The following is a 234,201-nucleotide window of genomic DNA, read 5'->3' on the forward strand; positions in this document are numbered from 1 at the left end:
GGCTGACTTCAGGTTCCAGCAGTGCTGTTCCTTGGTACCCTCTTGTCCGTGGCTGTGCCACCACCCTGGAGGAGGACAGATGTCAGTTTTGCATCACATGAAGCCTTGGCCCTGTGTGCTGCTCCTGCCGAGGGCCAGGCAGATCCTCTCGAAAGAGGAGGAACAGCCAGTCCTAATGTCAACAGAGGCCTCTTGTGCAGCGATGCTGTGTCAAGAAGAGGAATGGGTCCCTCCTCCTCCGCCCATTCATCTGGCAGCCGGGGTTGGCGTGCTGCCAAGCCAGGCTGCTTTGGAAACATTTCATTGAGGAGGCAGCTGAGCCTAGGAAAACAGAATGAAAATATACAGAGGGATCACTGTTGTTAGGCAAAATAAATGCAGGCGGCTGCATTTCTGTCCCCCAAGTCCAGCCCAGCCGGGCCCCTCTGGCTTCTATGGGGTCAGGGTGGCTGCTGCTGCCTGGGGATAGCAGCCTGTCTATCTGCATTGTGGGTTAGGAGCTGGGGAATGATCTCAAGAGATCATCCGTGGCTTTGGCCAACTTGCTGATGACCCTGGTGAACAGGCCCAGATTTATCTTGATGTAGCATTGCCCAAGATGGGACAGAACAGAGAAACAGCAGCAGGGATGAGCCAGCAGCAGTGACTTGAGGTCCCTGCATGGCCACCAGTGCAGGGGGGTTGATGGAAGAGATGCAGGGGCTGCAGAAGCAAGTCAGATTTTGGCCACGTTCATTCCCATCTACCTCTTCATCATCAACCATGGGACCAGGCTGGGCAGGAGGCTCCCAGCAGGACAGAGTCCAATCCTTGGGTTTTCAAAGCCCAGTTGCTTGGCATGCTCCATCTTCTGTCTGCTGGCAGAGGGAGAGCAGAGTCATCCCAAAGCAGTCCCCAGGGACAGAGGGTGGAGGTGTCTCTCTGACTTCTGAGCAAAGCTGCATCCAAGAAGTTTGCCTCCCCCGTTGTTTCCTCCCGTAACCTCTCTCCTTCCTCCAAAGGCCTTCAAGCCACTCCCTGGCCATTTGATGACCTTCGAGAGACACATCCCAGCTCTTTCTCTCCCTCCTGGTAGGTCCAGAGTGATCTGTGGGAGGCAGAGCTGGAGTCCCAGCCCCGTGGGATACCAAGGCTCTCACCCTTGCATAGCTTTCTGTGGCTTTACCTCCTCTCTTTGTCTGCCTAGCACAGTCTGGTTCTGTTATTTACAGCTTAGATCAGGGAGCTGAAAGAGGCCAGTGTGAACAGAAAAAGCTCAACCCACACTCTGGGTGAGACACATCTCACCAGCTCAACTCATGTGTGGATTTGTAGCACAGGGCAGGTGCTCAGGGCTGAGACTGGATCTTGCCCTGGTCCTTGTGTTTGTAGGAGCTTTGCTAAGATTCAAGCTCCCTTCCTGTCCTCCTGCCAGGAAAGCAGACAGCAAGATAATCCTTTTCTGCCGTGTGAAGGGTGATCTGCCGTGTGTCTCTCCACACACCTCTCCTGGAAACAGTTTGGGTGTGACGCTGTGTTCCCAAATCCTGCTGCTGAGAGTGGCCTGGCATGATGGCAGATGGGACAGTGATGGCCCTCATGGCACCTGAGGAACCACAGCTTGGTAGAGATGCCAAAATGTCTGACTCCAGTTACCCATCCAGCTGGACCCTGTGATTCACTTGTGTTCCAAAGCTGGGGCAGACCCCACACTAAAGGCTAACAGAAGTATTGCTTACCCTTTGCTTTGCCATAATTTATTAATACTCTTGTAGTCTGAAAAAATGATTCCCCATTTATTTTAGCATCCCTAATTAAGGAGAAGGAACCTCAGTGTCTGAAAGGGGAAGGCGGTGGCCCAAGAGGGTTGTTTTCTGCTGAGCTCAGCCCCAAGACAGCCAGCCTGGCCGGGATGGACATCTCTCCAGTGCAGGACTGAGTAACTTTCTGGAGCACTCTGTGCTTTCAGACTCTCTGCTGGGGAGGTGGCTGTTCCTCCTGGAAGCCAAGGGTCTTCGCCCAGCAGCTCCTCTGTGCTTAATTCCTGTCTGCACAGCAAATGTGTTTGCTGGAAGGGTGCTGAAATCTCCATGGCAAGACAGAGGCTCAGCACTTTGCTAATCTTTCAGGGGCTGGGGGAAGGCAGCCCTGGCAAGCCAGAGGTGTAATATCATGTGTGGGGAAAAGAGGGAACAACAGCTTCTGACAGCCAGAAGTCTCTGTCTGGGTACAACGGAGTGTCTGGGTCTGCATCATCCCATCCTGAGCAACCACAGGGACAAACAGGCAACTAGAGCTGTTCCTGGGTCGACATGAGGGTGAGAACAGCCATCCCACACCTGATCTTGGAATTCAGCCTGTGCTTAGAGAGGGGAGATGGTACTTTCAGTCCTTGCATTTCTCTTCTGAGTACACAGACAATTGCAGTCACACCTGAAGGAGGTCTTTGAGCTTGTCAGTTCTGGAAAGTTTCATAAAATAACTGGCTGGCTAGCAAAAAGCCACTTTATTAGAGTCCCTGCTGGAAGAGGAGCACAGCAATAACTCAGCGCTAATGAATCAGTGGAGAATCCACAGGGGATTTGAACAGTTTGACAGCAAAAAGCTTCAACTCCAGTCTATGCTTTGTTAGAGACCTTACTAGGCACTGGAAAATCTAAAAATGGTGCTAAACTCCATGGGCAACCAAATCCAGGTGTCCCTTCTCTTGCTTGCAAGGCCAGATATTTCATTAGCCAGTGCTCTCTGTCTCTTCCTGGACATTGGATCTATGGGGGTGCTGAGGAATAACTACCCAATAGATTCCTCTGCTCCCAAATGCATTAAGGCAGGGAAGCTACAGTTACTCCCTGTGTCCTTTCCCTTGTGCCTCTGCTCTGAACAGCATCAGCAACATAGAAAAGGCAGAAACAGCCACACTTCCAATGAGCACTGTACAATGGAGGCTGTAGCAGGGAGCTTGGCTGCTGATAAGCCTGTCTTTGGCTGCTTTGCAGCAGCAAATCCTCTGATAGCTGGAACAGGAGCTTGGTGTCTACCTGCACTCTACTATCCTGTTCCTTTCCCATCATTAATTTGTCATAAAGCTTCTTCTGCCCTTGTATATCTTCATCTGTAATTGCAGGACTTCCCTGGTGCTCCCTGGGCCTTGCAGAGCTTTGCTGTCATCTCTGAAAGCTCAGGCAGTGTCACTCGGGTTACTGAGGGCACAGCGTTGACTGTTGAGAGTCAAAGCAATGTCAAAGCAGCATGGGAGCATCCAAGAGAGGGGAAGATGCCCAGAGAAAGGCAGTTTTTCTGCTGAGGATGGGATTTGGGCACGCTGGGGAGAAAGGAGAGCAGCAACATGAAGGTGTGCAGGTGGGAGCAGTGAAGGAGATGATATGCCCTTGCGTTGTGTCACCAACCATCATTTACCTTGACTGCCACAAAACAAAGCACAGGTGCCAGGAAGCCCACAGAGGCATCTCATCAGCACCCTTGTCCTTTCTCCTTTTTATAGTCCTTGAATTTAGTTTCTAGGAAGATGAAAGCGGTTTTCTTACTCCACAGCACCTGCACTTTAAAGCTGGACTTCTGATTGAGCTGACACCCAAAAAATTTCCAAGGATATTGCATTGCATCGCTGCCTGGTTGTGGTCTAGAGCCCCTGGGGCTCCAACCCCTTTGGTCAGTCAATTTTCTAGCCAGAGACTCAAAACAAAATACTTCCTGGAGCCAACAGGAGAAATCAGCACTTTGTGGATAACACCAGTGATCAGGCCAGAAGGGCTGGAGTTGGTGGGCTGCAGCATGGGCAGACCCTGACAAAACAGTCTTGAAAAGAGGAGGGGAACCAGGACTGCCAGTGGTAGAGGCTCAGCAAATGGCTGGGCTCAGGAAAACGTGCAGTGAATTATTGATGTACCTGGTTCCAGGCTCTGAATGAGCAGCTTCAGGGGCTGAGCAGGAGGCTGACATTTTGCATTCTTCCCCAGGGAGAAGAGGTCTGTCCATGTTCCCTGGATGGAGTAGAGCTCTCCCTGTTGCAAAATTCAAGGCAGTGATGAAAGGCACAGGGAAAGATGGGGAGGAATGGGGAGCAACAAATGTTCAGAATGAAGAGTGAGAGGAAAAATAGATTGGTTTGTCTTTGAAACAACATGCTAACCCCCCTGAGACAGGCTGACCAGCCACTGCACCAGCCTTGCTTTGATTTGAGTCTGGATTATATGTTTTATGCAACGAAAAGTCAGCTCATTGGCAATGAATAACATCCCTGCTTCGTCTGAAGTATAAAATCCTCATTATTGGCACTGTCTGGGGACGACGTAAGTAAGGACACTCAAGGTTGTCACTAGGTGAGTTCTGCAGTGACTGGTGACAGAGGGACCAGACAAGCTGGGGTGCTGTGTCCCAGCTCTCATGCAGTCTCACTGTCTGCCTGAGCAGCCCTGGCACCTGCAGGGAGACACGGGTGCCAGCGGAAATTCTGTGACACCAGAGCCCCCAGTTTCCATCACTGGAAAAGCTTGAGATTGCTGGACTGCTCTCTGCCAAGAAGGTGTGCACCACCTTGCCAGGAGGGTGCTTTGGGATGGCCCTGGGAGGTCCCTCTGTGCAGTCAGGGAGGGGCAGGGGTGGACAAAACCCTTCTTTGTCACCCCAGGACCTGTCACCACAACAGCGAGCAGAGGAGACGGGCAAAATGCCGTGCTCCTGTGGCAAGTGCTTCCTGTTGCAATGAACTCTCACAGAGAGCAAAATGGCCTTCAGGGTTAAAGAAATGGGGACGCGATTCCTGGGGAAAATCTGTGCTCAAACAAATCTGTGTGCAGCTGCTGCCCCAGGCTAGTCCCTGCCACTGCTAGCACTCATTACTTTGAACAAGACCAACGGCAGCAAGGAACACCTCAGCTTTCAAGGAAAACCTCTTCCTGACCTTCATCGATTAGCTTGTGGCTTACTCTCTAAAATGGAGATCTCTCATTGCAGTAGCTCTGCCTGCTCTCACCACCTGCCTGAGACCTGATGCCTTCCCTCTGTGTCCTGCGGAAGAGACCTTGGGCTTGGAGGTATCTCGTGGCAGAGCAAAGGCGCTTAATTATTTCCTGTTCCCTAATTGCATCGCCCTGTTATTCCAGGAAATGTACTCTTGCTCTGTCAGTAAGAATAAATAGGAGATCTCTGCAACAAGGGAGTAACCGGTAATGGTTTAGATGTGACTGAACTGCAGATAGGAAGGAATCGGTCTTGGATTTTCAAAGCACTGAGAATAATAGCAAGAAAACTGAACTGGGAGACCTGTGAGCTCTGCTCCTTCCTCAGAGGTTTGTCACTTAAATTTAGACAGGACACAAAACCAGGAATGTATTTCTGGGGAAAATCTTTCAACGGTGTCCTGCTGGACACAGCAGCAAAGTGATGGTGGGGTGTAGAGGCCCAGAGAAGTGGACTTCAGCTGCTACAGCCCTCCCCTCGACAGTCCCAAGCTGTGCTGATACCAGGGGTGCTATCATCCTCCTTGGCTAAAAGCAGAGGCTGGTAAGGAGTCAGGTCCCTGGATTTTGGGGTGCCGACTCAGGCAGTGTGTGCTGAATATATTCATATGTCCCTCTGTAATCCCACCTGAGAGCACAAAAGAGCTCCTGGAAACCAGCAGTACCCATGTTTTTCATCTCCTCCCGCAAAGGCCGTGTGTACTAAAGGACCCTGCTATGATGCGTGGGACGAGAGTCTTCACTACAGGGCTTTAAAAGAAAAAGCAAACCCTGACGCCCATGGAAGGGCTGAGCATTGCCGCCTGCTCTGCTACATCCGTAGATGAATTACAGGTGAGGCTGGGTGTTCATTTTTGGATTAGACTGGGCACCAGAACCGGGCACCGCCGGGCACGCAGCAGGAGCAGCGCCGATCTCGCCGACATCCCCGGGGCAGCGCTGCCACCTCCGGCGCCGCCGTGCCCCTTTGTCCCGCTGGCTCAGCCCAGGCTCCTGGCGCTGGGATGGCCTCGCCAGCCCCTCACCCACCAGCGCCGCGGCGATCCGCAGCCGCGGGTCTTTCCTCTGCGGGCACGGGGGACACAGCGTCCCTCGCCCGGCGACACGGCCGGCGGGACAGGCGGTGCCCGGGGCCATGCCCTCAGGACGGCGGCGGCCGAGCAGACGGCACGGGCAGCGGTGTCCCGACGAGCGGCGGGGGCGGGCGGGGGGCTGCGGAGCGTCCCGCCCCGGCGGGGCCGGCTCCCGGCCGGCGGGACCACCCCCCCGGTCCCCGCCCTCTCCTCCTCCTCCTCGGCGTCTCTCCTCCCCTCGCCCGGCTCAGTCGGTCGCAGCCATGGCGGAGGGAGGAGAGGGAGAGGAGCTGCTCCGCCCGCCGCTGCCCGCCGGCGCCCCGGGCCCCAAGCGCTTGTGCTCGCGGGCCTGCCCGGCGGGGGGCACCGGGGCCGTGCACCCCCGTCCCGGGGCCGCGGGGGCCGGCTCGGCGGGGCCGGGCGCGGGGGCCAGCGGGGCCCCTCCGGCGCTGCCCGGCTGCTGCCCCCGCGGCGGCGGCGGGACCGGCGGGGGCGGCGGGGCCGGTGACGGCGGCGGCGGGGCCGGGGGGCGGCGGCGGAGGCGGCGGGACCGGCAGCCTGCTGCAGCCCGAGTCGCTGCTGGACGCGGCGGCCAAGCGGGTGGCGGGGAGCTGGGCCTTCGAGCGGGTGGAGGGCCGCTTCCAGCGCATCCCCGAGCCCGTCCAGCGCCGCATCGTCTACTGGAGCTTCCCCCGCAGCGAGCGGCAGATCTGCATGTACTCCAGCTTCCAGCCCGGCCGCGCCGCTGCCGCCGCCTCCCCCGCCAGCGCCGCCGCGGGGGGACCCTCGGCCGCCGCCGCCCCCGCCCCGGCCGGCGAGGAGAGCCCCGCCGCCGGCCCGCCGCCGCCCGCCGCCCCCGCCGCGCCGCAGGGAGAGGGGCTGCCCTTCCGCCGCGGCATCCGCCTGCTGGAGACCGGCGCGGTGGACAACGTGCTGCAAGTCGGTGAGTGCCGGGACGGGGCCCCCGGGGACTCGTCTGTGTCCGCTCCCCTCCCACCCCCCCATCCCCTCCTGCACTTAAGCCTTTTGTCTGGCGCGGTTGTGGTTTGACAGGAAAATCCTGCCCCGGGGGCAGGGACTGCCGCGCGCTCCTCCGGGTTTGAGGAGGTGGGAGGGCGAGGGTCACCTCCCCCCGCCTCGGGGGTGCGTGTGCCCGGGGGTCACTGCGAGCTGCCCGCAGCTCGGACGCCGTCCGTCCAGTCCGAGGGGGGGAAATAAAGACCACCCCTCTTTCCCGCCCCCTCCCAGTGTGCCGATCGGGGGGGTTGTATGGAGGGCACACAGCCCTGACCCCTCAGCCGCGGTCCCTCTCACCCCTGAGCACCCCCACCGGCGCTCCCATGGGGGTCCTGTCCTTTCCATCGGGAGATGGGGCTTAGAAACATAATGTATCTCTCCAGCAGCTCCGAGCTTTCCTCTTTGTCCTCTCCGTCAGGGGCTTTCCCTGCTTGGGGCATCTTTGGTGGTGGCGTCAGCCCCCGCTTTCCTCTTCCCAGCCCCTGCATGGGCACGTCCAGCGGGGCCGGCTCGGGGGGAGCGGAGGGAGAAGTGGGGGTGACAAGTTGGGTGGACCCGCGGGTACCACCGGTGACCTGGCGCGATGCGCGTGTCGGGGACGGATGTGCTCGGCCTTCTCACGCTCGTTCGGTGTCGAAGGGGCCGTGGGAATGATGATGGGAATAATGGCATCGTGTTTTCTCTCCATGGGCAGGTGGCTTTTGTGTGCGCCGGTCGGAGGGGGATTGCCGGAGAGGAAATGTTCCTCTTTCCCTGTCTTTCTAGTCTCTGTCCCCATCTGAAATCCGCATATATTTAAAGAGAAACAAATTGGGGTGTTTTACATAGAATAAGCCGCTCCTCGTTGTTATTGGAAGGGATTGAAATGCGCGTTCCCATTAAAATGACATTAGGCGAGAATTTGTTTTGCAAATGCGAAATGTAAATTCGTTTTGTGCCAGGGTATGGCGTGAATGAGTGAAGGGAGGGTGGTTTTTGTTGTAAGGAATGGGTAGTTCGCTCTGTTTATTTAAAGAGCCGTTCTTCCTTTTGGGGAAAAAAAAAGCTGCTTAAAAAATAATAAAAATCCCATTTGGTACAGTTTACATTCAGAAGAGCATTATCAAAACATTTTCCATTTGAGATGTGAGAATAGGAGGCAGCAGAAGAATTCTCCTCCCACCTCTGAGGACATGCAGTGAAAATTCCTGAAGCACAAAAGGTTTTTCTCTGAGGATATGATTATAGCCTTTTTTTTTCTTGGCATGAATTAATATTTTGTAAGGGCTGCCTTAAGATGATTAATTATTCTGTTTAAAATACTGTGAAACTCAAAACCAAATTATTTTTTTAGAAGGAGAGGAGTAGTTCTTCAGGAACTTTAAAATTAGTGGGGAGGGAAGATAATAGCTCGGTGCGGGTGATGTTTTAATCACCTGCTCACCAAGGTGTGGATGCAGTGAGCTGGTGTGGGAGTGGGAGACAGAGGTGATGGTTGCCTAAAGCCAGGACTGGTTCAGTACAAAGGAATTTTCTTTTAAAACGAGGTTTTAAATTTATTTGTCTTTGAATCATAGCTTTGATGAGCCTTTATCCAGTTCTGTGAAGGATCTGCGTGAGCGCTGGGGTCGGGTGCGTGCAGGACACAGAGCAGAGCAGTCCCATCCCAAAGTGGTGTCTAGTGCTGGTATCCAGCATTCCATCTGCCCCCTCTCCCTGCACTTCCTGCTGCTGCTCTGCCTGAGCCAGAGAGCAGAGAGGATGGTCCTGGCTCTGGTGTTTCATGTCCCCCCTGACAAGCCTAAACCGTTTCCCCAGCTTTGAAACCAGAGCTCACACTCATTGTCCTCCGAGCCGTCAGCTTTTTAGATAAAGCGGCAGGTTCTGGAAGCGCTCGCCGCGAAGTCGGTGGGTGATTTATCTCCTGTTTTCACAGCCCAAAAGGGGCGCGCGGGATGCTCGCCATGGGAATTTGCCTTCGGAGCTGGGGGCGGGGGGAAGGTTTGGGTCTTGGCTGTGGCGTGGCTCCTCTTCGCACGGCAGTGGGTGGGTGACGTGGGGTCAGACACCTCCGGTTTTGTCCCAGGAGCAGCCACGTCACAGCAGTGCCTCGCAGCCCTGAGTTGGAGGAGGAAAATTTACATCAAACAAAAGGCTGTGAAGGGCTGTGTGTTTATAGACAGGAGGCAAAGCTGAGATGTCCTCCGCCAACTTTCCACATCCATCCTGTGGATGCCTCTGGAAGGTGAGGTGGAAGAGCTCCAGCCACCAGAGACACAAACACTTTGTGGCTGCGTGTGTGTGTTTGCAATTAAGATAGGAACTTGGGAGCCATTATGTCTTGGAAAAAAATAAAACTCCAACCCTGGCTTCCTTGATGCTCTCCAGCACTAAATCAAAACTACTGTTCCCCTCTAAGGATCCCTTTAACGGACACCACCGGCTCCCGGCACCATGACCTGAGGTTTGCACAGTTGAGATTTGCTGTTAATAAAGATCAGATGTTTATACAGTTGTGTTTCTGACTCAGACCTGTGAAAAAAGAGGGATAGTACAGATGTGAAATTCCTTCTCTGTGTGGTTGGAAAAATCCTTTTGAAAAATTGAAAGACAAAATCCAGGAGGAATGACCTTCTGGCAATGGAGGACGGTGTGGAGGGGTGAGGGTTGTGCTCATGGGTACAAAGTGCTTCAGGCTCTGGTTCCTTCGTGCTTAAAAATCTGGCAGGTCTGAAAAAAAATATATGCCACATTATCAACCAATAATTCCTTCATGCTTAGTAAAACTTAAACGAGGCTTAAACCCTGATCTCACTGGAGTCATTAAATTGATTTTTTTTTTTCCCCTGCTCAAAGAAAGATCTTGGATGTTGAACACAGGCATCTTTGTCTTCTTAAAAACTGCTTTATTATTATGTGTACAGATCCCGTCTTTGTGTGTGTGTGGTGTGTGGGTTTTTTTTCTTTTAATTTTTAGACAAATGACAAAAGCATGCAGGAAAGGAATGCAGAAATGCCAGGCTTAATATAAAGCATGCAACTGCACTGCATGCCGGGAATCCTAAAGGATACAAAACCTTTAACGACAGCGGTTAATTTTTAACAAGTTCACTTGCATAAATATTTATGAACAAAAGTTTTTACACTATTATCTCTTGGGTTTTCAGAGAGAGAAAAGACCTTTGGTGGATTTTGACAGTAAGCTGTGATCTGGCAGAACAAATTCATGTTTCTCGCCTGCGCTCCCCAGTATGGTATAATATGGTTTGCCCTCAAGTCATCTCGGATGCTGATGGGTGGGCAAGTGTCCTGGGTAGTTTTAGGGGGGAATTTTCCTTTTTCATTGGCTTTACAATTACTTATGAGAGGAAGCGTCGAGCTTTGTGTTGTTCTTCAAATTGTAACCAGCCGCTTAGGAACCTACACGGTGTGTGCTCCTTGCCCACAGATAAGCCTTTGTGCCCCGATGGGAAGGTATGCGGTCCAGCCATAAGTACATAGGCAAAATTTACTTTTGCTGTTAAAATAACAATGAAGCAGGGCTTTAAAATGCTCTGGCTTTGTAAACACTTGGAGGGAGCCTGTTTCTTTCAAACCTGCAATTAATTCTGGATATTTTATCTGATGCTTTGCAGGTCAGTCATGAGTACCTTCCCATGTTTCCTACTCTTGTATCTGTGCTGGACATGTAGGTGCTGGGGATTTTCTAACCTTGCTTCAACAGCCTTCTGACTGGGCAGAGGTTAAGTAAGAGCTGATATCTGTAAATGCATTTTAATTGGAGGAGTTCAGATTTGGAAGCTTTTTATTACACTTCAGTTTTCAGCTTGTGTTGGTCTATGTTTGTAATGATGCCTGTTGAAATGTAGCTTCAGAGGTAAAAATACAGATGGGTTCCAATGTGGTTGAAACCACTTCTAGCTTTTTTTTTTCAATACTATTTTTAGGTTTTAAGCTTGTTTTTTTCTTCTCCCCTAAAAATGCTCACTTTTAGGCAAGCATTTGGTTTCCTGCTCCTGTGACGTGGTATGGAGCTGAGTCTAAATTTATATCCAGTGGTGTGTTGCTTTATGGAGCTGTTTATTTTGGGGAAAACACTTTGATGGGGCTCTCTAGGGCAAATTGTGGTTGCTTTTGTTTTGTGTAAAGATTGGTCTCCTCCTGGGTCTGGGTTTAAAGCTGTATCCGGCAGGAGCAGGTTTGGAAGGAACGCCATGGGATGTGAAAGGTTTTTTCAGGTTAAATCCTGGTGTCCGATGTCTGAGTGCTGCTAAGGGAGTTTAATTTTTCTGTAACTTTTTAGTTTTTGTGTGGGATGCTTGTTGTACAACGTGTATCCAATTTGCTAATTAATTTTTACTTTGTTTTTCTTTATGGGTAGATTACTCGATCCTACCCTACGTATTAAAATACTTTAAACCACATAAAAGGAGCTGGCAGAGGTTCATTAGCCCTATCATGATGGAAACTCTTGTACATTTTAAATATACATTAAGCTCTTTAGGTTTCTAATTATCTTTTTCTTAACATATATAATTAAAACAAAGCATTATTAAGCATTAGAACTTACGATCTGTTTATTGCTGCTCCCTCATAGGTGACATATTTCTTGAGCCTGTTCTGGACTGTATTATAGAAACTGAAAAAGAAGATGATGAAAACCACCAGAGTTTCTTGCTGTTAGTGCAGGGAGAGCTGGGATGACAACTGGAATTTTAACCTTTTATTTTAAGCAGATTTATTTATTGGCTTTTCAGACTCTTTCAAAGAGTATAAACAGATCCTCTGAGGCTGGGATGTCTTTTGAACTAGGTGGTTAATTAAATGATACTAACTTAGAGGCCAGAGACCTGAAAAATAAAGCACGAGAAATAAAATATTTAGTGTTGGCTTTAAGAATAAATAGGTTTGAAGCATTTTTCAGGGTATGAGTCCTAGTTTCTGGCTTGAGCTGGCAATAGGAGTTTGTTCTCAGCTCACCTGTGCTTTATCAAGCTTAGTCTTCAGCTTCCAAGTTGCGTGTCATTGACAGCAGATTTTAATTTTGCTCACATCTAGAGAGAATATTTTAGGAAATATTTAACTGTGCTAAAACTGCAATAACATAAACCACATGTGCCTGCTTGCTTTGTTTTTGAAGCTTTGTGTGAGGGAATGTGCTTTGCTGTTATTTGACGCTCGCTTTGATGTTAGATGTTTTATGATTAGTCCCTCAAACCTCAGATAGGACTTTTGGAAAACTTAAATGAGCCTGTCTATCTGATAGCTCTGTAAAGTCACATTCAGCTGTGAATTGTCTTGTGGTGTGTCAGCTTTTAATTTTCTTTGAAAAGAAAAAAGTTTAAAGAAATATTCTTGGAAGACTTTGTGGGCTTATGTATTTCCTTAGCATATATTGGAACCTCACCCTGGAGGAGGACCTGGTCTGTGGGGGAGATGGGGTTCTTGGTGGTTCTGGGGTTATGTCCTTCTCCCCTTTCCCAGTGGGAGACCTGCTCTCCTCTGGCATTAGCTCAGATGAATGGCATGGCCGACCTTGTTCTTGTATTTATTTTGCATTTAGGTGACATGGACAGCTTTGTGTTTAGTAGTGATGTTGGTTTTCCCCCACTGCTCTTGAGGCTGGAGTAGCTCCTGTGGGTGGGGAGTTGGGCATGTTTTTTTGGGGGGGAGCAGCATCTCTTCACCCTCTCAAGGTGGCCAGGCCTGGGGATTTTCAGTGTGAGGCCAAGGCTTGTTGCTGCATGGTGCTACTTTGTGCTTGAGGTGAGTGAATTTTCTTCCGGGGCTGGGGAGGGAGGGTTGTGCTGTTTCTCCCAGGGTGTGGGGCTTTGACTTTGTTCCTCTGGCTGCTCTCTGAGGAGGTGAACTCGTGTAGCATCCTGGGCGAGGTGGTGGGGAAGGAGCCTTTGCTTTTCAGGGCTTGTTTGTGCTGCTGGGGCAGTGCAGGACAGCTGGACAGGTGGGTACTGGGTTGGCCTCCTGGCTTTGCTCAGCAGGAGTCAGGTGATGGTTGAACCTGTGCTTCTCCATCAGTCTCTCCATCTGTGGCTAGTGCCAGCGACTTTACTTTGCAAGGAGGTGGAGGTGTGGAATATCTTGAGGATGTTAAAAATGAACTTGTGGTATGTCCTCCTGTATGTTTGATGCTGTCTTGAATAGGTTGTGACATGGAATTGTCACAGTCCTGGTCTTCTGGGGATGAGAGTAGGGGAGGAAGGCGACTCCTCTGGGTAACTGCTTCCTGTCTCTGCTGAGCCTTAGCTTTCTCTGGCATCAGCATCAATAGAAATTGATCTGTTTTCTGATGAAAACAAAAACTCAGAGACACCAAACCTTGGCTGTGCTATTAAGTGCAATAGGACCAATCTAGCATCTGGAGCCAGGATGTGGAATGGCACTGGGGAGTTCTCCCTGTCTGCCCACAGAGCTGCCAAGGCCCTGGAGATGCTGTCCTCCACGCTCAGGAGAGAAGAGCTGAGCCTATTTAATTTTTCACCTGTATTCACACAGGTTTGATATATAGGCTTGACCCCCAAGTTCTTTTGTGCCTTTGCAACAGGAGTTGGGAAAGGTCCTGATAACATCTCACAGAGGTGACACAGGTCCTTCAAAACCCCTTCTTGGGGGATGTGGGGAGGAAAGCATCTTCATGGTTTTACAACAAAATGCCCCAGAAATATAATTCAATTTCTCAAAGGCTTTTTTCTTTTAATCCTGATGTTTAAATATGAATAGATTCCACTTGCTTGGTGCGGTGGGTGTTTTATTAAATGCTGAGGATTCACCTGTGCACGACACCACCACATTCCTCTCAAAATGGATTTTCTAGCGCTGCATTTTAAGAGCATTTGCTTTTTTGTCTCAAGCTTACGGCTTAGGATTTTGTGCAGGATTGGGGTTAGTCCTTGTAAAACGGTGCATTTAAAGTAATGCACAAATTAATAAAGCGCTGGGCTTTTACTTGTCGCATTGTAGGTGCGTGTTGCCAGGGATTTTTCTTTTTTTTTTTTTCCCTCTCATTAAAAACAAAGACATGAATGTGCTTAGGAAGCAGATCTGCTGGGATGCCAGCTTGGAAGGGTTGCATGCAGATATATTGGTCCAGCTTGTTGTCTGCGAACGTCCTGCTGCTGTCGCCCCAGGTTAAAATGAGGCAGGGGGGTCTGCGTCCCCCTTGCCGTGCCCTGCTTGTTCGCTGATGCCCATAATGAGCTGCCTGCACCTTCGCCACCCAGCTCGTTTGACCGGGGCCGCTAATCATTATTGAGCTTTGCTCAGCAGGATGCAGCGTGGTATCTGCCTGGCTGCTGTCCTTGCACCTGGAGACGGTGCCCGTGTCCCGCAGCTGCTGGAGCGGGGGGATTCCCCGTGGGAACGCCGGAGGCTTGGTGTCTGGGACCTTGGCGAGGTCAGCGCAGGCTCTGCCCCTGTTCTGGATGCTGACCGGTAGCCCTGGCCTCTGTCCTTTGATACCAGCATGTGGGTGACTGCTTTGGGACGCCAGTCGCAGCCATTCCTGGTGTTTGAAAGCTGGGGTGGCAGGAGGTACTTTGTGCTGTGTCTTGTGTGGTTGCCTTGATGAAGATGAGTGCCCTGTCAAAGGAGTGGCAAAGCAACAAATGGTTCCCGAGATAAATAAAATTTCCATTAATGAACTACAATGGCATTGGATGCCAAATTAAAAGGAGTGTGTCTGGAGGATGAAAAATAAATGCATTTTCTGTCTCACTCGCTAATTCTCATCTCTTTTGATTTTCTTTATCATCAGAAAGACATTTTTAATTTTTTTTAAAGCCAGTTGTGTTTATTTTGGTAACAGTTCATTGGCTGCTCTGTGTACAGAAGCTTTCTCTTGAAAGTACTGAAACTATATTAAAAGTGCTTTTGGCTGTCATCTTTTATTTTGCTTCTCCTTCGTTCTTTTCCCAAAGCTGGTTCGTTGCTATATCAAATGCTCTGAAACTGTCTGGTAGCGTTTTCCCTGCGGTGCTCCGTGTAAACTGGAAATAAAAAGGGAAGAAATTGCAGGATTTGGATTTCTGCAGCCTTTTTTCCCCCTCTGTGTGTGTGTGTGTGTGTCCCATTGAAGTCTGAGCAGCTGTCTCCATCCACACGGCCCGCTGATGGCATGCACAGATCTGTTTCTTGTGATTAAAAGGAGCAATAAGACCCCAGTGTTCAGGGAGGGGCTGGGGGGTGAGTGAGCCCCCAGGGAGCAGCAGGTCTTTCCTGACCAGGGGAGGTGGAACCCCTGTGCTTGTCCCTGCAGCCTTGTGGCTTTACATCCCAGTGAAGGAAGCATCCCGTGCCCTTGGTGATGGGCTGTCCTGCTGCAGCTTCTCCACCCCGGGGTGAGCTCCTGCATCCTGCGCCGGTGACCTGCAGAGGCCCCATGGTTTTTATTCTATTCTGAGGGTGTCAAAACATTTCTGCGGTGCTGCAGCCGCTCACTACCGGCGTGCTTTGAAAAATACCCAGCAAGTGTCAAGCATCTGTCTGTGAAGGGGGAGGAAATCCTCCCCCCCGTTATTATTTTCTCCCGATTGTCCTCGCTTGGTGTGGCTTTGGCTATTATGGGTTTGTAAAATAGAACTATATATGACCTTTTATCTTACAAGAAATAGGTTAAGCCATTTTTAAAGAAAGTGGTGGAGTCAGCAGTGCTGCTAAGGAGCTGCTTTCGCATGGTTGATAGGCTGTGAAGCCGCTCAATGGACTTTGGTTTCAGAGACAATATCTGTTTAAATTAATCTTTGTCAGATACATGCCACTGCAGACAATTCAAATTCCATTTGCTTTCTGATCTCATAACAAAAAAGCACCTTACACTGGTTCTTTTATCGGAAAATTAACTTTTGTCTGTGTGTCCTGGAAACAGGGGTGGCATAAAATCTAGTTAAAAGGCTCTGTTATAGGAGGATTCTGTTTCTTTGTACAAGGCAGACTTTTTTTTCCCCCTTCTTTCCCCTGCGTGCATTTAAAAAGAAGACGAGTGTTTGAGATAGATTAAGGAGAATGCCAGCAGATGGACCGATTCTGTTGTTGCTGCTGGCAACCATCTAAGCAGCCATTTTGAACAATGCTGATACCAGGGTACTGATAACACAAAGATGAGGATGGGATAAATATCCAGCTAGTCCCTTTCTCCCCGCCTGCTCCTCCTCCTTCCCTTTCACGCTGCTGCTGCAGCCCTGTTATTAGAGAACCCGATTGTTTCCAGAGAAATGCTTCATCCTCTTAGCTCGGCTGGTGGGTGTCTACCGCTGCTTATCTCCTTGATTTTCCTCATGGTTGGTGGGGATGCTGGCAGATCAGCTTCTCCCAGGAGTGCCCACAGCATTGGTCCTAAGCGGAATGGGATGTACATTTGGGTGTTCTGTAGTAGCAGTGCTCTTCTCCCTGCCCCAGTAAAGGGTGAGGTGGTTGGTCCTTCCCTTACAGGTGGAGACAGTTTCCTGCCATCCTTGTGCGCATTAATTACAAAGTGGGAGGTGTGAGATTGGGATCTCCTTTATGCCAAAGCAATTAACATGGGGCAGTGATTGCAAATTGAGAGAATCCCCATTGCCTGGTCTCCCTATCCCTTTCTCTTGCTTATGGTGTTATCTGGGTCATGTTCATCTCCTGGACCTGCTGCTCTTGGAGTTTCTTAAGGTCAGTACCACTGTCTCTTTGGTCTGCTGGATTTTTGACACTGGAATTGGTGGCCTTCTATCTCTCTGTCTGGTTTCCTAGCTCCAGGGAAATAACCATTTAACTAATGAAGAAAACCCAACCAATCTTCATCAACAAAAAGACTGGTTTGTGTTTTGCTGTTGGGTCAGGATGAGCACAGGGCTGTTCTGGGAAACGTACTGGGCTTTGCCCTGAGCTCAGTGTGGTGTAACATGGTCCTAAATATGGGATCTGGAGTCAGGGGATGCTGTGTAGCCTGTAAAAGTTCTGGAGTTTAAGGTGGGCAGCAATGAGCTGGTGTGTTCCTCTTGCCTTGCACAAGTCTGCAGCCCGTGGGCTGAAACTTTTCATCTGTTGACATTGTAGCGTCTCTGAGAACTGTGGGTGAGGCAATGCTCTAACTGCAGCTTTTGGTCCAGTTAAAACTTCTTCAGGGTTAAAAAAAATGTACAGATAAGTCTCAAATCTGTATAGAATAGAATCATGGAAGATATATCTAATTATACACAGTAGATGGAACTTCACTGTAAAGCAGCAGATGTAAGGATTAAAAAAAGGAGCTGGGCAAGCATTTTATGGTTTCCCTTTTTAATTTGTCCCTTGTGTCTGGTATGTTTGAGGAAAAAGTTACTTTTTTTTCCCCCCCCATCTTTCTGTATTGAGTCTCCCCTCTTTTAAGCCTGCCTTATTTTATCTGTAAGATGTGGATTTGCCATATTGGAGGTACTGCCAAAACAAGGGGCATCTGGCCTGAAAGTAGAAGAATAAGGCTGTAAATTCCACTTGGAAATGTTGTCATGGTGTCTTAGGAAGTTGTTGAGGTCAGCTGAGCTCTCTAAAGACTTGGACTGAGAAACTGAGGTTCTCACTAGGTTATCTGTCTTTGAGGTTAACTGGCATCACTGACAGATGTTTTTAGTGCACTCAGAAGGCTCCAGTCCCCGTGTTGTCCCCAGCCACCTCCTGTTGTGACTTCTGCCATGTTGCTTCACCTTTATTGGCCTCCTATTGCGTTAGGAGATGACTTCTGGAGACTGGAAAATGGGTGAGGAAAGAAGTGTCTGTTTTAAGCAGATACCTTCTAGGAAAGATGATGAGTGGGACAGTGGAGTGTGCTCTTCTGTCCCTTTGCCTCATGATGAGGTCAGACCTCCAAAGCTCTGGCAGGTTTTGGTGGAGAGGAACTGCAACCGGAGTGTGACACAGCATGATGGTGAACTCGGGTGGCTTCTAGTGTGCTGCTTCTGCTCACTTGCTGCCTCTGTGGAAAATATTACTCACCAACAGGCACAAAGCAAGTGTTTACAAGGATGACCAAGAACGAGCAGTGAGGTTTAGAGTACTTTTAAGCCATGCCCTCTGAAATGGGGTAGAGTGGACCTTAGCCCTCTTCTTCCCCTGAAGCCCCGGATGACATGGAGAGGTACATTGCCTCCCCTTTGTAGAGCTCTCTTCATCTCCTACTTCTCTTGAATTTTACTCAGTCTGCTTTAGTTTCAAGGGACCCAACCCACTACATAACATCCAGGTCCTCTGGCTAATCCTCCTCTCAGGAGTGCTTGATAGCAGCCAGCTTTTTTGAGATTGAGGAGTATGTTCAGTGGTTTATGAGGCTGCTGATTTTGGCCTGACCATGTTGTTGGGGTCTTATGGAAAGAGCGAGTATCTTCAGCTGCCCACTTTGAGTCACAGTCCTCATACAGCTCAAGCATCCATTATCTCTAAAGTTCATTGCAGTGACATGGTTTGAAAGGTTCCCATGTGCTGGGCTTTGCTTAAGCTGGAAGTTATTTGCCAGTGGCTCACAGTGGGCTGCCTTCCCTGTGTAGTACCTCAGAGGCAGAAGGGAACTGGAGGTGTTTTTCAGCTGATGTTGTACTTGCTGGGAAAGGGTGCAGAGTGAAATCTTGCTCTGTTACCTTTCTGTCTGCGTTGTGATAAAAATTTGCTGTGGCTCAAGCTCTGAAAAATCAAAAACTTAGTAAAAGTGGACAGGATAAAGATGAATGGTTAGTTGTTTCTATTCATGGCTCAGCTTCTCAACTTTCCCTATAGAAAAGAGGGATGTGGAATGATGACTTAATGGGGATTGATGCTTTCCATGAGCGATGCATCCCCTGTATCTGAAGGAGGCAGAGGGCACTGGTGATGTTTTCCCTTGCCTGCCTGCCTGGTTTTTGGCTTGTTTCTGGCGGCTTCCAGCTCAGCCCAGAGCCTGTGGTGCAAACACTGTGGGAAGGCCTGATGCCTAAAAGGACTTTTTTCCCCCACCCGTTCCCCCACCCACACAGAGGTAGGCCGCACCGAGGTTTCCTGGACTGTGAGGTTTGATGAACCTAAAAATGCCCTGAGTAGGAAGAAAATGTTTCCAAGGCCTAAAAATCTTGCAGCGCTTCTGAAGTGGGAATGGGAGCTGTGGTTTGCCTAAGCAACTTTTTGTGCTCCTGGCTCTGCTGTGAGCTGGCTCTGCTTTGTGGGTGCAGGAGTATGTTTGGGATCCTGCTGAGATGGGAAGGCAACCCTCCAGGGCAGGGTCAGCCAGAGGGGCTGCCTTCCAAGCAGATGTCCTTTTGGCATGAGGCTCAGCAGGTTTAAGACAGGATGTCCCTATACTCCAGAGAGCTGAAAGTATTGAAATAAGTAACAGGCTGGGAATGTCTGAATCCAGTTATGAATTCCTGGGGAAGAGGATTTGGCAATGGCAGGACGTCTCGTGGGCAGGCTCTGCACTGTGGATGGGGGACGCACCTCGCTGTCCCATGGGCTCTGCTGGGAGCCAGGCACTGGCAGGGCAGCTTGGCTGCACGAGCCCCTTCCTCTTCAGGACAGTGCCAGCTCCAGTTCCAGTGCTGAAGGGACCACTGCCCTCCCTGCCCATTGCTTCTGATGTTGAATGAAGGGAGAAGCGCCTCACTGTAAGGGTGGGGGCTGTGGTGTCAGCCAGACATGGCCGTGTGGGGCTGCAGGTGTTCGGCCGTGGTGTGGTGGCTCTGGGGGTGGCCCAGAGGATGACCTGGTGGCTATGGTGAGTGTGAAACTGGAAGATGGAGCTGCCCAGGGAGGTGGGCACAGGGACATCCAGGTGGGGGAAGGTTGATTTTACTCCAGGGCTGTGTTAGTGGCTGGGACTTGAAGCCTGTCTGTCATTGAGTCCCAGTGGTCGCATTCCTGAGGGCTTTCCTAGAGCTGCCTCAACAGCACGGGTGACGCTGCAGCTCGGGAAGGAGCTGTGACAGCAGGATCCTGACCCTATTTTCATAAATAGTAACAACATCTCTAAAGGCTTCGAGGGCTTGGTTGGGAACAGAACGGCTGGGTTCCCCTGTGTCTGGCAGTGGTCAGCAGCAGATGCTTGGGGAGGAGATTAAGAAGCAGGGCTGGAGCAGAGGGATGCTTCCCTGTTGTGAGCAGTCTCTCCAGCCAAAGGGCTGCCCTGGCCCTCGGCAGCAATGCGGATGCAGTAGGAGATGGTTTGTGACAGCAGCCCTGGCCCTACATCCCCTGAAGCACTGGGATTATCCCAGAGTCTCCTCGGGGCGTAGCATCCCTGCTGAGGGCGTCAGGATGGCCCTCCCTGGCAGGGACTGCTGGCACTGCTCTGGGAGGCAGCAATGGTGCAGCACTGGTGGGGCTAAAGAGGCTTTTGGAGAGACCAGCACTTCTTCATCCCACTTCGATGCCATCCCAGATCTGCAGGCTGAGGCTCGGGAGAGGAAGCAATGTTATTAAGAGCTGTGGATTTAACAGGGTGTGAGGAATGTGTAATAAAAAAACGTGCAGTAGCACCAGTCTCTGTTCTTTTCCTTTCTCATCACAATCTTTTTGCCGGTTTGACTTTGCTAAATATTTTAGTGCTTCTCTAATTGTAGGATGAGTTAAATTCCCTGTGCTAATATTTGAACAGGGTTAGCGGTCTGGAGGCAGCTGCAGCTCTCTGAAGGGCTGCCTCATCTCAGGGTGTCTGCTGTGTGTTTGGCCCTCTCTGAGACGCCCAAGGTTATCCACTAAGGAATAGCCCCTAGTGTGGGGATATTTGCTGGAAAGAAGCAGAGCTCTTCAGCCTCCTTGCTGCAACTTTTTACCGTGTGGTTTGTTTGCTGTGGGCTGCAGTAGAATTTGCAGCCTGCTGTGGAGGATGCATCCAGAGGATGTCTTGGATGGAAGAGCTGCCGCTCGGTAGCTCCTGACACCAAGTCTGTGAGGTCTGGGTTTTGGGCAGCGTTACTGTACTTGGAACATGCAGCTGCTGTCAGGAGATTGGGTGAAAGGTTTTCCTTAAAGCTCAGGAGAAAGTGTTTATTCTTTAAAAGGGTAACTTGGGGTGAGAGAGAAAGAAAGAGAAGCAGCCTAATCTTGCTATTTAAATATATTTAAAGATTCCTTCTGTTTAAGTTTGCTTCCTAGCCTTGATCAGAAGGAAATGCTGTTAGCCACAGAGTGGAATAAATCGAGGGCACCCTTATCTGTGCAAGATAAATTACTATTGTTTAGGAAAGACACTCCAGGGATTGAAGAATTTAATTAAATACACAGGGATTATGAATATGCATGTAAATTAGACAATCTAGATATGACATGGCTACAACTGCAGGGAATTGTTCGAACTTAAAAGTGTAATCATTCTTTTTATCGGGATGTGGGGATGGGTAACAAATGAGAAGATTCCCTTTCCCATTTGCCTCTGCCTCTGCCGGTCTCAGGTCATTAAGCAGTGGGAATTACCCGTCTCGGATCAGCCCTGCACAAGCCCGAAGAGATGATGTGCTGGAGCCTTCCTCCACCCTAATGAGCCGCTGCAGGAGCTGAGGGAGAAATGGGGGGTTGTGGTGAGGGGCTGCCACTGCCATGACCCAGATAAGGGGTTTGGGAGGGTGGGGGATGTGGTTTGCCTTCTGCTGAGGCAGGGGAGGAGAAGGGCTGTGGGCAGGGTGTGAGCTGCAGGCTTGCTGCTGGCTCTCCTGCTACCTTCCCCGGAAAGAAGGATCCTCTCCAAAGGCATGGAAAGATACATACAGTGGTTTCAGAGTGTCTTCCTAAAGAATCATGGGGCTGGGGAGTGCAAATATTGATTGGTCAGCTTTTCTGCCTTTTTCTGGTGGTTTTACAGCAGTGCCCCCCTCCAGTGTGATCACTGCTGTCTAGAAAGCAGTATGGAAATTCGCAAAATTGTTGTTTAGAGACTAAGATCAGTGTGAACAAGAGAGGCAAGACTGAAATATTTCTTAAAAGTGGAGACACCTGAGGAATTTACAGTGAAATGTGGGACCGTGCTCTTGCTGCCCTCCCTGCCAGGTCTGGGCTCTTTGTAGCATCCTGCTGATGTGCTGAGCCAAGGCAGGTTCTTCAAAGGACATTAACTGCAGTATATGGTGCTGCCTTGAATGTGTTTAATTTGCAACTCTTAGAGGTGACATCTAATAACAATGCAGGGAAATATTTTTCTTTTTTTCCCCTGTGTCTCCTTTGTTTGACTTCATCTCCATCCACTCTCCGTTTCATTGTTCTGCTGAAATCAGATGTCTCTCTAGTTTGAGTCCAGGACCTGCAGGTGAAGAAATAAATTGCTACAAGCTCCCCAGTCTGTGAATTATTTGTAATTTTTAAAATAGGCAGCAAAACGTGGACATGATCTGACTTCGAACTTGACTTGTCTTTAAAAAGAAATAATAAAGGAGAGGCAGGATCTTGACTGGCTGCTTTCCCTCACCTTTCAGTTTTTTGCTTTTCAGTTGGCCAGAGCTGGATGAGATGGATCTGTTCTGATGGCAGGTCCCCATTGGGACCCCCATGAGCCAGGGGCAGGAGCAGAGCTGAGCCCCTGGACAGCTTCCCTGGGGGCCTGGGGGTGATCTGTAGGGCTAGACCCAGGTCTGCAGAGCATCAGCTTCTCTCACCTCCTCCACCCCCATCGAATTGAGGGCTTATGGTAATCAGGAGCTCAGTCCTGTCCTGTTTAAGCCACGTGGGAACAATTCCTATTTATCACTTTGAAAAGTGGTTGATTTTCCAGCCCTTGGCTCATGGGTTCTGATTAAAAAACAAGGAAAGAAACCCCCCACATCTGACAATGTGAGATATTTAAAGCCTCCGCACTGCACATTTTTTCAAAAACCTTAAAATACCCGCTTTTTATTTTTGTCAAGGAAAAATATAATAGGAGAATATTTGTATGGGTGCACAAGTGCATAGAAAGAGATTTGAACCTTTGTAGTAAAGTATTTCTAATAAAAATTTAATGTCCTCAAGACAGTGTTATGGCAGCTCATTACTACTAAAGGTCATTTGAAGAGTATTGATCCTAAATGTTACAGCCGAATGTAAACTTTGACTGTTACAGTTATTAATGTGTATTTATGATCTATGGGATATGTGTAAAGGGAAAATGAGAATCCAACGGTATGGTGAGCTCATTTGCTTCAGGATTGCCAAAGGCTGAGTTCATGCAATTCACCTCGGTTTTAAGCATGTCTGTCATCTTTGTGTTACATGGATTGAACCTTATTTATTTTTATTTTTTTAAGCTGGAAAAATCCTTTAGTCCTGCCCTAGAAAAGGAATGTGTTCTTGAATTTTTGGTCATGCCCATGAGACAGCCTGAGCTTTCTATCTGTGCCTAAATGTATATTGGGAGCAGTGTTTTGCATTCAGCTTCCATGCTGACACAGAAGTACCAAGGGCTGAACTTTGTGTGTGACTGAGTTGCAAGCATAAGTAGGAGCTCTGAGGAGCATGAATCTACTCTGAGTGTAATTAGAAGGTTATGCCACTGAAAAGCAATAGTGGTTTTTAAAAATGGAATTAATTAAAAATGTTAACATTGTATACTGAGAGAACAGGTGGTGCTATATTTATATTTTTGCTATACTGTAATGCACCTATGTTTGCACATTGGAGGCAGAAAGGCTGTATTCACAGGGAATTTTAAGGCTCTTTGTATTTAAAAAAAAGAGAGAAAAATAGACAAGAAACCTGTGGTGGTAGGAGGAAGATAAACGGTGCTTGTGATATTTCAAAGTCACATTAATCTTTTTTTCTTCCCTGTTTTTTTTTTTTTCCTTTTTTCTTTTAATGTATGACTTTCTCCAGGGAAATTGTCTCCTCATGACTGCAGCGGATTAATCTGCACAGATCAGCTCCTGCATTATTTTTCTGTTTTGACAGAGTGGTGATTTTTGTACGTACGTCCCTTTCTGCCGAGATTACCGCTCGTGTTCTTGGAGTTTGGAAGAATTCCCTGCCAAGAAGTGGCAAGGAACGGGAAGCAGCCGCTCCTGTACACGATGTTAGCAAGAGGCTCTCGGTGGGTGTGCGGGCTGTGGGTTTGGTGGTGAGCATTGGGGGCCTGGTGGAGGTTGGTGAGGGTGAGTGCCCGCAGCCAAATCCTGCCGTACGTGCCAGGACTCGTGGCACAGGGTGCTCTGCCTGGTGCCCTGAGCATGTTGATGTGCTTTGGTGAGGATTTGGTGCTGGTAGCCAGGTGTGGGCATCCAGTAGTACAGAGGAGCCAGTTTTAGATGGGTTTGTTACTGCACTGGGAATCCTTCAGATGATCCTGCTGCTCTTCAGGCTTGCTGACGTCAGTTTATTTATTTTAAATTGCAGTTAAGTATGTGTTTTTCTGGTGATCTCTGGTAAAGTTTTGCTTAAACCAAAAAGTGACAGCTGAGCCAACGGTGGCAAACCTATGGGAATGGGATAGGTTTGGCCTTTCTTCTCTCCTTGCAGCTTCCACAGCATCTCTGGGCACAAACTTGACATTGCATTTCTGATGATCGTTGCATCCTGTTTTTAATGGTTTGTCTAGACAGTGCTGACATAACTATGAAAATACTTTTGTGACCTAGTCTAGAATTAGTGCACATGAAGAAATCAACCCTCGCTTCTGATGTTTGCAATCAGTTTGAATGACTATACTGTAGCACAGCTTAAGAGGGAGGCAGATTTGGAGTTGCTCCAAAGAGCAAGTCGTGAGCAAAACATCCAAACAAACTCATGTGGTAAATATGCATTGTATAGGGAAAGCACCACAATGCAGGTTAGCCACAGCTTGCCTTGGAGCTGTGTGACAGGTTTATGGAATCTGGTGTAAGGCTGGAGTTCCCCCTGGGTTGGCCCAAAGGTTTTCTGGGAAGTGCATAAGCCAAACTCTGAACTTGGTCTGTGTGATGTTGTTCCCTGTATTTGGAGAAACTTCATCAGCACAAAAACAATGTGTTCCTTCCAAACATCAGCTGTGTTGTTGACAATGCCTTGGATTAGGAGTTTGTAGACTTTGGGACCAGCAGTGTGTCCAGTCAGCTCAGAAATACGTGGCACATCAGTGCTGGTGACTCTCAGCAGTTTAATGGCCCTGGACTTCACTGGCCTGGATTTGAGGCCAGTTTGTGTAGCATTACTCCCTTCAGAGTGTGTGACCTGCCTTTAGATTACTAATGCCGGTTATTTTAGGGTAACATAAGCCTCCTGAGCTATAGAGGCTCTGTAGATATTTCTCTCCAATGAAATCCATGTCTGGTCATTTACTGATATGGCGAGGATTTGGACACCCTGGAATAAGGGTGTGACTGGAGATGAGGTCCTTGGTTGTAACATGGCAGCAAAGCTGTGGGAAGGATTTGGTTTTGGTGGGGGTATGTCGTGCCATTTTCAATTGGGTTGGTAGCCTCTGAGAGCTGGATTGCTGCCCTTGGAGGGGACAACAGCACATTTACCATTGATGTAGTGTAGACAGGGAAAAAGGGGGCAAAATATGAAATGTTGAGTTCATATGCAGGGAAATAAGTGACATGTGAAAGGGAGTCTGACAGAGCAGTACAATGGTTCTGTTCTTCATGCATAGCCAGGTAGCACATGGAGGCACTTCCCAGATGTGGGAAAACTGTCTGCTACCCCCAAGAACTCCCTCTCTGTGTGGGAGTGGGAAGAGGTTTCCAGCCAGCATGAGCAGAGAAGGAAGAAGAGGACAGACAGGTTGTGTACAAGGGTTTAGCTTTTTTTAGGGTTGAAGGAGAGGAAGGGCAATGCTGGTGGGGAGCTAAGAGCAGCACCTTGTGCCAAGGCTCTTTGGGGCTTTGTGGGCTTGCAGGCATTTAGGGTGGAGAAGGCCCTTTGGGTGGCAATGAAGTCCATCCTGTCAGCATGAAATGTTGCTTTGCCCAGCGGCTGTTTTATTCTTGGATTGCCATATGGAAAACATTGGAGCTGCAAGTGTGTTGGTGGAGAGGGGCAAGAGCAGGAGCCCATGAGCTGGGCAGTGGGCATCGGGTGAGGGCTGATGTGCATTGGAAGGTGTCCCCTCTGGTGTGCTGTAGGATTTATTGGTGCAAATGCCTAAAAATTCTCCTCTTCTTCTGCCTGGAGAAGCCCTAGGGCAAGCAAGAATGAAGAAAGATGGACAGTGAAACTGTAGGTGTGACCTCAGTCTGGCACTGAGGAGAGCTGGAAAGGTCTCTCAGGTTGATATCTGCAGGAAAGAGGTGTGTGGACTTCATTGAGGAGGGCAGTTAGGGATTTGAACAGCTTTTTGAAAGCGAGAGACCCCTCCTGCTGTGGATGGCTGGGGGTTGTGCGCTTGGGGCATTGTGCCCTGCATTGTGCGGGGAATGTGGTGAATCCAGGTCTATCACCCCGCTGCCTTCCCTGTCTGCACCGGCATCTCCCTGTGTGGGGACAGCAGCAGGGTGGAGGTGATCTGCAGATGTGTGCAAGGGCTCGATGGCTGATGATGGTGCAGTGACTTTCTGTGCCCTTAAGCCTTTGCAGAAGCGCCATCGCAATAACCAAAGGCAACCGGTCATGACATTTCCAGGCCGGCGGGGAGCCTGGCCCGCCTGCCTGCCGCTGGTGGAGGAGGTGTTTCGTGACTACCATTAGTTACGTGCTTGAAGAGGGAGGAAACAAACCTTTACTGAATTGGAAACCTTGTGAAAAGGTCACACTTCTGAAAAGCTGCGCATTTTAAGACTGCTCAGCTCTGCCAAGCTGCCTTTGAACTGGAAGAGTGGGAGTTTAACACCCTTGCGACAGCTCTGGGCGTATTAAGCCCACAGAGCAGGAGCTGGAACCAGCCGTGGGGTTTAACTCTTGCCAGGTGCACGGCCTCAGGAGGAGAGAGAAGCCTGTCCCTGGTGGGTCTCCAAGGGAAAGCAGCATCGCTGTGAGCCCAGATCCCCTATCACACATCAGAGTATTCACTTGGGAGGGAAATGGTGCAATTGGGGAAAACTCCTGTTGTTACTCCCAATTAGTGGACATGTGAGGAGGGTATGGCTCCCCGGGAGCTGTGCTTCTCTGGTGACAGTGGAAATACTTAGGTTTTTAAATTAAAAGATAGGGTAAATCTATTTCTTCTTGGGTTTGGTTGCTATACTGTGTTCGATCCCTTTTGTCTCGGAGACTCCCATGTTAGTAATTTACTTATATATAATAAAAAAATATTTCTCCTGCCTCTTCTTTCCTACCCTGTCTCTTTGGGTACCTGTTTCTTCCTTGTTCCTCTGAATAATCAACTTCTCAGAGAGCCAGCACCATCTCTTCCTGTATCTTCTCTCCTTTGCTGTGGCAAGAAGGTTTGCTCACCCCGATGAACAACGCTAGAGGAATCACTGTTTATCTTTCACCCAGCTATTAGCATAGGTAAAATGTTATTTACTGGCTATTAGTTTGAGACTGTAGGTGCTAATGGCCCCATTCCAGAGAGCAGCAGGCACTTGCAAAATCCCGCTGGTGAGCAGAAATTGACTGCTATTGATCGATCAGTCTGGGAGCACCGGCCGGATGTTTTGAAGAGGATTTAACAGTGCTTACAGGGCAGCTGGTCTCTCCTTATCTTTTGGACTCTTTTGAAGCTTAACAGATAAGGAACCCAGGCCGTGTCCCTGCCAAGTCAGGACCCGGTCAGGTGTGCTGGCCAGGGGTGCCCTCGCCCTCCATGAGGCACAAAAGGCACCTCAGCCCACTGTCAGGGTCTCCTCGCCTGACACCGGGGTGTGAATGTGTCAGCAGATGCATCCTGCTGAAGTGAGTGGGGCCTTCCTTAGCCACTGAATTCCCCGAGTTGCGATTCTTTGCATCCCTGGTGCAAAGTGAACTGGAGAACTGCAGGGAGAACATTTGCTGCTGTGGATCTGGGCCACGGTGTTTCTGGAGAATTTGGTCTTATGTGGTCACGCTCTAGCTGAAACTGGTCACCTGCTCTTCATTGCTCTGCATAGATTATTTGGGAATGTGATGCGTTTTCTCCTGACAGATGTTTTCGTGCAACCACAAGTCCGTAACTGTGCTAGGGCAGCAGTGAGCCTGCTTTTGTGGTGTCTCTAGGTTTTCATAGTGTCTGTAGGCGGCAGGAGAACCTGAAAATGCTCAACTGGCCATCTGAAAAAACAGTTTCCTGTTTTCTGTGGTCTGCTCAGGCTCAGAAGCTGAGTGATCTTGCAAATGTAGCATCCCACCTCCACTGTGTAGTTTTGGTTTTTTTTCCTTTGTCTGGTCCAAGGGATGCTTTGTTGACATTCCCAGGGGATGTAAAGTATACCCTGCTGCTGTGCCCTCTCCATTTCCTTCTCAGCTTAGACATGCCTCAAGGTCCTGAAAGAGTGGGACGGGATTGAGAGGAGCGGGAGATGCTGCAAACAGAAAATGCTGCTCACGATGTAGCCTGATGACTTACGGTGTTGGTGAGAGCTTGGGGCATTGAGGAGAGTACAAGGAAGGATGTCTGAAGTGAAGGCATTAAGAGAAAAGAAAAGCAAGGAGTATGAATGGATGAAGTCCAAGCAAGTTTGACCTCTGCTTGTCTCTGCTCAATATCTGAACCACTGGGTACCATGTCCAGTGGGACCTGACTCCTGTGTGTGAGCTGACATCATTTAATTAAATTGTGTCTACCTGGCTTGGATCCTGCTGGCATAAGGGATTATTTTGAAGAGTCATCTGTGCTGCATAGGGTCTGCTCTCACTGCTCCTGGTATCCAGCACAGGTTTTCCCTCGGTACATTTTCATTTCCCCCCACCATTGGCAGTTGCCCTATCTTTTCCTGCATCCCAGCGAACAAGGTGGGAAGCAGGTCTGGGAAAAGGCAGGGTGAAATGCCCCAATAAATACTGCTTGTGTCTTTGTGAGGCTGGGACTGTTGCTTGAGAGTCAAGCCATGGCAAGCGAACGCTTCTTGCAAGTTAATAAATCAGTGGTGTGCCTTTCCAGGCTGTGTGGTGCGGGCCAGGGAAGAATTCTTCATGGCAATGAGTCACCTGTTTGTGGCCCTCTGGCAGAGGGACTGCTGTGCTGCCTCCAGTCTGCAGCCCTCCCTGTTCAGACACCATCGGCTGGAGAAAGTGCTGATGCAGCCTGCAGTGTCTGAAACACGCCGTTGCCATCTGCCTCCCTGATGGAGTTGGAGCGGCTTCTTTTTTTAACCTGAGTTTGCTGAGTCTTGACTAATTAGCTGCCTTTGGAATTCGTAACATAGAAAAATGCCTGCTAAGTTTGGGATGGAGTGGGGGTGCTGGGGCACTGTACAGTCACAGGTTTGTTTTTTTTAAAGGAAAGAAGTTCTAATTTGAGAAAAAACAGATATGCAGTAGTCTGATTGGCTTGAATTCTAAATCTGAACTCCAATGCTTTGCTGTTTCCAAACTCAGTGAAAGTGGTCATTTCTCTAAACTGTGGCCTTACCTGGTCCAACAGTTCAGTGTGTTTCCTTAGGGGAAGGAGGTCATGTCCTCTTGTTGGTTTGTGGGGTGGCGATGAGCTGGGGTCCCCTCAGTGGGCCAGTTTGGAGCAGGTTGTCAGCGTGATGGGAATGGGTGCTCCAGGTGAGGCCTGTTGGAGACTGTCTGTGGCTGGGTTCCCTTTGCTGAGGATGAAGACAGGCACTTTAGGCGTGACCTAACTCGAGAGGGAATGTCCATGAGCAGTTAGGGCAGAGGGTTTTGTTGCTTTATTCCAGAGCAGCACAAGATGAATCCTGACTGAGCTGGCTCAGGGTGGTTGATCTTTCAAGTCTTCTGTCTGTATGACCCACAAGGGTTCAAAGACCCATCTCCGCTCCATCTTGTGATCCCTCAGTAGGAGTGATTTGGAGAGTGGTAGGGATGTTTCTAGGTAGGGGAGGAAGTCCACTTGCTGTGGGAAGGGAGCACCGTTCACCCTGGTGTTGGCCCCAGACTCGCATAAACAGTATGCTGTCGCAGCCTTTACTGCTTTGAAAGGAGATCAGCGTGTGAGGTCCATCTGGCACTTTAAACAAGTATGTTTATTTCAAAGTGAGCAGGCTTTTTTGATATTTGGGGTTGAATTGCCTTTTTGAACCCATAACAGTCCTCGCTGCTCTATCCCATTTCTCTAGATCTGCCATTGCCAGTGGACAGAAGGGCACTTGAGACGGGGAAGGTGATGGAATTAGTTTTCCTTCATTCTGGGCCTCCTGTCTGCTCTGGCCACGCTGCCAAAAATTTCATCCAGTCTTATCTTAACACAGATCTTCAGCTTGTAAACTGGAGTGACAATTAGATGATGCCTGGGCAGCAAACCTATTAAGAGGCCAAGCAGAGCTGATTCACCCTTGCCAGGAGAAGAGCAGACTAGCTAGCTGAGACATCCCTTCTCTAAACAGCTTTGGCATCCAGACATTTCACAGCAGCTAAAATAGCCAGGCTCTTCTCCATTTTGACCATTGGGAGATGTCTTTGCTGTGCTGGGGGAAGCATCCTGGAACTTGCTTCCCTAGCTGTGAGCTGCTGTTAGGGGCTGATGCAGATCTCAGCTCCTTTTCTTGCTGCTCCAGCCTGTGGGCAGAGGGAAGGTGCTCTCCCTCACTGAAGGTTTGAAAAGAAGAGGAACACTCAGTCTTCAGAGAACTGCCCTTCTCTACCTTTCCGAAGGCTTCTCTTTCTCACCTTTTAGATCTCCTCCTGGATTTCAATGAGAAACTCATTCTTTTTGGGAATGGACTCTTAATATTTGTCTTTGTGTCTCTCTGCCTGTAGGTATTGGGTTCCCAGCAGAGATGCCCTCTTGAGTCATGACCCCATGTTACAGGGGCATCTGTTCTGATGGCCCTGCTTGCCTGGCATCTCAGGAGTTTCAGGGAGTGGGAGATCCTGGCCAATTGCTTAGCACTTGCCTGATTGCTGTGAATCTCCTGCAAGCAGCACGATGAAGGATAGATTGGTGGCATCAGTGAAGCTCTGCGCACTGCTGCTCTATGAGAGTGCCCCACTTAACGTCATGGGGGATACTGTGGCTTGGGGCGCTGTAGAAACTCTTCCTTTCTGATTTAATGGTCACTTGATGTTCTGGTGTGTATTACTAATTGCAGCCACCCAAGAGTTGAAGGGGGTGGACTTTGCCCTTCAAGGTTGGGATGTTTGTGCTGGTGGGACTAGTTTGTGTCCCAGCTGCTTTCTTTCCCATCAGGTGACTAAACAGATTGGAGGAGACAGTCTGTTCCCCACAATCTTTAGCTGGTGAATTTTGCTCTGGACTTCGATTCTGTGCCGTTGGACAAAGAAAGGGAGCCTGTACAAATGCAAAGTGAAAACCTTGTCTCTTTCTGTTTTTGAGAACTTGCCTGTAATTATGCATCCCTGCTGTGGCGCATTAGCTTAAATAAAACCTACACCTGGCAGGAATATTAGAAGACAAGAAGTTGCGAATGTCTCCAACATCAACTTTCTACAGTACCTTTTAGCTTGGCCTGTCAGCTGTTGATTGGCAGGAGGTGTCAGAGGAGCACAAACATGTTTTGCTAATGCTCTTGTGGCGGGGATTTGGTATCCATCCTTCATTCGTGTCTATTTTTGTAGTTTAGCTTCTCTTTTCAAATTTGTGTTTCTTGCTCCCTACCTCCTTCCTTTTCCACCTTTGCCGTGTTTGTGTTGTCTGTCCTGTCCCAGTGGCTGTGGTCTGAGGGCCTGAAGATTAGAGGCTTACCTTAAAGGATCTTCAGGAGTACTCAGGTTAAGTAATCCCTGCCTGTTTTCAGGTGGCTGATGTTCGTGCTGTAGGAGTGCATCTCCACAGGGAAAACATACAGAGATTTGCAAACACAAAAGGGTTGAAGATGTTGTGCTTCTGTCTCTTTAGCTTCCCATGGTGACCAATCCAGCTGGGCAGTGCAGGGAATAGCCCTGTTGAAAAACAGGAAGGACATGGGCTGCCTGAAGGAGCACCAAGGTACTTGAAAAGTACCCAGCACATCGGAAACGTAGCAAGGATTTATTTTTCCTGACATCTTTGTGCTTTAACCAAGTACTGGACCAATATGTTCTTTAAGATGGAGAAGCTCATGAGATGACAAATACTCCAGGACAGTGTGTGGTCAGATGGAGGCTCATAATGGCTGCTTTGACAAAGCTGGTGGCAAGCCCCATAACAGGAACAAAGTGGAAGATACCAGCTCCTCCTTTCCAAGCATACCGGTGCCAGGTGGTTCCAGTTCTCCTCAGGGTGCCAGGAGCTTGGCTTTCTGCTTTTGATGGTTAATCCTGCTGTAAAAATCACATTCTTGGTCACTTGGGAATTGTGATGCAGTAGTGTCTCCAAAATAATAAATGGCTTTGAAACTTGGAATGAACAAGTGTTACAGATTACACTTCTATCCTACTTTCTTCTTTTTGTCTAAACCAAATTCATATTGCAGAACTTTAAAAATATACAGTCTAATCTCCCTGAAACCTAAAACCATTGATCTTTCCTGTAGGGCTTCATGAATGTGTTTTATTTTTGCAGCGTAGTTGTCATCTTGAAGATCAATGATTAAAGTAAGGCTTTTTTCCTTAAAACCCCATTTTTATCTGCTGGTGAAACTCTGGTGAAGCGTTGAATGGGTGCAAGATTCATAGCAACCCTTGTATCAGGAAGCAGAAATTAGTTGTGTTTGTTTGCTACCACATACCTAACTCACCATCAGTGCCCTTGGTAATGTTTATGTTACACGACTGTAATGTTCTGGGAGTGGGGGAAAGAAAGGCACTTTGGGTTGAAAAAAAGCTTGGTTGCTTATAAATATTTTTTTGTTTGAAGCCCATCCAAACAAAACCAATTTTGAAGCTATTTCAGGCTCTGAGAAAGTATGCTCTTTTCCTGCAGATATGTAGATTGAGTGTTAAAATACTCAGCTGATGTCCTCACAAGGACCAAATCGCTGGGAAAGAAGACAAACCAATTAAATGCTGGAATGGCAAACCCTTGGCGGAGAACCTTTGCCTGTGTGTGATGTGAAACTGCTATAAAATACATAGAGATATATTGGCAAAGAGGGAAGAATGCCAGTTGAGTGTTGAAGAGTGGATCCATGCCGTTGTGCACGGTTAGGATGTCATCACACGTGCACAGATCTGCTCATGTCATAAATTGGCCCGTTTGATCCTTCTTCTTTCCAGAAAACTACACAGACGTGTGTATCCCAGCTGGGAATGGAGGAAGTGGGTTTTTGTAGAGTTCTTGTTCCAAGCAGGAGAAGAGCTTATTATATACAATGGACTGCATCTTAAGTTTGCACATTTGACACTTAGCATCTGTCACAACATAGTTGTGTAAGGTGTCCTGCTTAATGATCAGGAGAAAATAAACAGTGCTAAGACTCATCCTTCCTGTCTCTTGGGGAGGACGTGGGATATTTATCCCAATAACAGACAAACTCAGGTTTGGTAGCTTCAGGGGCTTTCTTTTTGTCGGAGCCTTTGCTTTTAAGAAGAATTTTACTTGGTTGTACCTTCCCTTTGTTCCTTACGTAGATGCCTGAATTCTCTGGGTCTGTGAGGATTTTCAGCGCAGAGATTAGAGACATGCTAGGCAGGACAGGCAGGACAGTGGTTAAATTGATCGTAGCGATCCGTAAATATCACCTTGCCTTCCAGGTATTTACATAAATAGAAATCAGAGTAAATATTTGTGTTAGGATAGACCCTACCATTATGCCAGCTGATCTACAGATTCGGGAAGAGACATGTTGCCTGCCAGTGTCATCTTGGCAACGTTAAGTGGGTGCAAATGTTCCTATTTACCCTTAAGGTCTCGGGGTAGATTTCTTTTTTAAACGTTGTTGAATCAGTTGAATGTGGGGTCGTTTATTTTTTTTTCCCTTTCAGCTTTTGAGATCAGAGTTATTTGCCCTCCAGATTAAAACCCAGCTTTGGAAATGAGAGTGAATTTATGGAGTGTGGTGCATTTTAATTAGAACATTTAATTAGGAGAGAATTCATGAGAGTGGGTCTTGTTTTAAAATGATCAAAGATGTTAAATGAAAACAAAAGGGAAAAATTAGAGAGAAGCATAAAAGATTTATTTTGGGTATCTTCTCTACTCATCAGAGGAGATCACCTTCTGTCTTGTGCTTTTTGTTCCAAAAATAGCTGAGGTGCTGCCTGATTTCTGCAGGTCGATGTTGATCTCTCTTTGTAATTAACTATGAAAACAAATTGCACAGTTGGGAGGGGAGGGAAGAGAGTGTCAGCAGGCTGCTGAAAATCACTCAGGTGTGTGAAATGGCTCCACTGTCTCACCGCCGACTGCCCAGGAAATAACGCTGTGGATTTCTCGCTTGTGTTTAACGTCTGTGTCGTCTCCTCAGCTTCGTGCTGACAGCTACTTTCCATGTGTGGCAGATTAATCTCCTGAGACTTCATCCCATCTCCTCTCTGAGCTGCATTAGCATCTCCTTGATATTGGTATCAAACCATGAGCAGCCAGTGTGGGCATCATATTTTTCTGATGGGCAGTGATGGCGAAGAAGGAGACAGTTTTCCTCACAAACTACTTCGGTCTCGCTGTCTCCAAGCGGGAAATCACAGCAGGTACTGATTCCTGCTCAGGTATGTGCCTTCACAGAGATTTCCAAGGAAGCTTAAAAATCAGCATCCCTTCACAAACCTAAAATACAAATCTCTATTTTTAGCACAGAGCAAGATCTGATGTCCTCAGGAAATGAAGTCACTGACTTCACTGCATCACCCGTTTCTGCCATGGAAACAGTTGGTGAATTAATGCAAGTTTTGCACAGGTTTAACAGCCATCCTCCTCTTTAGAGAGAGGGGTGGGAGGAACATTTTCTATTAAACTCAGAATTGTTGTCTTAAGTTATTAATTCCTTGCATCCTAATGTATTTATCTCTGGCTGCAGTGAGGAGTAGAGAGCTTTGAAATCTTCTTAGCTCAAAGGATGCTTTCTGCACCAGGGAACAAAGAAGAAGCATCACTTCAGTAGGACACAACATGGATGTAAAGACTACTTTACATACAGTGTGTGACTGTGTACACACGTAGATGACTCCACACACAACAGCATGGTCAGAACCTTGCTGTGGTTTTGAGGGTGTGGGGGTCCCTGTGTCCCTCAGGACCATGCTGTGTGTGACGTGGGTTCTGTGTAAATAGAGCATGCAGCATCTTGAGCTTCATTCAGGTGAGGTCAGGACCACTACTGGCTGTCACCAAGCTGTCCTGGTTGCTTGGGACCAAGACAGAAGGATGAAAAACTACGATGGTGGTAGTAGAGACTGTAGACCTTCCACACCAACACACACTCCTCATCTCTCTTTCCTAGGTGTTATTTTGTCCTAAAAATCCAGACTTCAGGACCTGCTTTTACAGGGAACATGATTAGATTTGGGATATTTTTGACTCCTAAGTGGTTTTTGCATTTGTGTTGATCCTCTGCCAGCTTTGCTTTGTATCTCCCTTGATACCCCATGGGTGATGGGAGCACATTGCAGGGGGCATGTCTCAGTGCAAAGCACTCACCTGCCTGTGGGGCACGTGGGTGTGACCTGCAGTGATGGGGTGTTAGTTCAGCCATGTGGCTGTGAGCAAGGTCCTCTTACTTTGGGACTTTTTCAGTCTGTGTTGTGCGGTTGGCCACGCTTTCTGAAGTTGTTTCCATCTCCAGTTGCTTGGGTTCACTCTTGGCCAAGAAAACACCAAGTTGCTGAAATTATAAGCTAGGGTCGTACTATTTATGTTGGAGGAACGGCGCAGTTTACATAGACAGGCTCTTTGCAAAATCAGCTTACACTGGCTTTTAGCAGTTGAAGTGAACAGCTGTATCAAGTTAGAGATGCTGAAAGGGAGTCCAGCTCGAGAGCAGCGTCCTTGTCCAGCGTGACAGCAGGCTCTCGGGGAGGGGCGGTTGTTTTTAACTGGGTTTTGCTGGGGTTCAAAGCAGGAGTGGTTTGGAGTGGGGGTCTGAGTGCCACGTTCCCCAGGAGGAGCCAGGATCCCGAGGGCCTGCTGTTTCATCTACCCCCCTCCCAATGGTGAATAACAGGCATCTGTCTCCATCCAGATTGTGTTGAGCAACGCTGTGGTGCTGGCTTGGTATTTCTGGTCTTGCTGGAGAGCAAATGTCCTTGGCATCCCTTTCTGAGCTCTGCTTTTCTACTCTGCTTCATTGTGTGTGACCTTTGGACTGCCATCCCATCCTTGCCCTGCACCCTCTGAATCCCCTGAACCAGAAGCAAAGACGAGTTAAAGCTCGAAAATCCCTGGGAGTGAGTGGATACTGGGATACCAGTTTGGCCGTGGTGGGGGAGCTGGAGGAGATCAGGCTCCCCTCTGAACTTGACTCTGATGTGAACAAAAGTTTTATGGCAGGATCTGGAGGGTGTTTGGGACATCTCAGTCTGTGTGTGGTGTATGGTGGTGTGTGGGAAGGTGATGGATATTTTGAACCATGGGACAGGTGGTAAAAAGGCAACTGTTGGGCAGATGTGTTCTTTTTGAAGGGGCTTGAAGGGTCTGTTGTCCCTTAAAGCAGGGAAGCTCTGTCTGAATGCAGCTGCCTCTGGACGTGAATGGTCCCAAAATCTCAGCTGGTTCTTGCGCTGTGAGCTCAGGTCTCCTGGACCAGGACTCCAAAGGAGCACCAGCATTGCCAGAGAAGCCAGCTCCTTCCCACCAATACTTCCATGGCCCACGGGCTGGAGAAGGCTCTTACACTCTCTTCCAGCTTTGGAGCTATTTTGAACAGGACTGACCCTCCATGTCCTCCTGGTTTTCTGCTGGCATCTCTGCCCAGCATCAGTGGATATGTTGAGTAAGGGAATACTTTCTCACACCTGGTGGCATGTTTTTTCCCCAGGTGCTGAGATGGGCGCCACACTTGTGTTTGTAGGGAGCAGGCTGGCCAGGGGTCTGGAAATGAGCATTTTTTAAGGCAGTGAGGGAAGGAAGATATTACAAATATGATTAATGGCAGTGGGTGTGCATCTTAAAACTTCTTTTAGTTGTTATTTGATCTTTCTCCTGCAAACTCAGCAGCTGACTTCTGCAGAAGATAAACACATGGGAGGAGAATGAAGTGGGGCTCTTTGGTCTTCAAAAGCAATTAAGTGTTGAATATCTGACTGGAGACATCTTGAAGAGGCCCAGATTTCAGCAGGAGGGTGTTCATCCTTTTCTGTAAAGCAGATCTCATTTAAGGGTTCTCAGATGGACAGCAGCAGTTGCAAGTCACTTGGGCAAAGTGTGATTCCTTATGTTGGGGGGTGTCTGGAGCTGTGCTGGTCAGAGGCAGCTCAAACCAGGGCTACATTCTGTCATATAATCTATATTTAGGTTGTGTTTTACGTTCAGCGCTATTGCTTCAAAATAGTTTAAAACGCAGCTGATGTTGATAGAAGTTGATGAGTGTTATTGAAAGTTTGGGTCTTGGTGACCCTGAGCAGGTGTTCATGGTGCCACAAGGGCTCTGAGAAGGTGGAAGCAGTGAGATGAGTCAATGGGTCGTGTAATTCGGACACGCAGGAAAGCAGAGCCTGGCCACAGCTTTTCTGTAGGACTGAATTGGCAGCTGTGAGCTCCCAAAGGGCAGGGGCTGCTACAAGTCAGCTGGAAGTGACTGGAGATGCCCCTGGGTGAAATTTGGCATTTCTTTGTAACATGAGGTGGCCACCACATGCTGAAGTAGCTGACAGGAGGTGAGGGCAGAGCCCAGGTCACTAGATGTCTCTTGACTGCATTCAGTTTTCAGTAGCAGGTTTTGGCTGTAGATGTCAGCTTGTACGGGCTGTTTGTCCTTTCTGAATCATAGAATCGTAAAGTGGTTTGGGTTGGAAGGGACCTTAAAGATCATCTTGTTCCAGCCTCCCTGCCATGGGCAAGGACAGCTTCTACTAGACCAGGCTGCCCAAAGTCCCATCCAGCATGGCCTTGAACACTGCCAGGGATGGGGAATCCTCCCATCACCCCGTGGATGGGATCCTCCCATGTCCCATACTGCCCAGCTTTGTGGTGGACCCCTATTGTTTTGCCTGATTTGAAAAAGGACCTGAAAAGACGTATTAAAGCACTGACTGAGTCCTTCAGCTGCATCCCTCTATGGAGAGTAGGCTGAAAATCTTGTCAAGGGACATGGAAATAGTTCTTGGAAATGGTCTTCTTCTAGACTGCTTCCCTGTGCAAGGAAGGTGAATGAGGGCCAGGTTTCTGTAACCCCAGAGACTTTCTGCCCAGCTGTTCATGCAGCAGAAAAAGTCCTGAATTCAGTCAAAGCTGAGGAACCGGGCAAAGTTTTGAAGAGGTTTGGTGCAGGCTCTTGCTCCTAATGCAGGGAATATGGTATCTGCCAGAGGCAAGTTGTCGAGGATCCAAGTCGGCAGCAGAGCAACAGGGCCTCTCACTGGTGCCAGTGAACTTTTGATGTGCTTTCTGGCTGAATCCCACATTTGGAAGGTAAATCCATGGGGGGAAATTGCATCTGTTACCCAGGCACATGCTGTTTGACCGGGACTCCTGCCTGCTGTCTGCTGTCTAAAAGTTGTGTGTCTTTTTCAGTATAGTCCTCCAAGATCTTTAATAGTTGCTGGAGACACCGGTGCTGCCTGGAGATGATGCTATCCCAGTCCTTTGGGGTATGTAGATGATTTTCTTGCAGCTGATGTTAGAGGAGCTTTGTCTGCTAGCTTAGGCCCTCAGTGGTAGAGTATGAATTCCACCATAACCTGTACGAGTGGGATACCAATTGTTCCATTTTGTAGTGGATTTAGCTCAATTGGCACAACATTCTCATCGATGTGAGTCCTTCCTGAGACCAGATGAGGTGTAAGAATGTGCAGGCCAGTTTAATCCACGGGTCTGGACTGAATGCTGGTCATTCACTCTGTAACGCACGTGAGGATTAGTGTGGACAAATCTTGAGAGCATACGATCTTCCGTATGATGTGCTGGGAAATCTGGAGGAAGAAATGGGTGATTTGTTCTTTAGGAACATTTTTTATCTCTTCACATCTGTTACTCTTTCTCCTGTCTTTTCTCCCCGCCAACCCCCAAATTTGCACTTTGTCATTAAAACCAGGAAAGAAAAATCCCAATATGCATATGACATTTTACAAAAGTGCTCTCTGAAATCCAAGAGTTTTGCTGTACAGCATTCATCTGTAATCAATTAGAAGGTTTTTTTGATCAACAGAAGCTGGAGGTTCAGTTCCCTGGAGCTTAGCACTCTGCACAAGGAGGTGGGATTGCCTTGGCACTTTGTCTCCTTTCACCTGAGGAAGGAAGTTGGAGCTGCAATGAATGAAACTCAGTGAGGCAGAATGAGATGAAAAAGCTCCAAAGATGCTTGTTAACCCTATTCCAGCCCCATTTCAGTGGTGGTAAACCAGATGGTCCAGATGCAGCTTCCAGCTCAGGAAGTTCTGAAGCTGCTTCTTGCTAGAAGCAAGGGAGAAGCTCTCTCTGGGGGTTGTCAGCCCCTGTCAGAGACAAGATAGAGGTGAAAGCTGTGATCCAGCTTGTTATTGCGAGGTCCTCTGTGATGTGCTGCCAGTAGTAGGACTGAGACCCCAGGTACCTAATTCCCCACTCCCCCTGACCCATGACCTGCTCACCTCTCCCTCCAGAAACCAGCCCAGTGCTGTATTGATGCCTGATTATAAGCCTACAGGAGCAAAACTTGCTGGGGACAAACCTTTGCTTTCACACTGCTTGGAGCCTGCTCTGGCTCTTCTGCTGTGTAGGGACTTCATTTCCAGTTGTCCCATGGTGTTTGAAGGAGGCAGTGGCTGGGTGAGGGGGAGGAAGGAAAACTTAAGCTTTTAGTTCTAGGAGGAAACTGAATGTCCCCATGTGGGGATAAACAACCTGAATATTTGATTTCTTAAAAAGAGGGAGTGAAATCTGAGATGTCAAAAATTAGGCTGGGCCAAAACTGAGACGTAATCAAGGAGAGATTGGTTCTGGATGTTCTTGGCCACCAAAACAGGTCTCTTCCCTCCATGCTCTTAAGAGAGCTGACTCCATAGGAAGCCTGTCCAAGGCTGGCTTCTTTGGCTTCACTCCAATTGAGAGCAGCAGCAGAAGCATCATTCTGTCTGATGGAGCATCAGGATGTTTCTCCCTGTGGATGGGGCAGGGGCATAAAAATTACAAATAAAAGGCAGAAGGGCTTTTGAGAGGGTAATAGAGTGCAAGATGGGGAGTATTAAGCCCATCTCCAGCCATAATTAAACCTGCAGTTGGAGGGTCTGTCACATTGCTTCAGACCCTTGGAAAAAAAAATTCAGTTGCTAGCTTCATTAGTAATTAAATGTCCAATTACTGTATGTAATGTTTCTGCTTTGCTGAACTCCACAACTGCATTCATAAACAGCCCTAAGGAAGGCCTCTAATCTGTGCCATTGTTCTTCAAGTGGTTTGCACATGCAGAAAAAGAAAAGAAAAATCAGGCAGACATACATAATATGGAAAGGAAAGGGGGAAGGGGTGGGAAGAGGAGGAAATCAAATCAGCATCTTCCACCTCCCTCCCCCTCCCCGAGGTAGGATCTCTGCCAAGCCCACAGAGAAGCCCTCAGGCCCCTCGAGCATGCAAATGTAATTTTCTATCCAGACAACACAGTATTTTTTTTTTTTATGAAATGAAGTCCACCCCCACTCCCCCTGAAAACCTCCTCAAATCCCTGAATGCACAACAGAAGCAAGAAGAAAATTACAATGAAGGGAGAGAAAGCGATGGGAGGGGGAAGAAAAAATAAAAGCAGCAGCAAACCCACAAACAGAAGGAGAGATGGAGGGAGAATTGAGATGAATATGCAGTGTCCAGAGTTTAAATAGACATAAAAGATAATGAAGGTGGGGAGGGGGGAGGAGGGAGGAGAGATTGTAATCAAACAAAATGATTTTGGTCCTCTTCAATCATCCCTGGTTTGCAGGCTGTCATTTTATACAAATTAGAGCTAGGGTAATTGTATGAATATTCACTGGGATTGAAATCACGTTTATTAAAGGCAAGGCACCCTTCTCAGGGCCCACTGTGCCGCTTGGCTTTTGTTCGCCTGGAACAACAGGAAAGTCACTTGTGCGATGGATGAGCACGGGATCCACGCCCCTCCCCTCTTAGGGGCTGGGATTGGGATCCTGGGGGGATGCTGGGGGTGGCAGGGCACTCTTAGAGATGGGTGGCCCTTCCCTTTGAACTGAGAAGCAGAGGACTGTGTGGAAGTGCCCATCTTGGGAAAAACAGCCGTGGCCTGGGAATTGGCTCTTCACCCTGCCTGCAGAGAGGGGAACGACAACTGATCCAGTAATATCTTGAAACCGTTTGGGATTAAATAATTGCCATGTTTTTCAATAATAAGTCCAAATTCATATTAATAATGTGGCGATGATGATGATGATGATTATTACTATTTCCCCCCACCCCCCCTTTAAGCATTGCTGCTGAACAGAATTCTTCTTCCTGCTCAGGAGTCCGACCCAGGTCTGTGTTGCACATGTCTGGCACCATGCTGGGGTCGGCTCCTCTCATACATAACCAATCAAAGATGTATTCAGGGCCGTTGTGAGGAAGCCGGGGATGATTATAAGTCGAGCTATCCAAGCCTTTTGCTGACTGCTCACCCTCACATATTATGAAATTTCTCTTAGAAGGGCAGACAAAGCCTTTTGAGCCCGTGTATATGGTGATGGCCTCGCTTGGATGTCTGGCTTTAACCGCTGCACAATGTCAGCCTCTCGTTTCTGAAAAAAGGCAAACGTATCCCATTGTGGCATGTCAAGTACCCGGCGCTGCCATTCAGCAGCCCAGCCAGGGCTGTAACCCATCCTCGGGTTGTCAGGGCGATGCAAGGAGATCGCTCTGCCGCTGGTAGCCGGCGGCACGGGGAAGGCGAAGCTGACCCAAAGCAGAAACGTTCATTTAAATATTTGATTGTGCCTTAGCCCGGTGACGGGATGGGTTGTCCCTTCTCCAGGACAGCTGGGCTGCAGAGATCTCGAGGTGACTGGGTGTTGTGTGTGGTTACTGTGGGTGAAGCCATCTGGAATAACTTGCGGTGCTGTGGGGGGATTGCCCAGGGAAGGAGATGTGCTGGATTGTGGGGCTCAGGACCCTTTTTCTGCTGCTGGTGTTAGCAGGTTCTCCCATCAGCCCAGGTGCTGTGCATATGTGTGCCAAACCCAGGTGAGAGTAAGAAATCACCTGATGGGAGACCAAATGCTTTTTTTTTTTTTTTTTTTCTTTCTTTTTTTTAGAGCTCATATTTTTTTTCTTTCCTTTCTTTGGTTCTGAAAAAGAAAAACTCAGATCTGAGGCAGACAGCCCTATTAATGCCATGGGTACATGGATAATCAGCCTAGTTTGAACTTTACAGTAAAAACAGCTAACCTAACCTAATTAAGGGGAGTGTTTGGGTTGGTTTTTGCTCAAAGTGGGAACATCACTGGGGCAGACTGCAGAAAAATGCTTGCACATGTAGCGTGAGAAGATTTCTTCTGAAATTGCAGTGACTGTAGCATCTGCCTGCACTGTGGAGGGTCCTGCCTTCTCCAGATGATGAACCAAGCCGAAGGGATGGCAGATATTCCCAACATTTTCCCAGGGCTCAGCTTAGGCCACAGGGGTTTGATCTGGTGGCACCAACTCTCTAAGACCAGCCTTGGTGTAGTGCAAAGCATTGGGTTCTGCTCCCAGCAGGTTGTGTGTTGGGCCAGGGCATCATCTGCAGTCCCAGCCTGCTGCTGGGCCGAGTCAAACTTGGCTTTCCCCTCTACTTTCTGTCCTGCCCAAACCCTCCCATGGAAGGTACTGCCCCATCGGTACCATGCCTATTGCTCACCGCGATGCTGCTCTTGACTGAGCTGGTCAAGCCATCTCCACCATCAGGGGAGGCCGTGTGTGCATGCTTCTCGTTGGAGCCACAGCAGTGTCTCTGGCTGCCCTGATTCACCATGGCCACAAATAACCCTTCAGGGCTTCACTGTGGGAGGCAGAGTGTGCTCTTTGGGGCCGCCGGGCCATGTGGTTCCTGGCTTAGCCCCCCTGCCAGCCCCTGTGTCTGTTGGGTGTTCGTAGGCATCCTTGGCTTCCTGCAGACCTGATGTAGAGCTGCCCATTTGGTTTTTATCCAGGGTTTTCCTGTTCTGGCAATGTTTTGTCTTTGAAAGTCAGCCCAGACCCCCACAGAGCGCCCCCGTATTGAACTGCGAGTCGCTGGGGGCTGTGCTCAGGGAGCTGCTTGGGATCAGAAGCTCCCTGCGGCGTTGAGGGCAAAGAGGAGGAGCGGGCTGGTGGTTTGAAGACATGGGATGAAATGATTCCCTGTCTGTTGATGGTGTCTCTTGGATTGGTGTTGCTTGGATTGGTGTACATGTGCTGGACAGACCCTGCAGACCCCAAAGCCCAGATAAAATGAGCCAGTGCTCTCTCCTGTGAGATGGGGGTCCCCAGAGACCGTGGGTGGGTGTGAAGCTGAGGTTTGTTTAAGGAGGAAGGATGTAAAGGTCAACTCCATTGGCTGCCAGGCAGCAGCAGCATCTCTGCATTTAGGTCTTGCTCTGGGTTGTGTGTTGCCTGGCTCCTCTTCAGCTTTTCCAGCAAAAACAACTTTGCCAGAGTGGACTGCTCTTCTTATTTGCATACAGGGACCTAAAATTTCTTGTAGAGACCGTGGTAAACCTTTTCTGACTGATGGGATGTATCTCTGAGGGAACTTCAGGGTTGACCTATAAGGTCTCTATTGCTTTAGGGTCATCTAAGTTGCAAGTACTTACTGAATCGCCATAGAGAAGGGCCTGTTCCTTAAGTCTGTGCTGGGAAGCCTTTTTCTGTCTCCACATAGGGAAACAGTTTTTTTCCTTTCTTTTTTTTTTTCCCCTCTGAGTTCAGTTGTTATTGTCCTAGTTTTTGAGCAAAACTAAGAAGAAAAGCCCTCAAATGGTTCACTATTTTGTTATGATATCAGGAACAAGGAGTCTTTCCAACAGAAAAGATAATCCCTTGTCTCATTAAGTTTATGACTTCAAAAAAACCCAAAACTGCTGGCCGTTTTCTGTGGGGACTATTTTCTGAGGCAGTTTCCTTGGTTTTGAATGGTTTCATTCCTCAGCGCTTCTTTTGAGTGGAAAGTTTAAAGATGCGTCATCTTGCTTGAGCAGGGTGATAAACTGTGAAGCAAATGTGAAGAGCCTTAGTAAAGGGCTGTACAAAATGCAGATGTAGGGGATTAGGAAACAGAACTGCACTACATCCAGCGATAAGTAAGGTTGGACTCAGCAATTTCTGAGCAGTTGCACCAGGGAGGAGCAGGGAATGATAAATGATTTGCTTTTTTGGCTCCCAGCAAGTGATTCAGAGGCGGGGGAAACCTCTGGGATAGGTTTGTGTCTTGGGTGCTGCAGTGGTGCTGGTCAGCATTGTTCTCCGGACAGGGCTGGGGGTGGCAGGGAGGTGAATGACACTGCAGTGCCTGTTAGGGGCTGTAGCTTTGTCACCTGTCAGCCAGACAGGGCACAGGGATAAAAACATCCCACTGGATTTCATGTTTATCAATTATCCAGAATGGTTGGTATTTCCATGGATGAAACACAGATGCTGGCAGCTACATCTTGCTGCTGTTTGGGAGACACAAAATGAGAGGTGGGGCTTTCAAGCCATAAAGATTCCAATAAAGATCTTCTTACCTTTCAGGTAAGGAAAACCCAACATGTAGCTGTCGGGGAGCCATACCCAAGCTGTCAGTTTTGGAGTTTGGAGTGCCCCAAACCTTTACTCAGAAGTATGACTTTGGTGACTGAAAGAAAATCAACTCCTGCCTGGAGCAGGGGAGGCAGGGAGGGAAGCCCTGGACCTTGGCTCTCATCTGTTAATACTCCAATTTATTTTATCACATCTCTATTTGCCTAAAAGTTTTTGCAGTTTCCCGAGGGCTCAAGTTGCTTTCTTGTGGCTGGGGGCACCACACACCTTGGGTCTGTTCCTGGAGAGCCTGCCTTGGTTTTGCAGTGCTGATCATCACCTGTCTGAGCAGCTTTGCCAGGGGTTTTGGTTTTGCTCAGGAAGTAAGCATGCAAAAGCTCTGACTGAGTATTGAGGCCCCACCTCAGGATTTCCTACACAGCCCTCTCCCTATGAGATTACTTCTGTGCTTTCTCCTTTGGCTTGCTCATCTTACTGGAGGAGCTAAACTGCTGTCAGTCCCTTGGTGCTCTGGGGTAAGATCTGTTGATGTATCCTGAGGCCAGAGTCTCTTTCTGTTTACAAGTAGTTTCCAGGGTACAGATTACAAGTGCTATGATAAAAATTTTGAGTTGGATATCTTTATTTTTTCTCTCCTCTGATCAGGTCTTTCATCACTTTGTCTCTTGCTAACCAGGGAAGCTCTGAGACTTGGGCAGATTTCAGAATTTCCAGCTACCCCAAAACCTGCAGATTTAGTCACCACTGGCCCAGCCTCACAAGATTCTGAGCTCTTCAACTGCCTTCGACTCAGGGAGTAGCTGTGCAGGCTCACTTTATTGTTGGAGCTTTTTGACAGAACAGATCCGCCTTTTCCTTGTGCTGAGCCTGTATACACAGTGTCTTCACGGACATCTTGCTTGGGAAACCTGTGGTACAAAGACCTCTGAAACTATCTCTGCCAGGTGCATCCCACCAAGATGGGAACCCATGGATGTAGGTCTCTTTTCTACTTCAAGCTTCTTGTGGAAAGGCATGAGGGAACCTGTAAGTCTGTTCTGCTGGATCTCTTTTGCCATTTCTCTCTCCTATTTCCATTTCTTTCCCTTCTGAAGACTATCCAAAGACATGAATGTTATGGAATAGACTGTGAAGGACTTGAGAGAGAAGGCTGTAAAATGCACATCAGCCACTCCATAAACACCAGGGATGCTGTTCAGAAGCATGGCTACTCGTGTTTAGCCAGTTCTGTATCTCAAGTGATCCCTGCAGATTTATTAGATGTTTCAAAATAGATTTGAAATAACTGGATTTAGAGTTTCTGGCGATTCCTTGAACCATCTTGTTTTTCAGCCAACTTGCATAAATGTGCCAGTCATGGGCTGCAGTGTATCAGCCAACTTAGCAAATGGTTTTATTTATAGCTAAAAGAGTGAAGCCAAAGAGCATAAATCCTGAAAAAAGTATAAAACTGTATTGTGGAATTAATAACTTCAAATTCATGGAATTTCTAATGTTCCACTGATAGCTAAAAAATCTGTTTAATGGCCGCTGAGTGATACTTGGCTGCAAAGCAGAAACCCCAAAGTTGTCTTAACTCAACAGTGATATTTTTTAGTGTTTGTGTGCTGGCGCTGAATGTCTTTGCTGAATGATGGAAAGCTGACCTTCTCCGCCGCGTTTCTGCAGCGACCAGATAAGATTTCAGATCACAGCTTTGCTTTTTCTGTTGATGGTCTGTGGCTGTAGCCCAAGAAGCGCTGTTAGATGTCAGGCTGTTTATCTGGAGGATCAGTTGCGAGTCTGGCTAACTTTGGGGGTGTGAACGATGCTCAGTGATGAAAGCAAGTGCAGGGGAAGGAGCTGAGGAGTAGAGAGTGGATCCTGTGCTTTCAGAGCGTGGCTGGCCAGCCTGGGGAGGTCCAGCCACATCTTCAGACATACCAGTATGTGTTGGACCTTTAGAGGTAAGTAGACCTGGGCTGTTGGAAGAGGCATCTTCCTTCCTTCATCTTTCATCTCCATTGAAACTGCTTGTGATTTTGGTGTATTTTTTAAGCTGGTGGCTGTAACATTATTTTTCACGGTTGTTCATTAAAGTTTCAGTACCTTATTGGACATCCTTTCCTCATAGGTCAGTGTTAGGGCAAGTGTGTTGCAGAGATCTCCTTGCTACATGGATTATTTATGTGGGAATGTGTAGGACCTGTGTGGTCATTTAACAGCTGCTGGTTGGCAAATCTTTGTGTAAGGAGCATTATCCTGGGTGGTGCTGGTCAGGGAGTGTTGGCAGCAGCCTGAGCTGCGGGTCCCCTTCCTGGGTGGGGGGTATGGAAGGAATGGTGACAGCAGAAACCGCAGAGCCTCCATGGTCCCCAAGGCAGGGGGTTACAGCATGATGTCTTGAGCTTGTGGGCGCTCTTTTGTGACTGCAGTGAGCTTGGGGTGCTTGTGGGGCCATTCCTACGGCCTGGCTGAGTGGCACTGATGTCCATGGCAGCCACAGTGTATCTGTGCTTGCCCTGTCTGCAGATGATGGCCAGGTCTCCTCCCTGATTGCCCTGAGGTCCCTGACCTCAGAGAAGAGCTCTCCCAACGTGTCCAGCCAGGGTCGTTACTCTCAGTCTCTCATCTGTTACTGTGCTTTGTCACCTTAGACCAGCCTGGCATTTCATGCATGTGGCTGCTGCTTTCCATTCAAGAGATGGGCTCTAAAAGCCTAGTAATATTTTATTTCTTTAATTTATTTTAGGGCTGAGTTCAGCTAAGCAAGTTTGCACTTTTCTAGGTTTTAGTGATTGACATTGTGTTTGAACACCACGTTCAAAGCTAATATTTCTTGCAGATGCTGAGATAAATATCTGTAAATCTTTGCATTTACCATTATCCCCTATTTTCTTGTGCAGTGCCTGCTGTCACCGTATAAGGGTATTTATCCTGCACGTAATCTGATTGGAAAATAAGGCTTTGAAACAGAAAGGAAAATACGCATTTCAGGTGGTGTTAGAAATGTCAGTTGTGGATGCTTAAACAGTCCTGATTGTCTGCAGGCTTTGGGGCATTTGGGTTTTCAGCCCCCTATTGTTACATCTAAAGCTGCTTATTGGAGTCCGAATAGGTTAGAAAAGACACCTTGTTCTTGAGACCCTCAGAAGTCTGCCTCTCCCCCACCGTGGAGGATGGCTTCTCACAGCCCAGCCAGTCAAGTCTTAACCCTTGGCTTAGACAGCGTGGGGCCGAACAAAGAGCTGCAGCTTTCAGATGGAGCAGAATAAAAAAGCTATTATTTCATAATAATACTCTGCTCTTTCCTTCCAAGGATTTCCTAAGGACTTTACAAATGTTAAGGCCTGGGCAGTCACCCCCATGACTGAGAGCTGGAGAGGTGGCTGTGTGTGGGCATCTGAAGAGCTGAACATGAGGCATAATCTCTGCCCTGAGGTGGATTCAAGCCTCAAGTTCCATGTGCAGTTCATACCTATAAGAGGTCATTGTGTGGGACCGTGAGGATGTTTGGGGCCAGGAGAGCCTCCTGATTTGCATTGTCCTGTACCAATTACTCAGCCTTGTTCCAGCTCCTTGACCCTTGCCAGTCCTTGGTGGGTCTTGTATTAGTCTGGTGACCGTGGGATCAAGGTTGCTCTCTGCACAGTCCAGATGGACTTCTTCATGCCGTCCCTCAAGCAGGGAAGATGGAAAGATTTCAGTGCTCACTTAGACACCACTGTGGGGGTGGTGGAAATCCAGCTGTTTCCTGAACTGATTATACCCAACCCTCTGCCTTCTGCCACCATCACAGCATCAAGTGGGATTGAGGTATCTTTGTGCAGAGGGACGTGCTTGCAGCCCCTTGTCCCAGTGGTGGGAGGAGAGATGGGGTATGGGGTGTCTTCCCCGTAATATCTAGTCCTGTCATTGAGCAGATCAGACTCCTCCTCAAATTAAAGATGGGAGTGTCTCTTACCAGTTGGGCTGAGAATGTTTGCTCGTTCATTCATCTTTTCCTGCCTTTGAGGTCCTCTGAGGCACAAACAGGAGCTGTTTTAGGTTGTGAGCTTTTCTTCTCCCACATCTTCTTCAATTGCACCTTAAAATTGGCACCTCCAGGAATGTTGTGAGCTCCCAGCTTGGCATCTGGCACTTCTGCCCAGCCTGGGGCCAGCTGTGTCTGGCTGTGAGCCAGCAGTGGGTGAGCTGTGCTGAGGACCTCCTGTTCCCATGGATGTGGGTACTTCTGTGGAGGGAGCACATGGCACTGCCCTCTTTGTCCTCACATCATCCCTCAAAGACCTCCCTCTGGCCAGCATTACAGATGGGTGGATAGATCAGCTGCCATTTTCTCTTTCAGACAGTGACAATAAGTCTCTCTCCTTTGCAGGAACAATTAGTTTCTTTCCTTTGAGAGGTGTTTGGTTGGAATGGGCTGACCCCTCTTCGTGGAAGGAGGGCCTTTGTCCCTTGTGTCCCTGGGAGAAGCCACAGCATGGACCGTTTATGGTTTTTCCTTTTAACACAGTGACGGCGGCTTTGTTTTCTACATTTAGTTTGCATCTAAGACCAGGACATGGCTCATGCTGTGTCCCTGATCCACTGTTTAAAGCTTTGCTGTGATATAAGTTTGGCCTGGGCCCTGCAGGGTTTGGCTTAATTTTTAAAGCTCTCAATGTGAATAATTCCTTGCTGAATGCAGATCGCAAGAGGGGATATTGATTTAAAGCTTTAAAGCTGGTGGTTATGGATTTAAAAAAAAAAAAAAAAAAAGCTGGGGAAAGAAGGAGATTTACTGTAGTCAGAGCTGGTTGCCTAAATGTTAGTCCCTTACAGACAGGCTTTTGCTGAGCTAGGTGTGGGAATGGCAAGGAAGCCTGGGGAATTTTAGCTTTAAATTGTTGGCTGCTGAGGACCAGCCCTGGGATGCACTTGAAAGCTGTTTGCTGTGCCAGGGGAGCATTTGCTGCTGCCTGGGCTCTGTCTGGGTACAGACACGCTGTGGGGCTGCAGCAGCTGACCTGGACTCTTCCCTCGGGTAGGAGGTCATGGGGAGGATGTGTTGGGTTGGGCTGATGCTGCTGTGCAGGTGCACAGAGGTGTAACTGGGGTGGCAGGTGGGGAGCACTCAGCAGAGCAGGGGTGTAGCAGCTGGGAAAGAACGTTGTGGGAAAGGAAGCTTTGGTAGGGAAGATGCAGCGGAAAATAAAGAGAATTAAAAGTAGGCTGTGCGTCCAGTTAGCAGACAGGGCTCTGAGGTCACTAATGCCGGTTATTTGGAATTCAAAGAGGATCCTATTAGCTTCTGTGTCGGAGAACCATTAATCAGTGGGGCAGGAGCTCAGGCTGGCTGGAGAAATCAGTTTTCAATGTCCTTGATGTCCTGCCGGGCTGGCGCTGCAGAGCATCCTGCACAATGGTGGGTTTGTCTGGGATGAGGCACTTCCAGCCAGAGGCATCGTGCAGGATGGGGAGCACTGGGCCCCTCTGCCTGGGATCAGTGCAGGGATATGTGGATGTTGTGTCCATGCAGAACCCCATTGCAAATTCCCATCTTAATGCTGCTGTCCCAGGGAGTGTTGCTGAGCTGCTCTAAACAAGTGCAAAAACTGAGTTACGCACCTTTGACAAGCATCCAGTTAAGTTTGCTAAATGGGACTTGGGAAAAAAACCCCAGTGTTTCCAGGTGTGATGGTTTGTGATCCTTTGGAAATACAATCTCTGGCCTGCCTTTTTGTTCCAATTGAGAACATGTGCCCAGGAGCCATTTCCAAAGGAGCTTTAAGCATAGAACTCGAAGTAACATTGGAATATTGAGTTGGACTTGCACAGCAGCCTTGCTCTTCAAGCCTAGTGCGTTAAAAACCTCAGAGAGAAGCCTCTTACTATTTGGAAGAGTCATTTGCTGTAGAAAGATGCCATAAATAATGTAGAAGGAGACCAGAGATGTGGTCAGAGAAGGGTTGCTTAGAAAAAAACTAAGATGTTGAAGTGGTCATAGAATCTGGAACAAAAAATTTTTTGGTAGTTTTTTCCCAAGAAAAGTGTCTGAAACCTCCTTGCTTGAAATATTTAAATTTTTGCTAAAACTTGTTTATCTGGGATTTGATCTAACACTTCATTGTTATTTAAATTCTCCAGATGTCATCAGAGGAAGATATTTATCAACAATTACTAGATCCAACGTCCATAAACCTCAGTAATTTCTTCTTCTACATTTAGATTTAAACCCCCAGTCCCATCCATTGAGACTTTGTAGGGTGTAGGGACTGATAAGCAGAGCTTTTTTTTTTTTTTTAAAAAAAAGGACAATAAAAATGCTTTTGTGTAGAAATTATGGCCATTGCTTTAAGAAACTTGATTGAGATCAGCAGGTCTCTGGCGGGACTGAGTAGACTTAAAATCCCTAATTGTCTGACTTTTTGTCTGCAGAATGAATTTATAAGAAAAAGGAGAACCCAAGCCTGCTATTTCAGCATGCCTGGAATTCATGAGTAGAGCTGGGTTTCAGAGACTCCTGCCTTGTTTTGGCTAAGTCCTTAAAACGGAGATCTGGAGATTAGCATGGTGGGCCCGGGGTCATCTCTGTGCAGAATGTGTAGCCTCAGACACACAAGGTCTTTTTCTTCAGACGTTCCTTCTGTTTGCTTGTGATGTTTGAGCCTTTGCTTTGCTCCCTGGCTAAGAGCAGCGTTAATCATGGGACTGGAATTTGTGACTTAACCAAAGAGGCGTTTTAATGCTTTTCCTGTCATCGATCAGTGGCTTCCAGCCACTGTCTCGGTAGCGTGTCCACATTGACCTCTGTGTTGGTGCTTGATGGGTTCCCGTCCTTCTGGGTGCCTCCCAGCCCAGGAATGCCTTCCAGTGTGCCCGCCTTTCTCCTTTGGAAAGGGATGCTCTGAACTTGGACCCCTTAGAGACAGAAAAGAGGCCTTTTGTGCACGCTGCAAAGGGCTCTTGTGTCTGCAGCAGGGCACGACAGAGACCTTCCTTCTGAATCTGTACTTGGAGAACAAAAAAGAGCACTTGCATCAGAACTTGCTATTTATATTTCTAGCTCTGAGACTCCTCAGCTGCATTATTAATGAAGCGTTTACCAATTAAGATAGATGAGTCTGCTCTTGAGGGTGTTTGTTAAGGTAAGAAACCTTATTAGCATATCTGATAGATACAGAGCCAGGTGCTGATTAAAACCTTGTCGACTCCCTAGGGGCAGAAGTCTTGAGGAAATAAGGTGGAGAAAGTTGTCCTCTTTCCTGGCTTTGGCAGTGCAGGGAGCAGGAAGAGAAATTCAGCATCCCTCCCCAAAGGCAGAGCAGCTTGAAATGGGCACGGGGAGGAAATTAATCAGCCTGGATCAGAAATTCCAATATCTGGAGTGATGCAAGCGTGATTAATGCCTCCTGAATGTGAGAGGTGGCAAGATGCTGGTTTTGCTGCTCTTGCAAGGCTAGCAGCCTGTCAGGCAAGGAGTTTCCAGTGTTGACCCTATGTGTTTCGGAGGTCTGGAATCGATGCATGTCTATGTAACAGTGTTTCAGCAGCTCACTAAATTAGGTTTGCAGGCAAAATGATGCTGTGAGGTACAGTCAACCCACATATGAAACCAATTTCCCTTTGAAGGAGCACTAAAGAGGGCGACCAGAAGAGAAACGAGATCATCTTTAGGTCTCTCGTGACCTACAAGAGTTGAGAAGTGTGTATTCACTTTCCATATTTATTATAAAATGGCAAAGGAACTGTATTGTAGGCTTTAATGATCCGCATGTGAAGAGCGTCTTAAAATAGACTTCAGATCTCCTTGGAACATACGTATGTGTTTATAATTTTACAGCTATAAAAATATATATTTACTGAATACATATACTTTGTTTCTCCATCTGCTAAATATAGTCACGTATGATAGTTATATAGAAAATGTAATTTTCCCCCGAATTATCCTGCTGTCAGTCTGCTTCAATTTCAGCGTTGGCAGAGGCGAGGCGGGAGTGGAGATGGGCACTGTGGTGCTGCCAAGCAGGTGTCTGGGAGCAGTTTGCCTCAGGATGGGGATTACTGGAGGTGGGGTTGGTGGTACCAGCTATTATGAAGCTTTGCCCAATAGTTCATGAGATAAGATCCTGTTTTCCTATTTGCTTGTAATTTTGTCAGGCTTTTAAACATCCGTGCTTTGAATTTTCATGCTGGATGTTGACCTCAAATGGTTTGATTTAAGGGAGGTGGGGGGGAAGGAAAGACTGTAAAATAGTCCTACCATTTTGGAGGGTGAGCTTGGAGAAAAATGTTGTTTTCACGCTGTTGAAGAAGTCCAGAGAGCATTTCTTAGTGCTTGCTGTGAGGCTCGGTGCAATGGGGAACGGGGAGGAGGTGTCCATTTTGCGAGATGTCTTTGCTGTCCCTCTGCAAACATGGTCAAATCCAAGAAGAGTTGGAATTTACATGTTCCCAGCAGAGGCTTTTTTGATTCCGGCAGCTGGTGATTACCCAAGTGCCTTCCCAATGGACGAAGCTCCTTCCCACATGGCTCCCCAGGGAGGCAGGGCTGGATGCTGGCCACCCTCAGCTGGTGACTCCTGTCACTAGAGTGTCTTGTCCTCTAACAGCTGCTTCGGGGAGCAGGCAGAGTGGGGAGCGTGTCCCTGATCGCAGCAGGGCAGGCAGGTGCACATTGGAGTGCAGAGGTGTTCTAGGCACAGGTGGAGGATGGCACAGTGTCTGGAGGAGAGAGGATTCCCGGCGTCAGGGAGAAGCACGGCGTGGCGTTGTGCAAGAAGGACACGCCAGGTCAGTTTGTCTCTGATATTTCCTAGCTGTGCAGCTGGAGTCACAGCCCTTCACTGGGTGCTGTGTCTGCTGTGCATGGTCCTTGCAGAGGGCTGCAGAAATGCTTGCACCACGTTTGGGAGATCAGCAGATGGTTTCTCTAAAGAGAGCCTGAAATGTGACTGTTGCTAAAATCGGTTTTTACAAAAACCACAAGTTCTTTAAAAAAAGGATAATTTCTCTCAAAAACTCCAGCTCAAATAGTCTTTAAAATAAATACACTTCTGTGGCGTCTGCAGTTGGGCCTGGCTGGAGAGCCTGGAGTCTGCCTTGTGAGAAGTGTCACGACTCTAGAGTTTGTTTTGGTTCATTTTTGGAATGTTCTGCTGAGACGGAAGGAGCCAGGCAGTCATCAGAACAGTCCCTGGGTAGGATCTGGAATGGGTGACTCCACCATTCCTGTTTCCCGTCCTCTGAGCTCGGAGCAGGAATTTGAAGAGCCCTGAGAAACCAGTCACCAGCAATATGTCTCCAGACAAGAGGTTGCTGAGGAAGATGCTATCTCTTCGTGGTTTATTCCTGTCAGCTCTTTTGGGAACCCATCTCTGTTGGGATGTGTTTTTGTTTGGTTTCTGCAGCAGAGCAAGAAGGTTAACAGAGCTCTTGGACCTTTCCTGACTTGCTGGTGTGCTGTGATGGCAGCATGGCAAGTCATGCTGCTGTCTGCTGATGCGTTGAAGCTCCAGAAATGACCACAGGCCTCTGGCACATAAAGGGAGGTTTCAGCTTTGCACCCATAAATGCCAAGGATTGACCTGCTGCTTGCATTCGAGCTGCTGTGTGTCCAGCTGCCAGGGTGGCAGTTTGTAGCCCTGGGGAGTGCGAAGGTAGCAATGTACTAACTTGAAACGATGTTACTGGGCTTTTCTTTCAGAACCACAGTTTGCTCACAAAGGAGCATCCCAGTAAAGGGCAGCCTGCCCATTCCTTTGGCCTGTCTTTCCCTGCCACGTGTGTGCTGTGGTGGAGCTGGATGCTCGTGGGAGTGGGTGGCTCCTGTGTCTGAGACGAGTTTCTTTCCTCAAGGATGTGATTTACTGTGAGACAACAGGAAGGATAGTTAGTGGGGTAAAGCCTGAATGAAACAGGACCACATTGTGGTCTTCCAGGCTCTGCCTGTGGGGAGCTGGGTGGGTGGCGTGTTTGCTGGTGTTTTCAGGGATTCCTTGTAAGCATTTGAGGAACATTTGCTCAGAACTCAAAACCAGTTTCTTTCTTCTGTTATGCAAAAATGCTACCAATGAAAACAGACAAGCTCTCTGGGTCATTTCCAGATGCCCTTACTAAGACAGAAGTGTTTATTTTTTATGGGCCAATTTTTGTAGTCTACCAGAACGCCTTGTACTGTTAATGCTACATGGAGCAATAGCTCTGCAGAGTGTGTTTAGTAAGAGCAATGTGCTCTCAGGGATATTCAAATTGGAGGTAGTTTCCTCACATGTACGCACTCGATAGCGTGTGTTATGAAACATCTGGGTCTGGAATCACGCTAAAGAAATCAAATGGCCAAGTCTACCTGAAAGTCGTACCAGGGCTATACCCGGAGAATCACCGTGTGCAGCTCTCTTCTCTGCTGCAAGGCCCTTGAGCAGATGGCCTGGCTTTTTTTTATCCCTTTTCCTCCTCCTCCTCAGGATTTGCAAGTCAGGAGTAAAACTCGGCTTTGAATTTTCCGTCAGCATAAGGAACCGTAAGTCCAAAAGGCTTTCTGGCTGCACTTACACGGCTGCGTGGGAGGTGAAGAGCCCTTGGTTCTCCTGTCTCTGTTTCTGCCCTCCTCCTGCTGTGATTCTTGGCTTTACCTCCAGGTCTGGACCGCCTGTTGCCGGTGGTGCTGGAGCAGTGGGTGGCTGGTGTAGGAGGATGTTGGCGGGAGCAGCTCTGCCACAGCGTCCTGGCTGCCTTGGTGCCTCCTGCCTCTAGGTTCCTGCAGCGTGATGCTGGTGACTCTGCCTTGTCTTGTGGCTTCTTGGGCTTCCACCTGCTCTGTGACCTGAGTTGTCTCCAGGGGGAGTCATGGTAGGTGTCTGGAGAAGATCATACATGCGAGAAAAGCTCACATAGATGCTCCCTCAGTGTGAGGTCTCTTGCCATTGGACATAATCCTGACAGGGCTTTTCCATCAGCTTCATGAGGAATAGGGTTGCTTTTCCTCAGAAAGAGCCATATCTGCTTTTCCTGAGTTCTCTGTGCTTTGTCTGTGGGAATGGAGAGGGATGGGAGAGGCAGCAGCTGAGGGGCTATACAGCTCTGTTGGATGCCATGTCAGTCATGACATCACAGGCTGGGCATGGTCGTTGGCTGAGTTTCCTTCTTTTGTTTGAGCTTAAAACCTATCTTTCCCTTTGGGATGAGTGTTTCAGGGAGTGATCTTCAAGATTTAACCTTTCTGATAGGAAATCTGCTCAACACTGGCTTTCATCATGGCTGCTGTCCTTCAGAAATGTCCCTGGCATCTCCATCTCCCTGTCTGTTTAGAACATTTGCTGCAGAGATGGAGGAGGTCTATATGTCTATCTTGCTGAAGGAGCTGGCAGAAAAAGCAGGAGTTGGGGAGTTGTGTTGCTTTTTCTGCCTTTGCTTCATGAAGGAAAGCAAGACCAAGAGCTTGGCTTCGAGGGTGTCTGAAGTTGCTATCTGCGGACTGGGAGAATGTCTTCCCCTTGGCTTGGAAAGGCAGTGGGCTGTGTTTGACATGAAGCCTGTTCAGTGTGGCTGGCATTGCACCATGTACAACAGGGAAACCAGCTAGCTCATTTTAAATAAGGATGGGAGATGCAGTGGGAATCGGCCCTGGAGCAGACTGCTTGTTCCAGGCGTGGGCAGCTTGCCTGTGAAGTGTGTCAGCGTGGGTGAGGGAGCCAGGAGGGACTGAGATGCTCGTGTCCAATGCTCACAGAGGGTCCTTCCTTTGGTGCTGCACCAGTAATTTGAATGACATCTGAGTTGCTTGCTGAAACCTGCTTCCAGATGTTATAAAGTCATGCTAAGCCCTTCCCAATGTGGCTTCCTTAGGGGACCAAGTTCTAAGGACCTGGGACCCTTCTCGCCTTCATGTTCGCTCTCTACGTCCTCAGACTCTGTGCATGTGGGATGGGCTGTGTCTGCAGAGAGCTGGGCTTAAGCCTGAGTTATTCCAGTCGGTGCTGGTAGGTTGGGGGCCCCCAAGGGTTGTCTGGTGCTCTTGTACATGCTGTGTGTGCTTCTTGGGGATGCTGAGAGGAGCAAACAGAAAATGATGGCTGACCAGGAAAATCATTTCCCCAAGGATGCAACACCTGTTTTCCCCCACCTCCTCGACTGACATTGTAAAAACCAAGAGCCTTTCTCTGTGCATGTAGATCCCAGCTGCACTCTCAACTGTCAGCAGGAGGAGGAGATAAATCAGGGTCTTGCTGGGGGAAGCCCAGAACTGTATAATTTTGGTTGGAATATTATATAGGTGTCATGATGGACCATACATCTCTGCTCAGCTGTACCGCTGGGTGTGCAGTGGAGGCAGTGGGTCTTTTCTTGTTTGTGCAGCTGATAGACAGGAGTCCTGCTGACTCTTCAACAATGCAGGTTTTGGTGTAATAGCTGTACTTGGGAGAGGTGATTTTTTTTGTACAGCTCAGGTGGTGTGCTGAACCTAAACTTGCCAAAGTGGACAAAAATCACACGGGTTGTGGTGAGTCCGTGCTTGACTTTACAGTATAGGTAAAGGACCTTCAGTCAAGGGCTGTCTTCAAGATCTGGATGGTTGAATAACACTTGAGGGAGAAAGTACTTGTGCTGAGATGGTGCTGGATCCCTTGTTCTGAGCAAGCCTCACAGTTGTCTTTATCTTTTGTGTGTCTGTCTGCAGAGCAAGAGTGATAATTAATGCACAATGGCTCTCCTGGGTTCTGCCAAAGCCAATACTGGCTTTCCAAAGTCAGCTCAGAAGTACTGAAAGTGCAGTTTTAGGCAGGGCTGTGGGTCAGCCATTTCTCCATTTGGCTCTTGCTGCTTTGATTGTCCAGCATCACTTGAAGCTTTTCAGTCAGCATTAAAGTGAGAGCATTGGTCTAAACTGAGGCAGTCCTGGACATCAGATGATTACGTATTTCACAGAATTACCTTAGCTTGACCTTGGGCGAGGGGAATGGTCAGCATCACATTTATATACTTTCAATGCAGTTTTTAATTTTTAACTTCTTTCAAACAGTCTTTTTTTTCTTCATAGATCTTTTCTTCCACAGCAAATGGCACCAGTCATTTCCTAAGGAGCCAAACTTCACCCTGCTCCTTAAAATATCCCTGTGAGTCCCAGAAGGGACATTATCCCAGCTTTGGAGTCAGGAAAACCAAAGCCCAAAGAGAGTGAAAGCTTAATTTCAAAACCACCAGGCAGTTGTGATCAATGTTACAAGTAATGGAGACCAGGTATATTTCAGTGGGGTTGAGTCTGTGGCCCCCTCGAGCCAAATGGAAGACCACAGGCTTTTGAAGAGCTGGAGCTCCTGTCTGCTTCAAGTTCTCCTTGCTAGGAGAACACTCATCTTGAAGAAGCAGTGTTGGGGTTTCTTGGAGGGGTCTGTGTCTGGGACTGATGTGGGCTGAGTGGTTGGTGCCACACCACCTCCCCAAGTGGCGTGGAGCAAGGGTGAGAAGGATCCTCAGAGCTTGCCAGCCAGCGGGGCCAGGGAGAGTTGGGTGTTTTAGGAGTGGGTGCAGGTTGTTTGACAAGGCTGAGACCACACAGTGGCTGGTGGTTTCACGTGTGTCTCTGGAGCAGAGGGGAATGATGAGATACATACCGCTTGCATGCCTCTGTTCTGGCTTGATGTGGTCTCCCCAAGTGAATCAAAGCTTTTGCTTTGAAGGCAGAGGAGGGGGAAGGGACTGTCTTTGTTCTGCTTTTTGGAGAGTGCTGGAAATCCTTCAGACCAGAAGACTACACCCTTCATTACCCTCTGGGTTATTTGCCCCATATTGGAAGTATGACTCTGTCATGTGAAGTATTTGATTATTTATACAGTTAATGTTTAACAGAGTTGGAGTATTAGAATTAAACAGGGGACGAGCTTCCAACTTTGCATGGTTAAGGGCTAATAAAACTTCTCTGATCCAGTGTTTTCCTTTCACCAGAGGGATTTTTTTCATTAGCTTTGGAGTGTTAAAAAGAGATCTCCTGTATTTGAGGCAGATTGATCTGTTGGCTCCAGACAAAGAGAACGTGCAAAGGTGTCAGCTTAACTATCCAGCTGACGCAGATACAGGAAGCCAAAAATTTCAAGATGAGTTTAATTGGTATCTTCAGTGGTGGTAGCTGGATCCAGCATCTGCCTTGGGTACTGGGTGATACCTGTAGCCCACCCCGGGTGTGGAGGAGCTACATGAACAATGGTAGGTGGAGAGTAGCGGGAGGCTGGACTGCCCCACACTGGCTTTGTCACTTGTGCCAGCCTCCACCATGCTGTTTTGTCTGTCTGCTTGCTGCAGGACAGCTTGGAGATGGCAGCTGGTGACCCTTCAGTCGTCACATCTCCCAGGAGTGTTGAACTGGAATGGCATTTCCCAAGCATTTGGCTCGAGGATTGCAAAGGTGTGACCAGGGCAGTCCCATGACTGCTGTGGTCCAGGAGTCGGTAGGAGAAGAGAGCAACAGTTGGGACTGGCTGAACTTCACAGAGTCTGCGATGGTCACAGCGGATTTGGTTTTCATTTCTTTTTAGTTTAGTTCACTCAGCCCTATGGGTCTGGGGGTGTCTCACCGCAGCACATTTCATACCCATTGCCTGAATCCAGCAATGTCTCTTGGCACAGAGCTCTCAGAGCTGTGGTTCTTACAGCAGTGTGGTTGGAGATGATGAGGATGCTAATGTGAGGTTTCACACCTTCATTAAGAGGGAAGGCTGAGGATTCAAGGCTTCATGGCCTCCTAGAGGTCCCAAGATTGCAGTTGCCCCAGAGGCATCCTCAGTTCTGTTGCTCTGCACTGATCACTTAAAAATCAAGTTGATTTTTAGCAAACCACCGGGCAACCATGACTGCAGACCTGCCACTTGTATTTTAGGTGTCTTGATTGTCTGCTGTGAGTTTTCTTTCTCTTTTATCTCCCACGTACTCCTGTCTGCACAAATGCTGGATATACTGTGGAGATGATTTCCTTTGGGCTGGAGTGCTGATGCAATTGATAGCTCCTGCTGGGCTGGAAACAGCCATTTTTAATTCTTTTCTTGGAGAAACAAGGGGGGCTGTATGAAAGCAAGGCTGTTGGAGCGGCTGTTACATGGGTGGAAAATCCACAGATGATGTTTTGCCTTTGCAAATGTACATTGTGAGCATAGAGGAACTCTGCTCCTCATCATCCTTCCAACCATTTCTCCTCACTGTAGATGACGTAGGAAACTGTACTGAAGAGTTTTGTTCTTCCAGTTCCACCCACGAGCATCACCTGCTTGTTGACTGAACGGAGTGAGACTCTGCTTTCAGCTCTCCTGGGAGATGTTGGTCTCTTCATCCATGCTGAGTTCATCTCTAGGTTTAACGGAGCAATTTCTCTAAACAAGGAACTGAATTGATTGTAAAAGATTGTACCACTGCAAGATGTCAAGGTCGTGATCTGTGAGAGCAGCCTGTAGACAGATGCATTCATCACTCAGATGCGTTTAGCTTTTGTTTTAAAATACCTATTTTTATTTGCATTTCACCTGCTAGGTCCGAAATTTGATGCTTCTTCCCTTCAAAAATGACTGAGCCCTCAAAATAACATGGAAGTCTGCGGGGTTTCCGTCCTGTACAGAGTGGAAACTGGTTCCTGGGGGAAACAGCAAGTGGAAAGTGTAATCTAGCATAGAAGTATTCATTTTTAAAAGACAAGTGGCAACCCCCTGCCCTTCTGCTGCTTTGTGTGCTCCTGGTCTGTTTCAGACTTTAATAAATTCCTCGTTTATCTTGAGGAAGCAAATTAATAAGTAATGGCAGTTGCTCTTCAGAGAGAGAGGCTGCTGAGGGTTGGGATAATTTTAATTTGGCGTGTGTGGTGTTGGAGGACTGTTTACTGTTGAGATGAGTGCATTGGTGTCAGAGCCCATAAAGGTTCACTATTCCCTGTGCACACAAGTGGTGGGTGTAAAGTTTTGCAAGTAGGTCTCTGAGCAAGGGCTCAGGGAGAATTAAATTGGTCTTGCTGGGAACTGTGAGGCTCTCATCTCCTTTGGCTCTGCGTAAATTTGAAACCCAGCACAACTGGACAGACACATCTTCCCTGTGCATCCCTGGGCAATCCTGGTGTTGCTCCTCCAGGCGAGCATTGTCACTCGGTGTGTGGTACCATCGGGTGTCAGCCCCCTGCAGATGCCAGAAACCCACAGCTGCTTCCTTCAGACACCCGCCTGGGGTGATGCTGTGTTTGGTTTGGAGGTGACCTTGGCCTGAGCTCATGCATACCCATTCTGTGCGAATGTGGAGGTGATGGTGGAGTCTGGCTGTGCATCAGGCTGATGTTAACTTCTCTGAGCAATTCAAGTTACACAGAAGCCATGAGCCATGACAACAGCAGTTGTATCTGCTTAAAATGTTACAAGCTTTGGAAAGAAGACTGAGTTTAATTTCTGTACCTTGATGGTTTCAAGATCATGCTTCCATCTTCTCAAAATGCCTGTGATCATCAGTCTTCTCATGTGGCTCCACAGATTGGGGCTTTTTCCACTGCAAATGGTTTGGTAGTGGTTGTTCAATGGCGTGTGCTGCAGGTTGGCATCCTGGCAGGAACTTTAGAGAGCCCAGCAGAGGTCGAGGTGACCTCCTGGAGGAGAAAATGGCCTCTGTGTTATCTCCTGTCTGTTCCTCAGCTGCAAAACCTGAGTGTGAGGGTGCTTAATGCCTGACACACAGTTGGTGCAGCAAACGGTGGGAGCTGCTAAGCACCTGTGGAAGTGGGGTTAGCAGCATCTAGCATTGGGGCAGTATGGAATCCACCTGCACAGATACATTTGTAGGTGTCATCTTAGTTGAGGGCATCATCAGCCTTGACCACTCTCATTAGAGCAATTTATTTTGCAGTGAAACACCATATTTAGTCAGTGGCTGTGTTTCCTGGAAAGCTCAAACATGGGAGTTTACCCAAAACCTTGCAGATATTACGGGTTGAGCCCTAGGAGGACGTCTGGGGGTAAAGCAGGGTTGAAGGTTTCCTTCCTGGTGAGGCAGCAGTGGAGCAGGAGCTCCTTGCGTGCTTGTTTGCTCTTCCCAGCCACTGTTTCCTGGCCCTTGATTTGCTGCCAGACCCCTCTTCCTCGGTTTCCCAGACAGGGGAAGGAGGACTCTGCTTCTGCTCAGCATGGAGCAGGAAAAGTAGGAGGGTGCAGCTCCACAGGTGCACTCTGCCATCTGACCAGAAGAGAGACCACTCCAAGCCAGACGTGTCACCCACAGTGTGTGGCTGCTCATCCTTTTCTGGGCATGCCTAGGGACCTGCTTTCAAGATTCAGAGGAAGATTTCCCCACAATGTTTTCCCATCTCCTAAGTGGGAGTACTGTGTAATACTTGGGTTATGTGACTATTGGGCGATTCCTAGACCCCTTTGCTGAGATTGTGGGTAAAACCACCTTCTCTCAAATTACTGGCTTCCCTTTTCAAAGGGAAGGGAGGAGTCAGCTCCTAGTTACTCATCTGGTTTTGCTTTTTACTTGATTTCTATCCCGTTATGCTGAGCTGACTGCATTTTTGGTTGCTTCCAGTTCCAAATTGTGATGATTGTGCTGATAACATTTTGGTACATACTGTATCTGCTGCCAGGGAGCTGTGCCTGGCTTGTCCCACAGAGGATGGAGGCTAATCAGGAGCTGCAGAGGTGGAATTTCAGCCACGGATATCTATCTGGGACATTGCAGCCCTTTCCCTTTCCCTTTCCCTTTCCCTTTCCCTTTCCCTTTCCCTTTCCCTTTCCCTTTCCCTTTCCCTTTCCCTTTCCCTTTCCCTCTTTGTAAGAAACTTAATTACTGAAATAGATCTGTGTTTAGATGAGCTGGAGACTCTCCATCTACCACCAAAAGGACCTCATGGCACATAATGGAAGAAAAACACTGCTGAATGTATCACATCACACTTTTCCCTTTTCTCTTCAATCCTTTGTATTTAGCATTAACTCCACAATATAGGTTTCCTTTTGTTTTAATTGTGTTGAATTCTAGGGAGAAGGAAAGGATTGTTCCTTTGTTTTTCTTTCTACTGTAGCCCCAGCCATCCTGATGACAGATCTTGTCATTACATGGTGTCATTTTAGATGTTTGCACTGCATCAAAAGCAAACGGAGGAGCCTGCAGTCTAGGCTGTGGGTTGAATAACAATGTTTTTCCAGGGGAAAAAAAAAAAAAAAATCTGTGAAGTTTTTAATGAGAAACATGAGTTTCACGGAGGCAGCTTGTACACTGCTCCTGATGCAGCAAAAGCGATGGCTCCCATTTCCCTGGGTATCAGCTTTTGTGGCCCTTTGTGTTTCTGAGGGCTGTGAAGCTGTGGAGTCATTTTGGACTTGAAAAGCAGGAGGGCTCGTGTTTTCCTGTGCATGGTGGATCTTCCAGCACAGCTTTCCAGTTGCATGGTCCTTGCTAAAGCAGGGATTGGTGATGTGTGGCTGGGAGATGCTGGGGACAATGTGTGTCCAGAAGGAGAAAGGGTAGGACTGAGGGGCTTGAAATCACTGCATGGGAATCTGCTTTTCCTGAAATGCCTGCATTCTAAAGATAGTGGAAATTGCTGATGCAGGAGAGCAGAGCATCCTTGTCAGGCATCTGTCTCCCAACCACATTCCTTTCAAGTGAGGAGGGCTGCTGGGGAAGTCTCTGCTCTGCAGACCTCCTGCTGCCTTCCTAACTTCTCAGAAAGGTCATGTGAAGACTAATGTGATCAAAAGGGTTTTTTAAGTGTTATTTAAAGCATGTTGACTGTTCTGCAGAGGGTTTTGGTCATGCAGAATCGGGAAATTTGACTGCTCGTCAGCCACAACCCAATGCTTCCCTGCAGGGTCTCACCAGAGAGGACATACTGGCAACTGAGGACTTTCATGTGGTTGCCTTGCTTGGATTGTTCTTATCCCTCTTTGATTTTCCTTACAGTGCATGAACACACTGCTTTGCTGTTGCCCTCTGAAATGTGTTGAGGTTCATGCATGGTGGTGTTTGTACCAGGGAGCCATTTGTGGAGCTTGGGGAAATGGTTGTGCCCAGGAGATGGCAATGAGCCTGACTGCTCAGGCACAACTTCTGTGCTCCGTGGAGCTGACTCTGAGTAGTGCTGGATGTGATGCATAATTTCGTGGAACTGGAGGATAACAAAAAAAAAAAAATCCTGGTCCATGTAGAAGAGGCGTAAAACATCCACCAGCAGGTTGAGCTGGGCCTGGAATCTACCATAGCACATGTAGATGCTCTGCAAGGGCTCTCCACTGTCAGAGCTGCTGCTTCTCAGACGCCCTCAACACACATTACTTGCATGATAGATAAAATCTGTGCCACCCTCCAGAAGTTACCCCTTGGGATGCAAAGTCCTCCAGCCTCTTGCTGGATGGTTCCTCTCGCTTTGCAACTTGCGGATTGAAAGAGAGCTGGAAAAAGCTTTTTTTTCCCACACGAAATCAAGGTCTGGTTTTCACCTCAGTTTTTGCTGGACTTTGAAATATAGCAGTCAATTTTCCCAAACTTGACACTACCTCTCACCTCCTCTTTGGGATGGCTCTGGTCAGGGCTCTCACCATGGGCTGGTGACCAGCCCAGCCACTGGTGTGCCAGCCGGTATTTGGATAACTCCCTGTCCTGGAATTGAGGTCTCTTTCTTCAGAAATATAATCACAGAGTTTCCAAAAATTATTCTGGAATAAAATGTCAACAGAGGAGGCTGATCTGGAATAGCAATTGCTGAATAATTTATTCTGCAATGAGTAGATAATTTCCCTATATGGAGCAGCCCAAATAAGCTCCAAAATTTAAGCTTTATTGGTTTGGGGGCCAGAGAGGAGAGGAAACCACTAAGTTTTTTGTGAAGTTACTGAAGTGAGCTAAGCTGTTTAAGTATAATAATATTTCTGCAATATAGTGTGTGTCTGTGGTCTCCTTAGTGAAATTCGATATATGTGCATGTTAAAAAAAGAAAAGAAAGAAAAAAGACGGGTTTATTCTAGATAAGGGCTGCAAAAGTCAGCAGGAGAGGGGAGCCTCTGTTCTGGTGCCTTCTCCTGGGGTCTGTGCTCAGCTCCTGAATGGACAGTGGAGAGATGGCAAAATGGTATCACCTTAGAGTTTTTTCCACTTTGGAGAAGCAGTTTTAATGCAAAGCCGCTTTCTGTGCTTAGAAGTGAGGTTCTCGGAAGGAAGTTAATTGACCTCTTCAGCAAATTTGTTACTGAGACCATTACCACAAATGCTGTTGAAATGCTTTGTAAATACAGTGTTCGTTTAAAAACACTGCCAGTGACTTAGAAAGTCAGACTTTATGCTCTCTTAAAAATGAAAGAGCTATTCTTAGTGGAAAAAGTGTCTTTTTGGGGAAGAATTTGGAGCAGATTTTCATATTGAATCTAGGCTGCCTCATTCCCTTGGAAGGCGTCTGAGGGCCAGGAAAATCATAACTAATAACTTCCCTATAAATTGTAGAGCTGCTATTTTAAGGTCTGGTGTCTCAGGGAGGATCAGGGTGGTGTCCTGCTTCCCTCCATTGCTGTGTGATGCCCTGGTTTGATTCTGGTCCTTGTTAAGCTAGTCCTGCCCTATGCAAAACCAAAATGTGGGAAGAAAACCTGACAGGAGGTTCTCAGGCTTGGTTTTGCTTTTGTTTTTCAAGATTGGTAAACTGAGTTTGTGTTCTGATTTGAAGATGGCCCACTCCTGAGGCAGCTTTAAATGGTAAAATATACATTGAATGCAATTTATCTTTGTGTATTTGGAGACGAAATCTAAAGCTGCTCCCCAGCCTCAGTCTAAGTCCTGGAGAAGCAGCCAGCTCAGGAGGGAGGTTATGTCTCAGAAAAGCGGGTCAACAACGTGAGCAGATACATCAAGAGAAAAGGTTGCCCATGGCTCTGGATCAACTCCATCCTCAAGCAGGAAGGAGCCCTTTAGCCAGGAGCAACAGGTTAAGGGCTCTGGCATAGGAGGCACTTTGCCTTAAGGTTTGGGGTTATGTTTTTGCGGAGCTAAGAGCTCTGTGAATCACCACATGAAAAAGGCGATGAAGGGAAGAGCACTGCTCTGCTTGCTTTTGACTGTGATGGAGTTCAGTGATCCCATCATGGTGACACACTTGCATGAAGGGAAAAGAGGCAGTTCCTAATTAAAACCCTTTCATGTGCTAGAAGCCAGCTTCTCAGCTGTTGGAAATCTGGGTGGCTTCATTGAAGTCAGGAGATGACCCCATATGAGTCTCGTGTGTGAATTTTGGCATCTCCCATCAGTTTCCTTGAGGCAGCCGAGGTGGTGACAGCACAGGGCTGGGTTTGCTTTGTGGCAGCTCCAACTGATGGCACGCATGAGCCCGGAAGCTGTGGCAAAAGTGGGTTTCCTCCCTGTGGATATTTTCTTTCATGCTCGAAAACAACTCTGCATCTGTTGAGCAAACACCTGAGCTGTAACAAGGAACCACGTTGCTCCATGTTGCTCCTTTTGAGCACAGAGAGAAGAGGGCCTGGATGCTTTGGGGATGGTCACAGAAATGCAGTGCTTTTTCTTCCTTGACTGTAGGGACGCTGCATGCTCTGCTTTTGCAAAAAAATGTACTGCACATCTTCATCTTTCTCACATTTCTGATTGTATAAGAAAAGTCTTTATGTTCAGGATGGTTATGGGTTGTGCTGTAGCAGTAAAGAGCAGAGACTTTATAGCATTTTGCCGCTAGTTATTGCGTGGACAGCACATGTTAACCAAGATGTGGTAAACTTATCCTCTCTTCAAGCCCTTTCTGTTGCTTTGGAACCATCATTTAGATTGGTTTGAGTTGGATCTGACCTGTTAGCAGAGGAATTCAGCTTGCAAGGCTACACCTTAGTAGAGGAAATCAGTCCAAGCTTTAAAACTGGTCGTATTTTTATTTTTTTGCCCAAACCGTATGTCTTCAGAGCAAGGGTGGCACATCTGGGTAGATTTACAGGCAGGTGTTGGAAAATTGTGGAAGGTGATGCTGGAAAGGGTGGTCTTGACTTTGGGGCCAGAAAACCTGGCTCTTAAGAACTGTATGGGCAACAAAGAGCACTCCAGGCGGGGTAGAAAATGGAGAACATTTTGTAATATTTTTGGGTAGGGTCACAGATTGGGACTGGTTGTCTGGAGAATGGCCTTGGGCCAGCCAAGCCCCTGAGCTGGGTAGGGGGAGGGGAAAAACCTCCATTTCAGGCTCCTAGATAAACAAACACCAGAAATCTCGTAAGGGTAATAATGGAAATCACTGAGAAATTGAGTTAATACAAGGGCATCTGTGTAAGTGAATGCTCGGGACAGGGAAACGGCTTTGTCCTTTAACTCTAGTAATGCTGGAGCAGATGGGAAGCGCGGTGTGCTTCACGCATTAGCTGGCTCGGATAAAGAGCAAGGCAGAGGCCGGTCCTCTTGGCTGATTAGAGGTTAACAGGGATAGAAACCAGCGGATTGACTCTTCATTTGCAGGAGGTGTTGTGGGATCGGAGCAGATGGCGGAGAGAGCGTCCCTCCAGCTTACTCAGCTGCTCAGAGGAGCTTACGGCTCCCTCCAGCACAAACAGCCCCATCGCATCTCCTCTGTTTACAGCTGCAGCTCTTGCTCCTTCCCTGGCCTACCCGGACAGGTGATAGAAGAGTATTTCTCCTAAACCTGTGGTAGTTGGTGCCTGAGGCCATAGGTATGTGTGGGGACCCTTGCAGACGTGGTGCATACTCTCCACCTCATCCATATCCCTTTGTTTCGGCTCCTCCTGCGGCAGCTCAGCTGTGGGGATGGCTCCTTCCTGGGGTGATATTAATGGTCTTTGTTAGCTCTGTGAAAGTAGAGGTGCTTTTCCAGGACGATAATGACTGGGCAAGGACAGGAGCATGGTGGGGACAGGGAGGAGAGCTGCAGGGGGAAAACCCTTAGCAGCAGGAGCGTGGCTGCGTTCTGCTGGGTCAGTATCCTCCTGGCCAGCCATCGCCTGCCTCCTTCATCCTTGCCAAAGACTGTCTCAGCAGCAGCACCTTTGCCTGCGGTCACAAAACAGAATAGCTTTGGGGAGGAGGGAGGATGGAAGCTCATAGCAGCTCTGCTCATTGACTCGTTGGAAGCCTGGATTCCCTATTTTGCAAGGGAGAAATGGCAATTGATTCAGCCTTACCCTCTTTTTTTCTGTCTGCCAGTGCTCTGAAAAGGCACATTTTATCTGTGTGTGACAACACCTGCCTAGGGTGCCTCTCATTGAGCCTCTGAATCAAAAGAGCAACAAGAAAAGTGGGTTTAATTGCACACATCTTCAGCAGAGTCTTTCTTGCACTGGCAGCACAAAAGGCCAGCCCTGTGCTGGTTGAATGGAGCCCAGGAGGGCTGGGGCACGCCATACTCTCGTTACTATCGGAGGCAGATGATTCACTTTGCTGGAGCATTGTCATGTGCAAATGAGTTCATGAGCCCATCTCCTTTCCAAGTGCAAGGTCAGGGACTGAGCAATTGTCAGCATCAGCCGGCTGGAGGAATTGATCTAGAAGCCGGAAAGCTTTGGGAGATTTTACTAACCTCCGCTTCCCACCCCCCGAGTACACCGACACCTTCCTCCTGTGGGTGTTGTCTACATTACAAATATTGACCGATTTTAAGTTCATCTTTAGAAAGCTGCTGTTTCGAGGCATGGAAATGTGACGGAGAACGGCTTATAAATAACACTTGGTGTGGCAATTATTATTCATTGCTAGTTATGGCTTTCACACACTGGAAAAACAAATGGTTTTTCCACTAGGAGCTGGAACTGCAGTCCGTTTAATCACTAAAGAGCTTGGAATCACTTCAGTTTAAAATAACTTTCCGCTGTGGTTTGGAAATTTTAAAAAAGTATATTTGGGTCACATTAACCTAGTGTATACAGCTTGCACCAAGAATTTCAGTTTACCTCGCCTACATCTGCTGAGCCCCATAAATATCTGTCTATTCGTTCCTGTTTGGTTTTGCAGAGCTCCTGCCTGCCTGAAGATAGAGCTCCCCAAACACAGATTTGGAGTGGGGTTAGTCTGGCTAGAGGTAGAGAATCCTAGGAGCTGAGCACGGAGTACAAGAGCAGCGAGCAATCGAGCTGCTGTCTGCCACAGCCACCCCTCTCTGGCTATGATGCGAGGGGATGTGGCTGGTGCCTTCAGGAAGCTGTGTGGCTGGACTTCCCATCACATTGCTCCTAACAGGCTGCCCAAAATACCAGCCTCAGGTACTGGGAGGTCACTTGAGGTGTGGTTGTGGGTTCTTTATGTACACTGTCCAGCCACATCCCACCAGCGGTCCGTGCTCAGGGCATGGATGTGGTGTATGTTTCCCGTTGCTGAGTCATTCCTTGCCCCACTTCAAGATTTCAAGACAAAGACAGAGAAGAGCCTGTGGAGGAGACAGAAGAACCACAGCGCCATGAAGAAATGCTCTCCACGTTACCTGTGTGTTACTGGCCCCCATCTTCTCGCACAGCAGTGCCAGTGCAGCATCCTCGGGGTTAGGTCCTGCAGCTGCCTGCAGCTCTGTGGTGCTTTCCACCCCTTCAGCACTGTGCTCCAGGAAAGGCAGGCGACTGCCACGCCTGGGAAGAAAGAGCTAATTTTTTCCGAATGGCACAATTTAGCAAATGACAACTGTGACTTCTGTCTGGGCTGCAGTGTGAAATCTGAGGGATGGCCGTGAGCAGCAACTGCCGGGGGAGCAGAGCTGAGCGCTTGGGTTCCCTAGTGAGCTAGTGTGAGAGGTGTGGTGGAGTCATCCTCTCTCTTGCGGGTGTTGGTGCCACAGTTAGAAGAAGAGAAGGGGCTGTGCCTGAGTTTTGCTTGTTTTGGGGGTTTAAATTTCCATCTGGGGGTCTGCCTGTCTCCAGACTCCAGGTATTTCAATGCAACCAGCCTAAATGTTTGCTTTATCTTCAGTGATTTGCTGGAGGGCAGAAAGCAAGGGGTCTTTGCTGCTGGCCTCATGGTAGGTTGGAGCTGCAGGACAGGCTGGTGATTTCTCCTGATGGTTGGCATGTGGATATCTGGGTTAAAGATGTCCCATTGAAAGGCTCTCTAATCTTACAGAACTGAAAGAGTTTGCACAGCTCCTTTTGGTCAAGCAGGTTTAGAAATCAAAGAATTCACCATCTTAGTTAAAGATGCTTCTGTTTAGGCGTTAATGCTGTTGTCCTAATGGCAAAGTCTCCTGCACTGGGGTCCCTGCTAAAGGCTTGATTCCCTGTAGCTGTTTGAGAGACTAGGATATATATATATATATATATATATATATTTAAATCCATCCTCCTCCCAACCTGCAGGGTTTATCAGCTCCTAAGAGGAGAGTCCTGCCCAGTTGACAAGTTTGTAAGTCCCACCAATATGGAGTTCACAAACTTCTGGAAAACAGTTCTAGGGTCTCTGTTTTAATTTAAATCGGAGGTGCAATGTCCTGCAGCAGTACAAGGAAGGTACTTGCTCCACTGTTTTGTCCTCATTTGGTGGGTTGGATGGCTGGGATTAGAAAGAGATGAGCTCATCTGTGTGCCCGTGAACATTCATGGCACCTTTCTGTGCTTTTTCTGGGGCAGTTATGAACACTCAGCTCCTTTTGCAACCTCGATCAAAGAGACATCCACTGGGAAGCTTCTGTGGTAAAAGTAGGAGAGGGTGTTCTGGGGCAGGGAAAATGCGATGTTGTTCTTGGGACAAAGCTAGACTCTGGAGGGGCATAATGAGTCTGTAGTTACAAAGATGGTATTTAATTATTACTTTTCCATGGTTTTCAAGCCTTGGCGCTGTCACTTTGCTGGCAGCAAATCAAACACCAAGTTAGCTTATATTAAGAACAGAAGATGAAGTCCTAGATAAGCACTGGGCTGTAGGAATGTCTTAAATTGAAATGTATGGGGAGGACACGGAGGAGAGTATGTCTTTGCTGTCAGTGCTGTCCAGCCCCTGTCAGTGATCAGGGCTGTGTTTCTCTCTACTGAAGTGCTGATATCATAGCTCCTGGGATGCTTCTTTCTTCTAGGATGCAAGATGAACAGAGAGGATGGTACTGTGACAGCTGTACTTTTCCAAGGTTACCTATAGTTTTTTGGTGAGAGCCACAGGAGTGTGTCCTTCAGGATGATGAAGTAACCACACTGAAACCTACCTTTTAGCCACCACTCTTCTCTGGGACAGTGATACACATCCCTGCTGGGCTAGTGTGCTCAGCAGCCATGGGTGCTGGGGTGCAGACCTGGCTGCAATGTGGTAGCTGCAGTCTGACCTCACATTAACGTAAATATTCACTAAACCTTTGATAAATGTTTTGTAGAGTTCCTAGTTCATCTTAAATAGACCTGCTGTCACCACAGCTAAAATCTAAACCAACAATTGGGGCCAAAGTGCCAGATGAACTTGGCAGTTGTTGACATACTGAATGGTCCTCTTCGATGTGCAGACCAGACCTGAGTTGTGAAGACCAGATCTTGCAGCAGATGGGAGAGTACAGCTTATGGAATGCCTGAGAAGTATCTGGACAAATATTCTGTCTTGAGAGACTGGACCAGATCATAGTTGATACATTTTCAGACTTATACCTGTCTGAAACAGGTCATTTGGTTAAATGAGTTCCTCCAGCCTTACACCAGTTAGCCCCAAGTGGGGTCTGGCCCATGGTCCTGTTAAAGTAAGCATTTCAAGGCAGTGTTTATGGCCAGTAATTTGTCCTAGAGTGTTTTATATATGTGTGTGCAGGCATACGTACGAGGATATACATACATACTTGCTCAGGAACGCGGTTTCCAGTCCCTTTAACTTGTTCAAAAAGTAAACTAGGGAGAAGCTGGCAGTGAGTCGGAGCTGCCTGCCAAGCATTGCAAACCAGAGAAGTGGTAAAACATAAACACTTTGGAGTTTATCCTCTGGATTTATATAGTTTGGCTGCCGGGGGACGGGTTTGTGTGGAGGGGGAGGCTTGTCAGCCCCTGGCCGTGCTGCTCCCGCGGCGCCGAGCCCAGCACCTCCACAGCCACGCTCCTGCTCACGGCAGCGTGGGCAGGGAAGTGCAGGGCTGTCCATCCCTCCCCTCCCGCTCTGCTGGCCGCATGGGGTGGCTTTTGGGTGATGGCAGCAGGACAGGTCTGCTTTTTCCCTGCCCCGGCACTAAAGTAAAAGCAGACCTCCTCGACGGTTAATCAGATTTGAATGTGGTTTTTGGCGTGGCTTTAAAGAGACTGGCAGTGAATAGCTGGTTTTGATGCCATTTATTAAAAACCTCTGGTAGAATTTGTCTCCGAAAGCCTTTGTAAGAGCTGGCAAACGCACAAGGGTTTGATGCAGTTAATGTATTTTAATCTTCAGCCCCCCACCCCTTCTCCTTTTCTGTCGCTAATTGTAGAGCTCTCAGCTGTCTGCTGTCTTCTCCAAGGGGATGTCAGGCTCTGCAGGGACCTGTACATACACAGGCTTAATAAGGTTGCAGTGGCATGGAGAAAAGTGAGCATCCTCCTCAGGGAGGATGGTTGGGATGGGTGGTGTGAGGTGCCAGGTCCCACACCATGTTGTGACATGGGGACACCGGATTGCCCTGGCCATGTTAATGAACCTCCTGGTGCAGCCTCACTCTCTTGGAGGAACAAGGCAGACGAGTGTGAGAAACAAAGATATCCCTCTTCCATGTGGCTGAGCAAGTGCAGTGTTGGACTCACTCAGCAGCTGGATCATGAGAAGAACTCCTGAGGCTCCTGCTCAAAGTGAGGTTTATAGGCATCCGTCAGTCAGTGTTATCTCACTGTCTTAGCTCCTCACTTGGTATATCTGCCTTTCTTTGGACCCATGGGACTTCCTGAGCCCATTTCATGTTCCTCACATGTGTTTGGAACTTCTGGGGCTTTTTTCCTACACTTTGTGCCTGAAGGCACTGCACCCCGTTTCTGCATGATGGGAACTGTCAGGAGCACCATAACATTGGTGTGAACAATTTGTGGAACTCAGGGAACGGTTTTCGCCCATCTGTGGTTTGGACTGCGCGTAGCTCCTCTCCCTGCTCTTTATTTACACTGTGTGGAAGAGCTCAGAGCTGTGATCATGCCCTGAAGCACTCTACCTGGTTGAGAGACCAAAGTTGGAATTGCTTTGCATTTAGTTTGTGGGTTTTTTTGTCTGCCTCATCAAAGAAACGCAGACGTGGTCTTTTTCTACCAGCCCTCACTCATGTGAGTTGCAAATTCAGCGAGAGGGAGGCGTGGATGGAAATGACTCCCAGGAGAGAAACAGTCTGAGATACTTAAACAAATGGGAACTGAGCAGCTTCGCTCTTCCCCTGAGGGTTTGGCTGTTAAATAAACTCGCCGATGAGTCTGGCTGTGTGTGTGTGTTGGTGCAGAAGCGTGTTTGTATACACAGGCTGGGTGTTGCTGGGTGTAAGCCACAGGGATGGGCTGTGCTGGGTGCTGCACTTCTTGGTGTATGAGAGAGAGCGCAAGCAGCCTTGGCTTCCCTTTCTTCCAGAGCTGGCATGCGTGGTCGTGGTCGGAGGGAAGCTAACCTGACCTTTCCCTCTTCTTTCCCTCTCCAGGGTTCCACCTCAGCGGAACAGTAACAGAGCCAGCGACTGCGACAGAACCAGAGATGACCTACAAGGTGGCCATCAGCTTCGACCGCTGCAAAATCACCTCAGTGACGTGCGGCTGTGGGAACAAGGACATTTTTTATTGCGCTCACGTCGTGGCGCTTTCGCTGTACAGGATCCGCAAGCCAGACCAGGTCAAACTCCGTCTTCCCATCTCAGAGACCCTTTTCCAGATGAACAGGGACCAGCTCCAGAAGTTTGTTCAGTATTTGATCACAGCACACCACACCGAGGTGCTGCCCACCGCCCAAAAGTTGGCTGATGAGATCCTGTCATCCAACTCTGAGATCAACCAAGTGCACGGTAATTCCTCCCTCCTCGCTGTGTGACGCTGGCTCTGTGTTTGGGGCTGGTGGTGGTGTTGGTGCCCATGGTGATGTCCTTCACTTTACATTTGTCTTTTGCTGCGCAGAGATAGCTGGCAGTGTCACACCGATGTTAATGCATGGGTGTTGGGACCACATCGCTGAGGTGTCCCCGTCCTGCTCTCTGCTGTTTTTTATGTGTTTATCTGTCAAACATGAGCTTCAACAGGTAGGAAGAGGCAGAGCTGATGGGCACAAGAGACAGCTCAGATCAGAATGGAGAAGCCAAGGACGTGGTGCTGGGTCCCTGGGGAGTGGGAGGTGCAGTGGGGATGTAGTTCCTCCAGCACGTGAGGATACGGTGTTAGCCCGAGCCCTGCACTAAGTCAGATGCAGCTGAGCTGGCAGGAGATAAAGCTTTAATCTCCATGGGTGTTAATTGGCCCATAATAAATGAAGACCACTGTTCTTACCTACTGCACAGAGGCAGTGGAGTTGTGTCCTGGGGCTTTGTGTTTGGAGGATGCTTTTGACTTCCTCCCCTGGAAATCTGGGGGACAGTGCCCAGCACAGCCCTGCTACACTTTCCCAGGATGTGGCCCAGGCTCCTGGGGATCTCCTGCTGTGTGTTTTCAAGGAGCCCAGGAGCTGAGGTTACCCAGGGTCTGCAACAATGAGCTGCTCCCCACCGTGCCAGTCCCACCAGCTGTAGAGCAGAGATAATAAACACTTATCTGCCACGGAAGGGCGTTGCAGGGATTAACGTGTGCCTCTTAAGTGTTCTGAAGATGAAAAGCCCCATATGCAGCCTAAAATACCATCTGAACTAGTTGAATCCACATGTAGAGAAATAAGGCCAGAGGTTCGCCGTCACCATGCGGGTGATGGCAGCTCTGATCTTAGATGTGTTCATCTCTATCTGGTTGTTCCTGTTCCTACCTTGGGAGAGGCCTTTGTCTCCTCTGCTGGGCCCCATCTGCCACATGGGTGGTTGTGCGCTAAGTAACTGGCTTTGGAGTGGGGGGGGCTTCAATTTTTGGCATAGTAAAATAATGAGGGCCTGTGATGCTACAAGGATCTGGTGAGGGCCATTCGTCCCCTGAACTGATCTGCTAAAGCTGAGGCTGGGCAAGATCCCCTCTTGGCCATTGTTTGAGGCTGCTTTCTCCTAAGGAGATTGAAGTAAAGCTTTTAAGGCTCTGAATATTTATTGCTCTAGAGTCAGCAAAAGGCTGGTGATTGAGAGTCTTACAAAGATACAGATGTTGGCTCCAGTTCAATATCTGCTTCTTGTTTTCACAAGTGGTTTAAAAAAAAAAAAAAAAAAAAAATCTAACTCCCTTCAGACTTGTGCAAATTCACACACTCTGCTGTGCAATTTTGAGCCAGCAGAGACATGGTCACCCCACAGAAGGTGGCACCTCTCTTTACTCACTGGTGACCAGCTGTGGCTGCCCAGCTGGTCACCTGTGAGTAAACACCTCTGCAAGCAGGAGAGCAGCCTTGTCTCACCCTGGGGGAGAACGTAGATCAGCCTTCATATGATGTCGTGATCTTAAGGTGATCTGTAACTCATAAATGTTGCATCCTGCGAAAAGGAAGGCTCCAAACCCCTCACATTCAAGTTCATAGTGATGCTGTCCAGGGCTTCAGTTCTTGATCCTGGACAGTGTTGCAAGTTTTGCCCTTCTGGTCCTGCTGGAAGCACAGCTACAGTGCAACCAACTTCACTGCAGACCTGCTTGACCCCAGGGTGAGGAATGGCTGCAGCCATGGGGGTCTGTTTGTAGAAGAGGAATTCTGGAGTCTCCAGGTGAAGTGGATCCAAGTTTGTCCCCCATCTTGCCTGTGCTAGCTGTGGATCATGCATTCATAGTGGTTCACTGATCCTGGGATTTGCAATTCTTCAAGCCGTGCCCTACGTAGAGCTTTATGTGCATTTCTGGACCATGTGCATTTCAGATCCTGGGGATCACACCCTGGCCTTGGGGTTGGGACCAAGGTGGCTTTTGGCAGGCCAGCCTCTGCAACCCAAACAGTAACCCACTGTGTGCATTGCACTCTGGAGCAAGAATGTTCTCTCTGGAAATCCTTCTTTTTTCGCTGCCCCTCCTTCTTTTGAGGAGAGGTCTGTTGAGCTTCCTATCAGCATCAGGTCTTCCTCACCTGCTTCTGGTCAGCCAGAGGATTCCTCTTTCCTTGTTTATATGGTGAGCATGTAGGATTGAGGAACTGATTTTGCACCAGGCTGGGTGGAGAATGCCCCTTGTGCAAGGGGGTTGTTTGGTTTTGTAAAATAAGGCTTTCAGGGATGCTCCTTCTCCTCCTGCAGAGCCTGAGTGGCAGAGAAAATTACTGGCCATTGTCTGGTGTGCTCAGCTCCAGGCACTGGAGCTTTGTTCCATGCAGGAGTCTGTAGCCGCGGGCTGTGCACCGCGTGCCGATCTTCCCGGCTGTCTTCCTAGAAGGAAATGCAAACTATCCAGTAATGATGGAGTCTTGGAGCGCGGCCAAGGCGCTTGTGTGTTCCCAAAGGACTCAGTCCAAGCAGAGCCTAGGTGTGCCTGCCTCTCTGCTCCCCACTTGACCTCCGCCTGCTGAAGTGGGTCATGTTTCTGCTCCTGTGGCTTGGCTGCAAAGGGCAGCGTGTGCCAGCCGGAGCATCCCACGTGTCTGGAGTGGCAGCTGGAGGGAGGAGGCCAGGGTGGGTTTCAATGCTCCTCCCCAAGAGGACAAAGCCAGCAGTGTGGCTGCCTGGAGCAGAGCAAGACTTCAAGGATGTCACTGTGCCAGCAAAAGTGATTCGTGGCTGCTTGGTCTCTCCTGGTGGGCAGAATGCTGGGGGCAGCCAGAAACTGCAGCTGGAAGGCTTGGATCAAACAGCTGGGAGTCAAAGGGAGTGAGGATCATCTGGTGGTCACCACCTTGGCACCGTGTTCCCTCTGCTCTTCTGAGAGCTTAAAGATGGGACACTGCCTGTGGGCCCAGAAGATTTGGGGCTTAGAGGTATCCTTCATGCATCATTGATGAATTCTCCCCCTTCTTTGCATAAGGAGCAGGAGATTTTGGCAGACCCCATGTTTGCAGCTCTCTTAACTCACCCAGCTTGAGCAGCAGGTGGACGTGGCAGAGAGTGCTGGTGCCCTCAGTCCAGGAGTTGTGGCTGGGGTGGTCTGTCTGGCCCACAGGAGTGCCAGTGGATGACACTGGATCTGTGGTGCTCAGCAGGTACCATCAAAGGGCTTGGGATGCTCTTCTCCATGAGAAGTGAGAAAAGCCACAAAACCTGCTGTCGCAAGGTGCAGGGGCAACTCCCTCTGAAGACAAGCCATGTAAATCACCAAAGGGCCTTCGTGGTCCTGCAGGGTCTTGGGAGCTTCCTTGGGGGAGAGAACTTTGGGAAGACCCTTAAGGGGAATGGTCCTTCAGGCTTTGGCATGGGAAAAGCAGATCTCCTTACGCAAAAGCCATGAGAAGCCTGCTGCCTCCTCCATTGCCTTTTGTCCCACATGCATTCTTGACCACTCTGAGCTTTCCTTTAACTCCTGAGCTAATAGTGTCCCATCTTGCTCCTTGTGCAAAGCAAGTTGGCTGCCAGGTCAGTGTGCAGGAATTCCCTGCCCGTCCTGTCGCACCGAGCCAAGGCTGATGTTTGAGGAGTCCTCGGGAGCTCTTTGACTTTCAGGTCATCCTGAGACAGCGTCTGGAGGGCAGCGCCAGTAAATCTGCTTGAAATCCTGCCTTCCCACAGGGAAGGAGGAGAAGGTCACATCTCCAGGGCATTCGTGTTCCTGTTTGCTGAGCTGTTATGGATTTAAGGGAAAACACACCTGAGTGCTGGAGAGCAAGGCAGCTCTTCCCCCTGTCTTGCAGGATGACTGGGGTTGCCTGATGACTACAGAGCACGAGTGGTGCTCGACACGCAGCTTCCAAAGTCGGCTGTACCAGGTACTGGTACCAGCTGGACCACATTGCTCCTGTGCACCGTGCTGGGACCCAGTCTGGATTCCCTTGCCTCATTGCAGTCAGGTGTATGTGAATCTTCGGGTTGCCCTGGCAGCTCCCTCTGACTTGCCTCCACTTAAAAACAAACTGGGAGTCTTGGCAGAGCTGGATTCCTTGCTTTGCTGCTATTTTTAATCCCTTGTTAGAGTTCATTTCCTTTCTGGTGCCTGGTTATTTTCTCTTCAAGGTTTTCTGCCGTTTGCTTATTTGTCCATGTCCTCCCCACCCCCCGCCCTGAGCTGATCCATCACATCTGTTTTCTCTCTGGATGCCGGAGAGGAGCCCGGAGGCACTCAGCAACACCACCGTGTGCAGCCATGAGATGGCCCTTGTGAATGGCCACCACGATGGCCAGCCCTGCTCCAGGCACCACTGACCCAGGGGCTGGCACATCCAGGCCCCAAACCACTGAGGGGTGCTGGCCATAGTCAGGTGGAATGGCCATGAGGGAGATGCTGGAGCCACCGCCTTTATCACTGGGTGGCTTTTAGCATCACTTTATCAGCTCCAGGTACTGGTTAAAAATAATAATCGTGCCTTTTTCTTTGTACCACCAATCCTGCTTCAAGTCAGATATTCTGGGAATGCTTTCCACACTACTCAGCTGCTGTATCTCCTCTTCTTGGATTCAGAAGCTTGGGTTTGGGATGTGCCAATGCTTTGGCATGACCCACAAAGTCCTACTGCCTCCTCAGCCCTGGAAACCTGCAGCTTCCAAGTCCAGGAGCCCCTTTTGTTTTCTTCATGTTGGGCAGCTAATTTCTGAGCAAGGAGCTGAATTTTCCATGCCTGACTTCACTCTGTTTTCTAATTTGTGGATTTTTCCAGTCCTTTTCTCTCGCTCGTTGTATTTGCCAAGTCTCGCTTGGCTGTCAAACAGTTAAACCCCCGAGCTCCCAGTGAGGGGGGAGCCCAGCTCTGGGGTGTGATGGATTGCATTTTTATCTCAGTTTCTACAGCCAGTGTAAACGGGCTGGTGAAACACTCTTTCCACTCAAGATGTGCAATGGTGTTTCCTTAAATCTGAATCCGGCAGGACCGAGATCCAGCACATCTGAAACGGGGCTCTTTGGAGCACGAATGCTGCTATATGAGAAATGTGTTATGCAGGCGCTGGGCTGTTTTACATGCCGTTCCCAGCTCCTTTGGAGCTGAGACATGGAATCACTCATCAGCTGCGTCACGGCATGCTGCTGCTGAAGCCCCCACGGTGTGAACGTTGGCAAGGGGAAGTGGACAAATCCTGCCATTAATATTTAAACCCAGCACAAATCCCGTTGTTTGCTCTTAAATGTTTATCCAGCTCCCCTGTGTAATTGGGCAGCCCGTTATCTGCCGGGCTGCGCTGCACGTGTGGGAATTTGCTATTACAGCCCTCTCTCTGAATCTTTGATAGGAGAGAAAAATACATTTACAAGCAAATTTGGGCTTTATTTGGAGGCGCGGGAGGCGCATTGCTAATTTGGCTGCGGCCCGAACCCCAACGTGAGAAGTGCTCAATGTGTTGCGTGGGAGGAGGAGGTTTTATTTAGCTGCACGCTCCCTTCCTTGCTGCTCGGGCTTTCCGTCGCTAACGCTACGTGTGAGCAGCAGGCACCGAGGGGTAGCCCCGGGAACCCCCGAAAAACACACCTACTTTTTGCGTTTTGTGACCTCCTCCTCCTTAATCTCTCACGGCGTGGCCACGGTGAGGGATGAGCTGAGCTTTGGTGGGATGAGTGACCCCAGGCGTCCGTGCCCTCCTGGTCCCTGTAGACAGGTGACCCTGTAGAGGCAGCCTGGGCTGCTCTGGATAGCTGCAGCTGGGAGTGGCAGGCAGGATGGTGGGGAGGAGGATATTAAGAGTGCAAGCGTCTGGGATACCTAGCGATGGGGCCGGATAAGCGATCGTGGTAGACAGATTAGTCATCGGTTCCTGATAGGGGATAATCACTGGCTTGTCTGCTCTTTATCTGTGAGATAAGGATGAGGCTGGGGGAGGGAAGGAAAAGGCACAGAAAAGCTCAGAGGGCCGGCTCTGACATGGACTGTCCCTGTCCCTGGCTGTGATTTTCCCTCTGGTTTATGGCAGGACTCTGAGCTGACTCGGATGGTACAGTGAGCAGGACTGGGCCCTTGCTGGGGGCTCAGGGTTTAACTGCTTCTCTAGGGCTATGCCAGGGGAGTGGAATCAGGGCATGTGTGGCAAAAGTCCTCATGCTCCTTCAGGAACTGTGATTTCCTTTCTGCTGCTTCAGCTCTCGTCCCAATTATGTGGTTGTGTTGACTATAAATTACTCTGCAGAGGGAGCAGCAGCATCCTGTCCCTTCAGCATGCCTAGAGCTTGCTGCAACTTCTTTCAGGCAGTGAATGTTAGCAGAAATTAAAGTAATTTTGTAAAGGACATTAAATACAAATAGCTGTATCTTAGCAGGTCAGGAGTGTTCTCAGCCTTTGCTGAAGGAACAGAACCCCTGAGGTTGATGTTGTCTGGCTTACAAACCAGGAAGACACTTGCTGTGCTGAGCAGACATCCTGGAGTACAGTTTTCATGAGTTGTATTTGCTGGTTCAGCAATGCATGAGGCTGGGGTGTGCACAGCATCCCAAGGCTGTGTAGGAAAGTGATGTCTGCTCCCCAACCAGATTCTAGTTTTGGAAAAGACATCATGAAAATTTAATTGGGAATGTGTCAGCCACAGCATCCCATGGCTCCTCATGCAGCACCTTGCTCTTCCTGTGCTAACCCTCTTCATCTCTTGAGAGGGAGATAGGAGAAGCAGACCAAAGTGGAGTGGAGCATCCTCCAGCTGCAGCAGTCCCTCCTTAGTACTGGTTTTCCCTAAGGAGTCTCTGTAGAGCAGGACCCAAAAGCAGACAGCTGAAAATCCAAGTTTCTGTTCCATTTTGTGCTCTTGGCAGCTCACTGGAGTTCTGCTGCTGCCTGTCCTGTGAGCCCTGGAACCCATGGCTGGGACGTAGGGTAGTGCTTGGGTGGGAAAATAGGAATCAAAAGGGGTAAGGCAAAGGAAATTTGGTCCAACTTGTTTAAATCAATTGTGGATTTTCTTTCTTTTGTTCTCTGGAAGATGAAATGTAGCCTGTGAATGCATATGTGTTCTTGTCAAAGGCCCTGCTCTGGTCACAGCTTGCTCTTTGAGAGATTATTGATCTTTTGTTCTTTCCCACAGAGGGTCTCTCTCAAGCAGGTACAGTGATGCCCAGGGACTTGTCCCCTGTCCTAAAGCAAGTGAGGGGCAGGACCAGGTGTTTAACCCAGGGCTCTGGAGCCCAGGTGCAGTAGTAGCCTTTGCTAGACTGTTCCAGACTTGGGGAAGGGCTTGCAGGAATTGGAGCTTTACTGATGCTGTAACAAGCCAGTGATGTGGAGCAGGAGCATGCTGGGCAGTCCTTGGAGCCGCAGAGTGCTCCGGGCTCCGCAGCTGTGCTGCCTGCACTCCTGGGGCTTTGGAAGAAGGCAGGTCCCTGGTCTTCCTCAGCCTCATTTGGTATGGGGTGCAGAGGGTGAGGAACCATGCAAGCAATTAGCCCTGTGGTCAGAATCCCTCCTTATGGCTGCTGCCACCACCATGTTAGGACAGCACAGTGCTTCTGGTTGGGCTCACTGCCCAGGAATCAAGTTGGTTTTCTGTCACCTGAGCTGATAAACTGAAGGTGGGTCCCTAATAAAACAGAGGTAGGTCCACTCCTTGCTAGTGGGACTGCTGACCCTGCTGCCATAAACACGGTTGTCTCTCTTCTCCCCCCATCCTCTCAGGTGCTCCTGACCCCACTGCTGGGGCCAGCATCGATGACGAGAACTGCTGGCACTTGGACGAGGAGCAGGTCCGAGAGCAGGTGAAGCTGTTCCTGTCTCAGGGAGGGTACTATGGCTCGGGGAAGCAGCTCAACTCCATGTTTGCCAAGGTAAGGAGCTGGCTGCTCTCTCCCATCTCTGCTCAGCGCGTCACGTAGCTGGCACTCGCTGGCTGCCCTGGCAGGGTGCCCATCACAGCTGGGAATCTCTGCTCCAGTGCCTTCTCGCCCTGTCACGGAGCAGGCGGTTGTAATCCAGGCTCTGGGTCAGGCCTGGATTGTCTCACCTGCTGTCCTAGCAGGTGCCGTGGTCCCTGTGCAAGGAAGGGCATTCCCCCATCTCCTCTTCAGCACAGGGGGGAAAAAGCCAACCCTGCAGAGCCTACCAAGTCCAAGGGAAGGTGGGACCTCAAATAACCCGCAAATCTCACCAACCTATGGGCCTTTCTCTTTCTTTGAAGAAGGGCGTTGCTTTCATGTTCTTAATCTCAGTCTCCTTCACCTCCTGTGACTGCTACTCAGCTGGGCTCCAGTCAGCCTCATCACAGCCACTGCACAAGGGTTATAATGTTATAGTACATTATACACACACATACATATATGAATGCATGTATTCACAGTCTGGACCCTCAGGCTGAGGGAGCTGTGGGTTGCCAGCCAGGTGAGCGTGTCTTAAACGCCTCAGAGGCACCATGGTTTGTCTCAGGCAAGGCTTTCTCTTTGTCCTCTCCAGGTCCGGGAGATGCTGCGCATGAGGGACTCCAACGGGGCCAGGATGCTGACGTTGATAACGGAGCAGTTCATGGCTGATCCTCGGCTCTCCCTCTGGCGGCAGCAGGGGACGGGCATAACAGAGAAGTGCCGGCAGCTCTGGGACGAGCTGGGTAAGGGTCATTGCCTCGCTGAGAGGAGCAGAGTTACCTGGGCTGCTGGGCCAATGGACAGCAGTAAAGAGGCCCTCTCGGGCTCTTCTTTTGGGAACAGCGATCCTGAGACATGCCAGGACCTTACTGTATTCCCTCTTGGGGAGTCATTGTGAGACAGCTGGATCAGGCCCAAACCACACAGTTGAAAACCTTAAACCTGCCCCTCTCCGGCAAAGGGATCAAGGATGAGAGGTGTGCAGTGTGTTCTGGTCCCATGCTTCCAGCAGGCTGGTGTTTGGTGAGCTGCCCCAAAGCCTTTGTGAAGGGAGGACACAGAGCTGGTGAGCCCCGGGGGCTGGATATAGCCTGGATGTGGAAGTGCTGTTCCTGGAGGAACCATGATCCAGAGAGGGAAAGGCGGGTTCTCAAGTCTCATCACATCTAACAGATTCTGCCTCTGTGGTGCACATTTCCAGGGTGAGGAGGGCAGGATGGGCAGCACGGAGCCTGGCTGTGAGGGAAATGTAGTTCTGGGTAATTCTAGCTAAGCACCTTAGACACCAGCTCAGCTGGCTGTAATATCATTAGAATAAAACATTTAGATGACGTGGGTTTGGGGAGCAGGGTTGTGTGGTGAAGTTAACCCTTCAGTTCTGGGCTCCCCTGGACATATGGCATCTTGGGTGAATAGTTTGACTTGAGCCATGGTTTGATGAGTGAGTTCGAGCTCCTCTGCAGCCTGCTGGCAGGAGATACTATGCAAGGGCAAGGGCTGGCACCAAAGGGATATGGTGGAGCTGGAAGAAGGACTAGGATGGTCTGGGATCTGGAGCATCTGAGACTGCAGCTGGGAGTCACATACCCACCTACCAAGTGCCCAACAAGTGCAAACTGAAATGAGGCTGGGAGCCCTGGCCAAACTATGCAGACAAGATCTGGGCAGGGGTGGGATGTCTTGTTTCTGTATGAAATTTCCTGGATGGAAATAACTACACCAGCTCTGGAGAGCTCATCTGTTCTTGCTTGCCAAGTAGATATTTCCAGGATTTTGGGATGCTGCAGCTAGACAATTGGATATGCAAGGATCCTGGAGAGGTGGCCAAGTCCACCAAGCCAGAATTTCCACATGGAAGAAAGCAAACACATTGGTGATATATGAATGGATGGGTGTGTGGGCAGGCCTGGACGCAGGAAGCAATTTGCTTAAAATTACAGATTATTTGGCCAGATTTCCAAGCTGCTATCCAAGCCGAGAGCCCTCCCTCCCTTCCTGCACAGGCGAAGGGGGAGCTGTTGGGTTTCAGTCCTGGCTTATCTGTACAAGGACCAGGTTGGTGCACACGCGTTTGGTCGGCAGAGTGGGAGGAGGTGGCAGCACGTCCCCGTTGGCAGATGGCAAAGTGGCTGGGGAATGTCAGGGCCCTACCAGTGCTGGATCAACACGACAGCAGGGGAAGCGTGGTGCCAGCCAACACACGTCAGAGCGGCTCGCCTGGCGCAGGCATGTCACACGCGAGGGTCTGGGCATCTCCGTGCTGAAGAGAAGCTCCTATAGAGGACACAGTGATGTTCCAAGAAGCATCTCCAGGATGGGCATGGACTGTACTCAGAGCAGGGATTTATTCCCTCATTTTAGGGAAGCCTTTGCGTTTGGCCTCGGGCAGTGTTTACTGTAGGAGCAGAGCATATCTCTGAAGGAGGTGTGGAGGCACGGAGAGACCAGAGCTGCTCTGAGTTGGGGGTGTTCACCAGTTACAAACACCAGGAGTGCAGAGAGGTGTCCTAAACCATGCCTGGGCAGGTGACAGTACCCAGGGCACACGGGGCAGTGGAAGCAACATATCCCACTGCCCGTGGGCTGTGGATGCCAAAGCTGCCAGTGTTACCGTTAGTGCTGATGGGAGGCATGAGAGGCCTGTTGCCAGCTGCCACGGGAAGCCCTTGCACAGACCACAATCCTCCACCACTTAGAAGCAAAAAGTGGGCCTTTCGGAAATTATTTTGGGCATGTGTTTAATAATTAATCATCGATTTTAGCAAAGACTGCATCACAGAATTGCATGGGATTGGAAGAAGATCAGCCTTAAAGAAGATTGTGGATTTATGCTGGGGAAAATGTAAAGGATTTTGCAGGATTTCAGAGTTACAAAAAAAAAAAAAAAAAAAGAAAATGAAAATAAAAAATGGCATCGTTTGCTTGTGCATGTGCTGCCAACTGAACCTCTATTGCTCCGTCTGCTGGGGAGCCAGAGGAAGGACCTGCTGGATGGAGAGCTCAGCAGCGTGGGAGTATTTGCCCTGGCGCATTAGTACTTACGATTAAAGCCTAATTACAAAAAATAGACGAAAAACCAGCTGAAGTGCAGCCTGACCTTAATCTGCCTGGAGACGGGTTTATTTATCTCGGCCACTTGTTTACAGAGGGGAATTTCAGCAGATTAAGCCGGGGAGCGACCCTGTGGGAAACGGGGGAATGTCTTTGATGGTTGGGAAACTTGGGCGCGGGATCGGAGCGCCTGTCTTCTCTGGGGCCAGCAGCCAGGACCACTGGGCTGGGAAGGCTCTGACCCCCCTGTCCCTGCACCCAGCCTCGTCATCAAAAAGCATTTTTGTTTAGAGGCTTAGCTTAATCGTGATCTGCCGCTTTGTTCCCCACTTAACCTCCTGCTATCAGAAAGTTCAGATGAAGGTTTCTGCAGCATGTGAAGAGACATGGAGTCTGACCTGGTGTGGCATTTCGGCTCAGGACAGGAGTCACTTGTGCTGTCAGCTGATGTCACTTGACCACAGGGCTCAGAAAACCGCTCTATTATATCTCCTAGATAATTATCATGACCGAGACAGATGCAAATCTCACTTCCCTTCTGGTTCCCTCCTCCCCGCCGCATCATTCTTTCTGCAGGAGAGCCCAGGGGCATAATGTTTTGGCATGCAAAGGATGCCTCAGAGGGCTCTCAAAAATAGGCAGCAAAGTCATGAGGCTTCCGAGGAACGCATATTAGCAGAGCTGTGGGAGCCAAAAATCCAGCGGGTGCATCCCATTCCTGGGGGCGGTGAAGCTGGAGCACCAAGCCTTGTTACTGCCTGTCAGCCAAGCTCTGTGCACCCTCAGAGGCATGAGTTGAAACTGCCTCAGGCTGCTTTTCACACAAGCAGCCCCGAAGTGGGCGAAGAAGAGCAGTGACAACAGGCTTGAGCACTGATGGGAAGGGAATGCCCAACACCCAGAGTCAAGTGCAGGTTTTATCTCGTGGCCACCCGAGGAGGTGGGAAATTTTATCCCCTTCCTTAAGGAAGACTCATTTTCTGGAGCTGAGACCTGATTTTTCCAAAGATGTCATTTGTAAGTATCCCCCGTGGAGTCTGCAGAAGCCTGGGAGTGAGTGACATAGACCTACTCTGGTAAGGATGGGCCCCTAAGGAGGTACCTCTTTTACATGTTAATTAATTGCGGATGTTGCAGCTCAAAAATCTTAATCCCCCCTGTTCATCAGAACGAGGTGAGGAGGATTGGGTTTCGTGGGAGCAGAGCCAAACCGGGCAGGGGCCGCTTTGGACATTTGCTGATGCTTGTGCCTGCAATTGCTTTTCCCGTGCCCATTCCTGGATGTGATGCTGCTGCCACCGTCTGCGTTGTGACATGGTGACGTCTCTCCTGCCGAGCCAGGTGGCTCCAAGGAGCCAGACGTGCACAGCCTCCACGCCTTACTAATGTTTTGAACCAGACATGTCCACAAGTTCCAACTGGCAAAGGATTGGTCTGGGGACACGCACCCCAAATGCAGCACCGAAGCTCAGCTGTAATGCGGAGGAGCGGGGAGGCGCCAGGGTGGAGCCAGGGCCAGGACATCGCGGCTCAGCCTGGGTTTGCCTCGCCTTGTCTGGCAGAGGGACCGGCTGCTCTGGCTCCTGTTGGATCTGCAGCCTCGCTTGGGGCTGTTTGGCTCAATGGCAGGGCTGTGCAGCTGGGGAGCTGCTGCTCAAAACACAGCCAGCGAGAGAAGCGGTTTGGGCTTGTGGAGGAATCTCCTCGTCGTGCAGTGGAGGCGTGTTGGGTGATGTTGTTGTGCCACTGGCTGTCACTTTGGGATGGGAACTTTGACTCTGGGGGTGATGGAGAGGTGAGAGACAGCAGTAGGCTGGGCAGGGAGAAGGAAGGTGCTCCAGGTCTCTGCTGAGCCCATGGAGGAGAGGCAGGGAAGGTGTTTCTGCAGGAAGCTGAGCTGTCCTGTGTGTGTGTGACAGGATTTGACATGGGCAGAGGGAGGAGCAGCAGGAGCTGTTCAGCCCGAGGGGATCCCTGGGGATACCTCACATTGCAGCTGTGGCAGCCCACAACCACCCCACCCCTCAGGGTAGCACAAGGGAGGGGGAACATGCTGCAGCCTTGCAGGGAAATTTGGGTAGAAATGGAATTAGCTAAAGAAGAAATCACGAGTTTGCACTTACTTAGGTTGTTGTATCCTTTATCAGAGCAGTGAGTGATCTAGAATAGTCTGCAAAGCTCAGTTAGCAGCACCAGCACAAGCCCTGTTTTATGAAAGGATGAGCTGAATCTTAATGATGACAGATGTCCTTGGTCCTGGTTTTGTCTCTCACACAGCAGACAGCATCATCAGCATCATGTGAGGTCCCATGGTTGAGCCAGAGGGTGTCAGCATGGGTGTCCTACTGGTGAGCAACTTGGCTTGTGGGATCTGAGGGACTTGCGTCAGGGTGAGCTATTGCCTGCAAGACATCAAGCCAAGCTCCAGGTTCCTCTGCTGGCTCCTCTGCAGGCTGGGGGCTACTAGGGATTGAAAAAGAAAAAAAAAAAAGAAAGAAAATACACCAAATCTCCTTCTTAAATAGTTGAATGCAAATGGCCTGAAGAACAATGGCAGATGAAATAGCATTCAGAGCGGGTTTTAAAGCGCTTGGAACGTGGGTAGGATCAAAATCAGGTTAGTCTTTGGAGATACAGACTCTGCAGCTTGCCAGGGTGTTTTTAAGCGTGCTTTGATGTGTAGTTCAAACACTAGATTTGTCCTGGCAGACAGAAGCACTCACAAATTCATACACAGCCGCTCTCTCCTTCCCTCCTCCCCACTGTCCCCCATCTCATGAGATTATAATTTAGCTTCATTACGGAGGAGTTTTACTTTGTCCTGGTTTCAGCTGGGATAGAGTTAATTTCCTTCCTATTTAAAAGCTGTGTAAATCCCCCTCCTGGGTCCGTGCATTACGCCGAAATGAGTTTACAAACCTCGATGGAAGCTCTCGGGGCGAGCGCGGCGGCCGGAGAGCTTTGCCCTGCGCGCACGGCGGTGGCACCTCCGTGATTTCTTGGCTTTGTTTAGGGGCGCTGTGGGTGTGCGTGGTGTTAAACCCGCACTGCAAGCTGGAAGAGAGATCCTGCTGGCTCCGGCAGCTTCGCAAGTGGGGCGAGATGGACGTCTGTCCCCTGGAAGATGGCAATTACGGTAACGAGCTTCCCAACATCACTAACGCGCTTACGCAGAGCTCCGGTCACAGCCAAGGTGAGTCCGGGCGGGGAGTGGAAATCCAGCCACAGGGCTTGGGTCTAGGTCAAAACTCACCCCAAAGCTGAGAGAACTCGCTTCAGCTGCTGCTGGTGTTTCTGCGAGTCGTAGGAATACAAAATCTTTGTCTTCGCAGCCTCTTGTTTTATATATAAATGTTTGTTTCTTTGCTACAGGGTGAAGTTGCCCCGTGTTTTGAGTTTAGAGACTGTTTTAAAGCAATTTGACTTTGGGGGAGTTTAGACCCCCCCACAGTCTGTGCAGGTTTGTGCATGGGGTAATACAGGAAAACAGTACTGCTTGCAACAGAACAGAGCTGAGCTCAGAAGGGTGGAGTGATTCGAGAGTGGGGAGCTGGAGATGGTGCAGAGCCCATTTCCCAGCCCTTAAGCCTCACTTCAAGGCTGTGATTCAGGTGGTAGGGAAGTGATTAGCCAGGAATGTTAACGCAGTTCAAGTGCAGAGCACAGACAGAGCAGTGTAGTTGAGGGGTTATTCCTTAGTGCTAAAATAGTTTCTCAACCACTGACAACCACATATTTGATCCCTTTAAATTTAAGCATTCTTTTTCCTTCCTTTTGCCTGAAGTAGACATTAATTGAAAGTTATTGCTCTTCACATGCCTCTGTCTGCTGCACTGGAATTGCTCTTCGACGTATGTGTGGCCAGAGTGGGTGGAGGAGAGGAGGACAGCAGCTGTGCCACAGGGGAAACTTCATTCTCCTGGGTGGGATTAGTCCCTCAGCAGCAGTTTGGGAGCGTGGCTGTCCTGCCATCCAGCCCAGCCGTGGCCAGGACCGCATGCCTGGCCTCCCTATGCTCTTCCTCAGGGAGTGGCTTGATTTAAACCTGGCCTTGCTCCATGTCTTGCACCAGCCCCAGGACTACCCCCTCAGTGTTCCCAGCTCTCCCAAGGATGTGCTCTGGCATTTGGGGAAGGTTGCTAGGGCTGAACGGGTCACTTTCTTTAGACCTGCAGGGAGTTCCCAAAGCACATGCCAGGGATGTCCCCTTCTCCCTGTGCTCCTGCCTCTCCAAGAAGGGGACTGAAAGCAGCACGGATCCTGGAGGTGTCCTGGGGTTAATGTTTGTGCATATGCAAATACTGCTCCAGATTGTTGACAGCCTCTTTTATTACAGAAGAACAGCTGATTCTTGAAATCCTTCCTGGTAAAGTGAGCAGGCTTGGTTCTCAACATACAAACACCTGTTTAATTTCTCTCCACCTCAGGGTGCCTGCAGCATTCCGGCTAATTGCTTGTTGCCATCGTTTCCGGAGCATGTTTACCCAGCGTCCCTGGATCAGCTTTGAACAGTGCCTTTTGTTTTCCACCCTTGAATGCATTTAACTCGGCCCCTCTTGCGGGCTGCAGGACCTAACATGGAGCATTGCACCCCCTTGGGGGCTTCCTGTTTTGCAGCCTGCCAGCTGTGTTTGGCCTTCATGATCCAGTGTGGCTGGAGTGATAGTGGGATTGCTCCGGACAGGTTCTTTCCTCATAGCAAACCACTTGTCTTGTTCGGTCTGGATGGGGTGAAGTGCTAATCCAGCACTTGGTAGTTTCAGAAATGCCCATGAACTTACAGAGCAGTTCTGAAGAGGAGTGCAGATACCCGGTGCAGGGCAGCAGAGGGGTTTCATACGCTGTCTCCTCCCTTCCAGCCCTCTCGCGCGGCCCACAGAGGTTGCTGGAGGGTGATGGTTCCCCCTCATCACCTGGAGGCAGATGAGACACACCCATGTGGTTCTCTTCGTGGCTTCATGTGCTGCTCTGCCGTTCAGTGAAGCTGAGGCTTTGTGTTGGAGTGGAGGAGGAGAGCTGATGGTGCTTGCAGGGCAGTAATGCTGAGGAAGCCCAGTCCTGACCCTGGGGCAGCTGCCTGCGTGCTCAGTGTCACAGGGGAGGGAACGCACTGCCAGGTTTCAAGGCGTCAGCCTTGTGTGTGACAGTGGATTGTGGTCACAAAGCAAAGAGTGAGTGGTCCCTGCTTCTTTTCTCAGCTCTCTGACCAAGTCAGCTATTCTAGCAATTTACTTAGCAATGCTGTCTGAGGAGACATTAGTCTCCCCCAGAGATGGGGTGGGCAGTAGAGCCATCCAAAGCCAGAGCCCGTATCCATCTCAGAAATTACTGGGGTGAGACCAGGTTTTGCTCTCGCTGTAACGGCTGAGCTCCGCCCAGGGAGGTCGTGGCTGGGAGGAGGAGCAGGCTGCCCCTGCCCCACCAGGGCACTGATGTTTTTTCTCTTTGCAGACTCGCTGGCCAGGCCCAGACGAACCGTGTTCACCCGGGCGATCGAGGGCTGTGACCTGCACTGGCAGGACAGTCACCTGCAGCGCATCATCAGCAGTGACTTCTACGTGTCCCCCTCCTACCAGCGGGAGGGAGAGAGCCTCCTCTTCAACTCCCAGGGACAGCCACTGTGGCTGGGTGAGCATCCAAACCAGCAGCCCCTCTCAAGGCCCCTGTGGGTAGGGTAGTTTCTGCATCCTAGACTGAAAATTCCTACCCTGGCACTTAGCCTGAGGAGTTGGGGGAGCAGAAGAATTCAATGCCTACCCACACCCCAGCCACAGTCCTTAGAGCAATCGCCGCATATTTACAGTCTGGGCTTCTCTTGGGCAGTTTGGACCAAGCTCACCATGTCCCTTTTCATCCTGTCAGTACTTAGCTGTCCCCAGAGCAGCCTCTCACTGTTTCCGGTACAGGGGGTCTGGACACTTAAAGTCTCTTGAAAATTGACTGCAAAGTACAGCTGTATCCTCTGGATTTTCTCTTTCCTGCTCTCACCTTCTTGTTAGTCTTCCCTTAAAGGCAATTAGCAGTCAGTACAATTAAGTCTTTTGGGAGCTTAAGGTACACTGGGCCAGGCAAGCCCAGAGGCCTCCTGTGTTGTAGACTTTTAGCCCAAGTACCTCAAGCCACACAAATTCTCTCCTGCATGACCCCAGGCACATCTGTTGACCCTTGGCAGCTCCTTGTCTGGGATGAGAATGAGCGATATGAAGGGCTTGGGGGGGAGCCTGGTGTGGCTGTCAGCCCTAAGACAGACCCCAAAATGGGAGATACAAGTTCCCACCCACCTCCAGGAAGGGGGATTACTTATGCCCTACAGTCCAAGAGTTGAATATATGAACACACAACAGGTCAAAGCCCACCATTGCACTGTTGTCCCCTCCAGAAGCTGGGGTCGGCCAGCAGGAAAGAGAATATTTAAAGTTGTCTAGAGATGTAGTTTCTGGAGTAGGAGGCACTAAGATGCTGTTAATGCCAGGAGATAGGAAGGGCTCATATGTAGGCTGTTGGTATACCTTAGCTGGAGCAGGAGAGGATATTTCTGCTCTGGGAAGAGTTCTGGGCAGCGGCAGACAGGAGGTCTCCTTCCCACACAGCCACAGGCAGCAGTGCTAGGTTAGTGCATCCATGGGCTCCATCTGGAAGGGACGTGGTGGCCACAGCTCCCCTGTCCTGAGCCTAATCTGGGTTCTGGTGAGCCCTTTCCCCAGCGGGTTGGTGCATGTTATTTTTCTGATGTATTTGCCATGATTTTTGGATTTTGCGCTTTTTGCTTTCTTGGCACCTCTTCAGGGACTCAGTGCTGGGAGAGGAGGGTGATTTGTCAGCAACTTCCAGTGATGAATTCTGTGAGAAGATGAATATTTCATCCATTTAGCAAATGAATAGAGGGAGCAACAAGAATCTCTTTTATGGATGTGTTTGTTCTGAAATCTCTTTCTCATGTATTTCTTGTGGGTGACCTTTGGGATGTGGATACCCCATTTGTGGAGGTGGCTGTCTGCATTTCCAGAGCTTTCTGAACTCTTCTAGGAATAGAAATTATCCCTCTACGATAACTTCAGATCATCTGTGTTTGCCTGGGTTGTTTTTTTTTTCTCCCCTCGGTAGGACATTTTGAAAGAAAATGGGATTTTTGCTGCTTGTTATGCAGCATGTCATGTCATCTGCTCCTGCTAATTTCTCACTCAGTCATAATCCTCTCCACAGTTGCTTGTGATTTCAGGTGAGCAATAAGCAGCAGGAGCAGATGAATTCCTAAGCAACTGTGAGTCTTGGGAGGGGGTTTTGTGCAACCGTTCCTAATAATAAAACACCAGGTAGGAGAACTGCAGAAGAGACAGGATGTCTGCAGAGCTCGCTCCATGGAGGTGTTAAGGAGTCAGCTCAAAGCATCACCCCAGGTCTGCCAGTGCCCCCAGCACAGTGCTGGATGCTCAGCCCGTGTCTCATCACCCGTGCCATGAGAGCAGCGAGAGAAATCGAGAGAGGCCACGCAGATTTTAGGAGAAGCGAGTGGTAGGGTTGTAACAGCCTGTGTTGGAGCTGTCGTACTGCAGCAGCGGTGTGTTGGAAATGCTTCCATTAGATAAGCTTTGTGGAGGTGGGGATTTAGGTATTGACGTGGCTGCTGTGGGTTGAACGTGGCAGGAGTCCCGTTAGGATTCCTCCTTTCCAGGGGCAGGGAGAAAGACAGGAAGCAGGAGTTTAGCTCGGGTGTGGGGAACATGAGTAGAAGATGCCCCGTGAGTCCCGTGCTGTCCTTGCCTTGCAGAACACGTCCCGACAGCCTGTGCTCGGGTGGATGCGCTGCGCTCCCACGGTTATCCCAGAGAAGCTCTCCGACTAACTGTTGCCATAATCAACACCCTGCGACTGCAGCAGCAGAGGCAGCTGGAAATATATAAGCATCAGAAGAAAGGTATGAATAGAGCTACGTGAGAAGTGTCTCGTGATGTCTGGCCGGGGCATCTCGGTCGGAAAATCTTCTCCACCTCGACAAGGCAAGAGTCCAGCCTGGATGGGCAACGAGGTTTTGAACGAATTTAGGAATAAAAAGAGATGTGTCGTCTTTGGAAGGAGGGTCAGGTCTCTCAGGAGGTATTTAAGAGGATTGCTAGGGCATGTAGGAAAAAAATTAGAGAGGCCAAAGCTCAGTTTGAACTTAATTTGGCAACTTTTGTAAAGGATAATAAAAAATGTTTTTACAAATATATTAATGGCAAAAGGAATGGTAAGACCAACCTTTGTTCTCTACTGGATACGGGAGAGAATTTAGTAACTGCAGATCAGAAGGCAGAAGTGCTTAATGCCTTCTTTGTCCCAGTCTTTAGTGGGAAGATGTCTTGTCCTCAGGACAACTGTCCTCCTGTGCTGGTAGATGGTGTCAGGGAGCAGATTGGTCCCCCTGTAATCCAGGAGGAGGCAGTCAGAGAACTGCTGAGCCTGAGCTGCTTGGATGTTCATAAATCGATGGGCCCAGACGGGATCCATCCCAGGGTGATGAGGGAGCTGGCAGATGAGCTTGCAAAGCCACTCTCCATCATTTACCATCAGTCCTGGCTCACTGGTGAGGTTGCAGGTGACTGGAAGCTGGCCAATGTGACACCCATTCACAAAAAGGGTGGGAAGGAGGATCCTGATAATTAGAGGCCAGTCAGCTTGACCTCAGTACCTGGTAAGGTAATGGAGCGGTTTATATTGAGTATCATCAGGCAACATTTACAGGATGGCCAGAGTTTCAGACCCAGCCAGCAAGGGTTTAGGAGAGGTAGGTCATGTTTGACCAGCCTGGTCTCCTTTTATAACCAGGTGACCCGCCTGGTGGATGCAGGAAGGGCTGTGGATGTTGTCTATTTGGATTCCAGCAAGGCCTTTGACACTGTCTCCCACAGCACACTCCTGGATAAGCTGGCAGCCTGTGGCTTGGACAGGAGCACTCTGTGCTGGGTTAGGAACTGGCTGGATGGCTGGGCACAGAGCATGGTGCAGAATGGTGCTGCATCCAGCTAGGACCAGTCACCAGTGGTGTCCCCCAGGGGTCTCTGCTGGGGCCAGCTCTGTTCAGGATTTTTATTGATGACATGGATGAGAGTATTGAGTCTTTCATTAGTAAATTTGCAGATGACACTTAAGCTGGGAGCATTGTGTCAATCTCTTTGAAGGTAGGAGGGCTCTACAGAGAGACTTGGAATGGTTGGATTGATGGGCAGGGTCTAACAAGATGAAGTTTAATAAGTCCAAGTGTTGAGTCCTGCATTTTGGCCACAATAACCCCCTGCAGCGTTATAGACTGGGAATGGTGTGGCTGGACAGTGCCCAGGCAGAAAGGGACCTGGGGGTGCTGGTGACAGCAGCTGAACATGAGCCAGGGTGTACCCAAGGTGGCCAAGAGAGCCAATGGCACCTGGCCTGTGTCAGGAATGGTGTGGCCAGCAGGAGCAGGGAGGTCATTCTTCCCCTGTGCTCGGCACTGGTGAGGCCACACCTCGAATGCTGTGACCAGTTCTGGACCCTTCAGTTTAGGAGGGATGTTGAGACACTTGAGCACATCCAGAGGAGGCAACAAGGCTGGTGAGGGGCTTGGAGCACAAACCCTGTGAGGAACAACTGAGGGAGCTGGGGTTGTTCATCCTGGAGAAAAGAGGACTCAGAGGTGACCTTATCACTCTCTACAGCTTCCTGAAGGGTGGCTGTGGTGAGATGGGGGTTGGTCTCTTTCTCCAGGCAGCAACTGACAGAACAAGAGGATACAGTCTCAGGCTGCATCAAGGGAAATACAGGTTGGACATTAGGAAAAAGTTTTTTTTATGGAAAGAGTGATGAAGTCATGGAATTGTCTGCCCGGGGAGGTGGTGGAGTCACCATCCCTGGATGTGTTTAAAAGAAGACTGGATGTGGCACTCAGTGCCATGGTTTACTTGAGGTATTAGGGCATGGGTTGGACTCGATGATCTTGAAGGTCTCTTCCAACCTAGACATTCTGTGATTCTGTAAGCGTTGTGCTGCCCCATTCAGAGTGGCAGAGGTGGAGAGTTGGCAGCACTGCAGAGGATTGCTCATGCCCTAGGGAAGACAAACTGAGTTGCTTGAGCCAAGCTGAATTGATACCCACATGCTAAGGACAGAGCTGCCCACGTGCTGTCTTCAGGCTGCTGCCATAGGGATGTTCTTGTTCCCACTGTTGCTGTGTCTGCTTGTCTGTAAGGGTTGCCCAGGCAAGTGCTGCCCACATTAGAGAGGAGCTGCCTGACTGCAGAGCAGCAGTAACTGGCTCTGTGTGCTGCTTCTACCTTGCATTTCCTGAGTAAACGTACCAGGAGATGAGCCCAGTGTTCCTCCTTTTGCAGTTGCAATTGGCAGGGAGCCGGGGTCAGTTACTGCAGTGCTGCAGAAGGTCAGCAGCTCCTGGTCCTTGCCAGCTCAGCCAGCCTGAGATCACCAAAAGATGGAATTTCTAAGAATCACTGGAAGTCTTTGTCATCTCAGGAGAGATTTTCTGCTTGTGGTTACGAAACATTCAGGCTACCATTGTAAATCAGTCTATGAGCTGCAGGTCTGGCATTATAGATCTCATCTTTGGGACTCTGCAGACCCTCATGTCCTCTTGGAACAGAGAATGAGTTGCTGCCTCTTGTGTGGCCCTAAGGACACCTTTTTGTGTGTGTGTTCCTGCTCCCTCAGTTGTCTGTGCAGAGTGGCTGCTCTTTGCTGCTCCTTGCCCTTGTGTACTACCATGCCAGGGTTGGCCCTAGAGGTCCCTGTGACCCAAGCTGTGGGATAAGTCCTCTGGTCTCAGAAGCCTCTCTGGATGCAGAACTTGTCTTTAAATTCCTTACTTTTACCACCATCCTGTTCTGTTTTACCCAGAGCTGCTGCAGCGAGGAGCAACAACCATCACCAACCTGGAGGGCTGGGTGGGCCACCCTCTGAACCCCATCGGCTGCCTCTTTCTCACCCTGACCGAAGCCTGTAGATTAGAAGAGGAAAATTGCCTTGAAATTTCAGGTACCGAGTGCTCCTCCTGGATCCCTCTCTGGTGGCTGTGGCTGAAGTGGGTGCAGATGTGGGACTCTGGACACCTGGAATCTGAGTCCCCCCTCTCTGCCTTGGCAGGAGCACCAGGGCAGAGCTGCAGTGCAGACAAGGAGAGCAGTGAATAGAGGGAAATTGAGTTTTCTCAGCCCCAGAGTTTGCAGCCAGAGCAGAGCAGGTCCATGGGAAGGCTCTGGTGTCAGCTGTGCACCCTGTTGCACATGTCTTGGGTCTCCTGCATCTCCTAGTGAGAGGCAGGAAGGGAGGGTGAAGCCCACATCTTCCTCAGGGAGCTTTCATCTGTCATTTCTGGGTAATCGAAAGCAGGCAGGAGGGGAAGTGTGAATCTTGTTTCTGAAGTGAGAGATTTTTCTTTGCAATGATTCTGCTGTCTGGGAAGAGTCTTTAACCCCACTGCATCTCCTCTGCCTCCTTTCAGACGCTGGGGACTCCAAACCACCAGTGTACCAACATGTGCCCGTCGTGACTGGCAGCCAAGACGGTGATGAGTCCTACCTGTCCCTGGCCTTAGAGGTGGCCCTGATGGGGATGGGTCAGCAGAGAGTGATGCCTGAAGGTCTCTATGCCCAGGACAAGGTGTGCCGCAATGAGGAGCAGATCATTGCCCGGCTGCAGGACCTGGAGCTGGACCCAGTGCTGGTGCAGACCCTGCGGAAGCAGTGCATCTTGCTGCTAGAAGGTGGGGACTTGGCTCATCGAGCTGACTTTTGTGTCTTAGCCGAGTGTTGGTAACGTCTCTGAGGTGCCCTCTTCAAAATTTATGCCCATCCTGCTTGTTCCTCTCTGGGTGTGGTGCAGAGCCTGTAGGATGGCTGCTCTACTCCATCACATGGCAAAGCAAGGGTTTGTTGGCATCCCCAAGTCAGGCAATATGGAGAAGGGTGCTAAGCACGTGGTTTCAGTTCCTTATTTTCTTTTGGAAAAGGAATGAGCATCCCTGGATCTCACTTGAGTAACACGCCAGGGAGCTGAGCAGCAGATCCTCAGAGCTTTGGGGTGGTGCAAACCCCAGCCACGAATCCTGCTGTGCTAATTATGGCTGATGGGCTCTGCTTCTGCCTAGGTGGTCCCTTCAGCGGCTTGGGAGAAGTCATCCACCGGGAGAGCGTCCCCATGCACACCTTTGCCAAATACCTGTTCTCTGCCCTGCTGCCCCACGATGCTGACCTGGCATACAAGCTGGCTTTGCGGGCCATGAGGTTGGTGCATGTTTAATTCTGTCTCTGCTCCCCTTTTTGCCTCTCTCCTATGCTTGTGGGGAAGCTGGGATGCTTTGCAACTTTAGAGCAGGGATGGGAGTGGAGGCAGGCTTGGAGCTTGCCATCCATGGGATCTTTTTGCAATGTGTAGGGCCACTGGGCACAGCGGCAGAGCAAAGAGGTTCCTGCTCTCCATTTGAGTGATTCCTGGTTTATAAACTCCATCCCTTGAGATTTGCATGGGTCCAATAATGTCTGCTGGCCCAGCGCTCCGCCCAGCCCCTCACTCCAGGCTGGACCACCACCTGCCTGTCCCTGTGACAGGCATCTTCTGCCAGAGCAGGTCCCAGGCACACACAGAGCTGTCATCTGCCTTCTGTCTGCCAGGCCTCGGGCACCCTGCAGCCCTCCCTGCCTGCAAGAAGGGCTGTTATCCTGGCACAGATGGGTGGATGGTTTGCCCCGGGCTCCAGAATGTCACAGAGCCAGGTGGAGAACACAGTTGCACTCTGTTCTCCATTAAAACCCATTTCTGTCTCTGGGACCGGGGAAACAGCTGATGCTGAGAGCTGCCCTGTCTCCTTCCCAATCCATGACGCACTTCAGACATCAGCCCCTGTATTGCGTTGTTTTGACAGGAGCTGGATGGGTCTTGGAAAGGCTGGAATTTCCTAAGAAAGCCAGTGCTTGGAGGGCTGTCAAGTCCAGAGCATCCCAGTGTTCTCTCCTTCTACCACCATTAAAAGTCCTGGCCCAGATCATCACCGTTTTTGCAGCATTTCCACAGTTAAATGGGTGATCTCTCCCCAGCCCTGGGGGAAAGTGTGAAATCCCCCTATCCTGGGAAGAGCTGCTCAGGAGGACAACCAGCCCTAACAAGTGGCCAAGGGCCTCTGTGGTGTGCAGAGGCGCTGTGTCCTGCCACACCTGAGACGCCTGGCCATTGAACAGGACCGAGGGCCCCAGGGATGCCATCTGTTAGTGCCCACCCCCTGCTCCCAGCTGGGACTCCCTGTGTTGTGTTGGGGTGTCTATGTCCAGGGCTGAAAAGGCTGGGCTTCTGCTGCCCTATGGTTACCTCAAGCCTGCAAGTGAGGACAGCAGAGACACTTGGATGATCTTCATGTCCGGGGTGCAGTTTCCCTCCTGCATAACTAGCCATCAGGTTAGCAACACTAGCACCAACTGTGGGGTTTAGGATTTGTCACCACAGCTGGTGACTTGAGACTCCTGCTCCCCTTCTTTAGTCTTGCTTCTCCCCCAAGTTTTCCAGGTTTTTGGATGTGCCCACAAAAACAGGCAATCTAACCTGGCTGCAGGGGCCCTGGGGAAATGTGCTGCTGCTTCTGATCATAACCAAGTGTTTTAAGAAGAACCAGATGATACAGTCAGGAGTTCTGCCGGGTGCTTTGACATGAAAGGAGCAGGAGGGAAGGATGGATTTTACTTTTTTTTCCTTCCTTTTTTTTTTTTTTTTTTTTTTTTTCCTGAGGTCTATGCTTTTCCTTACAAGTTTATAAATCGCTCAACGGATCTTTCTCCCCCCTTTCAAGTCAGTCTCAGATTGATCCCTGTGCCCATGTGTTGAGCACGCAGCCTCGGGAGCCCCGCACGTGCGCAGCAGCAGGATGTGTTCAAAGGCATTGCTGCAGGCAGCTGCCTGCAGGCAGCCCCTGCCTCGCCTTGGCAGCACCTCAGGGAGACGAGGTGAAGCTGGGGCTGGACTGGGGTCTGATGTTGCCTCCTCCCGCTCGCCCTTCAGGTTGCCTGTCCTGGAGACCACGGCCCCATCCGGAGATGTGACGCACCCTCACCACCTGGTCTCGGTGGTCCCCAGCAGGTACCCGCGCTGGTTCACCCTGGGGCACCTGGAGTCCCAGCAGTGCGAGCTGGCCTCCACCATGCTCACGGCAGCCAAAGGTTGGTGGCAGGGCAGTTCTGGGGCAGGGTTGATGGGATGATGGTGCGCGAGAGCTTTGAAGAGTTTTTTGCTGGAGAAAGGAGGGAGCTCTTGCTTCTGCTGGCACTGGCAGAGACTGGCTGGGTGCCCCACTGGCAACCTGCTGTGAGCAGGGCACAGTGAGCTGGCCTTTGGAATCTGGGTTTTCTGGGATTCTTGTCCCAAAGGGCTCGTGGTCCAACAGGGCAGGATGGGAATTTCCACTGAGGTGCAGGCAAGCCTTGCAGCCACAGTGCTGCAGGTCCTGGGTAGTGTGCCAGGCGATGCAGGACCATGCCTGCCCTGCAGCACGGCCAGCTGCCAGGCCAGCAATCCCTGCCAGGTATGTTGTGGGGTCATGCCATGGTTTTGTTTGAAGCTGTTTATCCTTTCACCTCTGCTTTGTTTCTTCTGCCCTGTGGTAATGATCCTGTATGGGCTGTAGGAGGGAGAAGACCTCCCTGTGCACCAAACCACAAGTGGCTTTTGTGGGAGATGGGATCAGTGGTGACACCTCACTGGTGTCTTGAGCCCCTTTGGTTCCTGCCCAGGCACTATTATGAACGTGAGCTTTTTGTTGAGCATCCCCCCCGACCAGAAACCAACCCCAGCAGGATGGCAAGAGTCTTGTGTCCCATGAGCATCCGTGAGCCAAGCAGTTACCACTGTCCTCTGATGTACTGGTACTGCCAGCCTGACAGGGCAGGTTTTTCTTTCCCAGTGAGAGGGAAGGGAAATGAGCTGTCAGAAAGCTCCAGCCTTGCTGCCTTGGCAGCCTCTCCTCTCCTTCCAGCCTCCTCCTCTAAGCTGCTTTACCAGGGCTGATGGTGTTCTGCCTGATTTGCAGTGCCTGGATGAAGAGCTGGTACTTGGCTTATCCTTTAGGTCTTTTTCTCTATTCCAGTGCCTAATGGGGTGAAGATTTTATGCTGGGGATGTAGGGCTGTTGGGTTGCATTTGTTTTTCCCACTGTCCCCTTCCTCAGGTGTTCCCCTGCTGCAGCATGTCCCAGTGTGATCCTGCAGCCTCTCTTGCTGACGCCCCCATGAGCCATTTTAGGGAGGCTTGGATTTTGGTGGCAGTGCAAGTGGCTGTGGTGGGTGGCAGGTGATATCTTTAGCTATGAGTCACCCGAGATGTCTCTGTGTGTCCAGGTGCAGCACTGGGTTTTTCACACTACTGTGCATGATTTGATTGTCTTTGCATGAGGTTCATCTGCTCAGTCTATGACTAGGAGTAGAAATAAAGATGGAACCCAGTGTGGCATATTGCCACCTCTGGTCTGCGCACACCACAAAGGTCCCACTCCCACACTCCTACAGGGAGTGTCCCACTCCCTGTGTCCCACAGGGAGTGATAGAAGCTAGGTGCAGGATCATGATATTCTTATGCCTTGATGTGTCCCTCTTCCAAGATCCTGGCCCATCTGCTGGTGCCATCATATATCCTAGCACCCACCACCTCCTGTAGCAGGAGACCCACAACACCACTGGGTATTGTGCCACAATCCCCCTTCTTTGAGGATAGTTCAGCCTGTCTCAGTTGTGAGTGCTGTGTGCCTGACCTGGGACTTTGAAGACCAAGGTGCAGCAAGTCTGGGTGACCCCAGCCCAGCCTTGCAGAGGGGACTTGCTGAGCAGGACAGTCTGTGCAGCAAACAGCTTTTCCTCTTCTTCCTAATGTTCCTGGATGCAGACTGCTGTTTCTGCAGCCATTCGGTACTAGGCATCTCCCCAAGCCCCTCCTTTTCTGGGAAGAAGCTGCTGTACAGCTGTCAAACTTGAGGCCAGGGTGGAACATCCAGGTGCCTGGAGATGTCTGCTAAAGACAGGACATGTCTGGGATCACTCAGGTTTGTTTGTCCTCTCTGTGAGAGGATGAACTTGAGTGAGGACGCTTGCTGTAGGATGTATCACTTCCTGGGGGTGGTGCTCCGTTGTAGAGCACCTTGTTGGACTGTGGGGCCGGATCCAGCATCGCTGTGTGTCCCTCTGTGTGTGTCCAGAGGGGCTGGCCGTGGTGAAGGGATTTCACCACATGATGCAGGCAAGAGATGGGGCTCCAGGGCAAGTTGGGGGGAAGGCTGAGCCATCTGACTGTTTTGCTTGCTCCCAGGGGACATGCTGCGCTTACGCACGGTGCTGGAGGCCATCCAGAAAAACATCCACTCCTCTTCCTTGATCTTCAAGCTGGCTCAGGATGCATTCAAGATTGCCACGCCAGCTGACAGCAATTCTGACACAACACTGCTCAATGTGGCACTGGAACTGGGGCTCCAGGTACGGGATGATGCTGGCGATGCTGGTGGCCCTTCAGTCCCCCATGTTGTGGCAGCTGTGCTGGTTATGGTCTTCCACCAAACCATCCTGTGGATGGAGGAGAGTGATCTCTGCATGGTCCTGATCATGGGACCTCAGCGCTGGGAAGCCCCTGTACTCACTGTGGTTTGGGTGGAGGCAGTGCCAGGTAGTTGGTAGCCAGTCGAACCAGAGGGATTTTTGGGGAGCATTGTTTTGTTGGGTGGCCTCACTAGAGCCCTGCAGTGCAGCCAGTCACCTCAAGTTTGCCTCACAGGTGATGCGCATGACCCTGTCCACCCTCAACTGGCGGCGGCGGGAGATGGTGAGGTGGCTGGTGACATGTGCTACCGAAGTGGGTGAGTTCCATGTGTGCTGGGGGAATCTGGCCTGCATGCAATGGGAGCAGGGTTGGGCATGGGGATCCTTAGGGTCTTGCTTAGCCCTGAGCATCTGAGTTCTCCTGAGCCTCTCATTTCTTCCTGGGTAACTGAATTCACCTCAGAGCACCAGCTCACAAGGCTGGGACTGCAGCAATGACTGGTTTTGGGACTGGGATGGGTGTCATGTACCTGGCCCAGGCCAGTGGTGGTCTCTGCAGTATGGCACTGTGAGTTGCCCTCTGCCTGCCCCTCTCTGCCTTGTCCCTCTTGGGGCAGAGGCAGCAGCTCAGCACTGCTGTGGGCTGGTTTTACGCTGTCTCTGGGTCTCAGAGGAGCCTCATGAAGCGAGTCAGGTTCCAGGGCTGTGCTGTGACCCCGGTGTTTTCTTGCAGGAGTGAGGGCCCTGGTGAGCATCCTGCAGAGCTGGTACTCACTGTTCACTCCCACGGAAGCCACCAGCATTGTGGCGGCTACAGTGATGTCCCACAACACCATCCTGCGCCTGAGCCTGGACTACCCACAGCGGGAAGAGCTGGCCAGCTGTGCCCGCACCCTGGCCCTGCAGTGTGCCATGAAGGACCCCCAGAACTGCGCCCTGTCGGCCCTGACCCTTTGCGAGAAGGACCATATCGCCTTCGAGACCGCCTACCAGATCGTCATTGACGCTGCCTCCACCGGCATGACCTACACGCAGCTCTTCACCATTGCCCGCTACATGGAACACCGGGGCTACCCACTCCGAGCCTTCAAACTGGCCTCGTTGGCCATGACGCATCTCAACCTGGCCTACAACCAGGACACGCACCCAGCCATCAATGACGTGCTCTGGGCCTGCGCCTTGAGCCACTCTCTGGGCAAAAACGAGCTGGCAGCCATCATCCCGCTGGTGGTGAAGAGCGTGCACTGTGCCACAGTGCTCTCGGACATCCTTCGCCGCTGCACCATGACGGCGCCAGGGCTGGCCGGCATCCCTGGGCGCAGGAACTCGGGGAAGCTGATGTCCACTGACAAAGCCCCCCTGCGGCAGCTGCTGGATGCGACGATAAGCGCCTACATCAACACCACCCACTCCCGGCTCACCCACATCAGCCCACGGCACTATGGGGAGTTCATCGAGTTCCTCAGCAAGGCCAGGGAGACCTTCCTCCTGGCACAGGACGGGCACATACAGTTCGCCCAGTTCATTGACAATCTTAAACAAATCTACAAAGGCAAGAAAAAACTGATGCTGCTGGTGCGAGAACGGTTTGGGTGAGCCCCGGCTCCTGCCACGCTCACTGGCAGGGTCTGGCCGCAGCACGGGGACTCGGGAGAGAAGAAGGAAGGAAAGTGGACATCAGCTTCCCCCCATTGGCAGAGGCTGCTCTGTTCTGGTCTTCTGTTTCTTTTTTGTTTGTTTCCCCCTTTTTTTTTTTCCTTTTCTTTTCTGTTGTTTGTTTTGGTGTTTTGTTTTCTTTTTTTCTTTTAGTGTTACTCTTTCTTGGATTTAACCATTTCACACACTGAGAGGATCCAGAGATTTCCTTGGGCACAAACCAAAAGGCAACCACGGGGAAAAAGGATGGTTTACTCAGCCCCCTGCCCTCCCTTGCCAATACCAAAAGCTAACCTGGAAATCTAATACCTCTTTCCTGAAGGACGTGGTTGCTGGAGGGACACGAAGGTTGCAAAGTGAAAAATCTTTAAAATTTATGTGGGGAATTTAACAAAAAACAAAACAAAACCCAAAAAAAAAAGGAAAAAAAAAAAAAGCGAGCAAAGAAACCTGCGACACTAGAACCTCATGCGTCACCAAAAGCGATGGCTTTGCAGAGCGCTTCTCCTGCCCGCCCGAGACATGCAAACTCCTCTATTTGTGAAGATACTTCAATAAAAACAAGTAAAAGTAACTGTTCTCAGGGATTGCTTACTAAAAGTAACACAAAAAAAAAAAGCATTTATGATACTGTAAATACTATAGTATATGTGTCAATTATTAAATTGTAAAGTTATAATTATTTATAATTCTGTCTTTTATTTGGGGGATACTTGAAATTGTTGTGGGCTGGGGCGATTATTTTTATTATTGCTATTATTATTATTATTGTTATTATTATTATAACTATTATTTAAAAAACCCACACAAAACCACAGACAAAAGAGGAGGAGGCACACGAACATTTCTCAGGTTCCCATGGCATCGTCAGCAAGCAAGAAGGGTGTGGGGGGGAGGCGAACATCTACTCAACTCACAGCCCTGGGACGGAAGGACAGACGGACAGAGGAGCAGCAGCCCAGCGCTGGAGGACAGCGAAGGATGTCGGGGCGATGCTCGCTCAGACACACGCAGATGTGGCAATGGAGGACTCAGCCCATCGCAGGTGCAGGGTGCGAGTGCCTGGGCGGGCACCAGGGCTGCCGGCTCCGGGGGAGGGAGGGGCAGCCGCGTCGCCTTCCCGCACCGTTCCCAGCTCCGTGGTGCAGCCAACGCTCGGCCCTTCTCGGCTCACCCTGCGCTGGGGGCACACTCCAGCCCGGGCCGGTGGCTCTTCAGTTTTGGTTTGTTTATTTGCCAGCAGGATGGGAGGACTGGGGGGGCCAGGGCCGGTCTGGACAGTGACTTGTAGTTAGAGAACGTGCGCTAGTTATCTGCTGTCTGGTTTAATTGTTTGGCAAGTGACTTGTGTCCGTGCTCTGGCCAGGAACCCAATTGTACTCGGTCTGTGTCGCCACCAAAATAGCGGTCTTCAAGCAGTCTGTTTCTCTCTTTTTTTTCCTTCCCCATTTTTTTTTTTTTTTTTTTTTCCTTTTCTTTTGCGTGCGTGCGTGTATGTGTGTGTGCGACCTCTTCATCTGATGTTTAATAATAAAAGGGATGAACATTACTGCCTGTGTCTCTCCTGCCTTTCCCTCAGTCAGGGGGGTCACCAGACTTGTGCAGAGCAGTGTCACAGCCCCCTGTGGTAGCCAGCTCCTGTGCCCCAAGGAGGGGGACAGAGTGAGGACAAACCACCCCAGCTGCCTCTGGGTGCAATTCCCTGCCATGTACAGCGCTAGCAGGTCCTTGCCCATGCTGGAGACACTGCCCTCTTGATGCCAGCTAGAGTAGCGTTTCTGCCCATTATCTTGGTCCATCCTGCTGCCAGCCTGGACCACAGTGAGTGTGCTGCAGTGTGGGATGGGGTGGCAAGGAGCTGTAACTCAGGGTTCCTGGGCTGCTTTTTGCAGGATTTGCTGAGCCCCAGGCAAGCTTGGCCCTGAGGATCAGAGCAGTAGATGGGGATGTGCATGGGAGAACATTCCGGGACCAGGGGGATGGTCCTAAAGAGGCTTTGGGAGCTGGAGGAGGAGTGCCATGGTGCCTCTGCTGCCACCCCAGCCAATGTGGCAGGGTGCTGGTAGTGTGTGAGAGGTCCTCCTGCCACTTTGCCAGCTGTCTCCCAGGTGAGCCTTGCTGGGTCTCCCAGCCCCTTGAGACTATCCTGGCTTGAGAACACATTGCCCATTCCCACTTGAGCAGGACTGTGGGACAGCTGATGCTGAGCCTCTGCCAGTGGTGGGCTGTGAGCCCCAAGCTCCCAGGCTGTGATCCTGCCAGCCTCAGGCAGCCCACCTTCCCTAGCAGGGCTGAGCACATCCATCCTCAGGAGATGGCTGTTGTGTTCTGGGCTCACATCCTCAGTTGCAAGCATGGATGCTGCAGCCTGGCAGGGAGAGGCATCCTGCACAATTTGCTGCCATCCCCGTTTCCCCATTTTGATCTGCAGGATGGGACTCAAGGGCTCCCCCTCACCACACGTGCTCCTCCAGCAGCCTGCCATGACTTCCCAGGGCCCCCATCTCCTTCAGGGCCCTCCAGTTCCCCATCCCCAGCCAGAGCCACACGGCTGCTGCAAGAAGGTCCTGGTTTAATGCTGCAGCCCGGCCTAGAGTGAGCCCTGTGACAACACAGGTGACTATGCCCAAACCAGAGTCCTGTTCCAGAGGCCCCAGGCTCAGCTGTGCTTGTTGATGTGACGGGAATGAGCATGCACGGCTTCCACAAAGGCACCCACATGTTCAGGGTTCATGTCAGGGTAGAGGCCGTGGCCCAGGTTAGCAATATAACGTTGTGTACCAAAACTCTCCAGCATCTTCTTCACCAGCTCGCCAATCTTCTCCTGTAGGTATGGTAGGAAACCACCTGTCAGACGGATCCAGCCCAGGGTATTTCACCCCCACCAGTCCCCCCCAGCTAGCCTGGGGGACTGCTGGGACATGAGCCAGTGCTGCAGGTGGGGAAGCTGAGGCAGAACTAGCCCCAGTTGGCAATGGCCATGGCTCACCTTGGGTGCATAGAGAGCACATGGATCCAGGTTCCCTTGCAGGGTGACATGTTTTCCTATCTGTGCACTGCAGCAAGGAGGAAGCAGGTGAGTTGCTGCATGTGGTACAGAGGCTGAGGGCAGCCAGGTGCCTGCAGCCCCCACCACAGGACATCCAGGACCCCTCAGCACAGCCTTTAGAAGCTGTAGCATGGTGGCCCAACTATCTCCACCTTTGGAACAGCATTGTCGAGGCCTGGGATGGCTCAGGGCACAGGAGGAGGTCAGAGTACCTGGCCTGGGATCCTGGGAGCCCTGTGTCACTCTTACCGAGCTTCCTGGGGCCGGATGGTCCAGTCAAGACCAACAACCTCGTAACCAGCGTGGGCAAGGTCACGCAGGGCATAGTGCGCATCCTTGGCAAAGATGATCTGGGGAGGGAGGAGATGGGCAGTGACTGCTGTGAGCCAGACCTCTCTCCACGGGTTGGACTGAGGGAAGCAGGTACCAGGGGATGCACCCCTCTCCAGCAGCCCCCAGAGATCAAGCTCAGTCCCGGCAGCCCTGACTCACCATGGGCACCAGGGGCAGTGCCTCCTCCTTCAGCTTGCTCTTGACAGACTGGGCAATGTCTCGGATGTAAGGCAGGGCAAAGTCCTGAAACAGCTCCGGGCCTAGGTGCCCTGCATGGGACTCAAACAGCTGGAGCGCCTGCCAGGGACACAGAATCCTTTAGGCTGGAAAAGAGCTTTAAGATTACTGAGGCATGGCCATTAACCCAGCACTGCCAAATCCACCAGAAAAGCATGTCCCCAAGTGCCCCATCTACTTGTCTATCAAGTACCTCCAGGGACGGCGACTCAAACACTTTCCCATTGCACTGGGAGAGCAGCGCCTCAGTTCCTCCTCCTCCTCCTTCCAGATGCTGGAAGGCTCTGGAATACCCTCTCTGCTCAGTCCTCAGTCCCTGCCTTCCTTCTTGGCCCTGTCCCCATTGCCCCAGGACACACCTGCGCTCCAGCAGCCACCTGCCCCACCAGGTAGTCGATGATGATGTCGGCCAGCAGCCGTAGCAGTTGGTGGCTTGCCTCCGGGTGACGGTAGAGCCAGCTCTTGGCCTTGGCCATTGTAGTGGAGCCACCACCTTCAACCATGTAGGACATGAGCGTCCACTGTGGGGAGGAGTGAAGTGAGGAGAGTGATGGTGATGAAAGAAGACACAAAGTCCCAATTGCAGTGCTGAAGGCAAGACCTGTGAGCACCCCAGAGCCTGGGGCACAGCTGCTCCTGCATTGAATGCCCCGTTATGCACCCATGGGTGGGGTGTGCCATAGCTGGTCTCACGCCAAGAGAGCAGAGGAGCCCATCAGGGAAACCTACACAGAGGAGCCACATCACTTACCGGTGCCCCTGAGAAGCCAATGAGGGGCACCTTGCCCTCCAGGCTGTGTCGTGTCAGTGTGATGGCCTGGAAGACATAACCTAACTCTGCGGTGACATCCACCTTCTGACGCAGTTTCAGCAGATCCTCCACCTCCTTCAAGGGCTCTGTGAATGTGGGTCCTTTGCCAGGGACCATGACAACCTCCATGCCCAGTGCCTGGGGACAGGGGAGAATGGAGAAGCAGGAATGGGGCACCTCTCAACTTTGTCCTGTTTCCAGCTGCTGTTCCCCATGGCATTGGGCATGGCTCTCACCTGGGGCACCACCAAGATGTCAGAGAAGATGATGGCAGCATCCAGGGGGAATCGCCTTAGTGGCTGAACAGAGGAAGAGGCAATGTTAGTGAGGGGCTGCGACCCCCTTCCCATGGAGGACCTGGTCAAGCATGAGGCAGTCAAGTCCCCAGGGGTTGCAAAATTTACTGAGGCCACCAAGGATAGCCAGAGCCAGGGATTTTCCCCATCCCCATGTGGGCAGGGAGCGGCGACACACTGAGTGATGCTCACCTGCAGTGTCAGCTCACAGCACAATTTGGGGCTCCGGCAAGTGGCAAAGAAATCCTGTGATGCCCGTGTCTCCCGAAATTCTACAAGGGACCACCACAAATGTTACTGGGTGCTTGCTGAGGCCCCCTTGCTCCCCCGTGCACACCTCCACCGCTCACCTGGCAGGTAGCGCCCCGCCTGCCGCATGCACCACACCGGGGTGTGCTCCGTCTCCTCCCCACGTGCCGCTCGCAGGAACGTGTCATTCTTCAGCTTGGGGAAGCCTTTGGGGCTGCGGAGCAAAGAGCAGGTGCAGGCTGTCACCCACGAGGGGTCTGGGTGCCCTGCCAGGCCCCCATGACTGGGGCAGAGAGTACCAGAGTAAGTGGCTCGTCCCCACTCCCTGACCGCAGAAGAGGCTTGGGCCCAGCTGTGCCTAATGTGATAAATTCTCCCCACCACAGCCCAGGACTTCTTCCTGCTAAGGACCGCGGGCCCCCCCCCGGGGGAGAGGCGATGCGCTGCCCAGGGCCCGCGAGATTAAGTTATCGGGGCCACCAGTTGCTCCTGCCTGGAGAGCTTTGGGACGCGCAGGGCGCGGAGCCCGGCATTTCCCCCCGCTCTGTGCCAGGCCAGGCGTCCCCAGCCTCGCCGCTGTGGGGCTGCTGGGGTCCGGCCTGCGCCGGGGAGGGGGACCCCGGCAACCGCGGGGCTTACGGGAACAAAGTCCCCAAAACCTCCACCTGGGACCAGTAACTTAACTACCACAGCAGTGGCTCTGCTGATCCCTCCCAGTGCAGGATCACCCCCTTCTCTCCCCGCCTACAGCCACTCTACTGACCCAGTACTGGACTCTTGTGCCAGCACCATAGTCCCAGGGCCACTCCAGTGTCCCCAGTACAGGATCTCGGCACGAAAGCACTGTCCCCAGTGCTCCCACAGTGCCGGATCGCTGTTCCCAGAGCCACACCAGTACGCTCCGTGCCGGCGCCGGAATATGGCCCCATTGCCACACTAGGAAGGGACGCAGGCCTGCCCTATCCCGGTTACTCACAGGAGCCGCTCGCCACCCTCCATCCTCCTGCGCCGCTGCCCGGCCTCTCCGTTGCCTCCCGACGCGGCGCGGTCCGCCCCGTCCCGCCCCCGTCCCGCCCCGCCGGCGCCGCCATCTCGACGTAGTCCCGCCTCTCCTCCCGCCGCCATCTTTCCCCGCCTCGCTGCCCGCCCCTCCGTACGCTGCCATCTTGCCCAGCTCCTTGCTCCACTATTCGTGAAGGGGCGTCGCCATCTTGCTCTACGTCCGCCCCGCCGGGCGCCGCCATCTTGCCTGTCGGCGGGCGGGGTTCGCCGTAAACCGGAGCGGCGCGGAGCCGGTGCCCGGAGCGCGATGAAGGCGGGCGGGGAGGCTCCGCACCAGGTGCTGGGCCGGCTGCGGTTCCTGCTGCAGTGCAGCGAGTGCTTCCGCCGCGCCCGGCCGCTGCCCGCCGCGCTCTGCTACGTGCCGCGGGAGGTGCAGTACAAGATCTGCAAGGACCCCTCGGCCGCCGCGGCCGCCGCCGCCCGCAGCCTGCTCAGCGTGTGGGACAGCCCGGGGCCGGCGCGGGGCGGCAAGCGGGCGGCGCGGGCCACGATCGAGGTGCGCAAGGGCGGCTGTCTGCGCGCCACCGGCGAGGAGTACTGCAACGGCGCCGGGCTCTGGGTCAAGCTCAGCAAGGTAACGCGGGTGCGGCGGCCGGCGAAGCACCCGGCCCGGCCTCGCCTGACCACCGGCTTGTCCCCGCAGGAGCAGCTGGAGGAGTACCGGAGCGGCTGCGATCTCGAGGAGGGCTGGGTGCTGGTGTGCAAGCATGCCGACGGCGGGGACCGGCTGGTGCCCGTGGAGTCCACGGAGCGGATCCAGCGGCAGCAGCAGCTGTTCGGGGTGGATTACAAACCCATCATCAGGTGCGGGGCCGCCGAGGTTTTCACCTCTGTGCGGGCTCGGGATGCTGCCCCACGGCCCCTCCTGCCTTGGACTGGGGAACCCCCGGCCTGCTTGGCCAGGTTTCATGGAACCGAGGCTAGAGGGATGCCGGATGTGGAGTGAACTGGGTTTGGCTCAGGCACTGCTTTTCACATGCCCAGCGGGGTGTGGAAGGATTAGTTGTGGTTGGAAAGTAAAGGGTAGCAGATGATGTTGGAGGTGATGGAGGATGGAGCACAGTGGGGTTTAAGCCCAAATCTTCACCTTACAGCTACTCTCGATCACCAACTTCTTGTTCCTCATGACATGTTCTCACTCAGGTTCTCTCTGTTGTTTCAGATGGGAGCAGGTGGTGGATCTGACATACTCCCTGCGCCTTGGAGCAAAGCCCAGGCCCATGGAGCAGGATGAGGCTGCAGTAGAGAAGCTTCGGTATGAACTGTTTCCTGGCTTCTGCTATGGTCGGGGACAAGCTCCTGTCTCTTGTGACTGCCCAGCCAGCCATCTCCTGCAGACCTGTGGGAGAGAGGGGAAACAGGCAGCTTTGCACAGCACAGTCTTGTTTTGGCTATGCCTGCAAAAAGCAGGAAACTGAGAAAGACAAGCAGGATATGGACCTTCCTTTTTTTGACCCATTAGCCTGGCTGCCTCTGGCTATCCAGACCCAGTAATCCCTTTTCCCTGCTAGGTTTGTGCCCCCAACATGGACTTACGAATGTGATGAAGACCTGGTGCATTTCCTGTATGACCACATTGGGAAGGAGGATGAGAACTTGGGCAGCGTTAAGCAGTATGTGGACAGCATCGATGTCTCGTCCTACACGGTGGGTTCAAGGGACAAGGCTGCATCAGCCCCGCTGTGCCGTGGGGCTGGGAAGCATGGATAGTGCTTGCTGTGCTGCTCTGGGCTGGACTGGACTCTGTTTGAGGATGTGGGAAAAAAGCCTGGGGAGTATCATGCAGCATGTTGTGTAATGTAGCCTCTGGAGGGACAGTGGTTAACTGCAAAGCTGATTTTCTGGAGGGTTTGATACTCTGTGCTGTGTGTGACCCCAGAGCAACTCAGAGGGTCAACCCCAGTGTCCTTTGTGCTCTGCGCTCCTGGTGTCTACCCACAGCTTGGCAAAGGGAACAGGCCAATGTAATGCCTTCTGACACTAAGATTCATGATGAAAGTAACCACTAAGGAGAAATTAATCCTACACCCATCTGATCTTCCTTTCATTAACTTGCCCTCTTCCAGGAGGACTTCAATGTGTCATGCCTGACCGACAGCCATGCTGACACATACTGGGAGAGTGATGGATCCCAGGGCCAGCACTGGGTTCGGCTCAACATGAAGAAAGGCACCATTGTCAAGTGAGTCATCTCTGTCTGCTCTGCAGAGTCATTTCTGCTTTATATGGTGGCTAGTTGCTAGGGCAAGCTTTGCCACTCCCTCTCTGCCTGCATGTCATGGCCCAAATTTGCCCTGCACTCCCGGCCCCTCAGCCCTTACTCTGGCTCTGGGCTTGAAGGGGTTTTAGCATTGTCACAGGTACCTGTGAATCCCAGCTTGGTAACAATATGACCGAGTGATGAGAGGGAGTTGCAATAGGTGTTCAGATGCAGTTGCCTTCTCCTTAATGTCCTGCTTCCCTTTGCAGGAAGCTGCTGCTGACAGTGGACACCACTGATGAGAACTTCATGCCCAAGCGTGTTGCTGTATATGGGGGTGAGGGGGACAATCTGAAGAAACTGAACGACGTCGGCATTGATGAGTGAGTGGATGGAGGTACACAGGGTGTCATGGCTCTTGCAGGGGCCCAAGGTGCTGAACACTGGCCTTAAGCAGTCATGCAGCACCAGCCAGGCTCTCTTGAGATGCAGGTTTGCTCTGCATACAATAGCATGGTAGAGTCATTGGGCTCTCCTTATCCCATTGAGGGATGAATCATGGTACCTGGACCTGAGTCACCAGCAGGTACAGGCATTCAGCTGTATTGTAAGCAAGAACTGAGTTCCTGCTGTATGCTCCCATTTCAAAAGATGCAAACCGTCTTCCCTTACAAGTGTCCGAGTGGATTTTGGCAGGATGGGTGAGGAAACAGCCCTTCAGTCCTCATCTGTGCTGTGTTTGCAGGAGCTATATTGGGGATGTGTGCATCCTTGAGGACATGACAACACACCTGCCTGTCATTGAGATTCGGATTGTGGAGTGTAGAGGTAGGGCTGGCTGTTGTGGCCACATCCATAATGCACCTGTAAAATACTGTACGTTAAGAGCTTGTTCTGTGACTTGTACTTCTTGTCCCTGTGGGCTGTTTTAGATAAGAGATTCAAAAGAATGATGGGAAACTCCTGGGAGATCTGAAGTTTTGCAAGCTCTCAGCTTTCATCCTATCTTTCTCTGCCTTCAATTATTTAATTCTTTTTCTCCTGTAAATGCCCTGCTTCTTCTTCACAGAGGTATTTGAGGCTCCCAGTGCCCAGCATCAGAGCTGGTGGAGCTGGTACATTCCTACTGTTTTTGCTTACAGACCTCCTACGCTTAATTTAAGACTTACTTTCTTGCGATCTTGGCATATCATCCATGGATTTCCTTGGCAGATGACGGGATTGATGTTCGTATCCGAGGCATCAAAATCAAATCCTCCCGACAGAGGGACCTGGGGCTCAGTGCTGACATGTTCCAGTTGCCCAATTTGGTGCGTTACCCTCGCCTAGAAGGGACTGACCCTGACCTGCTGTACCGCCGGGCTGTGCTCATTCAAAGGTACTGTGTGGAGGGGAGCAGACAGGTGCCATTGCCTGCAGGGATTGATGCCACCTCCAGCACGTGCGTGGCTGGAAGCTGTAAAACTGTGACACTCCTCTTGAGACAGACGTCCTGGATGCTGGAGAAAATAGGAGTCATTTGAGAACAAAGTGGGCTCTCTGGGGTGGCTCTCATGCTTTCAGAGGAGTTCTGTAGCTCAGGTTTACAGTGTCTTGTGCGTCACAAGCACAACATACCTGTGCAGTGCTGGGGACAAGTATATGCAGAGTTGCTTGTAAAGGATGCAAAATCCATGCAGTGCCCAGGGAGTGGGAATTTAGTACCAAAGGCTCCATGATGTAAAACACTATGCTGGGTTTGGTTTGGATCTGTTATTTTTCTGCTTGTGTTCAGGGGTATGTGGTCTGTAATAGACTTATGCAGATCCCCATCACTCCTTGTTGCAATACATTCTTCTTTGGGATTTAGGTTCATCAAGCTCCTGGACAGTGTCCTGCATCACTTGGTGCCAGCCTGGGACCACACTGTTGGCACATTCAGCAAACTCAAGGTGAGCAGTTGGCTCTGTGTCTTGTTGGTGCCTCAGTCTGGCAGGGTGATGGTGCTTGTGCTGTGGCAAGGGAGGCAGCCAGGGCTTATTGCCTTTAAAGCAGCTGGAGGGAAATACCTTTCTGAGCTCAGGTCACTAACACTGTGAAAGGTGATATTGTTTATTTTCCTGATAAACTGCTGATATAGAAACATGTAGCTGTGGGCTAACAAGTGGACTCAAACCAGAACATTTCACCCTGAAAAGGGGCTTGGATCATAGCAGCACTGGGCTTGCAAGCTGGATGCACATCCCCTCCAAGATCTCAGCCCAGGACACTCTGTTCCTGTGCTTCCTGCCAGCAGCTTTGAGCTGGCTTGTCCAAACATCAAGGCTTTTACCAGTAACATTTTTCCTGGCTTTAATAAGCTTCTGCTTTTCATTCTTTGCATAGTGCTGAGTTCATTCCTCCAGTTGTCTGTTTTCCTTATATCCTCTTCAAGAATACACATGCTGTACATTACCAGGATAGCCCCATTCTGTGTATTTCCAGGCCTAGTGTCAGAAAGCACTGTAATTCCTGTGCCAGGTCAACATGGGACCCAAAGCATTTGAGGATTCTTGTTTGTTTAAAGGAGCTGGCTTTGATTACAATTAAAAGGGATAGTTAGACCAAAGTTCTGGTGAGAGTGAGGGTAAAGGAGAGTCTAAGCAACACTGGAATGTCAGCATCAGATGACAGCTGGTGGATTGAGGGCTGGGTTTGTTACATGCTTTAAGCCAGAATGCAGAATCTTTCAGAGGCAGAGGGGGAAGCAAATACTGTCAATGAGAATGTGTCTGTGTGGGAGGGCCCTGGGAAAGGGAGAAGAAACCTGTAGGTGCAGCATCTTCAGCAGAAAATAGGTGACATGTTTTGTGCATTCCTTTTGGCAGCACATCAAGCAGTTCTTGCTGCTGTCCAAGAAGCGCACGGCTCTCATTACGCAGTGTCTGAAGGACTCGGAGACCAGCAAGCCCAACTTCATGCCAAGGCTCTACATTAACCGACGCCTGGCCATGGAGCACCGGGACAACCCTGCCCTGGACCCCAGCTGCAAGAACGCTGTCTTCACCCAGGTACTGTCCCTCCTGCAAGGGTCCCTGCTGCTCTGGGGAACTTGAGTCATCCCAAAATCAAAATTATCTGCATTAAGATGGGTGGAAGGGACAGCTTGGAGCTGGAGATAGACCAAGCCTTCAAGGGCTCTTCACATGACTCACAGGCTCTATAATTACATGTGCTGATGGTCCCGTTTCCAGGAATAATATCTAGGAGGGATTTGGGATCTCTTGAGTTGAAATCTGTACTCTATCCTGGATGCTCTCTGTGGCATGTTGTTAATGGAGAGTATAACAATTCTGTTGCATTAAAAGGCAGCAAAGAATTCTTGTGTGACAACAAGTCAAGTAGCTATATACAGTTCTGTGTTGTGGTTTTACAGCAATGCTGATCTTCCTGTGTGCATTCTCTCCCCACTTCCAATAGATCTGGGGTCTGTATACACAAACACCCCAGACTGCTGTGAGATTTGATGTACCTGCCTTCATGTGACACCAGTTCCCCCTGGAGAGGGGATAACAACCTTGATTGTCTCTGTTTGTTGCAGGTATATGAAGGCCTGAAACCCTCAGACAAGTTTGAAAAGCCTCTAGATTATAGGTAAGCAATGTCTCGGGGAGGGAAGGCACCATGCAGTGCTGGGAGCTGTGTCCTGTCACAGCAGGGTGTTTGGGAAGCCTATGTCCTGTACTCTGGAGAGGAGCCAGCTCAGCCATGGGATCAGGGCCTTTTTCCCAAGGTGTCATCTCCCTACTGAGGATGCAGCTGTCTCTGGAGATTGAGATCTTATCCTGTCCTAAACTCAGACTGCTCCACCCTTCATGTCCCTGCTGTGCCTATCCCAGCACCTCCTTGGCTTTGAGCAGCACCTGAGGCAATGCCTGGTTCTCCACAGGTGGCCATTACGTTATGACCAGTGGTGGGAGTGCAAATTTATCGCAGAGGGCATCATCGACCAAGGTAGGGGCTGCAGGAGGCCAGAGCTCCTCTGGAGCAGTCGGGGGTTGATGAGGTGGCTGTTGCTGTAGGTGCTTTTGGTTGGTCCCAGTGTTAATTCCCATGGAGGACAGAGGGAAGGCAGGTTGCCTTGTCCTGTCACCCCTGTCTGTGTCCCAGAATAAAGAGTGCTGTTTGCTGGGGAGGGGACCAAACTTCCATAAGTCACCACCAGCAACTTTACCAGTGCCAGTGATCCTTCCTGGCTGTTCTCCATAGGCGAGGCAGGGATGTTATTTCTCTTGTCCTACTTTCTCCAGTGCCATAAGGCTCTAACAGGAGCCTTCTGCTCAACCCAAGGCTAGGTTGTACCAGAAATCCTCATCTTTGCTCCATAACTCTGAGAATCAGCACATGGGGAGTTCACATCACTGAAAATGCCCTTCTTTTGGGGTTGCAGGTGGTGGTTTTCGGGACAGCCTAGCAGATATGTCAGAGGAGCTGTGCCCCAGCTCAGCAGACACCCCTGTGCCTCTGCCCTTCTTCGTGCGCACATCCAACCAGGTGCTGTGTATCGGGATGTTTGGGGCAAACCCTTCCATGCCTGGCAGTGCAGCACTGTCCCTGTCCCCTTGCATGCCAGGGACATACCTACTTTTCTGGGTCCAGAGTTTTTCTTTGTGAGGGGTTGGGTAGTTTGCTTTGTGGCATTTCATTTTAGAATATGCTGACGAGTATACATGGATACCAGTCTCTCACTGGGAATATTGCCAAGGGGGATAGGGGGTTTAGCCCACTTCTGCTATGAGAAGTGCTCAGAGGCATGGCAGGAGTAGTCTGTGGTGTTTCATGCTGTGCTGAAATTATGACTTGGAGTTTTGCCTCTCACTCCTACAGGGTAATGGCACTGGAGAAGCCAGGGACATGTATGTCCCCAACCCCTCCTGTAAAGACTTCCCAAAGTATGAATGGATTGGCCAGATCATGGGAGCAGCTCTGAGGGGCAAAGAGTTTCTGGTAAGTTTTCAAGCCCATCCCTCTGAAAAGATTTGCTGCGAAGGCAGTTTGGCAGCCCTCTCCTGCAGCCTGTCTAACAGAAGCATGGAAAGGCTCTGTGGTCACACACTGGGACAAGTGGGGCAAGCAGTTTGGAGAACTCAGAGCCTGAGGTTTTGGGGATGCTGCTGAGAGCTTGGCAGATAGTGTTTGGTCTCTACTCAGCTACAATGAGCTCTGCATGTGTAGGGGGAAGTAGGGAAGCCTCTTTGTGTCTGCATTGTTGAGTCCTGTCTCCATCTTTGGGGAGGTCTCATTCTGATACAGACTCAATAAAATCTCTTTTCTTCTTCAGGTCTTAGCTCTTCCTGGCTTTGTATGGAAACAATTAACAGGGGAAGAGGTCAGCTGGAGCAAAGACTTCCCTGCTGTAGACTCTGTGTTGGTAAGAGGGACTGGGAGGCTGTGCCTATGCTATTCCTTGTGGCACTCAGCAAGGCTGATTTGTGTCCCTGTCCTCTTGTACTTGCTTGCTCTTATGACATGTCAAATAAACACAACAAAGGGCCACTTTTAGCTATAAGGATGCACCAAGTGCTGTTATAGGATGCAGCCATGCTGACTGCTGCTTCAAGCATGCAGTGGGCCAAGGTCTGCTAAACAGCTTTAGGGCAGCATATCCCATGTTGTGTCACTGTCACTTGTCTGGGAAAGGAGAAGATGAGGACTTGGGCACGTCATTGCTCTCTGGCCATCTCTCTAACATACACTTACTGGGTGCTTGGACAGGTGAAGCTCCTGGAGGTGATGGAAGTCATGGATAAAGACACCTTTGAGTTCAAATTTGGAAATGAGCTGACCTACACAACAGTGCTGAGTGACCAGCGAATGGTGGAGCTGATCCCCAATGGCAGCAACACCGCTGTGCGCTACGAGGACCGCAAGGAGTTCATCCGCCTGGTGCAAAAGGCTCGGCTGGAGGAGAGCAAGGAGCAGGTGACACTGTCCCACCCTGTGGGTGCCCATTGGTTCCCAGAGACCTACCCCCAGCCTGTTTCTGGTAAAATGCACCGTGGTTAGTGTCCCTGTGCTCGTTAGGACAATGGTATCCAACCCTTTTGGTGTAATCCTGGAGCCTATGGAGTCGTTGAGAAGCAAAGTGGCTTCTTGATGTGTGATGGGGATTTTATTCACAGCTCTGACCCAAGCTTTCTGAATGAACAGCGATGCATCTCTCTGGGATCATGTCCCATTTCTTCAGGTTCCTTGGAGCTCATGCTGAGCAGTCACATGGCTTGAATCCAGTAGAGTCCCTAGGCTCAACTATGAGTCAGGGAAGTAGGCAAGACATGCTGCTTACCTGTCTTGTCTCCTTTTCAGATCATGGCCATGCAGGCTGGGCTGCTGAAGGTGGTGCCTCAAGCTGTTCTTGACCTCCTTACATGGCAGGAGCTGGAAAAAAAGGTCTGTGGAGACCCTGAAGTCACAGTTGATGCCCTGAAGAGACTGAGTAAGTGAAGGGCTTTGCTGAAAACTCCCTTCCTGAAAACAAGACTGTCTTCTGTCTGTGCTGGCTTAAGGAGAAGTGTGGGAGGCCAGTATTAGCCTTTTTTACAGTGAGAATGTGGTCCTGTGTACTTCTTGCCTTTAACTGGGTGCCCAAGGGGACAGGAGTGTCCTTTGACTCCATCTTGGGCCTCATAGCAGAGGCTGGGGCATCCCTAGGCTGCCAGTATCTAAGCCCTTGTGGAGCTGAGATTTGGATCTGGCTGTGCTTCCTGGGGGGGGGCCTGACTATATATATTCCTTGCACCTTGGGTCTGTGTGGTCACACCCTGTAGGCACACACTGTCAAAGAGGGAGGAGCTCAGATCTTTATTAAATTCCTTTTCTGTATCCTTTCTGACAGCCCGGTTTGAGGACTTTGAGCCACAGGATACCCGTGTTCAGTACTTCTGGGAAGCACTCAGTAACTTCACCAATGGTGAGCAATTTGCTCTGTCCATGCATATCTTGTGCCTTGACAGCTCCTGCCTGCTGGCTGGAGCTGGGAGGGAAACCACTCAAGGAAAACAAGCAGCTAGGCTGAAGGGGCTGCTGGCTAGTGCTGGGAATTCTTGGAAGCAGCTGTACTGCTTCTCACATCCCTCTAGGGTTTGCTGATGCCTTTGCTTTTCCTTCACAGAGGATCGCAGCCGGTTCCTCAGATTTGTCACTGGCAGAAGTCGCCTTCCAGCACGGATCTACATCTATCCAGACAAGATGGGGTAAGTCCATTCTTCTGTAGTCTGCAAGGCTGACAGATCCCACACCAAAGGGGTGGGTGGTCTGGGCTCCCTGCCTCGCTGACCTGCTGGTTCTAACCAGTTTGTCACTTTCTCCCCAGCTCAGAGACAACAGATGCTTTGCCAGAGTCATCCACCTGCTCCAGCACTCTCTTCTTGCCCAACTATGCCACGTAAGTTTTGATGCTTCCCTGTGTCTGGGGGACTGTGTGTGGGCTCTCTTCTTAACCTTGGTGCTGACCCATTGGGCCCCATGACTTTGCCACACTTACATCCCCTGCCTGTCCCACGTGGCTGCTAAGTTTCTCTCTGTGAGCCCCTGCTGAAGCATATCTTCCATTTCAGAAAACATCTTGTCCTCTCAGCTGGCAAATGCAGCAAGCAATGGCAGCTCCTCCTTATCTTTCTTTTTTTTTTTCCTTCCTGCCATCCCCAGAGCCAAGGTCTGTGAAGAGAAGTTGCGCTATGCTGCCTATAACTGCGTGGCCATTGACACAGATATGAGTCCGTGGGAAGAGTGATGTTGCAGCCTGACCAAGCAGCATGGACAATCATTCAAGAAAACCATGCAGTGGAAAGCATTCCCTTGTCCCCACGGGATGTGTATATATAATAAATATATAGGTGTGAAGCCTGGCTCCCAGCAGTGGACACGAAGGGTTGGGTCTTCAGCAGGGTGGGAGCTAGCTTGGATTGAAAAATGTAATTGCAATGATGGAGCCCTGGCTGAGCCCTCATGCATCAGAAAGGTCTGTCAGACTTTTGTAATGAGTTTCTTCACATCATCTTATAGCTCCACAATGCTCACTCCTTCCAGGCTGCACTTTGCCCACACAAAAGTGGGGTAAGGAGACAAAGCTGCACAGTAGCCTACAGCACAGGGCAGAGAACTGTGAGTTGCTGCTCAGACTGTGGGGTGGCCAAGATGCTCAGTGTGTCCTGACCACATTCTTTTTCCTTGTTCGTGCTCTCACGAGGTCAGTGAAAATTAGATCATTTATCTAGGATTAAGAAGAATGGGGCAGGCTGGTGGCAGGTGCTGCAGGGGTGCCCTTGGCCACCAGGTGTCATAACAGACCTGCACAGCAGGACTGTGGGTGCTTCCAAGGGAACTCCCATGCTTTTATACCACACGAAATCTGAGTTCCTGTCCCTGGCACCTCTTGTACAGCAGCGACTGCTGGGGAAGCTCCTCCCTCACATTGGGTGGGAACTGTCTGCTTCCCTTTTGTTCTTTTAGTTCTGCATCCAGCATGCTGGTGGCCTGGCAGCTGTTCTCCCAGGCTCTTTAAGCCTCATTTTACCCCTGAATGCCAGTATTACAACTAATCAATTCTAGTTCTCATAGAGATCTGCTGTCAGGGCCAAGTTCATGTTCCAGACTGCAGAGCAGGCATGGCAGTGCCAGGCTGTGCTCCCCCCATCACATCCATGGGAAAGGACATGGAAGTTTAAGGTGACTAAGAAAAGCATTTGCCCTGAGGCAGTGTAGAAACTGGGTGCCAAGAGTCAGAGCTTCTTGAGCAGATGGACACATGCTCTGTGAGTGAGGAGTGGGCAACGAAACCTTTACAACTTCTTGGAAATATCTGTGGATTTTCCCAGCTCTAGGCAGGGCTAGTAACTGCCTATCACTGGGAGCTGCTAGATGTTAGTCTACATTTATACCCCCAGCTCCATGTTCAGCCTGTGTGGTCTGTTGGATCTCCACTATTGTGAGTCACAGAGTCACTGTGCTGCACTGGAGTGGGGCTGGATGATGCCGTGAGTTAAGATTTATCCTGTCTTAATGTTTTATGGCTTTTTCTCCTCTGTTGAAGGAGTATGTCATCCAGAAATCACTTCCAGTTGTAAACAAAGTCCTTCCCTTCACGAGTTTCTTTTGAAACATGTAGTCCCAGTTCTGCCAAGGAGGGTTGTTGGTAAAAGGGATGTAGGACCAGGAAGAAGCATGTGCTGCCATCTCCTGCATAGTGGTGAGTAGAGAGAGCACAGGGTGAATGGGGAAGCTGTTTATGGCAGCCCTTGCCTGCAGCAGGGCTCAGTTGGGTGGATGTGAAGTCCTGTCTGCTGGAGGAGGTCTTTTGTAAATCGTAGAGTTGTCTCAGAATCGATCTCTGTGGCTTTGTGGCTGATTTCAGCCAACAGTGTGGATGGGAACAGGAGCAGAGCCAGTGCAATACTTTTCCGTGCTTGTGGCTGAGTCACTTCCTAGGGTGTCTGTTTTAAATGGGCATGAGTAAGCTGCTGAAAGGACTTTGATCTGCTGGCTTGCCCTCAGTCAGGAGTGTTGAGGAAGAAGCCTGCAGCACCTTGAAATGAGCCATCTGAAAGGGACTGACATTGGGATGGAATTGGTACTGCTTTTTTCCAACCTTGCCCTCTTGCCTCTACTGGAGATCAGCAAGAGGCCACATTATTTACTGAGCAGAATGAGAAGCAGCAATAACATAAACTCCTCTCTTTATTGCTGGGCAGGGGTTGGTTGGTTGGTAAGTAGTTCAGGGTGGGATGGGTAAGATGGCCCTAGTCTTTGGTGGAGGGTGAGCTGATGTCACCTGTGGGAATGGGCAGGTTAGGAGCTAGCTAGGGCTGCATGGGGTGATCAGTCTGGGGGAGCAAGTGCTTCTGGCTCCCCTGCTCTTGGAAGCAACTGCAGCTGAAGCAGAGGAACAGGTAATTACAGAGGTATACCCAGAACACTTCAGGTTTCTCACTGAGATGTGTTGAGACAGCTCTATTCCCTCTCATTATCCTGTATACAGCCCCAGCCTTGATGAGGAGAGAGCTGCTGTGCAAGGCAATGCTGAGAGCAGAACCTGGCTGAAGTGGTGGGATCCTTCCCTAGAAGCATTGTGGCACCTCTGTCTTTGGAGATGCTCAAGACTTCTTGTACAACCCTGGGTACTGTGATCAACCTTGCAGTCTCATCCTGCTGGCTTTAGATCTAGGCCCTCCCTAATGTGAAGCACTTGATGACTATGGAGTTACCAACTAGTTTTTCCCACATTTCCTGCATTTCTCTACTCTTCTTGCCAGCAAGGTCTTTTAGCATCTGACCTCTTATTTCCTATCACTGAGTGCTGCCCAAAGCCTTACTGGAACTCTGGGGAAAGGATCTAGCAGGTGACAGGGAATTCTGTTTAAAAGGTACTTGTTGTAAGAGGACTACAGCCCTAGCAAAAAGGGGATCACCCAGGATGGTCTGGATTTACCTCCTACAAGCATACTGAGAAAAACTTTTTTTTACCTTATAAACCATTGTTTTACTGTCTATTTTGTGTTACCATGTTTACTATTTTGTGTTATACATGTTGGAGAATTGCAGCAGTTGCTGCTGTGGTGGTGTACTGGGGTGGAGAGACCTGTGAAAGCCCTTCTAGTAGGAGGAGGAGCCTGTTGCAGCAGTGAGATTGATTGGTGCATAGTCAGAGGGTCTGGCTGCTGTAGAATGATGCCAAGATAACCCACTGCTTGTGCTGTTCAGTTCACTGTGCAAAGGTAAGCTGGGAAGGGGCAGCTGGGAGCTCATCTGGATGTCCTCTGTGTGGTCCTCTCATCTGCAGTGTTTTGAAGCCAATCACAAACTGAAATTCTGCTGTGACAGCCCAGCGAATTGTGGAAAAGGTCAGCCTGGCTCAACTCTGGCCAATCTCAGGGGCTCAAAATAGGTGTTAGGTCAGTGCTGGGCCACATTTCCTCTCTGATCTCTAAAGCTGTGGGTAGGAACTGTCTTCTATCAGGTTTGACAAGGCACAGACCAAGTGCCCCTCCCCTGGAATCCTGCTGCATGTGGCCTAGGGCAAGAGAGTCCCCCTGAGAATCAGGAAGCAGCAGCTGCGTGTCCTCACCACAACAGCCAGTCTCAAATCAGTGGAGATCAATTTTCAAGCCAGTGCCATCCTAAGGAAGGTGCTGGTGTCTCTGAGGGGCATCTCCATGTGCCAGAGCTACAGCTCTACAGGGTGGGTAAGGGGTGAGCTGGGGGAGGGACTGATGTTGTCACGGCTCCACGTAACCACTTGCTCTCTCCTGCCTTCAACTTGCTGGATTGTCATAGAATAGTTCCAGGTGATTAATAACGCACATGTACTCTAGCTGTTCTTGTTATGGTACTAATACCCTGGAGTATGACAAACTCTTAGTAGTTTGACAGGTTTTGTCTGTCCCTACCTCATGTAGGATCTAAAGTAAAATTAATTAACTAACTGCTCCTGGCTGTCCTGATGATTTCTCTTGTCTGGCTGGGGCTCCTGTATCCTTCTGTTGGGTTAAATAGTGGATGTGACACTCAGGGACATGGTTTAGTGATAAATACGGCAGTGCTGGGTTAACACTTGGACTCTATGAACTTAGAGGTCTTTTCCAGCCTAAATGATTCTGTGATTCTAAACAGCAGTGAAGACTGGTGTTGTGAGAGGAGGCAGCTGGAGGTGAAGCAGACATCGGCCCTGCCATGTCTTGCACACAAAGTAGTGTCACAGAGGTTACTCAGGGTAGAAACTGGCTCAAACCTTTGCAGCAGCTCTGTGAACCAGTGCTACAGGGTAACGTGGCTGCATAGGGAGGGCCCAGGACCTTCCTGGCTGTGGTTACTGCAGGTAAGAGCAAGGCCAAAGTCTGCATTTCTTCTGCCCCATGGTTCATGGCAAGGCAGGTGGCATTGCTGCGGTGAGGCACAGCCACGCCTGTTCAATAGATCACACTCCAGGGATGAACAGCTGTTGGAGCTCTCTGCACTTTGCCATTGCAGGGATGGAGCTGGACTCTGACCCACCAGGAGAGTAGGCAGGCACCAGGGGGGTGTGGGGACCTTTGAGCTCTGCCAGCCTGCTTGTTTCATGACACCTCAACTCAGCCCTTTGTGCCCATCCTGAAGAAATGAAAATAGCATGGGGTGGAGCTGAGTTGCTCTCTGCCACCGCCTTGCTGTGGTATGCAACAAGCAGACATGACATGAGGTGACACTGCCAGTGTTTGGGGGGGGGGGGGGCGGGTTGGGTGATGGTGAGTGTCATGGCCTCACTCCTACCGCCAGGCTGCCTCTGCCACCTGGGATAAAGCCATTCTGGGCAGGGAAGCCTGTCCTCCTCCCCAGCAAGCGCTTGGAGTATCTCCACCTTCTGCAGTCCTGTCCAGGGCAGGGATATAAGAGCCAGAATCCGGCTCTCCCATAACCGGAATTCCCACTCACCTCTTTTCCTTAGCCATGCTGGAGATGTAGCCCTGTGGCCTGACGCCACAGGGCTCCCTCTCTGCTTGTAGGGATGCGAGCAATGACAGAGATGTTGGAGGCCAGGAGGGAGCAGAGTCCTAAGCCACAGGGCAAGGGGATGCCTGTGACCCGGGTCAGCTCCTGCCGGATACTGAAGTGGGCGAAACAAGAGTCATATCTTGGCAAAGGGGGCCCGGAGCCGGAGAGCGGAGCGCCCGCTGCCCGAGAGGGATGAAGGAGCGCTGGGGCGTGCCCGGGGCACGGGCGGAGCGGCGCCTGCCCGGCAAGGAGGCGGCGGCCGGGAAGCGAGCGCTGCCCGAGGCGGGGCCGCCCCGCCGGAGGCGCTCCGGCCCGGCGGGCACTCCGGGGCGGGCACGGTCGGGTCGCAGTCGGGACATCCCGGGGCGCAGCGCAGCGGCGCGGAGCCGGCGCCCGGAGCGCGATGAAGGCGGGCGGGGAGGCTCCGCACCAGGTGCTGGGCCGGCTGCGGTTCCTGCTGCAGTGCAGCGAGTGCTTCCGCCGCGCCCGGCCGCTGCCCGCCGCGCTCTGCTACGTGCCGCGGGAGGTGCAGTACAAGATCTGCAAGGACCCCTCGGCCGCCGCGGCCGCCGCCGCCCGCAGCCTGCTCAGCGTGTGGGACAGCCCGGGGCCGGCGCGGGGCGGCAAGCGGGCGGCGCGGGCCACGATCGAGGTGCGCAAGGGCGGCTGTCTGCGCGCCACCGGCGAGGAGTACTGCAACGGCGCCGGGCTCTGGGTCAAGCTCAGCAAGGTAACGCGGGACCGGCACCGGGAAGCACCCGGGCGTGCCGGGTCCCGGCGGCGGTGACAGGACGGGATGTGCCTTCAGGAGCAGCTGGAGGAGTGCACGGGAACCCGTGGCCTGGCGGAGGGCTGGGTGCTGGCGCAGCGGTTCGGAGAGGGAGGAGATAAATTAGTCCCGGTTGACTCCGTGCAGAGGATCCAGTGTCAGCACCAAACGCTGGGGGTTGATTACAGACCTGCTGTCAGGTATGGCCCCGGCTCGCTGCGCCCCCGGCAGCAGCTGGGCTCTGGGCGCTGGAGACGCGTGTGACCGCTCCATCCCAAATCCCTTGGCCGCGCCCAGCACAGCCCACTCCCGCCCTCCCTCCGGCGCAGGTGGGACACATCCCCGCCGAGCACCGCTGGGCAGGTGGGTGCTCCCTCGTAGACTAATCCTGTTTGCTTGTGGCAGCGCCTGCACAAAATAAAGATGATGCCAGGGGCGTTCTGAGTCATTTGGATTTGGGCTGAGCAGTGTCCCAGAGGTAGTGCAGTGATCAGAGAGCTCAAATTTTACTTTCATGATGGAAGGTCATGTGCAGGGCGGGATTCCCCTGCTCTGTCCCAGCCTGTACCAGGGCGCAGGGACACTCATCCTTCCCACAGCTGTTCCTGGGTGTCACCCCTAGTGCCCCACCACTGCTGACTACACTTCAGGCTAAGGCAGTAATGGACGCACTGAGCACTGACACATCTTTTCCATTGTGTGACTACTCTGCCCCTGCTGCTCCAGCTGGGAACAAGTGGTGGACTTGACGTACTCCATGCGCCTTGGAGAGATGCCCAGGCTCATAGAGCAGGATGAGGCCGCGGTGCAGAAGTTTAGGTATGAGTGTATCTCCTAGAGCAGGCCTGCAGCATCCTGAGGGGCTGCTGGCCAGGGCCTGGACATGCCAGGACTGGCTTCAGGGTCTGGAGGGGGGAAGATGGGTGCCATGAGATGCCTTTTACATTGGTACCTCGGTATTGCTCAAGCGAAGATGGCCTTTGCTCCGTGGACAGCTGGAGTGTACTGCTATTCCCATGGGGCTGGAGTGGCCATAAATACCTGGTGTGGTACTGATGAGATACAGCCGTGCCATCTGTCTGCTGCAGGGACTGTGGCCTGGCACCATGCTGATTTGGTGGCCATGAGACACTGCAGCCAGTCTCATCTGGGGCTCCTGCACACTGCTGGTGGGCAGGTTTGGGGTGCAGCCTAGTCTCATTATCCTGTTAACACAGAGACTCCCTGCAGGTCCGTGCCCCCAGGCTGGACATATGAGCACGACATGGAGCTGGGGCGCTTCCTGTATGATCACAGCGAGAAGAAGCTGCAGTGTGTGGACTGCACCAAAGAACACATCAACAGCATTGAGGTCTCCTCACAGACGGTGCGTAGAGGGGCTCCTCTGCAGCCTAAAATCAGCATAAGACGTGAGCATCACCACAGATGTGGGGAGGAGTGGCCAGCTGGCCCCTCTGCGAGGGGCAGGGGATGGTGGGGGGGTTTTGCTGCTCTAGCAAAGCTGTTGAGAGTTGGGTGTCGGGAGCCAAACCCCATTGTGTCTCTGGGGCACTAGGGGTCCACAGCCACGCCCGGTTTGCTATGTCAGGGAGCCACCATCCACCCACAGCCTAACAAACCGAGGGGCTGACCTGTTCCTGAGCTCCTTTGAACCCACAAAACGCATCTCAGAGGGTCCAAGGATGTTCATCTCCCCCCTCTGCTCGCTGCACTCTTGCAGGAGGATTGTGGTGCAGCCCATCTGACTGACAACCTGACATACACCTTCTGGGAGAGCAGCGGGCCCCCGGGGCAGCACTGGGTGCGGCTCAACATGAAGAAAGGCACCATTGTCAAGTGAGACCTCGGGATGTCCCCTCTGTGCCAACAGCTGTGCCAGGGAAGGGCAGGGTGTGGGCAAAGCACCATCTTCCTCTTCAACCCAGATTTCCCCCAGCTGCAGCTGGGGGTGTGGGGTTGAGGTGGAGGACAGCTGCTACCAATGGCACCTCAGGAAGACACAGCTTTGCCCCAGGCCTGGGACAACTCTGGGGGCATCTCTGGGCCCAGGCAGCTCGTGAGGGGAGGACAATGCTGTTCCTTGCTCTTCTCACCCCCAGGAGACTCTGGCTGATGCTGGATGGGCAGTGCAACTCCTATGTACCCAGGCGAGTGGCTGTGTATGGGGGAACACCAAGCAGGCTGCAGCACCTGAGAACGGTCCTAATTAATGAGTGAGTAATGAGTGAGGAGCAGCCTGTGCCCAGCTTATGCCAAACTCCTGAGCTGTCTCTGTACCCTGAGCAGATATTAAAGATGGGGCTGGGGTTGGTTCTGTGTGACTTGCCAGTGACAGTGGCTCTCCAAGGATCGGTACTCCCTGGGTGCGGGCTACATCTGCTCCCACAAGTGTGGTGGTCCCTTGCTTCCATGTGCCAATCAAGTGCCTTAATCTCCTCTCCTGCTCCTCACCCATGCTGCAGCAGCTGGTCTGTGGCGTGCTTCCTTCTGCCTGGTGACTTTGGTGATCTTTCTGCCTCTTCCTCCTCTCTTCTGGGAATACACACCACTGCTGCCACCTTCCTGAGCATCTCTGTCATGCTGTAGCCAAGAAGTCCGGGGGTGTTTCACCTGTCCATCTCCACCCTGGCCCTGAGCACCCTTCTCAAGGCAGCCAGGGGCTATCACAGGAGTGCAAATGTCTCCTTCACCTTTCCCCAAAATGTGCCTGTTTGAAGTTTTCTGGCTGAGTAGTGAAATCTGTCTCTGAAGAAGCACCCATGAGACTGCACCCATGAGGCTGCTCCTCACTGCATCTGAATACTTGAAGTTGTTTTTCCCCATGGGCTCACAGGACTTTGATGGGCCCTTGACAAAGGTGTTGAAAATACACTTAGTAAATTGCTCATTTACACAAATCCCTGTTTCTTTCAAAAATACACCACCCTTGCATGACCGACTGCTTGAATGATGGTTCTTCCCTTGTGAGATGTGGGGGACCCCCAAGGACAGTGATGTGCTCTCAGCCATCTTGTCTTTCTCTACTGCTTTGAATTTGTGCTCTTTTCTGGCTTTTTGGATGCGGCTTCCACCTTCTCCAGAACGTCTCTGTGCCTCTGACAGCCTCTTCTCTCTGCATGGGCACCTCCTGCCACAGCCCTGGTGAGGTGGGGGGGCTTTTGCATGGGTAGAAACACATCCTTGGCTGGGGAGCCAGAGTGGCCTGTGCCTCACTGGCCACCTCGCCGTTATCTGTGCCTCATGGCTCTGCCATCTCCCTCGGTGCTGCGTGCAGGAACAGCTACCAGAATGTCTGCATCCTCCGCGACATGAAAACCCACATGCCGGTGCTGGAGATTCGCTTCCTGGAGTGCCGGGGTGAGCCTGTGCACCCACACTGCTGCTGCCAGCCCAGCCTGGCCCTAAACCCTCAGCTAGTCCTGGGACTTGTGGCTCTTCCTGCCACACTGCCTCCTTTTTGGGACCCACTGGTGGGAAGGTTGAGGAATGAGCTTCATATGAGATGCTGCTGGTGCTGGGGGCACCTCGCCCCTAGTTGCAGCATCCAAGCCGCGCTGGCCGCAGCACACGCAGCATCGTCGTTCTTTCTTGGCAGACCAAGGGTACAATGTCCGTCTGCAGGGGATTAAGATCATGTCCTTCTGGGAGTGGGACCTGATCCTGAACGCTGACATGTTCCAGCCAGCCCGGCTGGTTCGCTACCCTCTCCTGGAAGGGGTGAATGCTGACGTGCTGTACCGGCGAGCTGTGCTCATTCAGAGGTACGGCACAGGGATGCCACAATTCCTACAGCAATCTCAGTCCCAAAAAGCATCATGCCCTGACCTGCAGGGCATCCACAGGATGGGGTCAGCACTGACCCCATAGAGACCCCCTGCAATGATTCAGCTGCAGCGCAGCGGCATGGGCTGGGCTGCCCTTGTTTGCAGCGTTTTCTTGGGAGAAAAGGAATAAAGTGCTTGGCCAGAGGGTGCTGGGTGGGTGCTCCCCTTGTGTCTGGTGTTCCTCCATGGCCTGGAGGGGTCCCATATGCAGGGAGCACAGTGCCCAGGGCTTGTGGTGAAATGCTGCTCTCCTGCAGCCTCACACTGCTTCTCTCCTGTCTCCAGGTTTGTCCAGCTCCTGGAAAGTGTCCTGTGTTACCTGATCCCTCTCTCTGAGGACAGCATCGGCACCTTCAATGCACTCAGGGTGAGCACGTACCAGGCTTCCCTGGGATGGTGCCTGTAGGGGCATCTCCTCACAAGTTCAAGTTTTCTGAGGGCTGTAGTGTTGATCTGGTGGGGACAGACCAGCCCAGGGCTGAGAGCTGCCGTGTTTGGCATTGCCTGAGGGATGGAGGAGCATCCCCTGCAACACCAGGGCTGACCTGGGGAGAAGAAGACAGCAGGTGGTAGCAGGATCAGACCTCTAACCATCCCTGCTTGTCCCTTGTTAGAGCATGAAGCCATTCCTGCTGCTGTCCAAGCAGAGTGAAGCCCTCATTGCCCACTGTCTGCAGTCTTCAGAGAGCTCTGCTCCTCACACACTGCCAAAGCTCTACATCAACCGGCTCCTGGCCCGGGAGCACCGAGTCAACCCTGCGCTGGACCCCAGCTGTAGGAACGCTGTCTTCACTCAGGTATGGCAACACCATGCCCTGTGCCAGGTACCTGTCACTTCAGCAGGTATCTTGCCCCCATCTCATCCCCTTTCTGCTCTACTACTCTCCAGCTGTATGAAGGCCTCAGATCTTCCAAGAACAATCAGCCCCTGGACTACAGGTAGGTCTTCAGTGTCACATTTGTGGGGTGTTACTTCCCCAGAGCAGGGTCCAAGGGGATTCCAGGTGCTGCTGGTATGCTCGGAGGAGGGATGTGCATGGGGCTGTTCCTTCCCCACAGGTGGCCCTTGACCTACAGCCAGTGGTGGGAGTGTGAATTCATCACTGAGGGCATCATTGACAACGGTGAGAGCTCCCCCCGATGTCTCCTTTGTTGGGATGCAGCTCAGTGGGTGCCCATGCTGTACTGGCTGCTCTGGGAGAGGCAGCCCTGCTCTGCAAACATGAGATCATTCCTGTATCTCCCCTACCCCACCAGTGCTGCTGCTGCCCCAGGGAGGGGAGCAGCTTGGCCAGATCCTGTGTCTCGGTGTCTGGCCCTGGTGTGTCAGGCACTAACCACCCTCTGCCCCCCTGGCAGGTGGTGGCTTTCGGGACAGCCTGTCAGATGTGTCAGAGGAACTGTGTCCCAGCTCCAGCGACGTCCCGGTGCCCCTGCCATTCTTTGTGCGCACCTCCAATCAGGTTTGGCGTCCCGCTGTCTGCCTGTCCAGGCCAGGGGAGTCAGTCAGCAGAGCCTGGGGTGTTAGCCCTATCTTAATGCTTGCAGGGCTATTGGCTGGGGGAGCTGTGCTTGTACCTGGGTGGTAGAGATCTCTTGGAGGAGTGTAAAGGGCTGGAGAGGCAGGTGGAGGGGTGACTGTGGGGGAGGCTGCAGGAGGGACCATGCTGTGCTTGTCAAATGTCTGTGTGTCCTAAGCATCTCTTCCACAGGCTAACAGCAGCAGTGACACCAGGGACATGTATGTGCCTAACCCCTCCTGCAAGGACTTCCCCAAGTATGAGTGGATCGGGCAGCTGATGGGAGCAGCCCTGAGGAGCAAGGAGTTTCTGGTGAGCACAGCAGAACCTTCCTGGCCAGTGAAGGAACTTGGCAGGGGACACCCTGTCTTGGGCAGAGGGGCTGCCCATGGGTGAAGGAGAGGCAGGGGGAGAATGCTCATGTGCACTCCTTTTGGCAGATCTTGTCTTTGCCGGCGCTGGTGTGGAAGCAGCTGGCAGGGGAGGAGGTCAGCTGGAACAAGGACTTTGCCACTGTGGACTCAGAGCTGGTGAGCAAGGCTGGGTGCTGGCAGGGCAGTGCTGAGCTCTCTCATGGCTGTTCTGGCTCCACTGTGGTAGCTATTGCTCATTTGGATTGCAGGTGAAGCTGCTGGAGGTGCTGGAGAGGGTGGACAAGGAAGGCTTTGAGTTCAAATTTGGAAATGAGCTGACCTACACGACGGTGCTGAGTGACCAGCGTGTGGTGGAGCTGATCCCCAATGGCAGCAACACCGCTGTGCGCTACGAGGACCGCAAGGAGTTCATCCGCCTGGTGCAAAAGGCTCGGCTGGAGGAGAGCAAGGAGCAGGTGACACTGTCCCCCTGGGTTGCAAGAGGACCCTGTGCCTGTGGCAAGACATCCTGGTACTTGTGGGAGTGGTGGTTGCCAGAGTGTGTCCCCCAGCTCCAGCTGGGTGGTTTCTTTGTGCATCTCATGCCCAGATGTCCGTGTGCCCTGGGGATCCCTTTTGGGGTCCTGTGGTCACTGTCCCCAGAGCCCTAGGTGACTGCCCAGGCTTAGACCCCCTGTGGTGACATGGAGCCCGTCCTGTGTCCCCACAGATTGCAGCCATACGTGCCGGGCTGCTCCGTGTGGTGCCCCAGCCTGTGCTGGACCTGCTCACCTGGCAGCAGATGGAGAAGAGGATCTGCGGGGACCCGGAGATCACAGTGGCTGAACTACAGAAGTTCAGTAAGTCACGGGCCAGGCCAGAGCTGCTCCCTGCCCTCCACAAGGGCAGGGGATCCCCTTGATAATGCTTGTCCCGCACATGCATCCTGGTCATGGGGTGCCTTGAGAGCCTGAGGGAGGATAAGCCAGAGGGTCTCTGGGTTCTTCAGGTTTAGCAGCAAGTCCCACTGGACCCCACTCTGGTCTGTCTGGTCCTTAGCTGCTATGGGCAGAGGCGAATGGCCACTCTGCAAACTAGGACCTCTATTTCTCCACCATGACACAAGGTGCTGGTCCCACTTGCGGTTGCTAAGGGCTCTCATGAGCTCACCGAGGAGCAGAGGGTCTCCTCCTTTCCTTTGCTTTGCTGGGAGTTTCTAATTAAGCCATTGCACATTCTTTGTTGCAGTCAAATTTGAGGACTTCCCCTCTGATGATACTCGTATCCGGTATTTCTTGGAGGCACTCAACAACTTCACCAGCGGTGAGTGGCCCCAAGCCTTTCCCTGCTCTACATGTGCAGTAGGACAGGCCAGGGTATGGGGTACCCACTGCCCTGTGCCCCAGGGGTGCTCACCAGGTGCTTCCCTGGGAACTGGCTGGGGCCATCCCACCTGGCCCTTCCTGGGATTCTGAGAGCATCCCTTAGCTTTGCCCTGTGCTCCTGGGGTGACTCTGCGAGGCAGATCTTGCTGTGACAGCAGCAACTGGGACAGTCCTGTCCCTGAGAACTGAGCTCTGTCCTTCCCCTCAGAGGACCTCAGCCGTTTCCTCAAGTTTGTCACCGGCCGGAGCCGCCTCCCAGTTCAGATCAGTGTCTACCCAGAAAGGTCGAAGTGAGTCCATCCTGCCTGTGTTGAGGTCCCTGTACCATGCTGGGGTCCCCACATGATGTGAGGTCCCTGTGCTGTGCTGAGGTCTGACTCTCCTTTCTCCCAAGCTTGGATGCACTGGACCTGATGCCACAGGCCTGCACTTGCTCCTGCACCTTCTTCTTGCCCAACTATTCCTCGTGAGTTAAGCTGGAGATAGGGATCCTCCCCACTCCTTGGGGTTGCTGTTGGGGCTCCCATCAAGACTCCCCAAGCCTTCCCCTGGGGAATGTCCATGCAGGTGTGGGGAGGGAAGCCTCAGGGTTTCTGTGCCCATCATGGCTGTGACCTAGCGTTCTCCCTGCCAGGGCCAAGGTCTGTGAGGAGCTGCTGCGCTACGCCGTGTACAACTGCATGTCCATCGACACTGACAAGAACCCCTGGGATGAATGAGACCTCCATGTGCCCCACGCCATGGAAGCCTCGGGGACACTGGATTCAATAAAACTGCAGGGCCACATCCTGCTGTCCTGCTCCAGGTCCTGTTTGTGTCTGCGCTTCTCTAGGGCTGGGACCGGAGCGTGTGGCCAGTGTTGCACCTGGAAGGGTCAGCGTGGCGCTGGGTGCTTTGCCTGCTCGGGGTCGTGTGGGCTGGAGAGCGTGGCATGCGGGGGCGGGGGGCGCTGTGAGTCCTGTCCCTTCTCTGGACATGGTGTGGGGAGCACGGCTGCAAGCTGACGCCCCAGTGCCCCCCAGTACACCCCACACTGAGCCCCCACTGCCCCGCATTGTCCGCCGCAGTCCTTCCTACGGCCGCCTGGGGGCGCTGTTCCACCGAGCGCCCCCCGCGGCTGGGCACGGATCCATGACTCGGCGCTCGGCAGCGCGGGGTCCTTCGCTCGGTGTTCCTCTCGCCGCCCTGGCTGGGTGAGGGCCGCCCGCAGCCCACCGGGGAGGCGGATCGATTTCATCGGCGCTCGCCCGCCATCGACGTTCTCGGCTGTCCGCGCGCAGGCGCAGCACGGCCGCGCCGCCATTGCTGCGCTGTCAGTGCCGGGAGCGGTCGCAGGGACCGGAGAACTGAACCGGCCTTGTCTCACCTGTCCCGGTGAGGCCTTGCCCTGTCTCTGTGTCACTCCGCCACACGATGGAGTTCCAGGCCGTGGTGATGGCGGCCGGAGGCGGCTCCCGCATGACGGACCTGACCTCCAGCATCCCGAAGCCGCTGCTCCCGGTGGGAAACCGGCCCCTGCTCTGGTACCCGCTGAACCTCCTGGAGCGCGCCGGCTTCGAAGGTGAGGCACGGCGGGGTCTGTGCGTGCTGGTCATGGTGACTGTGGACTGCCCCTGGTCAGTATGGCTGTCTCAGGTCACCGCCGCCGCTCCCGTCCTTCTCTCGCCGCTCTAATGCCGTGTGGCAGGTTCCCTGTTGGACGGGACAGGTGCTGTATCGCATCTCTACTCTGCGCTGGAGCTGTACTGTTGGCCCCTGTCACATCCCTTCCTGCCCTTTTGGCTGCGCTCTCTGTGCCTCCCCCCTCTACCCCTCTTCTCACCAAGGGCCTGGGGTGTCTGAAAGGAGATCGCAGAGAGATGCGTGTCGGTCTTTTCTCCCAGGGAACGACTGACAGGCTGAGAGGAAATGGCCTCAAGTTGCACCAAGGGAGGTTTAGATGGGATATTATGGACATTTATTTTTACTGGAGGGGTTTTAAAGCATTGTAACAGATTGCCCAGAGAAGTGGTGGAATCACCATCCCGGGAAGTGTTCAAAAACCATGAGTATGAGACACTTGAGGACGAGGTTTAGTGGTGAACATGGTGGTGGTGCTGGTTGGTTGGACTTGATGATCTTAAAGGTCTTTTGCAAGATTAGCGATTCTCTGATTCGATGCTCTTCCCGACTTTAATGTCTTTTCCTGCATTGCTAACCATGAGTCTCTCACGTTTCTCTCTCAGAGTCATTAATGGCAGCAGCGTGAGAAGTGTCAGCTCCCTGGGGATGGCTCGTGGTTTGTTGTTTCAGCCTGGCCCCAAGTTCAGGGTTACTGGCTGTGTCTGAGGCGTGCAGTCCGTGTGGCAGCACAGAACCAGGCACTGGGGTTTGGCCAGAGCAGGGCAGGGGGAATGGCAGACTCGTGTTGCTCTTCTGTGGGCTTTGCTTCACAGTGGGACTAGAGGTGGTATTTAGTACCTGGTGAGCTTTTTCAGTATCTTCTGAGTTTAGGCTTTTGTTCAGCTTTTCAAATCTTTTTTTGGCATCCCCACAGCTTCTTAGAAAGCTTCTTCCTGACACCATTCAAGTGTCTGGGTTTTTATGTTTGTGTTTGTCTTTGTGATTATTCTGTACTTCATCCTGGGTTTGTGGCTTTTTTCCTGACTGCTTCTTTCTTCTGCGAAGATGTAAAGATCAGCTCATGATTATGTGTTAGCCACTTACTATTTCAGTGTGAAGGAACAAAACTAATTGCCTTTGTTTTGTTTCATTAGAAAATTCTAAAGAACTGTTCTTTGGATTTGTCTTTTGTTTGTTGTTATCTTCTTTCTGAATGTCTGCCTTCTTTGCCTGTTCTCCTGTCTTTTTTTTTTCCTCAATATTTTTATCTTATCTTTAGCTAAAATTGTTGGTGTGATCAGTATTGTGCTTTGTGTGGCTCTTTATTCAGAAATAACCATTTCTACTTGATGCTCCTAACCACTAGTAGCTGTCCCCTTTACTCAGCCCTAGTGAGGCTGCATCTGGAGTGCTGTGTCCAGTTTTGAGCTCCTCAGGACAGGAGAGACATGGAGCTCCTGGACCGAGTCCAGTGGAGGGCAACAAAGATGGTGAAGGGACTGGAGCATCTCCCTTATGAGGCAATGCTGAGGGAGCTGGGCCTGTTCAGCTCACAGAGAGACAACTGAGAGGGAACTCATCGCTGTCTTTCAGTCTCTGAAGGGAGGGTGTCAGGAGGGGGGACTGGGCTCTGCTCAGTGGTGCCAAGCAATTGATATAAGAGGAAACAGGCAGAAACTTTCCCAGGAAGTTTCACCTGAAAATGAGAAAAAACTTCTTCACTGTGCAGGTGACTGAGCACTGGGACAGGCTGTCCAGAGAGGGTGTGGGACTTCCCTCATTGGGAATATCCCAGCACCATCTGGACACAATCCTGTGCAATGTGATTTGAGATGATCCTGCTGGAGCAGAGAGGTTGGATGAGATGACCCAGTGTGGTCCCTTCCAACTGGAATGATGCTGTGACTCTGTGATACTGCTGCAGTCAGATCTTTATCCTTTCTCACATGTAGCTCTTCAACTTACCTGTCTCTAGTGAAAATCTGGACATGCAGGGTTGTATTCAGCTTCAGTAAGCAAACTGCCACCTTCCTCCTGCCTTGCTTCACACCTGTGACCAAGCTGTACATTCCTGTATTAAATGATCGATCCAGTGGCATGAATTCTCTCCCTGGATGATTTTCATTAAGTACTACGTAAGACTTTAGTTCCTCATACTTGTTTATGTAAGTAAGTAGGTGTTCCATGGGCTGACTCACTGTGTCTTTTGCCCTAATTGCAAGTGCTTCATCTCTCCTCATATTTAGGAGACGTTTGCCCAGCTCACCAGGTTTATGCTCAGCTATGTGAGCTTACAACTTGCACCTGACAGCAATTCCATCTTTATCAGTTAGTTCTTTGCCTAACTCAGGGTGTGCTTTCAGTCCCTTTCCCTAGGTTCTTCAGCCTCTTTTAAATCCACATTGGCATCCAGTATGGGAGTGGAAGAGCAGCCACATCTCTGGCACCAAAATGCCACACAATTCCCATGTTTACAGTTCCTTCCTCTTTTCTTTTATTAAGTTCAAGATGAGTTAGGCTTTGATTGATGCAGATTTATTCTTGATGTGTTTTCATGTTGCCTATACTATTATTATCATTATTATTTATTATTTCCTATACTTCTCAGTTAAAATTCCATGTGGAATACAATGTTATAGTGTTGAGGTGTTTTGAAGGGATATTTTAGCTGGAAAATTTGATTGTTGCTTTCTCTTTCCCTTCTTGAGACTGGGGGAAAAGGTTTCTTGTCATTTTGTTTCTTCAGTCTTTTCTTTGCAGCACTTCTGTTCTTGCATTCTTCATTTTGGAAAATACGCTTTCATGCCAGTGTTGATTTCCTTCAAATATGCATTTATCCTTTTTCTTTTGTAGATGGAATGCATTTGTTGCTCATATATTACCCCACTTTCTTGCCAAGCTGATGCTGAGAAATAGTTTAACCATTGTATTGTAATAGTGTGGTTGGTGGTGCTGTCCACAGAGGATTACACAGGATCGGGGCAGCAAAAGACACAGCTCCAAAGTGTTGGTGACATGAACACGGGTTCTCGTTGGTCTGTTTGAGGACATACAGTTTGAGGTTGCTGGTTAATGATAGAGGAAGTGTCTGTTCTATCTTGCTAACTCATGCCACACATGCATGTGTCCCTTTCAGTAACAACCTCCACCCAGCGAAGCAGGGGAGATTGTTTTCATGTTCATTAGCAGTTTAATTCTTTTCTTGAAAAGTTACTGTTGCCAAAAGAGCTTGGCTGGGTGGAGAACCCAGTTGTGTTACTCAAGCCTTTCCACGGTTCTCTCTAAATAAAAAAAGTGGGTGTATCCTATTTGTGATGAATATTATTTAGGTTTTTTTCTACTTCATCTCATTGCATCTCACTCTCCCTTGTCCTAGAGGTCATTGTGATTACAAGGAAGGAAATCCAGAAGATGCTAAACCTGGACACAAAAATGAAGCTTGATTTTGTGTGCATCAGTGACAACATGGACATGGGTACAGCAGATTCATTGAGGCATATTCACCAGAAAATTAAGGTATTACTGTCTTTTGTTGAACTTGACTGGAAGTTATTTGTTTGTAATTTTTTTTGTTGTGTTGTGAGGAAGGTACTGTGTAATAATACTGTGCATAACTGAATTTCCTGATCTTCAAAAGAACTGAATTTTGTGTCACCTCACGGAGGAACTCACACAAAGACTCTGAGTGAGTGGAATTGAGAGCTGGGAAGGCTGGAGCCTGTTCAGGCCAGGCTCTGGCTGCTTCTTGGTCAGTGTTAGCTTTCTCTCCAGGTAATTAAAAGTTGTATTTGTTTCTACAAATTTTTGATACAAGGTGTGATAGTTGTCCACCTGGTGCTTGGGGAAGCAGCTCTGGGCAAACATTCTTTGCTGTCTTAGGCAGTGCAGTGGTGCTCAAGAAAATTTGTGTTCACTGTTGGCCCTGACAAAGGTGTGCCTTGCACTGTTGGGTCAGTGACTTGTGCTGGGCTTCAATTTTCTGTCTTTTCTCTGCTTTTGCTCACTTGGTCTTACAGTAAGCTTTTCAATAAACAGTACCCAGATGTGATAAAGGGCTGCTGTTCGAATAAAACCAAGTTTATAGAATTTTAATTTCCAGATGCATAATTAAAACACTCCCTTGTAAGGCAGAAATGCTTCTCAGAGCTCTTACTGTGATCTGGGACGGAATTTTGTTATTGTTGTTGTCATAGACTTAATCATACTATTTGTTCCCTGTCTGTTTAGGCCGTCTTAGCCAAATTGCCTGTTTAAATAAATGTTGCAACAGAACATCAATGAGTGCTTAGGTCCTGAGGTTTCTTTTTGAAGCTAATAAAGTTCAGTTTTACAGGCTATATACTCCCAAGAGAAAGACTTCAGCTGAGACAAGGTGAAACTTCAAGGCAAATAGGGATGTGTAGGTGGCACAAGGAGATAGATCCGTCAAAGGAATCAGTGCAGACTGTTTAGAGGGTGAGGAGAATACATAACGAAGAAAATCAAAATCAACAAAATCAGTTTAACTGAATTGAATGTTTCTGTCTTGTGGAGAACCACATAACTCAGTTTGGCAGTATTTATTAAATACATGCATGCAATAAAGAAGTATCTGCACATTGGGACCCTGACCTTGCAGTCTCACTGCCTGATCAGCGATGAGTCTGTATGTCAGGGTGTCCCTCTTTTTGGCAATCCAGGCAGCTCTGCTTAGGGGCCCTGGGAGACAACAAGCAGAGTGTCTGTGAGTTAGAAAATAGCGTCTTCACAGGCGGCAGTGTTGATCCTCTGTTTAATTTCCAGAAAAAAGGCTTAGGGAAGATGTGAGGTAGTCCTGAAAACCACACAAGTTTTCGTAAGTCAGATGCTGCATATGAATGGCAGCAGCTGCTTCTGCCCTTTTTATTCCATGTCTGCTTGTCTAGGCACAGAGGACAAAGTGGTCTCTTATTTGCAAGAAGCCTATACTAAGTTCTTGAGCAGATTGCTGCACTGTGTATTTTGGAGTCATTCCTCTAGTAAATGCATACCACGGGTGCACCTCTTACAGGGTATGCCCTCTCCTGTGTGATATAGGTGAGAGAACTCCACAGCAGAGGTAGTTGAAAAGCTGCTGTATGTTGGCTGTGTTTGCAGTGCAGCAGGAGAGTGATCTCGTTGAAGAATGAGTTTCCCTGGTGAAAACAACTGCTTCTTGTGGCCATGGTTTGCTGGCAGGCTTTTTGCAGCCCATGCCAAAAGTCTGATGAGAAGTTTAAACTGGTTGCTGAAACTTAGTTGTCACAAATTGAGTAAATTGCCCACAGACAAAGGAGCAAGTATGCTCAGTGAAAGCGAGGTAACATGGTACAGTATAGACAACTTGCTTGTGTGCAGTGCAAGTGACAGGGAGTAAAGCCAAGATTATAAATGCACAGTAAGAAATATGTCTAAGGGTAGCAGAACTGCTGATCACAAATTCTGAGATGTGCGTAAAGCACTCTAAAGCATAACATTTCATGACTTGCTGCTTTGTCTAGCTTTGACTGAAGGAGTCTCGCTGCTGCTTGCTGTGCCTGCAGTTTTGGGCCTTTTTGTTGTGTTACACCTTGGGTAATGAAGCTTGATACTTTAAAGATTAGATGTCAAGATTAGACTTACAGAATTGCATTCGGTAGTAGCATGAGAGCAGGTACATGCAAAACCCGTAAGGGCTAAGGAAATGTAGTTTCCATTGTTTTCTCTCTTTATGCTGCTGGTGGTTTTGGCTGCAGGTAAGACTGGCTCTTCATTCACAGTAACAAGCATCTGACACTGCCAGTCCTGCTTTTTGCAGGTTGTTCATAAGTTCATGAGAGCAAAGGAAACCCATTAAAGTTTTTGCTTGCTGTTTTCCTACTGTGCACCCACAATGTTTTCAACAACTTTGCTTCAGAAGTTGATATACTAGATGCAGGTTCTTTGCTCTATTGGAAGTCTTCCTGTTATTTTTGGCTGTCTCAGCCTACCCATGATTGACAAGGTAGCAGCTTCATTAGGGTTTTTATGTTCATTACAAGTCTGAATGTATCCTTTTCTTGGATCCTTCATACAATAAAAATATTATGCTAAACTTGATTCCTAAAGGCACCTGCTTGAAAAGCAGTGAACACCAGAAAACTTGGTCCTGTAAGTTTCACTTCATGGACTCCTAGGCTTGGGTGTCAGTCTGGCCTCTTCTTTACCAATAATTCTCTAACTGACTTGTGTAGTGTGTTGTTTTGCTTGGTTTTATTAAACATTCAGTTCTGGGGTTTGAATAGCAAACACCATTTATCAGTTTGTTCTCACAAGTTTACAAATGAAAACTGAGGCATAATGAGGTGATTTACCTGGGATCATTAAAGATATTTATACCAGTACTGGAAAGTGGACTTCTGTCTCAAATATCTTAGTTTCATGCATAAGATAACCTTATGATATTACATATTCTGTGTAATATTACATACTCTGTTTCCCCACCTTCAGAAAGCCGGCAGGACAAGACATTGAGTACAAGTTGAAGCTATTTTAAGTGAAAACAGTTGAGGAAACTTCATTAGAGCTGTAATTCAGTTTCTGAATTTCCAGTGTTGTGGTTTACTCAGTGTGTGCTGGACTGTGATTTTTAAAAGGTCCTCAATCTGAAATGTGTCAGTCTGAATATAAGTAACTGAAAAATAATTTTGCAGCCTATGTAGTGGAAACTAAGGAATTTTTTTCCCTGTGTTTATATTACCAAATAAAAAAATGACACCAGTGTTTTACGCTAGGTGCAGAACTTAAAATTATGTTGTCAAAAAGCAAAAATTTGGGTATAGGACCTATTTATTTCTTAAATGTTTTGTTTTATACAGGGATATGAAAACAGTTTGTTAAAGAACATTGTGACAACTGTTGATCAGGCCCCTTAATTGCCCTCCTGTGGACCATCCCAGCATTTCCCTGGAATGCAGTTTGTTTCAGGATCCTGCCATAGTCTTATGACAGCTTTCATGGGTATCATTTTAATATTCAATGTTAGGGTTTTGATAGCATTTTAATATCTTTGTCAGTTTTATTCTTTTGGCCTTTTAAATTCCTACTTTTCTGCTCATCCATTGAAGGACTGCTAATGAATGGCTTTTCAAATTATGAAAATGAAAGTGGAGCTCCAAAGATTTCATTATTTTCTTGTTTGTTTGTAGGATTAGAAGTGGTAGAACATAGGCTGTATAGACTCACAGTTGATGGGGTAACATTGCTGTTGTTGAACTGCAGATTTACCATTACAGGGGCGTTTAGTGATCTCTGTTAGCTCATGTTCTAGCCTTGACAGAGCAATAAGTCAGTCTTCATGCCTTTAGGTTTGGATTGACCTTCCTGGTCTTGAAGAGTTGAAGAAAGCTCCCGTGCTTCAAATGGAGCTTTGGCAAGGGCATAGTATATAGAGAAAATTAATCTATTCTGGAAGATGGCAATCTGCTCCTGTAGCTGAGTAAAATCATTACAGGAACACTGGTTTGGTTTGTTTGTTTGTTTATTTATTATGCCTTCTGACTTCAGTTTTATTTTGATTTCAATTCTTTGACATATGCAGTTATACTAGAGTACTTCAGTACCTTTTGAGTTATTTCCTCCCCCGCAGCATGAAAATGAGTTGAGTCCAACAAGGCTTTATAGGACACAAAAAGAGGCACTGTTTTACTTCATGACTATCAGTGTTTGAAAAACTGTGTCAAGTAGTGGTGTTTTAGTCTCCTGCTTTGATGGAGCCAATCTGCTTTTGTCTTAATTTCTTTTTTGCACTAAAGACTATTCTTGACCTCTTAGGAAGTGTTAAAAAAAAAAAATCAAACTTTCTGTTATGAAATCTCATTTTCCACATCCAGATTTTTTTCCTGTCACTTTCTGATCTATCTCTTTAAGTATCTTTCATCAGTCAGTTAGGGTGTTACTGGTTGCTGTTTCACCCATTACAGGCATGGGAGACATGTTGCTTTTGCATGCTTTTCTAGCTGCCTGGAGAATCAGTGTGGGGGAAGAAATAATTTGCTTTCTTAAGAATCAGTTCCTCTAAAAACTAAACTTTCATTAGGGATGAAATAGCAAATAATTTGAATGTAAGGAAGGCTTAATCTGGCCCTGGGCATGAACAGCTAAATACCTCATCCATAGATGATCAGAAAACATTAATCTTACCCTGGATTTGTTCTCAAATTTCCTCACATATACTGCTTCAACATTAAGGGGGTTTTAAATGTGGTCAGTGTTTGGCATTTTTAGTAAAACAGTAAGGCTGCTTTTGCAGGTGGACACAGCAGGTGTTCAGGTGTAATTTAATAACTTCCATGACCTTGTTTTTATTTATTTTTATTTAGCATCCTAAACTTGCTAATTGCTTGGAAGGGGTTCTGTGTAAGAGATACGGCTTTTTTAAAAAAATCATATATAATTGATTTCTCCTCAATAACTATTAACTAGTCCCTATTTCTGATTTTCCTTGCTAAGCAGCATTGGCTGGAGCATTCAGATGAGTTGAATCTGAGTAAGAGGGAAATCAGTAAGAGTCTTCACTGTTTCAGTGGTGATATGTGATACAGGCTATGGTACAGATGATGCAGTTTTGTTTTGTAGGCAGCTTGTCTTTCAGTGGGTTTTTTTTTTCATTCTTATGGGGAGTAGCCTTTTTAAAAACAAACTTATTTTGGTGTTCCTTTTCATTTTATGCAGTGAAATCTCCTGGCTCACTTAGGGAAGCTTTTCCTCTGTAGCTGGTATTAGTGGACATGCTTTTTCCAAGTCATGTTGTAAAGTCTTCTGGTACATCCAGTGTGCTTTTTTGCAGTCCAGATACAGGTCTTCATTTATTTGACTTCTGCTGCTATTCTTAAAGACCTTTTCTTGCAGTTCAGTAGATCTTCTTAGGTTGATTCATAGGACCAGTATGCAAGATGTGTGCCATGATCTGCCATGTTGTAACAGAATTTATACATGGAGTTTGGCTGCTAACACAGAACTTGTGATTTTTGGGGAATAGTAACAAGAAATTTGTGGTAGGAGCTACAAACCCAAGAGTAAATTGCAATGTCTCAGAATGTACTAATTGAAATAGTGTCATGATAAGCAGCCACTCTGATGGAGGAAGGAAAGGTTAATGCAAAACTAGAATGTATCAGGTAAAGTATTTTTTATGGTAGTGATGAGATATTAATTCTATTGCTTAAGGCAATGAGAAGGGGTTGTTTGCCAGGAATACTGACCAGGTATGGAACTCAAATGTGGGACAAACACTAGAAAAGGAGATAAGCTATTCAGAGTGGAGTATAAATGGGTTTAAATTTGCTGTGAGAAAACATAGGCTGAAAATTACAGAAATGTTTTAATCAGAGCAGAATAGGATTGTGAGACAGTTTTCCAGGAGTAAACAAGGTAAGAATCCCCTAATTTCCTCCTAGAATGAGAATCTCTTTTCTTGTTTTATTTTTGTTTGCTTTTAAATAAACTAAGTAAATCAATAGCTGGAATGACAGGAGGCAAAACTCTTGACTCAGGAAACCCCTTTGAGAACTGTGTTTCTGTGACCTTCTGCTTGTAACCATTCATCAGGCTGCTAAAGCCCTTTTTGCAGACTGTAGATTACTGTTGATAAAAAAAAATAAATGGCAAGGGGTGTCACTATAGTTTACAAATGAGTTCCTCTGTAATTTAGACATCTCTTATATTTGACCATTTTGTTTCCTGGGCCAAATTTTACCAGACCCACACAGCTGCTGTCTGGCACCACCTCCCAGGCTGGGGCTCTCCAGAGAACAGGTAGAAAAACCTGGTTAACTCATGAATCTGTGTTTTGGGTGGACTGGGTGTGCCTGGATCAAACATTTGTCTCCACTGAGTCTACATTATTTTCATCTTGTATTAAGCATTTCTCTCTCTTGTGTCGCTCAACTATACTCCAGACAGTGATTAAAATGTGGTGTTCCAGCAGAGTAACAGCAATGGAACAATTTCATATTTTCCTCCCTTGATGAGCCCTTAGCTGTGTTAATGGAAGCCCTGAATAATACGGTGCGAATTAATCAGATTGTCTTCTGCTGCAATCGCTGGTGAGTACTTGCGAGAGAAATGTTTCCTCTCAGGTGGTCCACCTGGTTTTCTCAGTTTCAGAAAGTAAGATTACAAAGTAATACAGCTCTTTAAAAGCAAAGCAAAACAAACCCTAAAAAGCTACGAAAAAGAAGAAAAACCAACTTTCACTGAACAAATAAACAAAGACTGAAACTCCAGATTCTCTTGGTATGCGCATCTTTGGGATCCATGTTGTGGAAAGTGTGATGTCACGGTGGTGGTCTGTGTGCTGCTGAGGGTCACTGATCCGTGGAGTCTTGGCCAGCATGGCGAGGCGCTCCGCTTCCTCTGCTGAAAAATCTCCTTTCCAAACACATGATGTAAGTAAGCTTGCTGGAACGGCTGGAAGATGGAATCTGAATCCTTTTGGTACGACTGAGCGGAGTTTGGTGAGCATGGAAAGAAAAACTTAGGTCCCCATAATATAGAGTTATGTATTTTTTTTGTACTGTCAGTGGAATTGAAAAACCCAAATTAAATTCATTTGTAAGAGACAAGGTCTCTCTCCATATAATAGCAAGACTGAACAAAATATTAATCTGTTTTGAAGTAGTAAGAAGAATTTCATCATTTTCTTTCAGCACAGCTGACAGCAAACATTGTTTACTTAAGTGTTTAAAATGCAAATAAAAATGCTGTCTTGGTGGTTTTTCTGATTCTGCCTTTCACAGTGTTGTTAGAGAAAGCAGATGTATCAGATTGCAGCTCACAGGGTATGTAGCATCTCTTTTCTCTCTCTGCCTCTTACTGAAAGCTGCCACCACTGAAGGCACTAGCCAACATTTATTACAGTTTGCATGCCCAAGTCCCATTCCCAAAGCACAGCTGATTGTCTTTGTAGAAGGCAGCTACACGGGCAGGTGCTCAGGCTGTGTGGGTGTGGGGAGCAATACACCACTGCCTGACTCTGTGCTTGAAGAATGTGTTCAGGAGCTTCAGCTGATCATTATTTTTTCTGGCAGGGTAAGAGAGAATTCAGCAATTGTTGGGGTTTTTTGTTTGTTTGTTGGATGTTTTTTAATGTTACTCAGCTTTAGAAGACTTTAGCTAATTAAATTACTTTGTTGCCTGGGTTTACTGTGGGTAATGGCTAAAACACCAGAAGTTTGAATAAGGCAGTTAGCTGTGAAGGTTAGATGAAGAATGATTATTAGGGCATTTGCTATTCTGCCCATTGTCAGCTAAAGAGGATGCCTTCCATTATACAGGCTGGCAAAACCTTAGGTGTTTTGCAAGAAGTCATTGACAGACCTGAGATGCCTGTCAGTTTCAATTGTTACATCTCCCACTGCATGTCCTTATCCTTTTCATGTCCCTGGGAACTCCAGGCCTGTGCTCATTGTGTTAACCAATACCTCTTGTTCCCATGTAGAAGTTAATGGTCAGTGCTTTTCCTGTATTACAGTGTGTTTTCATTTAGGCCCTCTGTGGTTTCTGATGAATTACACAAATTCAGCCTATTCTACTTACAGATACAGCAAGCTCTTTGCACACGCCTATAGCTGAAGTAATTTATTTAAAAGCATCCTGGTAAAAATATTTTCCTGGTTTTGTCAGCCACTACTGGTTTTCATTTTTGGGGAGTAAATAGTAGTGTTCATTTTGGTAAATCCTCTTTCATTTTCACTGTTTGAAATATATACAGCTGCCCTATGTAAATAACTTACTGTGCTTTTACCATTGCACTGCGACAGCTGTAATGCCTACAATCACCATGAAAAGCCCAGACATTCTATGAGGGAAGAGCTGTTAAGATCCAAACATGGGGAAAATACACAAGTGGAATTCCCACAGGCTAGAAACAAAGTTTAAAAGGCTGCAGGTGGCAAGGAGGGAATGTTCTCCCAGAAAAATGTCAAAAAAAGGTATCACTGTAGGTGATATTCTTCCCCTGAAAGAGAAAATGGAATTGTTCAGATCAGACACAACTGATCTAACTGTGTGTTGGAGCCTAAGTACGTAGTTTCAGTTTTTGGGGAATGTGTGAGGATGGAGATGCCAAACTTCAGCGCATGGGCTTACTGTGCTGGAGAGGGTTTCCCCCTGTGTCTGCTTTTGGAGCTTGGCACAGTTGTGTAACACTGATCATAGGAATGTGGTGCTGTGAGCAGCACAGGCTGTCCCAGAGGCTGTCACTCTTCTCAGCACTGGTTTTCTGTCACTGTTTAATTTGGTGAAAGCAATGGTGAAAATTGGTGGATTTTAGGATGCCAGGAAGTTAATTTTGCATTTTTGTCATGCTTTGTTAACTGGGAAACCCAAACAGGTTATCTCATTTTTCCTTGGTTCTGTGCTGAAAATGGAAAAGCAAGTGTGCATTCAGATTTTCTTGAAACTAATTTAGATATTCTTCTGTAGTAAAAATTCAATCAGCTTCTTTGGGAAGATGGTGAAAATTCTGGATGTAGACTAATTGTGCTGGAAAAAGCACTGGAAGTCTTGAAGTTTTCATAACATTTTTCTTACAACAGCAGTTGCTGCAGACCAAACACCATTGGAAAACTGTAATGGTGCTAGAGGAGAAAATGATACTGTGTGGAAGTTAGTTTAGGAATCTACAGTTTGTAATAGTGTTTTATTTGCCATGGCATGAAAAGCGCTTAGAGGAGAAGAGCCCCAACATTTGAACAAGGCTGATGGGATTTCATGCAGGTGGTTGCTGCTCCTGTGTAGGCTGGTGCACAGTAGCAGTTCCACTGAGCTGTCTGACTGAGCCTCTGCTTTGTGGAGTACATCAGAATTTGGGTCTTTTTCTCAAGCAGTGTTGAAACTGGGTGTTGTATAATGACTTGTTTTGACCTTGGAAAGCGTTTTTTTCATTTAAGATCGTGCTGATACTAGCTGCAGGATGGCAGAATGATTCCTGAGGAGACATGCTTGTATGCTTTGGTTATTATTTACTTCTAGTTGGAGACTGCAAGGAACCATTATTATCCTCTAGTCTGTATGGGAGTTTGCACCCACTAGTTGGGGCTGTTAGCCCCGGAACTTAGGGATGACTTAGTGAAAGTGTTTCTAAAATATAGCAAGACTTTATTCAACTATCAGAATGTACCAATTGTCTATTACATATTTAGATATTTTATTCCAGGTTATACTTATTCTCCCTCTTAAACCACTTTGCATTTTATTCCTATGCTGATCCCTGGTTCCTAGTCCCTGAATCCTATCATTCCTGCTTTTTGTTGTGCTGCTGAGAGATCTGCAGTTGAGCTGATTGCTGGCTGTGGGCAAAGGCCTTCTTTCCCTTCAATAAGTTGAGCTGGTTGAGCTCCATTAGGACTACTTTTTATTATTATTGTGTGTATGACTGCAGCACCTGACTGCCTAAGGCTCTGCTTACATTAAGTGTTAAGCCTGGGCTTGAGCTCTGGGCTTTGGCAGCAGTTCCTGCTGCGCTGCTGCTGCTGAGGTTGGAGCCCAGCTGCTGCATTCTCCTTTCTGTTCATGTGAGGCAGAGTCCAAGATCAGCTGCACGGCAGGTCTGGTAGTGCTGCCGTCCAGGTAGTCCTGGAAACCTGCCTTCCAGGAACAGGAGTGACGAGGAGAGTGCCATTTGTTTCTGGAGTTCTGCCTGTGGAGAAGGGATCTGTCTGTGCACTGCATTGAGCCAGGAGAGAATTTACCTTGCCAGGCTTACCCTCCGTGAACTGGCAAATTCAGGGTCTGGGTTCTGGGGTGCTCCCCTGAGCCTTAGCAGGCACGGTGCATGCTTCTGGATGGCTTTAGATGGGAAAAAGTGGTGTACTCAGGAATGGAACATAAACGCAGTAGATGACCCTGATCTCAGACAAATGAGAGAGCCTACCAAGATAGAATCAACGGTGTCAGTCCAGTGCCCCAGCATACTGATAGCATGACAATTGTCAGTATTCTGCAAGTGTAAGGGTAGCAGATTGCTTTTACTAACAAAACAAACAAACAAACAAAAGCCAAACACAGCAGAGACTAAAGCCTTTAGAAGATGCAAATAGATACTAGGGCTGTCATCCTGTATTGAAGTGAGGTAGAAGTAGATTTGCTAAGTGCATGACAAGTGGATGGGAGAGGCTATTAAAAGGACAGTAAACAGCTTGAGCTTCATGTGATAGAAAACAGAACCAGTGAAGAAGGGTGATGTGGGTAGAGGAATAAGCTGGGAAAATTACTTTTGGAGTACTGTATAAGTAGGACAAGAGTGATTTAGTTGAAACCAGAGGAGAAGGTGGATTGCAAAGCCTGTGTTCCAACCAGAAGATTTACAGTTCAATAAGTGTCCTAATATCAATGTCCTGCTTTGAAAACATTCTTAATAAGTTTATGAACTTCTGTTCATCTCTAAACTTCTGGGTTTGGTTGCTGAGAACTGTAAATTACCCTTTTCCACCCCACGTCAGTTTGAGCATAGGTAACAAGACTTCCTTCTGGGAGGAGACAGGATGCCTTCTAGGCTTGAATCTCTTTCCTGTTCCTAGCTTATATGTATGTAAATTAAAAAATATTGATTTTGGATGGTAGCTTGTGAGATGCAAAGATAACCTAAAATGGTGTTTTCATCGTATGATCCCATCTGATACAAAACATAGGATGAGCCATATGATGGGACTGGGGTTAAGTTTCCTCCCCAGCTTCTGGCATCTTTCTTGCTGCTTTCTTTGAGAAGATAAACAGTGATGCTGACAGGTTACGTATGTGAAGGCATTCACACTGCCTTAAGATATCCTCACCTGATGAATTCAGGGCCATCCAAGAAATTAGAAGTGACTCCCTTGGCTCCCATATTAGGCTTTTCTGTTTTCCTTTTTTTATTAAAAAAAAGAAAAAAGAAGCCCCTAAGAAGCTCTTTTCGCATTGCACACGTCTTTAAAAAATGATTCTTCCGTCCTTTAAAGAGGAGAGGTTGCTTCTGGATTTCAGATTGAGGGACATTCTGTGCCTTCACTGTCCTCTATCTTCAGAATAATTATGAAGGCGCTGGTCTACAGCAAACTTCCTGCTGCAAGATAAGAGCAGAATAGGTGAATGTTTCATGTCTGCTAGCAAAGTACTAAATCTTGCCGTCAAGGACATTCCAAAAGGAGAGTGGGAATTCCCAGCCAAAGGCAGCCATTTCAGCTGGTAGCTAACAAGATCTTACAGACATCAAAAAATAAATCAGGTTCCCTGCTCCAGTTGCAGCAACAGCCATAGAGCTTCAAAGAGGTCACAGGTGTGGAAATTGGAGGTCTCTTAATGGAGACTGAGATAAAAAGGGATTCTCTAAAGCCTTGGATGTAAGTTTCTGATCTGAAGAGTGGTGAGTCATGCAATTGCTGGGAGGTATCTTTGACTTTGCCTGGAGAATGCTAACAAGCAATCAAAATGCTTGCCCACAGCCAAACTGTTTTTTTCCCTTTCCACTCTTTAGAGTAATAAAAAGCATTACACACAAACCCCGCTGTTAATGCAACATGTGGGTGAAGTTCCAGGCTATTGTGTATAAAACTCAGTCCTAATTCCAGCAATGATTATGACTTGTTCCCCTCTCTCTCCCCTGTTGTTTGGTGACACCGCAGGAAGTGATGCAAAGTTCTCTGTTTGTGCATGTATTAACTTAGGTCGAGTATATCTAATCTCTTGGTTTTCTTTCTTTTCCTCTCGAAGTCTTTGCAATTGGAAACTTTTAACATTTAGCTTCAATGTTTTGTCTGTTTTCAGTTCTGTTAGAAGCTGGTTCTACTGCTTGTGGATGTTTTGCTTCTTTTCTGTTTATAATGCAATCTGACATTTGTTTTCTTCTTTCTCTTGAGGCTGATTTTGTTCATATTACAGTTTCCTTGCAACACATGTTTTCTCATTTTCTAGTCTGCTGTTTTTGAGGCCATCAGCAGTTTAGGCTGTGAGGTCCTGCCCTTGTCTATACTTGATAGAAAAAGCATAGTGAATACCACTAAAAATTCATAATTTGCTGCCAGCTATCTGTGGTAACCTTGACATCTCCTGTTTGATCGTAAGGGCTCCAGCAATAATTGCTGAATATAAAAGCGTTTTTAGCATTGCCTTTGTATGCGGGGTGTGAGAAAGTCCAAGGCTTTTTATTTATGCTGGTATATTACACCATATAATTGCATCCATCTTTTGATCTGTGGTATGAATTAGTTCCATTGAAAACATGTTTTCTATTTTTAAATCGGCTGTCTTGATCCGAGTTCTTGAAACAATCTGCTTTTTGGTCTTGTTTTTGTGTATATTTTCCATATTGTGCTGGGTTTAATATAATTGCTGACATATTGGTTTTCAGTGTTTTTTCCTTACTGTTTTCTCTGTTTTGTATGAATCTCTTCATGTTTGATGTTACATTGTTTTATTTATCCGGATCAAGTATTTAACTTATTTCATATCTGACCATTTCACAGTTCATAACCTTTGATGGTGAAGTGCTGTTAGCCAGTGTTAGAAATGTAGAGTGGAGATTTAGGGACCTTAGTGCCATGTTTTCCTACTTGACTTAACTGAATACTCTTTATTCAGCGATGGTTGGACTGAAAGCCCAGAGCACTAATAATTTATGAAATCAGTTGGGATGCAGAAGGATCTTCTTGAAACTCGGATCATAAGTGGGGTGATCTCTGCAGAATTCCACTTTTCTCCACTGGTCAGTAGCCTAGTCTCAGTTCTTCATTTGAATGAGTGAATTGCAAATCTGAGGTTAAAAGGGATTTCTAAAGCCCAAGTTAACACTTCAAAGAAGCATTATATTCTCCTTGTCTTTTCAGTGGCTCTTGGGAAGCCCACAAAAACACGAGCTGTGCTACCAGCGGGGCGGGGCTGCTGTCCCTCCCTGTGAGTAGCTATGCAGTGTTTTCCTCTGTTCCTCAACCCAAAATCATTCGCTGTTCTCTTAGGCTTGATGGCTTTTCACCTGCTCTGTATAGCAACTTCTGTTGTAGAGTCCTGGTCTGTGATGAGGGCTTCTCTTTGTCACAAAAGTAGTAGAGACAAAATGGCATGTGGCAAGTTTCGCAGAGTAGGAAAATACCAGCTATCCCAAGTATTTGTGTCATGCTCCATCCATTAGATGGTCCTTCTTGATTTAAGACCCCTGCCTCGCCCTGCCCGGGGTTGTAATGTGTGTTGAGAGTGCATTTGTGTGTGCATTTTTTTCCTTTGCAGTTGTTCTGCTTGAGGTGTGTGTTTGCTGGGGTTTTTTTAATCAGTTCATGTTGATTCTTATCATCTGTTTGTATAATAGTTTGGGGTTGATGTAATCATTGTTACATGTATTTCATTAAGAGATGTGTGTGTACTTAGGTGTTTGCATAATTCATGAAGTCAAGTATGTTCACATACCCCTTGTTAGCACGTGAGTGCATATAGTAAGTACGTACTTCTCTCCTTTGTATCAGTGGCTCGCTGGGAAAGGTGCACTGCATTTATTTGGCGTGTATATATGTAAAAAAACCCCAAAGTTCTACCATTTATTTTCTTTCTTCTACACCCACCCCGAAAACGTAAAGAAAAACACACACTTCTGCTAAGGTTCTAGGATAGTTTATTTTTTCATTCAGCCATTAGTTTATTCGTTCAGGAGTTGTACACTGGAAAAAAAAGTGCATCCATTAGACAGTGAGGGCTTTATTTATGAGGGGGGTGGTGTTTCAAAGGGGAGGCTGTCAAGTCCCAAAAGAGCCTTTCATGGTGTATTCTCAGCGTGCTTCTGAGGCCACTGCTCTGCTCATCAGGAGGAGAGGCAGAAATGTGGGCTTTACAGAGCAACTGTGTGTTTCACTGGTCCCTGCGCTCACTGACGTTTATTTACATATTGGGAGAGTAAATGGGTAGAACAGATGGCAACCAGACATTTGGTGGTTCTGTTCCCATATGCTCCTCAGGGGTCTTGCATTCAGTTTTTGCAAAAAGCTTGTCCTATAGTGAGAAGAAAAAACCCAGGAGCCTGGTCAGAACTATGAAACGCTTGTTGGGTTTTTGCATTAGTGACAGATTAAAGCATTTAGTAAAATGTGAAATAATTACAAGGTTTGTTTTACATGTCTAGATAGTAGTTCCTTAGTATAAGACTATCGGGGTGTCAGTCTCTCTCATTTTACTATTTCTTATTTTCATCACTGGAGTGAATGCATCTAGATTTGAAGCTGGCAATCTCTTCCTTCTATAAAGTGAGTTTGAAAAGTACAGGTCTATTTATATGGGTCTTGAATACCTTTTGGCCTTTTCTGTAAATGTTGTAATTCATTCGTGCTCTTGTAAAAACAGAATATCTGAAAATTTTGCAGGATTTTCCAGGATATTTAATATGTGTTTCTTCACAGTTTACAGTTGTGAAGCGGGAGATTTGCTTCCACACCAAGCTGAGTTTTTTTCTTATTTTCTTTGTACACCCTGGAATGTTGGAGCAGGGCTGCTCCAGAGTGCTGGACAACTTGCTTTCGTGGTTTGGGTTGTTGGGGTTTTTTCCAATGTGTGCATGTTGGTTTTTTTTTAGAGAAGTGCTAATTAAAATACTTTTCTTGGGCAAAACTGTAATAAAAAATAGACATTTTGAAAATATGTTAAAGGCAGTGATGCAGGTCAGGTTTTGAATGTGTAAAATTCTCAACCTGAAGATTGTTCCTTCCTGTAAAGCAACCAGATGTACTTTCTCAGTAAAGTGGGGAGAAATCACATGAAAATGGAAGAGCTTGACCTTTTGCACAGCATGCCAAATCAGCAGCTCCAACAGTTTGTGACATGATGAATTCCAACGCCTTATTGGTAAACACATGAAACTGCCTAGCAGTTATAGAAGAACCTGTCAAATAATGTAAATACCAGACCTCAGCTAATCTCAACCACAATGTGGAATCTCCTAGTGTTAGATAAAGTCTGTAAAGCAAGCTTTTCTATAATAAACATTTCTGGAATGAGAGGTCAGTCCTGAAATAGTTTGCTTTTAAACCAAGATAGTTTTCAAAAGTAAGAGTAGAATTACTGATCAATCCTCCATGGATTAAATCAGGTTTTTTTAAGTATTGTCTAATGCCCTTCTCATTAAATATTGTCTTTTCAAAAGACAAAACTAGGCAGCCATGTCACACTGCAAGGAGGCTTAGCATGGGAAATGGTAGCGGAGAAAGTGAAAATGGTAACTGTCAGGAAAGAAACACTGTCTTCTGGAGAGGCCCTTAGAAGGTAGATCATTAACAAAAAGTGGAAATTTGCTGCTTTTCTGTAGATCATGCTGCACAAATATTAGGTTAGGATTAGTTTAAATGAAGTTAATTGCTGAACTCGTAGGTTTTTGGCAGCATATTCCACAATCCACTTGAAATACAGAGTTTATTTTCTATATAAGAGTTTTTAGCTGGATTATATTGATACTGTGCACCATTAATGAAGATGCTGTGCCTTGCTTAATATATGACAATGTTCATGTGATTTGTGCAGCAGTTCTTTTAAAAATGGTATAAGGGACTTTGGAATCCTTTGAGATCAAAATTAAGTAATTAAATACAAGCCTCCTATTATATAGGACCTAATGTCCCTTTTTTTCTTTCTTTTTTGTAATATGGAGTATTGCTGATTTTAGGAAATGTATTTCTAAACTGAGCCCACCATCACAGTGCAATTACTGAGTAAATCACATCCTAGATAGTCTTTGTTTTCTTTGTTCCCCAATAAAATAACATAGTTTAAATATCTTTTCCAGCGGTTTGTAGCCAGATGCAAAGTCAGCTAAAAAGGAGTTCTTCAGAAAGATTTTTCTTCTACATCATTATATAACTAAAAGTAGCTGTTGAAAATACAGCAGAATTTCTTGTTGGTCTTGAAAGCCATGACTTCTGTGTCATTAGGAGCAAATAAAGACAATTTAGATGGTCACATATTCTTTATGGTCCAGAGCTGGATAAGCATTAACCAACTAACAGTAGCAGCAGGACTCAAGAAAAGAGCACTGGTAAAAACGAGGAGCTATTTTTGGCAGTGGCAAATTAAAAAAAGAAAAAAGAAAACAGTTGAAATGTGTATTTGGTTTTGGGTCCTCAAATACTAGTTCATGTGTGGTAATTTGTATCGCTGAAAGGTTTGCTGTTTTTTTTCTTATCTTTGACAGACTGATGTCTTGGTGTTGAGCTGCGACCTGATCACAGATGTTGATTTATATAAAGTTGTGGACCTCTTTCGGACACATGATGCTACTCTCTCCATGCTGATGAAGAAAACTCATGAACCAACAGAAGGGGTACCAGGGCAGAAAGGGAAGAAAAAGCCAGGTACGTAGGTAGGAGTACATATTTATTAATAAATTGCAGAGAAACCACTGGTATGTATGATATGTTTAGTTATCAATCCCAGAGCAAAAGAAATGAAAAAGGCACAGATACCCTATTTTTCCTCAGATTCCCTGGTGAGGGTGTGACTTGGTTTTTTCCAGCTCAGAATTAAGTATTAGACTCGTGTAATCTTGCAGGCTGTGATCCAAAGCTCACAAGAGTTAAGGGAAAAGCTCCAGGTGACTTCAGTGAGTTTTGGATGAAACCCTGAATTTTTGTTACATATGAACATTAAAACCATTAGGTTTTTCAAGAGCATTAAGCATCAGCCAGATTATAGCTGGGAATTTTACACTGACTGTAGGGACCAGCACTAGGTGGGTAAACACTTCTAGAAATTCTTCCCTCTTATGATACGTAGTGAATTACTCTTCTGAAATCACATCCAGGAGCCTTTTGCTAGGCAAAACTTCCACTGATTTCAAGGAGTTAATTAGATGCTTATCTTGTCCCTCTTACCATAATATCTTAGTTAGTGCCTTGTAATCTTTAACGTATCTATTCTCACAACACTGCTGTAAGGCAGAGCAGGGCTATTATACCCATTTTACTTATATGCTAAAAGTACTAAATACCACACAGTTGTTCCCACACCATACCTCTCATTTTCTTTTAATGATACCTGTTAAAATGCTGAGCCTTGATTATTGTCAGCTTAGTGGGTCCTGGTTCTTGATTAAAGCTCAGAGGCATTACTGGAATAAGTGAGAAAATGTAGCTTCAAACTGTGTGAGAGAGTAGTGAAATGCAAGCCACCAGTTGTCTGAAAGTGGAGGAAATAACATTGTTAAAAGAAAACTTCTTAGGCTCTGCATGAAGATTTTTCTGGAGCAACGTGTAAGGTTAGTAGGGCTGAAAGCATTTAGTACTTGGACTCTCAAACAGCTCTAACTCCCCTATTTTTGAAAAGGCAATCTAAGTGCTAATGGCACATAAAACATTGTCAAGAGCACTGCTGCAGCTCAGAGTTTAGCATTCAGGAGTTGTAAACTAATGGCTCTGTGGTTAAACATCATAGAGCTGCCCAGCATGTGAGCTCTGTGCACACAGGGTGGGGGTGAGGAGGTCTGTGAGGATAAACAGAATTATCTGAAAACTCTTTGCAAATATAAACACATCAGATTGTACATGCATTCTTATTTTGCTTGTTTTTTATGTCTGTGTGCTTGACTTTGTAGCATAACTTGCTACGTGACTTGTTAAAGTTTGTGTTTTTTCAGATTGGTAAAAGACCAAACTTGAAAAGACTAAAATTCCATTAGGTAGAAGTGTTTTCTCACCCCTGGTGTTTTTCTGTAGGGCTCAATGCTAAGATCTCCCACCCAAAGCCCCACTTGAGCTGCCATGGACAGCACTGTTTCCTGTGAACTGACATGAACCCCACCAGGCCTGTGTCAGCCATTGTTAAAAGCAAGGGAATGCCAAGACAGGAATTTTAGGTTCTTCTCCAGGTTCTGGAGGAGTGAAGTACATTTTAGGGAGCACCAGACGCGCCTGGCTTTCATTCCTACTTGACTAAACGCACCCTATTGCTGTCAACATTACCTTAGCTCATCTATCTTTCTTTTCCTGTGCTGGCTTCTTGTTGCCACCAGCCTCCATTCTTGTTCTCTTTCCTTAATTTCCTTCCGCAAGGATCCTTGTCAAGAGCCTGGCTTTTCTCTGTCATATGTTAATCTTTTCTTTCACTGCCAGTTCCAACTTCTGTTCTGTTTCTGACTTCTTGTCTTCTTCTCATTCAGTTATCTGCCTATAGTCACCTGTTCTCTTTTGAATTGCTGTCCCGTCTAGTGTCCTTATACAGACAGTTTCCAGTAGTTTCCAGGAGCTGCTTTCTCTCCCTTCCAGCCTGTCTTGCAGAATCCTTGTTTGTATGCTTTTTCTTTCCCCTCACCCCTGCGAGTTTATGACGTCTATTTCCTTGTAAAAAACAGACTGCAAAAAGACAACAGATTAAACTCTCCCCTGGAACAGTCATTGCAGCACCTCTGTAGAGCCTCATGGCTTGTGTGCTTTGCTTGTAACCACCTGATGGTACAGAAAAACTTACATAGCACCTGCTATTTGATCTGTCCTAGGAGCTGAGGAATTGGAACAATCTATCCTTAGGAATAAAATATGCAGAAACTTTTGCAGTGGAAGTAGAAGGCTAGAGAAGAATACAGCATGTGAACCTGCAGTTTTTCAAAGATTGATTGGAGCTTTTCAAGGGAAGGGACACCAAACCATTTCCACTTATGCTAAACACTTCTTTTCCTTAGCCTTAGAACCAGCTGAATGGTTTTTGCTGAAGTTTTTCAAATGTTCCTCTTAAGCCAGGCACCTGGCATTGGAAATTTCATCCCAGACAGTTAAAACTTGGTGAAGCTTCTAAGTACTCGAAGACAAGGTATTAACATGGAGTGTGTTAGGCAGTATTTCGTAGTAGGTGGCACTATTAGCTCCTTCTCTAAATTGTGACACATACAGATTTTTATGTACATGGACTCTACTGTTCAAGTGTTTGTATTAGAAAATGGGTCCCATGACAAGCCACTAGATTTATATTTTCACTGCTTCTACAAAGCAATTCATTTTTTGAGGATCAACAAGATTTTATTTCATGTGTCATGGAATCTGACATAAACTTGGGGTATTACTGAACATTCAAGAACTGTGATATAAAGAAGAGTTCTTAAATTAGCATGAATTGCAATGTATTAAATGGTGTAAATTCGTCTTGATGGTTTCCGGCAATGTTTGACTCAGCTGCAAATTACAGAGTCAAGTACGTTGGGTTTTCTATTTAAGGGGATCATATATTGATGATAATAATCTCATTGGCTTTTTAAATTGAGCAGTAAGAGCAATGGCAATAAAAAAACACAACATGAAAATGTTAGTAGTAGTAACCCAAATAAACAGAGTGTCAGGGGTTCAGATACCCAGAATGGAGCTGTGTGCCTAAAGATGATCTGCAAGGAATTGAGTGGAAAAGAGTGTCTGAACCTTTCTGTGTATAATGAAAGGCAGAAAAGATGCGGATGGTGACTCTTTCCTGCTTATTTTTCTTGTCTTGAAAGCAGTAAGCATGTCATCACTGGTATTCTCTGTTTGCCAGAAGACCTCTTGGTGGTCTTGAAGGCTTCATCATGTGAAATCCTCTCTGTTTGATTGAAAGGGTGGGGAGACTGAATCTTTAACAAAGGTGTCTTTTTCTGGAGTGTCGATTAATTATGATTGATTAAAAAGCATGTAAAAAATATGGCTGAAATTTATTTCTTTTTGTCGCTAAAGTGCTTGACATTCTCTCATGATATCATGACTTCTTTAGATCATCAAAGCCCTTAAAATTGATAGGGATCTAATTTATAAGATAATTAATAAATTGCAATAGCAGTGTCAAGTCCTTATCTACTGTGAGGAGGCAAAACACATCCTGCTTTTCATTTTTATACTTTAAATGATTTCGTTAAGTTACTGTCACTTTAACACTTTTCTCACACTACCTTGCAGGGATTTTGTGAACTAGTTATGTGTTTGCTCTTCCTTTTTTTTTTTTCTGCTAAGTGATGCCAGTGGGATTTGAAACAGCACTCTTGTACCTCTGGATAATTGACTTTAGTGTATAAGTTTTGTCTTTTTTAAATTACTGAAGTAATGTTTTTTATTGTCAATGTACAAGGGGAAACCTGGCCTGGCATCTGCTACAAAAAATCCCACAGTGCAGTCTCACGGTTTCACTGTTTGTTTCTTACCTATCCACACAAGCAAGAGCAGCTGGGTTGGTGTCAGTCACGTACTTGATCCTGCTCTCATCAAGTTGGTTTTTTCCCTTTTCCCCATTGCATAGAGTTTTGCTGTAGCAGTATAATATGTTACTGTAAGAACAGCCAGGAGCTGGGCAGGCAGGACTTGAACTTGTAGAGAAGTATTGGTGCCTCGATGGAGGCAAGTCAGTCACTGTTGTATTTTCAGTCTGTCAGGAGACCCCAGTTAGGTGGCGGAAGTGAAAGTTCATTCGACCCGGTCTCAAACTTCACTGCCCTCCACAGAATGAAAATAGGCACTGCTTTCAAGACTTGCTCTAAGTTTTTACAGCAAGTAAGCCTTATCATAATTGTACTTATTTTGTCATGGTGTTAGATGTTCAGGCCTATTTTCATATTTCTTTGCTGTATAATGAATTTCTGAGAAGGGTTGGGGGGTTTTCTGAAGAGGGTGTGCTTGATCATTTGGATCAAAGATTGTATGGGAGAACTTTCAACAGCTGCATAGCTTTGACTGTTTTAACCATAGTTATTACTGTGGTAACTCTGAAAGAACAGGTATAAGTAGAACAAGGGATGGGCCTGAACTGGGAGAAATAAAGTTAAAAATAGTTTGTCTCAAAAAGATCTTGGAGAATTAGCTACTTCTAGGGTATGTTGTTACTCCAATGTGGTTAAAGGCACAGAACTTAGGAGATCAAATATGTGCCAGTTTGGCCCAAAATAATAGTGTTTATTGGGAGAAAAAAGATTTTTGTTAAAATTGTACTGTGGCTTACTTGTACAGCCCGTGTCTGTAAAGATCAGTATGTGGCTGCTACCAGAGTGGTAGCTTAACTACAGAGTGAAAGTTAGAATGAGCTGCCAGCACTGTATTCAGATGTTGTGGAAAACTGTTCAAAAATAAATGCATTTCAGTAGTCCAAAGTCCCTGCTGATGCACAGTCACTTATTGCAGGAGATATGGACTGCCACAATAATACATGTCAGTGTTAGGTAGGTCTCTTGGTGGAAAGTTTTACTTAAACCAAGGTAACCCACCCAGAAACGTCCATGGTAGTAGTCCAAGAATCTATACTTTTATGTGTGTTTGTGATTTACTTACTGATACTTGTCTAAAATAGATGAGTTGCAAAGTACTTATGTCTTAACTGAAATCATAATCCTCTCCAGATGCCCTAATTCTAATGTGGAGTGACATTATGAGAAGAAGCAGTTGGATTTGAAGAACTTGCTCCTTGCCTTGTTTTTGTTGTTGTTTTAATTTAGGTAGCAGGGGTTTTTATTAAAAAAAAAAAAAAGAAAAAAGAAAAGGAAAGCACAGCTCAAAATTGAGAGTTGTATGTCAGGACCTGTAGTTGGCATCTTCATAAAAAGGGTACAAAAACCTTTCAGGACCAGTTTTTTGAATGTATATCAGCTACCCCAACTGACAAGAAGTTGAAAAAGTTGTCAACGATATTTATTAAATTCATGGATTTTCTGGGATAGTCAGATTTAGTATTTGGGGGGTGGTTGGTGGTCCCATTTGTCTTTCCAGCCTACATTAAAATGGGGTTATATAATGATTGTGTTTGATTTTCTACTTCAGTGGAGCAGCGCGACTTCATTGGAGTGGATGACACAGGAAAAAGATTGCTCTTCATGGCTAATGAAGCTGACTTGGATGAAGAACTTGTCATTAAAAGATCCATCCTTCAGAAGTAAGCTCATGGGTCCTTGTAATAGAAACTGAACTTGGGACAAGATAAAATAATTGTGTAGTAGGAGAGATGGCTAAAGATAAAGTAGGATGTGAAAGGAAGAGGAAAAGCCACTTTTGCAATATTCAGGGAACAGTACTTTATTGTTTGTTACATCATTGGCACCAACTGATAGGTTTGTCTTATAACTGTATTAGGAAAAAATCCAGGGAAAGAAGAGGAATGCATGAAAAGGTAACTTCTTGAAATGAAACCTATGTTGCGATAGGTCACATCCAGTTTAGATTCAGAGACTGAAGTGTTAGACCTATGTCCATAAATGAAAGGCTAGTCTCATTGGTTGAGTCCCAAATGGATTGGCAGAGTATCCATGAGAGGCTCACAGGATTTCATGACCCTCTTATGCATCTGAGGCACAAATTCTCAGCTGTCTTTCCAGGCCTCAAAAGATTCATTAGAGAAACCATGCTGTATCCACCATTAAACTTCACTGGGGGCTTGGATGAATTTATCAAATATGCCAGACAAGCTGAGCTTCCTGCGTGGTCTAATTCATATCCATTAGTAGGAGAAGGAAAAGATGTCTTGTTCTTTATACTCTCCATTGCAGTGATTTTAGTTTTCTCAGGCACACGTTGTCTCACGTGTTCTGTGCAAAGCTGTGTTGGCTCCTTGAGCGGCCAACCTTTGTAGTCTGTCCCAGGCTGACAGTCAGACTTTCACCTCTGTGAGATGAGACACCTGTGGAACATCCATTTGAGAGCTGGGAATTCATCTGTGTGGACCTTTTAAGTCAAGGATGCGGACATCTGGGGTCTGCTCTCAGATAAATCTCTGCTGTGAAAATGCCTCTGGTGTGTGCTGTAGGCCACAGCTCAGAGTAATCTTTCCTTGAACATCCCATTACCAGATGTGAGGGAGATGCTCTGTGCCCATGGAAAGATGACACCTCCTCTGCCCGAGTTTAAGGATTATCCTAGAAGGAAGGTGATCAAGAGTGGCCCTGTTAACTGTTGTAATGGCAGGAGCCTCTCCCAGCATGTTTCCACTGGCTCCCTCCTGGGCTTATCTTGGGCATGGCAGGGACCAAGCTGCAGTCAAGCCTTCTGTATGTACACAGCAGCTGATTTGCGTGGAGTAGGAAATTCCTCACTGATGCATTCTGTGGCTTTGTGCACATGAAGGCTAATAGATCTATTTTGGGCTAGGGGAGGAATATTTTATCTGCTGTTAGTGACAAGCTTGTCTTTATGGCTTCCTCCTGGCACTAGAGGGTGGCTGTGGTATAATGACTTAGAAATTGCTGTAACATGTGGGATCTTAGTTGACCCCTGATTTTACAGGTTCATCTAACCAGAGGATTCTCATTCCTATAGCTAAATTAATCAGGCTTTATCCTGCAGGCTAAACTTTGCCCTCAGTAGCACCTGTTCAGTTACATTGTCTTCAGCAGATCTTGAGCATAACTGTTTGGGATTTGGTTAATGGAGTGTTGATGATATACAGATGGGAGAAAAATCTGTCTGTCTCCCTGTCTTTCTTACACGCACGGCTATAAAAACGCATGTAAAGTGTTAGCCACCCTCCAAATAAAGCCCAAAGATGCTAGGATAGTGTAGAAGAACAAAAAGAGATCTGCTAAGTGTTAGAAAGAATAAAAAATAAATTAAAAAGATGCTTTGAAGCATCAAGCAGAAGTATTGGGCCAGTACCCACCTGGGTGAGCCTCTGACATCTGAAACTGCCAACTATCGATGTTGATGTGCTCTCTCTCTGCCCTACAGCTGCCACCTTTGGGAAACTCTGAGGGAAACAAAATATATATGGGAATCATCAAGTAATTTCATTTCAGGCAAATCCAGGGTAGCAACCCTGGAGGAGCTGTGGGAGCTCTAGGAAGACAAAAGTGTTGGCAGCTAATGGTGTTTTAACCACTGAGTTGTCTAGACCTGCTCAACCCCTGATTTTCTCATGTGAGAAACAAAAGCAATGCTTGAAACAATCTTTGAAGTCTTTTTTTAATACATCATAGTAAAGAAAGAGGGGGAAAAAAAAGGCAAGCCCAATCTCATTTTCTTTATGGATCACTTGACATGACTGACTTTCAGCTGCCATGTTGGCTGTTTCTTGATCTCCGGACTTTGTTTTGATGAAATAACAGACTTTGTGGCAAGATGGTGGGAGAATTTCCAGCACACTCATTTGTTCCTCTGTAAAATACAATAGACATCTTGAGGGTGTTGCTTTTGTTTGTTTTGCGTTTAATGGTCCCTTTGAAGGGCTGCAGTGGTCTCGTTACATGAACTCTAGAACTCCTCCAGTGCTTGTTTTGTTCTTCAGATCCCTTTTCTATTTTCTTTTTCCCCTCTCTTTTTAAGGAGGGGAGTGGAAGGAGGGACAGGAAGGGAATGGTGAAAGGAATGGGAAGAGGGAAGATGAGCTTTTCTTTAAAGCTAGGAATCTTGTTACTGGTAAAAATCTAGACCCCATACAGAAATGGTTCAAAGGCCCTTTGGCTTCCCCTCCTCACAGGAGGGAAGTTGTGTTGACAAAACATGCAAAACTATAGAACGCTAATTTAAATCCTTGAAGAAAAACCTTTTTCCTGACCTTTGCCTTCTTCCTATCATTGGATTTCATGCTCTTCACTTTCCTGCCATAAAAGAGCAGCTGGTGAGGAGGGACAGGGGAAAACACATTCTCCTGAGTACCTTTTGAGTATTAAGTATTTATTTGCTCTTGACTCGTAGTTATGGAAGTGTTACAGGATGAAGCATTTTAGTGGAATTTCTAAGCTCATGGTGTAACCTGTCATTCTCTTTCTCAGTTTGGTTAGGATTTCTTTTCCAGATTTGTTGTTTTGATTTGTGTTGTGGTTTTGTAAGTCGTGGATAGCCATTTTGGGTTTGGGATTGCATTTCCTTGTTACACCATGGAAAGGAGTCTGGATTTTGCTCCTTTGCTTGCCAGAGCAAGTCTGGCAAAGCTTTCAACTTGGCGAGTAAAATTATCTTTTATTTTCCCTGTGCTGTTAATCACCCTGATGACAAGTCCCACAGGTAGCATCCTCCCTCAGTAAACAAGTAGAAAACAATATCAAATACATCTATTCAGGCACGTTTTGGAGTGCAACAGGCTGAGCCAAAAGACAAATTTATTGGTGGTGCCTAGAGGGACTAATGCTGCTGGGGAAAGCATTTTCAAGGAAATGGTTCCCTGTTTGGGTAATGAGAGCTTATAAAAAGCCATGAACAGCCTGTGCATGTCATTCACTTTGGCAAATAGCTGCAAGATGAGATACTAGAATGAAAAAAATACAGTTTGGGGATGTTTCAGAGCCCTTTGAAGAGAAAAAAAATAAAGTTACGTGCTCATCCCTGGAGCCTGGTTTTACCGGTGACATCTCTCTGACTTGGGTCTTGACAGGATGAAGGAGTGAGGAAATGATGAGAATTCCATAGCTGCTGCCTCTGCTTTGGGAGGGGGCAAAGGTATTTGTTTTCAAAGCCCGATTACAATGGACAGGGAGCTTTTTGCTCCACCTCTGATATTTATGGTCATGCAAAGTGAAACAGTAAAAGACACCTGTTGGAGCAGGTCTAAATTTGGAGCATTTCCTTTTAAGATCTTGTGGGCTGTGTAAGGGTGAGTTCAGTCTTCGTGGGTGTTCTGTCTGCACAGATGCAGGTGCAGGGCTTCTCCTAGAGAATGTGTTAATAAATCACCATGACAATTCCAGCTACTTATTACCTCATGTGCTTCAGACAGAAAAGAATACCTCATCTATAAATATATATAGTATTAACATTAGTAACCTTGAAGTAACAGTGCAGATCTGTTTTTAAGGTAATTTAATAAAAGGAGGGAGTAAGATTGGGTAGTTTTTTCTTTCCTTTTCTCCTTGTATCATGAGAGTAAAAACGAGTGTTTTAGTATAATTTCAAAAGTCAGCATTGCCAAGTGGGTAGGTAATGGGAGCTCAGAAGCAGCTTTGATACACTTGGTTTCCTTTCTGTTGCCTTGGGATTTTGTCCCCCCCTTTTTTTTTCTTTTTTCTTTTTTTTTTCTTTTTTTTTTTTTCTTTTTTTCTTTTTTTCTTTTTTTCTTTTTTTCTCCCTGCTGATACTTTGTTTTAAATAAATGGATCATATATAAATATACTGCAACTTCCTTAATGTTTCTGCTCTATAATAACTCTGTTGTTCTTGGGAAATTTGCATCTCTGAAATACTCTGCTGCTCCTGTGGTGGTTCTTTTTTTCTTTTAAGATCTATCTCCTTTAGAAAAGCTGGGAATGACACTGATGTAGGCAGATGCTCTACAGTGTGAAGCATCCTAAACTAGATCATGGGCAGATGTCCTGTACCAGATCCAACTGTGCTGATAAAGGGAGCCACCACCCCGAGCTTATGCCCAGCTGGACATAAAATTGAATATAAGCCAGAAGCACGAGCCACATGTATCAAAAATAGCTTCATGACTTCTGATAGATTAAACATCAAGACTTTGATAACTTGGTTCTGTTTTCTTCATGCATTTGGAAGATGTCCCCACAAGCTGTGCCACTGGCGGGGAAGCAGTAGATGCAGTAATGCAACTCAATAGAAAAATCCTGAGGAGCAGTTCAGGACAGACCAGGGAGCAAAAACTCTTTGCTGGTCTCAGCTGTGTACAGAATTGAATACACATCCTAGCTTTGGTGTTGTTCTCTTTGAAAAATCTGGCATTTTCACTGTTACCGAATTTTCTGACTTAAATTTCCTTTGCATTCAAGCGGTATTTTGAGAAATACCATAGAAAGTTGTTGGATATAACTTCTTTTGTCTAAAATATGACCTCTATAGAAGTGATGTCTTTTCTGTTGATCCAAATCTGCTCTTTCAATTAGTCCATGTCCGTTCTTCTCACAAATAAAAATAAAATTTTCTGGCTAGCATCCAGGAAATAAATGAGATTCTTTCTGGCTCCTCTATCAAAAAATAGAAATTGTATGTGTTGATTTAGGTAATAATCCTTTTACAGATGCACAAGCCAGAAAAGAATCTGGTTCCCCTTCCCAGAATTGAATTGGTTTCACAGTACTAATAAGAATTTAGAAAGCTGTAAAAAGTTATTTTAGCCAGTAAAGCAAGCGGATCTGACTGATTCAAAACAGAGGAACTAAGTCTATTGAATAAAAGGGTGTGACTTTTACACACTAACTTCTCAAACTATAACCACACTTTAAAAATGTTGATGTAGCTTTAATCATATTTAGTTAGAAAAGAGGATTTTGCTGAACATTTCAGAAAAAGACATCGACCCAAGAGCAGTTGTTGTTTGAGACATAAGTTTGGAGTACATGTTCTCAGGATGCCCTGAGTAGGTTCTGCATGCCTGTTTGGTTTCTCAGCTCACTAAGAGTAGCTGCTGTAGCTAAAAGGCATTCCTTTTCTCAGAAAGTTTGCTCTTTTTATTATGCATTTAAATTTTGCTCAACTTCTGCTCTTTTTGTAAATTTGTTTGGGATGAGTGTACCCTTTAACTTCAGAAATGGAGTATTTTAAAAATTATTTACTATTTCTAAAATTAGTGTAGCCAAGTGTAATGAAAACCCTTTAATTTGGTGCTTTTATATGTTACACTTATACAATAAATGTGAACATAGTGTAAAAGCAGTTAGTGAGACATTGGCTTTGTATTTTAAAGGACATGGTGCTATTACTGATTTTAATACTGTCGCTTCCACAGGATTTTATTGTTTTGCTGCTGCCATGTTATTTTATTTATACATTGGTGGGGGGCTGAAAGGAAGGTGCACCATTTCCAGGTCCTATTTATAAAAGAAAAGTCATGCTGTGTCTTGATGGCTTGTGCAGGTAAGAGGTCATGAATCTCAGAATCTGGAATATTAGCAGGAGCTTCTATAGAATGTAATTATAGAAAGGCTTATTGTCAATGACTTTCATTTTACTGCAAGATTCTGGCCAGCATTTAAGTACACATAAGGCTAAAAGCAGAGAGAGCTTGAGGCTCAGCCTTTGGTTTCTGATCCGCAGTAAATGTACGTTGCATGGATTGTCATTAGTCATTGGTCTGTCTGTCTGCTGCGGTCTCAGACCAGCACTTAGCCTGTGATTTGGTTTTACTTTGCAGAGGTTTCGAAGGAGGAAGGGATGACTGTATTGCTTGGACACCCTCGAGTCCATGTGACTTGGTAAATGCAGTACTCTGCATGAGTCATTCGGTCTGGACAACAGTGAAGTTGAAGCTCATTGTTACTCTAAGCCAGGCTCAGGTCTTAAAAAGATGATAAATGGTCTGTTCATTTTAGAAAGACATCTTAATGCTTTAATACAGTTGCCACTGTGTACTTTTTAGCAAGTCTGTGAGTTACCTTATTTCACAGAGTTGATGAGGACGCATAGCCATAGTTCTTTTTGTGACGTACTTACCCCTGTTGATCCAGATGTAACCTGTATGGTCAAAAGTTCCTCTGGATGGTTTGCTTAGGGCAGAGGCACAGAGCAATCAATTGCTTGCTTTCAACATACATTTTCAGCCATAATGTGTATTCAGTGTAGCTGCCTTTTGAAATGTTAGGGTTTCAGCTTGTGTCCAGTGATCCCCGAGTGACCAGTAGGTGACAGAGGGGCACAGACTCCTCATTGTGCAGTTGGGATGGTACAGAGAGAAAAAAGCCAAAGGTCAGAGGAGTTATCCCTGCTTGTGCGAGCGCTGTCAGGCTCTCCCCTACCACATGGCCGCCATGTGTTCCTCATCAGCGGGATGTGGAACTCCATGACGCAGAGCAGACTGGAATGCAGAGTTAGTTAACACCCGCCGTTGGGGAATTTATCAGCCAATGTGGAATACGGAGTGGGGGGGAGGAAACAGCCTAGTTTAAAGCAAAGTAAGGGTGAAATGAGGCATATGACTGTTCCTCTTCAGTTAAAAGGTCGGATTCTGCTCGGGGATGAGGTCCTGGCTCACAAACCCAGCCTAAGTTTGTGGTTCCCTTACTGTTCTGTGTTATTATGCATTTTTAGTCCTTTAAATTGTCATATTTAGCAGAAGGTTTTTGCAGTGGCAGGAGGCAAATACCCCTGGGATTTTTTCAGGGAACCATTCATCTAGTTCATTCTAAGAAATCCACATTTCAGGGAGCCTTACCTTCATCCTGGTCACCGAGATCCCAAATCACTAACTTGCAGGGACACATAAAAGTGATAGCCTCTCCGTTAAAATTAACTACACTTGGTATCAGTTGAACTGCTGTTGCATAATATTTTTAGTGCTGATTTATTGCACTTAGTTCGTGGCTCCTGTGAACTCTAACCCGGGTGATTTACTGTGATGTTTCGCACTGTGAAGAATATTGCGAAAGTCATAATGGAGGCAGTCACAATTTGCAATTAGCTGATTGAAGGTGTATGTGGGCTCACGTCCTTACTGGGTTTGCATTCTACTTTAGTTGCAGGAAATATATATCTTTGAGAAAGTTTCCATTCATTCAGAATACAATGCCGAATTCCCTGTTGAATAGCTGTAGTGTGGTTCTCCCCAAACAGCATTGTGCTGGCAGTTTCTGGAATTACACAGGAAATGAAGAGCATAGCAAACTTTCCTTTCTCTTGCTAAGACATGCTCCCCAGGAGTTCTTCCAGTAGATCAAGTAAATAGCAGAGATCTATTCCTAAGGGCAGCATGTTTCTCTGTGTTTCTGCTTTGAGAAATCCTAATTTTCTCTGGCTTTAAATCCTTTCTTTCTTCATCAGATTTATTGCACCATTTCCCCAGCTAGAGAAGATGAGAGAGAGATTCCCTTTACAAGCAGTAAAACTGCTTATCCCCTTTTCTTGGAAATTTCTTGTAGAGCTCTCTTCCCCAGTCACCAAATACTATGTACGCTGTTAAGAGGGAGGAGGTAGTTATTAGATCTTGACATGTGAACTGGCAATACAGAATGCTATATCTTGCCCTGTTACTCGTTTTTTTAGTATAAGTTGTGTGTACCTGCATACCTGCATATTGGCCAGCAGCAGCTGTTGGTATTTCTTGGGTTGATCATCTTGAAATTCTTTAACCTTCTTAAAAATGTATGTGTATTCATAATTAGGTTGGTGAAAGCTCAAGAGTTTAAAAAAAAATCTGAGTCAGTTAGTACAGGAAGATTAAAAAAAAGAATAACTTATGTCCTTCAGAAAAATTTGGCTGATGGACTTTAATTAAACTCCTAGGGTTGGAAGCAAACCAGTAAGAAAGCAGGGAAATTTAAGTTAAAGCTCAACTTCTAGTTTTTTTGCTTATAAATCATCCAGCAGCTGGTGATATTTGCAAGAGCACCAGAGACTGTCTTCTAGTACTCCCTTTGATTTTATTCCCCCCCCCCTTTGCTTTATTATTCCCAAGGTGCAGCATTAAATATAATTTCAGAGGCCATGTGTGTCCTTAGCTTCTCTGTCCTATTTCTATGGTGCATGTGTTCATATATGTATACATGTATGTGTAATATATAGCTTTGTTCACTGATGGATTGGTACAGCATTTGAAGAACTAAGTAATTTTTTGGGGTTGTTTTTTTTTTTTTCCCCAGATGTGCTACATCATTTCTGAAAATACCTCTGAAATTCCCACTTCTGTGACTTTGAGCCTTAGCCAGGTAGAATAGTAATAACAGAATCATGGCTGGTGGTGCCATAAATTTCAACTAAAGTATCGGGCAAGAAGTCTGATTTCTGTTTGTACTGTTGTTAGAGATATTTATGCAGGGCTGGTCTTTCAGCAAGTGTGATTATTTTCAGAGAGGCCCTCTCTCCATTCTTGCTTTAGAATGTGCTGAGGATGTGTGTGGGGAACGGCACCTGACAAACAGCAGCCAGACAGAAGGAATAAAATCCCTTGGGAATGAGACTTCTTTTTATGGCCATTTTTCACTTCTAAGGCCACTTGAAAAATATTGTTCTTCAGGTAGATCTTGTTCCTAGATCCCTGGGTAAGCATTTGGGTGCCTGCCATGTTCCCAGACCAAGGAGCTACTGAAGACTTAAGCTTTTCCAGTAGGAAAGTATGCAAGTACATACTTTGCAGCAGCAGACGCTATTGAAAGAATAATGGACCCTTCCCACATTCAACTCCATTCTTCTTGCACACACTCCCAGACCTCTGGAGCCACTGTGCTAGCAAATGATTACATTCTGTTTTTCTTCCGTAACTCTTCCTAAACAAAATGTTAATTGAGACATTGATTTATACAATTCGGATTCCTGTGTTAAGTCAGCATACTTAGAAGTAGCCTCTGGCTATTGAGGGGATAGATCAGTGAGAAATATTGGTGCTTGCTGGTATGTTTTCCTATAGCTTGCCCTTTGAGAAAGTAGTATATATTTCAAATGTAAGCAATATGTCCTTTGCATGTGTTCGTTTTAGATGTGTAGCCATCATAATATAGCTTTAGAACGCAGGACTATGTGTTCTCTGATTTACATTGTTATATGAAGGAAGCATGCTGGAAAAAAACAGTCTGTAGCATTTTTTTGTATGTCCTTGATATTTGTTTGAAAAAATCTTACAGTACTAGGGCTATTATGTAGATTCCAGACCTTCACATGTGATAGGGGTCACCATGACCATATGCCTGGAGTTAAAAAATTACTTTTCCTGTCCTAGGCGACTGTTGAATTAAAAGATTTGCAGAAAAGTTGTTAACCTGACCTTTCTTCTTCCTAATCTGTTGTTCTGCTCAAAAAAAATAGAAGTGTTAATATTTTTAATGTAGAGAACCATTAAAATAAGCAACCTTTGTATTTACAGAGGAAGGGTTCTTTGAGAGATCTGATGCTGGAAGGGATGAGCTTCATATGAATTGGTGTGTTACCACCTGTTTGCATTAGGATTGCCTTGTAATTTATACACAAAGAGATCTCACCTCTCTACTTGGCTTTGTGACCTTGAGAAATCCAGTTAATGTTAGTGTCTCATACTTTCTTTGCTTCTTAAAATGAATGCAATATTGCTTTCCTGTCTCATAGGGGCATAACTCGTGAACATTTATGTCAGTAGTGTAAATTAAAATGCTGCTCTCAGTACAGGTTTTTAACTGTTGGCTTTCCCACACTTTGAGTCAGAATAGTACTTATTAAAATGACTTTCAGGAAACAGCTGATCTAACACTGCATCCAGCCTGAGCTACGGGTCATGTTTGAACCCACATTTTCAGTTTCAGCACTTGTATTTTTGTATGTCCAACGCCTGTAGCATTTAATTAGTCTCATGTATTGTGCGTTACATTGTTAGACACTGCTGTTTGTACCACTCCATTGTCTCTAATTCCCTTTCAATGTAGTAATTCTCTTTTTTTTTTTTTTTTTCCTACAAAGGCACTGGACATGCAGTGAAAAATTAAATATATTTTCTTTTGCATTAACAAGCTGCTCCTGGGTGTGCAGGAATTTGTGTATAGGTGGGTGACTCCTTGCATGCATATGAACTGGTTTTACAAATGCTGCCCTGAGTCTGGCAGGGCCGAGTGGTTCCCCTGAGCTGACACCCAAGTGCAGCAGCACCTCTGGGTGGGCTTGTGTATCCTGAGAAAATAGCAGGAGGAGTCCTTAGGAGGAGCCAGTCCTGCTGAAGAAACTGTTGTGTCATCTGGGCTTTGTAATGTCCATATTGTTCTGTATAAGGAGAAGAAGTGATGTTTATGTTTCCTTAATTCTTGCATTTGTTTGCTGCTCTCCACTTCCAGTTTGGCCACCTGATGGCAGCTTTTAAATTCTGTGATGTGAACTGCGGTTTTGTTACCCCTATGTATAGCTTTGGTCAGCACTTTCAGGATCAAACAAGATCCTGAGAATACTCAAACAAGAGTATGATCTTTTATTATTCTTCAAATAGTTTATTTTCACAGTAGAAAAGTAATTCCCTTTAGAATTAGTGATCACTCCAAAGACTGACTGCTTTCATTTCTCCAAAACATTTTAAAAATGTGACCGATATTTTTGCAAGCAATCTGTTGTAAAACATCTTCCAAGTTGATTTGAGCAGCTGTGTATGATCTACTTTTTCACTTTTTTAAAGACAGTTTTATCCATGAACAGAAAGAGTAAATGTTTTCTGAATGACAGGTTATGGTAATAAAACAAGGTGATACTGCCCTACTAAATAATGGCCTCATAAAGGTTGTGTGTATAAACAAAGTTATAAAGAACCTGTAAATCAAGGATGCCACGAACAGCAGAAATGCCAGACTCCAGAGCTGAAATAACCTTGCAGTTCAGTAGCCTGCTGCAAAGAAATCTGTCACTTTACCTGCTCCTTCATTTCTGTGTTTTGAAGTTCTAGCTGATTGATTCACCATCTTGGAGGCAGTGGATGAACAGATACGAACTTGTCAGTATGAGAATGGTGTGTAGTATTGAGTATCAGTGATAGAAAGATCATTGCAACCTGCAGCACAGTAATTTAAAAGTTCACTTTACTTTGACACTCTGTGCTTTGACTTCTTAATTTTCGTTCATGAAGACATGCTGTATTCACAGTGGAAGTGACTCACAAGTTCCAGTCAAGACTTCTGGAAGGCTTCAGTCTGCTACCTGCCATATGCCTGCATACCTACTGCTGATCTCACTGCTTTTCCAATGGCAGTAAAAAAATTGGCCATGAGTGTTAATTCATGTCTCAGTGGAAATATCCAGAGTCTTGGATATCTTAGGATACAGCTGTTTCCGAAGTTCTAGATACACTGACCTGTGAATGTTTTTATCATTGAGCAGTGCCTGAAAAGTTAGTGTATGGTGAAGAGTTGAAAGCTGAACCAAATTGTTCAGCATCCAGATGGGCAGGGGTTTTGGGAAGGTGATGCAAGGTCTCCACCAGCTGTGTGCTGTGCACACAAGAGTTAAGAACTGCGGTGTACACAAGGGAAAGATGTGGCTGTGTCTTTGCAAAGGCTGGTCTGACTTCTCTGTGTAAGTGCGTTTGTCAGAATTGTTGATTCCTGTTTGCTGGGTGGTACATGCATAGGGAGAATTAGATGAGGTTATAAGGAGCAGAAAAATTGATGACTTCAGAAGTATTCATTCAAGGTAGACATTGACTTGAACGTGTACATTGTCTCTAAAAGTGAATAATATCTTATTTACACTCACAGTTGAATGTTCCCAAAATTCTGGACAAGCGATGTCTGCACTCATGGGGATCAAAATGCAGTGGGGAAAGAAGTGTATGAGAGCCCATTCTTAGTAGTCCTGTTTGTTACTTCAAGCAGAATTGTCACCCTCCCTGCCACTGTTTGTGTCCTGAAGAGAATCCATTGTTCACGTCTCTGAGGAACTCATGTTGTCATCCTGTTGAATAATAAGACCCAAAATTGAGATTAAGGGTTCCCAAAAAGCAAGAAGCCAGTGTTCTGCTGTTACTTGGTCATAGTGGGCTTATTTGTTAAGCTAAGATTTTGACCACTTAGGGGTTTTTCAGCTTCTGAGTACTGTTCATTAAAGGAGTTATTTCACTGCTGAATGTTTTTGACAGCACGTTTTTGTGCACTGCTGTCAGTTCTAGCATTGTTTAAAAATGAGAGGTGTTTCTCATTGCCAGAAGTAGAACTGTAGTATGGTTTGTACTTACAGAAATTGCTTCATTGCTTCAGTTTGTGTTTGATTTTTGGCTGGTTTGAAAAATTTATGATCCAATCGATCCAGTCATGTTTTTAATTGAAAACATGCATAGTTTGTGTGTATTAAAAAAGGATCATTTGCATGTAGGGAAGAGACTGTGAAAGTGTATTTGAGAATTCCTACTTGCATCTAGCATAGAAAAAATTTAGGCAGTTATTCTGTCTGTGTCCACTGTGTATTTTTTTTTTCTTTTTTATCGATGTACGTCAGAGGTCTGAACACAAATAAAGCATGCTTTGCAAACTAATTAAATCAGTGTCTCTGTGGAAGCAATTTAGTTTCTGGAATTGCTCTTCTAAATCAGAGATGCAAACAAAACCCTAGTTATTTTTATGTCATTTCCCTTTGCCTCATGTATGTGATTCTGAAAGTTGAAGAGTTATATGTTTATGCCTCTTTTTACAGCAGAATATTTGCGTGGCTGAATTTTTACTGAAGCATAATTCCTGGTTTCCTTAAAGCTGAGCAAGACTACTGGGTACAGTGGGAACACACATTAATTTGAATTGCTGTTCACATTAAAGCTGTCAGTGCAGCAGATTGTCCTCAAGTGTTTTTTCCTTAGGAGTTGTTTGCTGCTTTTGTAGAAACAGCTGCTTCTGCCACAGAAAGTAAATGGGATGCTTTTCCTGAAAGAAATGTGTGCAAAGAACAGTGTTTAGGTCATGGGCTCTTACTGTCCCTCCTTCTTCCTTCTCTACCTACCTAGGGAAGATGCAGGTACCACTGCTTTTTATTCTATCCGCAGAGACTCCTTTTTTTCAGAGATTGGCTTCAGTTTGTTGTTTCTTGGTTGTTGCAGTTTCCTCACAGACTCCTTGTGAGCTCATTGTGCTGGTTCCTTTAAAATGTTGAACGCAAAGATATTACCTATCTTAAAAGTATAAAGGACTGTACACTTAAAGATATGGTCCATGCTCCCATTAAATGTGTAAATTGCAGCTTTTCAAAATAAAGCTATTTTCTAGTGAAATCCAATATAATGATAAAATCTATTTGTGAAGAGTGCAGCTTCTGTGGTGTGAAGAATCAGACCCACCTCTTCTGTTGCAGTGCTGAAATTCCCTTTTATTTTTAATAGCAAATTATTTTGAGAGCAGAGCCCAGAAGCATGGAATTTTTAGAAGTAAACTGGTGTTTTAAGGCTTCCTGTCCATTTTTGTTGTGCTTATTGCTTCTTACCTCTCTCTGTGTTTACTTTTTTTAACTGTCTCTGCAAAAACAGCCATTGTAGACTTGGGCATTTTTTTATATTACCAACATAGTCTAGAGGGTTAGCACAGTTCTTTATAGTTACAGATTGGGTCTAATACATTTTTTTCTTTATAAACTAAGGGCAGGATTGTACACGAAATCTCTGTTATTGTATTTGTGCTTTGTACTCATGCACTTGTTGACTGTTTTACAAGCCAGTAACATAGTAGCCACAGGCTAGGAAGCTTGCCCAGAAATCTGGCATATTTAATTAGTGCTAGTAAACAAGCAGAGTTTCAAATTTAATTTTTCCTTCTTTAATTCCTATAAACCTCAAGCCATTTAAAACTTAATTTTGACACTAGTTTCGTTTATGCAGTTGGATAATACTGAAACAGTCTACAGCCACAGACAGAATGGTCCCAGTCTTTTCTAAGCAAGAAGTGAATAGAAGTTGTTTTGTTTTAATAGTATCTGAGGTTGATGTAAAAGTGTAAATTATAATCTTCAGGTCATCCACTACCCATTTACTTTTTCTTTCTGTTAGGCTAAATGTTTCAAGATGAAGCAATTGCCCTGCCATGAGTTTAGCTTTGCTAAAGACAGGGACTGGATTTGCTGCTGTTCTGACTTTTGTACAGAGAGCTCTTCTAAGAGCAAATGATGGAACATCTGAGCTCTGGTACTTGCCATGGCTTTATTGCTTCTAAGCTGTGAGGTTTAAACGCACTGCCCCAGGTGGTATAAACAACAGAGGATTCAGTTGCTGTCTTCTCACTTGCTTTTCAATACCAGCTTGTGATCTGTGCTGAAAATGTTTCTCTATGGCTGCTTGCGCTGTGAGGGATCACTGAAGTCTAGATTCATGACGTTTCTCCTATCTACTTCATTGCTGAAGCCACTCTATCACCAGACGAGTAATATGCTGGGTGTTATAGCAATAATGCGTTAATTTTGGCCAAAAACTGGACTTCATAGCTGCAGCTAAAAATTTTAAAAATTGATAGTGGAATTGTGAAAATACGCAGATGAGCAGTGTTTTATTAGCTGTCCTGACAGCTTTTCCTTCAAGAATGTGTTTGGTGGGGATTGTTGTTTGGGTTTTTTTGCCTCCTTATTTATGAAGGCAGCTCCCACCTTAGCATGTGCTGAAGTGAGAAAATTCTCTCTAGTGGGTGAAGTTTCTCAGTCAGCAATAACTGTTCCAGAGAAGGAAGGAAATCTGCTCAAAGTACCTTCTCACTGCATTGAATTCACCAGGATTTTCTTCTGCAGTATTCCAATTGCTGTATGACCACTGTTCCAAAGGAGTAAAATTCTTCCGGCTCAACCTCAAGCTTTTATTCAGGTGCTACTAATGGGTGAAAGGTGAGAGAGATTCTTGGAAATTCAGCTCAGTCTTTAGTGCAATATGGTTTTGTTCATCTGGGCTTAATGCTATAGAGCTCCAACTTGAGCATCTTCCTGAAAGCATTTTAGTTGTAAGTTCAGTTTCTTGTAGTAATAAGAAGCAGCAAGCTCTGTTATAGCTATTAACAAGTCTGGAAATTTTAAATCATGAGTAATCTGGTCTAACCAGGAACTAATCCAGTGTGGTTGTAACCACTGTAATTATTTGTTTAAAAAAACGCAAATTTGGACTTTGGGAGGATGTTAAGGTCGTCTTGTGTTGATATTTTTTTGTGTCTAGTCTTTTTTCCTTTTTTTTTCCTCTGATACTTATATTCATCATTCCATGGTATTTCTAATGGTGTTTTGTAAAATGCTAGTTAGCTATTAAAAGAAGTAATCATAAAGTTATTTTGAGCTGAAAAGATGAATTATGTCTGTCAGAGGCCTCAGTCTGACTTCAGATCTCCTTTGGCTTTTAATTCTGCTGTCACTCTGCAAAAGAATATTACACTTGCTAATTTTAAGGCATACTTTTAATTAAGTTCTTATCTGATACTGTCAAAATATTAGTTGATAAATTGTCTAAGTTCTTTTAAACTAGGAAAGAGCTTAAGTATACCTGTATTTCTTCTATGATGTTCCCATCACCTGGGGTATTTTTTTACTGCAGAACTGGGCTGTGCTGAAGTTGATGATGTCCCAAGCTCTCATGGCTTTCACTGTCTTGAAATCTCACAGCTCAAGGTTGATGCTGCCTTAAATCTGTGCTAGCATGTCTCTGAAGCTATATCTGAATACACAGGCTGAGTCCTAACTTCAGTATAACCAAGTCAGGAAACCCCTCTGTTTTCCTGTAGGGAAGCAGGATTCATGAAGTCTTGAATCCTGATTCCATAGAAGAATTTCCTCGAATGTGTATTTTTCTTTTGTATACTCTTTCAACATTGCTGAGGTGTGGAGCAGCCTGTGCCCTGACAGTCACAGCCAGGCTCCCTCCACAGTGGTGTCAGAGCCAAGTTCTGTGCCCACTTTGATTTCTGCCTAAGATAAAGCTGTTCTCATTACCTAATTAAATATTTGACACTTGCAGTTGTTGGGATCTTGTCAGTACGAAGAGCGGTTACTGTGTCAAGTGCTAAAGTGTTGAGGTTCCAGTGGAATTGATGTGAGTAAAAAACAGTAGTAAAAATTTACTGTCAATCAAAACTGAGGCAGAAGTAGTAGTTACCAAAAGTCAAAAAACACCCCCAACCCTACAGGTCAAAGCATCAGGTAAGGAAGCTACAGACCATCAAGGAGCAGGAACTAAGTATAATTTGCTTACAGTAAATGAAGGAAATTAGCATTGCCAGGTTTATGGCAAAAAGACTGGATTTACATGGGCTAGATTTAAGTAGATTTTGGTAATATAAACCATAACACTTAAATTTTTCCCCTCTTTGGATTCAAAGCTCATGTCTTTCGTTCTCAACTGTATGTTTTGGTGGGAGACAGATGCTGCTTTGTCTAACATGTAGTCTTTTCTTTCTTCACCATTTTTCATCTTCCTTCTAACCCTGATGACCTGCTATCAGGCTCTTGTCAGGTTGTTTTTCAGTCTGGTGAAATTTAACTTTTTGAATGCAAATATGTTCTACTCACAAAGGTGCACCTTCTGTCATGAGGAGCTCTTTTGCTTGTCAGGCAAAGATCCTGGCAAAGGGAAGTGAGTGATCAGCCTATGGCCTATACATTGCAACAGGTTTAAAGAGAGATTTTTAATTTTGATAAACTGGTGGTGCAGAAGTAGGTGATTCTCATGGACTGCAACTCACAATAGGAAACCCAAGGATCTGTATGACAGCTCCAATTTGTTCTGCTCCTGGGCCCTGTGAAATGCAAGGGAAACATTTAGGCTTACTTCAGCTTTGGAGGGGTTATTTTGTTTATGCTTTTACTTGCAATTTAAGGTTGGGGGATGAAGAATTCCTTTTTGCCTATGTATTTTAGTAGCCCAAAGGTACACCCTTACCTTAAATTCCCAAATTTTGCAGATCTTATATTCTAAGTGGGACCCACCTCACCTGGAAGGTGCAGAAAGTCTTCAGAGCCTTGTCATGCAAGAAATTATGTCATGAAGAAACACAGCCTTGCTGTGTTTAAGCTATATATTGCTAGTGACCTGCAGCTTTGACCTAGTACTCAGTTTCACTGTTTCCCATGCATTTACTGTAATTATTTGATTTAAAAAAATATATCATATGTCTGCTGCTTAGCCCTTTGGGAACTGATGTAGGAGGGATCAGCAGGAGCTGCTGTTCTTCAGTAGCCTCTATACAATCCTTCAGCTTCAGTTGTTTTCTTAAAACTTGCTCCTTTGAAGTGTTGTCATCCTTTCAGCCCTGGTGGTTTTAGCGAACAATTATTTACTAAGGTGAACTTCCATGAAGTAGGAAGCAAAATGAGGTGAAAATTGGAAATTATTAGGATTGCCAGGTGCAGACTTTTAGTTCTTTCTCTTTCAGCAAAGAAAGCATTTCCCAAAGCACAATTAAATCTCTAAATCACAGTTTAGCCCAGCATAAGAAAAATAAGCTCAAACACCAGATCTGAACTAAGTGACTAAGCCGTGTCCCGTTGTGTTGGAATTGAATTGGTTATAGCACACAATAATCCACTTTATTGTCATCCTGGCCTTAACTGTAGCATAAGATGATTACATTGAATGTGTATAGTAATAAGGCTTACACTTTGTATATAGCCCTTTAAATATTTTGGCAGACCATAGAAAGAACCTTTACGTGCAAGGCTTGATTAATCCTTTTCCTCTGTGTATAGAACAAGTAGCTGCCAGAGCTCAAGGGTAAAACCTATTAATAATGTCTCTGGCAGTCCCCGCCCTCCTTCACAGTGTATTCTCTTCTGTTCACACCAAACTCTAGGCTTATTATCATTTTGGTCTCTCTCTTTTGCTTTCCCAGTTTATACATAGCAATCAGGGTATTCTAGCAGAATAGTATCTAGTATAAAAGTGTCTAGTATAAAATATTTGCATGAACTCTGTTTTTCCAGTGACAGGGAAAGAGAAAAGGGATGGTAGTGTTGTGGGCAGCCTGGCCCCCGCATTATTTCCTACAGCTGTTCACAGTCAGTATGGTAGAGAAGAGCTTTAGAACCAAGCTTAGGGAAGTGCTTTCACGGGCAGCTGTGTCTGGTGTGCTCCCAGGGGTTGCAAGCACATCCAGCGATGCACAGCCCCTGAGGAGCAATCCTCTGACTGGGGTGGGTGAGGAATTACTCTTGTTCTCCTTTTCATATGGGGAAGCTGAAGCAGGATGAAGAAAAACATTTTTTTATAGGTTCATGTGATGGGGTGGCTGTGCAGCTATTGGCACCCTTGCTCTTCAGCATCCAAGTCAAAAGAGATGTTAACGTTATGACATGGCGTTGTTGCCAAGAAAATGACTCTTTCTACAGGGAGGTCACACCGGCTTATTGTAAACCATTACTGACCTTGAGCAAATATTAATCCTGATTTCTGACTGCTGACCTATACTCTTTATACTAGAGAAAATGATTTAATCTTTGGTTTTCAACGAAAGTTAGTTCCTTTACCAAAAAGTTTTCAGCATGTTTTTCTCAGAAGTAGGTTCAGAGGTTGTATTATAGTCTCATGGGTATATTAATAACATAATACAACAAAGAAAAATGGCATGTGGTGAAGGTTTTAAGTGAAAAATATTTATTATTCAGAAGGCTTTCAAGCAACTTAGGTCACTAGATCAATAAAACATTTTCATTTGGAAAGTACTTCCCATTTCTGGTGCAGTGTCTCTTTAGCAGCAGCAGCTGTGAGGATGGATGGTGGGTAGTTGTTACCAGAGCTACAGTGTCCTGTCTTCCCTTGCCAGATCGTCAGTGGACCAAAGCAAATCTTGCCTTCCTGTCTTTTTAAATCAGGTTGTTGCAAAACTGTAGGAAGGGGAACAGTGAGGGAATGCCCCTGAGCAGGGAAACATAGGTCAGGGTCATGGGGGCTCATGACACATGTTGGAAGACACCTCATAGTAGCCCATTCTGTCCTGAACTCTTGGGTTCCCATTGCTGAGGTGTTCCTCCTACAGAACTGAAGCAGTCCCACCCAAGAAGCAGCATCCTCTGATTCCGCTCTGCCCACCTTCCTCTTCTCTCCATTCCCCTCTGCCCACCCTCCTCTGCTCCTCGATTCCCCGCTGCCCACCTTCTTCTTCTCTCCATTCCCCTCTGCCCACCCTCCTCTGCTCCTCGATTCCCCGCTGCCCACCTTCTTCTTCTCTCCATTCCCCTCTGCCCACCCTCCTCTGCTCCTCGATTCCCCGCTGCCCACCTTCTTCTTCTCTCCATTCCCCTCTGCCCACCCTCCTCTGCTCCTCGATTCCCCGCTGCCCACCTTCTTCTTCTCTCCATTCCCCTCTGCCCACCCTCCTCTGCTCCTCGATTCCCCGCTGCCCACCTTCTTCTTCTCTCCATTCCTTTCTGCCCACCCTCCTCTGCTCCTCGATTCCCCGCTGCCCACCTTCTTCTCCCCATTCCCCTCTGCCCACCCTCCTCTGCTCCTCGATTCCCCGCTGCCCACCTTCCTCTTCTCCCCATTCCCCTCTGCCCACCCTCCTCTGCTCCTCGATTCCGTGCTGCCCACCTTCTTCTTCTCCCCATTCCCCTCTGCCCACCCTCCTCTGCTCCTCGATTCCCCACTGCCCACCTTCCTCTTCTCTCCATTCCCCTCTGCCCACCCTCCTCTGCAGCGGCGGCCGAGGGTCGCGGGGCGGGGGGCTGCTCCACCACCGCAGCTCTGCAGCCCAGAGGTGGCAGCATTTCACCGGTGGGCAAAGGAGCCCCGGCATATACAGTGGGGACATTCATGTGGCTAAGTGCTTTGGGATCTTTTTGGCCACAGGCACTGAGTAAAAAATAAAATTTAAAAAAAAAAAAAAAATTAAGGTCATAAGGTGTCTGGGATTTTTGAAGAGCCAATGTAACAGTGGTCTTTTATTATTAGTGAGTTTACAGCCAAGAGCTGTCCCGTAAATGAGCAATGCGATTTAGGGATTATTTTTTTTTCCTTTAAAAGCAGGAATGCTTGAGACATTAAAGGTGGTCTGGCAGCTTTTGCTGTGAGACTTCTCTTCATGTTGATCTGTACACTGGCTTTGTATCAACATGAGAGCACCACGTCCTTGCAGACAGGCAGGGGTCAGCGCTGTGTTTGAGCTGAACCGCACGCTGCTTCATGCAAGAGTACCGTTCATGGTGTGGGGGACAGGAAGAATGTGATAGAGTGTTTGGCTTTATGGACTATGTGAGCTACATGCCATTAGTTAGAAAAGATGCAAGTGTGGAATGCATAGTTTGCACTTAGCTTGCTGTTATTTATTTACTTTGGAAGGATGGGGAGGAAGATTAACTAATACCCATGAGCCCACGGTGGATGTAATTCAGGTATAGGTTTAGGAGCCAGGTTAATAGCAGGTATGATAAGATTTTTATTGTATTATTGCTTGGATTAGTGTTAGGGTACGGACAGCCTCAGGTCCTTGAGCTTATTTAAAGACCTTCATATTTTCCGTCAACAGCTGTATGAAGTTAGGGAAAGGGAGGCCATGGGATTTCTCTTTCTCAGCTAGTTTATTTGTGAGGTGGTGAGGTTAATGTGGCAATATCCCATTCTTAGTAGAAAGGCTTTTTGGCTTTAAACATTGTGTGTGCTCCCTTCAGATTTATGATTTTGACCCCAGCCTGGCATTATCACACTGTCAGTGGGAGTATGGAGCTGGTTGGAACCTCCAGCTCTTGGTGGTAATCTCTGTTAATTAGTTTACAGTTGAAACAATTGTCCAACTTCTTGCCTTTAAACAAGGGAAGTCTGCTCTATGAGTGCTTCATTTCCCTGAGGGAGGAAATCCTGAGGGGGGTTATCAGGGAAAGAAAAGCTCTGAGCTCCACTTTCAAAGCAATGCCATGTATGAAGCATGCATCAATCCTGTTAGTACTGCTTATTATTTCACAATGGCGTGTCAGGAATTACAGGCACAGACTTTTCTAAGGACTCTTGCAGACCTTTATGCGCTCTCATCCTGAGTCAGGATTTTGTGGAATTATGTGCTAATAAAAGCTAATTTTACACATTAAATTGCATTCTTTGAAACTGCTCTTTTAATTGCTGATCTTTCCCTGACTTCTCCACAGATCTCTCCTAGCCTTCTAATTGTCAACTTTCTGCCAGGGAGCCTTCCATGCCTCATCATTAGGACTAAAATCTGCCATCAGTTAACACACAGAGCTTATAACTGGGAGCAGCCCCCTCCCTTGCATGGTAGCACAGACAGTAATAGACACTATAGTGGCAGCACCAAAGGGAGCTTTACTGTGTATTTTAATGACTTGTGCTTGATTACATTTGCTAGATTGAACTGAAGTTCATTTAGTAATTGGTATGATTCTTACAGGGTACACATTTGACATTCCTCCCTCATTAAAGAGCTCCAACAATGGCTGTTGCAACTTTCATCTCAGGGGTGACCCTCTCAGATACATATCCAGTCTTTTTCTTTTGATAAACCACCCAACCCAGCATTCATTAACACTTAACCATCTGCAGCCAGCCCCTCCCAGTACCTTCTCTCTTGCTTTGATGATATAATTAAAAGCCTTCTGTATTATCTCCCTCGAAGCAATGAGTCTAGGTGCGTCAGCTCCTGCATTGTTTGTTATTCGATTCTCTCTGTATCAGCTGTTCTTGCGACGGGCTCATTTTTCATATGTTGTAAAGATTAGCTGATGGAGTGGGAGATCAGAGGCATGAGACGGGAGCGTCGCTCTCTATATTAGTAACCAGATGCTCATTTGAAATGGTGATGGGGTTTGCCGTTATCTGTTAGATTATTTGGCTCCTTTGCTTTTACCTGAAGATAAACTGGTTTAAGCATTAGTCAATGAAAATGAGCGTCATCTTTAGTGGCCTGTTATGATAGAGTGCTCTTATCAGTCTGGTTTAGTGTGGCTATTCTCTCCTTGAGCCTGGTTTACAGAAATCATGGCTTTGTTTATGCATGTGCCCAAACTTGCCTGTTTGACCTTTGAAGCTGTGATTATAATATTAATCTATGGGACTATTCTGTTGCAAATCACTTAGGTGGTCTGTATTTCAGAGGATTTCATTGTGGGACCTCCCTCTTGTCCAGCATGATGTTCCATTATTGTTAGTATATTCTGCATTGAGAGCTATGTCAGACTGATGTTTCAGTACATCTTGTTGTCTGGCTGCTTTTTGTGGGGGGTTTTTTTGGGTGTGATGGAGGAGCTGGGATAGCATTGTGCTACTTACTATTCATCCACTTGCACTGATTTTGTATTTTATAACAAATTTGCTTAGCTACAGAAAAACAATGCTTGCATGGAGATACAAACTTCAGCCCACGAATCCTCAGTGTGCTGTGGTGTAGCATCATAGCATTATTCCAGTTTGCAGGTATGGAGACTGCATGTGTCAGAGCCACACAGACACTGGTGACAGAACCAGCATTTACTGGGGAATTCCTGTTTTAAACCATTGCTTGATGTGTAGCCCCTGCAGCCTTCCTCTGCCTAGTGTTTAAGGGGGGGGTGTAAAAGATCTTGAATAGGAAGAGAAAAACCTGGCATTCTGGCACTAAAGAAATCTTGTCTTTGTCATCTTCAGGTTAAGAACTGGCATTTTTCCTCCCATTTTTGCCTCTCCTTCCTATGTTCCATCTGCTTCTATATTTTTACACGTTTATTGCTTTGTTCCATTGATTTGTTAATTTCTCCAGTAAACAAATATATTCATTACATAAATACAAAGGAACCCTTCTCAGAGAAGATAGGAAATTTCTCCCTCTCATACATACACAAAATGTGGAAACCATTCTCAGGATGCAGAGCAGGAGGGAATCTAATGACTTCCAACTGTAAGATCTCATTAAAATTAGTGGATTCCCTATCCTCTTTGCATAAGGAACATTGCTATTTGGGCTGCCTTCCACAGCAACATCTGGGCCACTGATAACATCAGTACTGGAGCATTGCTAGGTGAGCTCATGTTTTGTTAATGAAGTAATCTACTGAAAGTGCATATATCATTTTCTAGTACCTCATACTTCACTGCAAAGTGTTGTACTACTATTATAGGAGTTTTCCTCTGCAAATGGGACTTAAAGAATTTTGTTATAGTCAAAAAATATGCGTAGCTTGAATGGCATGTTTGAGAAATGCCACATAAGTCATGAAATGTTAAGACTTAAATACTTTGGTACTTCAAGGTGTTAATTGAGAAATGCACTGAAAAATGGCTTACTAGAACACCTGATGTTCTTGGTAGCTTTGGTGTTACTAAATATTTGGTGTGATAGTATTAGTTTACTATTTATATGCATGCCCAATTTGTGAGTGATCCTTCTGCTGAGCTAGCTACGTAATAAAAGTGATCATGATCACAAACATCTGACTTTAGCATGTTCTGGAATAAGCAAACCAAGTTGGATAGAGTACACTGATAAAATATGTTCATTCAAACTTAATTATGAAATCTAGACATCAAAGGAAGAAAAAGTAAAACAGACAATTTCAGGTGTGGATTGAAATTTCTCTCCTTAATAGCCTCTAACCGTGAGTGCAGTTGTGGATGTCTTGAACAGCTCAGCGTAGTCCCTGACTGTTGTTGTGTTTTATCTTTTTTAATCTGCAGGCTGAATATTCTTGTGGCTTTTCTGTTCTGAGAACTAGTGGCAAGTGTTCAGACAACCAGAATGCTCTCAAATGAGGCAACAGAATTGTGGAAGGGAAAGTAGTATTGGCCTAAAATATCTAGCTGGTTTGAGACAGGTTCCAAAAAGGGTTTCCATTATCCAAGAATAGAGAAAGCATAAAGAGAAGCAATAGAAGCAGTCAACGAGTCTTTATTATTTAAACTTTGTTCTTAAAATGTTGAAGCTACCAGGGATTCCTGAGGTTCTGAAATATTAACCTGACACTGCTCCGAAAGCAAAGACTTCCCTGTTTGGCTTATGATGAATGGGAGTTTTACTGATCTTTCCCACCTTACTGGGCTGGATAGCCAAATGCTTTGTAATTGAGCTGTGGCAATCCTTTGTAATGTGTAGTGTAGGAAAGGTGAGCAGACCCCATCTGCTTTCCCTCTTCCCCTCCAGGAAGTGTTGGAGAAAATACAGTAGTGTTGTTGTGTTTGCTAGCAGAACATGCCCAGCCTTGCATATATATTAAGGCAGGCACTTAGCCAGAAGCTTTGAATTATTGTACCCTGACATTACCCACTGTAACTTTTAGCACTCTGGGCCCATTACTTTGGCTTCCTGCCCAGTAATGTGCAATTTCCACTTACATGAGAAGATGTAGCAGGAGTAATGACTCCTTGGAGGAGGTGTTTTCTTTTGCAGCAAATCAGCCCAGGGCCAGCAGGTGTAAGTTTATAGACACAGCCCACTAATGGCAGCCTGAGCTCTTCTGTTCCAGCAGTCCAACAGTAGATGGAAAGGAACAGACCTTTGCATAGTTGTCACTATCCCCTGACCTCATTGCAAAGTCAAGTTCTTGTAAACAGCCATGCAAAAGCTCCATGATTTCCCTTTTTTATTCTTTTCCAGGCACCCCAGAATGCATATCAGAACAGGGCTGATGGATGCCCATCTCTACTGTCTGAAGAAATATGTGGTAGACTTCCTGGTAGAAAACAGGTAAGAAAACAAGCAACACACAAGGTAGTAGCAGGTGCTTGCATTGACATATGGTTTACACCAGAGCTTTTAAAGGATTTTTTTTTTTTTCATTAAATTAGCTAGCATAAAATAGAAATATTAAAGGAACCAGTTTTCAAAATGTTTTAACTATACTAGAAGGAATGCCAAGCATTATGTCTGAGTGTCTTATTAGGAACTTTTTGAAAAAACAAAACAAAACAAAAACCTCGGCACAAGTGAACACTAACATTTTTGTCTCTTTTATGCATCCCTTCTTTTTCTAATGTATCTCTTCTTTTTGGCTGTTCATTTTACCAGGGCTTCCCCATTGTTAGGCTTGTGAATACATTTCTGACCTTTGATTTCCCCCACCACAGTCTGTTTTGGTCTTTGCAATCACCTTCCCTCTGCCCCTTCACATCTACCACCACTGCAGGTGGGCTATCTCTGTAGCATCCTATGTTTTTAGCTTGTGATATTCCTCTGTCAAAACTCTGAGACCACCCACTGAGAGTAAGAAAAACATCCATTTATGGAAGTGGAGAAGGATCTTGGCTATAATATTTCATGAAACAGACAAAAAAAAACCCCAAAAAACCCTGTTTGTCTTTTAAAAACAAACAAATGAACACTCCCCCTCACAGTAAGTAGTTCAGTTTTGGAATTATGTCCTGTTCCTAGACTTTTTATAGCCCTCTCATGCCCATTACATATACTGAATGCTTACTGAGTTCTCAAGAGTTTTTCTCCCCTTTTAAGTAAGATAAAAGATACAGGGGCTAAGTGTTGTGTTCATAGTACATTTTCTTAGCAGATAAACTGACATGTGAAAAAACATTGAGGGTGGGAGATTTATGTTGGTCTTGACCATTTACAAATCTGGTGATACAGCTGGATACATGCTTGAAGGAGCTCTTCCAGAATAAGGGTCTGTGAGTGAGTTAAAATTAAGTGGAAAATCTGAGTTAACCCCAAGGGCAATTTCTTACCATGCATAAGAATAAGGCTTATCCGACACTTTGACTGATACATGGGGGCATTGTACATTTTAGTTCCCACATGTGTACAGAAACATGTGAAAGGTGAGAAAGTTTCAGGAGCTGCAGATGCTTTAAACCTGGAATAAACCATTTATTTAATGTATTTTAGAAAGTTGCTGAGGGTTTGGAATTCTCGTGCTTCCTGTGGTAGCATGAAGCAGTGTTTACACCTTTCTTTTGTCATAATACGGCATGTAGGACACATTTCTTCAAATCCTAGCACCTAGTTTTGCTGGGATTACGCGTTTCTGGAATATTAGACATTTCACACATTCAGTTATTTTTCCATGGTATTTCATTTGGTTTTGAATTTAGATCTGTGGGACAAGGATGGTCTTTGTCAGATATGTTATTCAGAGTAAATAGCAGTAACTTCAGATTTCAAGGCTTTATGCTATTTCAGTGGAAACTGGTGAGATCTTTGACTTTATCAGTCAGGACTTTACCTTGTATTAACCAAAGTCAGAGGAGTAAAATTCTTCAAGTTGCCCCCAGATCCCCACAGAACAAGTCTACTGACTTTTTGCAGGTATGACTGACGGGGGGTTTTTTGTTGTTGTTTTCTATAGCAAGGTCATTCTCTGTCTTCACTAGTTTTTGAAGTTGTGCTGCTTTTCTGTGACACTTCCATGACAGACAGATCATTACAGCAGTTAGGCCATGCTTCTTAAGACCTGATAGCAACATCTGGCTTACTAATGGTAGATGGCTGCTTCATTCTCTTGATTACACAAATGCTGCTTATTCAGTCAACTGAGAGAGTCAATTGCAAGTAATGTGCTTAACTGGCAAATCTGGGGAATGGGACTTTTGCCATGAGGAATAACTTCAGCTTTCAAACTTCTGGCACTGGTGGGCATTTGCAGCTTGTTTTTCTTCTCTGAGGAAGGGGAGGACAGTGCATACCCAAAGATCTTTCCATGTTTGGCAGCAATATGCCAAGACTTTTGAAAGACTGGGGTTTTTTTTTTTTTTTTTTTTTTTTTGCCTCAAAAGTATTGACATCTACATAATTGTTTGGGTTTAAGGATTCCTTTTAATACTTTGGTTTTTAGTCTACAGAGAAGCTACAGTAAGATTTTTGCCTCTCTGCAATTCTGCACCAGGACTGGAGAAGCTCAGATGCCTTGTTTAAGTTGTGCATGTTTAAAACTAACAGCAGGGACTGAAGGGAACAGTGAAGCTCTTGTACGCTGCCAGGAAGTACTGACACAGTGTACTTCCTCAATATTACAATATTTACATTGTGTTAATATTTTAACAGCGGGGTTTGATGGCAGGCAGAACACCTTTTTTCATTGTTTGTAGCTCAGTGAAGCATTTACATTTTTTCAAATGTTTTTTTGACATACAAAAGTTGAAAATATGTTACCCAGCAGTAAAAAATTCAGATGCTACAACTGGCTTTTGTAGAGGAAAATTATGATTACTTCCAGGTTGAAGTACTATGTGAAAACTAATGTGGTTATCTGTATGGGATGTGTTTCTTCTTCTTCAGTGAGTCCCAGCTTAGCTGCAAAGATACAGCAAGAACAAGCTGTGCCTGGGTGAATCTAGTTATAGCTGTCCCCGTAAAAGTAATTTGTATTCAGATTAATATATGTGTTGTAAGTAAAGTACAAAGTCACTAGCAACTAATATGAAATCAGGGGAAAAAAGAACATGAAAAGGCTAAACCTTCGTTCTGTCTAAGTATGTAAATCTTGCTTTAGGATTTGGAGCAACTTTGTTGTGCGGCAGCTTTGGAAAAAGGCTGAATATTCAGCTCCGAGATGAAGTCATGATACCAAGGGTTTTTTCATCAGCTATATCGCTGTCTTGCTTTGTGGTACTAGACACATCCTTTGATTTTTCTATGCACTTGTTTCCTCTTCTGGGTGGGATTGTTTGGAAAATAATCAGTAATTTTTTGGCAGCAGTGAGATTCTATGATGAGGGATGTGGGGAGGGGTCAAAATACTGTTTGGTAGCCTGTAACTCAGTTTGTAGTCCTTTAATACATTTTTATGAACTATTTAAAAAGGCCCGAATTTAAGATTATCCTGCCTGAAGTTTTATTGCACTATAGCAAATCAAATTCTTGAGTTTTAAAAGGCAGAACTTGCTAGTGCCTTTGAATAAAAGTCAGAGGAAATATTCTGTTTATTAGAACACCCTCAGATATGTATATCCAGACAAAAATAAAAAATACCATGCCCCTAATGTCATTTAAATCTGGGGAATTTATTTTTCAGGAATGAAACTGCTTTTTCTTTCCTCTCCTCGGAGGAAAAAATGAATTTTGGCAGTTAAATCTCCATCTATCACTCATCCACTAGTTCAGCACTGGATCCTAGTGAAATCAAGTGTGCAAGCGTCCTACCCTGTCCAAATCTACCAAGCTCAAATGCTTGTGGTTCTACGCTGGCTTGGGCAACAGCTGAAGAAATTCTTGCCCGCAGCAGTTTATTTCCTACGGCTGGAATTTGTTCCTTCTCTTCTTTCCATACTTCTGCTTCACCAGGGTAGGTTGATTAAAATGTGCTCTTTAATCAGCTGCAGTGCACTGGCAGGTGGAGGGCATCCCCTGCACAGGGTGCCAGCGGGAGATTGGGAGCTCTGCCCTCCGATGAATGTCCGTGCCTCTGCAGTGGATGCCCAACACTGGTGACTTCTGGGTCTGTCCACATGAGATTCACAAGAGGTCACAGACCATATCCTGCTACCAGCTGGATTTATCCTCTCTGAACAGGAACTGTGACCTCAGTGTGAAGCAGCTCTTGTATGGGCTGAATTTTCTGCTGGTGGAACCCGACCCTGGAGTTTATTTTAGCAGAGGCCTTTGATTCTTCACCAGGTTCCTTTCTTCATCTGTGAAATTGAGGTTGCTGAGGTTGGTCTTGGTAGAGAGCGTGGAGTTGTATCACACCTCCGCATGAGAGGGAAGTCAGTTAAAAATATGAGCCCTTTGTATTTAGGTGAGAGCTTTCCTTTCCTCAGCATTTCCTCCTTCAGAGCAAAGCCAGCGCGGGGATCTCACGGGTGCCGCGCTTTGTGGCGTGGGAAGACAGGCGAGCACAGGCTGTGCGTGCTGCTGGAGTTGCTCTGCCAGCACAGGGCAGGGATACTTGAAGGTGAACACCTGCGCCGCGTGATGAACTGCACAATATTGCTTTTCTTAAAGCGATCGTTCCACGTGCTGAGCCAGCAGCGAGACAGAAGCAGAGGCTGTAGCTGGCTGGGGGCACGGCTCCACCCCACAGCTGGCGGGCCTCACACCCCTGGGGCCCTGCAGTGGCAGCCAGCACAGTAGCCAGTCCCTTTTTTGGCACTCTCCTGAGTGCTAGGTTGGAATCCTGCCTCGCCGCTGCATTCGGAGCAGATGGAAGAAGAGAGTCCTTATTCCCTTTCCCCCGTGAACTTCGTGTGTAGCAGGGGGCAGGATGTGGGCCTGTGCCGTGTGAGCCCCGATGCTGCACAGACTCGCGCTGGTATTTCTTTGCTGTGCGCTGACAGTTGGCTTGCTAACAATGCCAGCAAAGCTGCTACCGGGAGAAATGTGATCAAAGGGAAGTTGCGTGGTAGCTTGTGTTCTGTTTTTCCTGAAAATATCTAAAGTTTTGGCTTGGTGAAGTAAGATACATAATTTAGAGGAGGGCAGAAGGGAGATAGATATAGAGCAACCCCTTTTGTTGTAAAGTTTTAACATGGAAAATTCAAACTTGCTTTGGAAGTTTAAGTCTTGAAGATATGTCTCTGCATATCCTGTGAATATGCTTAAGAACATACATAATATGCATTTATAATATATGTGTACATGAATGGCACTGTGCCCAAAGTCAGTTGTGCAGGTACAAATGGCAGCATTTGTTATATTTGTTGGAATCTTACCATGCTCGCAGCTGAAACCTGTAGGCACATGGAGGTTGCTGTTTTCGTCCCTCATTGAGGTAAATGAGAAAGTCCAAAGCCAGATCAAGGCTGCCTAAAGCAAAGCAGTATGTGGTCCTAATCAATAAGGTCCCCAAAATAATGTTTCTCAAATTTCATCCCTGCAGAGCTTGTCAGGAGTGTACTAATCAAACCTTAGTTACAGGTTGAGCATACAAAAAGTCACATTTAAAAATACTAACTTTGTAAATTGTTGCACTTGCCAATTAGTAAGTGCCACAGCTGAGGCTCCCTGTGCAACTTTTTGCTTTTGGTTTTCCCACGTAGTATGGTACAGCCTCAATTACGTGACTTCGTACCTTGTTTGGGGTTTTTTTTCCCCCCCCTCTGTGACCACTGCATCATTAATTGCCTGAGATTTTTACTGAAGGCAATATTGTTCACTGTTGTACTTAACTTCTGTAGTTCAGGTGAAGGCCACCAGCTTTATTCCCTGTTTAAACCATGATCTGAAGTTAAAGGCTTTGTTTTGGAAATGTAAAAGTAAATACATTTCTCTTGGTGCTCATCACTGATTCTATAATGCCCATTAGATATCTTTTCAGCACCTCAGCAGTGGTTTTCTCCCTCTGAAAGTGAGAAACCAGGGTACACAAGAGCTGAGGTTTGAAGCATCTTCGTCTTAAGTGTGCCATTTTTCGATTATTAACATTATACAGGGAGCTCATAATGTTGAAAAACTCTTTTCCATTGATGATAGTGTTGCAGGGTGATAATCAATGGCAGCCTGCAAATTAGATTTATGTTCTGCATTCAACACCATCCATAAAGTCATCTGACAGAAGGGAATTACAAAAAAAAAAAAAAAATTAAAAATCAGTTCTTTAGGCATCATTCATTTGCCTTACCTCTTAGCAGTTCTTTTCTCCTCTTGCGGCCCTCTGCCTTGTACATTTACCACACATGTTCTAACAAATGAGGCAGTCATTCTCCTGCCTCATTACACAATGGTGATTCATCCCCCAGGCATAGTCCATCTTTGCCTTGGGTGAAGCAGAGATTGAGACTGGGGAGAGAGGTAAAGTACGTGTGTTTTTAAGGGTTGTATCATAATGTGAACACACAAGGTCTTAATTGAGGTATAAGCAACATGCTTCTAGCTTTTCTTAATTTGAGTGCACAAGCTGTTACCGTATTCTTTAAGTGTGTGTATATATATTTATGTGACACTTCTAGAATTAATCGGTCAGTCTACTGTGACTCTCGCTAATGGAGTAGCTGTTATCAGCATAGATTTATCACCTTTCAGGTCAGCCACCAGGAAATGGGATGCTCTAAACTTCAAAGAATATCCATCTCAGCATTTATAACCTTGGCCTGGAGCATACTCTGTTTCTCTGTGGAACAGTGCACGAGTATTTCAATTACCTTGCAGAAAAGAGAGAATGGAGCACAGGGTAGAAGTACTTCTACCTTTTAGAAGTAAAAAAACCCAAAACAAACAGATCTCTTCCAAGCATGTGCAAACAGTGTTTTTTCAGACTTAGCCTGATGTAATATGGGCATTTTTCCTGTTTACAAATGTAATGCCCAGATGAAAAGACCGCTGTGCCAAATTCCAAGCATGGAAGTTCAAGAGCTTTTCAGCAGAGGAGATGAAATATTTTTAACATGGTCAAAACAAAGGGGTTTTTCCATAATTTTGTTCTTGGAAATAGCTGAGACATTTTTGATGATGCTATCCAAAAAATAATCAGCTTGAGGGAAACACCTGGCATGGGTAATTTCAGCCAAAACATTTACACTTTGGCAAAGTTTACAAACAGATGAAGATAGAAACTTTAAATAGGAAATTCTGGACATTTTTTCTTTAGGCACCCTAGTTGCACCACCTCTGAACACTGGTCATTTCAGATTTGGTGGAGATAGATGCCACAGATATTTGCTCAGATGTTCTGGGTTCTCTGTTCTCCACCTGAGTGTCACATGCACTTTGTGACAAAAGAAGATCTTCAGACTTTGTTTTTAAAGACTGTAAGCATATATAAAACAAAATTGACAGCACACATATTTCTCTTATATATTAGGACATTTCACATACTTTTATGGTGTCCTTCCTTCTTTTTCCCCCACCCCTCTTCCTCCTAAAACTAGGTAAAATTTTATCGTGTTTGGTTATACATTTTGCAAATCACTGTTTTGTCCAGAATCTAGTCCGTCTGAAGTTTTGGATTTAGAAACAGCCACAGTTTCCCAGGTTCCCCACCTGGGAAGTGGGCAGCTCTTCCTGTGGCCAGAAGGATCATGTGTGGTACTGGAAAGGCAAGAATGATAAACAGCAGCGCTGTGTGCTTACAGAAGGTCTGAGTTAGCAAGTCACAGTGCCTTATCCTGGGAATGCTGAGTGCTAACATCTTGCCTGCCGCCAGGGAAGTCCACTTGCCCTGGGGAGCCCTCTTCTCAGGGTGCACCCCGTGAGAGTCTGAGCTGTAGCTAAGAAAACAAATCAGCTTTCTGCAGTTCTTCCAGCGCTGGAGAGCTGCCTGCCAGAATTTGCCAGGAGAGAAACTCTTCTGAACTGAGCAAATTTGCAGTAAACTTTATAGCCAAAATCAGTATGATTTGTTTACAAAGTTAAACACTGGGGTTTGGGTTGGTATTTTTTTTTTTTTTTAACTGCTGAAATAAATAAGAGCAAATTGTGTGAGGTCATAGTGCTCTGCCTTTCCAAACGGCTTCAGCTGCAATCCCAGAGCACACTTCTCTGCTCAGCTCCCCTCTGTATCCAGAGAGCCTCTGCTGGGCCAGCACCAAGAGGGGAGAGGAAGGTTTTCTGTCTCAGTGCTGTGTTGGGAGATCTGTGGCCATGAAAAGAGCTGCAGCAGAGCCACCCTTCTCCTCCCTTGACAAAGGGCAGGGCAGTGTGAGATCTTTGGAAACTGGAGGTGCGAGTGACTGTCTCTGGAGCTCCTGCTTGGATGGCTGTGTGCTATGCTGTACACAAAGGCCCCTGCAGGTTTATATTAAGGTGCTGCCCAGACTAAACCAGTGCATTTTTTCTTTTCCCCCTCTAAATGCCTTTTTATCATTCAGGCTGTCACCTGTGTTTCCTGGCAAAGGCTGCTGGCTGGGGGAGGTCTGGCAGAGCTGAACACCCAGCTTTGGTGGTCTTTGTGTGGCTGCCTGAAAGATGGCTTAAAACAGAACCTGCTCTGTGAATACCTGCGAGTTAACATGTGTCAGCCGTGTGGCTGGAAGGTTTCTCCTTTGCTGTAAAGGGAGATTTTATAATGAATACTTTCCTTGTGATTAAAACGGATAAATAAACAAGTAGCTCCTACAGGAAGTATACTGTGTGAAGTCAGGGCAAATAGATTGTAGCTTTTCAAACAAGGAAGAGAAAAAGGGAGAAAAACACCCTACAATCAACCCAACGCAGGCTCCTCCTTAGTGCATTTCATCTATTACAGTGTGAAATGGCAATTCATCTTTCCCATTTCCTTTCCTTGTCAAACACATGCAGCTGTTGGAGTTTTCCCTGCTCCTTACTAGAAATGCCAGGAGTGAAAATTTGTTGAAGTTCTCCTCCTCCAGGGTATCATTACTGTTATCATCTTTCCATGGTACCAATTAAGCTTATTCCTGAAACCTCAGGGGGAAAAGCCCTAATGATCCGAATTAGATTTAGACACATTATGATTTTCAGCAAATGCCTTCTGTAAGAAATACAATTCCTTTTCCTGCTGGCAGGCTACTTGGGAGTAGACATATCTTTGGATGTGCTGAATTGGAGCTGATCAACTTCATCAGTAACTGCAAATCTTTTTGTGGGATCATGATACTCCACAGTGGCCACGTGCCTGACTTACCAAAGCATGCTTGGTCACAGCACAGTATTCTGTGCACCCAAGCTGCTCTTTTCTAAGGTAAACGTTAAAATGTGTTAATTTTTGTTCTCTTAGTGTGACTTATACAGCATCATATTAAGACCCTTTGGATTCTTTAAAAAAAGTGAATTTAGGGAGGGCATGAAAGACGTCATTCAATTATAGAATCATAGAAATATTTAGATTGGGGAGGGATGTCTAGCAGGATCTAGTCCAACCTCCTGCTCAAGTCTAACTGTTGTGTTGCTCAGGGGTTTTTTTTGCAGTTGAGTTTTGAAAATCTCTAAGGATGGAAACTGGGCCTTGTCCCAGGACCGTACCACTCACTGAAAAGTTGTTTTCTTTGTGTCCCAACTGGAATTTCCCTTGTTGCAGCTTGCATCTGTTGCCTCTTGCTCTCTCACTGTGCACCTCTTGAAAAACTCTGCTTTCTCTATCACTTGACTTGTGGTAGTGGAAAACCGTAATCAGATTCCCCTACAGCCCTCTCTTCTTGAAGCTGAACAAACCCAGCTCCTCATCTTCTCCTCCTGTGTCATGTGCTCTTGGCCCTCTTGGTGGCCTCAGCTGGGCTTGCTCTGATCTGATACTAAACATTAAAAATGGTTAACTGTTTTTTCCACTGTTTGATGCAGTTTCAGTTTCCGTGCGTAACCTTCAGTCAAGTTGACTTTTGTCTTTACACGAGATGTGAATTCAGAGCCAAGAAGTAATTAGTTTACCCATTTTTGTGTGCTTTTTTCCCCCCTTTATTTTTTTCTTCTTAAAACATTGCCACTTGGGCAGTATCACCCTAAGTATTCTTTTATCAATGCAGTGCAATTTCTGTACCCAGCACTACTTGCATGTAAGTTAATACTTTGGATAAAGTTATTATCTTGCCTTGCTGGACATCTCCCTCAGGAGACTGTGAGGATACAATCTTTATACTATGATATCATATAGATGTCTCTTGCAGTGGAAAACATAATTCCCTTGTATTCTTCATTCAGATGATCTGAATGTACAAATTTCAAGATAATGTTTTCCTTTCTGCCTCTCTCTGTTTTCCTTCTAAATCTCTCTTCCTCTACAACACCTCAGTCGCTGACACATCCTTCTGAAATGCTGAGTCCTCTTTTGCTGACAGGTTGAATTTTAGGTAAAGAGGGAAAATAATTATTGTCTTCCTAGTATTTCACTTTTTCTTACAGTTTTTTTCATTCTAGGTGTTAGCTCAATGTTAAATTTCGTTGTGCCTTAGCAAGGCAAAGGAAACATGAACAATCATAAATATGTCTGTAACACTGTTCCTGACTTTATTATTGCATTGAATTGTTGTGGTGGGAGACTTTTAACTTCCTGCCTGTAGATGAGACAGGAAATGCTACCAGTGATGATAGGGCACACATGCATGAATAGAGTAGCTAAGAAGTGTCTTCCTTAAGTTAGTGAACCATCATTCAATCAGTGATGGTACTCTGAATTCCATTTTGAATGTGGAAGGGAGCCTAGAGCATGAGGTAAGGGTTAATTTTAGAAAAATCTTGAATCAAAGAGGAGCAAGGGTGTATTTCTTTACTTCAAGTGGAAAAACTAAAAAAAAAAGAAAAAAAAAGTCTATGGGAAATGCTGAATGCTGTCTAGTTAAGCTACTGGTTTTGAAGAAGTCCAAGAGCTGAATGGTGAAAAGGAGTGATATTTCCCCTAAATCAAAGATGCAGAGATGAACTGTAGCTCACACAGCATTTTACACCAAACTTTTATGGATTAATACCATCTGGAAAGAACATTATGAATAAAAGCTGTCTCGTGAAAAAGAGGAGATGAGATTCATTGGCCAAAAAGCTTTCAAAGTTCTTCAAGAAAGGATAAAGTGAAGACAAAAAAAAGAGTTTAGTGTTATCACAGACAGAAGATCATCTTGCAAATGCCATGGTAAAAAGAAGAGAAGAGTTGTCCTACAGGGAGGGGTGGAGCAAGGATTAACAATCAGTATAGGGGATTGGAGTTAAAGTAGAGTGCTGGGGAGAAGGGTATAGAAATGATACTTGTATAGGTGAAAGCAGGATTGATTCCCATTTATTTCCCAGACTGCTGGGAGAAATTAGTCAAACTGAGGAGAGGTCCGTTTGGTTGCAGACCACCACCCACAGTATCTGCATGGAGAAACAGCAAAGTCATGTGGGCATCTCCAGTGCCTCTAATGCAATACCGGTGGAGCACGGTGGAAGGGGTTGCCCGTGGGAAGCTACAGCTGTGTCTGTATTTTCTGACACACGTTTTATACAAGTCTGAAGTGTTGAAATCTATTTATCTGAATATATAATTATGCACCTAAAGTTTACGTAACTCATCCGTTTATGGATATGTCAGCCTTATCAAATGCATCATATATGTGTGTTTGTTTAGGCAAATTGTCAGAATGCCTCTGTTTCTTTTTCAGAAAAGGAGCCTAATTTCAAAGGCACTTAGAAAAAAGTTGGTAACTCAGACACAGATGGCTGGAAAGGCGGAGGTGGGAGAGAAACGGGAAAGATGAGTTCTGGCAAGGAATCACATTTGTTGCAGGTGCGCTTGTTTCAGAAGAATGGGATGCTGTCTGGGAATGAATGAGATCCATTCCTCAGCAGCGTGTACAACCTGCCAAACACCCTGGGTGGCCTCCGAAGGCCTCAGAGACTTTTGGTCAGAGAGAAGTTCTAAAAATGTCTAAACTTGCTGGCATTCCTGCGCAAAAGCTGTCTTAGTCGGGAGCTGTGGGGTGTTGCTGGCTGTTTGGCAAGTGGGCAGAGTTAAGGTTACTTAGATGACCTGAGCTGAGTGTGCACACGCTTTCAAAGGATTTGAGTATGTAATTGAGGAGTTTTAATTTCTGTGGTCAGTTTTTCAGAAAGCTGCCTTGTTTCCCAAAGGGCTTTTTGGCAGAAGTGGAAGTTAGATCCCTACTCCTTTAACTGCATCCAGACTTGGTGGAACTTGAGAACAGCTTTTATGTGGTTTGCATCCATACCATCCCTTTCATACTTTGATCTGGTTCCTCTCCATGTTATGGTGTCTGTGACTGTCACTTGCGTGTCTTCTGCTTTCCCTCCATCACCCGGAATGTGGGGTTTTCGTGGTGATTCTGCAGTTTTGGGAAGTCATTCATAAACTTGAGCCTGCAAAGCAAAGCTGTGCAGTTTTACTGGCTTGCTGTGTAATGGCTTTTGAATGAGTCATGCACGTTCTTGTGAGCATTGGGAGTATGTTGCTGTCAGGCTTGAAGGTTTTAGTTAGAAAATAGTACGGAAAGACAAATGAAGCACAAATGCAGGCATGTGGAATTACCTTTAAGTAGAACATTTCTCAAAGTTTCCTTGTCTTCTCCCTAGGATTTTCACTTCAAAAATAAGAGACACTGACAATTAATTAATATGAAATTGTGGCAGGGTGTGAGAAATGTGTTTACGCTTTTTGTGGTCCCAATTTTGGGAGCAGAACAGGAGAAATAGAACATAGGAAGATGAAACAGATGTTTAATGCTGTGACGAGTGCTGCAGGTTATTGAATTAGGTACAATTAATTGTCTGGTAGTTTATTGGCTTGCCTGGTTACTTTGGAGTTTTCCTTTCTTATAATTTGTCTTGGGTACACCAGACAAAGGCAAAAAAGATTATTGCAAGATGTAAGGGCAGAATTAGCCTTCTGCAGAAATGTGGCACACCCTAGAGATTTATCGCTTGATTTTTTTCCTTTTGTATGTAGTCCTTCTCTGCTTTCTCCGCATTCTTAGCATGTCTCAGAAATTCCAGCATTTTTAGTAATGAATCAGTGAGAAGAAGGGGAAAAGTCCTGTAATTCCTTTTTCCATTGTGCTTGTTAAAACGGTGTTGTGGGAAATGGACCCAAACACTGTCTTTTAAGTGGTGTTGAGTCTGAGGCAGGTGGTATTAACTCAGGACTGCATTAACTCTTTTCAAATCTCTTTCCTGTTTCCTTCAGGAAACATGCCTGGTGTATATATGTGGCATGGGCTGTTTGCCTGCCTCTTGCATTGACATTTTAATTTGGTCCATGATATAAATATCATTTCCCTAATCCCCCTTGCCCTGACCCTGTTTTGTCTGTTTTGTCTTTTCTTCAAAGTGAGTTGACTTTTTTTTCCTTGAAGGAGGGGGGAGGAGATGGGAATGGTGGCTGGCTGCTCTAGTTTGGAGCATTAAATGCTCAGGGAAAAAATCTCAGAGTAACTGTTGTTTCTTTCTTTGTATTCACATGGAAATTTTTAATCTCCATCAAAGGATCAGGAGAAAATAACGTTGAGATTCAACAAGAGAACTCCCAGCTTACATGGAATTTTTAAATGTTATTTGGCTTTATCCTTTAAACTATGAGAACCATGAACTATGTACCTACAGGGTTCAGAATTAACTTTTCTCTTTCTTCCAACACACCCTCTTTTTTTCCTTCTTCTTCCCTCCTTTTTTCTTACATCTTTATTGTTCTGTATAAACACGCAACTCCTTTCTGGCCAAAACTGCAAGTTGCCTTAGGATTTGTTTAGTTGTATTTATGTATACATTTCTAACATTAATTATGAGCACCAGTCTGAAATACAGCCTCATGTTCTTTTGATGTGATCTGAAGAATCTCTGTTGAAGGCCACAGAGCTAAGATCAGAACCCAACCCAGTGTATGCTTGCATAGCTGTACAAGAGCTAACATTTGCCTGGTTTTTGTTTTGGTTTTTTTTGTTTTTTTAAAAAGGATACAAATAAGTATAAATGGGCTGATGATCTGCTTCTTTGTAGTGGAGAATCTCAGACACTATCTCCAACTGTAGATGTAGCTGATTGTGCTGACAGTGATAGCAAGGGAAGCCCCTTGCAAATACCCATGGAGGGTAACAGCAGATTTCACAGGTGGGTGCTGACAGCAACAGTAGATTTCATGCTTCATCACAGATTAATAAAACGGGCAGGATATTAGAATGCTAATACTCATTAATACTATTTTATGGTGTTTAACATTAAACATGGAAAATGAAAATGAATGACAGCCGGTAAATGGAACTGACAGTTGTGTTTAGGGTGTCTGAAGCTGGTGAGAATTAGCTGCAGGAAGCTGAAGCTGTGGATGCTCCTATTCCTGCTGTGAAGCGAGCCAAACAGCACCTACAGTTCCTACAGTTACCTAAACTTAGATTCAAATAGACTCTTGTATTATTGTAAAATACTTTATGAGCTTCCTTTCCTTACCGTCTTTGGTCAGAACCATTATTTTCCGTGTCCTATGACAGAGTCTCCAGCAATACATCTATCTAAGAGCAGAAATCACAGCCCATTAAAGCATAATTGTGAAATAGTTTTTCATCTTTTTTTAAGGGGACAGTATTCATTTTTCTCCCCCAAACTCTTCTTGTGTTTCAGTTGGCTAAACTGTTCTTCATTTCTTGCTGAAGTTTCAATAAGATTCATCCCAGAGGCAGTTGCGTTTCAGCAGCAAGTAAAAGTTGGCCCTCTGTGGGCCATAATGTAACATAATATAATATAATATGCATTAGATACAAACTTAATTCTGCCATGTTGTAGACTGTTTTAAGTTTATTTATGGTTAAAAGTCTCTGAAAACCTCTGCATAGCTGCGTTTAAATATTAAGTTTATTGACCTAGGGTGTTTTCACCCAATGTTCTTTCACAAGAAAACTTTTTAATTTAGCGTGAACCTTATCTGTGCCTTTGCCGAGATGCAAAAATCCCAGAAACACTGGGAATACATAAGAATGCACAGGAACCAGGGATAAAGGAGTTCTAAAAGTGTAATTATGTCTTGCTGGTAATAACATTACTTGGTAAAATAACGATTGTCTGACCAATTAGCCATTTTTGCACCTTAACATTTTAGGTTTTAAATAAAATTAACCTTGAATATTGTAGGTTTATATTGCCTGAGTCTGCAATCTGCATAGCTGACTGCAAGTAACTGATGTGTGCTCTAAGCTCTTAGGTACATTTAATATTGAATTTTCCAGGAGGTTCTTTTGATTTTTAAATATTTCATCTCCACTTGAATTCCCATTATTTTTCTTGCACTTGCACCATGAATTTCAACTGCCCAGTTGTCTTCATTTCCCTCACTTATTGCATCTCTTGCCAACATCCCCTGTAGTTGTGACCTGCTGCGTGAATGGCACATTCCATGCCAGGGATACTTCTTTTTGCATGCTTAAAATGTGATCAGTATCAGTATCATCCCCTTTCAAAATTGCCAACTCTTGTTCTCAGGATACTGGAGCCACATAAGGTGCTTCAGGGATTAGTGTGTCGCCCTCTCTTCATTTACAAGCAGACATGTAACAGCACTCTCCGTCTTTGGTTTCGTTGAAAACCTGCCACTTTCTGCTGAGGTGAAAACAGACAGATAGAACTTCAAAAATCAAAGTTTAGGGAATGAAAAGTCATGAGAAAGGGCCTGTCACTTGGGCTAGATTTTGTGAAAACATATTTATTTTGGCAAATGTTTCTCAAAGGCAGGTTCATCTTTATGCTCTCTACCGTCTGGAGTTTGCTCTGAGGTGTCAAGAGCATGCTTACTCCACATTGGATTAGAATTGGATTTCTGCCAAAATTCTGTGTGCCCTCCTCTCCTTCCGCTCACCCCGTTACTTTCTCCCGGTTGTAGCAGATTTTTCCTTCAGTGGATCTCAGTGCATATTTCATTTTCACTTCTTGGTGCTAACGAAAACAACGAGCTTTAGAAATCAGGGGGCTCCAAGTTTTAAAACCTGAAGAGAATAAGAAAAGATGCTTTCTTCAGCTTATACAGTCTTATATTTATTTCTTCTTAATATGGGCATGTGAAGTTTTGATTGTAAGGATTTTAAATACACTGGACAGAAACCTTTCTGTTTTGTCTCCTTCTGTGACTAGGTTAAGGGCCAGTTGGCTCTTCCAAACTCCTGCTACTTTTTCTCTTTCCTGATGAAGGGTCTTCAGTCCCTCTGCATCTCCTTTGATTAAATTCCTAGTTCCAGCTAGATATTTGGTTTCTCCTGCTGTTGACAGTCAGATAATAGTCTCACTATTATATACTATCACTATGTATATCTTAATTTGCAAGATCTGTTGCAAAAAAATTCCCAAGTCTTTCTCACAGAGGGCCTTTCTGTGTATTTTTACTACTTTCCAAACGCAAATTCCTTTAACGTTGCATATAAATTGCTTCAACGGCAAGCAGAGGCAAACCTTCCTAGTTTTCCAGTAAGAAGGATGTGTTTCTGAGCCACATCTTATGGATGACCCAGAGATTTGCTCCACCTTTGGCAAAGGAATGCGGCTAGCACTTCAGAGAATTGCAGGAAAGCTTCAGGAGTTTGGCCAAGAAAGATTAAACCATCAAAAACCAGGCAAAACTGCAAAACTTTGTCTTTTCCCCTTTCCACTGCTTTCATTTCCTACCGTGTTGTGTTGTCCTCTGCATCAGACTGTTTAAGACTGCCAAATACTTGGGTATTTTATAGGTAATATATCTTATAAATGCCATAGCCAGCCTCTGAGGGAAACAGAGGATTGTCGGTTTTGGATGAAGTATAAAACCCAAGCAGGAAATCATTGCTGAATGGCACAGCTGCAGGCAAACATTGTGAGGTAGTAAACTGCCCATCTGCACAGCCACACGTGTGTGGGAGCGCGGGGCCGGCGCGGCCGCGGCAGAGCGCGCCTGTAAGTGGTTAGCAGGCAGAAATACGGTGATTAAAGAATGAAGTGTGTTGCTTCGTTAGTTCCTGAAAAACAGCTCTCTGAAGGTGATTATAATCTTATTTTCAAGCAGGAGGAGAGACTAAAGACTAGAGGTTTTCCTTGTCTGTAATAAAACATAAAAGCAATGTTTCAGAGGTGGGCTGCAGGACAGAGGATGTGACATAACCTGCACTGAGGACTGAAGAAAAAGTTTGTCCAGAAAAAGAAACACACTGTGTTTATTCATAGGGCTGAACTGATAATCACATCTGAATCCTCCCTTCAAAGCTAGAGACCGGAAAGACTGTTTTGGTCCTTAGGTCTGATTCACTGTCATGGACCTGAGCAGAGGCCTGTGTGGCCTTTGAGCTGGTCTTAAAGTTTGAACTGTGTAAGATCCCCCTTTGCTAGAGATTTTGCCAACCAAAATAATTTTCACTGTACCCATTCTAGTACTTACCTTTTGTAATTTAATCTATTAGTTAGTTCCTAGTTTTGCTGTCTTCCGTTCTAAACAACTCCTCAGTCTTTGTGGGTTATTATTTGTTGAGTTCCTCTGGCCAACCTCACTGTGTTAGTTCTCCCAATCCTTCCTCTGAAGTTTAGCACTTCCTCTTACATGTGCCAAGTTTGAATTCATTTTCTGCATGATTTTCCCAAGTACTACTTTAAATAATCCACAATTCAGTAACTAAATGGAGATTGTTAAAATAATGAAACAACAACAATAAAGCTCTTTTAAGACTGCACTCCAACTGTAAAAACTGTTGATTTGGGTTTTTTTTTCCCAAATACTTTATTGAAAAATAAATTTTTCTTCTCATAGTCAAAATTAAATTAGTTGGGTTATAATCCCATTGTACAATAGACTTTCTACATTGATATTTGTCTCTTGGGAGAGTTTTTTGTTGCTCATTGCAATGTATATATCAATGCAAGAGTAGAGATAATCTAATGTTTGGGATCCTTGTTTAAGGCATAGATGGCTTGAGGTATCACAAACCCCTTGTGATTTCCCCACCTCCTAGCACTGGGGTATCAGAATGGACATAATACAAGTTGAAATCTGTACAAGGAGAAGATGGGTGTAATGCCAGCTGAACCCTCTGGAAGCTTTCTATTCACTTACACATTTTCTATTGGAGCAGCTGAAGAGCATGAAAGTCTTGGGACCTAAACTGAAATGTCCTAATTTCTCTTGGTAAAAAGACTGAGTCTTTAAAATGTTCTGGATGTGTCATTTGAGCAGGAATATCATTAATGTATGCATCATCAAAATTTTAATTTGAAGATCTTACATTTAATATATCCTTGAGTGTTTCCATATTTTTATCACAAAGAAAAGGACCTGCTTTGGTTTTGCCTCTGTGGGCACTTTATTCTCTCTTTTCCTGTCAATTGATGCCATTTTTTAAGCCACATAAAGGGACTTCAGTTTTTGGCATTACAATGTTGGTACTTTCTGCATTCCATCTGCACCCAAGTATGAACTGTAGGATGATGACAAATTATAGTAATCTCTACTATAGTTAAAATATAGGGGATATAGTTCTGAAAATGAAGCTTTTTCCTCATTTTGAATACTTCTTTATATTTTAATGCATTAGGGAAGCAGGTGACTAGTGAACAGTGTCTTAATGTCTTGCCATTTTGATTCATCCTTATGAAGTGTGCAAAATGTCTGATGATGTTACGCAAAGAAAATGAAGACATAAGTTTTAGCATTCACAGACTTCATGTGTCTCTTTCTCCAGGACAATCACATCTCTCCGGAGTGAACTGATTCCACATCTCGTTAGGAAACAGTTTTCTTCTCCTGCATCATTGCAACAAGGCCTAGACAACAACGAAGAGGACCAAAAGAAAAAAGAGCAAGCATCACTAGGTCAGAACAATATCAAAGATTTGGGTTTATGGAGGTGTTAAAGCCCATGTGCTACAGCTGAGTTAAGGAGTAGAGTACAGAACTAGCCTGAAACACTATTTTAGAGATTCAGCTTTTTTTTCCTCAGCAGAAGAAGCTTTTTATTTTTCTAGCAAAGATTCTAGTAGATTTCTTTTTCAAACAGTATTGTGTACTATATAAGTATTTTTGTCCTCCTTTATTTTGGTGTAAACCATAAGCAAATCAGATAGGTGCTCTGTATTTTTTTTTATTCTGGAAAAAAGTTAGATTTGTTTTTGAAAATGTAATTTTGTGAGGGACTTCCTAAAATTGGGTAGGACAACAAACTAAGCCTTAACCACCCCATACTGGGAACTGGACAGGATCTCAGATCCTGTAATTTATTTTTAGCATTTCTGCTGTCTCCTTATGTGACCCTGGGCAAAACATTGCATCTGTCCTGATTCCTTAATTCACACCTGCAGAATAAAAATAAGCACTTACTCACTACAGGTGATAAAATCTGTTAATGATTGCTGAGTATCTAGCCATGGAGATGAGGTGAGGCGAAGATTTCCCTTCACCAACAGTGTTTTAATAGTATTCCTCTTCAGCAAGCATTTCATTAAATCCTGTCTAACTTCATGCATGTGTGTGTTCTCCAGACATTTATAGTTTCATAAAGGAAGATAATAGCTTGCTGAAACCTGCTCCAGATAACTCTTGTTGGAATGATCACAGAGGAGATATGAATGAAACTCTCCATGAAGGAAAAGTGCGCTGCTACGTACATATCATGAAGGAGGGGCTGTGCTACCGAGTGAATACTCTTGGGCTGTACATTGAAGCCAACAGACAGGTGAGGAAAATACAGAAGTGCCACCTGGGAATACAGCAGTAGCCTACAGAACATTTGACCCTGCAGGAATGACGCCCTGCGATACAGCTGAGCAGTATGTGGGAATTGTACCAGCGCCACGTTATCCAGGCACTGCTTGCTGGATAGGGACGTGAGGCCAGGAAACGGTTGTCGCTGATTTACTCTAGATTTGATTTAGCTGAGAAGACCCTCACCCTACACACTCCGATGGTTTTTTGGGAGCAGCAAGACCTGCAGCCAAAGAGCCACAAAGTGTGGAAAATAAGAATGGAAGTAGCTTTGATAGCTCATTTAATCAATGTCCTCCATGTACTAAAAGTAAGTTCAGTTCTGACTGGACTCTTCCTAGCAGATGTTTGTTTGTGATAATAACAAAGATTATTAACAATTTGAAGACTTAAATTACCCTTTCATTTAAATTGCCTAATGATTTACATCATAAAAGAATTATTTTCTGAACAGGTTTTCCTAGTGTGGTACTCCAGGTACACACAGAGGTGAACTCTTGATCTGATGCAGCATCTGTTGCAGCTTTCACTTTCACGCTACTGAGAACTCATAAAATAAAAAAAAATCACAGATGAGAATTAGGGAAATCCTGTACTACCGAACAAGCTGATGATTAAAAGCTCTTAATATCTTTGTGGGGCCAAGGATTTGGGTTTTCGGGGGTTTTTTACTGCACTGGCTATTGCAATGTACAAGTTCTCTGTATTTTTGCTCTGCTAGTGATGAACTTCATTGCTATCAGGAATGGACAGTTTCCTGTAGTTTTGAAAGACCAGTAAGGAGTGCAGTAAGGAAAGACTAAAGATCTCTGGGCGGGGCTGGAAAGGTGATAAAGTTGTAATGGGAATTCTAGAAGTGGTCACTGCCTTGCCTTTGCTCTCAGACTGAGTTGATTTCTTTTTGACAACACTAACAGATTAATTCATGCAAACCAGAATTGCAGAATGCCAGTGTGAGTTTACACACTGGAGCTTTCTCCTTGATGCTTTTAGAGGAACACAGAAATAAAGTGATTTCCTTTGTACTTAGGGAGATGAAGAAGAGAGGCAGCACTACTGTCAGAAAGAGAAAACTTCTCCAAAAATAGCAGGAATAAGTGTGCCCAAAGGGTTAAGGGAGAATACCACTTGCTAAGGGAAGTGTGCGTGTACATTTGGCAGCAGCCACTTCAGTAAAAAGTTATTGAGTTAAGCCAGTCAGACTCCATGTGGGTTTTTTTGTGTTGGTTTTTTGTTTTTGGTTGGGTTTTTTTTAACCTAAATATTCTACATTTTGGTTAGTTCAGGAAATATGTTTGCTCCTGGGTGGTACAAAGAATTAGTGTTTTGAAGTCACATTGGGGCCTTCAGCGTTGGAAAGGATTTTCTTTGAGTTTTGAACTTCTTCAGGATGGTAAAATTTCTAAGGAAACTATGTGGAGGTAAAACATAAAATTGAGCTTAATGAGGAGTTGTAAGAAAGTAGTTCCTTTTTTCAGTGCCACTGCATTTTGTTACCCTTGCTAATCCTCATAAAAGATGCACATTTAATTGGGGGCGGGGGGGTGAGGTTACCTGTTTTGTTGGTCTCTAAGGAAGATTTTGGGTGTTTAGTTTGCTCTTATCTTGGCCTTCACAGACCAGATTCTGATCCCCTTCCTGCAAAGTCGGGACCTATAACTTTGAGGTCCCAAAGGATGGACTCATGCAGCAGTAGCAGTCCAGTCCAGTAGCTGCGGGAAGGAATGGCATCCTAACCCATTGCCCTTCTGGTGAGGAAACACTTTGCTCACATCATTTCACTTCCAGCTGGGTTTCTGGATGCCTGCAGCCTGTGTGTGGGCAGGTGGGTTCAGGAGGGAGTTATCTTCAATAGCAGGAAATAGTTTCTTTGTAAGATGAATTAAATCCAAACACATCTTAAACCTTCCCTTGACCCAGGCACTCCCTCTGACTCCTGCCCCCGGTCTAACCTTTCTTTTCAGAGCAAAATGCTTGAGCTTGTAGCTTTTGTGGGTTATCCCTCAGGCTGCACTGCCACTGACTGATTCTAATAAGGGCTTTGCTCTGGCCAGTAAAATCCTTTATTTATTCACCCACACCACCTTTCCACTGAGGAGGGCAAGAGCCTTTCTTCATTTTTTTTTTCCTTCCTGCAGATCAACACTGGATGGTAGGAATCTTTCCAACCTATGCTGTAGGTATGCTTTAGTGTGTGTTCCTCTCTTGGATATTTGTGTCTGGTGACATGTCAGGACAGCATCCCTTCACCCAGCCAGCATCATGCAGGCAGAGTTGCCTAGCTTGTGGTGTTCTGGTAACCTGGTGGTTTTCTTCAGTGCCTGCACCTTGGACTGAAGGATCTAATCAACTCTTGCTTTTAAAAAATAAACGAAATCCAAGTCTAGTGGGAAGGGCCAACTTCAAGATGTAGAGCCTACAGATGTGAAAATGTCTGCTGGGGACAACAGGTAAATTGAAATGATAGCTCAGAAATGTGAGCTCATCTGATCCCATCTTCTTCAGATCTGTGGGATTTGCTTTTTGAGGTTCACTCCCTAGACATCAGCTCTTGTTATCCCAGCTTTCTAAGGAAGTCATTTTACACAATTGTACTATATAGCAGTTCCTTAATAGCAGCTTTGGAAATTGCTGGCAACATTCAGCCAAATTTAACAGAGTAATAGAGATCTCAGAGATAAGCTTTTCTAAGAGTTTTGTAAAAATAGGTGCTAAGGTAGAGAAAAGGGAGACAATGAGTGCTGCTTCCCCCCTTGAGGCAAACTCAGTTGCACCATCACTGTGCTGAGACTCCAGATGACCTTCCAGATGGACAGTCAGTGTCCACATCCTGGCTGGCCAAGCAGCACGTGCAGAGCTTCACACCAGCCCCAGCACATGCTGCCTCTCATTCAGCCAGACAATTTGCTGTGACACAGACCTCTTAGCCCTCATACATCCATGTTCCCTATATTCCTTTGACTGCCATCTCTGTCCTACCCAGAGACATCATGCATTGCATCAGCCCTGCCAGTAACTGTAGCACTCTGTGCATTGCTGCAAGGCTCCCACCTCCCCTGACATCCCCATCCCTGCTGTCACCACTTCTGTGGTGTATGACCTTGGCTTCAGCCTGATGCTAGGAGATGCAGAATGCCTCAGGCTGCTCTTTCACCTACAAAAGGAGGAATGATGGAGTGATATCCCATCCTCCTACAATGCTGGCTCTTCCCTTCAGGAGCCAGTTCAGAATTGCTCTCCATGGATTTGTTCTTGGCTACCTCATGGGCTGTGTCTCTCTTCATTACAGCGGCTGCTATCTGCTTATCTAATGACTGCCTTCTTCCTGTCAAGAGCCTTTCGTTGTGCAGCTTTCTATCATCTGGAATAGCCACTTGATCAACTTTAGTTTCTTTCTACTTAAACACCTGAAATACAATTTTGTTGCCTGTGCCTCAATACTCTCTTATGGAGTGGGCTGGACACAGTCATCTTTTTATGCCAGTTTACTGGTTTATATTTGTTATTACTTGCTTCCCTCCCTTCCTTTACTGGACAGTGTAAAACATGCTGAGCTGCATTTGAAATGGCAGATACTGGACATTGTGGTAACATGAAGGATGTCACTGTGTTCAGCTGGAGCCAGCCTGCTTGCTACTGCTGATCTGCTGCTTCTCCACAGGTGGGAAGCTGAGTTGAAAGGAGACATGTAGCACTGTGGTAGCAGTGTACCTGTCTCCTTTACAAAAATGGGGGATGATAAAGCACACATAGGTGGACATTTGAAATGCAGGGACCTATCTTTTCATAAGTTAAAATGTTTATGACAGATACAGTAGAGCAATGGAAACCAAAGCCATCTTTGAGCTGTTTATGTAACTTGCAGGTAGAGCACTATCATGTTAATTTGTGATGTGGGTTTTATCATGCAGGTTCCCAAATTATTGCTCAGTCTGGGTCTGGAAGAGCCATTGGTTCATGGGTCTGCACAGATCACTGATAGAGGCATGGTAAGTGTTCTGTTTTCCCATCTCTGCTTTTTCAGTAGTCTGCAACCAGTTTGTTTCAAGAACTGCTTGCTAAAATTCAGTCACATTGTTGGAAGTGAAGCCAAGTTCTGAGCTGTGGAATGGTGGAACATAGGTGATACAGCCCAGAGTCTTCTGTAGGGCTCACTCATGCGTTCCTGCCTTTCAGTCTTTCTCTTTTAAAAAGTTTGGTAAAAAGTCTACCTTACTCCCAAGTCAGACACTGCAGCCTCTTGTTCCCTAATGGCAGTTCCTGGTGGTTGAGCAGTTTGCCTCCCTAAGGACACCAAACCCAGAAGAGATAAGTGTTTTAGCTTTGCTTCTTGCTGACGAATTTTGGTTGAATACCAGCTTCAAGCCTCCCTTTGACAGGTCTCACTGGGCAAACTTGAGTGAAACCAGCGAGTACCAGCAGGACCATGCCTACCATGCTTACCTTTCTGCATGAAGCCTACAGAGCCAGATCCACTAATGGAGTTTTGCTCCATTGCAAGCTAACAGACCTTGGGAAGACTGTCAAACTGTCTGCCTTTGGGTGGGCCCTGAATTTTTACATGTTTCCTCTGCCAAGGATCCCTCAGGGTAGAGCAGGGTAAACTTTATTGATGAGTGCTTGAAACATGCTTTCGGAGAGGTGTATGGAGAACACATATCGAAGAACTCCGTGTACTTTTGCTAGTTTCTGTTCTTTACTTCTCTAGGTTGGATCAGACAGTATCATTGGGTCATCCACACAAATCGGGGAGAAGACATCCATCAAACACTCCATCATCGGCAGCATGTGTACCATAAAAGACAAAGTTAAGATAACAAACTGTATCATCATGAATTCTGTTACAATTGAGGAAGGGTAGGTTACCTTTTTGTACCTCAGTTCCCTAAATTTGAAGTTTCTTTTTCTAGAAAGATCCTGAGTCAGTAATTTTTGTCCTGTAAAGAATCCTCACCCAGAAGGGATGATATCAGGGGGTGTGTTTCCAAAGACCAAGTCACAAATAAGTCTTTATAAGCAGTCCAGAAGTGCACAAGTGAAATGAACTAACAAGAGGGCTGCAGTCTCAGAACACAAATTTCTTCTTTTTACAGTAGATCCTGTCATCTTCAGAATGTGTAAGTTAAGTGGATGTATGAGCTTGTGTGTCATTCTTCCAACCTTTATTTTAGTGACTGGATCAATGAGTATACCTAAAATATTTGAGGCACAGAGCATATTTTAAAGTGATATGCTTACCAGCTAGAAATACTCTTCTCACATTTGAACATTACAGCTTCACTTAAGATGTCATTTTCTTTGGCCCTTTTTTGTCATCCTATAGCCTTTACTTTACCATTATCTATGCTGAGTAATAGAATAAATGAATAAACTTTTCAAAGAGAAAATCTGCCAGGTAGTAGAGGTTTCTCATGAACTAAAGGACTAAGTAGTTAGCCTTGAGCTGTACATTTCCAAATGTGGGAAAAGTGGCCTGTCTGTAATTGTTGATGTCTGCATGCCCCCATCTTTCCATACATGCTGGCTTCCTGTGGATGTCAGTGCAAAGGAAACTGCTGATTGAGTCTGTGCAGACCTGTATAAATTCTCTACTCCTTCATGGCTTGAGGTTTGCTTAGGGCCTCAGGAAAAAGGCCAAACTCTTAAAAAATGCCAAGTTGGCTCTGAAAGTTGCATATCTGAAAAACATAAAACCCCAAAGGATGTGGGGTCTATGGAGGATACTACTGTTACATAACTAAATTACAGGTAAGTATGGTACCTTACCACAAAGTGTTTGTCTTTAATAGAAATCCACAGTAATTTCAAGCACATCATAAATCAGAATTCCATTGAGTATAGAAAATAGCTGGTTTCCAGTTCAATCACAGATGGATCCAGTATGGCTGTATCACAAGCACTACTGTCATAAAAAGTAGGGGAACCTCTCTCATTTGATCATGAGACCCCCTGTCATTTTGATTAATGAATTGATGCCATAATCATAATGGTATGGTTTTGCATATGAGGTCAGCAGCTCTACCATTAAATCGCAGAGGCAGCTAAATGTATAAATAGCACTAGTTTTATGAAGAGTCCCAAATCATCTTGTGTTTGTCTGCATTGGCATTTTGTAGAGTACTAAATCCTAAATCGATCCCAGAGCTGTTACGTTAAGCATTTCACTAAATTCCACAAGTATCGTAAAGTTGGTGATACATTACTTTTAAGAGAGATAAACTGACTTTTGGGGTAACATTTTTGTGAATTCTAGAAAACAATGTGATCGCTAGTCACTCTTGATGCAAACAATATAGCCACCAAAGAGTGAGAAAACTCACAGTCCCAGGGGTTTACCCCCCTTAGCTGCTTTATGGTTACTGCACCCCGATGCACTGGAGTCAAATTTGTAATTATTCCTCTCCAGCCAGAACTGAGAGTATAGACCCTGGATCTTTATTGCAAAGCATTGTGTAATTAATATTATGTAGACTGCACAGATACTGAGCTGATAAATTATTTCTTATTGCATCATGGTAAGTCTTAAGATTAGAGGGGCATGAAGTCATGCATACACAGGTAGTGGGAAACAGAAATACTCTAGCTGATGAGTTTTGTTGAAAGAAGCCTTGCTTGCAGTGAAGGATTTATATGGGTTTTTTTAATGTATTTTGTTTCTTTCATTACTTTGGTTAAATCTGATGGATTTTTGTAAAAATGCTGATCATTCTTACTCTTGCTGATGGATCCATTTGCAACAGGTGGATGTGGTTTTGCTTTAAATGGTCCACAGTGGACAACTCCTTATAAATACCTCTTCTCCCAAGTGTCTCTAAAACAGCTCAGGCTTTATCTAATCACAGCTTCAGAAAATGTCTTCATCTTTAATTGGAAAGTCAGTATGTGTTGGCTGATATGGATCAAAATGAGCATAATAAAGTGCCTTGACAGATCTAATTCATTTTTTTTATTGCACAGCAGATGTCCTACAAGTAAGCCAGTTTTACCAATTAAGGTATTGTATATTAGAAACTTATGAAATTGCACTGAGAAGTGGATAAAAACTGTGTCATTTAAAGAATATACATTTTAATGCTGACATGAGCAGCTCAACCAGACTAATGGTCTACTATAATAATGCCCAAGTCAAATGTGAGAGGTAATTCAAGGCCTTTCCTAGGAGTGTTCATTGCAGTAACACCAACTTAGAGCAGTAGGCTTAGAAGGCTGCAGTAGGACGCTTATTATGGAAAGCGTCCTACTTTCTATTATGGAAAGGTATATAGATAACTCAGAAGAAAGAAAGATCAGACAATTCTTTTCTTTTAAAGTTGGGATACTGGGAACAGCCAAATGCCAAAGTTGCTCTGCATTCTAAGTTCATTTATCAAGAGCTACGTGGCACTGCCTTGTTATTTCCCTTGCCTCTTCGATCACCTCTAGCTTCTCTGGGTCGAATCTTTCTCTTTTTTTCCATCTCAGCTGCAAAAGTGATCAGCAGCTTCAGTTCACTATGTCAATATAGAAAAAGCAAAACAAAACAAAGCCACCAAAAATGAAATTTAAAATGTTTATCTTTGGTAATTTTCCTATAATTGAGGATCCTGTGCCGTAATTCCTGCATGTCAAGATTCACAAATTTTATCTCCAAACCAGAAAAAAGCTTTTGAATAGCCTCACCACATTTAATACCAGCTTCTGAAATGAATAATTCTTGCTGTGCAGGTGGGAGCACCACGAGGTGCTTAGACCAAATTCAGGTATCGCTTGTTAGGCAGTGGTTACCTCATTATTGGAGGAATAGCAGTCATGGCCTAGGTGGTGATAACTTTCCTAACTGAATGGATCAAGTAACTGGGGTTAGTTTGGACAGTCCATTGCATACTGTTCACATGTTATGATCTGTCCTCCAGCAATGACTGGTGCCTTTGATACTCTAGAGTACCAGAAGCTGGGGTTTTTGTTTGCTTTGGTGTGTAGGGCTTCTGTTACATTATATATGTCTCCTGTGAAGTGATTTGAGTAGATATGAATCCCCCCTTAGAAGAGATTACAGGGGATTAAAGAAGTTAGTAACAGGACAAAATAATTGGTAGTCCTTTCTTAATGTGTTTCCCACTGTGCAGCTAATTCTTCCATCAATGAGACAATAAAATAGCAAAGATTACATATGTGCTGAGGGATGGACATACTTGACCAAGCTGGGAGGGATGTAATTTATACAACAGCACAAGTGCTGAGAGATGCTGACTGCCCAGGTGACAGGCTGCAGTGGCAAAATGGTTCTTTTTTCCCTCTGGATGGCTCCCTAGAGCTCAGTGACAAATGATTGCACTGAGTTACTTAGTTGGAGAAAATCTACTAATGGAGCTAAAATCATAGATCACTTGAAAACTTTTGTCCTGCAGTAGATGTGTGTGTCCTTAGTCTCCATAGTGGCTCAGGACTGCCCCTTCTCTTTGCTTTATTTGTGTCAGGGGTGGAGCAGCACAACAGGGTCCCTGGATTGCTGCATCTTTGGTGCAGGAGTCCCCTCACTGTAGCTCTTGTGAAAAGGGACGACTCAACACCCACAGACTGACTGAAGCTGGTTGCTGAAGGGGGATTGTGTCATTTGCAAATGAAAAGTAATGCCTGGTAATTTAACCCCCTGATAAGCAGGGCTGGCAAGCTGGTCACAACAGATGAGGAGAAGGCTGAGGTACTCAACCACTTTTTTTGCCTCATTCTTCACTGTCAGTCTCTCTTCCCACACCTCTCGACTTTATGGACCATAATACATATGATTAGACATAATACTGTTCAGAGGGCTGGAGCACTTCTGTGAAGACTGAAAGAGTTGGGGTTGGTCAGAAGAGAAGGCTCCTGGGACACCTCATTGTGGCTTCTCAGAACTTTAAGGGGGCTTGTAAGAGTGACGGTTACAAACTTTTCAGCCCGGTCTGCTGCAACAGGACAAGGCCTAATGGCTTTAAACTAAAGGAAGATAGATTTAGACTAGATATAAGGAAGAAATTGTTTACTGTGAGGGTTTTGGGGCATTGACACAAGTTGCCAGGAAAAGTTGGGACTGCCCCATCCCTGGAAATTTTCAAGGCTGGGCTGAATGGGGTCCTGATCAGCCTGGTCTAGCTAAAGATGTCCCTGCTCATTTAGAGGGGCATGGACTGCATAGCCTTTAAAGGTCCCTTCCAACCCAAATTACTTTATGGTTCCATAATGTTGTTTCATTTGGTAGATTTAGGCACATTTAGCTGTTTTGAAATGAGACCTAGATATGGATAGATTAATTTAGTTTCAGGTTCCTATTGTGGCTTTTGTTTTAGCAGTCAGCAGTTGGTTTGTTGGTTTTTATCAAACATTTTCTTTATTTTTACCAGTCTTGTTGTTTTACTTAGTTTGCTGCCTTCTGGTAGCAGGAACATCTAATTGCTCTGGTCATACAGAACCTTGTGCTGAAGCACTCTGAGCATTACAAATAATATTAACAGGAAAAACATGCTGAATCCTTTATTCCATCCCTGCAGATAAATATTTCGAAATCTCTTGTTTGTTAGTAAAACCATCCCAGTGTATACACTTACGGGAAGGAGCTTGGCCATTTTATGTGCACATTATATCCTTTTTCCTTGGTCATGGAAAATGAATGTTTCCCTGGTAAAGATTCAGGGAAAGGGACTGTTCAGTAGGGGAAAAAATCTGGTCTTTGGACTATTTAGAGGTTTGTTGAGAAGGCAAGAGTGAAAAGCTCAGATAAATACTGAGTCTACTGTAAGCCATGCTTTGGAACGCTCTAGTTGACATGGTGGTAGTCAGTACCATAAGGACTCTGTGGGAGATATAGTCTGAAATGAAGTATTTTGCTGCTTTTCTTTTTTCATGGAAATACAGGAAAGCATTCTGCTTCAAATTATGTTTTTATGGCAATCATAAATAGGCTGCTCTAATTATCAGAGAGAGCAAATGGCCCAAGATTTGCTTCTAGATTTCACCTCCACAGCAAGAAAGAAACAGATCTTCACAGAGCAACAAGTTAGCTAAACCTGTCTCACCTGTAATTTTACCAGAAAACCCAAACTGGGATTATTAGCAGTGGGAAAAGGAGAGAGTTCCCTCCAGAAAGGAGTTTGCAGCAGACAGGTGCCACATAGCCTGATGCAGTGGGCAGTTGGTTCAGGAGCTGTAAGAGTAGGGTTGCAGGTGTGACTGAGGTTACTGAGTTTGTGCAGGGGCAGGAATCATTGAACAATAATGGCCGCGTCTTTTTGTCCGTAAAGTTTACAGCATGTTGTTGGAACCACATGCAAGCATACTACCCAAAAGAGCTGAACTGTTGAAGTTCCGCATGTGGCACACAGCTAAGGTCACCTTCTGGAAAGGGAAGGGGTTAAAAAGACAGGCAGATATGTTTTGGGTCAGGCTGCACTGTGATGCCAGCAAATTGCAAAGTGTTGCAGCATCAAGAAACTTGGAATGCAAGGGAGGTGACACCAAAGGCTTCAAGTTACAAACTGCAGGGAGGTGATGTGAATGTTGAGGGCTGAGGGAAAGTTAGAAGAGTCCCACGGGAAGATGTGATAAAACTTTGGGGAGTTCTGACTCCTCGGGCAGAAAGAATAGGCTGGAGTAAAAATTAGTATGAAGGACTAAAGTACCCAGATATATGAAGAAAGAACTGGCACCGAAAATATTTTGTCAGCCAAAACTAGTATCGTCCTTCTTCAGTCACGTGAAGACAGTAAGTTATGCACTGGGTTTTGCTAAAGGTGTTCTGGCTACCTGTGTGAAACTAGGTGGACAGATGCTGTAATTCTGCACAGTGAGGGGACTGGAGAGAGACCACATGTGACTGGTTAAGGCTACTCTAGTTTACCACATGTCTTCAATTTATTGCTACTTTCTATGAGAAAATGTACAAGAAAGAAAACAACAAGCAAGGCGAGCTGGATTGACTACTAACTACAGATTGATTGTGAAGTTTATTGGTTGTTTCCTCAATAGTGCCAAATCAGCACCTGATGTAGAAACAGTCAGCAGTTTGAAGAAGGTTCTAATTAAAACCAGGGTGGAATTGAGTCTTTATAGGGGTTCAGTGCATGAGTAGTCTTTTTCCCCTTGGACAATGGCAGTACAAAGGAATGATCCTATTGCCAAGGCAACATATTTTACAGTACATAACCTCATGAAAAGGAATGATGAGGTGAAGTTGTCTCCAGCAGCATAGCTTGCAAAGCTGAAAATGAAGATCTGCTTATGCTGAAATTCACAAACATTTTGTATCTTGAGCCATTTTTTAAGATGGCTGTTGTCTCCTGGACACTTTGTCTCATGCTGCCGATTGGCTCCCTCCCTCCCTAGAAAGAACGGCTTTAGAATAGTTATTGCAGAGAGCACAGGAAAAGTGAGAACTTCATTCAGAAAAAGCACATGCTCATCTTAAATATATGGATAAAAATTAAATTAATGAAGCAGGCTATGTGTATTGTAGTCCCTGCCTGTAAAAAGGGGTCTTATTTCTCTTGATTATGTAGCAGTTCTGTCCTTGCTGTCACGCCTCTTGGTTTTAAACTGTGGACATTTTTGGTCAGGAATTATAATTTTCATTCTACTATTTAATTCAGTTCAGATGCCGTGTAAGATACTGAATAGAGACAACGTCTGGCTAGCAGAGTTTGCTTTCAGGAAGATAAATTGAGGAAGAAAGTGCAAAGTAGGAAACTAGTTAGTAGGAAGTAGTGGAGCTACTTGCGGAACTGGTTTTCAATTACTTTCAACTGAAGTCAAATTCTACTGTATCTAATGTATTGAGGAAATTTCTCATATAATACCTGTTATCTTGTGAGTGTCTGAAACATTATTACTAGCAGCTCCTCAAAAAAAATTTCTTCTGGCTAGCTTCCTGGTACATCAATCTGTCTTAAATAAATCACCTGTTCCTTAATCTCAGATGCAGATGTTTCTCTGATAGTGCAGGGAGCTCATCCCAGTTTCCCAAACATCTTGTACATCAAATGTAGAATTTAAAGCACAGATGAGCCCTGGAAAGTGGCATTTTAAAATATCTCCTTTCATTCTGCTGATCTGCTTCTTCAAGTGGACAGGGTTATGTCTGACTTCAGAGCTATAAATAAGCTTCTGTCTCCTGCTAACCACATGGGTCTAATGGAAGAGTATGGAGATTTTTCACGAACAGCTGATTGCTGTTGGATTTCGGTGGGAATCTGGTGTGAATGTCTCTGATGCTCTTTAAAATCTTCCCCCACCTGGGTATGGAAGAGGAAGAAATTATCACATTGTGCTTCTTAAGTTTCTGGGGAGACAAGGGTTGAACAAGTTCAGCTTGGATCTATGAAGCTAGGTTCATTTGTAAGGGTGACATTTACAAAAACCTTTTCCACGTCAACCTAGCTCACATAACATGGAAACTGACTTAACCAATAATGTCTTATGAAGAGCCACAGCTCTCAACCCAGAACTGTGCTTAAAAAACCCCAGAGAAGGGGTTTTTTACTGTTCCTGTTACCTCTCTCAGTCTGACTGTGCGAGCTGGTGGGAAAGTGAAGCAAACCTTGAGGTGGTAGTGAACATATAGTTTTCCTGCTTTGTTTCCTTCACATAGACAAGAGTAGCTTTTCCTGGCCATCAGTGAAGTGTCTGTAAAATCATGTAGTACCTGGCCCTCCCACTCTGCAAAAGAGAATCCGGAGGGTGGTCAGTTTTCCTCTGCGTGGGTTTCCTGGTGTAAACTCCTTGCAGCGTACTTTTGCTGAAGTGTGCAACCCCAAGCTTGTGGCTACATAAAAGGCCACCAATTTGTTTGTTCCAAGATCAGCTGGATGTAACTGAAGTTTCAGAGGTGAGGCATGACCTTCCTGGCGACCTCTCCCCACACCCTAAGTTTCACTTAATAAAACACATTAAGGTAGGTTTGAGGCAATCCTTTAAGGTCAGTTGAACTTTCACTGGAAAATACGAGTGCTGGCAAGTATCTGCAATATGTAATGCAAAATGTTTAGGGTGTGGGGAAGAAGTGTAAAGGAGCCATACCACAGTGATGAGCTTGGCTAGAAAAGAGACATGAAACAAGTTCCTTAGTGAAAACACCCTCAGAGACGGGCGAAGAATTTAGAGGGGTTGGTAGAATGATTTTGTTACCCCCAAGGGGAAAAACAGGAGATCAAAGCCCAAATCCACTTACGAATGCTTGCTTTGAAATGTATCTATAAATTATAGCATGTACTGCTGGCATCTTTTGTACGCTTTGGTATTTACTTGAGTGTATAACATGAGATTCATAGTGCCCAGAGTTCTTGTGTGCGTGTGTAAAAGTGTGTTGGTACAAAAATGTATTGGTGTGTAAAGCATGTTGGTAAAATCAACATTTTAGGTTCCGAAGTTCCCTGATAGCGTTTTTGTCTCTCCCCTGTTTTTCCATGGTCTTTGTGCCTCACTCGGGTGATCATGAGTCCCAGCCACCAGCTCCAGCTAGCCACCACTAGCCAGCAGAGGATTCCTTCAGGGGTTGCTGGTAGGTTTTAGAACTCTCCCTGACTCCTTGCCACCTCTTAGTGTTGTTAAGGTGCCTGTGGTGGCTGTTATCTTCTTGGTCAGGGCAGAAGGGGATGTTGCTCCCAGGGGAATTCACATCTGTTACCCCTCAGTCAGCAAAGTAGCTGCTGAGGCATGTCACCCTTTGCTTTTAACTCCCGCCTCAGTCTCTCTGTTTCGTAGCTCATCTGGAGGCACAAGACACCCGACTTCTTGGCACAGCAGAGCGGTACCAACAGGCTGTCCTAGGCTTTGTGCTCCAGGCTTTCTTTCTTGTGAGTCTACAGTTTTAAGCATTGCATTATAGACACCTCATTTGCTTTGCTGCCCAACAGAGATTATGTCAGGGTTTTGGCACAATTGGATTAAAGTACCAGGCCTGGATAACTTCCATTGGCATTTCAGGAGATTTGCTGTAAGGCAAACCTGTGACATTCATACCTTCCTAAGCTTGCACAACCAGGGCGAGAGCTGCAGTTGAGGTCTTGACCTCAGTTACTTAAGCCCCTTTCTCCCAGGAGCGTTCATCACTTTAATCACAGAGTCCTAAATAATCAGTGGGTAGCCTGTAATTAGGGGGTTGTGTCTTGGACTCCTGCTGCCTGCTCCCGGTGTGCTGAGCACTGCGTATTTTGATTTCCCATTCCCCCAAAGGATGTTTGATCTCAGATTTACACTTTAGAAAATTAAGAAGGGTATGGCACCTCAGTCCCCTGGCAATCTTCCTGCTTTCAGTGGTAGGTGCCTTGCTTTGCCTGAGTATCACAGTGCTGCAGCGATTGACACACTTGATTTAAGAGTTTGATTTATAGACCGATACTCGGGCTGAAAGTCAGCAGTTCCAGGGCTGCATAAATCAGCCTGTCTCTGGGATTAATACTTCCTTATTTATAATTTCAACAGGAGATGGAATTCTTTCCCAATTCTTTACATTTCTTTCAGATTTAATCGACCACCCTGTCCTTTGGTTTAAAGCTATGTGACTTTGCCACAAACAGAGGGAGGGGAAAGTAAGCCGAGTCCAGGAATTGCTGTGCTATAAAAGCTCCATATTGTGTGCTCTTGGACTTTGCTTTCTCCCAGCTTCCTTCAAGCCCACACAAGAGATGGACTTGAGGTTTTTTTGGCTTTCTTCCCCTCCCCCCTCCCTCCATACATATGCTGACCTTTTAGAAAAATAAATAAAAGATAAAGAAGGACCTGGAATGTTGCAGAATGTGTGTACATTTTGCTCTCTGTTGTTTTCTGCTGGGATTAGTTGTTTACAATGGGGGAGAGAGGGAGGGCAGAGGAAGGGAGGTCTGTGGCCTTAACTGAAATTAGTGGCATTTCAGAGTGATCTTGTTAGGTGGTCTGCAGTTTAAAGACCTAAATCCTTGTAATCCCCCCATGCCTCCTTGGCCACTACTCCTTTTGCTCTTGTTCTCTCACTTTCAAAAAAAACCCACCCCAAAGTCAGGCTCTGTCTCTCAGATGCAGGCACGTAGCGGACACACAGACACAGACATAGGCGCACACTCTCTCATATGCTCCCATTTGCACGTTGTACCTGTAGAACAAATTAATGCTTTAGCTACATCTGTTCTCACTACAGGACTGGGCTTGTAAAATGCTCTCTCTAGAATGCAGACGCACACTGAATATTTTTATTTATTTTCTGAAAAACACCCAGCTGCCAGACTTTCAGTTTGTGATTACACTTAAAACAAATTCAAATTGAAATTTCAGCCGTAAATCAAATGCCCCAAATTAGTTCCTCTTGTGGGTTTGAACATGCTCTTTGGATTTTAAGGTCAGGAGATATCCGTTTTCACCGTGCTGAAAAGTTTAAAAATATACTACATTTTCAGGGGAAAAAATAAATATGGTTTGCATTATAAAGCAGTACATCAATGTGTGCGTATGCACACACACACCAGAGCTGATGAAGCTGGATGCTGTCAGAGCACCTTTGAGGGCTAATAGCACCTAATTGTTATGGAGGGCAGGAACTGTGGTGGCATTTTAGCTAAGGCGACTACAGCAGTGCCCTGAGATCTGATATTTACCCTGTAAGAGAATAAAAGTTTATTCCTTACTCTTCAACTTGAAAAAAAATAGTAAAAATTAAATAAACACACAGAATACTTCTCTTGGCAGGCTTTGTAACTTTTTTTTTTTTTTTTAGAAAAAAGGCATTTACAAGTGGTTTCAAAATGGCTGTGTTACATCTGTCAGCGGGTGAAGGGAACACCCACAAATTGTGTTTTTATCTCTTGAAGTTTTGTTCCACTTGAGCAATAAAAGCCGGATTTGCTGCTGGTTTGTGTGATTGGGGTAATCTGAGCATTGTATGGCTTTAAAACTTCTGCAGTTGGTTGGGTTTATAAGTTTTAAGAAACTCCTGGGGTAGTGGAGTTCTTGGGTTTTGTTTTACCCTGGCACCAGGGAAGGGTTGATTTGCAAGCACCTGGCACAGACAAGTTCATCTTGGTTCCCTGGCCTGTCCCTCCCAAAAAATGGTTTGGCAGGAACCCCCACTATCTTTGATGTTAATGTCATCAGCAGTTTCTTGGTTACAGTGCTATTCTTTCTCAGGGAGTTGAAAGCCTGTGCTCAAGTAGGCTCTGAACACACATGCAGCATTCTCCAGCCTGAACTCCAGACCGACAGCTTAAATCCCCTCTCTTTTGGGGAATATCCTCCTGCATGAGGGTAATGCTGAGCGGTGTAGTGCACTCGCAGCTGCTCTCTTGCTCAGGAGAAGTGATAGATGGTGGGAACCTGAAAGTTTGCAGGGGAAAGCTTTCATCTGACTGGCTCAAAGCAACGGAGGAGGAGGAGGTATGCTGGAGCGCACGTTTTGGATAGGAGCCATTTCAGTGGGAAATGAGCAACTTCTCCCATTCCCTTTGCTAGTCTTGCTGAAAGCTAAGGCAGGATGGAAGAAATGGGCAGTCCTGCTTCCACTGATCCTTTCCCTAGCCTGGCATAAATGCCAAGTTGCTCTTGCTCTCAGCAACTGCCGTTCCACAGGATGATGGCCTGAGCCGCTGTGCAGGCACACGAGGCTGTTGGAAGGGAAGCAGATCGTGACAGTGTGAGAGCAAAGACAGGCAGGGGTCTGCTGTGTATCTTTGCCGCTTTTTATCTTATTAACATGTTAGTAAAAACCTTCCTAAGGCAACCTGAGCTGGTTGCTTGTTGAATAATTGCTCGTATTGCCTCCTTATAGGTCAGCAGAGGGGGAGTTTAAGTGAGTTAAAAGAAAAATTGTTCAGAGGGGACAGTCTGTTCACGGGGGGTTGTAACTGTGAACCACAGCAACTGAGGTCCAGTTTTATTGCTTTTACTCCTGCAGAATTAATGGTGGTTTTGTGGGGCAGATGGTTTCTGCTCTGACTCACACAAGCAACAGAATTGTAATATGTTTAATGATAAATTCTTTGTTCTAGACAATAGTGCTGTGTGAGCAGGGAAATACTATGAATTAATTTTGGGATCAGTGGTCTGGAGCGAGGATCGACGTTTCACACTTTTGAGGAGCTCAGCTGACTAGCGCTCCATTCAATACAGAATTGAGGCTCAGGGCTTTGACCTGATCCCAAAACCCCTCTGTTAGTTCAGACTCCAGGCTAACAGTTCTGTCCACAAGCCAGCTTGATGGTGCACTGCAGCCATGCTTCACTAGTGCAGAGAGTAATGGTGGTGCCCGTAACCAGGTTGGGGAATGGTTGCAGTTCATTAAACTGTACAACTCACTGTGCAGAAGGTCATTTAAGCCAAAAACTTCTGGTTTTGACAGAGATCAGTTGTTGGACTGAATATTCACAGTTACTGTAATTAATATTGACAGAAATACTGGGAAGCAGATATGAGATGCTGTGGTTCACACTAGGATTAATACTGGGCTATCTAGGGGGAGCAGATTACCTGCATCTCCCCAGGGTTATAGATCTCACTTATACCCTCTTCCCAATCAACTGGTTTTGATGAGTATTTTTAGTTAGTATTTTTAGATACATCTTAGCTGTGTTTTCTGTCCTTCAATGACTCCTATCTACTTTTGTACATGTGAAAATAAGGAAAGAAATCATTTGATTCACAGCTATTTTCTTCTCTGTAGCCTGGAAAGAAATTACATTTAATGCTATTTAACACAACTCGTCATGCTGAGGGACCAGCATTTCAGGACACATCACAGATACTAGTAAAGATTGACAAGTTCCAGTTTACTGGAAGAAAGGGCTCAGAGCAATGCAGTAACTCAGAATCTCTCAGCAGAGGAGTTACAAACCCAGCAGTTGGACTTTGAACTCCTTTCCTCTCTGGACAGTGGGACTGGCAGATTTGAAAGCTGATTATTACAGATTCAAATACATTTTGGAATAAGGTGGCTTTTGCTAAAGTTCCATCCTGTGTAGCATTTCAGACTTAGTGGTGTCAAAGGCAACATGAGCATGAAGATACCCAAGGCAGGTATTGTAGGTCTAGTGTGGGTTTCATTGGTTCAGTACTGCGGAATAATCATGTTTGGGTGCTTGAATGTAACATGAACAAAGCCAACCAGCTGAGCTATTCATCTGCCCCTTCTCTCCACCTTTTCTTAGTGCCTGGCAAGCTGGAATGTATAAAACTGCTCAGCAAAATTTGCAGAGAAAGACTGGGCTGCTGCTCCTGTTTTTAGCTGGGGAGCTGAGCAGAGAAGCCACCCCCACAGTTACCCAGACTGACTGTGGAAAATACAAGACTTGATCCAGGTCCTAAGTCTTTATTTATTCAGTTAAGTATTTATTCTGTTGAGGAAATGTAGAGGAAAGCTGTTCTAACAGGAGGTAAAACTGCAAACTTTTTTGCAAACCCAATCTGACACCTGGCATTTAAGTTTTTCCAGCAACTGGATGTGAGGATCAAGAGAAGAATGGAGTTTTGAGGAAAGAGGTGAACTGAACCTACTTACAGGATCATGTCCCAGAATCATTAGATATTCCAGTGCATACCTTTGTTTTTTACTTCTCATTTAAATTAACTTCTTGCTTTGCTTGTGCTTATGTTGTAGGTGCTGTCTTCAGGGCAGTGTTATTTGTCATAATGCTGTGATAGAGAAGGGTGCAGACATCAAGGACTGTTTGATTGGAAGTGATCAGAGGCTGGAAACCAAAGGTAAGTCCCACAAGCTTTATTTACTGTGCATTTGTAATAAATTTCAGAACATTTTCGGGACTCCTGCTTCTTCATGAAGTGCTAGTAAACTGTGGCAGTTCTACAGTGGGGTGTCCTATATTATCAAGATTTGTTTTTCATGGAAAGTACAGCTTCTTGGCATAAGTTCAGGGGCTTGCTCCTCTGAAGTTGGCAGCAGAGCTCTGTTGTTCTTATAAAGAGCAAGGTTGGGTGCTGAGACAGTCTTTTCCCAGAGACCACAATTAGATCAGCCTGAGGTTGTCCTCAGCAGAAGGAGCCATTATTTTGACTAGTAATCTTTTTCAGTGATGGGCAAAGCAGGCAAATTATTGATCACACAAACATCCTTCTCTGTAGATGCTCCAACCCACAGTATGCTCCCGTTCACTTTGCTCCAAGCAAAAGCTCGAGGTGGAACATCATATTAGGAGCTGCTGTGCTCAATATGAAATGCAAGGGCAGCTGCGTTCAGATCTGCTTTACTGCCATGAAAGTGCTATTTTGGGGCTCAGAAAGGATACAGCTATGTGGCCCTCGTTTATACACAGTTCAGCCAATCCAGTGGGAGTGCGCGTGGTGAGGGCTCGGTGGTAACCGCATGAGTGGAACTGTTGATTTCCTGCCCTAAGAGATAATGGGCAGGAAATGGCTGTTTCAGTGACTGCATCCCAAGCAGAGGCTTTTTAATGAATATTTATGGTTGGGGTTTGGCAGATCCCTGCTTCAGTGTGTGGACTGAGGACAAAAGTGAGTTCCTTCGCAGGCTCCATGTGAAGTTATTTAGTCAGATCAGGATTTATTTGCTTGGTTTGTCTTTGTGGGTGGATTCCCAATTCTAAGTGTCTTGATACAGAGCGGGGTCTGAACGTAATGTAGTATAACGTAACCTATTGTCAGCTTCGCATATGACAAATTTTCCTTAAATCAAAACTAAAAGTAAAAAAGACTCAAGAAAATAAAGTATTGATTGTGCAGTTGCAAGTCTCTGATACTGTAGGTAACACAGTGAGTTCTCTGTGGTCTTGGTCTTTGTGCGACTGTGTTTACTTATAGCTTTGCCCATCACACCAGTCAGAATCGGTGTCCTTTGTGGGGTTCATTGCCCCCGTCACAGAATCATTTAGGTTGGAAAAGTCCTTTTCATATCATCAAGTCCAACCATAAATCTAACACCGCCAAGTCTACCTTGGCAGTTAAACTGTGTCCCTAAGTGCTGCATCTGCACATCTGCATGAATCACCAGGAGAGATTAATTGGGTCACGTTTGATTGTTAACCTGCAGTGTGAACTATGACAACACAAGGTGTAGATTTAGCTAGTATTTTAGGAAATAGGAATATATTTGATTTCTTTAGTATATGATACCAAACAGAAATATCACCCTTTGACCTTGATCACAACTACTTCAGAAGTATCTTCCAAGGTGCGGATCCTAGTCAGGTTGATTGTAGTATGAAAATGGGTCTTTCTTCTTGATTGTCCTTGTCATCCTTGTCTGAATGTTTTTCAGGGTCTGTAAAGGTATTTGCAGGGAGAGTAGCAGAGCTGTACCCATGGATCATTTGCCTGTTCTTGAGAGTCTACTGCTCCCCTCCCCAGAGCTTAAACCCACTTCTTGGGTTAACCAGAGGCTGGGGGCCCTCTAGTTAATCTGTTAAGAAATGTATGATTGACATTAGCAGAGACATACTCAGGTAGATTATAAATACACCATTATGCTGGGCAAGAAAAAATAGTAAAGCCTCAGTTCATTTTCATGCCTCAGTTTCCTAACCATTCTAGAATTTCTTTGGGCTGGGGGTCAGGTTTGCCTTGGTGGTCTGGGATCTGCAAAGTTCATGACTTATTTCCTGCACCATGGAGTCTTTCCAGCCCAGCATGTCTCTTCTGACCTTGACTGGTCCTGTAGTAAACTGTGTCTTCTCTTTTTTGCTGTGAAAGCATGTCATGACTTCCTTTCCCCTGCCCAAGACTTCCTCTATCTTGTGCCAAGCTTTTGGTGCGGCCCTGTAAGTCTGTTTCCATATTGCCCCCTTCATCAAGACTTTGGCTGTGTTTTTCTGTTTGGTAACTTTTCCTTCTTCAAACTTGAGCCTCCATGGTGGGGTTAAGAAAAAACCTAGTTCTCTTGGGTAGGAGCCACCTTTTCTTGCAAGCTGATCACCCTTCAGCAGACATAAGCAGTAGCTGCTGGCTGCTGACCCTAGTCTGGGAGTTACACATTCCAGTTTCTGGGAGTAGAAACCTCCTCAGCAAAACTCCATACACCTTCCCAGAAACATTAAAAAAAATAAAAATATAGCAGTCCCTTATTCCAGAACATCAGCCAGGATTCATCAAAGGTAGAAATATCCCTGAATCATCCTACACAGCCTCAAGCAGATCCCACAGTTGACTTTGCTGCAGAACTGGCTGTGTGCTCCCTGCTCTACCATATGAGTCCTGGCCACACTGCCCAGGCAGCTTGGGGTACAAGAGCTCTTTGAGCCAGTGGTGCACTGACCTCCCTTCATAAAATGAATTCCAGTCCCCTGCAAGGAGGATGGCAGGAGAAAAGCTACCACAAATGATAGGCAAACGTAACTTAAACCAGCTCTCATCTTTCTCCTTCTGCAGAATAATATGGGTATATTTAGGGTGGTCCAAATGGTACAGCTGGGAGTAATGGGATTGAATTAAACACAATTTAGGTTGGCTATCTGGAGCATTTTCCTAACGATGTGGTCTGGTAGGCTGTGGGATAATCTCCCTGGGGACATGGTGGGAGACCTCATCACTTAATAATGGGCTTGGCAAATCTCTGGACACCTAAAATAGAGGGAATACTTCAACACTGGTTATAGGGGTAAATCAGAGGCAATGTGGTACTTCCAAACTAAAAATAAAATAGGAGACACAGGAATGTAGGTAACTGTCAGCAGTGTTGTCCCAGTCCTGCACTGACTTCAGCCCTGTCACAGAACTGGCCAGAGACAGTATTTTTAAATGTCTCTGCTGAAGTCAAGATATGGTGTTTTATTTAACTTCTGGATTTGCAAGCCATGCCTCCTGAGAGCCCTACTATTCTCCTACTGCTTTTATTACCATGCCTTGGAAGCATCCACTTTCCTTCCTCTTTGATACTTAAAGGAATTTGCTAGCAGGGAATTAACAGATGGGCTTTGTGAAAGCTACCTCACCAGGTAGGAGTTCAAAAAACATGTTGGTACCTAAGAAAAAGGCAGTAATTTTTAGAGGAATAGGAAATGGCAGACAGCAATCTGAAAGAAGATCACTGCACAGAGCATTCAATCACTGTTTTGAAGACAGTTATTAAGGTTACATTGCAGCCCATTTGATAAACCTGGCTTTAAAGAGGAGCTCAAAAGCAGCATGAGCTCAGTGAAGTAGGACTAGAGAGAGGGACTGCTGGTGATGGGCCAGTTGAGGAGTCAGATGAGCCTGGAGTCACTAAGTACAGCTCCCAAAGGAGTCTCTTGGCCAGATTCAGCTGGGAGAACGATATACATCTGATATGGTTTAGCCAGGAACAAGCCTATATGGTAAAGCAGCCTAACCCTTCTTCAAGGTAAAGCAGCCTAACCTTTCTTCAAAGCAACACCAGGAAGATAGACAGTAAACACTCACACAAAGTATAAAACTAGCAAAATTGGTATAAAATTCACCACCTTACCCCTTGCTTTCATCTCTGTTGTCATTGGGGCAGGGATGTTTTATTTGCATATTTATTGCCAGCACCAGACATGGGGCTCCAGCTAGGTCTATGTCCTACCTGATCCTGACTCCTGCACCACAGCTCTCCACTATGGCTCTGTCCCAGCACCAGGCTCATCCCAATCCTAGCCTTCTCTTTGGTTTTTCTCCTAGTCTTTCTCCCATAGAGACTCTTGTTTTTCTCTCCTACTCAGTTATTTCCAGACACCCATTTGACACCTCCTCTGGTCTGACCATAGCTGCTATTTCCAGTCCCCTTGCCTAACAGTCCCATGCTCCTTTTTTTCATCTGGCACTCATTCCCTGACTTCTTTCTGTTGGATTGCATCCCTTTCTCTCATGCCCGGGCAGGCTCATGCTGGGCACAGGAGGGGAGGGGTTCTGTGCAGAGTACTCCACTGGTCCATTCAGCTTGGAGGAAGCCCTGCCTTCCTCCTGCACTTCCATGATGAAGAATGCTCACGGCAGTCTCTGGAGCTTTTAGCTGCCCTCCCGAGAACATGTGCAAACTTCAGGTTTTTTTCAAAGGCTTATCACGTAGCCAAAACTGTGTGGTTTCTCACAAGAAGAGAAAAAGGCACATATCCAGTAAGGACTGGCTCCCGTTTCCAGTCATTTTCCAAGTCCTGTTCCAAACTTGGAGTCCCAGGTTTTCACAATGAAACAGAATAAAATTGTTTTATTTTAATGAGGGTCAAGGAGCACATTTTTCTCTAATGTCATCCTCTGAAGGCAGGTACATTTTATGAAACCTCCCCATGTGAATGGGTCCCTGCTTGTGAGGCGGCTTCACATGGGCCAAGATTTAACAGGATAGGGTCAGAAAGGAACTGAGAGACTTTCTGATGCTCTCACTGCATTCAAGTAAGGGTGAGCATCTGCTCTTGCAAATGCTGAGTACCTCCTGGTGCAGTCTTCAGGAACTGAAAACACTTAGCACAACACAGGGTTGGGATCAGAAAGCATGCTGCTGTGCAGATGGGAGTTATGAAAGCTCATGAAGCACAGACACAGACTAAACAGTGCACACATGTATATTGTGCACAGGGGTGCAAAATGAGCTGGAGGTGATGTAGGAATGGTGTGAATTTATAGCAAAACTGAGAGATCGGTAAGATTTCTCCCTGAAGTAGTTTAACTACTGAATGTCCATGACAAAAATTTTGTTGGCAGTTAAAACAGGCATCTCTTAAATAGTTGACATTTTTGTTTCAGTGACTGAGCAGTGACTGTATTGCTAACTAATCCTAATAAGCCTCCTTTCCAAGTTGTATAAAAATGGTTTATGAGTTCTGGCCTTAGCAGTGGCATAAAACTTCCCTAGAATATCCATCCAGTGATGCTTTGTCCTCCCTTCTGCTGCTGGGGACTGTCACACTTGTGCATACTGTCATTCTCAGCCAGGGAAGTTCAGGCTTCCTGAGTGAGCAGGTTAAATGTGCTGCCACATTCGCAGCATGCTGATACGAAGTCTACCCATAAGGCAGCTGCTCATAACCTTGTGGAAATATTTTCACATGCTCCACGCAGAGGAAATAACCACTTCTTCTCTGCTAGAGTTCAGCCACATGAAAGAGCCAGGGAGAACACCCCAATGGATGCTGAGAAAGGAAGAGGATTTGTGTCCAGTGCTGCAGGCAAATATGGCACCTCTGCCATCATATCCGGAAGTTAAGATGTGAGCAGTCAGACTGCTGTTTGAAGACCTCTGCTTGCATTTGCTCTCAGAGGGTGATAGCCCAGGGGAGCACACTGATGAAGATAATCCAATCCCTTCTCACACTTTGCTAGGACTCTGTCCCAGTATGAGAGCTTCAAGCATGTCCCCCTCCCTAAGGAGTTTGCTATTTTAGGTGCATCTTGAGCTCTAGGTCTCCTTTTCTCTTTACTAACTTTTCTTCTAAGACCCTGACTGATCACTCTCCCATACATCTCTCTCCTGTTCCTTCACTCCCTCAATCTATCTGCTCCTAGCCACAGTAAAGTCTTTACACTCTCAAGACACATCTATTTCCCAGAAGGATTTAAGAGCCAAGGCATTAATTCTGGTTGAACTGTGAAAAAATCCTCAGCTGAACCGTGGGGCCACCAGCACCGAGAACTGGTGGGTTTTGGATGTAAGGCAGAAGTAAGATCTTTACTGCCTGCCTGTTCTGTGGGCTGGAGGCCCCAGCCATGGGCCAGAACTGATCTGCCTGAAGCTACCACCAACCCCTGGGGTGAGCTGCTCATCCCACCCTGGGAGCAGCTGGAATGCTCAGCTCGTGGGGTTCATTGTTGCTGGGGACCCGTGGGCTCAACTGATGCCTGCACAGTGGGGCTGACCTGGCACTTGGGAGAAATTGTTAGACACGCCTGGCCTTTGGGGCCACAGTGTGGTCACCCTGCTCTCCAGTGATCATGTAAGTAAAGTTTGGCCGAGGAGAAAACAGGCCTTGACTGGAAAGTCCCACTGCTCTGTAAACACAAACAAATCAGCTCCCATCACCTGCTTCCCTTCTTTATCTGTACATGTAATTTAAAACACCCTCCAGCCTCCCAAAGTCAAGCTTCAGCTGCTTCCCATCCCCTTAAGCCCCTTTAGTTCCTCTCCCCCCCCCAACCTGGCTGCTTTTCCAGAGCCAACCATCACTGCAGAGACAAGTTGCTCTTCTCTCCCACTCTCTGATCCTTTCTGTCCTGGGTGAATGTGGTGGGAACCACCCACAGCGTGTTTTCGTGCATGCGTTTCTGCAGCCACCCCTCCCCCCGCCTAGTTTTTTAAGTTAAACTATCTCTTGCTTTAAAGAGAGCAAATACACAGCAGTGGCTTTCATCACTGCTGTATAATAGAGCAGTAATTCTGTGCCAGGGACTGTTTTCTATTTTATTTTAAAGGGTTTATAAAACAGTGTATGTAATTGAGTGAGTAAACTGAACGTTTTCTGGAGCCCCTGAGGGCTGAAACTTCGTGGTGGTCCTGGGCCTAGGCCCTAACCCTTTTTTTTCCTCTCTTTTTTTTTCCTCCCTTTCCCCTCCTTCCCCTCCTCCTTTACAACCCAGCGTTGCCACCAGCAGCAGCAGCAGCAATCTGTCTGGGGCTAATTGAGCAAACAACAAGGAGATGCTTTCACATGGCTTTTAAAGGAATGCTCCGGCATCCCCTTTCTGTGAGCGGCTTGGCAGGAACCTGCCAGGAAGGCTGGGGAGCGCTGGGTCCCCGGCCCCCAGCCTGCTGGTGGGGTTTGTGCTGGGCTGCGCAGTCATTTCCGCCCCTCTGTTTATTTGCATTACAATTTGTTTTTAGCCAGCACCAAAAGCTGCTCTGCTCTCTAGCTCGCCTTGTGCGTATGTTTTTAAGGGGCTAGTGTACAGTATATGTAAACAAACGTCTTCCCAAGCAGGAACGCATACATAACGAGTGACAGGTTTTTGATTTACACTCAGTAAAGTCTTCGTGGACACTCGGTTCAAGCACCCAGGCTGACTTCAGACTGGGCTGCGTCAGCAAGTTGAAGCAAAGTGCTAATCAGGAGGTTGAATGTGTTGATCAGCTCTGGATTTGCTTAGCACCAGATGCTCCCAATCTGAGAAGATCTAGTTGAACATGATTTAAGGTTGAAGAGTCCAACTCTTAAGGCTTTCTCAAAGTCCTTTCTCTAATCCGTCTTCTTTCTCTGTGGGCTGAATGCATCTGTAACCCTGCCAGTGTCAGATAAAAGGCAGCCTGGTAAGAAATCCCTAATGGGGAGCTGGGGAAGTAGAAAGGGAGCTGAACAGCAAAGCATGTGAGGTACTTCTCCCTCCTCCCCCAGAGTTTCAGGCAGAGTTTCTGCGGGAACTGAGCTTGCTGGTACCAGCCAGAGCCACTGGCAACTGGCAGCCACGTCTGATAATGAAACGCTATCCACAGCTCAGCTCTCTGGCACACACGCTGAGTCTGAATTCCCTTCGCTCCACAAGAAGGGCTTTGGGAATGGAAGAGGGAAGCAGGGTGAATCCTTATCTGCCTATCGCATCCCCTTGGGGTGCGGAATGGGGCTTTGTTTCTAGCAAACCCATTCCCTTTATCGCTTAAAAACTTTCTTGCGGATTTTAGACAGGCAGATTCATGTGTTTTCTTTAAGCCTTACAAGAAGAAATCAGTTTGGTGATTTCATATGGGTCTGAGGTAGCATCGACATACTGTGTGTGCCCGCTTTGGGGAATCAGGACCACAGGGATCGAGGAGGAGATGAAACAGGCAGAGGGATGAGAGATGAGGGAATGCAGGCTCCAATTTCCCATGTGGCTTTGGCTGCTTAAGCTCCCTAAACTCACTGCTGCCTCGGTTTCCCCATCTGTAAAACAGGAATTCTCTTACTCACACATTCTCAAAAAGCGTTTTGAACTCATCAGGTGTAAAATACAAGACGTGATAAGGCTGCTGCAAGCATGTCAGTGCAAAATACAAATAGTTGGTACCACCTCTGCAGCAAGGTATGTGACAGGACCCATCCCAGCTCTGCACGTCTAGGACCGTGGAGGATGCTGTCTGAAATGAAGCAAGAGGTTCCTTATTAAAAAGTATTCCTACAGATAACCTATATATAGAACCATAAATTGACATGGCTCTCTGTAAGCCTAGATGAAGGCATGTTTAATCTGCAGAGGCATAATGTAATTATTCTCACTGGATGGTAGCCAGGGTCTTATTCACATCATAGAAATCAACATGATAGGTAGTCTGCTTGGAGGAGGTTCAGGAATGGAGTCACAGGAGTTGCTACAGGGCCTGTTGAGATATATTGGGAAAGTTGTTGGGGGTGAGGAATGTTATAGCAAGAAATGCTGCAGGTTGGATTTGAGGTACCTTGGCAAGGCTGTGTGGGGTCCAGGACGGGAGGAGAGAGGTGCTGAAGGCTGGACTTGGGGCTATTGGCAAGAGCTGTGCTGGAGAAGTTGTGTGGTGCTACCTACATCATGCTTGCACCTGGCACTTGTACAGTCAGCCCCTCATTTTCCTGAGCATTGCATCCACCTCTGATCATCCTGCTCAGAGTGCTGGAGACTGAGCTCTAGGATGTTAGTGTGAGGCTCCAGGACTAATTATCAGTTGACAATAAATACCCTGAGCAAAGAGCTAAATGTCTCAATCTGATGCTGCGGGTGAGAAGCAGCCCCTTGGTCTCCTTATTTTAGCCTTCACAAAGAGTCTCTGAAAGGAAGTGGCGTGGCTCACCCATTCTGTCCCTCAAGCTGAGAAGATTGCATATGATCCATGTGATTGTGGGGTTGAGGTTGTAGGGAGAAATTACCTTGCCACAGTGCAAAACACATTGAAGTTTATAGAGGAGAATTTGATCAAACCTTTACTGGACCGATGGTTTGCATGGTACAAAGGTTGCATCTTGAATCTTAAACCAAGAGAAGCACCATTTTGGCCCAGTCACTTTGGGGATTGCCAGGAATTTCTTCCTTTAGCCAAAGGTGGCATATTTGTTGTTTTGCAGCACTCTTGCAAGATCCACTCCCCTGAGGGGAGGAGTTTTAGGTGGGTAAATAAAACACAACTCATCATTTCCATCATCCTTGGCTATCTACCCGCACTGCTGTGTAAGGTGTGGGAGACACCAGAGCCTCCATAGGTGTATCCCAGCCCCTCACAAGCCTTGACACTTTATCCCAGGCTCCAGAGCCAATTGTTATTCCTAATCGCAGGAGGTAAGATGAAGAGCCTGAAGAGCCTGGGGGCACGGGACACACCACCTGAGTTCTACCTGAATAGGTGTCCAGCTCCTGGAGAGCAGTTTAGATTCACCACCTCCCCCACAGTACCCTGAGGACACCCACTTTGAGCACACCAGCTTTGTGTCATGCTCTGAGGCCACATGCTTGGGTTTTTTAGGCACTGGGCTTTCAGTTGCGTGTTTTTATTATTTTGGCCTTAGATCCTTTATTTGCAGTCTTTCCCTGACAAGCTGCTTTTGCATTTTAAAGGGAAGGCTCTTTCAGTACAGTGCATTAACAGTGCTGGGGCAGGGACTGGCACATTAATGTGTCCACTGGGGCTGTGCAAAGCTCCTGGGAACAGGCAAAGGAGTGACCTTACAGAAATTGCCCCTCCAACAAATTTGCTCCACAGGAGAGTCAGGTTTAAATTAAAAAAAAAAAAAAAAAGTACTTGTTTTTCAGCTTCCAGAGCTGAGTTGAGATTGCTGAGAGGATCTCACACTGCCTCGGTGATGGCCCCCTGGTGCTGAGCAGCCCCTTTCCTCCCTAGCCTCCAAGCAGTTTGGGGCACACAGTGCTCTTTAGGGCCAGGGTGGATTACTGATGTTTAATTTTATGTCTGATCTCCATGCTGGATGTTGATGGTTCCTTGCCTTGACCTAGGTGTACACCTGTCAGTAGCAGCTGTGACTTCCGTAGGGCCTCTCTTGTTTATTAGTGACACATACACGTGAAAACTCTCATTAGAGAAATCTCCTGATGTTTAGTCAGTTGTTTAGGCTTTCACCATGTGTGTGGGATACTGTCGGAGGGACACTGGAGTCCAGCAAATCTCTGTTTGAGTTCTCCAGAATCTGCTTTTCTCATTTGTTTTAAAGTTACAGGTTTGAAAAATGCAAGGTCTGAAGCTCTGCTGCAAAACTCAATTGCTCTTCTTTTCCTCTCTCTCTCTCTTTTCAGCCAAACATGTTAATGAAGTCATTGTGGGCACCGAACAGCTGATGGAGATATAACCCGAGTAGCTTTTAAAGATGATTTTATGGAAGCCAGCAGCAGAACCAGATGTTCAAGCATCGTAAGATCATCCGTACAGATCAGTACTGGCACGGTTTGCACTGTCATTGCTCCTTTCCTGTTCAGCTTTATATTTATGTCTTAATAAAGAAGTATTTGCAGAGCGGAGTGTCCGTCAGCCCCTCCCCCCTCATTGGGATGCGCGCGGGTTTGTGCCGGGTTATATCGGTTCCTGCGCGCCCGGCCAGCGCACTGTACTTTTCCAGCAGAAGGGAGAGCGGGGACCACACAGACTGTGCCCACTCCAAAGAATGACTTAGCTGCCCTCCCTGCGGTGTAAACCACATCCCTGCAGCCCTGCACCACCGGCCCTGAGCCTGGGAGAAACTGCTCAGGATGCTGCTTGTGCATCTCATCAACGCAGCGGGCGGACAGTGAGAACAGCGGCAGTGCCGGCTGCTCTCTGCAGCCTGGCAGCTTCGCCAGCCTCCTCCTCCTCCTCACTGTCTCTCACCGTGCTGCCCCACGGCACAGAAGGGTTTAATCTGTGCCTCTTCTCCTCTGTAATGCAGTCGAAGAGTTTGGCACCCGTTTCCATCAGAGCTGAGTTTGGTCTGATACTTTGAAATCCTGCCCAAGAGCAAGTATGTGAGGGCTGGTGGAGCATGAAGGAGGCATGAGGTGTAAACAGTGGGTAGTCCCTGCTTTATTTTGATGGTTCTTCCTGTCAGTCCACTGTTCCTGATCCCAGACGAGAGGTCTCTCCCCACACTTGGATGATCTGTGGATGACTGTACCTGTGTCTCTGAGATGAGTCGCTCGTGTTAATGTGAAACGCGCAGCCTTGTGGTCAGGGTCTGTGCCAGGATTGTAAAGCACCTGGATGGGATTGAAACACAAGCTGTTCTTTAATGTTTATAAATTGGACACAAGTTCCTACCTAAAAGCTGTTTATTAGAATGTAGCAGGATTGAACGGGGCATTTATCTGCCCCTGGCAGTTTGACATCCAGAGGTGCTTACAGCAACTGGCGGGGATGGTATTTCATTAACTGAAGTGATAAATGTTACATGTGTGCTTCATGGGCATCTGTGACCCCTGAGGAGAGTTACCATTTCCTAGTTAATTTGACAGGAGAGAGATTATAATCCAGACATTCCCTGAGTTTCATAAACAAAACCCTTCCTCTAAAGGACCGGATTGGAATGGAAACTATTGGTAAGGATGAGCTTTAAGGCCTGTGACAAGCTGCAGAGAAGAAATGCACTGCAGTTCGGCTCCAGCTTTGTGCTGGAGGTTTTGTCTCACGTATGTGCGCAAACACGTTCCTAAGGTACGAAGCCTTTTTCATCCAAGGATCGCAGAGACTTTACAGAGGTTAATTAAAGAGGGTTCTTGTCTCTGTGTGCGGCAAGGGAGACAGGATCTATTTTGGGTGTGTAGAAACAGAAGCAGATTGGGGTGTAATTACCTGGCTTTGCATTTTACCAAGAGACTGGCAAAGCCCTGAGAGGTTTGCAGGGACTTTGACTCACAGTCCTTTTGCTGAAACACAAAACCTTCTCCGCCTCTGTTTTTAGGATATATCTTAACTTCTGAAAAGTGCATTGCTTTGTTTAGCAGCTACAGCTTTACCTCCTTGTGGCTTAATTACATGTTAAAGTCTCAGTCCTTTTGTTTAGCTAATTTAAGAAGAGGGTGGGGGGCTCTTTACTGTGTCAGTTAGAATTTAGCATTAATTTAGTGTTCTCTGACACTTGAAAACCTGGCTGGGATTTGAGGCATTTTCTTTTCCTTTTCGCCTTTTACGACCTGCAGGTGTTTGGTGTGAGATAAAAGTAGATCCCAAAGTGAGATTTCACAGCACAAATTATCAAAGTGAAGATTCACTCTTGATGTAGTCTACGTGTGTGGCAGTAATTATGAAAAATAGTTCGGGATAATAGGGCCTTCAGGAATCCCAAGGCAGGCACTGGGAGGTTAACCCTTCCTCATCTAACCTGGCCTCCACGCTGCTGTCATCATCAGGTGAGCATGTGATGGGTTGGGTCAGGCAACTTCACAAACCGAGTGATGTTACAGTCATTGAGAGAACTGGGGAGGCGACTGAGGACATGAAGTTCTGTTCCCAGGTAGTTTTGGATGTGACTGGTCCCAGGTCACAGAGACATTCTGGAAGGCATTACTGGTACAGACTGCTCACTGA

General features: G+C 46.8%; 5 protein-coding genes across 7 annotated transcripts; 4 read left to right on the forward strand and 1 right to left on the reverse strand.

Annotated features, from left to right (window-relative positions):
- The first annotated feature begins 6,279 nt into the window (after window positions 1–6,279).
- ZSWIM5 (zinc finger SWIM-type containing 5) lies at window positions 6,280–104,177 on the forward strand. The gene is given in 15 exon segments (XM_040073449.2): window positions 6,280–6,497; window positions 6,499–6,974; window positions 73,114–73,470; window positions 81,235–81,383; window positions 82,006–82,156; window positions 87,478–87,657; window positions 89,916–90,092; window positions 92,233–92,379; window positions 95,328–95,465; window positions 95,932–96,192; window positions 96,577–96,712; window positions 98,475–98,632; window positions 100,767–100,930; window positions 101,226–101,307; window positions 101,724–104,177. Coding segments are annotated over 15 exon segments (3,642 nt in total). The 5' UTR covers window positions 6,280–6,294; the 3' UTR covers window positions 102,587–104,177.
- UROD (uroporphyrinogen decarboxylase) lies at window positions 103,964–108,672 on the reverse strand. Its single transcript, XM_040073458.2, has 10 exons — window positions 108,598–108,672; window positions 107,723–107,835; window positions 107,565–107,644; window positions 107,313–107,375; window positions 107,017–107,214; window positions 106,625–106,786; window positions 106,188–106,325; window positions 105,945–106,045; window positions 105,636–105,702; window positions 103,964–105,470 (listed from the first exon to the last, which is right to left on the reverse strand). The coding sequence occupies exons 1-10, from the start codon at window positions 108,618–108,620 to the stop codon at window positions 105,306–105,308; spliced, it is 1,110 nt and encodes a 369-aa protein (XP_039929392.1). The 5' UTR covers window positions 108,621–108,672; the 3' UTR covers window positions 103,964–105,305.
- A 236-nt stretch (window positions 108,673–108,908) lies between these two features.
- HECTD3 (HECT domain E3 ubiquitin protein ligase 3) lies at window positions 108,909–118,743 on the forward strand. The gene is made up of 21 exons (XM_040073450.2): window positions 108,909–109,257; window positions 109,327–109,487; window positions 109,846–109,938; window positions 110,195–110,330; window positions 110,750–110,865; window positions 111,153–111,266; window positions 111,629–111,711; window positions 112,096–112,261; window positions 112,733–112,814; window positions 113,730–113,912; window positions 114,443–114,495; window positions 114,791–114,855; window positions 115,292–115,395; window positions 115,729–115,848; window positions 116,183–116,272; window positions 116,617–116,823; window positions 117,208–117,337; window positions 117,737–117,811; window positions 118,013–118,094; window positions 118,214–118,285; window positions 118,549–118,743. The coding sequence occupies exons 1-21, from the start codon at window positions 108,931–108,933 to the stop codon at window positions 118,631–118,633; spliced, it is 2,544 nt and encodes an 847-aa protein (XP_039929384.1). The 5' UTR covers window positions 108,909–108,930; the 3' UTR covers window positions 118,634–118,743.
- Window positions 118,744–123,756: 5,013 nt separating this feature from the next.
- On the forward strand, window positions 123,757–131,990 carry LOC120756778 (E3 ubiquitin-protein ligase HECTD3-like). Of its 3 annotated transcripts, XM_040073451.2 has the most exons (21): window positions 123,757–124,096; window positions 124,175–124,335; window positions 124,862–124,954; window positions 125,366–125,501; window positions 125,856–125,971; window positions 126,235–126,348; window positions 127,410–127,492; window positions 127,731–127,896; window positions 128,245–128,326; window positions 128,574–128,756; window positions 128,849–128,898; window positions 129,019–129,083; window positions 129,319–129,422; window positions 129,672–129,791; window positions 129,920–130,009; window positions 130,102–130,308; window positions 130,563–130,692; window positions 131,081–131,155; window positions 131,426–131,507; window positions 131,612–131,683; window positions 131,852–131,990. In XM_040073451.2, the coding sequence occupies exons 1-21, from the start codon at window positions 123,770–123,772 to the stop codon at window positions 131,934–131,936; spliced, it is 2,541 nt and encodes an 846-aa protein (XP_039929385.1). In that variant the 5' UTR covers window positions 123,757–123,769; the 3' UTR covers window positions 131,937–131,990. The 3 variants fall into 3 exon arrangements, with proteins under 3 accessions (XP_039929385.1, XP_039929386.1, XP_039929387.1); XM_040073452.2 differs by lacking the exon at window positions 124,862–124,954; XM_040073453.2 differs by lacking the exons at window positions 131,426–131,507; window positions 131,612–131,683.
- A 519-nt stretch (window positions 131,991–132,509) lies between these two features.
- EIF2B3 (eukaryotic translation initiation factor 2B subunit gamma) lies at window positions 132,510–232,160 on the forward strand. Its single transcript, XM_040073456.2, has 11 exons — window positions 132,510–132,778; window positions 136,196–136,335; window positions 152,972–153,131; window positions 158,532–158,643; window positions 183,524–183,613; window positions 201,868–201,998; window positions 202,664–202,857; window positions 206,798–206,875; window positions 207,595–207,743; window positions 221,452–221,555; window positions 231,942–232,160. Exons 1-11 carry the CDS (start codon window positions 132,631–132,633, stop codon window positions 231,992–231,994), a joined length of 1,359 nt encoding a protein of 452 aa, XP_039929390.1. The 5' UTR covers window positions 132,510–132,630; the 3' UTR covers window positions 231,995–232,160.
- The last annotated feature ends 2,041 nt before the right edge of the window (window positions 232,161–234,201 follow it).

This window comes from Hirundo rustica, chromosome 9 (genome assembly GCF_015227805.2).
Source record: "Hirundo rustica isolate bHirRus1 chromosome 9, bHirRus1.pri.v3, whole genome shotgun sequence".
NCBI lineage: Eukaryota > Metazoa > Chordata > Aves > Passeriformes > Hirundinidae > Hirundo > Hirundo rustica.

Bases quoted from the DNA above. Each gene is read 5' to 3' on its own strand.
- LOC120756778 (XM_040073451.2), top strand. From the start codon at position 123,770: ATGAAGGCGGGCGGGGAGGCTCCGCACCAGGTGCTGGGCCGGCTGCGG. The intron at 124,336-124,861 runs GTATGGCCCCGG...CTGCTGCTCCAG, and splicing joins GATTACAGACCTGCTGTCAG to CTGGGAACAAGTGGTGGACT. The intron at 128,899-129,018 runs GTAGGTCTTCAG...CCTTCCCCACAG, and splicing joins AATCAGCCCCTGGACTACAG to GTGGCCCTTGACCTACAGCC.
- HECTD3 (XM_040073450.2), top strand. From the start codon at position 108,931: ATGAAGGCGGGCGGGGAGGCTCCGCACCAGGTGCTGGGCCGGCTGCGG. The intron at 110,331-110,749 runs GTGGGTTCAAGG...GCCCTCTTCCAG, and splicing joins TCGATGTCTCGTCCTACACG to GAGGACTTCAATGTGTCATG. The intron at 117,812-118,012 runs GTGAGCAATTTG...TTTCCTTCACAG, and splicing joins ACTCAGTAACTTCACCAATG to AGGATCGCAGCCGGTTCCTC.
- EIF2B3 (XM_040073456.2), top strand. From the start codon at position 132,631: ATGGAGTTCCAGGCCGTGGTGATGGCGGCCGGAGGCGGCTCCCGCATG. The intron at 153,132-158,531 runs GTACGTAGGTAG...TTTCTACTTCAG, and splicing joins GAAAGGGAAGAAAAAGCCAG to TGGAGCAGCGCGACTTCATT. The intron at 183,614-201,867 runs GTAAGAAAACAA...CTCTTTCTCCAG, and splicing joins GACTTCCTGGTAGAAAACAG to GACAATCACATCTCTCCGGA.
- UROD (XM_040073458.2), bottom strand. From the start codon at position 108,620: ATGGAGGGTGGCGAGCGGCTCCT. The intron at 107,376-107,564 runs GTGAGCATCACT...TCCTCTGTTCAG, and splicing joins GCTGTGAGCTGACACTGCAG to CCACTAAGGCGATTCCCCCT. The intron at 106,046-106,187 runs GTGAGTCAGGGC...CTCCCTCCCCAG, and splicing joins CACTGCCCCTGGTGCCCATG to ATCATCTTTGCCAAGGATGC.